Source organism: Fundulus heteroclitus, chromosome 22 (assembly GCF_011125445.2).
Source record: "Fundulus heteroclitus isolate FHET01 chromosome 22, MU-UCD_Fhet_4.1, whole genome shotgun sequence".
NCBI classification, from domain to species: Eukaryota; Metazoa; Chordata; class Actinopteri; order Cyprinodontiformes; family Fundulidae; genus Fundulus; species Fundulus heteroclitus.
The window spans coordinates 908,430-1,196,787 of record NC_046382.1 but is presented as its reverse complement, the minus strand read 5'-3'; the positions used below and the strand labels follow the sequence as shown (position 1 = coordinate 1,196,787).

Here is a 288,358-nt window from a genome sequence, read left to right as displayed (position 1 = left end):
AGATTTAATCCCTCCCCAACACTAACGTTCAAACAACTCACCATACATTCGACAGTAGACATCCAGGCTGGGTAGGTCCCTACTCCCCCTCCTTTCCCCCTCCCCCCACTGGCAGAGTGCCTATCCAATGAAGGAGAAGAGCATCTGCCCAGAGGTGTTAATGACCATGCCCCCCTACCAGCTCAACGGGCCCCGAGGCCCCCCAGCGCACCAGAGGCCCCGTGCAGGGGCGGACACCCGGGCGCGCGCCGGCCCACACCAAAAGCGGCACACCCCCCGGAACCGGAACCCCCGAGGCCCCGCCGGGGCCCGCGCCCGAGGGCGGCGCGCCCCAGGGACCCCAGACCCCCAGACCCACCCCGGCCCCACCCAGCGGCAGCACAGCTACCAGGTCAGTAACCCACGCCCGTCAACACGCAGCTCCCAAAGAGCGCCGCAAGCGGCTGCTGTAGGCCACCCGTAGGCCTCCCAAACTCCTCCCAGATGGGGGCAACAGACCCCAGAGCCGGATCCACCAGGCGCCCTACTCCAAGTGACCCCAGGGCCCCAGGAACCCCTCCATCCAGCCACTGCGTCCTGCAGGAAGCAACCCACCGCCCCCTATTCCACTAAGTGATGGTGTTGATCAGAGGAGCCCAAAAAGACCAATCAGATGTGGAAGCAGATGCTGTCTCTAGATTAATATGATCCAACAAAAGATCTCTATACTGATTGATACTGAGATTTTGTTTACTTTTCCAATTCATGAGGATAGTTTTCTTTGCGATGCATAAAGCAGTAAAAACCATGTAAACTATTTCTTTTTTCAGAGGACTTTCCTCAAAATTACCGAGCAGGCAAACTGATGGGGATGGTGTAATCTTATAGCCTCGTGAGACCATCCTGATCTCGCGAGTTTTCAAGGTTTCACTCGCAGATCAGTCTGGATACTCTCCGTTGAAGAAAATTTGGAGCCGTTCACCAAACGAACGTCCAATCAGCGTTGGCTTTGAGGCGGGTTGAGGTGTGACGCAACGGGAAGTGCGTCAGTTCAGTCTAAACAACATGGCGGCTTCAGCCGATGAAACTAGCGTTAGCGTGGCTATCGAGCAAGTTTTATCAGAATTACAGAGTATTTCTCTGCTGAGCTAACGAGCCTTTACCTGCAGCAGCAAGAGTAGCTTGGCTTGTGGTTGTGTTTTCGTCGTCGCTCTGTTACGAGCGACGACGAATCTGATTGGTTTATTTGGCCCGTCTATCACCAACATAGGCCAATCAGCTAACCAGTATTTTCGCCCCTTCCCAAAATTAGTTCAACGGAAGGTTTCCAGATGGATATGCGGAGCAAATCTATCTGGCGGAGTCAGGTAAGTAATCTTACAGCTCAAGCACCTTGATAAGTCCTTACATATCTGTGTCCAGAACCTCTGGACTGGTGTGCATAACCATAACGCATGAAAATAATTATCAGGATGATTGCCTATGCAGTGTGGGCAGATATTAGATTGTGCCAGACCCATCTTGAATAATCTTTGTCCTGTGTAGTGTACTCTGTGAAGGATTTTGTATTGTATTAGTTGTAAGATGGTGTTTCTAGTCAATTTGAAAGTTCTTAGACATGTCTGAGCCCAGAAATTTTGTTCAAAGGTGCCTGATAAATCTTTTTCCCACTTCATTATAGGAAGAGATATCGAATCATCTATTTTAGTCAGTGTCCTGTATGATTTAGACAGTAGTTTGGGGGGGGGGGGGTTAAATCTAAGAACTCTATTATATTAGTTGGGACTTGTAAACCACCATTAATATGCTTATATTTATTTTTAATTATAGATTTAAGTTGTTCATATTCCAAGAATTTATTTTTACTAATGCCATATTGCATATTTAGTTTAGCAAAATTGATGAACTCGGTTCCGTCAAGTAGATGTTCCAGATATTTAATACCTTTTATTCTTCCAGTATGTAAAGTTTATCATTTTATTATTTTGTAGGATATCAGGGTTATTCCAGATAGGTGTACGACTGCATGGGATAAGGGATGACTTTGTCATTTTGAGGAACTCCCACCATGCTGTCAGAGTAGAACTAATGTTGATATTTTTGAAGCATGTATGCCGTTTTATATTTGAGCTTATAAACGGCAGATCTGAAATCATGATATTATTGCACATTTCCTGTTCTATATCTAACCAAGGCTCATCTAAAAGACTATTTTTTATCCATTTAGAGATGTATTGTAGCCTATTTGCTAAGTAATAGTTATGGAAGTTAGGCAAATCTAATCCTCCCCTGTCTTTAGTCTTCTGTATTGTCTTTAAGCTAATACGTGGGGGTTTATCTTTCCAAAGAAATTTAGAAATGGCAGAGTCTAGAGATTTAAACCAGTCAGATGATGGTTTATTGGGGACCATTGAAAATAAATAATTAATTCTAGGTAGGACCATCATTTTTATTGAAGCTACCCTACCCATAAGTGTGATTGGAAGCGATTTCCATCTTTCAAGGTCCTCTTCTATCCTGTTTAAAAGTGGGGCATGGTTAAGTTTAAGTAAATCTGTTAATTTATTCGACACAGTAATACCTAAATATTTAATATTTCCTGATTGCATTTGTAAATTTAGGGAGTTTTCGAGAGAGCAATTAATTGACAGTACCGTAGATTTAGACCAGTTTAACGAGTAATCTGATACTTTAGAGAAAGATTCTAGTATTCTAATTACTTGTAAAAGAGAATTATTTGAATGCTGGAGATAAAGTAATACATCATCCACGTACAGACTAATCTTGTGCTCTATTTTCATGCATTTTATACCTTTTACAGCTTTTGTTTGTCTGATTGTTGCTGCTAGAGGTTCTATAAAGATGGCAAAAAGTGATGGAGAAAGAGGGCATCCTTGCCTGGTGCCCCTCTGTAGACAAAAACTGGAAGATATTTGATTATTTGTCCTAACACAGGCTGTTGGAGAATTGTATAGAATTTTTAACCAGTTTATGAATAAATCGCCAAAACCGAATTTATGAAGAGTAGCGAATAAAAATTTCCAATTTACTCTATCAAATGCTTTTTCTGCGTCTAAAGACAATATATTGGTTTTAATGTTTTTACTGTAGGAATAATCAATTAAATTAAGTAATCGGCGTGTATTTGTGGATGACTGCCTTCCTCTGATGAAACCAGTTTGATCTGGATGTATTATAAGAGGAGTTACTTTGTCTAATCTTTTTGCAAAAGCTTTACAGATTATCTTAATATCCACATTAATTAAGGATATGGGACGATAACTAGCGGGCAACACAGGATCTTTGTCTGGCTTGAGCAGAAGGCTGATGGTGGCAGAGTTCATATTAGCTGGAAATCTACCTTTTTCCTGTATTTCCTGCAACATTCTGTGGAACGTTGGGGCAAGAATATTCCAGAACTCTTTATAAAACTCAGTGGGGAATCCATCTGGACCTGGAGCCTTTTTATTAGGCATGCTTTTAAGAGCTTCCTGGGTTTCAGCTGTTGTCAGCGGGGAATCCAGTGTCATTCTTTGGTTATCTGATAATTTAGGAAGTGTAATTTTATCCAGAAATTGCTTAATATCCTTCTCTGATGGATTTATCTGTGGTGTGTATAAAGATTTGTAGAAATCGCGGAAGGTATTATTTATACACTCTGGTTCACTTACTGTATTACCAGTTGAATCTGTAACTGCAAATATAGTAGTTTTCTCCTTATTTATTTTAAGCTGATTAGCTAGAAAGCTTACTGACTTATTGCCATGTTCAAAATTTTCTATTCGGAGTCTTTGTATTAGAAATCTATTTTGCTTTTCAATATAGTGGTTTAGTTCTAATTTTACTTCACGGATTTTACCTAACTTCCCCTCTTCTTGAGATGATTCTAGTAACTTAAGTTTTTCTTCTAATTCCTGAATCTTTTTGTTTTCTTTTTTCTTTTTATGAGATGAGAAAGAAATTATTTTACCTCTCATCACTGCTTTTCCAGCTTCCCACAATATCGATGCCGATGTACCTGGTTGATCATTGTATTCTAAGTATGAGGCCCACTGTTCTTTAATGAATTTTATAAATTCTTCATCTTTAAGCAGTGATGTATTAAATCTCCAGCTTTTGTTTTGTGTGGTTAATTTTTTATTAATTAAGGTGAGAGTAACAGGAGCGTGATCACTGATAGCAATAGGATGAATTACCGTCTCTGAAACAACCGACAGCAGTGAGCTACTTATTAGAAAGTAGTCCAAACGAGAGTACGAATGGTGAACATTTGAGAAAAAAGTATATTCTTTACTATTAGGATGAAGAGAACGCCATGCATCGCAAAGACCAAAATCACTCATGTATTGTTTGACTACATTTACTGACTGCCAACTACGCTGAGCCCCTGTTTTATTCAACCTGTCTATATCGTTATTTAAACCAAAGTTGAAGTCACCTCCTATAATTAGTGAACAATCCCCGTGTTTTGAAAGTGCAAGGAAGAATTGGTGGAAAAAAGAGGGGTCATCAACATTTGGACCATATATACTGACAATACATAGCTTCTGGTTATGGATAGCTATTTTAATTATTATGTATCTACCTTCAGGATCTATAGTTTTATCTAATATTTTAAAACTAACGTTTTTGTGGATTAAGATTGCTACACCTCTCTGTCTAGAGTTATAGTAGGCCGCAAACACATCAGGGAACTCAGGTAAATTAAGCTCACTTGCATTTGTAGCTGATTTGTGGGTTTCTTGCAATAAGACAACAACTGCCTTTAATCTAGTAAGCTGGTTAATGATCTTCATTTTTTTCTCTCTGGTGCCAGCCCCATGCACATTCCATGTCACAAACTTTACATTCGCCATAGATGTGAGTGAGAAGTTAGAAGGTGCATGCCCTTGAGAAAATAGTCATACATAGACCCAGGTAGCATCATATGATGTGCTTGTGATTGACTGATGTTCAGGAAAGAAGCAGACAGATAAGATAGAAATACACAAAAAAATAAAAAAGTGCAAAGAGTAAGAGAGTGTGTAAAGGGATAAACCATAGCCCATGCCTTCTGTACCCAACCGTGAACACCAACCATACCAACGTGCTCTTTAGCTGTGCGTGTATTTAATTTATCACCGTGTACCGATCTGTGCGTCTTATTTATTTATTTATTTTATTTATTTATTTTAAATCATTGAAACATGCTTTAAGTCCACCTGTGGTGTAACTAATAAAGCCAAGGGGTGATCTTCTGATCCCTGAACAACTGTCCATTAATATAAAGTCTGTCAACCGATATGGTGGCTTTAACACCGTCCATCATGTATTTCTTCCTGATTGGGAACAGCACTCGCCTGCGATCTAGGATTTCCTTAGGAAACTGATCATTAACACTAAAGTCTGTCCCTCTCAGTTCCCTGCCGCAACTTCTAACAAATTATTTTTGTTTATAATGCTCAAATTTAGCTATGATCGGGCGAGGACGGGTTTTGTCGGGTTTCTTACCTCCGAGCCGGTGGACTCGATGAAAAGTGATGTTTTTTACCTGATCTGCCGGGATCTTTAGCTTCTGCTGGAGAAAGTTCCGGACCGTTTCTTCTGCTATCTCTCCCTGCTGCTCCTGGATGCCTGCAAAGACGAGATTATCTCTCATACTTCGCGACTGTATGTCCAGAATGGATTCCTTTATTTTCTTATTTTCGCCGGAAAGCAGGATAATCCCTTCGGTCAGCTCCGTAACCTTCCCCCTCAGTGCGTCGTTCTCCGCGGCCATAGCTGTTAGCTGGGCTTGGCTAAACTCCACCGATTCTCTCAGAGACTGAAACTCCTTGTGTAGAACCTCTACCAAGGCGAGACGCGCGTCAAGGCTGGTAAGCTTCTTGTCGATGGATTCCAAGATGTCGCTGAAGTTCCTGTCGGGAGACAAAGTGGATGAAGAAGAAGCACTGGTGGAATTAGAACGAGTGCACTTAAGTGACGGTGTGCTAGCAGCCGTAGGCTTCTGGGCCTTCCCCATCACGATGCTATCAAAACACTCGTCCAGGTAGCACTCCAGGCTCGTCACGGTCTCTTTGTCCAGTTTGTTCCCTCGTAGAAAATAAGACAGTTGTAAATGTTTGGGCTTTAACTTTGTATTATTTTCAGTTATTGGTTCGTTCTTACCTTAGCTTGTTTGATTTGAATTACATGAACGCCTCCATTTTACTTACGCACAGCTCTCGCGAGATCTCAGCCGCTCATCTCCGTCCCGTTCCTGAATCAGCTTTAAAACAGGAGTCATCAACAAAACGTACTTCTCCTTTTGGCAACTGGACATTATATAAGTCTGGTCGTGGGAGTTGTCATGTGGTTCTCCTTTATCAGCAGTTGGTTTAACACTGTACATCTTTTTATTTTCAGATGAGGTTGTGACAAAAGTATGGCTGTATATGACAACTGGCGTGCAGGTGAAAGGAGATTCATTTTTGCTTGCATTAATAATACATCGACTGCGTGGGGGACAAATAAAGTAGTATCGTGAAAAAGGACGACTTCAGCAGAACTTTCTACAGCCATGGCAGCTGCACAAACAGCTTGCAGGCACGGGGGTAGGGCTGCGGCGACTGGGTCTAATCTCTTTGAGAAGTAAATTACAGGTTTTAGTTTATTGCCATAGGGCTGTAACAACACAGTGGTCATAAAACTAGCTTTACAGTCGACTGTTTGGATGAATGGTTTTTGATAATTCGGTAAAGCTAAGATAGTTGCTGAGATAAGCTCTGCTTTTAGCTTTGTCAATTGGTGCTCTGCTTTTGGGGTCCCCTGGATTGTCTCTAACATGGCCATTGGTGTGTCATAGATGAGAATTAAGAGAAGCTGAGTTTTCTCTGCATAATGTGGAATCCAAGCTCTGCAGTAATTGCATAATCCTAAAAAGGTCATAATTTGTTTTTTAGTGACTGGTTTGGGCGCACTTGCTATAGTAGTTTTTCGATCTTCCTGTATCCTTTTACCTTCTTCTGAGATAACATGGCCTAAGTAACGGATCTTCTTTCTGCACCCACTGCATTTTATCTTTGCAAACTTTGTTCCCTATTTTAGCCAAAATGATGTAGCAGCTGTAGGGAGTCTGCTTTGCAGTGTTCAGCTGTTTTAGACGCAACTAAAAGGTCATCTACGTACATTAACACTTGGCTTCCATGCTTTGGATTAAGGCTCTCCAAGCATGGTAAAGGAAAAGTCCGGTCAAAACCAGTATTCAAACTGCTGAAAGTACTTTAATTATAAAACTATTACATACTGTGCAATAAATTATAAATATTTTTAATTAAGAATTATTTTCATTTAATCGTGCTTATGTGGCGAAATCCATCTTGGTCAACAATAGTACTGTCACCTCCCATTTTGTGACATCACGAAGCAGACCCTGTTGAGCAAGCAACACTGCCGCACTACAGCCGACAGCAGAAATATCCCTCCGCCTCAAAACGCAAAACAGAAACAGTCCGCGGACGGTGAGGGGAAAAAAACACAAACAGTCCGCGGACGGGAAAACCCCAATACAGTCCGCGGAAGGTTAGGGGGAAGAAAGAAAAACCCACTGCTGCTACCGCGCGCGAGAGCTGCAGTGGACGGCAGAGGCTTTGTTTCCCTCACTTGCTTCTGAAGCCCTGATTTAGGCGGATGCACGGGGAAAAACATTACAAAAAAAGTTGTGGTGGTCTGCACATTAGGCTAAAGACTAAAACACACAGACCAGCTCTGCCCAGACGATGGACAAAAAAAATAAGGCACATCACATGTGATATCCCTCCGCCCCTCTGGTCGGTAACCAAATATCCCCGAAAATTCTACATTATAAAAAATAATAACCTACCAAAACTCCTCGCTCTCATGTCATGTTCAAAACATTCTACTCTGAAATAGTCGCTGCATATGATGTGTTTTCTCTCTGGCCAGAAGTTAAATGGCAAATCTGTTCTCTTCTAGTTGGCTATCCAGCGATGAGCCCGTGGTGGCTCATGAATCAGAAAGTTGAAATAAGCAATGTTTTTTTCACTTTTACCAGTTGTGTTGGAACATCCTACAGCCATGCAGGTGAGCATTGTTGCTTCAGCAATAGCTCTCGTGAATGTCAGTGGTGAAGTCCTCTGGAAATCCGAAAAAAATGCTGATGATCGCAGCTGTGTAGAACGGCTCCTATTGACTTTGCATGGAAAGAGCGGAGAAATGCTGTCGCCGCTTCCGCTTTCCCACGTCAAAGAATGTGATGTCAGGCGGCCCTTACTGCCCATATATGGGCAGTAATGTCTGCCCCCATACACAGTGATTCAGATGTCAATTTATGTTTTTATTTTCTTATTGATTAAAGCTAAGTTCCTTAAATAACCACAAACGTATTAGTTTTAGTTATAGCTAATTATCCCCTGATTTTTCCTTGTTGACCGGAGTTCTCCTTTAAAATGGCTTGGGTGAAAATTGTAGGACTGTCTACAAATCCCTGTGGCAAGCGTGTGTACGTATTTTTTTTCCCCTCGAACGTAAACGCAAACCAAAATTGAGAGTCCGGGTGCACTTGTGCCGAAAAGAACGCATTACTTAGGTCAATCACTGTGACAAACTTGCTGTAAGGATCCAGTGTGTTTAACAATGTGTGTGGATCTGGGACATTCAGAGCGCATTTGTACAGCTAAGTTTACTACTCGGAGATCTTGTATCATGCGCCAATTTTTTCCGTCTGCTTTTTGTACAGGAAAAATAGGTGTATTACACAGTGAATCTGGGTATGGTCTAATTATTCCTGCATCCAATAAATTTTTTATAACTGGCTTTATACCCTCCTGTGCTTCACGTTTTAGCGGATATTGTTTTATACGTGGTCTGTATTGCAATTTAGGAACTATTTTAACTGGTTCTACAGTTGTCAATAGTTCTACATCAATTGGTCCTGTGGACCACAAAGCATTTGGGATATTTTTTAAATAATTTTCATCGGATTCTGATAGCAAAGAATGCTGGATTATTTTGTCTCATGCCAAATCTTGGACACGGGTTCTGCATCGAACAGAACTTTGTAAGGCTGTTTCCATAGTTCTGTACTAGGGCTATAAAGCCAGCCTGTTTTGTGTGGACACGGCTGAAAATCAGACGCTCATTCTGCAGACGCGAGCCTGTATCTCTCCACTGCTCTTTACTGGTCTTAAACAATGACAAAAAAGGTTCCCATGGTAAGCCAAGCAATTTTTTCATCTGTGTAGAAAGCATAACAGTAACTGCTGCGAATGATCTCCCATCTGTAGGCATATTTTGTGTAGCCACAATTGTAGTTTCCTGCTGAAGAAACTGTTTTGCTTACCTTTCATCTGGGGTTAAGCACACATTCATAGTGGTTTGTAGATCAGCTAACGCATAAAAGAGTAACTGGCTGTCCATTAATTATAAGCACTATGTATGGTTTATCTTTTAATGCATTTAAAAGCTCGCATCTGCTCCCCGCAAATGAGGTGCTTGTGTCTGAGTGGGACATTCCCTGGACCAATGGTCCGGTGACCCGCAATTCCAGCACCCCCCATCTGTTGTTAATGGTCTGGGCTGAAAGCCCCCTCGGTTCCTATGACCGCCCGAGCCTCCTCGGAAACCTCCTCGACGCCGTCGAGGCCGTCCGGTGGCTTGGAAAGCAAATATTTCGTCTGGGTCACACGTAGGATCTGCCCAGAAAATTTGTGTCCCCCCTCCAGACGCACCACCTCCCTTTTTAAAGTTTTTCTCGGCATGCCACCTATATTCCATAACTGGGGTTACATTAGACGTTGCCAGTGTAAGTAAATGTTTTTTAACCCACGCGGAGATATGTGACTGGAAACCTCCCATTAACATATTTTTTAGCTGTTGCTGATATGGTGTGTCATCTCCGTCAGCATGCGGGATGCCACTGTGAAACCTATATTCTTTTTCAAAACGTATTTTGAACTCGTCTACGTCTTCCCCTATTTTTTGTCTTATGGACCCCCAAAATGTCCATAATCCACCCTCCTGCAGAAAACTGCACGTGCAGCGTCTGCTACAGCTGTCCACTGCTGTCTCTGCTACTGTTCCCCATTTACGCTTGATGTTCAAATATTGCCCCTTGTGGGTTTCTGCCTGTATAATTCGCCCTTATTATTTTTTTCCCAATGTTTTCCCACTGACGACTGTAAGGCTTGTCCAAACTCATGTCCATTTAAACCATATGAGTTATAAATTCCCTCCATGTCTTGGATCCATAATTCTGGATCTTCCTGCGGAGAAATTACACCTTCTACAGTCTTTCTAGCTTCTTCTAACGACCAGGGACAGAAAACTAGGATTGTTTGAGGCTGCTGTGTTCCTACATTAGGATTTGCGACCTGCACCATAGGATACAATCCTTTGGACTGGTTAGTAGATAACGAATGATTGATTGATTGATTTATTGATTGAGCCTAAAATTGTAGGAGACCAAATAGGTGATGAGGCGGGGCTTTTACGTACCGGTACATCGGCCACCCAACCCCTTCCTGCTGGTCAGGGCTGTCTCTGCCTACGGCCGCGCGGTTGCGTTTCATTATCTTCAGGGCGCACGTTGTCTGACGGTCTGCTGTATTTTTAGCTCGTGCATCCTGACTATTTTGTGCTTGAATTAACCAACAGCGCGCAATTTCAAGCTAGTTTATTTTTTTATTTTTTTAGCCGACACAAAACGTTTTCCCATTGATTCACTTTCAACACACCATCTATTTTATACTTTCTTTTCCACTTCTCCAAGTATTTTAAATTACTTGGATCAATCTGATACATAAACTTTTACTCCCCTTTGGGATTTCCCTTTCTACTTTGTCCTAAACCCATCCTAATTACTTTTGCGTTGTGTTTATCTACCTTCCAGGACCTTAATCCTGTATTTTTGTACCTTTCAGGACTTAAACCTGACTTTCCCTTACTTCTGCTTCTGCAACGGACTCAAACCGGCAGCTTCGAGGGACTGAAACCTCTCAAATTAACTTTTCTGGGAATTTTTAATAACCCGTAACCCTGAACGAGTTTAACCGGCCGTTTAAAACCTACTTACTGTGGTGTGTTTTTCTCCCGCTCGGATCCCGTCAATCCCTCGTTGGCTAAAGGAGTTAACCTATGACGCTGGCCCAGCGAGGAAGTTACCTCCCGGGACTTTAGACAGGTCCTTGACTCAGACCACCGGTGGGTTTCAGTGCGTTGCTCCTCTCGTCAGCGAGTTGATATGTTGGGATCCGCGTCACGGCAGCAGGCTGTTAGGGTTATTAAAGATAACTCCTTTTATCCTAGAATGAAAAGCACACAACACAAGTTTTAGACATTTCTATAGAAGAGGACAGAGGATAAACCCAAACAAAGAACTTTTACTCCCTGACAGTCTGGGATCATCTGCGCTGGGCTACCTCTGTTCTTCTGCCTTTATTGTCACACATCAATGAAGGGTCAGGAGGATTCAGAAGTTTACAACATGGGGGTTGAAAACAAAGAAGGGTGCAAGTTTTATTGCGGGCGATGATGAGTCAACAGCTTCATGCACAGCTGGATAAGGGAGACATTCCTTGGCAGCCTCACCTCTGTCAGTCTGCCCCAGGGCAGCTGTAGCTACTTACATAGCTCACCACCGTCAGGGTGTGAATGGGTGAATGACTGAGAATGTAGTGTAAAGCGCTTTGGAGGTCGTCAAGACTAGTTAAAGCGCTATACAAGTACAAGCCATTTACCATTTACCATTTATCTGGGAGAACCATTTGTTCTCCCTGTCTAAGGTTAAAAACAACAGAACCTTCTTGAAAGCAAACTCTTAAAACAGACAAATGCCTGTAACTTGAAAATAAAATGATTACATTCACATTTTTCTAACAGACTCACTGGTTCAGTGTTCTGGTTCTGTTCAGTAAATGATGAGCTAATGTAATCTGTGCTGCTGTTGTATTTACCTCATTTTAAGACCTGCTGGGAAAGAGTTCTAATGTTTAATTTATTAGGAGATGAATAAAATATCATCTGACTGTGGATCTGCTCACTTTTTTACCATCACTGACATGTTTGGATCGTTTAAAAACGCAGCAAGTGTGTTTAATAATCAGACATCATGCAGTTTATCTTTTTACCACCAGAGGGAGACAAATCTGCACCAATGAAGAGTCCAGTTGGTTCCCAGTTAAAGCAGGTTGTGGTTCCATCAGAGCTGAACAGAACCTGGATCAGCAGAACAACAATGAAGCCATTTAAACAGCAGCAGAGTGTTTGTGTTCACACTGGGAGTCATGAGAAGGCTTCATGTCTTCAGACGTCAGCAGGTGAACTTTCCTCTGACTCCCACTCAGCCAGACCAGTCTGACCGGTTCCTGCAGCAGGAAGCAACCAGTAGCTCTGTTCTCTGGGCTCATTTCTCCTCAGGACGCCATCAGGAAACATTTTCAGCAGAACTTCTCTCCTTTCTCATCAAGACTTTATCAACCTGCCTCTGATATCACTGCAGACGCTCTGCTGACTGTTTTAGTGTGAAAGGAAAACTACAAACCAGGTGAGCTGTGACGTCATCAACATTCATCCCCTGTTGAAGTGAGGCATCCAGTCTGGTTCTACCGTGGTTCTGTTTGGTCTCAGTCTGTTGTTCACATCTTGTTCTTCAGCACTTTGGAGCGTCTGAACAAACTGTAAGTTTGCTTTGTTTCCTACCAGAACTTTGTCTTGAGGAACTTTCCTCTTTGTTTCTGCTCTCTGATGTCTGGAGAACATGTTCACTTCTGATTTCAGCACAAAGTTTCATCTCTGCTGTCTGAAGACTAATCTACAGGATTATTAGATTATTGATGAACTGGAACCAAACAACATGATGAGCAGCTGATGTTTCTTTTTTTTCTACCAGCACTTTGTCTTGAGGAGCTTTCCAGTTTGTTTCTGCTCTCTGATGTTTGGAGACTAATCAGCAGGATTATTGATTAACTGGAATGACAGAGGATGTTTTTTGTTCTTTGTTAAAGTGTGACCCATTTGTTTGCACATTTGCAACATGTGACACTGCCATCTTTATCTTTTTCTGCTGCTTGTTTGCACCAAAAGTGATCAGAGAAATCAGACGCGTCTCTGCAGAGCAGCAGAAGTAGGAGTTGGCTTACTGCAGAGGAGAACACATCCTGCCTGTCTTCTTTCAACCACCTGTCTTGTTGGTTTATGGACTAAAACCAAATTAACATATATTTATATGACCAAGGTTACAGCAAAGGTGTGTCTTGTGTTACATGCCTCAAAGCCTATAGTTACGTTACAGGATGGTTAAATCTAAGCAAGCTTAGTGCAGATAAGCAAGGATTTAGCAAGGCGGTGAAAGAAGCTAAACGGCTGTACTCTGACAAGCTGCAAAACCAGTTTTCAGCCAACGACACTGCTTCTGTCTGGAAAGGTCTTAGGCACATAACAAACTACAAGCCTAAAACCCCCCACTCTATGAACGACCGACAGTTGCTAAAGACCTGAACAACTTCTACTGTCGTTTTGACAGACCAAGGGTCAGTCCTGCAATCACCCCCCATGACACCACCCAACAGATCACCTCCACCTCCTCCCCAGTGACAACTCTTTCCATTCATGAGAAAGATGTTAACAAACTCTTCAGAAGACAGAACCCCAGGAAAGCTGCAGGACCAGACTCTGTCTCTCCATCCACCCTGAAGCACTGTGCTGATCAGCTGTCTCCAGTGTTCACAGATATTTTAACACCTCACTGGCAACATGTCACGTGCCAACCTGCTTCAAATCCTCCACCATCATCCCTGTTCCCAAGAAGCCAAGGACCAGAGGACTTAATGACTTTAGACCCGTCGCTCTGACCTCTGTGGTCATGAAGTTCTTTGAGCGCCTCGTGCTTTCACACCTAAAATAAATCACTGACCCCCTCCTGGACCCCCTACAGTTTGCCTACAGAGCCAACAGGTCTGCAGACGACGCTGTCAACCTGGCCCTTCACCACACCCTCCAGCACCTGGACTCTGCAGGAACCTACGCCAGGATCCTGTTTGTGGATTTCAGCTCTGCCTTCAACACCATCGTCCCAGCTCTGCTTCAGGAGAAGCTCTCCCAGCTGAATGTGCCCGACTCCACCTGCAGGTGGATCACAGACTTCCTGTCTGACAGGAAGCAGCAGGTGAAGCTGGGAAAACATGACTCTGACTCCCAGCTCATCAGCACTGGTTCCCCCCAGGGCTGTGTTCTTTCTCCTCTGCTCTTCTCCCTGTACACCAACAGCTGCACCTCCAGTCACCAGTCTGTCAAGCTCCTGAAGTTCCTGACGACACCACTCTCATGGGACTCATCTCTGATGGTGACGAGTCCGCCTACAGGTGGGAGGCTGACCATCTGGTGACCTGGTGCAGGGAGAACAACCTGGAGCTCAACGCTGTAAAAACAGTGGAGATGGTTGTGGACTTCAGGAAGAACTCGGCCCCAGCTACCCCCATCACCCTCTGTGACTCCACCATGGACACTGTGGAGTCTTTCTGCTTCCTGGGAACTATCATCTCCCAGGACCTAAAGTGGGAGCTGAACATCAACTCCCTCACCAAGAAAGCCCAGCAGAGGATGGACTTCCTGAAGAAGGCAGCTGAAGAAATTCAACCTGCCAAGGACAGTGATGGTGCAGTTCTCCTCCTCCATCATTGAGTCCATCCTCACCTCCTCCATCACCATCTGGTACGCTGGTGCCACCGCTAAGGACCAGAGCAGACTGCAGCGTGTCATCAGGTCTGCAGAGAAGGTGATTGGCTGCAATCTTCCATCTCTCCAGGACCTGTACGCCTCCAGGACTCTGAGGCGTGCAGGGAAGATTGTGGCTGATCCCTTCACCCCAGTCACAGACTATTTCAGTCACTTCCCTCTGGCAGGAGGCTGCGCTCCATCAGGACCACAGCCTCACACCACAACAACAGTTTTTTCCCATCTGCTACCAGCCTTTTAAACAAGGCCAAGAGCCGCCTGTGACTCTGGACACTGCCTCTCTCCCCCGTTCAGGACTTACAAGCTTCTGCGTTACATTAACGCACAGTTTACTGAGTGTATATTGCTTCTGTATATATTCAATTCAATTCAATTTTATTTATATAGCGCCAATTCATGAAACATGTCATCTCAAGGCACTTTACAAAGTCAAGTTCAATCATATTATACAGATTGGTCAAAAATGTCCTATATAAGGAAACCAGTTGATTGCATCAAAGTCCCGACAAGCAGCATTCACTCCTGGAGAAGCGTAGAGCCACAGGAAGAGTTGTCTGCATTGTCCATGGCTTTGCTGCAATCCCTCATACTGAGCAAGCATGAAGCGACAGTGGAGAGGAAAACCACCCATTAACGGGAAGGAAAACCTCCGGCAGAACCGGGCTCAGTATGAACGGTCATCTGCCTCGACCGACTGGGGTTACAGAAGACAGAGCAGAGACACAACAAGAGAGACAAAAAAGCACAGAAGCACGCATTGATCTAGTAATCTGTTCTACATTAGATGGAAGTAGCAGGTGAGCCGTCTTCTCTGGATGATGTATATATATATATATCCATATATGATATATATCCATTTTATTTTATTGTACTTTTGTTTTTTGTCTGCACCATCAACACCAAGTCAAATTCCTTGTAAGTGCAAACCTACTTGGCGATTAAACTTGATTCTGATTCTGATAAATCGTCCAAAGTTTATTTTTATTGCTACAGTCATGATACAGTCCCGTTTAGAATGTAAATTTGCAGATGTTTATGTAGAAAAACACATGAAACAGACACTTTTAAACAGAGAGGAGGAGGAAATAGGCAAAGAGACACACCGTTGCTGTAACCTTAGTTATGAATATAATATGTTAATATGGTTTGAGTCCAAGAACCAACAAGAAAGACGGTTGAAACAAGTTGAAACAACTCTCCTGCAGTAAGTACGCTCCTAGTTCTGCAGCTCGCTGTTTCGCAGGGACATGCCCAAGATCACCTGATCAGTTTTTGGCAGACTGTCACTTAGTTTAACCGTTTACTTTGCTGTGCACAGCTTTTGTTAAAATTTTCACTACATTCTTCTTTTTCATCCTTTGAGTCTCTTTATAGATTTAATTTTCTCCTAAAGTGTGCAGATGTAACGTCATCTTCATCTGGTGTTCTTGGACATTAATCCACTATTCTTCTCAGAGCTGTAATAAGGTTATCTGCTCTTATAATCTACTCTTTGCCTCTCACTATGAAATAGTTCAGCTTTGATGCAGCAGATAATCCACTTGTAGAGTTTGATGTTTGTGAAATAAAATAGTTGCTGATATTCAGTCAGAGTGAATCAGTGTCAGTGGATGAAATGTTTCTCCATGGCTCCATCTAGTGGACTGATAGTAGAAGTACAGCAGCTGATGGCAGCTTCCTCTGCCTCTCACTGCTGTCTGACTGCATTCAACTGACACTGATATGAAGCAGAGAAGAAGAGCCAATCAGAGGAGGAGCAGCTGATCTTTTTCCAGCACTAATGATGTAAAGGATGATCAGAGTTGATGTGCAGATGAATGATTTGTGTTTCCTCTGCAGGTGAAGGTAGAAAGTGTGTGTGAGCTGATGTGGATGTGAATTCAGCAGCATGGATCAGTGTGAGGACAGAGAGGAGGGAGTCCCTCCCTCTAAAAGCACTCTGTGTGGGGAAGCTGAGAGCCAGAGCCACGCTCAGAGGTGAGATCAGCATCTCTAAGTGTCCAGAGCCCTTTTCACACAGCGTTCTCACTATATCAGGCCAGAAGAGACCAAGTGGTCCTGAAGCTGCTGCTGGTCCTCTTTGCTGCTTCATCCAGACTGAACAGAGCAGCTCAGCATGGTACCAGTGGGTTCTGACAAACAGCAACCAGCTGAGTGACACCAGCCTGTTGCTTAGAGCTCTGGGTTCCAGCAGGACACATCTGGAAAAACTCACCAACTTCCAGAACATTTCCTGGACCTTGATGACCAACATGTGTTCAACATTATTCATCCTAGAAAGAAGGACGGCTGATCAGACATTTATGGAAGAATACGCTAAAATCAATAAAAATCACCAGCAAAAAATAAACAAGTAAACAAACAAGGAAACATATATTGTTCGTTAAAGGCTGATCCATAAAAGGACATTGCGAACCAGCAAATCAGACCAGCAGATAAGACCAGAGCATCAAAATACTATATACTCGCTTTATTTACCAATCTGATTGATAAAGGGACAATTGAGTTTTTAAATCTGTTAAGTCTGCCATTCTAAACCATTTGCCAGACGGTAACAGTTTGTATTGTGAGTTGAGGATGTGAGCGGGATCAGTTCCAAAAAAATTGTCAAACAAATTCCTATAAAAGGAAACCAGTTGATTGCAACAAAGTCCTGACAAGCAGCATTCACTCCTGGAGAAGCGTAGAGCTACAGGGAGAGTCGTCTGCATTGTACATGGCTTTGAAGCAATCCCTCATACTGAGCAAGCATGAAGCGACATCCTCAGACCACACAGATACTGTCCTGAACTGTGGTTTGCTCCTTTTAAGCATACATTGGGATTTAATGTAGTGTGGTAAGAGTTAGAGATAGGAGGTTTGGGTTTTGCATTGACTGAAATTTTTATGTGTAGCATTTGTCCAGATCCCTCCTGTCATGTGTGGCACAGTTAACATATTATTCATAGCTAGGAGGGATAGCTCTAGTTTGCAGTTGTTGAAATCACCCATTATGAAAACTGGGGCTCCGGGTGAGTGAGTCTAATGATGCTGCACACAGTCTGCAAATTGAGCTGCTGTCCGTGTAGCATTGGAGGGACGTAAACGGCACAAATTAGAACACTGCTGAACTCCCTCAGAAGATAACGTTGTCACAAGGAGAGATACAGCAGCATGACTGTGGGGTGGTATGTAGACAGAATCTCACAGAATGTCTTTTGATCATAATATTTCTATCAGGATCCATCATACGCTAAAAAAAGAACCAGAACCAGAACCCAGCTGTGTGTCCTTTAAGAGCGACTGGTCAAAGGGTGGTCTCATTAACTTCAAATCTCCAGGACCTGCATCCTCAGAGAGGTGAGCTGTATCTAACTGCTGTAACTGTGGAAACTGAGTCAGTGTGAAATGTTTTTATTCCAACATGTGTTTAACGTGAGCTCAGCTCTTTTTCCCACATTTCTATGTTCATATGTGAAGCGGTGTGTGTTGGATGTTCTCCAGAACCACAGCAGTGAAAGTGGAAAGAATGGATGTTGTTGGAGGCGTCCTGGATGCTGCTACATCATGTTTAACAGCTCTGATCTGTTTGCTTTTGGGCCTCATTGATTAGTCGCCATCATTAAACACTTTTCCCTGATTCAATTTAAGAGCCTTTCAGACTCTTCAAGGGCACTAATATTGGTACATAAAACCTATTAAAATGACAAATCAAAGAAACAAAACAAATAATCATGTTTGGGTGCCTGTTTTCAAACTTCTTGGTTTTATCCAGTAACAACCTGCTTTTCACCCCTCTACAATAGCAATTGACTGATTGCCCGATTGTGTAACTCCATGCTTTTTTCAGTAGGAATAGGCAGCGAACTGGTGACAATCCAGGACGACTTTTCTCTGCCAATGGCACAGTGAGGGGTGTTGAATAGTCACATAAAACAATATCAATTACCTACGAAATAGCCCTTTATTTCAACGTAAACAAATAAATGTCCCTCAATAAAGCCTTGTTCCCTCTGGAGGATTGTGCACCACTTTGAGACGTGTGTTTAGTCTTATGCATGTCGTCTGGGAGGAGACCAGGAGGGAAAGAAGGTGGGTTTCTTATGAGGGAAAAACAGTTGGGGGGGGGGGGGGGGCTTACAGTTCAAACTAAACTGTTCTCCCCACTCATTGTTAACTTGGTTAATGTATATGTTACCTCATTCCATTTATTTCATCAGTCTGTCTCTCATTCCATCCGTCCATCACTAGTGAACAAGACACTAATATAATTAAGTTCTCTTGCTTAAAGCAGGGACTGACCTCCAATCCAGATAGGGGAATTAAATCCAACATTATGGAGCCTACAATGGTCTAGGTTATAGCTACTTGAGCAGCTTTGGTTCAGATTAGTTTACAAAGCTTAGATTCACAAAGGTGTTGTCTTAAGAAATTTTACAAAACATCCAGTTTAGACATAGAAATTCAAATTAAGCTAATTTAATCATTTAGATGGACTCTCAGTAAATTATACAATATAATATAATATATCAATTCAATCCTGGTTAGAGAGCAATGCAGTCAAGGTCAGTTTTTCATTCAATTTGAGATGCATTTATATATTCTGAATAAAAGAAGCAGACAAGTGATCACAATATAATATCAGTTATTGGGGTTAAAACGGAGAAAACTGTCATTTCTGACTTATGGGCATCCAGCTGCTTCACTTCATTATTGATCAGGCGTCTAGAACAACCTCTATTCTGGACTCAGCAGTGGATCAGCTTTGGTTCCACCTCAGTACGTTACAAACACAACACCAAGACTTAATGAAGCTCCATCAGAACCTCATTGGATGGTCTGAGTGAAAAGGACTCAGGATTCTCCTCCATGTCAGAGCTCAGCACTAATATCACCAAACTGTCCTCTCAGTCATTTCTAACGATTAGATTTCAATCAGAAACAGCCATTTCTTCCAGAAACAAACTGGACATTTTTCAGGAGGGTCAAAATTCAGGAACATGGAGGATAAGATCGGTTCTGATGTGAATCATTTAGAACATCACATTTATGAACTGTCTGGTTCTGTTGTGTCTCACAGCTCTTTATTTACAATCGATCATATTAAAATGTTTTTAGAGTAAAACCTTACAAAATGTCTTCTGACAGGATTTCTAAGAGACTGCCATTTAAAGATCAACAAGAACCAGAACCCAGCTGTGTGTCCTTTAAGAGCGACAGGTCAAAGGATGATCCTATTAACTTCAAATCTTCTGGACCTGCATCCTCAGAGAGGTGAGCTGTATCTAACTGCTGTAACTGTAGAAACTGAGTCAGTCTGAAATGTTTTTATTCCAACATGTGTTTAACGTGAGCTCAGCTCTTTTTCTCACATTTCTATGTTCTGTTTGCGGTAAGGCGTATTGTGTCACTTCCTGTTGTTGCTGTATGAACGACGGAGCTTTGCTCCAGGCTCTCTCGCTTTTTATCTTTAAACCTCTTTGCTGTAACATCTGTTTCCAAACATAAGCACTTTTAAAACATTGTCTGTGGCTGCTCATCACGTTTGGGAACTCCTCGTGTTTCACACGGTTTGTTCTTTGGCGTGATAATAGGGCGTTAGCCTAGCTTTAGCCTAGCGTTAGCCTAGCGCTAGCCAAGCCTTAGCCTCATAATGGCTTCTCCGTCTCTAAGTCTCCTATCTGCTGCTCTCTGTGTCAGATGTTCAGTTACTCCTCTGCCTCCTTTAGTGATAATGGTACATGTAATAAATGTAGTGTTTTTATAGCTTTGGAGGCGAGGGTGTCAGAATTGGAGACCCGGCTCCGTGCTGTTGAAAAACCAGCTGATAGCCGCTCTTTTGCTAGCGCGGAGCCGCATAGAGTAACTTCACGTAGCGAACCTAAAGCAGTAGCACCCGAACAGCCGGGTAACCAGGCTGGCTGGGTGACAGTTCGTAGGAAGCATAGCGATAGTTACGTATGTAACTACGGTTCTATGAATCCCGGATGACCGCCAGAGGCGGTGCTTCAAGCACTGAATGATCACTCTTGCGCTTGCGCAGGTCGAGAATTAGTATCAACAAAGTCACCTGTGACCTACCGGTGATCAGCGGAAGCCTATATAGGCACGTGATACCGGTAGTTCAGTCCCTCGATCTTCTCGTGAGCCAGCAATACCGAGGGACCGAACGCTCTGGCGGTCATCCGGGATTCATAGAACCGTAGTTACATACGTAACTATCGTTCTATTTCATCCCTACTGATCGCCAGAGGCGGTGCTTCAAGCACTGAATGACGTATGCCAACAAGGTCCCGAGGGATGCAGAAAGAAAGGAACAACCCACCGGAAACCGACAGCAGCACCTACCTTAGCGGGACGCACCAGGTGGTTGCTGCAGGATGCCCTGGAGAGGATGAGGCGTAGCCATGTTAACTCTATAGAACCTCGTGAAAGTGGTCGGCACAGACCATGAGGCCGCCTCGCAGATGGACTCCAGTGGCACCCCCGTCATGGCAGCCCACGAGGTTGACAGGCTCCTCGTGGAGTGGCACCGCACTCCCTGAGGCAGGGGCTGACCCTGCAGAGAGTATGCCACAGATATCGCCCCCACAACCCAACGTGCCAGCCGTTGCTTGGACAGGGCACAACCTCGCCGCTGGCCAGCATAGCATACGAAGAGGCTGTCGGTCAGTCGCATGCTCGCTGTAGCGCGGACATAGGCCTCCAGCGCTCTGACTGGGCACAGAGCTTCAGAAGGGGTCCCGGACTCGAACCGGGATAACCGAAGCGGCAAGACTGTGCCTGCCACTGTGGGGGCCTTCGGGACGAAGGAAGAATCGGTCCACAGGGTCACCCCGGAGCCATCCGGGTTCCACCGACAACAGGGCTCGGCTATAGACAGGGCATGCAGTTCCCCCACTCGTCTGCCGGAAGCCATGGCCAGCAGGAAGGCCGTCTTCATTGAGAGCCGTTCCAGATCCACTGCTGCAATCGGCTCAAAGGGTGGGGAATGAAGAGCTTCCAGTACTAAATTAAGATCCCAGGTAGGAGCCACCCGGCGCCTCGGAGGATGTAAGCGTCTTGCGCCCCTGAGGAACAGCACTATGTCCCTATACCTTCCAACAGAGCAGCCATTGAACCCAGTGTGCCAGTGGGAAATGGCAGCCACATAGACCTTCAGGGTGGAAGGGGACCGCCCCCGGTTAAGCAACTCCTGAAGGAAGTCCAGCACGGATTGAATGGGACAGTGTATGGGGTCCAGCCCCTTATTGACACACCAGGTGTTAAAAGCTGCCCATCTGGCTGTGTAAGCAGCCCGGGTGGATGGTGCCCATGCACAGGCTATTGTGTGGCCCACATCGCCCCCGAATCGGGAGAACGTGGGGTCGGACCCTGCAGGGGCCAAAGCCAAAGGCGCAGGCGGCCCGGGTCGGGGTGGAGAATCTGACCCCCCAGTTGGGATAGGAGGTCCCTCCTGGATGGGAGGGGCATCGGCGAGCTGTAACAAAGCCTGCGCAGCAGAGGAAACCAAGTCCTCGCTGGCCAGAATGGGGCTATCAGCAGGAGCCTGTGCCCTTCCTGGAGAACCCGCAGGAGGGTCTGGGGAATCAGACCCAATGGGGGAAAGGCATAAAGGAGAGTTCTGGGCCAATCGTGGGCCAGCGCATCGCACCCCAGGGGACAGGAACTGTCTGACAGGGAGAACCAGAGGGGACAGTGGGCCGTGTCTCTGGAGGCAAAGAGGTCCACGCCTGCTCTGCCGAATGTCCCCCAGATGTGATCCACCACCTCCGGGTGGAGTCGCCACTCTCCTGGAAGAGGCGATGTGTGGGAGAGGAAGTCCGCGGGCCCGTTGCGCCAGCCTGGAATATAGGCCGCCCTGAGGCTGGTGAGGCGAGACGACGCCCACACCAGGAGCTGGTGTGTTAGGGACAGCAGTCTCGGGGACCTGGACCCACCCTGGTGGTTGATGTGGTAAACCACTGTGGTGTTGTCTGACCAGACCAGCACATGCTTCCCCCGTAGTCCCGGAAGAAAACTCCGGAGTGCGAGGGCTACAGCCCGGAGCTCCAGGGCATTGATGTGTTCCCTCTGCACCCGTGTGGACCACACTCCCTGTGTCACGTGGTCCCGCCAGGTTGCGCCCCAACCCAGAGTGGAAGCGTCCGTATATACAGCCTCCCTCCGGCACGGAAGGGGCCCGAGCGGAACTCCTCCCACAATGTAGGATTCGTCCCTCCACAGGGACAGAGACCGCAGACAGTGCGGCGCGACACGAATTCTCCTGTGTCTGTGTGTTTCCTTTTTTCACCTCCGGAATATCGCCAAAATTAGAAACATTCTGTCCAGGAGTGATGCTGAAAAACTAGTCCATGCATTTGTTACTTCAAGGCTGGACTATTGTAATTCTTTACTATCAGGAAGTCCACAAAATGCAGTTCGAAGTCTTCAGCTGATTCAAAATGCTGCGGCAAGAGTTCTGATGAAAATCAACAAGAGGGATCATATTTCTCCAATTTTAGCTTCCTTTCATTGGCTTCCTGTTAAATCAAGAATAGAATTTAAAATTCTCCTTCTAACGTATAAAGCCCTTAATAATCAAGCTCCATCATATATCAGAGCTCTGATTACCCCGTATGTTCCTAACAGAGCACTTCGCTCTCAGACTGCAGGTCTGCTGGTGGTTCCTAGAGTCTCTAAAAGTAGAATGGGAGGCAGATCCTTTAGCTATCAGGCTCCTCTCCTGTGGAACCAACTCCCAGTTTTGCTCCGTGAGGCAGACACCCTATCTATTTTTAAGACTAATGTTAAAACTTTCCTTTTTGACAAAGCTTATAGTTAGAGTGGCTCATACCCTGAGCTATCTCTATAGTTGTGCTGTGATAGGCCTAGGCTGCTGGAGGACATCAGGGTCTAATTTTCTCACTCTACTGATTTCTACTGTTCTTCAGTCTACTGTTCTCCAGTTTTGCATTGTATTACATTGAAATGACTGTCGTCATTTCAGCTTTTAACTTTTTGCTCTCTCTCTTTTTCTTCATAGTAGGTACACCTGGTCTGGCGTTCTGTTAACTGTGACATCATCCAGAGAAGACGGCTCACCCGCTACTACCATCTAATGTAGAACAGATTACTAGATCAATGTGTGCTTCTGTGCTTTTTTGTTTCTCTTGTTGTGTCTCTGCTCTGTCTTCTGTAACCCCAGTCGGTCGAGGCAGTTGACCGTTCATACTGAGCCCGGTTCTGCCGGAGGTTTTTCCTTCCCGTTAATGGGTGGTTTTTCTTCCCACTGTCGCTTCATGCTTGCTCAGTATGAGGGATTGCAGCAAAGCCATGTACAATGCAGATGACTCTCCCTGTGGCTCTACGGTTCCCCAGGAGTGACTGCTGCTTGTCGGGACTTTGATGCAATCAACTGGTTTCCTTATATAGGACATTTTTGACCAATCTGTATAATCTGACCCAATCTGTATAATATGATTGAACTTGACTTTGTAAAGTGCCTTGAGATGACATGTTTCATGATTTGGCGCTATATAAATAAAATTGAATTGAATTGAATTGAATTGTGTGCCTGACGGGTGGGGTCCAGAGCCAGGCTGTTCAGCCACATCTGCAGAGGGCGCAGGGAGAGAAGCCCCAGTGGAACCACACTGGAAGCAGCGGTAAGTGTGCCCAGGAGGCTCAGATAATCTAAGAAACGTGGTGCCGCACCACGATGGAAGGCAGGCAACATAGTTAAAATACTGGTCACCCGCTGGGGAGAAGGACGGGCGGTCATGGAGACAGAGTTCAGGAGAATGCCCAGGAACACTGTCACCTGGGAGGGGGTGAGGCTGCTCTTCTCCAGATTTACCTTCAAACCCAGCCGGTGCACATGGGAGAGCACCAACTGGGTGTCCCTGATCGCCTGACTGCGGGTTGCGGCACAAATCAGCCAATCGTCCAGATAGGGCAGTATACGAATTCCCTGTGCCTGCAGGGGGGACAGAGCTGCTGCCACCACCCTGGTGAACACTCGGGGAGACAGGGAGAGCCCAAACGGGAGTACCCTGAACTGGTAATGGCACCCCTGAAATGCAAAGCGGAGAAACCGCCAGTGAACCTGTGCCACAGGGACGTGGAAGTATGCATCCCTCAGGTCGATTGACGTGAACCAGTCGCCTGGGGAGATCGCCTGCAGAACCCCCTTGGCTGTAAGCATGCGGAAGGGCATGTCCTTCAGATAGGTGTTGAGCCCTCTGAGGTCCAGCACCGGACGAAGATTCCCATTCTTTTTGGGGACCAGAAAATACACTGAGTAAAAGCCCCCTGGATCCAGCAGGAGTCCACAGGCACTATCGCACCCTTGACCAGCAAGGTACGTAGCTCGCTGGACAGTGCCTGTGCTTTCAGAGGGTTGCAGATGGTGGTCATCCGAACTCCTCCATGAGACGGGGGCCGGCGGTGGAACTGGAGACGGTATCCCCTGGTCAGAGTGGAGAGTACCCAAGAATCTGGGGTGCATTCGCCCCAGTACAGAAGCTGACCTGGGGTGAAATATCCAACCGCCGGCCCCAGTGCCTCACCTACGGGTCCCTCGGCCCCTTGGGGGCCTAGAGGGGGGGCGAGCTGGTTCCGTAGCCCGAAAGGGGTGCGAAGCCCGGGCCCCTGCCCGGACTGTCTGGGCTCGAGTCACCCTAGAAGCCGGACCTCGAGGCAAGGTTGGGGCAACGGGTAAACTGGATGACCGCGATCCTGAGCCAGAAGCCGCCCAAGTATTCACAGGCCGATGGTCACGCCTGTGGAGCCCCGCGAGCTGCTGCCTGGTGCGAGAAGCCTGGGCAGTGCGTTCCAGAGCCTCCACTGCAGCAGAGCCGAAAAGCTCCCCTGGAACCACCGGCAAGGCGCGCAGTGTCCGCCTGCAGGGTTCGGTGAGTGGCGACTGAGCCAGCCACACCTGGCGCCGAGCATGGACCAGGGTGGACAATGTACGCCCCAGCTCCCTTGACATCAGGGCAAAGGCCTGGAGAGACGCATCCAGCATGCCCTGAGTGGACTGGTCAAGCGACCGTGCCTCCAGGGAAGATGCCAGGCCTAGCAGCAAATGGGAGAGGGAGTTCCCAATACGCCCCATCCTAGCCCCTGAATCGTAGGCTCGGCAGAGCAGATCGTCTGTAATGCGACACTGTGGCCGTGGACAGCGGGCGCTAGCTCGTAGGGCCTCCTCCGGAGGAACAATAAGGGAGGCAATGCCAGGTTCCACAGCTGGCATCTGACCTAACCCAAACTTTGGGGCCTCCTGCATCGCGGCAAGAGCTCTTCCGTCTGATGTCGGGCGAGAAAGAGCCCGAGTATCCGACCAGCAGGTGTGGAGTTCCTTGATGTACTCCTCTGAAGGTGGTACAGCAAAGGTGGCCATCCCGGCCTCACGGTGTCTGAAAAAGGCGCTAGAGGTGGCGGGCTGAACTTGTGGAGAATCCACCTGCAACTGTGCCAGGGCAGCTTTAATAGCAGTTGCCACCGACTCTCCCGTACCCCCCAGAGAGATGTCGGATTCAACATCCGACACCTGCGGGCTATGTGTTTGGGGTTCCCCCCGAAAGAGGGTGTCAGATGCCGCCAGCGAGAGGGCGTCCTCATTGAGGACTGAAGCTTCTTCAGTAGCTGGAGACGAGACCAATTCCTGAACAGGGGGAGGTCGCAAAGATTGGAGTAGAGCCTTCATCTGGGCCAACTCTGAGGATAATTGATCCACTTTAGAGGACAGCCCCCGCCCCGAATGGCGGGACTTCTTCCCAGCTATTGGCGGAGCGTCCGAGGCAGGGCGTTTAGAGGATAACCCCTGGCCAGGGGGAACTGTTCCTGCTGGTGAGAGCCCATCCAGGGAACAGGCTGCTCGACTGAGGACAGCCGGGCCAGCCGCGCCGCATGGGGCAGAACGCTGCAATTGGGGCAGGCAGCCTCGGTAAGCGCCTCCTTGAGGTGGTCAACACCCAGACAAGGGGGGCACAGGTCATGGCCATCCTCAGGATGCAAAGGGGCTAAACAAGTGGAACAACAAAGACGTTCCATCTCTGAGTGATGGAGCCCGTACTCAGGAGCCGCTTCACCCACTTGACCGAGCAGAAATCGCCACTAGTGAAATGGATGTTTCAATTTAGTTCACCAAAAAACACTCAGCGCGGGCAGAAAACGCCACTGGCGAGGTAATGTAAACAGTAACGACCTGTTTCGACCAGGTTCAACCAAAGAAACTCAGCGCGGGCAGAAAACGCCACTGGCGAGGTAATGTAAACAGTAACGACCTGTTTCGATCAGGTTCAACCAAAGAAACTCAGCGCGGGCAGAAAACGCCACTGGCGAGGTAATGTAAACAGTAACGACCTGTTTCGACCAGGTTCAACCAAAGGAACTCAACATGGGCAGAAAACGCCGCTGATGAGATAATTGTAAACAGTAACAAACTGTTTCAATCAGATTCAACCAAGAAACTCAGCGCGGGCAGAAAACGCCACCGGCGAGGTAAAAACGAACGATAACCGACTTGTTTAAATCAGGTTAAACAAAAGGACTCAACGCGGGCGGAGGACGCCACCGGTGAGTAAACAAAATGAGCAGCTACTACCAGCTGCTAACTCAAGCAACACCGGCGGGTCAAGACGCTACCCGCGGGGTTCAGAAAAATGAAAGGAAACAGACTCACCCAATGAGGTCTGTAGGCACAATCGTCGCTCGCGCAGCCCCTGGTGGGCGAGCACGCCCGCAGCTCCGACCGCAAACGATCACGGGGCTACTGGCAGCGAGCTGACGGAGAAAGCGGTTATACAGAGAAAACTCACGTGTCTGTAGAAGGAACCGCTCACAACAAACCTGCGTGCGAGAAGATGAGAAGGGACTGAACTACCGGTGTCACGTGCCTATATAGGCTTCCGCTGATCACCGGTAGGTCACAGGTGACTTTGTTGATACTAATTCTCGACCTGCGCAAGCGCAAGAGTGATCATTCAGTGCTTGAAGCACCCCCTCTGGCGGTCAGTAGGGATGAAATAGAACTCTAGATTACAGACCCCAGATCACCACCAACCCATCTGCGTTTCTAATAAATTTTCCCCTCTGAGCGACAGTCTCGCCGAGGAGCCGACCTTAATTATTGGCAGCTCCATAATGAAAAATATGGCACTAAAGAAACCAGGGACCATAGTTAAATGCCTGCCAGGGGCCAGAACGGGCGACATAGAATCCTACCTAAAACTACTGGCTAAGGATAAGCGTAAATACCGCAAAATTGTTATTCACGCTGGCGGTAATGACACCCGGTCACGCCGATCAGAGGTCACTAAAGTTGGTGTTGCTTCGGTTTGTGAGTTTGCTAAAACAATGTCGGACTCTGTAATTTTCTCTGGTCCCCTGCCTGATCTGACCAGTGATGACATGTTTAGCCGCATGTCATCATTCAACCGCTGGTTGTCTAGGTGGTGTCCAGAAAACGACGTGGGCTACATTGATAACTGGCGAACTTTCTGGGGAAAACCTGGTCTGATCCGGAGAGACGGCATCCATCCTACTTTGGAGGGTGCAGCTCTTCTTTCTAGAAATCTGGCCGGATTTATTAGTTCTCCTAAATGCTGACAACCCAGGGTCCAGACCAGGAAGCAGAGCCGTAGTTTAACACACCTCTCTGCAGCTTCTGTACTGTTACCCACCCATTATTCTATTGAGACGATGTCTTTCCCACGGCCAAAACTTAACAGATCAAAAACTGATCTAAAAGGAACAAATCATAAAAACCTAATAAAAATCAATATGGTTCACCTTGAACCTAAAAATAAAATAATTAAATGTGGTCTATTAAATATAAGGTCTCTCCCTCCAAAGACTTTGTTAGTTAATGAATTGATTTCTGATAATCAGATTGATTTGTTTTGGCTCACAGAAACCTGGCTACAAGAGGACTACATTAGTATAAATGAGTCAACTCCCTCCAGTTATTAAAATTTCCACATTCCCAGATCTGTGGGAAGAGGAGGAGGAGTGGCAACCATCTTTCAGTCTGATTTATTAATTAGTCCCAGGCCAATTAATAACTACAGTTCTTTTGAACATTTAACCCTCAGTTTCCCTCATCCAAACTGCAAAGCAATAAAACCTCTTCTGTTTGTTGTTTTGTATCGTCCACCAGGCCCTTACACTCAGTTTTTGGATCAGTTGTCAGATTTCTTATCTGATTTGGTGTTAAATACTGATAAGGTTATTATAGTGGGTGATTTTAACATCCATGTTGACACTGAATGTGATAACCTTAGTGTAGCCTTTAAAACTATCCTAGATTCAATTGGTTTTGCTCAAAATGTGCATGAACCGACGCACTCTCGGCTCCATACTTTAGACCTTGTTCTGACATATGGCATTGATTGTGAAGAATTAACAGTATTCTCTCACAACCCTGTCCTATCTGATCATTTTTTAATAACATTTGAGTTTAATCTAACTGAGTTCTCCACCCCCAAAAGAGGGTTCCATTATAGTAGATTTTTATCGGATAATGCTGTATCAAAACTTAAAGAGTCTGTCCCCTTTTTAATATCCTCAGTATTGCAGAAATGCCCTGTAGATGGCAGCATTGCTGTTTCTTCCCATTCACAAATCGATACCTTTGCTAACAATCTGACTTCCTCATTGCGTTCTGCATTAGACAATGTAGCTCCCTTGAAAAAGAAGGTGATTATTCACAGGAAGCTGGCTCCTTGGTTTAATTCAGAGCTGCGTTCCTTGAAGCACAATGTTAGGAAATTGGAGAGAAAATGGCGCTCTACACACCAAGAGGAATCCTACTTAATCTGGAGGGACAGACTATTGTTGTATAACAAGACCCTCCGCAGAGTTAGAGCAGCATATTTTTTATCATTAATTGAAGAGAATAAAAATAATCCTAGATTTCTCTTTAGTACAGTTGCCAAACTTACCCAGAGCCACAGCTCTGTTGATCCATCCATTCCCTTAGCTCCTAGTAGTAATGATTTTATGGGATTCTTCATAAATAAAATTGATGCCATTAAAAATAAAATAATTGGCATCCTCCCAAACATGATTACCTCGTCCTCAGTAAGTGAGGCAGCATTGGAGGAATCTTTAGAATCTGCGCAGTGTTTGAACTGTTTAGAAGCAGTAGAGCTTTCTGAGCTATCTAAAATTTTAGCTTCATCTAAACCTTCTACTTGTATGTTAGACCCAATCCCAACCAAGTTGTTTAAGGACATATTCCCTTTGATCAGTGGCACTATTTTAGACATGATTAATCTATCCTTAGTAAATGGATATGTACCACAGGTTTTGAAAGTAGCTGTTATTAAACCTTTACTTAAGAAACCTTCTCTTGATCAAGATGAGTTAGTAAATTACAGACCTATATCTAATCTTCTTTTCTTATCTAAAATTCTTGAGAAAGTAGTTGCTAATCAACTATGTGAACATTTGCAAAGTAATGACCTACTTGAGGAGTTTCAGTCAGGCTTCAGAGCTCATCATAGCACTGAAACAGCTCTGGTGAAGGTCACTAATGATATTCTCATGGCCTCAGATAATGGACTTGTGTCTATACTTGTCCTGTTAGATCTCAGTGCTGCGTTTGATACAGTTGATCACAATATTCTCCTACAAAGACTTGAACATACTGTAGGGATTAAGGGGAAAGCATTAGGCTGGTTTAAATCTTATCTGTCAGACAGATTCCAATTTGTTCATGTTAATAATAAATCTTCCTCAAACTCTAGGGTCACCTGTGGAGTACCACAGGGTTCAGTCCTTGGACCAATTCTCTTTACTATATATATGCTTCCGATAGGCAAAATTATCAGACGGCATGGGATTAATTTCCACTGTTATGCTGATGATACTCAGCTATATTTATCCATAAATCCTGATGAATCCAATCAATTACTTCGACTGCAGTCATGTCTTGCTGAAAAACTAGTCCATGCATTTGTTACTTCAAGGCTGGACTATTGTAATTCTTTACTATCAGGAAGTCCACAAAATGCAGTTCGAAGTCTTCAGCTGATCCAAAATGCCGCAGCAAGAGTTCTGATGAAAATCAACAAGAGGGATCATATTTCTCCAATTTTAGCTTCCCTTCATTGGATTCCTGTTAAATCAAGAATAGAATTTAAAATTCGTCTTCTAACGTATAAAGCCCTTAATAATCAAGCTCCATCATATATCAGAGCTCTGATTACCCCGTATGTTCCTAACAGAGCACTTCGCTCTCAGACTGCAGGTCTGCTGGTGGTTCCTAGAGTCTCTAAAAGTAGAATGGGAGGCAGATCCTTTAGCTATCAGGCTCCTCTCCTGTGGAACCAACTCCCAGTTTTGGTCCGTGAGGCAGACACCCTGTCTACTTTTAAGACTAGGCTTAAAACTTTTCTTTTTGACAAAAATTATAACTAGTGGCTCATGTTACTCTCAGCTACCTTTATAGTTTTACTGCTATAGGCTTAGGCTACTGGAGTATATCAGGATCTAATTTTCTCACTCTATTGAGTTCTACTGTTCTTCAATTATGCATTATGTGTTGTCATTTCTGCTTTAACTTTCTGTTCTCTCTCTTTTCTCTTCATAGTAGGTACACCTGGTCTGGCGTTCTGTTAACTGTGATATCATCCAGAGAAGACGGCTCACCCGCTACTACCATCTAATGTAGAACAGATTACTAGATCAATGTGTGCTTCTGTGCTTTTTTGTTTCTCTTGTTGTGTCTCTGTTCTGTCTTCTGTAACCCCAGTCGGTCGAGGCAGATGACCGTTCATACTGAGCCCGGTTCTGCCGGAGGTTTTTCCTTCCCGTTAATGGGTGGTTTTTCTTCCCACTGTCGCTTCATGCTTGCTCAGTATGAGGGATTGCAGCAAAGCCATGTACAATGCAGATGACTCTTCCTGTGGCTCTACGCTTCCCCAGGAGTGAATGCTGCTTGTCGGGACTTTGATGCAATCAACTGGTTTCCTTATATAGGACATTTTTGACCAATCTGTATAATCTGACCCAATCTGTATAATATGATTGAACTTGACTTTGTAAAGTGCCTTGAGATGACATGTTTCATGATTTGGCGCTATATAAATAAAATTGAATTGAATTGAATATGTGAAGCGGTGTGTGTTGGATGTTCTCCAGAACCACAGCAGTGAAAGTGGAAAGAATGGATGTTGTTGGAGGCGTCCTGGATGCTGCTACATCATGTTTAACAGCTCTGATCTGTTTGCTTTTGGGCCTCATTGATAAGTCACCATCATTAAACACTTTTCTCTGCTTAAAGTCAAAGATTTAGTTTGGACTGGAGCTCACTCTGATTGGTTCTGTTCCATGTTAATGAGCTAACTGGACTGTTCAGCCCCTCTCTGGTCTAAATGCTTCTCTAGATTTTTCTTCAACAGCTTTATTGTTACTTTGGGAAACTAATAAAATCCTGATTTCACTGCAAGGAATCATGTTGGGATATTGTAGCCAATCACCACCCCTAGTATGGACCGGTCTCCTCAGTCGGGGTCTGAGGTTCTGGAAATGACCCGTTACATTTCTTTAAGAGCCAAGAACAGAAACCCAGTTCCTCCCAGTGAGCTCTCAGATGTTCCAGTTCTATTTGCAGACAGAGGTTTTATCCGTTATCTCCAAAAATCAGCTGCCCTGTTCTGATGAAAACACCTTTATGTCTTCATGTCTGGAGTGTTCATGCTGATCAGGAGGTTCTGCTGCTTCCCGGCTCCATGTCAGACTAACAGTGGATCACATTTCCACGACCCGCTGGGAAATAGCTGCTAGAGCCAGTTTGACCCATCAAGACTTGGTTCCTGTGTGTGTTGTGAGAGCAGTTCAGCAGGGAAGGAAAGCTTCATCATGTGGTTGGTGGAACCAAGCTGAGCTGAAGTGGACCATCAGAGGTTCTGCTGGTTCTTAGTGGATCAGCAGGAACATTAAACATCTCCAACTACCTGGATCCTCTGGTTCTCTGCTCACATCCAGATGTCCTTCATGGACCTTTACCTTCTGATTGTCTCTGTGTGGACAGATATAATGTGAGCTCACTGGCTTCCAGGGACCTACAGGATCCATTTTAAAATACTCACCATCACATCCAGGACAGAACCTTACATGGACACACAGCCACATGTCTCAGACCTCCTCCAGGTCCACACCACCTCAGATCTAGTCATCAGAACCTGCTGGATGTCCCACACTGTCCTGAAGACCTGTGTGGACAGAACCATCACCTCCACTGTCTCCAAGCTCTGGGTCACTGTCCCCACCAGCATCAGATCTGCTGTTCAGGCCCACTTTTTAAAATGTAGTTTTAAAGGGTGGATCTGGTGGTTCTGGTCTTCATCCTTTTATCTCATCTTCCTCTTTTTAACTTCTTTGTATCGTGTTCATTTGATGCTCAGTTTTTTCTGTTTTAAGGACTTTTACTGTGAAGCTCTTGGTGATTTCATCTGTGAAAACTGCTGGATGAATATTTACTTCCTTCATAATTGTTCTGGTTCCTCCACAGAGTGGACCAGCAGAACTCTGAGGTTCCCAGAGGTCCGTCTGCCAAGCAGCATCAAACCCAGCTGGACTCCATATTTATGGTCTGTACATGTACAATGTGGGAGATTATTTAACTATTAAACCTTAAAAAAGAAGACTCGAGAAAAGGCGTTCCTTTGTCATTGTCAGCGAGAATTCTTCTTTATTAAACCTTGGACGTGCGAACAGATCTGAGCAGAGAATTCTAACATTCATATCTTGAGCTGGCCTTTTAAGGCCTACAGATGTGTGTGTGTTAAACACAAGAGTCTGTGTGTCTCCATTGGTGTGTGTGTTGCAAGCTAGTGACGTCCGAGTCTTGGCAGCTGGACTTACAATTCTGGTAAATGTTTATCTCAAAGAGTATAAACAGAGCGATTAATTCCGCTATTTGACATATCTCGGAACATTACAGTTAAACAATGATATCCAGATGTTTCCTCTTCTCTCTGAGAGCCAGGTCCTGTATCGACCAGCATTAGTGTTTCTTTTCCTTCAATTAGAATTTTTAACATTGTTTCATTTTCAGTACCCTCGCTTATGATCGGGCACTGGTTCTCCCCTGTAAGGTTCTCTGGGCCCCCCTAGTAACCAAAGTTTGGTGGGTTTACAGGACGTTTTGTCGGACCTGGACGGAACCAGCCACGCGATTGCCTTCGGTAGGTGCTGTTGCCTCTTGGGCAATTCTCGGCACGATGTCCAAGTTCATTACATGTCCAACATGCTCCCATTATTCCAGGTGCACCAGGCCTGCCTCTGTTAGTCCAGGCAGAACCTCTTTGCTGTCGTCCGCGAAGTCCGTGTGACTGTGAGTTAAATGCTTGAGGATAGACGTTAACCACAGGTTGTTGCAGCTGGGTGGGCTGAGGAGCCAGAAAACTCCTTTGCACCTGATTTGTCACATCATGTACAGGTTCTGAAAAACCTTGAGGTGGTGACACATGTTCAGTCGCTTTAATCATTGTGGCTTGTGTCTTGGCTTTGTTTTTCCCTGACAGTTCTCCAAGCTGCATTTGTGGCAACTTCCTTTGAACGTTCTTGTCGTTCTCTGCGAGCGTCATTTCTTGTCTTCTGCACTTCTCCACTGCATGTATCACATGGTCACGGAACTCTCTATGGGGCATTGACGTCAGAGCCACCACATCCTCGAGCCTGCTTCTCACTGGACCCGGCATTGCTTCAACGATGGAGTTCCGGAACAGAGTTGTCATCACAGGGCTCTTATCAATTTCCTCTTCTGTCTCCTGCTTCCATCTTTTCATCTGGCTTGTGATTTTCTGTGGCATCAATGGGATTCACTTTCAAGGCTTTCGCTGCCTATTTTCGTTGGAAATTCCTTTCGGAGTACTTCCCACAGCGCGTTGCGAAATAAATTGAATCCGATTCCATCCGCTCTCTGTTGGAGCATCCACGCAAAACGTTGCTTTAAGACGTTTTCCATCGTATGTGCTCCCATGCACTGTGCAAAGACAGCCTTTAGATCCCCAATAGCCAACATTTTCCCCACATTTAACTCTTCAAACACCTTTATCCATTTGCTGGCACCCTCGTTAATGCCTGGCAATTTTGCGACCATTCCGACCAAATCCTGACTGGCCCATGGTACATAGTTTGCGACATTCCCTTTTACTAATATTGGTAATTGTTTATTATCGGTGTATTTCTCAGGTGAATGTATGTTCGGACGGTATCTTAAATTAAAATCATTTTTCCTTCTAGTAGTGGCTTGTGTTCCTGCGCCAGGCTCTTTTATTGCCTGTTCTGCTATTAGTGGATTTTCTCTCTTGAGTTCCATCTCCTGCATCCATGATTAGAGAATCCTTGTTCTGGTACTGGAAATCTCCCATGATGTTGACTGTCCCAGATAAGGATGGATAGAACCCTGCAGCTTTTGAATTTTCTGCTTTATCATTTACAGACTGCTGTTTTTCTGTTTTCCATATATTTCTGCTTTAAAGCGCGTCTATAATCCTCTCCTTCTGTTTTAAAGAGGTTTAAAATCTTCAGCTCGAGGTCATGTTTCTCTTTTCTCTTTTTAGTGTTATTGTTCGCTTTGTAATCCAGAACTCTGACTTCCATTTGCTAACAAAGAGACGTGTCGTAGCTACCTGTTTCAGGCCAGGGCGAACTTAACTTTTCTGTCCTTTTACTCCATTTCTTAGAAATCTTTTGAATTTTTGAAGCCACTTCGGGGTTCTTTAAACCTATGACAATGATTGGAATGTTTGCCATTTTATTCTGTAATAGTTTTGTTAAGCCTAGTTAAGAAAAACAAAAATTAAGAGGTTCTGCGGGGTTAACTTCTCTCGCAAAATAAAAGGAAAACTCTGCAGACTGAACTGCCTTCTCTCAAAGGTTCCTTTGTCTCTCCGCGGGGGTGGGAAAGAAGAGAGGAGGAGCGCTGCGAGCAGGGTGTGGAAAAGCTTTGTGTGTGCGGTTCTCCTTGCCTGAGGAGATCTCTGTGTATGGTTCCTGGTCTGCCTGACAAGAACTGTGTGTGTGAGATTCTTCCTTTGTGTGTATTTTTCCCTTCGGGCGGGGCTGAGCAGCTTGGCACTGGTCACTGACCAGCTAAAAATAACCCAGCCTGTGACTCTTTCCCCTTCCCAGTGCAGGCAAAAAGGCAGACAGAGACGTCTGCTTCCCCAAACAAAACAGACTTTCAAAAACAAAGTTTAAATATCTGCACCTTCTCTACACAGCAGTTTAACTAAGTATACAATTTGGTCCACCAAGATTTCCTTACAAAAATAAAAGTTTCCAAGCACTGGTTACCTCATCAACCTAGACAACTTTACCTCTAACAATGGAACTTTGAAGAAAAAAACAGAGCACCCAGTGAAAACACCCAGTTTCATACATGTGTTTTAGTCAATACAATAGAGCTCTCATCATTTAAACTCACACGTAGACATCTGTCACACAACCACAACAATCACTCATTCTGAATCATCACTTCTCCACATTCCCACATTCACACACTCCCGGGAAGCTTAATGTTTTTTTTTCTAATGGTCCAACGTTTATACTTCACGTGCTTAAAGCAAGGCCTTACTGTCTCAAATTTGATTGGAGGCTCTTTCACCTCGTTTACCTAAACCTGGAGTACTCAACCAAAACAGACTGCAGTCAACTCTTTAAGGCCACATTTCATAGGGCTTGCACACGGAATGACCCCAGAAGTGCCTTTTTTCTCTTCAAGTGCTTACATTAACAGGGCCTCGCCCTAAAAGGACTCCGACCAACCGAAAATTTCTAATATCACCCTCTCACGATGATATTTTGACTCTAAAGAGTTATATATTTAGTAGAATTTCAGCAAATCCGCGAAAGTTAGATCCATTCTATATACGTTGTCGCTTCTAACGTCATATTTGACGGGACGTCTGATCAAGGCGGCTGGGAGGACAAATCACTTCCTTTTAAGTTGTCGCATGTCGCTAAATTTTGTAGGAATGCCATATCATTCCAAATCTTTTAGTGTTTAAGACAACCTTTTCCTGCGCAGAAAAATACTGATAGATGGCAAGACAAAGGAACGACCCCTGCCATATATCAAACAATCATAAGCACTCTTCCCAAATCAAACCTTACGGGCGGCAGTTTTGTCATTAACAAGCAGAGAAAGAGACAGAGAGAAGTAAAAAAAAAAGCGTTTACACTCACCTCTGCCTCTCTTCGTCCACGTTTACCCCGGCTTGGAGTGGCCAGCTCTCGCCCCGAGGAAAACTTAGGCCGCCTGGGATTTCTCCCCTTCTTTAAAAATCACATCGAGGATCACCAATTATGTGGGAGATTATTTATCTATTAAACCTTAAAAAAGAAGACTCGAGAAAAAGCGTTCCTTTGTCATTGTCAGCGAAAATTCTTCTTTATTAAACCTTGGACGTGCGAACGGGTCCAAGCAGAGAATTCTAACATTCATATCTTGAGCTGGCCTTTTAAGGCCTACAGATGTGTGTGTGTTAAACACAAGAGTCTGTGTGTCTCCATTGGTGTGTGTGTTGCAAGCTAGTGACGTCCGAGTCTTGGCAGCTGGACTTACAATTCTGGTAAATGTTTATCTCAAAGACTATAAACAGAGCGATTAATTCCGCTATTTGACATATCTCGGAACATTACAGTTAAACAATGATATCCAGATGTTTCCTTCTTGCTGAGAGCGAGGTCAGAATGACCTTAACTCCTACAACAACTACTTTTCCATCGGTTCTGTTCAGTCGTCTCCATGCTGGACTTTGTGGACCAGTGGACCATCAGTCTGTCCAACATGGTTCTGATGTTTGGATCCATGATCTCAGTCTGATGTGTCCTTCATATATTATTCTGTTCCAGCTGCTGGAGGACAACATTGTCACTTTTGTGAAGAAGGAGCTGAAGAAGTTCCAAAAGGTTCTGAGTCCAGATGACCCAGACTGCTCAGAGAGTCAGAGAGGTGATGAGGAGGTGTTGGAAGGTGAGGATGAAGAGCAGAGGAGAAGCAGCAGAGAGGCACTGATGAAGATCACTCTGAACTTCCTGAGGAGGATGAAGCAGGAGGAGCTGGCTGACCGTCTGCAGAGCAGTAAGAGGATTTCTACAAAGATTTAACCTTATGGATAAATCACACATTTACTGATGTCTGAAGAGATGGAATCACATTTATTCACATCATCTTCAGAAGATCATTTGGTTTCCTTCCTGATTTCATTTTTTGTGTTCATTTAGAACATTTTGCTGCAGTATCTCAACAAAAACTTAAATCTGGTCTGAAGAAGAAGTTCCAGGTTGTGTTTGAGGGGATCGCTAAAGCAGGAAGTCCAACCCTTCTGAACCAGATCTACACAGAGCTCTACATCACAGAGGGAGGGACTGGAGAGGTCAATGAGGAACATGAGGTCAGACAGATTGAAACAGCATCCAGGAAACCACACAGACCAGAAACAACCATCAGACAAGAAGACATCTTTAAAGTCCCACCTGGAAGAGATCAACCAATCAGAACAGTGATGACAAAGGGAGTGGCTGGCATTGGGAAAACAGTCTTAACCCAGAAGTTCACTCTGGACTGGGCTGAAGACAAAGCCCACCAGAACATCCACTTCATATTTCCATTCACCTTCAGAGAGCTGAATGTGCTGAAAGAGAAAAATTTCAGCTTGGTGGACCTTGTTCATCACTTCTTTACTGAAACCAAAGAAATCTGCAGCTTTGAACACTTCCAGGTTCTGTTCATCTTTGATGGTCTGGATGAGAGTCGACTTCTTTTGGACTTCCAGAACCAGGAGATCCTGACTGATGCTACAGAGTCCACCTCAGTGGATGTTCTGCTGACACACCTCATCAAGGGAAAACTGCTTCCCTCTGCTCGCCTCTGGATAACCACACGACCAGCAGCAGCCAATCAGATCCCTCCTGAGTGTGTTGGCATGGTGACAGAGGTCAGAGGGTTCACTGACCCACAGAAGGAGGAGTACTTCAGGAAGAGATTCAGAGATGAGGAGCAGGCCAGGAGGATCATCTCCCACATGAAGACATCAAGAAGCCTCCACATCATGTGCCACATCCCAGTCTTCTGCTGGATCACTGCTACGGTTCTGGAGGACGTGTTGGAGACCAGAGAGGGAGGAGAGCTGCCCAGCACCCTGACTGAGATGTACATCCACTTCCTGGTGGTTCACACCAAAGTGAAGAAGGTCAAGTATGATGGAGGAGCTGAAACAGATCAACTCTGGAGTCCAGAGAGCAGGAAGATGATCAAGTCTCTGGGAAAACTGGCTTTTGATAATCTGCAGAAAGGAAACCTGATCTTCTATGAATCAGACCTGACAGAGTGTGGCATTGATATCAGAGCAGCCTCAGTGTACTCAGGAGTGTTCACACAGATCTTTAGAGAGGAGAGAGGGCTGTACCAGGACAAGGTGTTCTGCTTCGTCCATCTGAGTGTTCAGGAGTTTCTGGCTGCTCTTCGTATTCATCGGACTTTCATCAACTTTGGCTTCAACCTGATGGAAGAAACAGAAAGATCTAAGAGGTCTTCATTATCCAAGAAGACTAAACTAAGCTCTCTTCATAAAAGTGCAATTGACAAGGCCTTACAGAGTCCAAATGGACACCTGGACTTGTTCCTCCGGTTCCTCCTTGGACTTTCACTGCAGACCAATCAGAGACTCCTACAGGGTCTGCTGATACACACAGGAAGTAGCTCACAGACCAACCAGGAAACAGTTCAGTACATCAAGGAGAAGATCAGTGAGAATGTGTCTGCAGAGAAAAGCATCAATCTGTTCCACTGTCTGAATGAACTGAATGATCGTTCTCTGGTCCAGGAGATCCAACAGTCTCTGAGATCAGGAAGTCTCTCCACAGATAAACTGTCTCCTGCTCAGTGGTCAGCTCTGATCTTCATCTTAGTGTCATCAGCAGAAGATCTGGATGTGTTTGACCTGAAGAAATACTCTGCTTCAGAGGAGGTTCTCCTGAGGCTGCTGCCAGTGGTTAAAGCCTCCAACAAAGCTCTGTAAGAACACAGATTGTTGCTGATTTTATTTCTGATAGTGAGAAACCTGCTAATTTTGAGGTATATATTGACTTATGTTAAGGTATATATTGACTTGTTTTATTTAATTAATATTGCTTTTTGGGGAACCAGTTCACAACAAAAGGCTAAATAAAGACAAGTAAATTACAACAGTTCCATTAAAAACAAGAAATACAAATCCTGTTGGATCAGTTGTTTAATAGCAGATTTTTCTTCATGTCTCCTCAGGCTGAGTGGCTGTAACCTCTCAGAGAGAAGCTGTGAAGCTCTGTCCTCAGTTCTCAGATCCCAGTCCTCCAGTCTTAGAGAACTGGACCTGAGTAACAACAACCTGCAGAATTCAGGAGTGTGGCTTCTCTCTTATGGACTGGAGAATCCAAACTGCAAACTGGAAACTCTCAGGTACAAAGTTCTCAAACCAGATTTCTGTCCTTTACGTGCTATGAAATATGATCTAAATGCGATTTCAATAACAGATTCGTCAATATTTCTTGTCTGACCTTACGAAGAAGAAATCTTTGTCATTGCAATCATACATTCCAATGAAATTTGTTTTCTGCATTTAACCCATGCCTTAGGGAGCAGTGGGTAGCCATCACAGTACCCAGGGAAAATGTATTCTCTATTCTCTATTCATACAAACCACTGCTTTATTCATTATCTCAGTCTCCTTGACTATATCAATGACATAATAGCTATGTAAATACCAGAACGATGGTTCTACTGGGACCACTAGTTTATCCATTATATTCATCTCCTTCCTTCCATTCATTTTTTTAATACTTGCTTATCCTTGTAGTGTCATGAGCAGACTAGTGCCTATCTCAAGCATTCATTGCACAACAGCAAACAGGTTGCCATTCAATCAAAGAGCAAAATGGCACAGAACCACTTAAAAACAGCCACACAAGGACACACTCATATTCTATAATAGCATTTTAAGGTATTTCATTACTCTATCAGTCATTTATTTGGACTCTGGGATGAGGTTCTAGTACCCACAGAGAACCCACATGCGTGTCAAGTTCTGGGGTTTTCATGCTGCCAGTGGTTAAAGCCTCCAACAAAGCTCTGTAAGGACACAGATTGTTGCTGCATTTATTTCTGATAGTGAGAAATTTGCTATTGCTGAGGTATATATTGATTTATATTGTTTTAGTTACTTAATATTGCTTTTTTTGGGAACCAGCTCACAACAAAAGACAAAATAAAGCGAGTGAGCTATTTTTAGAACTTAACGTCATTTCACGTGGTACGAGGTAGGGCAAACGTGTGTTGTCCTCCACTCTTTCACTGTACGTTACCCTTGGTTTTACTCAGTAAAACGACTGCTTTTTCCAAGTCTAAGACGTCTCCTAACCATGGTTTTTAAACATTGTTGTTATGGAACGTGCAACAGCGACTCGAGGTACGCTGATAGGCCTCATATGAAGGATGTTAAAGCCGCAAGCGGCGTCGATCGGCCCTTGCAGCCAAGCGCCGCTCCGACCTATTGGCCACCGCAGATGCTGTCACGCATTTTCTCCACCCGTCCACCGGGCGATTCACACGAACGCGTTCGGCAGTGCTCCCCCATGACTCACAAAAAATCTGGTGCAGACCGGTCGATCCAGCGAGGAGATTGTTATGGGAGTTCTTGGTGGAATTCTAAACAATAGTAACTGAGTTCCCATCTTTACTGAATGACGAGACGGTGGTAATGACGTTCCAGCACTTTTATTGAGAAACAGAGCAGAGATTCACATAGTTGGGAAGTGAATCGCATCCCACGGTCCTGCTGCAGTCTGCGTCTGCCCTGTCTCTGCCTGCATCGCTTTTCGGGCTTCCCCTAATACTGCACTGTGGCCTTGGTTTGAGACATAACAAAGACAGTCTATCATAGACAATAATCATTCTACACAGCATTCAGCCTTGCACTCAGCAAACAGTGGATCTTATACACAGACATCAGGTCTCCAGGCCTCCTCTGTCCGAGTGGTGTGAGGCCATAGTGACTTCAGAATAACAATTCTTATAACAGCCGTTGAATAATGATAATGCATTTGGCCACCGGACCGGACTAAATTGTTCAGCAGGCCGGACAATTTATACAGATTCCTGGACAGTGATTACAAACAGAAAAAAACGGCCGATGACGCCATGAACGCCGAGCAGGAAAAAAACATTGACTTACCGTTCTATCAACTAGGCCCATTTTCCAGTCTTTCTAAGCCGTCGACACTCAAGCCATTGTTTGAGCTGAATGTTGGTATGTTCTTCCACAGTTATACCATTAAAATGGGCGTCTGGACATCCTCTTGTGATAGTTTAACAGCTGAAAATCGGTCATATCATTGTATCTGTTGCACGTGTAATGGCTGGTTGCTACGTGCGCTCTCAACCTGTTGTCCTACCTTAGCGGCAAGGGGCGTTGCTCATGAGATGGTGACGTCACGTGCGCTGAACGCTATTGTTTAGTAACATTTTTTTCTTCCTGTCTCTTCAGACTGAGTGGCTGTAACCTCTCAGAGAGAAGCTGTGAAGCTCTGTCCTCAGTTCTCAGCTCCCAGTCCTCCAGTCTCAGAGAACTGGACCTGAGTAACAACAACCTGCAGAATTCAGGAGTTGAGCTTCTCTCTGCTGGACTGGAGAGTCCAAACTGCAGACTAGAAACTCTCAGGTACAAAGATTCTCAATACTGTTGAAACCAGATTTCTGTCCATTACATGCTTTCCAAGATGGTCTAAATTCTTTTTCAATAACAGATTCATTAACCTTTCTTGTCTGACCTTAAGAAGAAGAAATCTTTATTTGTCATTGCAGTCATTCCAATAAAATGTGTCTTTTCCATTTAACCCATCCCTTAGGGAGAGAACCCACATGCGAGTAACTGAGTGGCTTCTATGCACCTGTTCATCAGCTGCTGTATTTAAAATAGCTGCCAGTCACACTGGACTCTATTCTTTTCTAGATTTAACCAGTCCATTTCATATTATGCATGATCCAAGAACTGATAGGGTTATTAAAGATAACCCCTTTTATCCTAGAATGAAAACCACACAACACAAGTTTTAAACATTTCTATAGAAAAGGACAGAAGACACCCAAACGGAGAACTACACTCCCTTAAGGTTTAGGAACGTCTGTGCCGGGTCATCTCTGTCCTTCTGTCTTTATTATCACACATCAAAGAGGGGGTCAGGAGGGTTGGGTCAGAAGGAATGGGTCAGGAGGTTTCAGGAATTTACAGCATGGGGGTGGAAAACAAACATGGGAGCAAGCTTTGTTGCGGTCTGATCTGGGAGAACCATTTGTTCTCCCTGTCTAAGGTTAAATACAACAGAACCTTTCTGAAAGCAAACTCTTAAAACAAACCAAATACTTGTAACTTGATAGAAATAAAATGATTACATTCACATTTTTCTAACAAGAACATTAATCCTAATGCTTTATCTCAGGAGTTCTCTGATAATGAAGCTAAGACACCAACTTCCATTTTCCCTGTGTGGTTGGCACCCTTACATGGAAGGTTGATGACATCATCAATCAGGCCTTTCAGCGAGAACCTGAGCCAGGAAACAAACCTCCAAACCACACTGGTATTCAGCCACCTGCAGGTCTTCTCCAACCATTACTAGTTCTAAGAAAAACCTTGATCACACATTGCACTTGATTTGATTTCAACTTTTTTAGTCCAACTGTCCACAATCCATGCCCAAATGGAGAGAATGAACCAGATCAAGAGGGTCATCAGTCCCTTAGCAGTTCACCTCAACCTTCCGGATAGTCTCCACATCCATCCGACATTCCATGTTTCTAAGGCAATGTCCAGAAAACTTCCCCCATTGTACATCGGCCTATTTAAAGTAAAAAGGGTCATCAGTCAGTTGTCCTTCCGGACAGTCTCAACAACTGTCCTAAGATCCACGTCTCTCAAATTAAACCAATCTTCTCCAGGCCTCTTTGCCCTGCAGCTGAATCCCAACCTCCAGCCCAGGACGTTGATGGGCAACCTCCCTATACTGTCCAAAGAATTGTGGACACCTGTCGACATGGCAGTGGTGGGAAATACCTCTTTACCTGGAAGAGTTACGGTCCTCAGGAATGGATGTGTGTGCCTTACTCATTTGCCTTGGATAAGCCCCTCACATGTGATTATTTGTTCTCCTGTCACTCTGTCACTCCTCACTCTGTCAGGTGGCAGCCATTGGGGCGGTAGGGTATTGTCAAAAATCTGGCACTGTGTTGTTGTTGTAGTTGCTTAGGTGGCTTCTTGAGGGTGAAGTGGAGAAGCAGAGCGGGGCCAGTTTCTATGCACCTGTTCACCATCCTCATCAACTGCTGTAATTAAGGAGCTGGCTGCTGATCAGTGTTCTGTTCCATTGCACCTTTATTCCAGGTATTTCAGAGGGTCAGGCTCAGTCCGGCATTATTTAATTTTGACTTATTAATCAAGAAAACTGGTATTATGATAGTTTTGAGATACTGTCGTTAGACGACGGCACATCTGTTTATATCTGCTAATCGTGCCCGGCTCTGGGGTTATTTTCAACAAAAAGAACCATCAAAACATTATCAGGATGTAGGCTTGGTTTACATAACCTTATTTTATCATGATCAAACAGTTAATATTAGATGGATTGTAACATATGGTTGTAAGATATGATGAACATTTGATGGGCAAACTATCAGCATGGGTCTGTCACCCTCTGCTGAGAAACCACAGTAATAAAGGTACCTTTTGATACGGTCAGTATCACTTTATCTCATCACATAACAAGACACAGACACCGGTAAGATTTTACCCGCACAAGGGGAGTCAAACCTATGGATTTCACTGCATCCTCACCTCTCCAACGAGCCTCTCCCCCTTGCAGCTGTTAATTACAAGTTTCAGTTACACCTCTGGGTATGGCTAGAATCGGTTGGTTTTGCTCTTGTTTTTATATCTATCTTTGGAGGTGAAGAAGCTGAAAAACTATGGATTTTGTTTTTTCTGAGTGTAGGATATTTTACAGTAAAGAAATTATTTTGAATGGTGTCAAAAGCTCACTGTAACTGAACAATGGCTTGAGCTGGTGAGGGTGCTGAGCTGATAAATGTGTCATCAGCATAGAAATGTGTATGTGCATTATTGATATTCTGATTTGTTATTGATGTAAAGAATGAATAGTAGAGGTCCTAGCGCTAACCTTTGTGGTACTCCTCTAGTGATGGTGAGTGTTTGTGATGAGAGCCTGTCTGCCTTCCCACATTGAGTCTGATCTGAGAGGAAGTTATGAAACCATTTTACTGTTTAATTTGAAAGTTCACATGCAACTAGTCTGTGTTCCAAAAGTGTAGGGCCAATTGTATCAAATGCTTTTGAGAGGTCTATGCACTGATGTTTGTTATCCAGGGTGGTAATGATATCAGAGTACTTTTAATGCTGTATTGGCTGTGCAGTGTTTTGCTTCCTAAAACCAGACTCAAAATCAGATATTATTATCAGAAATAAATTCCTTATGCTGAATGCTGATGAGTATTTACAGACATTTGGCCAGGGGGGATAATTTAGGTTTTGGTCTATAATTCTTCATGAATGCTGGGTCATCACCTTTTAACAGTTGAATAATGAAAGCTGATTTCCAAATTGATGGAATTTAATTTGTGACCAGAATAAGGCTAAAAATGTGAGATATATATAAAGCCAGCTGCTAGTCTTACTAAATAGGGCTTAAGATTGATTTTTGACTTTTAGAGAACCTGCTCTGTCATTTATCAATACTCCAGACCACTTGGGTCTTCTGGCCCCAGACTACTCTGCAGAACCAGAGCCAAACATGGATAAGCAGAATATAGATGGTATGTTTTGCTTATCTGGAACAAACTCCCAAAAAATTGTAAAAGTGCTGAAACCTAAAAACAAATGTGTTTAGAATTGCCATTGATTGCCATGGCCATGTTAATGTAGAGGTTTGTAGTCCAACTTGTCTATCTAAATCTGCTGCTACTATTCCAATGCTGTGCTTTCCTCTGTAATGTTTTCTTGTTTCTGTTCATGTTCAGCATTTTGAATTGTCTTATTACTGAAATGAGCTCGACAAATACCTGCCTTGCGTTGCCCTTTTTACCTACCTAATAAAACATTTTATTCATATTGTATGAATAAAATGCACATTTGTCCAAATGTCCACAAATGTCCAGTTAAGCCACATTTCTTGGGTATTTCATCCCCCTGAAAATGACAATTTTCATGTCCACATAATGTGTGGAATTGTGTGTCTGCAGCTTGTCAGGCTGTCTGGTCTCAGAGGAAGGCTGTGCTTCTCTGGTCTCAGCTTTGAGCTCCAACCCCTCCCATCTGAAACAGTTGGACCTGAGCTACAATCATCCAGGAGACTCAGGAGTGAAGCTGCTGTCATCTGGACTGAAGGATCCACACTGGAGACTGGAAACGCTCAAGTATGTCCTCGTTGCAGAAGCGGAGAAGGTCTGATAAAGGAGGAATAGTACGAAATATGTTCTTGCACTTACCCCCTACCCCCCAGTGAGTCTTTGGTTTTAGTTTATTTCAGCTCAAAAACATTTTCATGAAGCACATTAAAACACTCTTAGCTGGCCAAAGTGCTTTACAATGTATCAGAGATATACTCCATCTGAATTGTATGCCAGTTACAACAATTTCCCCATTATGGGATAAATAAAATACATCTTTCACATCTTATCTCATCTGAGCTAGTGTTGAAGCACAGAGATAATAAATGTGTGTTCAGTATGGACTTAAACTGACTTAAGGACAGAGAGACTCTGGCAGAGTCTCTTAGTCCTTTATTCCACATTCTGGTTGCTGCCACAGGAAAGGCTCTATCACCTCTGGACTTTAGGGACAGACCAACAAGGGCTGGTCAGTGGACCTTAGGGTTCTGAGGGCAGTGTATGGCTGCAACTGTTCACTTAAATGATAAATAAATAATTAGAAATAAACTATTTTAAAGTGTTTATATAAGAAGTTACTGTGGGAGATTATTTAACTGTTAAACCTTGAAAAGAAAGAAGACTCGGGGAGATGAGGTCCCTCTGCTTGCCAACAAGAACTTTAATTCAACTTGACACGTACAAATGGGTGTAAGAAAAAAGTTCTGATTACAATACAGTGAACATGCCTTTTATAGAACACAGATGTGTGTGTGTTACAATACGATCTGTGTATATCCACTGGTGTGTATTGCAAACTAATAGCGTCCACGTGTGTCCAGCTTCTTGGCAGGCTGGACTTCACTTCTGGCAAAGATTTAGCTCAAAGTACAAAAACAGACAGATTAATCTTGCTAGTTGACAGATCTTTGGGACACTACAGATAAACAGTGTTAGAGGTCTCCGTCCAGATGTTTCCTCTCTTCTAGCTTGTACTCCCCTTGCTGGCTGCCAAGGGCAGTCTGACCTCATTGATGTTTACCACACCTCTTCATTACACAAACAATCAATAAAGGTCCAATGAAGAATATACAAAACAGGATTGAGGGCCTCATATTTCTTTGTTCTGGTCAGCAGGCAGGCTGTAGCATTTTAGACACTTTCAGACACTACAGGGAATGCTGGTCCAACCCTATATAGAATGCTATGTGCAGCTTGCTATTTAAACATCAGCCCAAGGAAGATCAAACTGAATCATTACAAGAGTCCTCAGGTGGAAAAAGCGGATTTTGATGATGTGGTTATTGAATTAAAAAGGAGATCAACCATCACACCCACATTTTTCACAAAAGGGCAGCAGTGTGATGACCACTTTCTCAATTGTCTGGAATCTGTATTGTTTCCTTATTTAGGTTAAAATTATGTCTCATGTGGTTTTTTGCACTACAGTATAGACGCATGGTTGCTGGTCCTCTCATGTTAATTCAATTCAATTAAAATTTTATTTATATAGTGCCAAATTCATGAAACATGTCATCTCAAGGCACTTTACAAAGTCAAATTCAATCATATTATATAGATTGGGTCAGATTAAACAGATTAGTCAAACAATTTTCCTATATAAGGGAACCAGTTGACTGCATCAAAGTACTAACAAGCAGCATTCACTCCTGAAGAAACGTAGAGCCACAAGAAGAGACGTCTGCATTGTCCATGGCTTTGCAGCAATCCCTTATACTGAGCAAGCATGAAACGACAGATGTTGTGTAAAATATTGTATCCTAGCCTAGAACCTTCCAGAAATATAGTGGAGACTGTTAAGTGTGCAATGATGCCGGAGATGAAATTTTCTTCCTAAGAGAGAAACCCGAGGGAAGGGAAGGATGAATGATGCAAACACTAAGCTAGGTAGCCACAACTACAGGGCAGCAGTAGCATGCAAAGGAAACGTAGGCTGGGAGTCAGACAATATCGAGGATTAAGAAAATACAATCGCTGGCTCATGTTGTGATGAGTTACTGGTTTAACAAGTAACTGACAATATTGTCAAAATGCTGAATGGTAAGCTGGAAAATGTTATTAAACCAGTTATAGAGATGTCTGAGAAGTTCGACTTGATAATGAAGACACGCCCGCCGACAGGGGGGGACAAACGGGTCAGTTGTCCTGGGCCCAGGACAGAGGGGGGGTCCAAAACTGACACTCTGATGGACCAATAAAATGGTCACAGTGTCAGTCAGCGCGCAGCTTCATCCAAAGTCTCTGAGTCTGTGTCACGGCACGTTGCTGCTCCCCCTCCCCTCTCGTATATGGCTCAGCGGCGCCAGCCAATCAGCACGCAGACTCAGCCTGGCCCGCCCACTCAGCTCTCTAGTGTCTCTCACAAACAACCGCGCTGCTCTAACTCGGAGAGAGAGAGAAAACAGGAGCGGTAAAACATGAAGAGGGAAAGAAGCGCCATTTGGCTTTATTTTTATACCGTAAATAAAATCAAGCTGTATGTTTTGTAAAAAGCCGGTTAAATTCAGTGGAAACACAACAATTTTATATAAGCACGTGAAAAACCATGAGCAAGAAAACATCGAGCCACAGAAACGGAGAGAGGAGACGAAACTTCTCTGATTGCCCCGACAGACCCACAAACTGACGTCACTTACTGAGGCGTTTCAGTCCTCCAGAGAACATCCAGGTAGACCAGAGTGGTCATCTTCAGCAGCACTTCATGTTAACTTACAAAGTAGATATTATCTATCATATACTACTGGAGCCCACACAGAAAATGTAATTAAGACATTGAAAGAACCCAGTACATATATCCTATTAAAAGTGTTATTTAAGATAAGAAAACATTAGCTAATTCTTTATTTATCCCACGATGGGGATATTTATAGGATTAAAGCAACAGGCAGGTGCACACAACACAGACAAAATTACATAAGAATTGAAAGATATAAGAGGAGGATTAGGAAAAAACACTATGAAAGTATTATTATTATTATTATTATTATTATTATTTTTATTTAATTGTAATAACAAAGTAAAAATCGCAAAACCGGAACGGTCAACAGTTTCATGATACATCAAGCTTAGGGACTGGCTAATACACAGCAGGTCAAAAAAGGCCATGTACGACTTGGGGGACACAGCAGCAGTGAACAATAGGAACATAAATGCGAGGGAGACAGCACTCAAAAAAAGCACTGCAGAGGATGGATAATTATAAAAATCCAAGTTGCCAGCAAAATGTAAGAAAACTTGGACTGAGAGAGGGCACTGAGGGAAAAGATCAGGTCACCTTTTTAGAGAAATGGATCCCTGAGGTCCTGGGAACATGAGAGGAACAGATGAAGATTGAATGGGCAAACCGCATTGTGTGGAACAGAGGATCTTGTATGCAGCAAGAAACAAAGGCAGTGTTAAGTTGGGTGACAGGGCTGGTTGTCCTTCTATCAGGATTTCTCAACTGAGGCAGCATTGTTAAAGGCGCTCAGGAGGCTGCTTGATGCAGGGATTAAATACACGTTCCTGTATCCTGCAGTGATAAAAGTTTTTTGCATCAAAAGCCAGCCCAATGTATCTCTCTACAATTAAAGAAATTACTACATTGCTCCCTTCTTCTTGATGACTGGACTCAGATTGTCTTAGCATTAAGGTAACCTGTGATCACAACGCAAACAACAAAATAAATTTTATAGTCACTTTGACAAAGGACCTTCTAAAATGAACAATTTGAGTTTTTTCACTGTTAATTATAAGCTTCAATTTAATACACCAATCATTCACTATTTCAAACATTTTTTGTTATTTAAGTTTGTCCTCTGCAATCCAGACAATATCATCCGCATAGAACAGAATGGTAAGATTTAAGTCCTTCATACGTATTCCTAATTTAGCTCTCTTAAATTCTTGGGCCAAATCGGTAACATAAATAGCAAATAATGTAGGCGAGACAACATCACCTTGCTTCCCTCCCAATGGAGCAGGTCACCAGGCTTTCTGCATATCATCTACCTGCACACAGGCAACCAATGCTTTATATAAAGCTGCAATGGAAATAACCATCAATACCATCCATCTTTTCATCCATCCATTTTCGCTTATCCCTATTGGGGTCGCGAGAGGTGCTGGTGCCTATCCCCAGCTGTCAATGGGCGAGAGGTGGGGTACACCCTGGACAGGTCGCCAGTCCATCGCAGGGCAAACTATCAATACTCTAAATGAGTAACTTACATTCCAAAAGGTCTGTTTATCCAGTCAAATGCTTTTTAAAAATCAGCCAAGGACACAAATGTGCTTTTAACTTCATAAAGTTTTACTCTCACTACAGTGAATAAAAGATAAATGTGGTCAATGCGTGCTGTTTTTCCTAAATTTGATCTTCACATTTGAAAAAGTCTTTCTCTGCCACGTGTAGACACCACCACATAGTGTGCAATTCATCATTCCAATATGACTGTTTAATTTTAAGTTTCACTTTATTACTTTTCCTACACAATTTTATTTTTGGTCTAATTTCTTTATCCAGCATCATACAGAAACAATCATAACAGTAGTTATAATCCTGTGTTTTTACATGATTCTCTAACTGCCATGTGATGTTTTTAAGCACTGAATCACATGCCTCAGAATCAAGAAAATTATCATGCAGCTTTCTTATTTATTTTTTTATTTTTTTGCAAGTCAAGCCTACTCCTGATAAATAAGGTACTGAATGATCAGGAAGTCTACATTTATCATCTATCATATTTTTCACATACTGCCCATTTCTATCCACCAGATCACGTGGAGTAAAAACTTTGAATTCAGCTGATGCTATCTGCCTCTCTGCCTACTCGGACGCTCTTTTCTCTGCTCCCTGCTTGCTTGCATTTTCCTCCCTTTTTATCTCCTTTTTATCTCTTAGCCAAAACTATAGAAAGTTGGATGTAGTTATTTTATTTTATTTATTTTCTTTGATTTATTTTTTATTTAGATTTTTTTTCCCCCGTGTGGACTATTTTAGTTTTCAGCTAATCCACACAAGATGCCTCTTTACAACTCCCCAGAGGAGGCAATTCTCAGGAAAAATGCTCTTATGGAAAGAATTCAACATGAAGTGGATATGGAGAAGAACCACCTGATTCAAAGGATGCCTACCTTCACCACAATGGACTTTGACAAGCTTTTACAAAAGATAGCTGTTATGGAACTGAAAATCTGTCGACTCGAAGTGAATTATGATGTAAACGCCGCGCATGGAAATGAAACAACCCTGCCTGTGATCCCGAACGGTGACCACCAGCCCAGCGACGGCTGGTGGTCACCGTTGAAAATGAGAATCCCTGGATCACTCTGGGTGCAAGACCAAAGGATCAACGAACCCCGCACCTAGACAAAGAAAACTGGCCGAGACTACAGAGAGATGTCCCAAGACAAATGAAACAACAGCGGGCTGTTCTCAAAACAAATCATAGGAGTAAACCTGCTGGAAATGCTGGAATTCCATTACGAAACAGATTCGCTCCGCTCCAAAATGTGACCCAGGAGGACAAAAATCAGAGGTATGTCAACGATTTTCGTTCTAAGACATCAGAGAAAAGACATGCCACAAGGCCAAGGACCCTGATATTATGCAATGGTTCTGTAAGGGGGATTAAACATTTCTGTAACAAGAAAAACACAGAGGTGTTGATTTATAACGATATGAACAGTGGCCTGGTGTCTGATTTAACAGACATCCTTCAGACAGACCTTCCAAGGGTCTTGAAAGAACACCCGACCTTGGAAAAATTCATAAAACAAGCTGAAGCCCTGAAAGACGTCACCCGGATAAGAAAATCAGAAGTATTAAAAGAGGGTTACATTCGTTTGTTGAACTTTGTTGATGGCCTGAATGATAATAACAAATGATAAGCCCAGTGCAGCCCGAACAAGCCAAGATAAAGACTGTCAGAAAGATGACACAGAAAGAGGCTACATCAGAGCTACAGGACGATTCATCCCAGATCTCAGCAGGACAAAGAGAGGACCAAGAACCGCCATCGTCACAAACACCGATCCAGACTACACCCGCCTCGCCTTCCTCTCCACAAAGCCCAGAGGTTCCTTTTCTGGATTTTTCTCATAACATGAACAAAGTCCTTACAGTTGACATCCTCTCCACATATTAATTCTGAATACCGCAGTTCTGTGACTAAATCAGCATCTTCCAAAGGACGCAGAGGTCCAGATCCTCCTCCTCCTCTACATATCACAGAACACGCCTGTCCTGAAGACCTTCGGATAACGTCCTTGTGATATTCAGCGGGCCCTGAATGTACGTTTATCAGTCAAGACCGCTACCAGCATAAGCCTGAGCCTCCTGACGGAGAACATGGAATATCTGTTATGGTACGTGGCAGAAATAAGAAAAGCAAAAGGAAAACAGACAGGAATAATCAGTCGTACTTAAAAATCATAAACTGTCAGATGCAACCTGTCACAGAGACATCATCAACCACCAAATCATATAAACTGGGTTTACTAAATATTAGATCTCTGTCAGGAAAATCCCTTTTAATTAATGACTTCATTATTGACAATAATCTTGATGTTATGTTTTTAACAGAAACATGGTTACATGAATCTAATGAAGAAGTTATTCTGTTGGAGTCGACTCCTCCAAACTACAATTTTCTTTGTGAGAGCAGACAACAAAGGAAAGGTGGAGGAGTAGCAACATTGTTTAATGATTCACTAAAGTGTGAAAAGGTGTTTTTGGGAAAATTTGACTCTTTTGAACATTTGGCTCTCCAGGTAAAGGGCCCGATACGAACTATGTTTCTGAATGTTTACAGGCCTCCTAAGTCCACATCAAACTTTTTTAATGATTTTAGTGACCTGCTGTCTGTGATATGTGTTGATTATGACTTTTTAATTATTGTGGGAGACTTCAACTTTCACGTTGACAACCCTAAAGACAGAAGTGCAAAAGAACCACAGTACAGAGACCGCCCTTATCAAGGTGTTTAATGACATCCATATAAATACAGACTGTGGAAGAACCACCGTGCTGGTTCTATTGGACCTCAGTGCAGCATTGATACTGTTGATCACTCCATTCTGTTAGAATGCCTGGAGAACTGGGTCGGTCTCTCTGCTACAGCTCTCCACTGGTTTAAATCCTACTTAAAGGACTTTTAGTGTCAGCAGGTAACTTTACAACAGAGATGACAAAAATCACATGTGGGGTTCCCCAAGGGTCCATCCTGGGTCCCCTCCTCTTCAATATCTACATGCTCCCCCTAGCTCAGAAAATAAAAAATAACAACATCAGCTACCATAACTATGCAGACGACACACAGCTTTACATCACCATGTCACCAGGTGACTATGAACCAGTTCAGGCACTGAGTAAATGCCTAGAAGAAATCAATACGTGGATGTACCAAAATTTTCTTCAACTGAATAAAAACAAAACAGAAGTAATAATATTTGGACCAATAGAGGAAAGATCAAAAGTTAGCTCACAGCTTCAGTCGCTTCAGCTAGGAACCACTGATCAGGCCCGAAATCTGGGTGTAGTGATGGACTCAGACCTGAACCTCCAAAAGCATCTAAAGACAGTTACAAGGTCGGCTTTCTATCACCTGAAGAACATTTCTAGGATTAAAGGACTGATGTCTCAGCAGGATCTGGAAAAAATAATCATCGCGTTTATTTTTAGTCGAATTGATTACTGCAACGGTGTTTTCACAGGTCTGCCTAAAAAGTGGATCAGACAGCTGCAGCTGATCCAGAACCTGCTGCCCGCGTCCTCACTAAGACTAAGAAAGTAGAGCACATAACCCCAGTTCTAAAGTCATTACACTGGCTCCCTGTATCTCAGAGAACAGATTTTAAAATACTTCTGTTAGTTTATAAATCCCTAAATGGCTTAGCACGTTAATACATCACAGACTTGTTATCAGTGTATCAACCCTCCAGACCACTTAGGTCTTCTGGCTCCAGCCTGCTCTGCAGAACCAGAACCAGAACTAAACAAGGAGAAGCAGCATTTAGTTCCTATGCTCCACTGATCTGGAACAAACTTCCAGAAAACTGTAAAAGTGCGGAAAGCCTGAGTTCTTTTAAATCAAGATTAAAAACATATTTGTTTAAAATTGCCTTTGACTGTTCTACTTAAACTGTTTTACTGTTTTTAATGTTCTTTTTTGTTTCTACACTATCCCTACTTGCTTTTATTCTGTTTTACTTTCCTATATTTTTAATCATGTAAAGCACTTTGCATTGTCTCTGTACTGAATTGTGCTATATAAATAAATTTGCCTTGCCTTGCCTTACTTACCATGAGGAGAACGTTTATCATCTCCCTAACTTTTGCAATGACTCATGTAAAAGTCCCAGGGGACACAATAATGGATCAGGCTTCAGCTTTTGTCCAATCACACTGCTGATCTCTGTGCACACAGCCTTCCAAAACTATTGAATCTGCTCAGAATCACAGAAACGGTGTATTGTAGTTACCTCAAGTACTTTGCATTTTAAGCAATTTGCAGGGGCCCCTTTTGTACATTTGCTGTACATGAATGGAGATTTGTAAACTTTAAGATATACTGTATCTCTTTATATCTGTTACATATTGATATCTCAGATGTCATTAAAATAATATCCTTTCATTCATTGGGTTCAATTGTTGTTTTCAGAGGTGCTTCCCAAGACAATCTTAATCTTTATAACCTGTCATCAGTAAGATGCTGTAAGGTTGAGTAAGACTTGGTTTTGATTCTGACTGTCCAAAAGTACCTTTCTCGACTAGTTTAAAGTCTAACTCTTGGACTGAATGTATTTTTGCCAGATGCATTCAAATAGTCACCAGAGTAAAGAAATGTATATAATATGTGAATTATGTGCGCCGTTTGGAAGTAATTTCGATAAAACTTGCTGTATAAGTGAAAAAGCCCGAACATTCTACATTCGGGCTGTTTCGGAATGTGACGTCACAAACAGAACTAGTACTGTCAAACCAACTTCACCGCGGTCTGCACTACAGCCACCAACTACGGCAATTTCTTTTTTAATATACGTACATGTACAATGTATGCAAACCCTCTGGCATGAGTCTGTGAAAAGGATTAATAGGACAAAAACACCAAAATAATCCTTAGTGAACAATGTTTGTTTTAACCTACCGGGCGGGTTGTCCTCTCTGCTGAAGTGCTGTGTGTCCGACTCCGCTTTTTGATGTTACACAAACATCCATCCATTTTCTGACCCGCTTAATCCCTCATGGGGTCACGGGGGGTGCTGGTCTCTATGTCCCGATATAAAATAATTGTAGCCGTCCAGTGGTTTCATGCTTTCATGCTCTCCTGTGTGTACTGCTGGCGTGTTTATAAGGCAGCTGTATATGTCGCCATACGGAACACTTGGTCAGCATTTCACAGACTGGCTGCGTCCCTTCAGGCTTTTGCTGTATAAATCTGGCAATATGATACCATCAACCATCAACTTACTCTTAAAACGATCTTGAGATACGTTATCTAAAGAAGAAAAATACGCCGAGAACTCGTTAGTTTCCTTCCAGTCCGGCGCGCATGCGCGAAAAACCCGGATGAAAACAATAGCAGTGAACTGGTCTGTAAGCGACACTAGAAGGCATTTTATTGTGGATTTAGTTCGGCTTTTTTTTTTTTTTTTTTTTTAAAGCGCTTGTCGTCTCTGATGTAACTTTACCCACTGAAACAAAAAAAGTCCTTTAAGTAGGATTTAAACCTGTGGAGAGCTGTACCAGAGAGGCCGACCCAGTTCTCCAGACGTTCTAACAGAATGGAGTGATCGACAGTATCAATGCTGCACTGAGGTCCAACAGAACCTGACTGGAATACGTCAAAGCGGCAGGTCGTTGTTAAGAAGGTTTAATTGTTTAATTGTTGAAACAGCTTTTTCAATAATCTTACTGATAAAGGGGAGGTTTGGGATGGGCCTGTAGTTCTGGAGTAGAAGTTTGTCTAAATTATTCTTTTTCAGCAGTGGTTTGATAATTGCTGTTTTTAGGGACTGGGGGAAAACACCTGACAGAAGGGACGTGTTTATTATCTGAGACAAATTAGACGCTATGACAGGTAAAACTTTTTTAAAGAAAGCTGTGGGTAGAACATCAAGGCAGCAGGAGGAGGAACTTAGCTGCTGAATGATATCCTCTAAGCTTTTGTGGTTTGGGAATTGGGACATTTTGTCAGAAATAGTTCCAGCTGAATGCAACATTGGTTCTGGTGTTGATATGGGTGTACAAAGTGATCCTCTAATTTTTAGGATTTTTTCAGTAAAGAAGTTAGCAAATTCATTGCAGGCCCTGGTGGAGTGGAGTTCTGAAGCCACTGACACAGGAGGATTTGTTAACCTGTCGACTGTAGAAAATAAGACACGAGCATTATTAATGTTTTTCTTAATGATCTCAGAGAAGAAAGATTCTCTTGCATTTTTCAATTGTAAGTTATATCTGTAAAGTCTCTCTTTATAGATGTCGTAGTGAACCTGGAGTCTATTCTTTCTCCACCTGCGTTCAGCTTTCCAAAATTCCCTTTTTTCACTTCTAACTGATGGAGCATTTCTCCAAGGAGATTTTTTCTTCCCGGAAAGATCCTTCACTTTAACTGGAGCAATGCTGTCAATGATGTCTGAGACTTTAGAATGAAAGTTTTCTACTAGTTCATCTACTGAGATGCAGCCCAAGGTTGAAGTATCAGAGTAACCTTTAATAAAAGTTTCTGTGGCATTGTCCTTAAAGGTGTGTTTTGTTACGATGTCCCTTTGGCTAAATGAGTCACTGGAAATGATGCTTTCAAAGGTAATAGAAAAATTATCAGATAGGGCAACATCAGTTACATTGACCTTAGAAATCTTTAGACCTTCAGTGATGATCAAGTCTAAAATATCAGATTCAGATTCAGATTCACTTTATTAGCCATTTGCAGTTTTACCTGCATTGGAAAAAAATGTGCAAGTAGCTCAGAGTGCAAAGTCAACGTAAACACATCAGAGGACACAACATAGAAAACAGACAGACAAAGCCACATGAAGCCTCAATATTAAAAAAATGCTCCATATAAAAGTAAGAATGCTGTACAATAAAATCCATACATACATACATACATACATACAAGTGCCTAGTTTAAGATGCTTTGTTCAAAGCAATCACAGCTTGTGGGAAGAAGCTGTGTAAATGGCGATCAGTAGTACATTTTGCAGAACGATACCTTCTCCCTGAGGGAAGCATCTCAAAGAAAGCCCTTGCTGGATGGCCTGAGGCATCATTAGCCAGCTGTAAAGCTCGATTCAATACTCTAGCTTTATATGTGAACTCCAGGAGCGGAAGAGTGCAGCCAATAATTCTGCTGGCTGAGCAAACCACTTTATTCAAAGCCTTCTTCTCTTTTTGAGTGAGATTACCAAACCACACAGTAATACAACTGGTTAGGACACTCTCAATTACACAATAGTAAAAATTCAATAAAATCTTAGTATTCTGAGTAAACTCTCAAAGCCTACGTAAAAAGAAAAGGCGCTGTCTCGCTTTCTTAGCAATATTAGTCGTATTAGAGCTCCAATTCAAGTCATGAGAAAGAGTCACACCCAAAAATTTACATTTCTTAATAATCTGCACATCAGAATCATGAATAGTAATAGGCGACTGAATCCTATTGTGACAAAAATCAATAACAAGTTCACTTGTTTTTGAAGTGTTCAAAAGCAAGTTGTTTTCATTACTCCACCGAACAACATTGTCCACCTCCTCGCGATAATGAGATTCATCGTTAGAGCTGATCAGCCCAATGATAGTTGTGTCATCGGGGTATTTGATTATGACATTATTATCATGAGATGCTGCAAGGTCGTGAGTATACAATGTAAACAGCAGGGGGCTCAGAATACACCCCTGCGGTGAACCAGTGCTAACATTCAGCTCATCTGAGATACAACCATTGATTTTGACCCTTTGTGGTCGACAAGTCAAAAAATGTAAAATCCATTTACAAATGGCATCATCAAGTCCAAGACATTTCAATTTATGAATGAGCTTTGTTGGGACCATTGAATTAATAGCTGAACTGTAGTCTATAAATAGCGTTTTAGCATATGATTTATGTAACTCTAGATGCTTATGGACAGAGTTTAAAGCAAAAGAAATGGCGTCCTCAACACTTCTGTTTTTCCTGTATGCAAATTGCAGTGGGTCCACAGACACATCGATTTGATCCCTAATAAACTCCAACACCAACCGCTCAAAGGTTTTCATCAGGACAGATGTGAGGGCCACTGGCCGATAGTCATTCAGACACGTCACAGTTGTCTTCTTGGGCACCGGAATTATAAATGATCTTTTAAAGCTAGCTGGAACAGTGCACTTCTTCAGTGACATGTTAAAAAGATCTGTCAAAACAGGAGCAAGTTGCTCAGAGCACAGTTTAAGGACACGAGGAGGAATACAATCCGGTCCAGGTGCCTTCCTAACCTTCGTCTTGCTCAAAACCCTCTGGACATCCTCTTGAATGATGTTAAAACTCTGCTCATTACAGGCAGGAAAAACAACAGGTTCAACATTTCTGATTTCAAAACGGCAATAAAACTCATTTAGTTCATTTGGCAAGGACGGCTCAACATTAATGATAGATCCTCTTTTTGGTTTCCAAGCAGTGATAGAATTTAACCCTTGCCACATACGGCTCAGCAGGTCGTCCGTCTTGTTCGGCAATGACTGGACATTCGCCAGGTAGATGGACGGCAGCGGGATCCTCGACTGGCGGCTGCGCAGCTTCACAAGCAGCCCTCCTCGCTTCCCTCGGTGTCTGCGCTTCCGCCGCTGGTAGCCTGTAGCGTCCCCACTCAGGGGCTCAGCTGTACGGCATATGTGGCGATACCTCCGCCCAGTCCTTTCGCTCTGCTCCCGACTTCCCTGTTTGTGTGTTGGCTGTTTAACATGTTGAGTTAAATCAAAGTTTCTAAGTGTGTCACACAGTTCTTTTGCACTTCTGTCTTCAGGGTTGTCAACGTGAAAGTTGAAGTCTCCCACAATAATTAAACAGTCATAATCAACACATATCACAGACAGCAGGTCACTAAAATCATTAAAAAAGTTTGATGTGGACTTAGGAGGCCTGTAAACATTCAGAAACATAGTTCGTACCGGTCTCTTTACCTGGAGAGCCAAATGTTCAAAAGAGTCAAATTTTCCCAAAAACACCTTTTTACACTTTAATGAATCATTAAACAATGTTGCTACTCCTCCACCTTCCCTTTGCTGTCTGCTCTCACAAAGAAAATTGTAGTTTGGAGGTGTCAACTCCATCAGTATAGCTGCTTCACTAAATTCATGCAGCCATGTTTCTGTTAAAAACATAACATCAAGATTATTGTCAATAATGAAGTCATTAATTAAATGGGATTTTCCTGACAGAGATCTAATGTTTAGTAAACCTAGTTTATATGACTTAGTGTTGATGATGTCTCTGTGACAGGTTGCATCTGACAGTTTGACTTTTAAGTATTTGGTCCTGTTTTTCATTTTGTTTTTCTTATTTCTGCCACGTATCATCACAGATATTCCATAATCTCCGGCAAAATGCACAGGCTGATGCTGGAATCACAGTATCACAGTGAAGTAATCTGGAGGTCCTCAGATCCAGAATGTTCTGTGATACGTAGAGGAGGATCTGAGACTCTCAGAACTTTGAGAAAATTCCAGAAAAGGAACTTCTGGACTTTGTGGAGAGGAGGGGTAGGCGGGTGCAATCTGGACCGGTGTTCGTGATGATGGATTTTCTTGGTCCTCTCTTTGTCCTGCTGAGATCTGGGATGAATCCTCCTGTAATTCTGATGTAGCCTCTTTCTGTGTCATCTTTCTGGCCATCTTTATCTTGGCTTGTTCAGGCTGTACTGGGTTTATCATTTGTTTTGGCACTGGTTGAGCTTTGCTTTGGAACAAAGCTGATGGTGCATGGTTCACAGAATAGAAGATGTTTGAAATCAGATGTTTTGCACCTGACCTATTTAGATGGAAACCATTGTCTCTTAACAGATTTCCCATCTCCCAAAAGATGTTAAAGTTGTCTATGAAGGTTACAGTTGTTTGTTTGCATGTTTTTCCCAGCCATTTGTTTAGCATCAGAATTCTGGACAAAACCTCATCTCCACATTTAACGGGCACATGAGGCCCGCTGAGAAACACCTTGACATTAAGGCCATCAACTAAGTTCAACAGACGGATGTAATCCTCTTTCAATACTTCGGATTTTCTTATCTGGGTGACATCGCCGAGGGCTTCAGCTTGTATTATGAGTTTTTCCAAGGTCGGGCGTTCTTTCAAGATCCTTGGAAGGATTTCTGATATATCAGACACCAGGCCACAGTTCCTATCATTATAAATCAACACCTCTGTGTTTTTCTTGTTACAGAAATGTTTAATCCCACTTACAGATCTATTGCATAATATCAGGGTCCTTGGCCCTGTGGCATGTCTTTTCTGTGATGTCTTAGAACGAAAATCGTTGACATACCTCTAACTGATGTCATGATTCTCCTGGGTCACATCTTGGAGTGGAGCGAATCTGTTTAGTAATGGAATTCCAGCATTTGCAGCAGCTTTACTCCTATCATTTTTTGTGAGAACAGCCCGCTGTTGTTTCACTTGTATTGGGACATCTCTCTGTAGTCTCGGCCAGTTTTCTTTGTCTAGGCGTGGGGTTCGTTGATCCTTTGGTCTTGCACCCAGAGTGATCCAGGGATTCTCATTATCCTCAGGGAACTGTTTGTTTGCTAAGTTGCTGGGCTGGTAGTCACCGTTCAGAATCACAGGCAGGGTTGATTCATTTCCATGCACGGCGTTTACATCATAATTCACTTCTAGTCGACAGATTTTCAGTTCCAAAACAGCTGTCTTCTGTAAAAGCTTGTCAAAGTCCATTTGTCAAAGTCCATTGTGGTGAAGGTAGGCATCTTTTCAAAATCAAAATCAAAAAATAAGTAAAAGAAAATAAAGAAAATAACTAAATCCAACTTTCTGTGGTTTTGTTTAAGAGATAAAAAGGAGATAAAAAGTAAAAGGCAGGAAAATGCAAGCAAGCAGGGAGCAGAGAAAAAAGCGTCCGAGCAGGCAGAGAGGCAGAGGTTATAATGAAAGCAGTGATAGTAAGGTGGGTGGGTGATGAGCCCCAATCACTTTCATTATGGAAAAAATAATTTTAGATTAGGCCTGTGTGGCATACCAGTTCGTATCAAAAATCGTTCTTTATTTTCTTTATGATAGGAATTTTTCAGATGCTGCCCTACCAGTCAATTGCCTAAACATCTACTCTGAGGACTCAGAGGAACTAATTCCAAAAGAGGAGCCACATCTGTGGTTTGGGAGTCTTTTAGGTTTAAAAAGTCTGACGAGGACCAAAGAATTTTTTGAAAATGCTGTAAAGTAAAATCAACAAAATGCTGACAACCCAGGGTATATTCTATGCGCTGGAGCGAATCCTTCTAGACTGACATAGGAGCCAAAGGAGTAAAGGCAAGAAGAGCAACTCTGCCCATATTTTCTGCAGTATTTCAATTCAATTCAATTTTATTTATATAGCGCCAATTCATGAAACATGTCATCTCAAGGCACTTTACAAAGTCAAGTTCAATCACATTATACAGATTGGGTCAGATTATACAGATTGGTCAAAAAAAAAGTATACGGTTGTAATAACTGATTATAACTGCTGAAATTAGATCACCATTTTGAGCAAAGTTTGGTTCTAAAGGTGATTTCTTTACACGCTGATAACACCCTACTTTATTGTTTAATTTTTCTTTTTTTGTCTCTACAATCTAAAATTAGTATTACGTAGTAAAAATTTGTATTATGTAAATGTTTAATACCATGTCTATCTTTGTTTAAGAGGCAAAAAAAATGTTTCAGCATGAAATTTTTATTTGTTTACACATTTGTTTACAAATTGTGTAAACATCAGGGCATTGTTATTAGTGACTTAGCTATTATTGGGCAAAGTTTAAAGTAGAAAGTTCACATATTATTATGACCCGAGGAAAATTCTTTTTTTAAAAATTCGATGACAAAGTGGATTTTTAAATCTTTTTAGCGCAAGTCACATAGAAAATGTTGCGCCGGGTGTCACGTGACCTATGACGTAATTTGTAGGCAAGTGTTAAGGCAAGGCAAGGCAAGGCAAGGCAAATTTATTTATATAGCACAATTCAGTACAGAGACAATGCAAAGTGCTTTACATGATTAAAATATTGGAAAATAAAACAGAATAAAAGCAAGTAGGGATAGTGTAGAAACAAAAAAGAACATTTGAAAACAGTAAAACATTTTAACTTGAACATTCAAAGGCAATTCTAAACAAATGTGTTTTTAATCTCGATTTAAAGGAACTCAGGCTTTCTGCACTTTTACAGTTTTCTGGAAGTTTGTTCCAGATAAGTGGAGCATAGGAACTAAATGCTGCTTCTCCTTGTTTAGTTCTGGTTCTTGGTATGCAGAGAAGGCTGGAGCCAGAAGACCTGAGTGGTCTGGAGGGTTTATACGCTGATAACAAGTCTGTGATGTATTTAGGTGCTAAGCCATTTAGAGATTTATAGACTAACAGAAGTATTTTAAAGTCTATTCTCTGAGATACAGGGAGCCAGTGTAAGGACTTTAGAACTGGTGTTATGTGCTCTACTTTCTTAGTCTTAGTGAGGACGCGGGCAGTAGCGTTCTGGATCAGCTGCAGCTGTCTGATCCACTTTTTAGGAAGTCCTGTAAAAACACCGTTGCAGTAATCAATTCTACTAAAAATAAACGCATGGATTAGTTTTTCCAGATCCTGCTGAGACATCAGTCCTTTAATCCTAGAAATGTTCTTCAGGTGGTAGAAAGCTGACCTTGTAATTGTCTTTAGATGCTTTTGGAGGTTCAGGTCTGAGTCCATCACTACTCCCAGATTTCGGGCCTGATCAGTGGTTTTTAGCTGAAGCGACTGAAGCTGTGACCTAACTTTTGATCTCTCCTCTATTGGTCCAAATATTATTACTTCTGTTTTGTTTTTGTTCAACTGAAGAAAATTTTGACACATCCATGCATTGATTTCTTCTAGGCATTTACTCAGTGCTTGAATTGGTTCATAGTCACCTGGTGACATGGTGATGTAGAGCTGTGTGTCGTCTGCATAGTTATGGTAGCTGATGTTGTTATTTTTTATTATCTGGGCTAGAGGGAGCATGTAGATATTGAAGAGGAGGGGACCCAGGATGGACCCTTGGGGAACCCCACATGTGATTTTTGTAATCTTCGATGTAAAGTTACCTACTGATACAAAAAAGTCCCTGTCCTTTAAGTAGGATTTAAACCAGTGGAGAGCTGTAGCAGAGAGGCCGACCCAGTTCTCCAGGCGCTCTAACAGAATGGAGTGATCAACAGTATCAAATGCTGCACTAAGGTCCAATAGTACCAGCACGGTGGTTCTTCCACAGTCTGTATTTATATGGATGTCATTAAACACCTTGATAAGGGCGGTCTCTGTACTGTGGTGAGCGCGGAAACCTGACTGGAATACGTCAAAGCGGCTGGTCGTTGTTAAGAAGGTGTTTAATTGTTGAAATACAGCTTTTTCAATAATTTTACTGATAAAAGGGAGGTTTGAGATGGGCCTGTAGTTCTGGAGTAGAAGTTTGTCTAAATTGTTCTTTTTCAGCAGTGGTTTGATAATTGCTGTTTTTAGGGACTGGGGGAAAACACCTGACAGAAGGGACGCGTTTATTATCTGAGTCAAATCAGACGCTATGCCAGGAAAAACTTTTTTAAAGAAAGCTGTGGGTAGAACATCAAGGCAGCTGGAGGAGGAACTTAGCTGCTGAATGATCTGCTCTAAGCTTTTGTGGTTTATTTCGCTGAAATGGGACATTTTGTCAGAAATAGTTCCAGCTGAATAAAGCATTGGTTCTGGTGTTGATATGGTAGTACAAAGTGATCCTCTAATTTTTAGGATTTTTTCAGTAAAGAAGTTAGCAAATTCGTTGCAGGCCCTGGTGGAGTGGAGTTCGGAAGTCACGGACACAGGAGGATTTGTTAGCCTGTCAACTGTGGAAAATAAGACACGAGCATTATTAATGTTTTTCTTGATGATCTCAGAGAAGAAAGATTCTCTTGCATTTTTCAGTTTTAAGTTATATCTGTAAAGTCTCTCTTTATAGATGTCGTAGTGAACTAGGAGTCTATTCTTTCTCCACCTGCGTTCAGCTTTTCGACATTCCCTTTTTTCACTTCTAACTGATGGAGCATTTCTCCAAGGAGATTTTTTCTTCCCGGAAAAAAACTTCACTTTGACTGGAGCAATGCAGTTAATGATGTCTGAGACTTTAGACTGAAAGTTATCTACTAGCTCATCAGCTGAGTTGCAGCCCAAGGTTGAAGTATCAGAGTAAGCTTGAATAAAAGTTTCCGCGGCATTGTCCTTAAAGGTGCGTTTTCTTACGATGTCCCTTTGGCTAAATGAGTCGCTGGTAATTATGCTTTCAAAGGTAACAGAAAAGTGATCGGATAAGGCAACATCAGTTACATTGACCTGTGAAATCTTTAGACCTTTAGTGATGATCAAGTCTAAAATATGTCCCTGTTTGTGTGTTGGCTGTTTAACATGTTGACTTAAACCAAAGTTTCTAAGTGTGTCACACAGTTCTTTTGCACTTCTGTCTTCAGGGTTGTCAACGTGAAAGTTGAAGTCTCCAACAATAATTAAACAGTCATAATCAACACATATCACAGACAGCAGGTCACTAAAATCATTAAAAAAGTTTGATGTGGACTTAGGAGGCCTGTACACATTCAGAAACATAGTTCGTACCGGGCCCTTTACCTGGAGAGCCAAATGTTCAAAAGAGTCAAATTTTCCTAAAAACACCTTTTTACACTTTAGTGAATCATTAAACAATGTTGCTACTCCTCCACCTTTCCTTTGCTGTCTGCTTTCTTTTTTTTTTTTTTTTTTTTTTTTTTTTTTTTTTTCCCAGTGTCCTGTCTAGCACTATGGCAATAGGAATTGATATCTCAATGCCAGATGGAGCTCGACAGATTTTGCTTTTACAAGTGGAGCAAACAGCTTTCGCCATAGTGCTCCACTTGATTTATGCTTGTAAATAGCTTTATTATGATTCCTGCAAGGAGAATATCAAATTATATGGACATGACAATGGGAGAGTAAAGGAAGAACAAAAAGTGAAAGAAAAGAAAAAAAAAAAAAAAAAAAAGAGTCGAGGTGAAAGAAAGAGGAGATAAAAGGAAGAGAATGATAAAATGTCCTCTGTCTGCTCCATCACCTGGAAAGAGACACAAAAAGAACAGCACAACCAACAGACATAAAGCAACAGATACACTCTAATAACACCTAGATGCCATTGCTAAATCATATATATTATTATGTAAGCTGACATGTGTAATGTGATATTTGAAAAAAGAAAGTGACACAACATAAATAAATAAATAAATAAATTATAAGATTACTGTATATAAGTGAACACTTAATACCTCGGACCCAGCACCAGTGGGAGATGTGAAAGTGCACTAGTTTAGGTGAAGATTATCCAGAAATAGCTTGATAGTGATTGTGGAGAACCAAAGACCCACCTTCCCCGAGCACAGAGGCAGGCGTCAGGGGACCCGTAACCCCGGACTCCCAAAGGGGTCCCTAAAGCAGGTCGCCCAGGAGGGGCCGACACAGGATATCTGCAACCCCCCCCCCAAGGAAGGAGCAGAGACGACCCCGAGGAAATCCCCCAGCCACCGCAATGTCGACGCCCTCAAGAGCCGCGGAGACGAGCCCGTGGGCTCCGCCGGCAGCCAGCCCCGCTGAAGTGGTCCCGGCCATGGGCCCTGAGGGCCAGAGGCCCCAGGGGCGCCCCGCCCCCGCGACGAGGGCCCCGGCCGCCCCCCGGGGGGCCAGGCCCCGCGAAGAGGCCGCCAGGAGCGGGCCGGCGCACACCCGGGAACCCGCCCCAAACCCGAAGCCAACTAATGCGCCAGGGGGCCAAGGCGCCCGCCAACGAAGTGGAGGAGGGCAGGACGTGGGGGGATGGGCTCCGCACCTATCGGAGACTTGAGATGTTCTTTGGAGAGGGAGCGGACCACACCCATACCTGAAAAAAAAAAAAAAAAAAAAAAAAAACCTCATTCACCCCATCCCTCCCTTGTGCCCCACTCGCCACACAAAAAAAAAAAAAAAAAGACGCTGTACACACATTCCCACTTAACACTCACATCCAACACTGACCAAAGGGGGGGGGGACACCCCAAATCGACTATACGACTGCTTGTGCCCGACCCCCGGCCCCGGCCCCCGACCAGACGCCCCCCGGACCGGGCCCCCCCAAGAGGGCGGGCCAACCAGACCCGCACGAGCCACCCGGCCAGAGCCCCCCCCTCCCCCTAAATACCTAATAAACCCACTCCCTCCCCCCACCTTACCCTTGCCATCCCTGCCCCCCGCCCCCTGGGGGGAGCGGAGGCATCAGCCCCAGACCTGGTAGGCCGCTGACTGCACACCGCAGCCCCCCGCCAAGACCCCGGACACAGTGGCCCGCACCTCCTCCAGGCCCCAGACTCCTTGCTGTCTGCTTTCACAAAGAAAATTGTAGTTTGGAGGTGTCGACTCCATCAGTATAGCTGCTTCACTAAATTCATGCAGCCATGTTTCTGTTAAAAACATTACATCAAGATCATTGTCAATAATGAAGTCATTAATTAAAAGGGATTTTCCTGACAGAGATCTAATATTTAATAAACCCAGTTTATATGACTTAGTGGTTGATGATGTCTCTGTGACAGGTTGCATCTGACAGTTTATGATTTTTAAGTATTTGTTCCTGTTTATCCTTTTGTTTTTCTTATTTCTGCCACGTATTATCACAGATATTCCATAATCTCCGGCGAAAGGCCCCGGCTGATGCTGGGAACTCTCATGTCTGATAAACGTGTGGCCAGGGCCCAATCTGTATCACAGCGAAGTAATTTGGAGTTCCTCAGTACCAGAGTGTTCTGTGATACGTGGAGGAGAAGGATCTGAGGCTCTGAGGCCTTTGGAGAATCCTGGTTTATTCACAGCAGAATGGCTATGTGGAGAGGATGTCATCTGTAGGCCAATCTTAAATACTTTGTTCATGTTATGAGAAAATTCCAGAAAAGGAACTTCTGGGCTTTGTGGAGAAGAAGGGGAGGCGGGTCCAGTCTGGACCGGTGTTTGTGAAGATGGAGGTTCTTGGTCCTTTCGTTGTCCTGCTGAGATCTGGGATGAATCGTCCTGTAGCTCTGACAACGCCTCATTCTGTGTCATCTTTCTGGCCATCTTTATCTTGGCTTGTTCGGGGCTGCACTGGGCTTATCTTTTGTTTTGGCACTGGATGTTCCTTGTTTTGGGACAAAGCTGATGACGCATGGTTCACAGAATAGAAGATGTTTGAAATCAGCCGTTTTGCACCTGACCTATTTAGAGAGAAACGATCTCTGTTGAACAGATGTCTTCTTTCCCAAAATATGTTAAAGTTGTCTATGAAGGTTACAGTTGTTTCTTTGCATGTTTTTTCCAGCCATTTGTTTAGCATCAGAATTCTGGAAAAAATCTCGTCTCCGCAGTTAGCGGGTGGGTGAGGCCCGCTAAGAAGAACCTTGACATTCAGGCCATCAACAAGTTTCAACAAACGAATGTAATCCTCTTTTAATACTTCTGATTTTCTTATCCGGTTGACGTCCTTCAGGGCTTCAGCTTGTATTATGAGGTTTTCCAAGGTCGGACGTTTTCTCAAGATCCTTGGAAGGTCTGTCTGAAGGATGTCTGTTAAATCAGACACCAGGCCACAGTTCCCATCGTTATAAATCAACACCTCTGTATTTTTCTTGTTACAGAAATGTTTAATCCCCCTTACAGAACCATTGCATAATATCAGGGTCCTTGGCCCTGTGGCATGTCTTTTCTCTGATGTCTTAGAACGAAAATCGTTGACATACCTCTGGTTTTTGTCCTCCTGGGTCACATTTTGGAGCAGAGCGAATCTGTTTCGTAAAGGAATTCCAGCATTTCCAGCAGGTTTACTCCTATCATTTGTTGTGGGAACAGCCCGCTGTTGTTTTACTTGTCCTGGGACATCTCTCTGTAGTCTCGGCCAGTTTTCTTTGTCTAGGCGTGGGGTTCGTTGGTCCTTTGGTCTTGCACCCAGAGTGGTCCAGGGATTCTCATTTTCCTCAGGGAACTGTTTGTTCGCTGAGTCGCTGGGCTGGTGGTCACCGCTCGGAATCACGGGCAGGGTCGTATCATTTCCATTCGCGGCGTTTACATCATAATTCACTTCAAGTCGACAGATTTTCAGTTCCATAACAGCTATCTTCTGTAAAAGCTTGTCAAAGTCCATTGTGTTGAAGGAAGGCATCTTTTCAAAATCCAAATCAAAAAATAAGTAAAAGAAAATAAAAAGAAAATAAATAAATAAAAACTAAATCCAACTTTCTGTGGTTTAGGTTAGGAGATAAAAAGGAGATAAAAAGTAAAAGGCAGGAAAATGCAAGCAAGCAGAGAGCAAGCAAGCAGAGAGCAGAGAAAAAAGCGTCCGAACAGGCTGAGAGGCAGAGCAAACAGCTCTGTTGATCTGTTGACTTGGCAACAAGTTTTTTCCTGGTTGCAAACTCGCTTTCTTAAACACAAATAGAAGGATTAAACATAGCTAAAAAGTGTGCTGCTTATGGTTGGTCATTTAAAGCTCCGCCATCCTCCGAAGGTGTTATGACCCTTATTCCCGCATCAATATGGTATATTAATGACGGTTCTCAAGGCAATTTTGATGACTATATATTTTAACCAGGTTAGCGACTACCGCTGTAGCGACCCCTAGCGCCTGGAAGTAGAATCACATAAACAAAGGCAAGCGATTCTGAATTAAATGATTTTGCAGGACAAACCGGTCTTCAGAATATTATTTCAACAAATAATGTTTTGTTTAACTTGGGCGTTGCATTTTAAATGGATTAAAATACATGGCAAATGTTTTAACTCAATTCCATGTTTTTGGAATCAGACCTTCAGTGAACAAGGATTCACTAAGTTATTCTGATCATGATCAACCACTCTTGTTTGTCTTGTTTGTTTGTATGTAAATATTTCCTTAGCTTAGCTTCTTTTTATCTTCATTTTGCTTAGTAGTTTAGTTATGTTTCACTAGCCTAGTAGAGAGGATTTATTAATTGAAATATTGTGTTAATTCAGGTAAACAGCATTACACAGTTGATCATCACCAGACAATACTTAACAGGCAGAGAGTTTTTAATGAAACATTAAATAACTTTAAATAGTGTATAATTGCACAACACAACGTTATCATGTAGTATTTCCTGAAGTCCACCCTTCCATGCCAGTTATAAGCGAGTGTCTGCCGGACACTCGCTAATAACCGGTATGAAAGATTTCATTAGTGACTTCGTTAGTGAGCCTGGAAACACCCATCCCATGTACAGTCCAACCCACATAGTTTTACCATATTATTTAAAACTGGGGTAACTCTAACTGCTTTAAGAAAAATACATGATGAACACAAAACTGATTTATATTTATAGGTCCATAACAGTGGCCATATTAAATATTGAAACTTTGGGCTTTACCATGTCCAGTGGAGCATGAGAAAATGAATGAAGAATGAGCAGGCAGGCAGGATATCAGAAAACTTGCTCTTTTCATCTGGTTTAATCCACTTTTAATAACAGTAAATGTATGAGGTGAAAAAGTAATTATAAATAAATGTTTTAGTTAGGTTGGACATTCTTCCACTCTGAAGTGGCCCCTGGTGAGAGGCGCTGAGCTGGGGTGGGCATACTTGCTGCCCCTCATCTCGGTGCCTGAACGTTGGGGTTCACCCCGGTGAACGAGAGGGTGGCCTCCCTCTGCATACGTGTGGGGGGACAGACTCTGACTGTTTGTGCTTACGCGCCAAACGGCAGCTCGGATTACCCACCCTTTTTGGAGTCCTTGGAGGGGGTACTGGAGAGTGCCCCTCCTGGGGACTCCCTTGTTCTTCTGGGGGAATTCAACACTTATGTGGGCAATGACAGTGAGACCTGGAGGGGTGCGGTTGGGAAGAATGGCCCACCTGATCTGAACTTGAGTGGTGTTCTGTTGTTGGACTTCTGTGCTTGTCATGCATTGTCCATCATGGACAACATGTTCAAGCATAAGGGTGTCCACATGTGCTCTTGGCACCAGGACACCCTAGGCTGTAGTTCAATGATCGACTTTGTTATCGTTTCATCTGACCTGTGGCCGCATGTCTTGGACACTCGGGTGAAGAGAGGGGCGGTACTCTCCACCGACCACTACCTGGTGGTGAGTTGGCTCCAAAGATGGGGAGGAAGCCGGTCAGACCTGGCAGGCCCAAACGTATTGTGAGGGTTTGTTGGGAACGTCTGGCAGAGTCCCCCATGAGACGGAGCTTTAACTCCCACCTCCGGGAGAGCTTTGAACACGTCCCGAGGGAGGCGGGGGACATTGAGTCTGAGTGGACCGTCTTCCGTGCCTCTATTGTTGAGGCGGCTAGTCGGAGCTGTGGCCGCAAGGTTGTCGGTTCATGTGGTGGCGGCAACCCTCAAACACGCTGGTGGACACCAGCAGTGAGGGAAGCCGTCAAGCTGAAAAAGGAGTCCTATCGGTCTTTTCTGGCCTGTGGGACTCCTGAAGCAGCTGATGTGTACCGGCAGTCAAAGCGGCAGGCGGTTAAGCTGGTTGCCAAGGCGAAAACTCGTGGGACGTGTTCGGAGAGACCATGGAGAAAGACTTCTGTACGGCTTTGAAGCGATTCTGGTCCACTATCAGGCGTCTCAGGAAGGGGAAGCAGTGCAGTACCAACACTGTTTACAGTGGGGGTGGTGTGCTGCTGACCTCGACTCGGGACGTTGTGAGTCGGTGGGCGGAATACTTCGAAGACCTCCTTAATCCCACCAACACGTCTTTCATTGAGGAAGCAGAGCCTGAGGACTCTGGGTCGGGTTCTCCCATCTCTGGTGCTGAGGTTGCCGAGGTTGTTAAAAAGCTCCTTGGTGGCAAGGCCCAAGGGGTGGATGAAATTTGCCCTGAGTACCTTAAGGCTCTGGATGTTGTGGGGCTGTGTTGGTTAACGCGGCTCTGCAACATTGCATGGACACCGGGGGCAGTTCCCCTGGATTGGCAGACTGGGGTGGTGGTCCCCCTATTTAAAAAGGGGGACCGGAGAGTGTGTTCCAACTACAGAGGAATCACACTCTTAAGCCTCCCTGGTAAGGTCTATTCAGGGGTTCTGGAAAGGAGGGTCCGTCGGATAGTCGAATCTCGGATTCAGGAAGAGCAGTGTGGTTTTCGTCCTGGCCGTGGAACACTGGACCAGCTCTACACCCTCAGCAGGATTCTGGAGGGGGCATGGGAGTTTGCCCAACCAGTCTACATGTGCTTTGTGGATCTGGAGAAAGCATTCAACCGTGTCCCTTGAGGGGTCTTGTGGGGGTACTCCACAGGACTATGGAGTACCAGGACCTTTAAAAAGGGCTGTCAAGTCTCTGTATGACCGGTGTTAGAGTCTGGTCCGCATTGCTGGCAGTAAGTCGGACTTGTTTCCGGTGAGAGTTGGACGCCGCCAAGGTTGCCCTTTGTCACCGATTCTGTTCATAACTTTTATTAACAGAATTTCTAGGCGCAGCCAAGGCGTTGAGGGGATCCGTTTTGTTGGTCTTAGGATTGCGTCTCTGCTATTCGCGGATGACGTGGTCCTATTGGCTTCAGTAGGGCGTGATCTACAGCTCTCACTAGAGCGGTTCGCAGCCGAGTGTGAAGCAGCCGGGATGAGAATCAGTGCCTCCAAATTTGAGACCATGGTCTTGAGCCGAAAAAGGGAAGAGTGCCTTCTCTGGGTTGGGGTGGATTTGCTACCCCTAGTGGAGGAGTTTAAGTATCTTGGGGTCTTGTTCACGAATGAGGGAAAGATGGAGTGGGAGATTGACAGGCGGATTGGTGCGGCATCTGCTGTGAAGCGGGCGCTGTACCGGTCCGTTGTGGTGAAGAGAGAGCTGAGCCAAAAGGTGAAGCTCTCAATTTACCGGTCGATCTACGTTCCTACCCTCATCTATGGTCACGAGCTTTGGCTCGTGACCGAAAGAACGAGATCCCGGATACAAGCGGCTGAAATGAGTTTTCTCCGTAGTGTGTCTGGGCTCTCCCTTAGAGATAGGGTGAGGAGCTCAGTCATCCGGGGAGGACTCAGAGTAGAGCCGCTGCTCCTACACGTCGAGAGGAGCCAGTTGAGGTGCCTAGGGCATCTGTTTAGGATGCCTCCTGGACGCCTCCCTGGTGAGGTGTTCTGGGCACGTCCCACCGGGAGGAGGCCCAGGGGAAGACCCAGGACACGCTGGAGGGACTATGTCTCTCAGCTGGCCTGGGAACGCCTTGGGATTCCTCCTGAGGAGCTGGCCCAGGTGGCTGGGGAGAGGGACGTCTGGGCCTCCCTACTGAAGCTACTTACCCCGCGACCCGACCCCTGATAAGAGGAAGAAGATGGATGGATAAATGGATGGATGGATGGATGTTTTAGTTTTTGTTGTGATTGTGAGCGGAACAAAGACTTCTAAATACTTGTACTAACAGATAATGAGTTGTGCTACAGTGCCACCAACTGTCCTCACTACATCCACTGCAGGTTGCAATGTTTCCATCATCATAATCATCATCATCAGAGCCCAGGTGTCTGTCTGCTCTCAGCTCTTCTTTCTTTGTCTGGATTTTTACAAGTGGACCTGTCCAAATGTTGGACTGGTCCTTTCTCAGTGGAGGACAATGTGTGTGTGAGAGACATGTAATGTCCATGTTTGCTGCTGAAAGAGACTGATGGTCTGACCCCCCTCCTCCTTTCAGGGTGGAGCCTGCTGGAGTCCGATGGTTGACACCAGGTCTGAGGAAGTGTAAGTGTGTTTTTCATTTGATTCATGACAACAAAGCAGCTCACATTCAACCGTCTTCAGACTGTCCATCACTCATTCAGGAGTCATCATCAATAAATGATCAATAACTTCAGCTGGATTGTCTTTGTTCTCTCCATCAGATTCCTGTCAACTCACAATCGACACAAACACAGTGAACAAATATCTCAAACTGTCTGAAGACAACGGGAAGGTGACACATGTGAAGGAGCTTCAGTCATATCCTGATCATCCAGACAGATTTGATTACTGGCCTCAGCTGCTGTGTAGAGATGGTCTGACTGGTCGCTGTTACTGGGAGGTTGAGTGGAGAGGAAAAGTTGGTATATCAATGAGCTACAGAAGAATCCAGAGGAGAGGAGACATTAGAGACATTTTGTTTGGAAGGAATGATCAGTCCTGGAGTCTGAGATGTTCTGATTTCAATTGTTACTCTGTCTGGCACAATGACAGAGAATTACAAATCTCCTCCTCTTTCTATGGCTCCTCCACCTCCTCTTGCTCCTCACCTGTCTCTAACAGAGTAGCAGTGTATGTTGACTATGCAGCTGGTATTCTGTCCTTCTACAGAGTCTCCTCTGACTCACTGATCCACCTCCACACCATCAACACCACATTCACTGAACCTCTGCATCCTGGCTTTGGGTTCAGGTGGTCCAGTTCTGGTTCCTCAGTGATTTTGTGCTGAGGTGATTCTAAAGAGTCTCCTCCTCTCAGAGTCAGCACATCAGTCTCTTTCACTCAGAAACAAGTTTTCAGATTCATGGATTCAAGCTCTTTCTTTCTGAATTTTTTTTAAATGATTCCTTTGAAACTTCTTGCACTTCCTCATTGAATACTTTAAAGATGGAAAATGAGGTTATTCCATGATCCACATGTGTTTTTCTGTCTGTTTCAGACAGGAAAAGTGTCAAAGCTTCACACTGAATATCAGGGCCTTTATTCATGGAGATCCTCAGAGTCCTCTCAGAGGGCTGCCATCCAAGCTTAAAAAATCTTGAATACCTGAACATTAGGAGCCTAGTGTCAACGTCTGATCAGCTGACTCTAACAAACTCTAAGTCAGACTTCTTGTGATCATCAGAAATGTGGCTTCAGCCATCAACTCCTGCTAACATCTTTATTATTCCTGAATACCAGTGTTTCAGACGAGACAGACCTGAGGGCAGGAGTGGTGGGGTATTGGTCTATATTGAAATGGCAAACAGTCTTGAATATGTTGCTTTAAAATTGATTCTGTCACCACAAATGTCCTTTTTAATTATAGAACTTAATAGACCTCCAACTGCAAAGGACACTTTTGTTGATCATCTTAATCTCATCTTAAAGTAATGCAGCAGTAAAGAAGTCATCCATTTAGGCGACATTAACCAAAACTGGGAAGATCGGGGAAAAGAAGAAAAAACTTAAAACCATAACTGACACATATAGGTTTCAGAAATGAATAAAAGGTACAACTAGGATAACAAAATCCTCCAGCACACAAATTTATCAATTTTTTTCAAACATGCCTGAAAGGGTCACTAAAAAATAACATCTCATCACTGGTCTATCTTATCATAATTTAACTGTTTTGGCAAGGAAATTAACTTCTAAATAGTTTAAATATATCTCAAATCAGAATAACCTTTTTTTATTCTTCAATGTAATAAGGAATTATTTGATCAGCAAATAAATAATATCGACTGGGATGATATATTATCCTCTGATCATTTGGAGTGTGCTCGTGATATATTAAAGAATTATTTTTGTTCTTTGACAATGTATTTTGGGAAAAACTGGTTAGTTTTAAACTAAGAGCAACATATATGCTTGTGCCTGTTATTATGTTGCTCACATAAAACTAAGAATAACATGTGTTATTTTGCTTTAACTTGTTTTAATTTGTGGTGGGAACCTATGACAATGTGTTGTGGGAAAGACTGAATCTGTATTCTGAGTTCGCAATGTTATTTTGCTTCACACACTGCTGAGATGCTGGGAACGGTTTTTGTTTTGGAAACATGTTATGTGTATAAAAAAAAGGGAACCACCCTCAGTCAATGAAGTCTGCCGTGGGTTGTGTGGACGTCCCGCCGCGTGGATTGTACTCTAACCGGACTGACCGACTTCCCAGTCCTATACCATGGTAAGAGATGGAACATCACGCCTGTTTGAAAGCTTGTCGGCTTTGACGCTTGCTACTTTGCTATATCCTGTGGGGGATAATGAAGGACATAGTTATCCTAGCAGGAATAGTGTTCAAGAAGTGCTTGCTGTTTTGTGTTGCTGTATTCTGTGGGGAATAATAAGTATAGGCACTATTATCCTAATAGAAATAGTGTTTGTGTTTTTATTTGTGTCTTGCCGATCTCTTCCGGACCTGAATAAAAATTTCATAAAACATTTTGCCGTTGTCGGCAGGATTGATAAGAGACTGCAATATACAAATATGGAAGTGAAGATAGTCCCGAGGTGGGAACAGCTTCTTTTTAAGGAGATAGCACTGTGTTTGCGCGATAGTGGAAGAAGACCGGAACCGTGGGTTGTTCCGCTGCAGGCAGCGTGACCCAAAGACTTATTGGCAGTGTTGCAGAAAATTTAAGTGCAAAAAAAAAAGGCTCCGGTGGCCGAATTGCAGTGGTGTTTGTGGATCTGTGCCACTGCATGCAAACAACAGTATGAAGCCGGCCAACAATTAAAAACTCAGCAGTTAAAAGACAAGCAGGAAATGATAGAGCTGCAATCTGCTGAGTCGCTGTGTCGACAGCATCTGAAAATGTTGAGTAACCAGCTGGAACAGATAACTAGTGTTGCAGGAAAGCTGTAGCTAGGGTGTATGTGGTAACAAGAAAGAAACAAAAAAGTTCCGTAGGAAAAAAGCGCAAGCTGTTTGTCTGATATGTTGTCTTTGTCATATCTTGTCGGTTAAAATGGGTTCATTGTGTGTATGAGTAAAGGAGTGTGCTTGAATCCGCGGAGTGTGTGTGTAAATGGGACTTTGTGTGTGAATCCGTGCGTGTAGATTTATGCGTATTAGGGAGTTGAGAACAGTTCCGGAGCGTAAGAGACTTTTGGTGGAAAATTACTGGAGTTTTAAGTTAACTCTCGAGAAACAAGTAAAAGTGTTCAGCATGGAGGGAGCATTTAATCAGGATATTTGTGAAAATCAATAGGATTGTGCAGCATGGATATCAGTGGGAGGACAAATTGAAGTTTTTATGGCTTTTTTTCCCTCCCCTACCGCCTCCCCCCTTCCCCAAGGCAGTTATATTGAAAAAAAAATGGGTATTATGGTGAGATTTTGTTAAAATGTTTAGTAAAACATTAAATTAAGCACAGGAGACAGGTTAGAAGTTAGGAAAAGTTGCTGGATTGTTGGCAGAGAATTAGACATTTGTTTGAAACATTAAAAAAAGAATAGAACTGCTCTACAGCATTATCAATCAGCCATGCTTACTGTGATGCTGGGAGCTCCAGATGCCCCGATGAAAATTATTAAAACTAGAATTATGGAGCTGCGGAATATGGGAAAATGGGGCGAGCGAGAGGAACGCAGACCACAATGTCAACAAACTTAGGTTTGCGGGCCGCGAACAGACCAGGAGAAATGAACAGGGTCCGTCATGTTTTATGTTGTGGAAGGCACCGATAAATGCTGGGGTGCCTGCAGCAGAGAGATTAATGGGTTATCTGCTGCTGAGTTGAAACAAAGATGTCAAAAGAAAGGCATAAAAGTTAACTGTGCAGGATTTAGTGCTGGGCTGAATCCATTAAATCCTTTTGCTCAGATGTTGCGAGAGGCGATTCATCCAACACATGAGTTGTTTTGTTTTTGCTACTTTTGTTAAAAAAAATAGATAAAGTGTTTTAAACCTTTTATCGAGGTTGTTTAAAAGGTTTTGGAAAATTTAGAACAAAGAAGTTTGAAAAAAAATTTGAAAAGACATTAAGGAGAAAGTGCAGTCAACACCAGTACAGGGGCGTTGATTTGAAAACAGATAACAATAAAACAGCCATCTAGCAGTGTGAATCATGTCAACATCAGAAAAAGGACAGTAACGACAGGTGGAATGGATTTATCACATTCCATATTACCCGCAAGGTGCTGGGCTGATTGTGAGAATTAATGGACTGTTGAAAGAATCCTTTAAAAAAATATGCCTGAAAAAGAAAATTTTATTTGGGAAGAAGCACAGCAAAGAGCATTAGATTTGGTTAAGAAAGCCATACAACAAGCTGTGTCATTGGGAAGGATGATGTCCGGGCCTGTGGAGTTGCAGGTCTCAGCTGTTAATGACAATACAAGCTAAAGTGATTGATGGGGATTATCAAGGAGAAAATCCCTGGTAATTGAGAAAGAAGAAAAACTAGCACAACTGCTAGTGAAACCTTGTGAAATGACAGAGGTTCAAGGGGTGGCTGCCCCCACTAACATCACTGTAAGAGGAACAGGGGGGTTTGGCTCAACAGATAAACCAGGAGCCAAAGTTTGGGTGAGACAGGAAAATGGTCCACCTAGACCAGCTGAAATCATTTCACAAGGGAATGATGCAACAGTGTCAGTATTTTACTCAGGGGAGGAAAAAATAGATAAATGTTATGTAAGATAAACTAATCAAATTATTTTGTCTTATAGCAGTACTAATTTTGATTTCAGATCCATGTTTCCGTGGGATCTTCTGATTGGACGACCCGAGGGACAGCGCGATGGCGGACGTCCCAAACCATGGGAGGCACCACAGGGCTGGTGCAGGATTTGGGGCCACCATCCTCCGTGTCCTCGCTGCCATGGTCCTGCTGGCACACCTCTGTTGGGCAGAAGCACCAGGCCGGATCCTGAAAGAAGTGGTTCAGCCATATCAACTGTGATAGCAGGACAGCATGCGTGACGGAATCCAGGATGACTACACATGCTCAAGTGCATGTTCAGTGGTGGAGAAAGTACTCATACAATGTACTTAAGTAAAAGTACAAATACACAGACAAAAATTTACTCAAGTAAAAGTCAAAGTACCACATTATTATTTTACTTAAGTAAAAGTAAGAAAGTACAAGCTTTTAAAACTACTTAAGTATTAAAAGTAAAAGTACTTTCCAACCATAATACCTAACGGCTTATATAATGTCATTAAGTGTACCTATCGTATTTAGTTTTAATAAATCAGTAATGTACCATTTTAATGAGCAATGCTGCAGATAAAGCATGTTTTTATTGTGTTTACCCCCTGTGACTGTTTAGATTTAGATATTTCATTCTAAGCATCAGAATTCCAGGGATCGATATTGATAGCGTTTAGCAACTTAACTTACCTCAATATGTTTTTTCAAATTTGATGGTGAATTTTTGAAAGATAGAATTTCATGCTTTCCGGGAAGGCAAAGGCGGCATTGGAATCTCCAGGAAGCGTTTTTTGACCCAGTTATTTCAAAGAAATCTTTTAAATAAGGCCATGGGTGGGGCAGGTCTTCTGGAGAATGACTATCCTTGGACTCCATTCTGGGAGTTAATGATTCTGCAGGTCCTGCGTACTGTGCTGCTCTTCTTGAGGGAGGGCCTAATGGTTATTTCCCGCTTTGGATTGGTTCAGCGGACTGATTCTGCTCTCGCCATTGGATACTTTAAAACTAACGAACAAATCAAAAAACCGAAATGCGTCTTGGATGTAACGAGTAACGAAACGCTGTATAGAAATGTAGTGAAGTAGAAAGTACAGATACTTACTGTTAAATGTAGTGGAGTAAAAGTAGAAAGTATCCATTATTAAATCTACTTAAGTAAAGTACAGATACACGGAAATTGTACTTAAGTACAGTAACAAAGTACTTGTACTTCGTTACTTCCAACCACTGTGCATGTTCTAGAATGAAAATTAAATATTGTTTTGCAAAATCCTGCCCCCACCGCCCCCACACTTGACCAAGCAGTTCAACACGGCATGAGTCAGGATCAGCAGGTGTTAGACATCCCTGAACAGACTCAGGAAACTGATGCACCCCGTATTGAGCGTGAACGTTTCAATGTTACAGAAATAAGACGTCCTTTCAGCGTGATTGCCCCGTGCCCCGATGACATTCCTGATCTTACAGAATTCTATACACAGGTATTTAATATACTCATCGAGCTCGCTCACTCTGCTAGACACTTAGCAGCTCGTAACAATATTGTCCAGTAAGAATTAAGCGGGGAAGGATTCTCTCGTCATCGTTCAAGTACATGATGAACGTGATTCAATTCTGCCAGCATTTCAGGAATTTTTAGAGGAGCTTATACAGTCCAACACTGAGCTTCCAGCACATCACAACTTAGAATTGATTCTTCAGGTCGTGAAAACCCTACAGGCGGGCAAAATGTAAAACTGTAAAAACAACGGACTGCCAGCTGATTCATAAAAAGAAACAACACCTGTATATCGTTGGCAACTGTTCTAATCACCTTTGTTTTTCAACCAGTCTAGCACATGTCTTTGATCCAGCTTTTACAGATGCGGAAGCCGTGCATCAAGCCAGAGAGTGGCAGGTTATGGCAGGTCTGACTGAGCAAACCCCCGTGAGTTTCAGCGATAGGATAGTGAACAGGAAAATTGTCGTGTTCTATAAAAACGATGGGGAAGCATTGTTTTGTAAATTCGAGACCGACTTTCCTGATCGCTCAAATCCTCTTTTTCTGTTTTTGTTCAGAAAACATTATTATGGGATAAAAAGCCTGAGAGGTTTCACCGGTGTGACGCACATCTGCACTTACTGCTTTAATGGTTTCGTAACATTACCACGCATAACTGTAAGGGCCGCTGTTCCGTATGCCACGATCTCAGGTAGCTGTAATATCCAAGAGTACCGCCCTGTACACTGTGCAGATTGTAACCGGGTCTGTCGTAATTCAATGTGCTTTGATAAACAGAGACCCTCATGAGAAACCTAAACTCGGGAAGCCTGTAAATAATTGTGAGACAGCTAAATTTTGTCCTGTGTGTAAAAAAGTATATCATCCGTCCACAGGCAGAGAGAGTAATCATCATGACTGCTCGATAAGATTCACGGTCTGTCGTGAGAAAGTGCCTCACGGTGCTGATGTAATGTTAGTCGAGCATCAATGCTACATTCAACCTACTGTCAACGATCGTGACATCAGTGATAAACTGTTTCCCGTCTGTACCAAAACATTGAAAGGACATGTTTGGCAACGCGTCCATTCAGTGGCTAGAATGGTTTAGCTCAGGAAAGGGGCATAGACATTCAGCATACGCTAAACACAGGAAAACGAAACTGGCCCTTAATACGTGGACAATTATGCACAAGTGAATGGCATCAAAATTGTGTTTGAGTTCAATGGGTGTTTTTTTCACAGCTGTCCCACCTGCTTTCCACCCAACCACACCTGTCCTCTCAGGGGCGTTTGCTTATAAGCGCTCTACTCAGCTACCATAGAGAGAGCCAGGTTATTGCAGTCAGTTTGTGGCATGCAATTACAGGTTATGGGGGAACACGATTGGACCAAAATGAAAGCGTTGCACTTGGGTCTCAAAAGGTTTCTGGAGCATTTCAACGCACCGGAGCCTCTCTCCCTGCGAGAAGCGTTATACGGCAGCAGGACGTGTGCTCTGAGCCTGAGGTACATCGCTGTACCCATACGTGAATTCCAACTTCCCCCACCCCCTGGGTCATTCCACGATAATTTGCATGGATTTTGATGACCCCCGCAACTACTATGGGTTCATCAGAGCAACGGTGTACCCTGCCATGGGCCTACTTTTTTCCTGTTTTGCCGTACAGGACGTCTTTCAGTAAACAGGTGTTCAATCTCTGCCATGCTTGCGCTGAAATTAACTACCAGACAGGTCCCTGCAACCACTTTGATCAAGAGAGAGCCAGTTTTGCAAAGCTTTAGAATATGTTTACCGCGTTGCAAAAATCACAGAGGTTCGGCATTTTTGGAAACAAAGCAGTTCAATCTTTAAACCATATATCCACACCTTTCCCAAGGGTAAGCAGGAAGCTTCAGGCTTCCCGGCTGAAGTGACGGATGAGGAGAGCAGGTTACAGTATGTAGAAGACTACAAGCAGAACATCCAGCTGAATGTGGACAACATCAAGGTGAATCCGGCTAAAAGACAGGTGGCTAAACTGTGTCTGAACAGTTTTTGGGGGAAATTTGCAAAGAGAAATGATTTGGCTCAAACTACCATTGTGACTGAGCCTGATGACTTTTTCAACTTTCTGTTCTCAGGTAAATACAGTCAGCTACTTTCACTTTCTGACCGATGAAACGTGCATGGTTGATTTGGAATACAACAAGCGGTGCATCTCTCCACCCAACAAGGTGAATAATGTGTTTATCGCAACGTTCACCATGGTGCACGCCCATCTGAAACTGTACACCTGTCTCGCAAGACTTCAGCATCAAGATTTGTACATAGACACAGGATCTGTGTCTATGTACAAAACTGTTCTGATCTACGTTGTTAAACCGTTATACCTTCCCAATTGCTCAGAGGGAAGAAAAGAAACGAAGAGAGACATTGCTTCGTTATTGGTGGAACAGGATTTAAAACGGTAGCAAATGCTTGTACATGTGAAATTACACAATTTGGTTATAACCCGAGAAAAAACAAATTTTCTCACCATCAAGATTGGTTGTGCATAAAAGAATAAAATAATTTAAAGTAATGTGTGTGTGAGTGTGTTGGGGGGGGGGGGGGGGGGGGGCTCATTGTTTAACCTGAGGGGGTCATAAATAAATTTTGACAAAAAGGTTCTCATATCATTTTTTCACTACAACGAAATGCGCTGCTTTGGCAATCCTGCTCTGGAAGTGTTTTTCTACGTCACTGGTGTCAAACTGCAATGCGCCAGAACAGACAGAGAAAAATTCAGCACTGCACAGTGTTTCATTTTAGACAGTTTTATAAATAAAATAAAATAAACAAGCTTTAGAGAAGACAAACATGGCGGTTCTGGCCAGGGGCACACAGGCAGATGCTTTTGACAGCTCTGTGCAGGTGTACGTACTCTGGAAAGGTGATCTGTGGCGTGTGTGCTGACGGATACCGAGGGCTTGACAAAGTTTGTGGTTTTGAGAACAGTCCAGGTTGTTACCAGAAAGCTGAAAGCCAAATATATCTGACAAAGGCAAGAACAGGAAAAACAAGTATCTGGTGGGAGATGACAAGCTGGCAAAAAGGAACACTGGACATTTAATAAGAGGTGGTTTTTGATAGTCTGGCAGCATGAGGCTGTGGAATGTCACTATATAAAAACAGGTGAAGAGATGCAGGCTGTTCCCTTAAGGAGCTGCTAGCTTTGGATCACAGGTGCAGAAAGTGAACTTAATGAACATGAAGCAGGGAGTGACAGACAGACAGAATCAAACACAAACTGATGATCAACCATGAGGTTGATCACAGATTCACTGATGCTATGGTAGAGAAGCTGTGCTACAAAATTCAGAGCAAACTACCAACATCTTTTTATGCAGGCTGATCAAGAAGTGAAGCACATCATTGTCAAGAAAGGAAACACTGCCTCTATTATAAAGGAAGAGACGTGTTTGGAGCTACTTATAGAGCAAAAAAGTGTTCAACCATTTTCTCTGACCTATCACATTCTTTGACTCTAGAGGGCGCTGTTTCATTGACCACTCCATAAATCCTGAAAGGATTCATCATTAATAGTGGCATTAATGATTAATAAAACATTGTTTTATTAATCATTAATTAATAAAACAATGACATTAGACATTATGAGATTACAGATGCTGAAGCTGCTGAAAGCGGTTACAGGCAAATAATAACTCACTAATGGTGAATGTCACAGATGTGGCATACAAAAACAAATGGACAGTAATCTTGGGGCAGCATGTTCATGTGGATAAACCTCAGAGTCTATGCTATTTAACAACCTGACAGATTACTCCCAGTGGAAACACGTTATGCTCCAGCAGGGCGTCGTTGCTGATCTATATTTAAGCTGATGTGACCGACAGTCTGGGACACTCGCTTCTTAATTTTACGGATTCCACAGATTCTGATGGGTTCTCAGAAAATATGTTACTCTGGACTCTAGTGACAACACCATTGCTTCTTTATCAGCCATGTCTCTGATGCCCTCAAAACATGTAACAGTCTATTAAAGGTCTTTCTGTTAAACTTAGAACAGCAGCAGTCTTCAAAACACAATTGAACAGCAACAATGCCCACATTGATGATTATAAATTTACTAATAAAGTTAATATTCACCATGGTAAATGATGCGCTAATGCTTTTGTGAAACTGTGTCAAGGCCAAATTTAGCCAAGAAATCTGGAAAATCTTAACCCACATTGCCTGCTGGCGGTGGTCAGAGGCCCCGGTGGCGCTGGTGCATGGCAGCCTCACCTCTGTCAGTCTGCCCCAGGGCAGCTGTAGCTACTAACATAGCTCACCACCGCCGGGGTGTGAATGGGTGAATGACTAAAACCTGTAATGTGAAGCGCTTTGGAGGTCATCAAGACTAGTTAAAGTGCTATACAAGTAAAAGCCATTTACCATTATCTTAGTTTTGGGAAACTTCCCTCAGCTCTCTTAAAAAACAATGTATTGTTATTCTGTTTACAACTAAACAGAATAACAGGAGAAATAAAAATAAAATGCTTCTGGCTACAACGGTTGCTAAACAACCCAAAAATCAGCTACAATAGATTGTTGTGGAGGCTCTAGATATTAAACCCTAAACAGTCTCAGTATGTGGAGCAGTCGTGCTTTCAGTATCCTTGCTGCTCATCTCCTGATTGTCTGATGCTTTACAAGAACAGAGTGAAGCCAGAAACTTATCCAGGAAGCTTTTACGACTTAACAAATAAAGAATTGGGTCTGCAAGGGGACTAAGATAAATACAAACTGGGAACAGTATATAAAGAATTGAACTTCTTTCATGTAACAGAAAAAAAACAATGATGGGCAGGAAAAGCAGAGAGTAAATTAGCAGCACCACAACCTGAATGGCTACAATTCGTCTTTTTTCTTCTGCTGGGACACTGAGGGCTCCAGACAGAGCTTTAATAGTCCCAACAAAGAAGAAGATGAAGAAGAGAAAGGGCAGAAGAAGAAAATATGGTATGATGATGAGAAACATCCGAGGATTAGTAGCCAGAAGCAGAATTATTGGAATCATAAGAGGAAGAGTCCAGACCACAGCACAGACCACCACATAGGTCTTGATGTTTCTCCTGAATCTGTACCACAGTGGCTTGGCGATGACCAAATACCTGTAATAACAGATGGAGCTGTTTAGTCCATGGAGACTATCAGGTGCTGAATAACAGGATTATACGAGACAATAAAGAAGCTTAAAGGGAAACACATAGTTACCTTTCCAAGGAGATACAGGCCATGAATCCAACACTGGCTATTAAACCAAAATACATGATACCACCGGCGAGTCCAGGATTAAATGAATTTATAATTCTGCCGCTGAACTGAATGAGATCAGAAAAGAGAAGGTTGATGACGTAGACTGGGACACCATGATCCTTTTTCACCTGCAACTAAGACAACAGAGAAAAAAGTAACTAATGACACCAGAATATTATTAACATGTAAAATGTTTCCTGTTTTAAACATTTCAGTCATTTCTAAAGGTAAGAAAAGGTAAACTTACACCTGAAATGAGAGAGAACCATTATTTAAAGAGCAGACACAAAGTCAAACAGTTCATTCATTGTTGATCAGGTTTAAGTTATTTTGTCTCACCTGTAGAAAAACTGCAACTATCACTATTAGAGTCAAAGGAAGTCCAATGCCAATGCTGATCGGGTCCAGCCATGTTTGGATTTGTTGAACCATTTTAATGCCACTGTTATCATCACTATGGTTTCTCTGAGTGGTGTTCATGCTCTCGCTGATGTTGAAGCTTTTATCAAAGCTGTTTTCCTCTGATGTCCAGTTGAAGTTCATCTCTTCTGTCCTTCAGTGTTGAACCAGAACTTTGAAGACAGTGGTGTCTGTAAACAGAAGTGATGATGGTTGGGGAAATCTTAAGAGAAAACATGTCTGATGGTTTTACATGTAGCAGATAGAAAATCTGAATGTGTCATGTTCTTGGCACTGAAGCCTGGTCTGATCATTCATTTCACACACCTGCTTTGCACCCCCAGTTCTTTTTGCTCTCTCATCTGATCCACCTGCGTTTGTCTTCATAAAACAAGCTTTCAGACCAGACATCAGTGCCAGATTATTTCAAGCCATTGATTAGATTTATTCCAGTGTTCTTTTGATTCTGATTTCCTTATCCTGACCAGTTTGCCTTCTGACCTCTGAGCCTGCCTGACCCCTCTGACCTGATTGCCTGATCCGTTTTTCTGACTTCTGCTTGACCTGACCTCTGAGCCTGCCTGTCCTCAGCCAAGCTGTTAGCCTGTTTGTGAACCACACCTGGAACTGTGACCTGACCTCATCTTGGATCATCCCCGGCGCTTTTTAGACATCTGACCACCTGACTCTGACCTAGGATCCCGTCCCCGACAGGGGACCGTAACTTTCCAACCTGAAATAACCTAACGTGGCCTTTCAGTGTTTTATGGATCTACTGGTTTGTGTCAACTAATGGCCACGCTTGGCTTCAGGTTCTCTTCTGAACTGATTTGGATGAAATAAACATTTTATTGGGACCGTTTTAATCTCAGTTGTTACAGCAGGTAATTAGTTTCTTATAAGTCATTCGGATGATTTGTAGTTTATGTAAATATGTATCAGCTCCTGATTCTTTTTCTATACTACAGGGGTCGGGAACCTTTTTGACTTAGAGAGCCATGAAAGCAAAATATCTGGAAATTTATTTCAGTGAGAGCCAATAGGGTAGTTCACGTGTGACGTCAGGTGCGATGTCCGCGCTACTTCCGGTTCCCGCTTGTAGGCAAACACAGGACTGTTCTCGCATTAAATCATTACAAAACGGGTGAATTAGAGCGTGCTTTTAGTTAGTTTATTTTTGGAATCTAAACAATGCCTACGACTTGTTGTGCTCCCGGTTGCACAGAAAGGCATTCCAAATCGTTGGATGTATGTTTCTTTCGTTTACCGAAGGAGGAAGGACGAAGAAAGACAAAAGAAATGGATATTTTCAATGAAGAAGGACCCAGGCACACGATCCCAGTCGACTGGGGGAGCCATTATACCCCGACAGAATTTGCAGTCTACACTTCATCTCTGGTAAATACAACTTAATTTTGCACTAGTCATTGTTCTACTGAAATAGCGATGGAGGGGAGGTGGCGATCGCTAGACGGGGCCGGGAGAAGCAGAGCCGCAGACTGCAGCACCTGCTGCTGCTGCAGTCTGCGGCTCTGCTTCTCTCGGCGGCTCCATTACGCCCCCGTTCACGCGCGCTAGTACTTCTGTGTTTACGCTGCAACGTCGCCGACACCTCCACCCATTTTAATAAGACAAAAAACACCTAAATAATCCTTTGTGAACAATTTTTTAACCTACCGTGCGGGTCTTCCTCTCTGCTGAGAAGCGGTCTGTGTCCGTGAACATTAATCCATCCATCCATTCTCTGACCCGCGGGGGTTTCTGGTGCCTATTTCGCGATATCAACCATCAACTTACTCTTAAGGGGGCGATGTGGCACAGAGGTTAGGGAGTCTGTCTTGCAATTGGCGGGTTGCCGGTTCGATTCCCTGCTCTGTCTGTGTCTGTCGTTGTGTCCTTGGGCAAGACACTTAACCCGCATTGCCTGCTGGCGGTGGTCAGAGGGACCGGTGGCGCCGGTGCATGGCAGCCTCACCTCTGTCAGTCTGCCCCAGGGCAGCTGTGGCTACTAACATAGCTCACCACCATCAGGGTGTGAATGTGTGTGTGAATGGGTGAATGACTGAACTGTAGTGTAAAGCGCTTTGGAGGTCGTCAAGACTAGTTAAAGCGCTATACAAGTACAAGCCATTTACCATTTACCATTTAAAACAATCTTGTGATCCATCCATCCATCCATTTTCCAAACCGCTTAATCCCTCATGGGGTCGCGGGGGTTGCTGGTGCCTATCTCCAGCGTTCACCGGGCGAGAGGCGGGGTCAATCTTGTGATACGTTATCTAAAGAAGAAAAATACGTCGAGAACTCGTCGTTTCCTTTGTTTGCGCCCGCCTTCTGCCTTCCATTCCGGCGCGCATGCGCGAAAAACCCGGATGAAAACAATAGCGGTGATATTTTGTTTTATCTGCGAGCCAGATGAAATTATCAAAAGAGCCACAACTGGCTCGCGAGCCATACGTTCCCGACCCCTGCTATAATACATCTGTCTCATTTTTAGTCTGAAATAAAATGTCTTGAATTAATGAAAACATTAGTCTGCCAAGTTCAAAAATCATTATTTTGCAAATCAATTCATTCATAAACAGTGAGGAGTTTACAACTCAACTTGTAGATTATTAATACATGTTTTTCGTGTAAGAGAAATAAAGCTTTCATTATCATTATGTTTGTAGACGGGACTTCCTGTTTGCGGTAAGGCGTATTGTGCTGTAACATCTGTTTCCAAACATAAGCACTTTTAAAACATTTTCTGTGGCTGCTAATCATGTTTGGGAACTCCTCGTGTTTCACACGGTTTGTTCTATGGCGCAATAATAGGGCGCTAGCCTAGCATTTGGCCTACCGTTAGCCAAGCCTTAGCCTCATAATGGCTTCTCCGTCTCTGACTAAGTCTCCTATCTGCTGCTCTCTGTGTCAAATGTTCAGTTATTCATCTGCCTCCTTTAGTGATAATGGTACATGTAATAAATGTAGTGTTTTTGTAGCTTTGGAGGCGAGGGTGTCGGAATTGGAGACCCGGCTCCGTGCTGTTGAAAAACCAGCTGATAGCCGCTCCTTTGCTAGCGCTGAGCCACATAGAGTAACTTCACGTAGCGAACCAACAGCAGCAGCACCCGAGCAGCCGGGTAAGCAGGCCGGCTGGGTGATGGTTCGTAGGAAGCATAGCTCTGGATCCCAGCCCCCAGATCACCACCAACCCGTCTGCGTTTCTGATAAATTTTCACCTCTCAGCAACACACCCGCTGAGGAGCCGACCCTGATTATTGGGAGCTCAATAGTCAGAAACGTGGCACTAGAGACACCAGGGACCATAGTTAAATGCCTGCCAGGGGCCAGAACGGGCGACATAGAATCTTACCTAAAACTGCTGGCTAAGGATAAGTGTAAATACAGTAAGATTGTTATTCACGCTGGCGGTAATGACACCCGGTCACGCCGATCAGAGGTCACCAAAGTTGGTGTTGCTTCGGTGTGTGAGTTTGCTAAAACTATGTCAGACTCCGTAATTTTCTCTGGTCCCTGCCTGATCTGACCAGTGATGACATGTTTAGCCGCATGTCATCATTCAACCGCTGGTTGTCTAGGTGGTGTCCTGAAAACGACGTGGGCTACATTGATAACTGGCAAACTTTCTGGGGAAAACCTGGTCTGATCAGGAGAGACGGCATCCATCCTACTTTGGATGGTGCTGCTCTTCTTTCTAGAAATCTGGCCGGATTTATTAGTTCTCCTAAATGCTGACAACCCAGGGTCCAGACCAGGAAGCAGAGCCGTAGTTTAACACACCTCTCTGCAGCTTCTGTACTGTTACCCACCCATTACCCTATTGAGACGGGGTCTTTCCCACGGCCAAAACTTAACAGATCAAAAACTGATCTGAAAGGAACAAATCATAAAAATCTAATAAAAATCAATACGGATCACTTTGAACCAAAAAATAAAAGAATTAAATGTGGTCTATTAAATATTAGGTCTCTCCCCCCAAAGACTTTGTTAGTTAATGAATTGATTTCTGATAATCACATTGATTTATTTTGTCTCACAGAAACCTGGCTACAAGAGGACTATGTTAGTATAAATGAGTCAACTCCCTCCAGTTATTTAATTTTCCACATACCCAGATCTAGGGGAAGAGGGGGAGGAATAGCAACTATCTTTGAGACATACCCAATTAATAACTACAGTTCTTTTGAACATTTAACCCTCAGTTTTGTCAGGGTGCTGTCTGTTTGCTCTGGTTCTGGGTCTTTTCCGACAGGTGGTGTTGGTGTCTGTGGGGGCATGCCCCACACCTGCGGCTCGTCAGGAGCAGATTCCGCTGGCTTCTTAAGCAGTGCAGAAACAGTCGGAAGATGCCAGAGCCTTAAACCAGTCGTGGTACGACGTGGCCTGTGACCAGTCCCGGATTTTCGTATTGTGAGTTTTTGTTCTTTTACCTTGGACTAATTTTGGCTCTTCTGTTTTTGTCACAGTTTTGTGTGCTTGGATGCACTTACCTGGCCTGGAGTTTTGATGAGGAGTTGTTCAGTGGAAGCCCTGTGCTCAGATTTGCTCTGGCGTTCCCCCTCAAACTTCCTAGGACGTACCTAGTCGGGGTGAGGTCTCCTCTCCCGGATTCCACTGGCACCCTCAGCTTTCTGTACTCTGGTTAATCCGTCTGTCACTCCTGCCTGTGGAGGTTGCCTCGGGTCTCTCGCCAGTTTCCACCAGCCGCCCTCCAGTCACCATCCTCATATCAGAGTAGACACTAGTTCCCTCGGTGCTTACTCTTCCCAGCTCAGAAAATGGCGCTCTACACACCAAGAGGAATCCTACCTAATCTGGAAAGACAGTCTATTGTTGTAAAAAAAAGACCCTTCGCAGACTTAGAGCAGCATATTTTTCATCATTAAATGAAGAGAATAAAAATAATCCTATATTTCTCTTTAGTACGGTTGCTAAACTTACCCAGAGCCACAGCTCTGTTGATCCATCCATTCCCTTAGCTCTTAGCAGTAATGACTTTATGGGATTCTGCATAAATAAAATTGATGCCATTAAAAAAATAATTGGCATCCTCCCAAACATGATTACCTCGTCCTCAGTAAGTGAGGCAGCATTGGAGGAACCTTTTGAACCTGCGCGGTGTTTGAACTGTTTAGAAGCAGTAGAGCTTTCTGAGCTATCTAAAATTTAACTTCATCTAAACCTTCTACCTGCATGGTAGACCCAATCCCAACCAAGTTGTTTATGGAGGTATTCCCTCTGATCAGTGGTCCTATTTTAGACATGATTAATCTATCCTTATGGATATGTACCACAGGCTTTTAAAGTAGCTGTTATTAAACATTTACTTAAGAAACCTTCTCTTGATCAAGATGAGTTAGTAAACTACAGACCTATATCTAATCTTCTTTTCTTATCTAAAATTCTTGAGAAAGTAGTTGCTGATCAACTATGTGAACATTTACAAAGTAATGACCTACTTGAGGAGTTTCAGTCAGGCTACAGAGCTCATCATAGCACTGAAACAGCTCTTGTGAAGGTCACTAATGATATTTTCATGGCCTCAGATAATAGACTTGTGTCTATACTTGTCCTGTTAGATCTCAGTGCTGCATTTGATACAGTTGATCACAATATTCTCCTACAAAGACTTGAGCATACTGTAGGGATTAAGGGGAAAGCATTAGGCTGGTTTAAATCTTATCTGTCGGACAGATTCCAGTTTGTTCATGTTAATAATAAATCCTCCTCAAACTCTAGGGTCACTTGTGGAGTACCACAGGGTTCAGTCCTTGGACCAATTCTCTTTACTATATATATGCTTCCGATCGGCAAAATTATCAGACAGCATGGCATTAATTTCCATTGTTATGCTGATGATACTCAGCTATATTTATCCATAAATCCTGATGAATCCAATCAATTACTTCGACTGCAGTCATGTCTTGATGACATCAAAAGCTGAATGACTAAATTTCCTGCATTTAAATTCTGCCAAGAAAGAAGTTCTTATTCAATCACTTAATCTGGATGGCATTAACTTGGCCTCTGGTAATAAAGTAAAAAATCTTGGTGTTATTTTTGACCAAGACATGTCATTTAAATCCCATATTAAACAGGTTTCCAGAGTTTCCTTTTTTCACCTCCGGAATATCGCCAAAATTAGAAACATTCTGTCCAGGAGTGATGCTGAAAAACTAGTCCATGCATTTGTTACTTCAAGGCTGGACTATTGTAATTCTTTACTATCAGGAAGTCCACAAAATGCAGTTCAAAGCCTTCAGCTGATCCAAAATGCTGCAGCAAGAGTTCTGATGAAAATCAACAAGAGGGATCATATTTCTCCAATTTTAGCTTCCCTTCATTGGCTTCCTGTTAAATCAAGAATAGAATTTAAAATTCTTCTTCTAACGTATAAAGCCCTTAATAATCAAACTCCATCATATATCAAAGCTCTGATTACCCCGTATGTTCCTAACAGAGCACTTCGCTCTCAGACTGCAGGTCTGCTGGTGGTTCCTAGAGTCTCTAAAAGTAGAATGGGAGGCAGATCCTTTAGCTATCAGGCTCCTCTCCTGTGGAACCAACTCCCAGTTTTGGTCCGTGAGGCAGACACCCTGTCTACTTTTAAGACTAGGCTTAAAACTTTTCTTTTTGACAAAACGTATAACTAGAGTGGCTCATGTTACTCTGAGCTACCTTTATAGTTTTACTGCTATAGGCTTAGGCTACTGGAGGATATCGGGGTCTAATTTTCTCACTCTACTGAGTTCTACTGTTCTTCAATTATGCATTACTTGTTGTCATTTCTGCTTAACTTTCTGTTCTCTCTTTTATCTTCATAGTAGGTACACCTGGTCTGGCGTTCTGTTAACTGTGACATCATCCAGAGAAGACAGATCACCCACTACTACCATCTAATGTAGAACAGATTACTAGATCAATGTGTGCTTCTGTGCTTTTTTGTCTCTCTTGTTGTGTCTCTGCTCTGTCTTCTGTAACCCTAGTGGGTCGAGGCAGATGACCGTTAATACTGAGCCCGGTTGTGCCGGAGGTTTTCCTTCCCGTTAATGGGGAGTTTTTCTTCCTACTGTCGCTTCATGCTTGCTCAGTATAAGGGATTGCAGCAAAGCCATGTACAATGCAGACGACTCTCCCTGTGGCTCTACCCTTCTCCAGGAGTGAATGCTGCTTGTCGGGATTTTGATGCAATCAACTGGTTTCCTTATATAGGACATTTTTGACCAATCTGTATAATCTGACCCAATCTGTATAATATGATTGAACTTGACTTTGTAAAGTGCCTTGAGATGACATGTTTCATGATTTGGCGCTATTTAAATAAAATTTAATTGAATTGAATATGTTACTGGAGCCCACAGAGAAAATGTAATTAAGACCTTGAAAGAACCCAGTACATATATCCTATTAAAAAGTGTTATTTAAGATAAGATAACATTAGCTAATCCTTTATTCATCCCACGACGGGGAAATTTATGGGATTAAAGCAACAGGCAGGTGCACACAACACAGACAGAATTACATAAGGATTGAAAGATATAAGAGGTGGATTAGGAAAAAAACACTGAACATTATTATTATTATTTAATTGTAATAGTAAAATAAAAAATCACAAACCTAAATTCAATAGATGGGTTAAAAATATCCAATATAAAATACAGAGATTTCCAGGGCATGAAGTATACAGTCAAGTTGACTTTTTTTGTGTGTGTGTGTGTGTGTGTGTGTGTGTGTGTGTGTGTGTGTGTGTGTGTGTGTGTGGGTGTGTGTGTATGTGTGGTGGCAGCAGGTGTAGAGGGGGGGCCCAAAAAGACTGCGTTGTCCCTGGCCCTGGCAAAGCTGTCAGCTGGCCTGGTGGTGCTAACACGCAGACCAGGAAAAGATTGTACAAATCCAGGGAATTATAGACCAATCACTTTAACATCTAACATATGCAAAATAATGGAGAAAATGATCAATGAAAGGTTAACATACTATAAGGAAAAGAAAGGATACATAGCTAAATACTAAAGTGGTTTCAGGAAAGGAAGAAAATGTGTTCTGCTCCTGCAGGGAGTCGTTGCTGATCTATATTTAAGCTGATGTGACTGACAGTCCAGGGCACTCGCTTCCTGATTTTACATTTTCCTGCATCGCCTGGTGATCAGTATAAGAGTCCAGTACTGAGCTGTACCATTTCTCCGACTTGTTTGGATTAAATATGTTCAAGAATAATTTCTGTCTCAAGAGTCATTTCCTACTAAAGATGTGAACAATAAAAGAAGAACGCTTCTCTTGGGTGAAGAAGTTGGAGGACCCCCTACTGGAGAGGGTGATCTCTACAAACATTAGATTTAATTACATTTTATTTATATAGCACCAAATACAATCATAAATACAATTGAAATAATTTAATGTAGGATACCTGATATGAAACAAAATTACATGTTCATGATAAAAGATATCAAATAACATAAAATTATTTCCCTTAACAGTCATGTCAACGTTCTTTCTGATTTGTATAGTTTTTCCTTTAGGGGTGTTGTGTATGATACATTAGGTCAAATAAAATAATGCTCAACCAGATAACTGGAAGTATCACATGGCAACGTTTTTTTTCAAACCCCGCTTCACTTCTTCTTTACAGCAGTCGACACCTCTCTTGTGCACAGCAAGAACGCCACCAACGGCGAACTGTTATAATTCCTTTACTTACAAATTTTACAACCAAAACAGCCTCCACCACATGGGAGCATAATCAGACCCAAAAGTGTCTAACAATCTTAAACTCTAACTCTTGGACTGAATGTATTTTTTGCCAGATGCATTCAAATAGTCACCAGAGTAAAGAAATGTATATTATATGTGAATTATGTGCGCCGTTTGGAAGTAATTTCGATTAAACTTGCTGTTTAAGCGAAAGTGCCCGAACATTCTACATTCGGGCTGTTTCGGAATGTGACGTCACAAACAGAACTAGTACCGTGCATCCAGCTGCTAACACTACGACTTTCACTACCGATTTGTTAAATTTTATTAATAACTCTTACTCTACGTACAAAAAAATAATAAAAAAAAATGTCTGATACATCTACAAACTCCACCTCAAGCATCAGCGACTCCGAACCAAATATATATACGAAGAAATGGAGTTTGAACAAGGTGAACCTGAGGAGACTATATCTAACGCTGCCCAAGACATAGAGCCATGCTCCATTGTAAGTACCCCTCAAAATCCTCGCTCGTGAAGTGTGAATTGCATAAAACACTTTTGTCACTGCCGGCAATCCAGTCCTTTCACGTTTCTTTTACGAATTTATCCCATTTCTTTCGGACCTTTTAATCCTTCGGCGAAGTATGTAGCGCTACTTTCTGGCTTGCACTAGACCGCGGTGAAGTTGGTTTGACATGGACATTCAAGCTCCGCGGAGTCAGCGGAGCACTCTTGAGAAACAAAAATCAAATCAGATTTGTTGACGGTCCCACCGCGTATGGGAGAAGGGAGCAGCTGAGAGACGCTGGCCGAAATCGGAGTCCTTCAACCGGATCAACCGTGAGCTAGATCCCGCTGACTCCGCGGAGGTTGAATGTCCAATGTCAAGCTAACTTCACCGCGGTCTGCACTACAGCTGCTAACTACGGCGATTTTTTTAATATACATACATGTACAATGTATGCAAACCCTCTGGCATGAGTCTGTGAAAAGGATTAATAGGACAAAAACACCGAAATAATCCTTAGTGAACAATGTTTGTTTTAACCTACCGGGCGGCTCGTCCTCTCTGCTGAAGCGCTGTGTCCATCCATCCAGTTTCTGACCCGCTTAATCCCTCATGGGGTCGCGGGAGTTGCTGGTGTCTATGTCCCGATATAAAATAAGCATAGCTCTCAACTCTCACGCATTGACCGTGTGACACACGCATTTCATCAATTGCACACGCTCACACGCATTACTTTGAAAATCTCAATCTTACAATCAAAATCTCACTCTTGAAACGCACGCGTCCGGACGCTTCGCGTCATGGCGGAACCAATTTGCGGTACAATGGTTTCCGCACGTCCAGTAGTAGAGGGAACACAGCTGCAAGGACCGCCGCCGCGCAAACAAGTTTCCCTCATCCAAAGTGAAACACTTCTATGGTCCGTGTTGCGTGCGAATTAAATGGTAAGTCGTCATGTTTTATTACAAACTGTAACATGAAAGCAAAGTCCGTTTAAAATAGTGACCGTCTTGAATCGACCAACAGCACAACCCCCCCCCCCCCCCGTCTAACCGTCTTGAATCGACTAACAGCACCCCCCTCGTCGGACCACAATCTCACTCTCAACTGTCGTCAAAAGTTGAGAGGTATGAAAATAAGTGTAGCCGTCCAGTGGTTTCATGCTTCCATGCTCTCTCGTAGGGCAGGCCTGCGTGTTTATAAGGCAGCTGTATATGTTGGCCAGCATTTCCCAGACTTGCTCCGTCCCTTCAGGCTTTTGCTGTATAAATCTGGCAATATGATACCATCAACCATCAACTTACTCTTGAAACCAACTTGTGATATCCAAAGAAGAAAAATACGTCGAGAACTCGTCAGTTTTCCTTCCAGTCCGGCGCGCATGCGCGAAAAACCCGGATGAAAACAATAGCAGTGAACTGGTCTATAAGAGACACTAGAAGGCATTTTATTGTGGACTTAGTTCGGCGATTTTTTTTAAAAGCGCTTGCTCAAAGTAGACGTGGATCAGTAGATTTGGTGTGTGAAAGAAGATACTGGAAAACATGCATATATCCTTGTTCGCCGTACCGGTTGTACAACCTAAACGCCTGTGTGTTTCTATGCAAGTTCGCTGCGCGCATTCTCGGTGTTCTGGAACTGACGTCACACGTCGGAAATGGCCTATCGTAAACGAGTGCAGAACTCAAACGTGGAATACCAAAATCAGTGTAAAAAATGCGTAATATTTCATATTTAAACTTAATTTGAACACTTTTGATACATGAATATTCAAAGTCTACCTTGTTCTGGAAGTTATTCAACGGTTTTCAGGATTTTTTTTCAGTCCTAGTGTTAGACTTTTAACCTAGAGGTCCAATTATTTCTTTGTTCTGGAGTTTGTAAGTTTGTTCTGGGGGCGGGGGGGGGGGTCAGGGAAACATCGCCCTCTTGAGTCACGGATTCTGATGGTTATCAGAAAATATGTTACTCTGGACTCTAGTGACAACATCATCGCTTCTTTATCAGCCATGTCTCTGATGCCCTCACAACATGCAACAGTCTATTAAAGGCTTTCTGTCAAACTTATAACAACAGCAGTCTTTAAAACACAATTGATTATAAAGTTAATAATAAAGTTAATATTCGCCATGGTAACTGATGTGCTACTGCTTTTGTGAAACTGAGTCAAGACAAAATTCAGCCAGGATATCTGGAAAATCCTGACTTAATCCATTATCTTAGTTATGGGAAACCCTCAGCTCTCGTAAAACAAAACAATTTATTCCATTATTCTGTTTACAACTAAACAGAATAACAGGAGAAAAGAAAAGAAAATGCTTTTGGCTACAACAGTTGCTAATCAACCCAAAAATCAGCTACAGTAGATTGTTGTGGAGGCTCCAGAAATTAAACCCTAAACAGTCTCAGTATGTGGAGCAGTCGTGCTTTCAGTATCCTTGCTGCTCATCTCCTGATTGTCTGATGCTTTACAAGAACAGAGTGAAGCCAGAAACTTATCCAGGAAGCTTTTCCTACTCAACAAATACAGAGTTGTGTCTGCAATGGGACTGAGATAAAGACAAACTACAAACAGAAGATAAAGAATGACTTTGTATTCCTTTGACATGAAGTAACTAATCGTGGGCAGGAAAAGCAGAGTGTAAATTAGCAGCACCACAACCTGAATGGCAACGATTCGTCTTTTTTCTTCTGCTGGGACACTGAGGGCTCCAGACAGAGCTTTAATAGTCCCAACCAAGAAGAAGATGAAGAATGGAAAGGGCAGGAGGAGCACACTGGGTATGATGATTCGACAAATAATATAATCAGCAGTAGGATCTTTATTCAGCCAAGGAGATATCAGAACTGGAAGAGGAAGAGTCCAGACCACAGCACATACCACCACATAGGTCTTGATGTTTCTCCTGAATCTGTACCACAGTGGCTTGGCGATGACCAAATACCTGTAATAACAGATGGAGCTGTTTAGTCCATGGAGACTATCAGGTACTGACTAACAGGATTATATGAGACAATAAAGAAGCTTAAAGGGAAACACATAGTTACCTTTCCAAGGAGATACAGACCATGAATCCAGCACTGGCTATTAAACCAAAATCCATGATGCCAATGCCGATACCTTGGCTATGTACATAATATGTAATTCTGCCACAGAACTGAATGAGATCAGAAAAGAGAAGGTTGATGACGTAGACTGGGGCACCCTGATCCTTTTTCACCTGCAACAAAGACAACAGAGAACAAAGTAACTAATGACACCAGAATATTATTAACATGTAAAATGTTTCCTGTTTCAAACATTTCAGTCATTTCTAGAGGTAAGAAGGTAAACTTACACCTGAAATGAGAGAGAACCATTATTTAAAGAGCAGACACAAAGTCAAACAGCACATTCATTGTTGCTGATCAGGTTTAAGTTATTTTGTCTCACCTGTAGAAAAACTGCAACTATCACTATTAGAGTATAAGGAAGTCCAATGCCCATAGTGATCCAATCCAGCCATGTGTCGATTTGTTCAACTATATCAGAGTCACTGTTATCACTATGGTTTCTATGGGTGGTGTTCAAGCTCTGGCTGATGTTGTAGCTGTTATCAAAGCTGTTTTCCTCTGATGTCCTGTTGAAGTTCATCTCTTCTGTCCTTCAGTGTTGAACCAGAACTTTGAAGACAGTGGTGTCTGTAAACAGAAGTGATGATGGTTGTGTAAATCTTAAGAGAAACATTTCTGATGGTTCTTTATGTGTAGCATGTAAATCCAGATGTTAAACTAGAAAATCTAAATGATAGAAAATGTTTTGGTCAAAGTGGATGATTTTCTCCATCATCAGATCTTAGATATAGTTCTTCTCACAAAAAGTTTTCCTGAACTTTGTCCAATCTAGAAATCACTTTCCAACCTGAGAAAAACACTGAAAATGTTTCAGCAGTTGTTCATCCCCCAAAATATCGTCTGATTACATCTACAAAAACCAGAACCATCTGCTTCCTGAATTCATCTCCCAAGCATACTTCCCATCACCTCAACAGCAGAACACCAAACAGGCTTTAAATAAACAACATCACCTTTATAAGTAATCACAGAAGTGTATAGTTTACCTTTTTTGTCCAAGTTTGTTCAGGTTCCTGCAGCCAGAGATCCTTTCTGTAGCGCTGACATCTATCTAACTGATCGGCTGAAATGGAAATGACCAATCTGACATCAAATCAAGCTTTTTCCCTGAAGCACTTAAGAGTGTTGGTTAGAAAAAAGTGATAACGTAAAAGCTTTGAGATGCATTCTAGCAGTTAATGGTTTAGTTTAATGCTTTCTGAAAGAAGAAAACAATATGTTGATGAGTAAATCTGCTAATACAGTCCTGCTCACCATTATTGGCACCCCTGAAGTTTAAGTACACATAATGGAATATTTCCTGAAGGGAATTCATCAAGTGAAACAACATTTTACTGCTGATAGCTTGTGCTTGATGCAAAACAGCAAATGATAGAAAAAAACGTTTAAAAAGATAATCATTATGAAGAAAACAATAAAAACATAATGTTTACCATGTCAATGGTATTGGCACCCTTTGCTGCAAATCAGTATCAAAACCCAATTCGGCTCACCTATTGCAAATCACATAACGATCACTTGTGATGAACTGCCTCCACACATGTGACATGAATTAACCAATGAATGATCATGTTGGTGCTTTAAAAGGCACCTGTTAGTCCATCTTCACATGTAACAATGGTAAAGAAAAAGGAGCTGTCTGAGGACACCAGAAATGCTATTATTTGTAGGCACAAGAGCTCCAAAGGGTATAAAGCCATCTCCAAAGACCTTGGTATCCCTGTTTCAACGGTGTGTCATCTTATTAAGAAGTTTTCCAGGCATCGAACTGTCAAGAACTTCCCTGGTCGTGGGGGGAAGAGAAAAATTGATTCAATTTAATTCAATTTTATTTATATAGCGCAAATTCATGAAACATGTCATCTCGAGGCACTTTACAAAGTCAAATTCAATCGTATTATACAGATTGGTCAAAAATTTCCTATATAAAGGGAACCAGTTGATTGCTTTCACTCCTGGAGAAGCGTAGAGCTACAGGAAGAGTCATCTGCATTGTCCATGGCTTTGCAGCAATCCCTCATACTGAGCAAGCATGGAGCGACAGCGGAAACAAAAACTCCCCATTAACGGGAAGGAAAAACCTCCAGCAGAACCAGGCTCAGTATGAACGGTCATCTGCCTCAACCGACTTGGGGTTACAGAAGACAGAGCAGAGACACAACAAGACAGACAAAAAAGCACAGAAGCACACATTGATCCAGTAATCTGTTCTACATTAGATGGTAATAGCGGGTGATCTGTCTTCTCTGGATGATGTCACAACTAACAGAACGTCAGAGCAGGTGTACCTACTATGAAGAAAAAGAGAGAGAGCAAAAAGTTAAAAGCTGAAATGACGACAGTCATTTCAATGTAATACAATGCAAAACTGAAGAACAGTAGACTGAAGAACAGTAGAAATCAGTAGAGTGAGAAAATTAGACCCTGATGTCCTCCTAAGTAGCCAGTTTTTGGATCAGTTGTCAGACTTCTTATCTGATTTGGTGTTAAATACTGACAAGGTTATTATAGTGGGGGATTTCAACATCCATGTTGACATAGAATGTGATAACCTTAGTGTAGCATTTAAAACTGTCCTAGATTCAATTGGTTTTGCTCAAAATGTGCATAAACCGACGCACTCTTGGCTCCATACTTTAGACCTTGTGCTGACATATGGCATTAATTGTGAAGAATTAACAGTATTTCCTCACAACCCTGTCATATCTGATCATTTTTAATAACATTTGAGTTTATTTAACTGTGTTCTCCACCCCCAAAAGAGGGTTCCATTATAGTAGATTTTTATTGGAAAATGCTGTGTCAAACTTTAAAGAGTCTGTCCCCCTCTTAATATCTTCAAAATTGCAGAAATGCCCTGGTAATAGCAGCAATGTTGTTTTTTCTAATTCACAAATAGATGTCTTTGTTAACAGTGTGACTTTGAAAGAAACTGGAGAGAAAATGGCACTCTACACACCAAGAGGGATCCTACCTAATCTGGAAAGACAGTCTATTGTTGTATAAAGAGACCCTTCACAGAGTTAGAGCAGCATATTTTTCATCATTGATTGAAGAGAATAAAAATAATCCTAGATTTCTCTTCAGTACAGTTGCCAAACTTACACAGAGTCACAGCTCTGTTGTTCCATCCATTCCCTTAGCTCTTAGCAGTAATGATTTTATGGGATTCTTCATAAATAAAATTGATTCCATTAAAAATAAAATAATTGGCATCCTCCCAAACATGATTACCTCATTCTCAGTAAGTGATGCAGAGTTGGAGGAATCCTTAGAACCTGCGCAGTGTCTGAACTGTTTAGAAGCAGTAGAGCTTTCTAAGCTATGTAAAATTTTAGCTTTATCTAAACCGGGGGTCGGCAACCCGCGGCTCTAGAGCCGCATGCGGCTCTTTAGCGCCGCCCTTATGGCTCCCTGGAGCTTTTTTAAAAATGTATGAAAATCGAAAAAGATGAGAGGGAAAATATATTTTCCATTTTAGTGTGATTTCTGTAGCAGGGAAGCCCCAAGACAAACATTCAATTCAATTCAATTCAATTCAATTTATTTATATAGCGCCAAATCATGAAACATGTCATCTCAAGGCACTTTACAAAATCAAGTTCAATCATATTATACAGATTGGGTCAGATTATACAGATTGGTCAAAAATGTCCTATATAAGGAAACCAGTTGATTGCATCAAAGTCCCGACAAGCAGCATTCACTCCTGGGGAACCGTAGAGCCACAGGGAGAGTTGTCTGCATTGTACATGGCTTTGCTGCAACCCCTCATACTGAGCAAGCATGAAGCGACAGTGGGAAGAAAAACTCCCCATTAACGGGAAGGAAAACCTTCGGCAGAACCGGGCTCAGTATGAACGGTCATCTGCCTCGACCGACTGGGGTTACAGAAGACAGAGCAGAGACACAACAAGAGAAACAAAAAAGCACAGAAGCACACATTGATCTAGTAATCTGTTCTACATTAGATGGTAGTAGCGGGTGAGCCGTCTTCTCTGGATGATGTCACAGTTAACAGAACGCCAGACCAGGTGTACCTACTATGAATAAAAAGAGAGAGAGCAAAAAGTTAAAAGCTGAAATGACGACAGTCATTTCAATGTAATACAATGCAAAACTGAAGAACAGTAGAAATCAGTAGAGTGAGAAAATTAGACCCTGATGTCCTCCAGCAGCCTAGGCCTATCACAGCACAACTATAGAGATAGCTCAGGTTAACATGAGCCACTCTAACTATAAGCTTTACTAACTTTTACTTTATACTAACTATAAACATTCTCAATGTTTGCCAATTATGTAAAATGTGTAGAATACATATTACATTTCAAAATATCTGTCAATGGAGATTTGCGTCATAATCTGCGACACGCCAGGCGGGTCGCTGTTGTAAACAAACCGGTGGGTGTGTGATGAGTCATGGATTCCATAGGGAACAAGAGAAAGATAGCTGAGGAGAACAGAGGATTCAACAGTTCTTGGAATGAATTTTTTGCTTTCATTGGTGATATCACAGTAAATTGGGCAAAAGATGCCTATTTCTGCCCTGCGATGGACTGGCGACCAGTGTTCCCTCTAAACTGCGCGCGTGCGCAATCGCGCACAGCATCTAGATTCAGCGCGCACAGCAAATCTATGCTGCACAGAAAATAACATCCAAGCTGAACTGTAAACAAAATAATAATAAACCAAGTTATTTTGTACCATTTTGCAACTCTGGTGAAATGGTGTTCCACAGTCTCGCTCTGTGAGCGCCAGGTGCTGATCAGAGTGCACCGCTGATTGATGGGTGGGGCAGACGTTTTTATAGTTGGGCAGGTTGTGGTGTGGGTCTTTGTTCTGGGGCCATTTCAGAAAAAATCTACCCTAAGTAGAAAGCTGCTGCTCTGAGTAGTTCAGAACAGGTGATATCAGCCAGGTAACTAAACTCAGTGTCCAACCAACCATGACGTCAACGTGGGCATGAAAAAAGCCCTGATCAATGGAACGCAGACCTATTCCACCCTCTTCCTGTCAGCTCACTGTCAATAAAACGTGTGCCACTAGAGCAGCAAAAAAAATAAAAAAAATAAATAACCTGCTTCACCATGGAAACGACAGCAAATCAACCTTACAGTGTGCATTTCCCGCGATTGGAATTAGAAATTTTTAATGAAGGCACATGGAGAATATTTAACCATAAGATATAATGCTGTTGCTGCTGAAAAAGCGAGTTGGCTTGATATGAGAGTTATTTGATGGATAATTAAAGCTGTTTTCTCACACTTCACTAATTCAACACAAAAGGGGAAGTTGGGAGGGACGTTGATTACAAAAAGCATTGAAAGGACATGGCAGCCAATCATGATGAAGTTTATTCAGGTATGGTTAAGTTCTAAGTTTTTTTTATGTTTAAACATACTCAACTAAATCATTAATTGGCTATATTCAACATATGCAATTAATAATGGGATGGTGTGAGGTATTGAAATAACTGATATGTTCATCTTTTTGCGTGGAAAAATCCCCAGGATGGGAACATTGGCTTTTTGAGATCACCGCTATCTGTAGCAACTGACCCAAGTGGAAAAAAATATGCCCCCCGACGGTTCATACGAAAGTCATCCAACAGATTCAGGCCCACGGCCTAATTTGCACAAAACCAAAGAGAAGAGGATTATGCACAGAAATTAAGCTAAAACTCTATTGTTTTATTTGAAATACTTTCCTTTTTAAAGGGCTGCTGTTTTATTGTACTCTGTTGCCCAAATAGGGGGCACAGGGTGGGGGTGGGTGGGGTTTTGGGTTGTTGTGTTAGTGAGCATTAAAGATAACTGCACTTTATTTCCATGGGGAGGTCTGGAGTTGTAGGAGGCCTATTATGCATGTTCCATTGATGTTTTTTCAAATCCTCTAAATAAAAATAACATAAAAAACTAATTTCTTCATTATACATCAATGCAATGAAATATAATGTGTTGATATTGTTATGGAAGTTAAATTTAAAGCCTCATCATAGAGCAGTATAGTCAAGTGGTGCTTTATTCTCTCCAGGATGTACTGCAGGGAAAATTAAAATTAAACATGAATGCTCATTATGTATTTGTAGCCTACCTAGCCATTTTATAGTAGGCTAACATAGCTAATATAGACACAGCCCATGTTGCCTTAATTATAAGGCTTATACCAGACTTTTAATTTTTTGTGGCTCCAGACAGATCTGTTTTTTGTTTTTTTGGTCCAATATGGCTCTTTAAACATTTTGGGTTGCTGACCCCTGATCTAAGCCTCCTACCTGTATGTTAGACCCAATCCCAACTAAGTTGTTTAAGGAGGTATTCCCTTTTATCAGTGGCACTATTTTAGACATGATTAATCTATCCTTAGTAAATGGATACGTACCACAGGCTTTTAAAGTAGCTGTTATTAAACCTTTACTTAAGAAACCTTATCTTGATCAAGATGAGTTAGTACACTACAGACCTATATCTAATCTTCTTTTCTTATCTAAAATTCTTGAGAAAGTAGTTGGTAATCAACTTTGTGAACATTTACAAAGTAATGACCTACTTGAGGAGTTTCAGTCAGGCTTCAGAGCTCATCATAGCACTGAAACAGCTCTGGTGAAGGTCACCAATGATATTCTCATGGCCTCAGATAATGGACTTGTGTCTATACTTGTCCTGTTAGATCTCAGTGCTGTATTTGACACAGTTGATCACAATATTCTCCTACAAAGACTTGAACATACTGTAGGGATTAAGGGGAAAGCATTAGGCTGGTTTAAATCTTATCTGTCGGACAGATTCCAGTTTGTTCATGTTAATAATAAATCTTCCTCAAACTCTAGGGTCACTTGTGGAGTACCACAGGGTTCAGTCGTTGGACCAATTCTCTTTACTATATATATGCTTCCGATAGGCAAAATTATCAGACAACATGGGATTAATTTCCACTGTTATGCTGATGATACTGAGCTATATTTATCCATAAATCCTGATGAATCCAATCAGTTACTTAAACTACAGGCATGTCTTGATGACATCAAAAGCTGGATGACTTTAAATGTTCTGCATTTAAATTCTGACAAGACAGAAGTTGCAATCTTTGGACCAGAGTCTTCAAAAAAAAAGTTCTTAATCAATCAGTTTATCTGGATGGCATTAACTTGGCCTCTGGTAATAAAGTTAAAAATCTTGGTGTTATTTTTTACCAAGACATGTCATTTAAATCCCATATTAAACAGGTTTCCAGAGTTTCCTTTTTTCACCTCCGGAATATCGCCAAAATTAGAAACATTCTGTCCAGGAGTGATGCTGAAAAACTGGTCCATGCATTTGTTACTTCAAGGCTGGACTATTGTAACTCTTTACTATCAGGAAGTCCACAAAATGCAGTTCAACGTCTTCAGCTGATCCAAAATGCTGCCGCAAGAGTTCTGATGAAAATCAACAAGAGGGATCATATTTCTCCAATTTTAGCTTCCCTTCATTGGCTTCCTGTTAAATCAAGAATAGAATTTAAAATTCTTCTTCTAACGTATAAAGCCCTTAATAATCAAGCTCCATCATATATCAGAGCTCTGATTACCCCGTATGTTCCTAACAGAGCACTTCGCTCTCAGACTGCAGGTCTGCTGGTGGTTCCTAGAGTCTCTAAAAGTAGAGGGGAGGCAGATCCTTTAGCTATCAGGCTCCTCTCCTGTGGAACCAACTCCCAGTTTTGGTCCGTGAGGCAGACACCCCGTCTACTTTTAAGACTAATCTTAAAACTTTCCTTTTTGACTTCCGGTTTGCCATGTGGACAGGGTAGACGTAGCAACAGACTGCTCCGGAAAAATCCAGCCTTTTAACTTAATTCACCCCATGGAAAGCTAACTCTACGCCACCCAACAATAGAAAAACATCTTGCCTAGTGTTTTTGTTTACTTATTCACTAGTAATGGCCAGCAAATCCGCAAAAGGAAGTAAGAAGGAGGATGCTAGCTTAACATTGGAGGCTATCACCACACTGCTTCAGCAACACATAGAGGATCTAAAATCTGAGTTCAAATCTTCTGCCAACTTGCTTAGCTCCAAGCTAGATCAGATGCATCAGACCCTGGAAGAACAAGCAGAGCGAGCCTACTCTTTAGAGCTCGCAATAGAGGATCTGGGCCAGCGAGTGGCTAGCCTCAAAGACTCGTGTGCTTCTCTCCGTGAAGACAACGTCAAGCTAAAAGACAAGGTGACTGACCTGGAGAATCGCAGCAGACAGCAGAACATCCGCATCCTCTGTCTGTCCAAAGACACCGAGAGTGGGCACCCTACTCAGTTTTTCACCAACCTTCTCTGCGAGTTACTCGGGAAAGAGGTGCTCCTGACCCCACCAGAGCTTGATAGAGTGCACCGTTCTCTGGCAGTTAAACGGCCCGTGGGACGTCCTTCGCCTGCATCAATACCTGACCAAAGACCTCATTATTTGGGAAGCCAGGAAGAGAGGAACTTTCGTTTACAAAGGTACGTCTTTTCGCATTGTGGAGGATGCATGTACGTGCATGCATTTTTGTAAGTGATTTTGGCTGTGTTGATTTGGGGTTCTTATAAGTGGCTCCGCCGAGAGCCGATTTTTCCATCTTTTTCCCTCTCTCTTGCTTTCTCCTTATCAGTTAAATCTATTTGTAGACCTCAGTTAATGCTCTTCCCTTGAATGTCTCATTCAGGCCGCCCCTTAATCAAGGTACCACCCCACGTTTAGCGTAAGCACTGGTTACATCATTAGGACCTCCTCCTCACGCATCACGCAAGGTTGTAGGTCATGCGTCATCAATAGTCGCCATCTTGGGAAGGTGTAGCATAGCTAAGCTGTAGCTAGCTTATTGGAAAACATTGAAGCGTCTAGCTGGATTCTCAAAGCTGTTTGTCTTTCAATGCTGCTCCGTCAGTGCCGACGTCTTGAATGTGATGTTTAAACAACTGAGTGAACTAAGATTTGCTACCTCTTATTTTAATCCATTTTTGACCTTTATTTTCACATATATTTTGCATGTTTAGTTCAGCAGTGAGTAGGGTTTCCACGGTTGTTGAATCAGAGAATTACTGTAACAGGGAATTGCTTTTGGTTTAATAAAAGCAACAACTTGTGGAATAGTAATTGTTTGTGTTCATTTCAATTCACAGTTGCATGGTTTTTCAGAATATAGAATTACCTCTTTCGAGTTAACATTTGACATTAATACAGAGACACAATCATTGGATGGTCATAAGGAGTAATGGCTTAAACTCTAATTGCAGTTATAATTTCAGTTATCAACGCTGCTGGATAAATCTCATCAGCCAGAAGCCGATTAGGCCTACTGTTCCAACATAAATGAGTTCATAACAGCTAATTAATAAATGCATTAGTGTTATAAATTATTACAAGCTTATAGCCTGGTATCACCACCAGTTTAGCCACATTTTGTTATAGCTACTGTGTGAGTTTGAATGACCTATTATTAAAATTATAATACCAAATTATAATTAATAATAATAATCATATTCAAACAGATTCTGTTTGAATAGGCCACCTATAAACAGAACAATCTAATTCAGCAAATCAAAGAGGTTGACAAAATATGCTTTGAATCAATGTCCTGAACTGTTAAAAGACGTGTTGAACTTAAAACAGGGCTTGACCTATTGACAACACACTCAGCTGAACACCTGCTTTTACATAGATCCAAATTTTATGTACTTGGCGACAAACCTGAAATTATTAGCAACATGCTCAAGGGTTCTAGGGTAAAGTCAAAAGTCAAGGGTATAGTCCAGGGGTCGGCAACCTTTACCACTCAAAGAGCCATTTGGACCCGCTTCACACAGTAAAGAAAACACTGGGAGCCACAAAACCCTTTTGAAATTTCAAATGAAATAATGCTGCATATAACAGGTTTTTTTGCAACAGAATGGACCCGCAGCAGAACCAACGCACCTCTGCGGTTGTTGTTGTATTTTCCGCACGAAGTACAAAACTTCTACTGTTGTTTTATGGAATTCATCAACTCTGCTAATGTCAGAATTTTTATTTTGAATAACGCTTGGTGCGAGTAAACCCACATCATGGTCGGGTTATTTGATTTTCAGCCCATATAAACGGTACATCCAGAATACTTTCTTTTCTTTTAATCCAAACACATTTTAATCACATCCGGAAAAATTACGCACGTAAACGAGCTCCTGTCATTAACCAGCTAACAAGCTAACAGCTGCATTAGACTTTGGCCGCGCAGGAAATCGCGTTTCCTCACTTTGAAAATGAACAAATGTTAGATATAGAAACGACTTACCCTGCTGTTTAGCTCTCTTTACCCTCATCAATGACTCCATGTTATTTTAGGTCACCGTGTCGTTCTTGTCATTTGTAGAATTTACTACAAATAAGCAGCATTTAAAAATGCCGCCTCAAAAAGAAAAAAACGAATGCTGCCTCAACTACGCCTCTCTGTGTTTATGTCTCTCTGCAGCCAGTCAGCTAGCAGTTCTTCTTCTTCTTGAGTTTATTGGCGGTGAACAAACATCTTTTCAGTGTGCATTACTGCCACCAACTGGTGAGGAGTGTTCATCAGCCAACATTGATGAAACATTTCCACCAACAAGCTCTGCAACAACTGCAGTGAGTCTAACATTGATTTGACTCTGATTTATTAGATTGATTAACACTAATAACAGGGACCTCCCTCCTTTGTGGTTCTGGTCCAGAAGAATTGATGCATTTTCAGCCTGAAGCTCAGGGTCACTTCATCAGGCGTCAGTCTGCAGCAGCGTGTGTGTCAGTGTGTTTGCAGGGAGGAAAATAAAGAAAGACTAAGAAAACCTGTTGGATCTTTTTCTTCTGCTCATTTCTACACAAACAGAGTCCTTGTTTCACAACAAGAGATAATATTCATCCACATGTTCACATCAGGCAGAAACAACATGGAGATCTTCCAGTTCATCTTCTCTCTGGGGATGGACACGATGCTTTGGATGTGTTTCAGACTAAAAGCTGCAGCAAAGCTAAAAGCCTTTTCTGTCCAATCAGGAGGAACATTCAGAGAGTAGCACCAGACAGAGGACAAAAACACACATCCAAGGATGGATTTACAGAAATAAAGAGACACAACGTATGAAATCCTGACCCGGTCCACAATAAACGAGACAAACACAGGTAGAAAGATCCAGAAAGGCACTTCAGGGAGATGATGTCCAGATGCAGCGAAGACTCTCAGACAAGAAGACTGATTATCTGTTTGTTTTCTCAGGAAAAGACAGAAGTTTCTGGAGACATGAAAGTCATGAAAGTCTTCTCAGTGTCTCTGATCCAAGAAGCCGTCAAAGTTCACTGAAACTTCAGAACCTTCTAAACATGCTGATTGGATCAGAACCAACAGAAACAGGATCAAATCCTGAACATGAAGCTTCATCATAATCAGGATTCTTTGATTGTTGGTACAGATATTTCTGTTATTTATTGAAATAAAACGGTTTCCTATTTTCATGCCTCCTCTGGTAGTTTCATTATTTAGCTTAAAACTATAACATCTGGAAGTTCCTGTTTATGGATCTTTAATTAATATTTTAACATCATCAGATGTTTATAAATCAACCTGTAAACATTTATTTCCATTCTCTGACAGTTTTCTGCTTCAGTCTGACCTGCCAGGATGGAAGGACTCATGGAAAACAGCTTCTTTTTACCAGGATGTGTGAAACCGGAGCAACAGGCCACCAGAGCCGAGGTTCTGATCATTTCCAGATGATTTACAGACCAGCTGGAGATCAGCTTGATGCTTCAGAGGCAGAAGGCCCGGTTGAACCTCACAGTCTCTTCTTCTTCTCTGGATGATATCAGTGAGTCATTTAAATCTTCCCACCTCCTTGTGGTTTGTTTAACAGTTCCGATGCGGTCCTTTTGGACCCAGACGTAGATCTGAGCTTCCATCCCATTATCTGATCCAACATGGCTGCTGTCTGCATTAAACACGGTGAAAGTTGCAGCAACAAGCTGATCATTTGAGCTCCAGATGTCTTAAACCTCATTAAGTCAGTCACATTGAAAATCAACATGTTAGTGAAAATGTTCCTTCAGGTTGAAAAGCATCAAATACAAGGAAGCACCTTGTTTATTAGCTTGCATTGCTAACAGTAGTTAGCCTGCTGACCGAGCTCAAGGACCAGGAAACCAAACTGGTTTTCTCATCAGTCTCTGGATCACAGTTCTGTTCAGGGTGATAATATTCCCAGATTAAAGTTCTGAGGCAAACGGACTGCAGCATCAATCTGGTTCTCTTCAGAGGCCTGCAGGGTTGATTTTAAGGTGAGAGTGATAAATAAACCAGATCTACAGAGTCCAGTTAGAGACAACCTGCTGCTTTAAGCTCACATCAGAAGTTCTGATCTCCACTGGTTCACACTTCTCTCCTCCTCTAGTAGGCGCTGCAGAGTCCAGCCTGATCCCATGTGGAGATACCTGAACATCTGTGAACATCAGCAGAGCAGCGTCTCTTTGGAGCTTTGTGGAAAGAGAAACCTTGACCCACTCTGGACAGACTTGTGGTTCTGTTGAGGTGTTTTAGATCCCAACGTTTACAGACATTTCCACACGAAGACACTGGAACACAGCAGAGAATAAAATGTTTAACCAAGACACTAAAAGAAAATAATAATGTGTATGAAATATATACATATAAAATTCTGTTTCGGTGTGTGTGTGTCCTCAGGACTTTATAAAAAGTTATACATGAGCCGCTATGGGAGACTGGAAAGTTCCAGACCTAGTGAGGGTTTAAAGAGGACAACAGGACTCTGAACTTTTGTTATTGCAAAGTTTAAACCCTGTTTATCACTAATACTGGAGATCCTCTTAATGATATCAAGGGTGATTAATGTTTAGCTTTTTCCTGTTTATCACAGCATAATAGTTATATTAGCATTCTTTCCAGCAATAATAGAAAACATCTGTTGTGATTTGTGCTTAGAACAGCCCACATGCACATCCATGTTAATGAAACCTATAAAAGGGCATTGTGAGGCTCATGTTATTGGGAATTTGCTGAATGGAAACGTGAATGTGTTTCCATTTCATTTCTCTCCCACTCCGGCTATTTGCCATTTCCAATAAAGAGAGACGATCACAATGAACTTTGGTCGTCCGGTTGCACTTTACTAACAGTTTGACATACAAGATGCAACAATGTAGCAGGATGAACTTTAACTGACCTGTACTTTGGCTAAATGCTAAAAAACTTACACAACTCTGAAGACAGTTTACATGAAGAAGCTTTGATGCTGAAATCCTGGAGAACTTTGACCCAAACATATATATCTCACTCTTAAACCTGTATGCTAACATGCTAAACAGTTTAGAGCAGCAGTGGTTCTGGTTGGTTCTGATCAGCGGGGTTTTGTACCAGGTGGTTCTGATCAGAGATCAGCTTACCTGCAGTCGTCTCCCCCGGTGCTGATCACGTATTCGTCGTTGTGGGAGAAGCGGATCTGGGTCACATGAGGCGAGTGGCCGAGGTAGCGCTTGTGTTTGGCCTGAAGTCAGAAACAAGAAGAACCGGGTTCAGTGTGGTGCCGTGAGACCAACGGACCTCCAACGTTAGCTAGAACCCACATTAAGGTTCTGATCTCCAGAACAAACAGCCTCACCAGAGGTGTTCTGAGCTTTTAGAGACGGGAGGAGGCTCTGATTGGGTTGGTACGATCAAAAAGTGTCTGAGCTCCAGTTTTTACATCTAACGGTTCTGATTATAGTTAGCAAACGTTATTTTATATTTAGAACTCCAGAACCCTGTGAAATAGGTTTTAATTGGCCATCACATGAATTATTGATGATGTCAGACCCTGAATATGAACCCTTTATAAAGATGATGAAAGGTTTGAGACCGACCCAGACGGTTCCGCATGAGGCCAACTTCTGTCATGAACTGATTATTAAGAAAGTTAGAGATTGTTCTATAATCATCTGGAGGAACCATTGTGAGTTAGGCTCATTAGTTCTTCTCAGGGCAGTTTCTCTCAGGTTTTCCCTGATCCAGATGTTGTCTGGGATCCTGGATGGAGGTGCAGCAGCTGTCTGTAGTTTTCATCCAGACATAAAGAAAGGGAAAATGAGCAGACCTGCTGGTCAAGCTCTGACTGTGGGAGCAGCGCGCTCCACTCCAGATTGTCCATCCTTCCCTCTCAGCCAGTAACGTACATCACTATGTAGCCCATTTAATAAACCAAACATATTATTGTCGGACAGTTTAAATGAACGCCTCATGGAAAAGGAAATCCTACTAAATATCCATAAAGACTTTAATGATTTTAAAATCTATACTGTGATGATGCTTGATTCCTTTTATTGGTAAGCTTTACTCGAAACAGAAACTCACAAATTTCTCCATGCAGGGGAAGTCAAACAGTTTGACCAATCCAAAGTCATCCCCGCTGACCACATTCAGGCCGGCGTGAGACACACACGCACAGATCACGTCAGCTTTGTCGGCGTTTCGGGGCCAGATTCCCAGGACTTCATCTCCCAGAATGCTGAGGGAGAGACAGATGGAGATCCGCCTCAGAGAAGCAGCGGGGGAGCTGCTGTAGACGTTAACAACAGGTCCGCCCAGGTGAGCGGTGGGTTACCTGGTCCATGTGGCCCAGGTGATTCTGTCGATGGTGTTCTGATCACTCAGCAGCTTCCCTGAAGGAACCTCAAATACCAGCCGCTGGTAGGCTCCGGTTGACACCTGAAGGCATCACAGACAGCAGGTTTCAATTCTTTTATGTTATATTGTTAATATAACACCAGTTCACAACATGTCATCTGAAGGCTCTTAAAGTTAATTAAATCAAATCATACAGACAGTTTGGTTAAAGGTTTCCTGTCTAACTGAAGCCAGCAGGTTGCATGGACTTAATGACTTGCAGCTCCTCCTGAGTGAATGTTTCGTATGCAAACTGCTGGGTTGTTCCTGCTGAACAGTTTCCAGTGAACAGGTACAGACAAGCCTCTGTGACGGCAGAGTTTCTTATCGCCTGGCCGTCTGATAGAAGCTTGGATCTTTGCAGACGTCTAAAGCATGAAGCAGCAGCAGCTGAGGCAGACTCTTCAGGGTTCTCACCTGGACTTCTGGACTGCGTTATATTGACAGGTTTACTGGGTTGTTGTCTCATTGCTTCAGTTTTTATATCTTCAGCCTGTAACCAGTGGGTTGCCGGTTCAAACCCCACTCTGACCGTCTCAGTCGTTGACTCTACCTGACCTTCCTGCTGCTTCTGTCAGTCTGCCCCAGGGCAGCTGTGGCTATGATGTAGCTCACCACCATCAGGGTGTGAATGACTCAATGTAGCGTTAAGCACTTTCAGGTTAAAGCGTTCTACAACTACAGGACATTTAACAATTCCTTTTTCTTGTCTGCCTGGGGAAGTTCCTCTGAACAAGGCTTTTGTTCATCTTATTCATCTTTATCTTTATCGTGTGAATAAAGAGGGTTGCATGTTTTTCTCCACATGTTAGCAGACTTTAACACGTCCAGCAGCAGCTCATTATTTGGGTCAGGTGTCCAGCCAGTTTATGGATAATACAGTGATGGAAACCCTGTGATAAAGGGTCCCAGATGTCAGCAGTGAGCTGTTAAACTAAACGTCAGTCTGATCATCACCATGTAATGTTGGCGATGAATGCTCTGCTGAGGACCCTGGCCGTGTCCGTACCTGAATGTAGCAGCTGTCTGCAGAGAAGTCCAGCTGCAGGATGAAAGCAGGAACGTCGCTGCAGTAAACCAGCCGGTTCAGACTCGGTCCACCGCTCATGTCGTACACGTCCACCGTGTTCTCCACCGAGCCGACGGCCAGCAGCCGCCGGTCAGGACTGAAGCTGCACCCAAAACCCAAGAAGCCAGAAACAGAGAGGTGAACACAGCTTGGTCTGTTTTAGGCCTTTAGATTTGCCTCCAGCAGAACCTTCATTCAGTTCTAAACCTGCTTTAATCTCCTACCGGAGGTCCTGGAGGCTGGCGCAGCGGTCTCGTTTCTTGGCCCACATCTTCAGGGAGTTAGAGAGGAGGAGGAGGAACTCTCCGTTCTTCATCCCCACCCCCAGCATCTCCCCGTCTGAGCTGTAGCTGACGCAGCGAGCGGCGTGGCTGACGCACACTTTGTTCAGCAGTTTCTGAGCACAGAGAGGAACGCTTAGACGTCATCGAGATCACAGCATGAAGCAGTTCATCCGTTGTACAAAAATCCATCTGATAATTAACAAAATACCGTTTTAGTTTTAAAGAAATTGTTTTTGAGAGAAACAAATCTGTTATTTTTAAAGGAATTTCTGTCCAAATTCACAGAAAAGCAAAACATTTTACCCACACTACAACTACACTCAATGCATAAAGATATGAACATGCAAAACAATGACAGACATGATAACAGAAGTTTTTCCTTGGATTTAATAAGTTATTAAATACATGTTAAAAATCTGCTGCTCCACTGAAGGCTGAGGCATTTATTTTGGTTTTAACACAACTTCCTGCTTTTCAAATGAAAAAAGCTCCACCGGTTCGTAAAAAGCCAGAGAAATGAGCAGATCTGCTGCGCTCCAACATTATTGGGGGGGGGGGGGGGGAGGACGTCATCTCCACGTCTCACCTTGTCGCTGAGGTCCCACAGCCTGATGGTGGCGTCGTCGCTGGCGGTGATGCAGAGCTCTTTGACCGGATGAGCAGCCAGACCCCAGATCCCCCCCCGGGCGTGGCTGTCCAGCAGCAGGTTGGATGCTGCGTTCTTCTCCCCAACCTCCAGGATCTCCCCATCCTTGGTGCCCACCAGGATCTTCCCCTGAGGGCGAGGAAGAGGAAAGGGCGTGAGGAAGGACCAACAGGATGAGGAGAAGGACGGGGATGAGAAGGGAGGGTTCTAACCTTTCCTCTGCAGACGGATCGGACACACTCCACCTGCTGACCCGTCTCCAGCTGGAAGGCCCGACAGCGCTTCATCTCCTGATCCCAGAGCTTCACCGCTCCACCCTCCTTCGTCCTGATGGACAGATCCAGAGAAAAACATTTCACATTCTGACAGCAGCTGCAAGCTCCATCTGAATTTAAACAGCAGGTTTTGGTGTGACAGGAAGTTGACAGATTTCTGTTTTATTCACCAAGAACCTGGAAAGATCTGGTGCTGAAGGACTAACTGGTTCTTTAATCACAGGGAAGGAGCTCTGGAGTTCCTCAGGAGAACCGTTCCAGGCACACATAATTCAGTTTTAGCTTTAAAACCAAATTAAAGCATTGCTGGCTTCTCTCTGAGTTAAAAGCTAAAGCAGGTCGCTCGGCGCTTCACTCACGGCCGCTCCTTCCCTCCAGTGACGATGAGTCCGTCTCTCAGCGTGGTGTACATGGCGAACACCGGCCCTGTGTGAGCCTTGGCCACCACCCTCAGCAGGAAATGATCTCGCCACACGTACACGTCGCCGTTGATGGCGCCGGTAAACGTCAGGTTATTCTGTAAATTCACAGTGAAATCAGGCTGAAAGCTCCTCCAGAGAGAAAAGATGTGATTTAAAATGAAACAGAGGAGAACTCACAGCACCAAAGGCCACGGACAGCATGGTCTGCATGCGGCCGTCCTCCACCGTCCCCACCACCCCTTTCCTGTACATCAGAGCCCCTCCAGCCAGAGTCCAGAACTTCACATGCTTGATTCCCACAGAAACAAACTGGGAGTCTGAGTCCGGCCTGAACTCCACCACGAAGATCCGGTCAGGGTGTCCAGCCTTACTGCAGAGCCTGGAGCCTGAAAGAGACCCGACCGCTTAACTCAGAGGAGCAGTGAGGAGGCACGGCACAAAATACAGGAATAAACATTAAGAAATGGTGATAAAGATTAAGAAATGGTGATAAACAATAATAAATGGTTATAAACATTAGTAAATGGTGATAAACATTAATAAATGGTTATAAACATTAGTAAATGGTTATAAACATTAGTAAATGGTGATAAACATTAAGAAATGGTGATAAACATTAGTAAATGGTGATAAACATTAGTAAATGGTTATAAACATTAATATATGGTGATAAATATTAATAAATGTGATAAAGATTAAGAAATGGTGATAAACATAAAAAAATGGTGATAAACATTAAGAAATGGTGATAAACATTAATAAATGGTGATAAACATTAATATATGGTAATAAATATTAATAAATGGTGAAATACACACAGAAAAATATAGATTTTCTTAAATCTGCTTTTGTTACACTTGATTAGATATCTTTAATTACATTTTGTAAGCAAACACATTTACCGCTTCTCTTATTTTAGTTTTTAACTATTGATTTGGTGAATTAATAACTATGTATATGATGTAAACATAAAAAAGGTAGAGAGAATCTAGGAAAAGTTCATATTTATTGGTTAAATAACCAAAGTTTAATGTTCAATTTCAGTAGCATTTGCAATCCTGGTTTTTATTAAATGTTTATTAACCTAGTGTGAGCAAATATATTGATAACTTTCCTATTTGTGCATTATTATATATTTTATAGAATCATCAAATAAAATAAATAATATATTTTACTAGTGAAAGATAAGAAAACTGCATATTAACAATAAACTAATGAGAAATGAAAAATCTAAAAGTATTACAGAAAGGACCTGTCCAGGGTGAACCCCGCCTCTCGCCCAGTGAACACTGCAGATAGCACCCCCGCCGCCCCATGAGGGATTATTAGTGGGTCAGAAGATGGATGGATATTACAAAAAGGAAATTGATCAAATTATGTAAGATAAATGACAGCATTTTTAAATAAAATATTTTATGCAATTTCACTTTATATGCATATATTTTACAATATTTCTACATCTATATGTCCTCCTCCTTTTCTTTTATCTTGTTTTTAAAAGTTTACTCATATAAGAAGCATTACAGGGGGCTGGTGCCCATCTGGTAGAGAGGCGGCGTACCTACCAAACCACCCTGGACAGGTTGCATTACTTCTCTATGTATAATTAAAAATATTTCTCTATTTCTATATTACTTTTCTCCAGGCTGGTTAGGCTATAACAATAACAATTTATTTTATTATTATTGTTTCATGTATGCCCTACTTTTTGTCAAGCTAACATCACCCACAGTTAACACAATGTGTTAAAGATTAGAGTTTCATGTTGGATGTGTCCCAGTTCATAAAACATCCCAGTGTTCATAACAAGCAACCCGTCTCTCTATGGATCACCGTCTCAACGAGGACAAACTGAGGATGGAGGACAGACTAGCCAGGCTAAAGAAGTGGGTAAATAAACCAGTTTCCCAGCCTCCACTGCAAAAAGGGAATTCAAGTAAGACTTTCTTGGAATGAGTGCATTTGTCCTTTATTTGAACAGGTAAATAATATTATCTGCCAATGGGAATCAGTATTTTGACCACTAAAGTAACATAATTAGATATACTCAACTTGAAATAAGATGACAGAGATGCTACATACATTCAGCCCATTTTATTTGTAGGACTTGTGTGGAGGTTATATACCAATCTGAAACAGGACCAATGTCTGGCCATCTCCACTGTTACTATGCAATAGAAGGTTTAGTGCTGTTCTGTCCTGGTGCTTCTCAGTAAGTGGCCATCAGAGCGGTAACGATCGGTTGGTAGGCTGATGGTCCTCTTTTACATGTGAGCAACCCGTTTTGATTGTCACCTTTAAACTTGTTGATCACTATGTTAACTTACTGCTTAAAAGGCTGAGTGTACCTGTAACTGTGCAGGATATCCCTGCCTCTCACCCACAGACTGGTGCAAATACGTACCCCCCCCCCCCCCATTCATACACAGAACAGTGGGTACATACAGTGGATGGATGGATGGATGTTACACTGGAAAGGCCGGCCAGGCACAGTGACAATAGATTCTGTGTCAGTATGACTTTGACTTTCCTTAACGGTCGGCGGTAAAATCAATCAGACCTTCCTGCCAGCGCCACACGGTGATGGTGTGTTCAGGTTCGACTCCGACCGACAGCAGCAGCTTCCCCGTGGCGCTGAAGTTGACGTAGCCGACTCCTTTGGTGTGCGGCGAGCGGAGGATGGACAGAGTCTGCTTGCTCATCGCATCCCAGACGTGGATAGACGGATTGGTGCCTGCATGTGGAAGAGCACACAGGATGTGATGTCAGCTTTAAACGAGGTCACCTTTAACAACAACAGCAGGAAACTATGAACAAAGTCTCAGAACAAACCGAACAGTTAGAGGATGAGAGCAGCTGGCAAACACCCTGAGAACCAGGCCAGAACCAGCACCAGCTCAGCAGAACACATTATACCAAACCTAAAGGAGGCTCATCCTCTGAAAATATGAACCTTTATTATAAGATTGGGTTTGAATTAAAATAAGGAAATGTTCTTAAAGTGTTCTGACTGTAATCCGCCAGCGGGTGGTCTCTGGGTTTCTGGGTGTTTGCTGAGATGGGAAAGGCGGCGGATTGCTGATTATTTTACCTGGGATTTCACTGATGTCACCTGCCGTGTGGTGAGCGCGATGAGGCAACAAAGGCCAGCCAAAACACACATAAACAAATAAAAACCTGCCATGAGTTGCTTCATGAAGCTGGACATGTGAGCGGACTCAGTCCATTCCTCCTGACCACAAGCAGCTAAACAAGGCTTGCTTTTCATCTACTGTGAACCTCGTATTAACCAGATGTGCTCCGTCTGAAAGCTTCTGCTCTGGATGCCTGACAGTGGCCTTCATTTCTCCCTCAGGCCTCCTTCAGTAATTTCCCTCTGGGATTATTAAAGTATTTCTGATTCCTTACCCATCAGCGCTCACTCTAAAGTTACCTGGGTGTCTCTCTGTGCCCATCATCTCAGTCGATGGTATTTATTAAGGCATTTTTGGCATCATCATGTTACTTTTAAAAAAGAAAAATAGATGCCACATTATCTGATTCATCCAAATGATTCAGTTCCAGCAGCGATGCTGATTAAAAATTTATGCTCTGTTGTTTTTTCTGAAGCAGGTTTACTGGGTTGTGTGGTTTGTCTCATTGAACTGAGCTTCCCTTCCCAAGGCTGGTGTTGGGTGTGGTCTCCATGCTGCCTCTTCAACTCACAGCTTTTCTTTTTTTCTCTGCAGGGATGACCAAATAAATTATGCTGCTGAGACTTTTGTTTGAACTGCAGACAGTGTGTGGGGATTTGTTATGGTGAATTTTTACTGTTAGCTGCCACTATAGAAACATCAGCTGTCAGTTTACCACAAATTAATCCAAGCTGAAAATATAATTTAACTAAGTTAAGTCAGAAATGTCACTTTTGTAGAGCTGAAAAGGTGTGCAGTTACAAATGCATCCTGTGTGTGTAGTGGTGGTGGTCTGGGGGTGTTGGGTATCATCAGGCATCACCAGGAAACAGAAGGCCCATCAGCTCACCGCTGATAAAAACATGGTTTAACACATCTCCCATTGTTTTCCTCCCAACATAAACCAGACATGGGTTAACATATATGCTGATGATACTCAACTCTACCTGTTGATTGTGTGAAATAACATTGTGATCTCAGCAACAATGTAAAGGTGTCTCCAGCAGACATCTGAGTGGAAAACAGAGCATCAGGTTCATCTGAACCATGAATTTCTGCCAATCATTAAAAACAACTATTTGAACAACAAACTACTTTCCTGCTTCCTAGTTTGAGTAAAGCTCACAGTTTTAAGCTTGTTTTCTGTTGCTTTATTCTGTCAGTATAAATAAAATAACCCAGAAGCAGAGGAGATAGAAGCAGGGCTAGTTCAGTTAGGATGAGTTAGTAGAGTAACACATAGCCATGCAGAGACCCGTACATTTCTCACACATGTAGATTAGGGCGGAGCGTACCGATCTGTCCGGTCGCAATGACGTTTTTGTATTTTGGATGCTGGTTGACGGTCAGACACAGGATGTCATCGGTGTGTTCCAGGTAGAAACTCTGAGTTCCTGCAGAGCAGAAAGAGGAACTTAATGGAGAACACCTTTCTGCACAGGTGTAACTTATTTCGTTAAAACTTTAATGAATACAGGGACGTTTAAAGAATAAAAACAGTAAAAATAGGTTTGTTTTCATGCAAAATCTGAACTTATGATTATAAATGAACTGAAATATCTGAGCTGACCCCCCTCAGAATCTGAGAACAGAGAATTGTGGGTACCGTTGCTGAGACTGTGGACGATGGCAGTGGCAGCAGTGTGATAGACGATGTCAGAGCCGTCGTTGAGGTAGTGCAGGTTATTCCGACAGTCAAAGCCCCTGAAACCAAAGACGTGGTCCAACACCAGGTCCTGCAGACAGACAACAGGGTGGAGGATGATGAAGATGAAGATGAGGGTAAACAGCGTGAGAAGTCCAACCTGAAGCCCAGAGAGACAGACCTCGACCAGTCTCTTTTTCTTGGACACGTTGTTCTTCTGGAGTTTCTCTGGCTGCGGTGCTGCTCGACTCACCGGAGGCCTAACGCATCAATCAGATGGTTTATCACAGAAACAGTAAAACAATAAGATGCAGAAACACATAATATAGGACCGGTCCAAAGGCAGTAAGTGCATGTCAGCGACAGATGAGATTAATCTTAACTATGCCAGCGTGAGACCGTATGACAGATGTAAGACGGTGGAGACAGGCGGTGGAGACAGGCGGTGGAGACAAACCTGCTGTGGGTTCAGTTCAGAGAAATGTTTACAGAAGCAGACGAGACATCCGTCTGTGACAGTGACGATGGGATTAAACCTGTTCTACGGTTATTAAAGGCATACTATGCAACATTTTTCAGTTAATTAATGTGTTCCATACCGTTTTGGATGATTAAATGAGTCATTTCAGGTCGAACAAAGGTTTTCTCGGCCGCCCTGGGGGTCTGTGGGGGAAATACCGCACTTGAAATTGCAGGAGCAGTCGGCCCGCACCCACAGGCTCAGAAGTCTCGTGCAAGACCGCGAGAGTCGGTCTCGCTTTACGGCGAGAACTCCATGTGTTTTTGCCCTGGCATTCACTATATGCACGCGTGAAAGCAACAAAGAACCGCGTGTTAACATCAAATAAACATGCAAGCATATCGAGTTTTTTTATTATTATTATTATTATTATTAAATTTAATTTTTTTATTTTTTTTTTAATGTTGGCGAGGCGGTAGCGTGAGTTCGACGAGGCAGACGCCGCGGCCGCCTCGCCAAGATAGCGCTGCGGGAAGCTTGATGTTCATACCTTCACTGTGTTAGTCATTGTATGTACTGTCGTTTTTTCCACTTTTCGTTGCGTTCGCCTGTCTGCTAAGCTCAAAACAACCGCGCCTGGCTTGACGGAGAAACCAGAACAGCTGAGCATCTTTACGACAGTGCACTTTTACTTTCGCCCTCTGGGGGGAGCCTCGCTGGAAAATCAACCCCGGTTGCATAGTATACCTTTAAATTACTACTGAGCTACTAAACACAAGAAACGTGTTACTTGAACTGCACAGAAGCTCTGATTGCTGGTTATATCCACCCAGCCTCATTTTATCAGAGTGGGTCCCGAGAGAATCCCCACCAGGGGGGAACCCAGGCATCAGCGTCCCATGGCAACACTCAGCTCATCCTGAGACATTTCCAGACCAGAAGGGACATCAATGTTCTCCATACTCAGCAGGCAGGAATCCAGGAGGACCTTATCAGACACCTGTGTGTGAAGGTTAGTCCAACCATGTCTAGTTGGTAGGTGCAACCTTCACTAGGCAGCTGATATTCCGTGTCCCATGGAGACGTCCTGAAACGAGGACTCGGCTCGCTCCAACCTCTGCCTACCTGTGCCTCCTGACTCCCACAGCAGCTGGACGTTACTCCCCCTGGTGGAGGGAGGGTCCTGCTGTTGTTTCAGGGTTAGGGACTAAGACCAAGGAGCCCAGACCTGACAAGACTCATTAAGTATTCTGGTCTGACAGCATTACAGATTTTACTCTTTAGATCTCTTGCTGGATCACTATCAGGGACCTGAATGCCCCTCAGTGATGAACACATGATGATCACGTTCATTCCCCAGGCAGACAGAGACAGATGGATGGACAGGTGGACAGGTGGACAGGTATTACCTGGATCCCCTGGACAGCAGAGGGACAGAGGTGAGGTACAAGTCACTCTTGCAGCTGCAGTAACAACTTTAATAACACACACACACACACACACACACACACGCACGCACACACACACACACACACACACACACACACACACACACACACACACACACACACACGGGCTCCATGCCTTTGAGAAACAACCACGTGTCTGGCTACCATGCTACCCCCCCCCCCCCCCCCCCCCCCCCCCCCCCCCCCCCCCCCCCCCCCCCCCCCCCCCCCCCCCCCCCCCCCCCCCCATGATGATTTACTCTCACATCTGCCAGGCATAACATTATGACCATTATGATTAGACATTCAGCTGGTTGCCTGATTTGGGTAAATAAAATGTTAAATAACTTTAACATTTTTAACATTAACTTTTTTATGTGTAAGTTGTGGCTCACTCACTTTTCATTTAGAACTAATGTTGATCTGGAGCTAAAGCACACGCTACAAAACTGTGTCATGTTAAAATATCTTTGAAAAGCTAAAGCTAATATTTGCCAATCGAGATAACTGGAAGAAAATCGATTTTATGGATTAAAAATACAATTTAAAACAGTGACAAAGAGATTTAAGTTGAATCTTATTGGACTTCTCTTTCTGAAAAGCATTTGAACAGGAAGTATCAGGTTATAATCATCTGACAGCATCCTGCCTCCACAGCAAATTAAAACCCAACACAGACAATAAGAGAGCAGCGAGAAGTACGGGAAGCACAAAAGGACAAAAGTAACAAGGAGCTTTAAGTAAATTTTGTGGAAAGTTTCAAGTCTTTTTCAGTGCAGGAACCTAAAAATTCATTTCTTCAAGAATATGAGTTTGGTTGCTGTGGTGGAAGAGCAGAAGGAGAAGAACGTTTGAGACATTTGCTCCACAGGAAAACATCCTAAAATGACTAAAGTGGACCAGAATGCTAAATTTAGATCCCGTCCAGAATCCGGGGTCCAAATATGAGCTGGATGGAAAATGGAGGAATGGTATTTTAGTCACAGATGTTCTCAGATAGCAGCAGAAAGGTGTAAGAAAATGGTTGATGTGTAAAAGACCAGGTTGCTTGTTGGGAACACAAATAAAGTAAAGAAAGAAAAACGTTGTAGTCAAATTTATAAAAGGTAGATTTGACTTTATCAATCAGACGTGTTTAGAAGTGGATGTTCAGATAACCATCACAGAGTTCTGCTGAGCTGCTTTAAAGGATCCAGTTCCAAAGGTTTCAGCACTTCATGGTTTCCTGAGGTTCTAACATCACTGAGACTCTGACAGAGTCGACCAACAGGATGGATTTTAAGGAACTTTAAGGAACCTTTGATGAGCGTTGGGGTAAAGCAGCGTTCTGTTAGCATGTTAACGGAGTAAAAACAGCCAGACGGGTTTCTGTATCAGCCAAAGTCACAGACATGCAGGAACCATGCAGGAACCATGCAGAGGATGCAAACAGGAGAACACATGGATGCACATCAGCTGGAACCACTGACCCAACACAGCAAGAAGGAGTGAGGGGGGTTTATTAAAAGATGGTTCCCCCTCTAGTTTAGTTCCAGGGCATAGGATTCGAACCCGGGACCTTCTTGCTGTGAAGTAGCACGGCTACCACTGCGTCTGGAGCCTTTTAGACTCAGGTAGAAACAGTCCATTATTTTTACGTGAAGAGTTCACATGAGAACTCATTTTTTAGGAGCTTCATCCAGGTTGTGCGTCTGGACTCCAGCTGGATTCTAACTTTCTGATCTGTTTGCCTGTCAGAAGCTAAATCTGCTGAATCTGCTCTCCTGCTGCGCAGTCAGGTCGTCTGCAGCGTCCTCACACTGAGTCAGGACCATGCTGTGTGGAGCAGCCTGACTCTCTGGGCTCCTACCTCTCCTCAGCAGACAGCTCCCTCTGCTGCTGGTGAGGTTTGCTTCCTCTCATCTCTCTGATGCTGACGGCGTACATTTTACTGACGTAATCCACCGTCTTCTCTCTGGCAACATCACTGTCATAACCTTAAAAACAACAACAACACACTCAGATTTTAGATGTTAATGAGACGATGCTGAGATGTTCCAGAGAACAGCTGCAGACCTCCATCCTCCTCCACGTCGTCCTCAGACTCCTCGCTGTCCACAGCTGGAGGAGGATCCAGCTCCCTGTGGATCCATCCTCCTCGCTCCCTGGCCCAGATCATCAGAGCCGTGTCGGCTCCGCCCACCGTCAGCAGGGCGGAGTCATCCTGAGCCCAGCGGGCGTTGGTCACCTGGGCGCTGTGTCCCACGTACCGCTTAAACCGGGCGTACTGACCCTGATGGAGGAGGAGACAGCACCTGAGGACCATTCATCCATTCATTCATTCATCCATCTATTCATTCATTCATTCATCCATTCATCCATTCATTCATCCATTCATTCATCCATTCATCCATCCATCCATCCATTCATCTACCATCCATCCATCCATCCATTCATCCATTCATTCATCCATTCATCCATCCATCCATTCATTCATTCGTTTATTCATCCATTCATTCATTCATTCATTCATTCATTCATCCATTTATTCATCCATTCATTCATTTATTCATCCATTTATTCATCCATTCATTCATCCATTCATTCATTCATCCATTCATTCATCCATTCATTCATTCATTCATTCATTCATTCATTCATTCATCCATTCATTCATCCATTCATTCATTCATTCATTCATTCATCCATTCGTCCATTCATTCATTCATCCATCATTCATTAATTCATTCAATCATCCATCCATCATTCATTCATTCATTCATTCATTCATCCATTCATTCATTTATCCATTCATTCATTCATCCATTATTCATTAATTCATTCAATCATCCATCATTCATTCATTCATTTATTCATCCATCTATCCATTCATTCATCCATTCATTCGTCCATTCATTCATTCATCCATCATTCATTAATTCATTTAATCATCCATCCATCATTCATTCATTCATTCATTTATCCATTCATTCATTCATCCATTATTCATTAATTCATTCAATCATCCATCCATCATTCATTCATCCATCTATCCATGCATTCATTCATTCATAAATACATCCATTCATCCATCCATCCATCCATCCATTCATCCATCCATCAATCCATTCATCTATTAATTTATCCATCCATTCATTCATCTACCATTTATCCATTCATTCATCTATCCCTCCCTCCCTCCCTCCATCCATCATCCATCCCTCCCTCCATCCATCATCCATCCCTCCACCCCCCCCCCCCTCCCTCCCTCCCTCCCTCCCTCCCTCCCCCCCTCCCCCCCTCCCTCCATCCCTCCCTCTCTCCCTCCCTCCATCCTACTCTGACGGGGTAGCTGAACACTTTGAGGAAGCCAAAGTCGTCTCCGGTGGCGAGCAGCGTCCGGTCTCTGGTCAGAGACGCTGCGTTGACGTCGGTGATGTCGCTGTGAGTCGGCCAGATTCCCTCACAGCTGGAACCCAGAACACAGGTCCAACTGGACCACTCGGTCCGCTCCAGCTGCAGACACACGGGGGGATAACACGGAGAGTTCCTTAACTGATGTTAACTAGAACAGATGTCATTCATTCCTGCTCTCCATCAAAGACGAGATGAAGAAAACATGTTGGCTTTACTCTGATTGGGTTCACTGGTTTTCATCTTAGACTGAGTTTCTCTGACCTAAGATCAGAGGAAGGGATCACATTCTAATATTTAAGATCTATATATTCCTCACAGCGGAGGTGGACGCTCTTCTGTAGAAAACCCAGACAGAGGATTTGAAAAGTTGAGAATAAGTTAAATATATCAAACCGCGTTCTGTCCTTGTTATAAAGGGCAGCCACAGTTTTCACAATAACGAAATGATCATCTTTATTATCGTTATCTGTCGTTGCAACACATATTCATATCAAAAACATGTCCTCTACATTCAACACACTCCTTAGGGACAGAGGTGGGTAGTAACTAGTTACATTTACTCAATTTATATTTACTGGAGTAACTTTTCAACTAAATGTACTTTTAGGAGTAGTTTTACTGCACTGTACTTTTTTACTTTTACTGGAGTCATATTATTATTCAAGTATTGCTGCTCTTACTTGAGTAAAGTTTCTGGCTACTCTACCTGCTGTCAGTAACTTCATGAATAAAAAACTGATTTGTTTTAATCAAAAATGCACCAGAGAGAAAAAAAACAGGAGTTTATGTTAAAGTGAGACTTCGTATTTGTTCACAGTATTTGGAGGTACATTGGAAGTACTTTGCACTGTTCTGACGTTATGTACATACATTAACTGCTCTTAGTACTGCTTTCAAGTTTTAAAGGAGAAGTCCGGTCAAAATCAGAAATCAAACTGCTGAAAGTACTTTAAATATAAAACTACTACATACTGTGCAATAAATTATACGCTTTTTTAAATAAGAATAATTTTCATTTAATCATGTTTATGTGGAGGAATCCATCTTGGTCAAGAATAGTACTGTCACCTCCCATTTTGTGATGTCACTCGGCGGACCCGCAGTTAAGCAAGTTTCAACGCTCTGTTTGTCACGGCGCACTATTTTCCAACATGGTGACGACTGGTGCTCTGTACGAAGCAGAGAGTGATGAAGTACTTAGTGACAGTGATGGGAGCTCCGTGGAGCCATCATCATCTGATAGCGATATGGATTTTTTAGAAGAGTTTCTTGACAGAAACCGGACTTTTGACGGAATCCAGCGTACCTATTTCCAGTGCAAACTCAGTCGGGTCCTACAGTATATATATATATATATATATATATATATATATATATATATATATATATATATATATATATATATATATATATATATATATATATATACGCGTGTGTGTGTGTGTGCGCGCTGAAGTGACTTGAGTTATATTTGCCCCCTAGTAAATAGGGCAGGTGGTCATTATTGTATAAATATTAAAATATAAGAGCGTTCCAGCACATGCTGGGGCGAAGGGATACCACATCACATGTGGTATCCCTCCGCCCCTCTGGTCGGTGCCATCCCCGCAAATTCTAAATTAAAAATTCTAAATTAAAAGATAACTTACCAAAAATTCTCGCTCTCATGTCATGTTCAAAACATTCTTCTTCAAAATGGTCGCTGCATATGACGTGTTTTCTCTCTGGCCAGAAGTTAGATGGCAAATCCGTTCTCTTCAAGTTGGCAATCCAGCAACGAGCCCGGTGGCTCATGAATCAGAAAGTTGAAATAAGTTATGTTTTTTTCTACTTTTACCAGTCGTGTTAGAACATCCGATGGCCATGCACGTGGGCATTGTTGCTGTAACAATAGCTCTTGCGAATGTCAGCGGTGAAGTCCTCTGGAAATCCGAAAAAATTATTGATGATTGCAGCTGTGTAGAACGGCTCTTATTAACTTTGCATGGAAAGAGCGGAGAAATGCTGTCGCCACTTCCGCTTTTCCATGTCGCAGGATGTGATGTCAGACGGCCCTTACTGCCCAAATATGGGCAGTAATGTCTGCCCCCATACACAGTGATCCAGACGACAATTTATGTTTTTATTTTCTTATTGATTAAAGATAAGTTCATTGAATAACCACAAACGTATTAGTTTTAGTTATAGCTAATGATCCCCTGATTTTTCCTTGTTGACCGGACTTCTCCTTTAAGTTTTAATTCTACCAAAATGTGTTTTACAATTATGCTATTCTTCATTTGTTTTTTGTTCATTTTTGTCTTTAAAATACCAGAATTTGCACATAACACTTATATTTTTGTCTGCCAGATGACATCATTTTTAAATATTAAATCAGCTGCTATGATTAGTTTCTCAGCACTGGACCCCACTGAGAACAGGAAGTTGAGACATGATTGTATCCGTCTACCCTGCTGGTTACACGCTGACTACAGCAAATTACCCCAGATGACCCCACATGACCCCACATTCCTGCTGAAGCGGTCCAGCCGGCTCCCTGAGACACAGACCTCAGAGTTCTGGATGCTTTGTCGTCTTCCTCTGGGGGCTTCAAAGAAAAGCTGCTCCTTGGCTCCGGTGTTGACCTGCAGCAGTTTGCCTGCAACATGTGGACAAAGGTTGCTGTGAAACATCAGCAACTTTAAGCCAAACCGTGGGAGCAGGTCACAGCTGCACAGCTGGTTCTTGATTGGTTGGATTTTATTGTTTTTACAGAAACTGACCGGTAGTTCAGAAACACAACCCTGCAGGTGATTCTGAGTCAAAACGAATCAGTTCAAACTTAAATAAGATCTGCTTGGTGCATCTGACAGGAGACGCAGCCTAAGGCCTAAAGGTTCTCACTGGTTCCTGCAGTGGTTCTGGATCTGAGCAACGTTCCTCCTTCAGCAGAGCGCTGCCTTACCTCGGGTGTCCCAGTCGATGTGTGTGATGTAGCTGGAGGCTCCTTTGCAGATCCCCACTCTCTTGGTGCTCAACACGTTGTAGATGTCCACAAAGCTGTCATGTGACGCCACGGCCAGGTATTTACCAGGATCTGAGAGCGGAAACAGGAAGATTAGTGGACACCAGTAACAAGATGGCGTCCAGAGGTCCAAACAATCATCTGATGTCTGATCAATCCTCTGCTTATGGAAATGTTTCAAACTGCAGCTCGTTAAATTGTCTTTAGTTTTCCTTTTAATGTGACAAAACAAAAAATCGTATAAATTTTTTTTTTCTTGTATTGGTGTAAATAAGCACTGTGTGGACCTGGTACCAAACACGCGGTCACTGCAGTTTGGACTGGTTATGTTCTGTGGATATTTCTGGTCTTCTTTTTGAAAACATAAGTTTGTATTCAATAGTTTTAACAAATCTAGCTTTGATGCCCAATCTGTCTGGAGGATTTGATTGAATTTGACTTTGTAAAGAGCCTTGAGGTGACGCGTGTTCTGAATCGGCGCTATAGAAACAAAGATTAATTTAATGCCAAAACCCCTCAAAAATATTTCCATATGGAAGAAATGTAAAGAAAAGGATAGTTTTTAAGAAAGTTTACAGATTATTCTGGAAAATCCTCCAATAAGCAGATGGCTTAACTAACAGTGAGGCAATCAGGATTGGGTAGAAAGTAGCATCAACCAAGAGCATTGTGTTTTTCCTCATAGGAACATAGAACAGACGGGCAGACTTTTCTCAGCAGAACAATTTCAGGGAGTAACTGGTCTAGGCGCATATATATATATATATATATATATATATATATATATATATATATATATATATATATATATATATATATATATATATATATATATATATATATATATATATCTATCTATATATCTATTTAAGAATATATATATATCTATATATCTATATATATATCTATATATATATATATATATATATATATATATATATAATAGGGCTGGGCAACGATTAAAATTTTAAATCGTGATTAATCGCATAATTTGCCCGATTAATCATGATTAATCGCATTGTATGCGCAAACTCCAAGAATGAATTCGAAAGTAGTGTAAAGAGCACTTTTATTTTAATGTTCTGCTGCCATATGAACAAAAGTGTTGTAACATTTGTAGCACTTATTTTATTTTATACTGGATATTTTCAACCCATCTATTGAATTTAGTGCACTAGTTGATCTTTTCTTCATAAGAGAACAGCAAGCACTGCAGCCAAAATATGGCCTTTTTTGACCTGCTGTATATTAGCCAGTCCCTAAGCTTGATGAATCATGAAACTGTTGACCTTTTGGGTTTTGTGGTTTTTATTTTATTATTACAATTAAATCATAATAATAATAATAATAACAATAATGTTATGTCCAGTGTTTTTTCGCTAATCCACCTCTTATATATTTCAATCCTTATGTAATTTTGTCTGTATTGTGTGCACCTGCCTGTTGCTTTAATCCTATAAATTTCCCCGTCGTGGGATAAAAAAAGGATTAGCTAATGTTATCTTATTTTAAATAACACTTTTTATATATGTACTGGGTTCTTTCAAGGTCTTAATTACATTTTCTGTGTGGGCTCCAGTAACATATGATAGATAATATCTACTTTGAAAGTTAACATGAACTGCTGCTGAAGATGACCACTCTGTTCTACCTGGATGTTCCATGGAGGACTGAACGCCTCAGTCAGAGACGTCTGTGGGTCTGTCGGGGCAATGAGAGAAGTTTCGTCTCCTCTCTCCGTTTCTGGGGCTCGACGTTTTCATGTTTTTTCACGTGCTTAGATAAATTTGTTGTGTTTCCACTGAAATGAACCGGCTTTTTACAAAACATACAGCTTGATTTCATTTACGGTATTAAAATAAACCCAAACGGTGCTACTTCCCCTGTTCATGTTTTTTCGCTGCTGCGGTCTCTCTCAGCTGTTTGTGTGTTAAGTTTGTGTGAGAGCTGAGTGGGCGGGCCAGGCTGAGCCTGCGTGCTGATTGGCTGGCGCCACTGAGCCATGTACGAGAGGGGAGGGGGAGCGGGGGAGTGCTGCCGTGACACAGGGCGCTGCAGTCAGCGCGCGTGCTGACTGACACTGACTTAAAGCATGTGAGCAACATGCGTTAATGCGCAATAAAATAAATATCGCCGTTAATAGTCTAATGAATTAACGCGAAATTAACACGTTAACTTGCCCAGCCCTAATATATAAACCACTAAGAATGTAAATAAGACATCATATGCCCATTCCTATTTCCTTTTTTGTATTTTTTTGGTATTCTTTTTGATCCATTGTATATATGAAGATTCACTGTAAATAACTGAATGCACCTTCCCTACTCTGCATCTTCTTGTATGAGCCGATGTGACGAGTGAATTTCTCCATTGTGAGATCACTAAAGACTATCTTATCTTATCTTATCTTAACTGAAGCCGAACAGCAGAGATCTTCAATCTGACCTTCTGATAACTAGATAATCGCTGAAAGTCCTCCTGAAGCTTTGAGAGGAGGAACAGGAACGTCACAAAGTGGGAACGGAACGCCACAAAGTGGGAACGTCAGAAAGTGGTAACGTCACAAAGAGGGAACATCACAAAGAGGGAACGTCACAAAGTAGGAACGTAACAAAGTGGGAACGGCTGTTTGGAAAATCTGTCACAGCTTGACACTCAGGGATGGAAGGATGTGAACAAATGCAATAAAACTGATGGGATTATTTAGGAGGTATGACTGCTGACAGCTGTTTGATATTAACTCACAGCTCCAACACCTTTACTGATGGTGGAGCTGCTGAAAGCTGTGACTGGCTAAAGCACTGTGGACATCAGAGATGTGACATACACAGATATGGACAAAAGGGACTGATAAAGGAAAGTCTCTGGGCAATACTACACATTGATAAACTTTGGCAGATAATGACCCAGTACTGACCAGTTTCTACTGATATAACCTCTATTCTGGGCTCTCCTCCTCATGCCTTGTTCCAGTGTCAAACCTGTTTAGAGCCTCAGTGCTGATTAAAACCATTTCTCTGGGTTCTTTAGATTAAAAGTGTCTAGTTTCTGTTTTCAGAACCATTTCCTTCTACAGAAGTTATTTAGGAGCGCTGGACTCGTACCTGGGCTGAAGCGGATGTCAGAAATAGCGTCTCTGCGATGGTGGAAGCTCAGCAGATCCTCCAGCGTGTCAGCGTTGACCACCAGGACGCCGCCGTCGCTCAGTCCCACCGCCAGCGCTTTGCCATCAGGGGAGAAGGAACAGCAGCGGCCGCCTGGAAGACGTCAGAGAGCAGGTTGGACCAGGTTCTAGGTTCTGATCCAGACACACTGGTTCATCAGCTTCCTAACTATAAATGATCTGGATGTGGCTCAGTGAGGTTCTGACTCGGCTGAGTCCACTAAAACGAGCTAAAGCCAACAGAAGCAACACTGGAGCTGAAGGACGGGAAGAATCTGTGGACCAGAGGAGAACCTTTCTGTGTTTAACATGATGTAATAAAAGTAGAAAGGGGCGTGGTTACTGTTCGGACCTCTCTTCAGCTTGCGGACGGCCACCATGCGGTGATTGGCTGACGTCTCCCACAGGCGAAGGGTTTTATCATCGCTGACGGTGACGCAGACAGGAAGGAGGGGGTGAGCAGCCAGACCCCAGACCTCTCCCTCCATGTGGCCCTGAACACCAGAAAGCATTCATCTGAAGCACGGTTCACCAACAAAACTCTAATTAATCACCTAATTTATCACAGCAACAACATTCATGATGGGGAGGCAGATCATCCACTATTACCATCTAACATAGAAAGTACTCCTGGGTCAATGTGAGCTTCTGTGCTTTCTGTGTCTCTGCTCTGTCTTCTCTAACATAGAAAGTACTCCTGGGTCAATGTGAGCTTCTGTGCTTTCTGTGTCTCTGCTCTGTCTTGTCTAACATAGAAAGTACTCCTGGGTCAATGTGAGCTTCTGTGCTTTCTGTGTCTCTGCTCTGTCTTCTCTAACATAGAAAGTACTCCTGGGTCAATGTGAGCTTCTGAGCTTTCTGTGTCTCTACTCTGTCTTCTCTAACATAGAAAGTACTCCTGGGTCAATGTGAGCTTCTGTGCTTTCTGTGTCTCTGCTCTGTCTTCTCTAACATAGAAAGTACTCCTGGGTCAATGTGAGCTTCTGAGCTTTCTGTGTCTCTACTCTGTCTTCTCTAACATAGAAAGTACTCCTGGGTCAATGTGAGCTTCTGTGCTTCCTGTGTCTCTGCTCTGTCTTCTCTAAGCCCCAGTGGGTGGAGGCAGATGAGCGTTCACACTGAGCCTGGTTCTGGTTCTGCTGGAGGTTCTCCTCCCTGTTAAAGGGGAGTTTTCCTCTCTACTGTCGCTTCATGCATGCTCAGTATGAGGGATTGCTGCAAAGCCATCAACAATGCAGACGACTGTCCACTGTGGCTCTGGACTTTGATGCAATCAACTGGTTTCCTTATATAGGAAATTTTTGACCAATCTGTATAATCGGATTTATTTTGACTTTGTAAAGTGGCTTGAGATGACATGTTTCATGAATTGGTGCTATATAAATAAAATTGAATTGAATTCATGGCATTAGAGGGGAGGAGCAGACAGACTCAGTCACTTCCTGTCACGGTGGACCCAGTTTCCTGGTTCCTCACATAGTTTGGGTTTCACTGTAACATTAAAGGCTAAAGGACACATGAAGTCTCACAGCAGGAACCTCAAACATTTAATTATTAATGTCCTTCTAGTTTCCAAACCTGTCATTTACTTCCTCCTGTAAAGGGACCATCTTTTCTGACTTGAACATTTAAATCTATCAGAAGCTGAAGAATCTGCACGTTTTAGCTTCTCAGGTCTTGTTTTGTGTTTTATGTGAACTCTGAGCTATAATGATAACGACAATAAAGACTTGATTCTTGATTTTAGCTCCAGCAGCGGTAAAAGCCGTGTTGGTCCTCAGGAATACGGACCAGTTTCAGTATCAGGTGAGTTTATTTCCCTGCAGACACGCTGATTTTCATCTAGATGTTCATCAGACAGATTTCTAACATCCAGTGACGGTTTAAATCCTTCCTGGGTCGCAGCGGCCCAGTGTCCATCTCCAGAGGTCATGGTGAAATATTCCTATGGAGTTGTGTATTCCTAAAAACAATTCATTCATTCCCCAGTACTCCCACCTGCACCAGCAGAGAGTCAAACATCATGAGCCCCCCCCCAGTACTCCCACCTGCACCAGCAGGGTCATGGGCCCGGTCTTGTCGATCTCCAGAACCTCTCCGTTTTTGGTGCCCACCAGGATGTGACCGTGACCCAGACTGATGGCTCTGATGGACGGGTTGTCCTCCAGCAGAAGGCCTGTCCACACAGACACACAGACAGACAGGCAGACAGACACACAGACAGGCAGACACACAGACAGACAGACAGGCAGACAGACAGACAGACAGGCAGACAGACAGACAGACAGACAGACAGACAGACAGACAGACAGACACACACACACACAGACAGACACACAGGCAGACACACAGACAGACAGACAGGCAGACAGACAGACAGACAGACACACACACACACACACAGACAGACACACAGGCAGACAGACAGACACACAGGCAGACAGACAGGCAGACAGACACACAGACAGACAGATGCTGTTAGGAGACCAAACGCTGGTTTCTGGATGTTTGAGAGGAGGCTGGAGAACCAGGGAACGGTTCTACAGCCTCCTTCACTGGACCAGAACATTTTATCATCCTGGAAACATCGTTTTATTTTCAGCAGCCATTATCAGCAGATCTAACTGTTGTGGATCTATATTCAGAAACCCAGGCAGGTTGTGCTCACACAGAGAGACATGTCCCCATCTGTCCACATGGGGGCAGTGTCTTCCTGCTGCCAGAGAAATCCTCCACTAACCAAACTAAAGATTTTCTGTGCAGTAAAAAGTAAAAATTATGACCCAAAGATCTTTAGTAGAAAGCAGAATGAAGTAAAACATGAAGCAAACATTTAAGTTAAATACGGATTTTCTATTTAATCCTACTTCTCACTTCAGGACTTTAGAAACACACTTTTCACTAAAATCACAAAATTCTGCTTTTCTGCAGCTCAGATTGAAATCAGTGATGTAAAAAAAATCTATTTTTATTTGTATGGATGATAAATGTTAAGATTTAACAACAAGATTCATCAGAGCTGCTCAGTTCCATCCATCCATCCATCCATCCACTCATCCATCCACTCATCCATCCACTCATCCATCCATCCATCATCCATCCTCTCATCCATCCACTCATCCATCCACTCATCCATCCATCTCTCCATCCATCCTCTCATCCATCCATCCATCCATCCATCCTCTCATCCATCCATCCGTCCTCTCATCCATCCGTCCATCACCTTTGGACCCTGGGGACAGGGCTGTCCTCTTGATGGCGTAGGTCTTCAGGCAGCGCTCAAACATGTCGTCCCACAGCTCCACCACTCCGTCTTTCCCACCCGTCACAAAACCCTGAAATCAGAGTTCAGACTGAGACCAGCAGACTTTATCTGCAGACGTGTGGACAGCAGCACTGCAGGCGGATAAGTCAGGATTTTATAAACGCTACTCTCCCTGTGAGACGCTCACATCCATTTGATTTTAGTGGTTTAAGAAAATCTCCAAATGCATGAAGAACCTGAGTCTGTAGGAGCTTCACTGAACAGATTTATAGATAAACTCAGTTGAACTGATTTCTTAGAAAAACTGTAAATTAACTGTTAAAACAGTGATGATTCAGTGTTAAATGATTGAAGCCATGAGTGCTCAGCTCCTGCAGGGCTCATGGAGGCGTGACCAGCCTGGTTCTCCTCACCTTGTCCAGGGAGAACATGGAGAACACCGGCCCGTCGTGAGCCTTCACCGTCTTCAGCAGCACCGGCTCCTTCCAGATGTAGACGTCTCCGGTGGCGGCTCCAGAGAACACCAGCGCCTCACTGCGGCCGTAACACACCGACATCATGGTCTCCGGACGGCCGACGCTCCTGAACGCACCACGCCTGAAGGTCAGACCGCCCCCTGGAGGACAGAAGAGCAAGAGCACCTTATAGTCCTCATAAAGACCGTGAACGCTGAGCAGGCCTCACTAACAGCCCAGAGCGGCTCGTCCAGCTTTAATCAGAGCAGCTGAGCCTTCATTCAGCAGCTGACCGTCTGCAGAGGCTGTGTCTGCCTCCCCCCCCCCCCCCCCCCCCCCCCGCCGTGCATCACATCAATGTTAGACAGAGAGAGAGAGAGAGCAGGTTCTACCTGCAGCAGAACACGTTCAGACTGACCAAGGAGGTTTTATTCACTGACAGGCTGCAGAAATCAGGTAAAAGAGTCCATGGATCAGAAACACTGTGGAGATTTATGCTCTAAAATTAAAATCTGATGATTTAAAGACGTCAGATCATCTGATTCTGCTTGGAAAGCCTGAACTGATCCAGAGACCTTCTGCTGCTTGGAGGATCCTCTCTCTGACAAGAACGTTTACAGTTTTAGTTTAATTCATTATTCAAGGTTAATAAAGGATCATATTTGGCAGTTGGTTCTAGTAATTTAAATTTCAGAAAGGTTAAAAGCTTTATAACAGAACAACAATGATGAACATTTAGAAAACGATCTGGGATGTGTTTAAAGCTCCAGTTCAGGTTTTAATTCAAGACAAACAGCAGAGACAGATTTATAAAACCAGAACTGAAACTAGGAAACCTCCACAGAGACACAGTTTATATATAAATACAGTTAATTATGAATATATTGAGTGGTACCGGTGGACCGTTACCTGCATGTTGCCAGAACCTGATGTGTTTGATTCCCACGGTCACCAGCCTGTCCATCACCATGGGGTTAGTCCTCACCACAAAGATCTTCTCCTTGTGTCCCCTGAAAGAGGACAGGACGCGTCAGGACGTCTCACTCGTCTTTTTATTTCTTTAAATCAGAGGTTCTGTTATTGTTCTGAGGCAGAACAGAACCAGGCGGGTTGGGTCAGACTGCAGAGCCGATAAAGCTGCTCTTTGATTCCAGAGACACAAACAGGAAGAACAGCAGATAAACGTCTGATCAGAAGCTAAATGCTGCCTAAAATAAACGAGCCTGGCTCTAACAATAAAAGTCCACATTTATAAATAGTCCTTTCAGCGGAACGTTTCCAAAAATAAACGTGTTTAAAGAACAAAAAGTCTCTTTATGCTGTAAATATTTCTGCCTCCCGTTTATTTTAGAGGTATTTCTAACATCAGCAGGACGATTTTAAGCCTTTATGAACAGACAGTTAAAGGTTCTCTGACAGCAGCAGAACCAAAGGCCCATGATTAACCGTTAACGGGTTCTCTGACAGCAGCAGAACCAAAGGCCCATGATTAACCGTTAACGGGTTCTCTGACAGCAGCAGAACCAAAGGCCCATGTTTAACCGTTAACGGGTTCTATGACAGCAGCAGAACCAAAGGCCCATGATTAACCGTTAACGGGTTCTCTGACAGCAGCAGAACCAAAGGCCCATGTTTAACCGTTAACGGGTTCTCTGACAGCAGCAGCAGAACCACAGGCCCATGTTTAACCGTTAATGGGTTCTCTGACAGCAGCAGAACCAAAGGCCCATGTTTAACCGTTAACGGGTTCTCTGACAGCAGCAGCACCAAAGGCCCATGATTAACCGTTAACGGGTTCTCTGACAGCAGCAGAACCAGAGGCCCATGATTAACCGTTAACGGGTTCTCTGACAGCAGCAGCAGAACCACAGGCCCATGTTTAACCGTTAATGGGTTCTCTGACAGCAGCAGAACCAAAGGCCCATGATTAACCGTTAACGGGTTCTCTGACAGCAGCAGAACCAAAGGCCCATGATTAACCGTTAACGGGTTCTCTGACAGCAGCAGCAGAACCAAAGGCCCATGATTAACCGTTAACGGGTTCTCTGACAGCAGCAGAACCAAAGGCCCATGTTTAACCGTTAACGGGTTCTATGACAGCAGCAGAACCAAAGGCCCATGATTAACCGTTAACGGGTTCTCTGACAGCAGCAGAACCAAAGGCCCATGTTTAACCGTTAACGGGTTCTCTGACAGCAGCAGCAGAACCAAAGGCCCATGATTAACCGTTAACGGGTTCTCTGACAGCAGCAGCAGAACCAAAGGCCCATGATTAACCGTTAACGGGTTCTCTGACAGCAGCAGAACCAAAGGCCCATGTTTAACCGTTAACGGGTTCTATGACAGCAGCAGAACCAAAGGCCCATGTTTAACCGTTAACGGGTTCTCTGACAGCAGCAGCAGAACCAAAGGCCCATGATTAACCGTTAACGGGTTCTCTGACAGCAGCAGAACCAAAGGCCCATGTTTAACCGTTAACGGGTTCTCTGACAGCAGCAGCAGAACCACAGGCCCATGATTAACCGTTAACGGGTTCTCTGACAGCAGCAGAACCAAAGGCCCATGTTTAACCGTTAACGGGTTCTCTGACAGCAGCAGCAGAACCACAGGCCCATGATTAACCGTTAACGGGTTCTCTGACAGCAGCAGCAGAACCACAGGCCCATGATTAACCGTTAACGGGTTCTCTGACAGCAGCAGAACCACAGGCCCATGATTAACCGTTAACGGGTTCTCTGACAGCAGCAGAACCAAAGACTCATGTTTAACCGTTAACGGGTTCTCTGACAGCAGCAGAACCAAAGGCCCATGTTTAACCGTTAACGGGTTCTATGACAGCAGCAGAACCAAAGGCCCATGTTTAACCGTTAACGGGTTCTCTGACAGCAGCAGCAGAACCAAAGGCCCATGATTAACCGTTAACGGGTTCTCTGACAGCAGCAGAACCAAAGGCCCATGTTTAACCGTTAACGGGTTCTATGACAGCAGCAGCAGAACCAAAGGCCCATGTTTAACCGTTAACGGGTTCTCTGACAGCAGCAGAACCAAAGGCCCATGTTTAACCGTTAACGGGTTCTCTGACAGCAGCAGCAGAACCACAGGCCCATGATTAACCGTTAACGGGTTCTCTGACAGCAGCAGAACCAAAGGCTCATGATTAACCGTTAACGGGTTCTCTGACAGCAGCAGTCGGGTTCTCAGTACCGGGTCGTGGCCAGTTTCTCTCCTCGCTTCCAGTCCCAGACCACCATGGAGTGTCCGTCGTCCACGCCGACCGAAACCAGAGTCTTCCCATCAGCTGAGAGGACAGAGAGGACAGCGGGTCAGCAGGCGGCCTGCGGTTCCAGTCTGGAGAACTTTACAGTGAGAACATGAACGTAACCGAGTGACACTGCTTCACATCAGGTCGATCAGAGTTTATTGAGCCGTTTAGGACGACTGGATCAGAACCGGACATGGGTCACAGCAGAGGAAGAGACGTCTGGCTGTGACAGCAGGACCGCAGCTCATAACGCTGCAGGAGAACGTTTATCTTAGAACCAGAGTTCTGATCAGTTCTCAGGTTAAAGGAGGAGAACCTGAAAAACTCACCTGAGAAGTCCAGCGCACACACCCCCCTCTGGTGGTGACCCCTGAGCAGGGACAGACACTTCAGAGTCTGGATGTCCCACACGTGGACGGCCGGGTCTCTGCCCACCTGCAAACGGAACCAGAACCGTGGTGGAACCAGACCTCCAGATGAAACTCTGAGCTCATGCTGCGAGCTGACGGGACGCGCCGCCATCTTCTCCAGAAAGACTTTATAAAATGCCAGACCTGAAGCACGGATGGTTTTATCTGACGTGGACAGTTTCAGAGAAATATCACCTAAACTATGAAATAACCCTGATTAGAACCGAGAACGCTGCTGGAACGCTCAGAGCGGCCGGCGGCGCGTCTCTGTCTGTGTGGACCACCTGTCCTGTGGCGGCGTAGTCCTTCAGCGGATGGACGCTCAGGCTCAGGATGTCGTCGTCGTGGCCCAGGTAGAACCGCTGGCTGTGCAGCTGCCGGTTGTAGACCACGGCCACCGCTGCTACGTGGAACACCACCTCCCCGCTCTGGGCGTAGAACAGGTTGTTCCTGCAGTCGTAGCCTCGGTAGCTGCAGACACACGACACACATGAGTCCGTGTAGAGACGCTGGTCCACAGAACCAGGTGTGGAGAACCCAACCCAGCAGATCAGAACCATGTGTGGAGAACCAAAGCCAGCAGATCAGCACCGTGTGTGGAGAACCCAACCCAGCAGATCAGAACCGTGTGTGGAGAACCCAACCCAGCAGATCAGAACCACGTGTGTGGAGAACCCAAACCCAGCAGATCAGAACCAGGTGTGGAGAACCCAACCCAGCAGATCAGAACCGTGTGTGGAGAACCCAACCCAGCAGATCAGAACCGTGTGTGGAGAACCCAACCCAGCAGATCAGAACCAGGTGTGGAGAACCCAACCCAGCAGATCAGAACCGTGTGTGGAGAACCCAACCCAGCAGATCAGAATCATGTGTGGAGAACCCAACCCAGCAGATCAGAACCGTGTGTGGAGAACCCAACCCAGCAGATCAGAACCACGTGTGGAGAACCCAACCCAGCAGATCAGAACCAGGTGTGGAGAACCCAACCCAGCAGATCAGAACCGTGTGTGGAGAACCCAACCCAGCAGATCAGAACCAGGTGTGGAGAACCCAACCCAGCAGATCAGAATCGTGTGTGGAGAACCCAACCCAGCAGATCAGAACCAGGTGTGGAGAACCCAACCCAGCAGATCAGAACCAGGTGTGTAGAACCCAACCCAGCAGATCAGAACCATGTGTGGAGAACCCAACCCAGCAGATCAGAACCGTGTGTGGAGAACCCAACCCAGCAGATCAGCACCATGTGTGGAGAACCCAACCCAGCAGATCAGAACCGTGTGTGGAGAACCCAACCCAGCAGATCAGAACCATGTGTGTAGAACCCAAACCCAGCAGATCAGAATCGTGTGTGGAGAACCCAACCCAGCAGATCAGAACCACGTGTGGAGAACCCAAACCCAGCAGATCAGAACCGTGTGTGTAGAACCCAAACCCAGCAGATCAGAACCATGTGTGTAGAACCCAAACCCAGCAGATCAGAACCAACCTCTGACCAGCCGTACAGCACGGCGGTGCAGGAGGGGTTTTCTGGTCCACAGAGCCTGGGCGGTTCTGTGAATATCTGTGTTTTCTGTCTGATGACTGATTCTAGGTTGTTTTTAGGCCAGAACTTTGACTAGGCCATTCTAACACATTAACATGTGCTGATCTAAACCATCCCATAATACCTCTGGCTGCATGTTCAGGCTGGTTCTCCTGCTCCCCAGCCTCAGCCTGCAGTCTTCCCATGGACTCTGACCTGCTCCCCGCAGCATGATGCTGCCACCACCGTGTTTCGTTGTGGTGATGATGTGTTCTGGGTGTGTGTGTCATGACATTGACCCAGAACGCTCAGGGACGGGACGAGTTACCCGTGAACGAACTGCAGCCGGAGGCCCTGGTCCGGAGCTCTCTGCCTCTTCAGAGAGCCGACCTGCTGCTTCTTCTCTCTGCTCTGCTGCTGCAGCTGATGCAGGTCCTCCTTGTAAACCTGCAGGACCACAAACCACAGAGCACCAACGGCTGTTGATCAACAGGTGGAGTTAGCCCAGCAGGGGGCGCTGCTGTCATCTGATGAGTAAAACCAGACCAGGCAGGTTAAATCCAGGAGCTCACAGAGACAATCACTGAAATCCATCTAAAAATGACCATTTCTGTTGATTGCTTTCAGATTTATTTCCATTTAAATAAGGAGATGTCTGCTGACATCCAGCCCTCTGGTTCCTGCTCCATCAGACGCTGAAGGTCTCTGCAGATCTCCGTCTCCCAGCAGCCGGCTGGTCTGGAGCCGCCACAGAGCGACTCTCTCCTCCCTGGAGGACCCGGCAGCGCTCCCTTTCCTCTCTGCTTCGTTTCTGGAGCGCTGTGCCGGGTCAGCGCTGGGAGTTACAGAACATTTAACTGTGACCGCGGCGCCGCCTCCTCGGGTTTTCTCCTCACTCTGCAGCGACGCAGAGGGATCAGCTTCAAATGTGAAGATCTTTTCCTTCTAATAGAACAGAAACCTTCAATTTCTTTGTTCTATTTTCATATAAACCATGAATAAAATGAGAAATAAACTGGTAATTACAGGTAATGGGTTTTTGGGGGACTCCAGGACCATAATTGTCCTGTTTTTTTAGATAAATCTTTGCATGATGTAATTATTAAAAAGAGGCAAACAAAGTGAAATGAAGGAAGCATAAAATGACAGATTTTACAAAGAACGGGATTAAACACAAGACTGCAAAAAGGGAACAAAAATACGTAACATTTTCTTGAAATGAGTGTATTTGGCCTTGATTTGAGCAGGTAGATAAAATAATTTACCTATGGAATGAGTATTTTTAACCTAAAATAAGATAATTAGATCTCATCTTGAAATAAGATGATGGAGATGAGTTGTTCCTATTTTAAGTGAAAAAATGGCAGATCATTTAAATTTACTGCTCAAATCAAGGACAAATACTCTAATTTGAAGAAGATTTGACCTACTTTTAGTTCCCTGTGTGCAGTAAAGCACAGGAACCAGGAGAAAACTGGAATACGTCCATAACGCCCGTTATTTCTGGCTGTTTCTGCTCAAACATCGACAGAAAGAGCAACCTTCAGCACATTGATGCAGCTCTGGCTGCAGCAGGGATGGGGGGGGGGGGGGCAGGCAGCGGCTGCTTTGTGCAGATAAGGCGTGTTTTAATGAGCCCTGCAGGCTGATGGGAATAAAAGCAGGAGACTCCATCCAGTAAACCTGCTTCCTGTTGTTACCTGTCGCTCGTAGTTTATCTGCGTCTCCTGTTCGATGTCAGAGTCCAGCTCCGGGACGTCAGAGACGTCGCTGTCGGACTCCTCGCTGTTGGAGTCGCCGTGAGTCTCTGAGGATGAAACGCAAAGAGAAAGAAAGCAGCTTAATCCGTCATTTTCTCCAGACTTTTCCTCTCCTCGTAGCTGAAGGAGGTTTGCTAACTCCACTGGTTGCCTCTGTGCTGAGCTGCGTCGATGGCCTTTGTGTGAATTTAAATGTTTTAATGCATCAGAGGTCTTCACCACCAACACAGACTGCTAACTGCATTTAGCTACGGTTGGAAATTAATATGCAATATTCCCTTAAACCAATCAGAATATGATGCAAACACAGGAAGAATCATGATATGATGTTAGCATGTCTTCATCGTTTTCAGACCGAGTCAGACCTTTATTTCATGGAATGCCCTGAAACGCTGCTTTACTGTGATCTGGAGCTACATGGATGGACTAAAGATTAAATATGGCTGACAGCGCTGATAGAAAAATGCTGCATTATAGATAAAATCTTTGTCCTAAACTACAAAATGTCTGTGAAAACTCAAAATTTCCTGACAGATATAGATTTTAGACCTTGGCTGGTTTCATTTTTACCAAAGATGAACAATCTGCTGCTTTTTTGACCTACAAGCATTTAAGGAGTCCCTCCAGGTTGTGTCCCAGGAACATTTATTTTTATGATCTACATGCTTTAAACGGGTCACCTCAGTTATGGTTTGATTAAACTTCTGAAGACCACCACCATCCCTCCCATACTCTATAGCGGGGGTGTCAGACTCATTTCTATATTGGGCCACTTTTGGCCCAATTTATACAGGTTTTCTGCAACAGTGTCCATTGAAGATGAAAACTCCCAGCATAAAATCTAATAAAACTTCTTTGGTTTTCAGACAACAACTCCTAAAGCTACATTGCCAGACGGGACACACAAAAAAACAGGAAACTCTGAAAATGTTTAAAACTCTACTTGGTTTCAAATGTTTCCAAACTCTTGGCAGCAAAGGACTCAGATCAGCTACTAACTTTTACTTCTCCCCCACAAACACATATATTAACTTATGTTGTTTGAACAGTCCTTTCAGGTTGCCCTAGGCTACCTCTGGTTTATTATCCAGTTTATGGAAAAAGCTCCTGGATCCTTCAAGAGAGGGAAGAATGATCAAAAGAGGAACCCAAAGCACGCACCTTTAACTTTAAAGGAACTGGTCTATCAAAGCTCTCTTTCTTACCTTGTGTGTTGACCTCCACTCCTCCATTCATCACCTCCTCAGGGAGGAACCTCCACTGGAAGAGGGCGTGGTCGGCTCCGCCTGTGGTGAGGACACACTGTTGGTCACTGGACCAGCGCACGTTGGTCACATGGGCCGAGTGACCAATGTACTTCCTGAATTTGGCTCCTTGAAGGCAAAAAAAGACCAAGACTTAATAAAATAAAATATATATATATATATATATATATAAATCCAGGAGGAGCTGCAGGAAAGAGAGCTGAGACCTTTCCTGAGGCAGGGAAAGCGGTAGAGTTTAACCAGACCAAGGTCGTCTCCGGTGACTAGCACAGCAGCAGCCAGGTTGGCGTCCACGGCGTTGATCGCCGTTGAGTCGGAGTATTTGGGCCAGATACCGCTGACCTCTGACCCCAGCACGCTGCTCCAGGACGCCCAGTGCTGACCTTTCACCTCCTCTTTGTTGATGATTGGTTTCCCCACTGCAGGAGAAATATTGGGTAATTTCTGCAGATGCAGCTCTCCATAACAGCAGACATTATTATGTTTATGATGAAGTCAGGAGAACAAGGTCTCCATCAGTAACCACCCTGTATAAACCACAGAACAACAAACTGTGAGTGCTGCGGTTTGTAATCTAGATGAGGATGAGAAGACGGCCTCGTCTGGTCGGACGCTGACGTAGCAGTGATGTCAGGAGAAGGATGGATGGCACACAGCCTTTAAAGATCTGTAAACCTTAGTGTAGTTGGGACTCACTGGGCATCCGGTAGAAGAGGCGTTCTCCTGCGCCGTCGTTGCTCTGCAGGATTTTCCCGTCCACAGACCAGTCCAGGTGTGTGATGAAGCTGCTGGATTTACTGCATTCTCCCACCTGCACCCAGTCAGAGGGATGATTGCTGCAAAGCCAACCTGGCAACCTGCCGGGCTTCCTTACGTAGAAAAACTTTTACAATTTGACAAAATAAACGGAGTTTTTCTGCATTTTCTTCTAGAACTGCTACTGAACTGGAATGTATGGATGTTTAATGTGTGTGTTTGTCTTGGGAATGTGCCTGAAATGACATTTGTTGTAAATGTGTTTGAAACATGTAAACCTCTCCAGCGTCAGCTCTTCCTGCTGCTTCCTAACCTTCTTGTATCTCTGGGCAACAGCGTAGATGTCCACCAGTCCATCGTTGGAGCCGACAGCAAGATACGTTCCATCTGGAGAGAACTTCATCTCATGGATCACCTCCTTCCTGTCCTTGATATGGACAACCTCCGTCATGTCTCTGAGGAGAAAGTACACCCAGTTAATGCCCCAGAAGCCCCACCGTGGCCCAGGTTGAGTCCCAGACATCAGTGTCTGTGTGTCACCTGACTCTCAGGACGGTGAAGGATCCGTCCTTCATTCCCAGAGCCAGCTGGGATCCGTCCAGGCTGAACGCCACACTGCGGACCGCCTCCTCCATGTTGCAGCGGGCGATGAGGGCGTGGTCGGCCAGACTCCACAACCTGCCAACGACACAGAGCTTTGAACCCAAAGACAGCTTCACGTCGTTAATCTACAGGAGTTTTCATGGACGGATTCCAGCTGTCTTCAGATAAAACGGTTCTTTCTCGTCTGATGGAGTAGCTGTCCATGGTGCTGAAGATTAAACCGCACTGGAACACGTAAAACTCCATCTCATTTAAAACTCTTTATGTTGTCAACATTTCTATGTACTGGTAGACAGAACAAGGTCACAGACACCGATGACGGTACTGAATAAATTAGAAAACATAAAAGGTAAAATGGTATAGTAGGAGCTCAAACAGAAATGCAAACCTAGGCACTCAAAATACCACAAATTGTGGCAGAGACCCGTTATGTCTTAATTCAATTTTAAATTTAGGTTTTTAAATGTGAATTCCTGTTTGTTCAAAACACACTTTGGCTCTAAAATAATTATTTCAGTTCTACTAGACTTTATATCCATCACTAAACCCAGCAAACAAGTGGTTTACATCCCTGCTGATTTTATATTCTTGTAAATAGTCTGTCGGTATTTATTCTGTGCATAAATATACATGTTGGACATCTTTAAATCATTCTATCCAGTTGCACATTTCTTTGAGTCAGAGAATGCTAATCTTGATAACTGCACAGTATTTTCCTTATGCTGTATATTTGCTCTTACTGTAAAATCTCTTATTGTTTTATACTCTTTCACCTTGGTGTGCCTGCACGCTTTTATCTGCTTTTCACTTTGCTGCTGGTTAACCTGAATTTCCCCACTGAGCCACAATAAAGGATCTTTCTTTTTCTATTATTTTATATTTAAACCCAGAGATGCCACAGTGGCCTGCCACCCAGTGCCGTCGTGGTGTTAGCAGGTAGCTCCCAGTCTGAAAGCATGTTTCTCTGACCGACCTGACGGAGCGGTCGTCGCTGCCGGTTACAGCCAGAGGTTTTTTGGGATGGACGTCCAGGGCCCAGAGTTCACCCTCGCTGTGTCCCTGCATGATGAGCAGCGGCTTGTCGCGCTCCCGCACCATCACCTGGACACAGAGCGACTCAGATATGGGAGAAAATACAGCGTAGACACATCTGCCATAGAAAGTCTGAGTGATGAAACTATGGAAACTATATTAAAAGCCCCCAGGCTGGGATTAGAACCAAGGACCTTTTATTAGCAGCAGTGCCACCAGACATGTGACTTTTTAGAAAAAAAATTTAGTACCAACAGAGTTTAAATTTTATTCAAGCAAAACAGGAAAACATTTGATGTTTCTGAACAGATTCAATCAGCTTTAGGCTCTGAAGATTTCTAAAGCTTACAGAGATTATTGTCAGAGCTAAAATTAGAAAATCTAAATGAGTTCTCATCAACATTCTCTAAATATAAACCTTTAATTACTGACGGGGGTTTGTTCAGTAGCGAGACGTTGAGCTGCAGCAGCTTTGATCAACCAGAATAAACTTCTTAGAACATTTCTGCAGAAGCAGCTCTGCATGGAGCCGGTTCTGTTTCTTCCTCACCTCAAAGATCTCGCTGTCCTGAGTTCCTGCCAGAATGCGGTCGGCTCGCCAGCAGACGCTTCGTATGGACAGACCTGGAGGACAACGAGGAAGAAGAGGAGGAAACAAAAATTAACTTTGACTCAGTCAATAAAAAACTTTCATCTGCTGCTGCGGTCCACTGAGTTTTATCAGGTCTACAGACAGATCAGCCGTCTGCAGGACATTTTAGAGCTTTACCTCATTAATTCACCATGAGCCCAGTTTTCTCCTCTTCACCTTGTTAAAGCTTTTCTCATTTGCAGTTTGATTATGTCTGTATCTGTATCTGGTTCTTACAAGCTACTTAAAACTGTTATAATTAGATGTTTCTGTCAATATTTTGTCAAACGGTAAAAACTGAGAAATATTTTGTGCCCAAAAAATAAAACCATCTCTGATCACTACACGTCATTTCTTCCTGGGTTCTTGACATCTTAAAAATGTTACTCTGTAGAGACCATAAAAATAGATTTTTACATCTAGCATCTTATTTTCCACATATAACTATGTTTCTATGCTGTATGTCTGTTCTTCTACAAAAAATAAGATGGAATTAAATAAAAAAGCAAAATAAAAGTCTTCGCCATGTAAAAATGAACCTGTTCTCAGAAGAGAAACACTCTGCTGTCTCAGGTTAATCTAAAATGAGATTATTTTCAGGTCTGGAAAATACAGAAACTTTATTATTATTGGTTTAAGTTTCCAGAAATGTTCACAGATTCCCCCGGAGGTTCTGCTGCAGTCACTCGTCTTTCTCTGCTGCAGAAAGAAAGGATCCAAACATGGACTTCAACAGGAAGAGAAACGTTTGTGCTCATTACTGAAAGGACAGAATTATCATTGATCTCTGTCCAAACGCGGGAGGTGATGCTGAGACATTTCAGACGTCTTAACTCTTAGAAAAGATGCAGAGACATCAGCAGCATCCGCAGACAAAGACTTCCTGTATAAATGACCTTCTCTCCTGCTTGGCTCTTTGTCCTGGAAACCTTTCAGAGAGACGGCGACACAAAGCCTTGGAGAAAAGGTTGGGATGGAGGACATGGACAGAGAAATGTCACATTTCTCATTAAGAACCTTAAAGGTCTCCGGCTGGTTTAGTCCAGGTACAAACCAGAACACTAACTGAACCCAGACCTGAAGGACTTTAACTGTAAAACGTAACATATGCAGTTCAGCCGTGACGCAGAGGAATCTATGGAAACATCCTGAAGTTACAGCACGGTAGAGGCTGCATTATAATGTGGGGAACCAGAAGGAAACTCTTTAAAAGCTGTAGTGTAGTTGGGTTCCTGAGCGTACCTTTGTATCCCTGCTCCGCCTCCCGCAGGTCGATCTTGGTGATGGGTTTGAAGTCGACGTCCCACAGCCGGACGCATCCGTCTCGGCCTCCTGTGGCGAAGCCCTCCTCGCAGGAATACATGCTGAAGATCCCAGCCTGCACAGGAGGACCGGACACCTTCAGCAGCGCAACAAGTCACAGAGCCAACGGACAAATACATCCCACAGAGACAGAAAACATCTGCAGTTTGCAGGAAATAACAAGTCACAGAGCTAACGGACAAATTCATCCCACAGAGCCAGAAAACATCTGCAGTTTGCAGGAAATAACACCTAAACTCAGTTCTTCTGTCAGAAATCTGCTCCGGTGATGCTTGGACTAACTCACCCCGTGGGCGGACTGAACCGTCCGCATCAGATTGAGTCCTTTCCAGACGTAGATGTCTCCGTTGAGCGCTCCAGAGTACGTGATGTCATCTTTAGCCGACGCCACACACAGGATGGTCTGCAGGTCGCCCGTCTTCCCAAAAATGCCTCTCTTTGGGCTGAGCGCGTTCCCACAGAGGGACCAGAACTGCAGAATCAGCAGAGGCAACAGAATCATCAGGATCCTAACATCCAGCAACTGGATCAGTTCAGGAACCGTTAGAGAGAGCACGGGTAATATATATAATATACATATAATGTTATTTAGATTGTTTTAGATCATCCCATCAACAGAGATATTAACTAATTCAAACATTGCAGCTTTTATTAATCCTTCCTGTCTTGTTGCTCCTGTCAGTAACACCTCTTCATCACCTCCTTCCTTCACAGACTGATTCTTTAGTCATGTGTCTTTAAAGCAGCAGGTTTTACTGTCCAGTCCAGTGAGGACAGGTGTTCCTGATTCAGGTAACATTTCTGGCCTTTCTGAGCCACCGTACGTCTCATTTTGATGGATCAGTGGCTTCATCTGAACAACCTTACAGAGTCAGGACTCTAGCCAAAGCAGAAGTGCATCAGCAGTTCTCTGAATGGTGCAGCCAGTGAGGAAGGAGGTAGGAAAAGGAGCCTGAATGCTTCCTTCCTTTGCTAGTTTAGCCTAGGAACCTCACGATGTCCCAAGGAGCTAGGAGCTAGGAGCTGAAATTAAGGGGATTCAGATGGAGACGGTGTTGATTTCTAACATGAAACTCCTGAGTTTGTCTGATGAGGTCAGAGCAGCTGACAGTTTCCTGGAGAGGAACTGCTTCATGTTTCACCGTTTGAATTACAAACCGACACAAACGACTCACCAGAACCAGCAGGTTGGACAGACAATAAAAGCATGAGATGAGCAGAAATCAGCAGGTTTCACCTTGATGTGTTTGACTCCGCAGCTCACCAGACGGTTCTGCTGGAACGGGTCCCAGCAGATGTCAAAGATCTGCGGAGGAGGAGAGGCGGTTAGTCTGTAGGACCGGAGTCTGGACCTCCCCCAGAGAGAGGAGCGGCCTCCTACCCTGTCTGAGTGTCCGCTGGCTGTGGCCAGGATCTTCCCCTTCTTCCATTCCCAGATGCAGACGGTGTTCTTAGCATCCAACCCAACGGACGACAGCCTCTACAGACACACACGAGTTAGTCAGAACAACCGGCGTTAGGTTCTGTCCGCAGGTTCAGGACCAGAACTTTGTCCCCAAGCAGGAGAGGAGGTTTATAATCTTAGTTTTAAGTAATGAAATAAAACAGAACCAGAGGAAGTGGAATAATTCTGTCACGAAGGAACCTTTTCAGCTTAAAAGACGTTTGTTCTCAGACGGTAAAGCTGCTTCCTGAACACTTAACTACAGAGAAAACTGTCCCACTACCAGATCTATGCTGAAAACATCACAAATAACTGATGATGATGATGAAGATGAGGAGTGAAATGACCTTTGACCTTGACGAGGATGAAGCAGAACAAGTTTTTGTTCGTTTGCAGCAACAGAACTTTAAATTGGACCTTTTTATGGGTCGGTTCCTGTTTTACGACCTGCATCCTGTTGGATTAAAGCTCTAAAAGTCCAGATCAGAGGTTTTTTGGACTGGTTCTGTTAGTGTCTGGTTCCTGCCAGCTTTGGTTTACTCTCCTTTTGATCTTTCCTGTTCTGTCTTTAGTTGGCGGGTTCTGTTTGGTTCCTTCTGTAACCATTTCATACTGGGTTCTGTTGGATTCTTCGCTCTGGTTCTGATTGGTCCGACCACAGGACCGTTTTCATACTTTCTAAATTAAAATCAGACGTATGTTCCTTATATTTCAGAGGTTAGAGGTCCGGTCTGGACACCAGACTGGTTCTCAGAATCTCCAGCCGTCTCTTTGTCCTCAGCTTGTCCGGGTCCAGTTGGTGGTTCTGTTTCTTGTAGTGAGTTCCTTCAGTAGCTGCTCCTCTGTTTTACACCCATGTGAAGAACCGGTTCTGGTGTGAATCGGGTTTTATCCGTTTTTTCTTTCTCACATCACTGATGAAACAAAACACAAAGTTCTGGTCGGGTTCTTCCTGGTGCTGCTCATAAGCCATGAGCTGATGAACCTTTAAACAGAACCTTTTACTGGTGCTGCTCAGATCAGCCACTGATTCATCACATCACTACAGATCTTCTCTGCAGCTGGAGGTTTTGGGTTGAAATCCCTTTTTTCTTTGCTTCGTCGTCTAAAAATGTAGAACAGTGAAGGAAACGCAGAAAGTTCTGATTCTCCTGCGTTACGTCAGGAAGGAAACATCTGTGAGTGTGAGCAGAACCGGGTCGGGTTGATGAATCTCCTTCCCTGAGGTTCTGATCAACACGTCGGCAGACGACTCGCTCCATGACAGACTTTCATCATTTTTATAAAGGAAGAAAAACCTTTTCTGATCCTGTGAAGTAAAACAACCCAACAGAACCATTTCACGGCGCTGCGTCATCTGGTTTCCTCTGGATCAGACCCGAACAGCAGGAACCGAACCAGAACAACGCTGGGATCAATGAAATAAATCCAGTTAATAATAAATCAAAGGGTGCAGGTTGCATCTGTGGCTGATTTATTATTAACTTGAACTGCAGCGTGTGTGTGTGTGTCTGTGTGTGTGTGACACACAGACACACATACCAACATATACCACATTGTGAGGACCCACTGCTGCTTTTGGGTTAGGGTTTAGGGTTAGACCATAGAAGTTAATGTAAAATGAATGGAGGCCAATGCAAAGTCCCTCTAAAGATAAAAAATACAAAATGTGTGTGTGTGCGTACTTGTATAACTATCGTTGTGAGGACCAAAACATGACAGTAGACCAACGTTGGGAGGACATTTTTAAGGGTCCTTAAAGTGCAAATTGGGCTAATGCTCAGGTTTAGAGTTAAGGTGTGAATTGGGTTTAAATCAAGGGTTAGGGCATAAAAAGCAATAGAAAATGAATGGAAGTCAATGGACGGTCCACACAGTGACGTAAAGACCAACGTGTGTGTGTGTCACCTGTCCGTCGGCGCTGAAGGCCAGGCAGGCGACGCCGTGCGTGTGTCCGTCCCTCAGCAGTGAGACGGTCTGCACGGTGAAGGAGTCCCAGACGCACACGTAGGGCTCCTTCCCCACCTGACCAGTGGCCACCAGGGAGCGCTCTGGGTGCAACGCCAGGCTGAGGGCCAGGAGAGCAGAGACAAAGAAGACAAAAAGGTTTCAACTATCACATGATTCTTAACAGATTACGCAAAAATATGTTTTCAAATATCAGTTTTAAATAAAAAACGTCAGATTAAGTTAATTAGGTTTAATGTCATGGAAATGCTCAATGTGAGCCTTAGATGTTTCTTTGCTGTAGTGGAAGATATGAAAACAGGATTATTGTCTTTGAACCTAACCCCTCTGGATCTGATAAAGGCGTTCTAAAAGCTGAAGTTTAGATTTCAAGCGAGTAAATGTGATTGTTATACGGTCCAAAGCAGAAAACTCCGAGTCTATGATGACCAAAGCGGTTCTGAGGATCTCTAATTTGACAAAAACCATTAAAAACCAAATTCCTCCCAGAAACATTGGAGGAATCTGTATACGGAGCAGGAGAACATGAAACTATCCAAGGAAGCGAGTTGGAGAACATGAAACTATCCAAGGAAGCAGCTTCTGCTGGACATCTGTACCAGCATCCAGAAACATCACCCATCAGCAGCTGGTAGAACCTCATGGAAGAAGGGTTCTCCTGGAGAACATTCCTCCAGCTCTACAATCCAGAGTTCATGGCCTTCACTGCGTTGAGAAAAGACTGATGGTCTCCTCAGAGGAGGACTCAGAGGCTTCTGGGATGGACCATCATGAACCATCATGAACCAGCTCTCGGGATGGTTGGTGGAAAAGGAGCATCCAGCTGGATGGTTGTCTGGACTTGGATCATCTGCTCCTCTCTGATGGCAGCATTGATGCAGAGATTTTAGAGCTGCTGCTTCCAGGTTCACATCTTCTCCACTGAGATGCTGGTTCCTGAGGCCTAGATGAGGACGAGGAGGGTCCAGCTGCAGTTCTGACCCATCCTCTGTCCTGCAGAGATGTTTCTAAGATGATTTAGAAATGTAGAAGGTAAAGTTTACTGAACTCGCTCCTTCTTTCTTTGATTTGATTTGGTTTTTTTTTTTCAGCGTGTAGTTTTGGTTTTGGTTTTTGCAGCAGAGATAGAAAAGTCAACCTGGACTCCAGGCATCGGCCTACAGATGATCTTGGTTCCTTCCTGATTAAAACCCTGATGAATCCTGATGCCTCGTGTCCTTATCTGCCCCCCCCCCCCCATCAGAACCACCGCTGAGACAATCTTAATGAATCAGACCCGTTCACTGGTTCCCTGTCTGTTAAGAACAGAACAGGTGTGTCGGCCTCAGAGCTTCATTGATCAAACACGCGTCTGCTCGCCGACTCTCGCCTTACCCTTCCAGCCAATCAGTAGGCTGGCACGTTGTCATGACAACTAAATCACCAAGGGCGCCAGAGCTGTGAAGTCAAGGTCAAACACGACACGCTGCGGCGGATCATACCTGCTGCCGCCATCTTGTTCTGATTCCTTCTGTTCTGATTTATGTTTCCATCATTAAAAGCCAGAAACAGGCGTCGGTTCTGTTGGGCTCACATGCAGCACATCTGGGCTTTTATTTTGGGAACTAATGAACTAAATTACAAAATTTCCTCAGTGGCTCTCCCTCTGCAGACGTTCCCCTCGTTATAAAACACGGTTTTACTCTCAGAGCTGCAGAGACCAAACCTGATCCGGACCCAGAACGACCCGGGGGTCCGGTTCAGCACGCTCCCTATGCTCACAGAGCCTAAAGACAGATTAAACTGAGCCGGGTCCATAAACACAGAGGGAACAAGGGAGGGGGGGGCGACTTTCTGAGGGCCGTAATAGTTTTGTATTTTTGTTTTGGTAAACGTTGGTTCTGTAAAGATGCTGTTTTACAGGATTAACAGAACTTCAAGCCCAGAACACTGTGAGCAGTTTGGATTTTATCAGAGCCATGATGTTGTAGCCCCGACTGACCGAACCCAGAACCCAGAACCCTGAACCCAGAAACCGACCCACGTCAGACGCATGAGCAGCTTTAGATTCTGATGCCTTGGGGTCCCGCTGTGATTGTGTTACACTGTCCCTCAGGCCCGGTTTGCTGCTGTACTGTTTGGCCCATTTTTTTTATTGGGAATGTTTCAGACAAACTATTTTTTTAATTGGACCAGGTCTAGAACCTTGAAGTTGATCCATTTCTAACTACCTGTGGGCAGAGAACCAAATCCATCTGGGTCCCCAGGGCCCACATCCAGTCCGGACCTGCAGGTGAGTTTCAAACATGAAGCTGGAAGAATGTATGGACGCCACCAAGAGGTGAGACTCCACATGACGACCCTCTGACCTCTGTGACCTCTGACCTGTCTGACCTTTGACCCCTGACCTCTGTTGTTTTAGACAGACGTCACCTTCCGTCTGACTGAAACGCCAGAAACACGACAGAAACTCAAAGCTGGTTAACATGGGTTAATAAAGGACGGCAGCAAATGGTTTTATTTTCAGGTTCTGGAGAAGCTGAACTGGATCACGGTTCTAAACCGAAGAACCCGACTGTTTCTTTAGAGGAAGAAGGAGAATCTGTTTAATCCCAGGAACGTTTCTAACTGATTATCTATCCTGAAGATTCATCAGCAGGTTGAAAATCGATGACTCAAGTCACGTTAACGTCTGATTTCCTTTCCTGTCACATACTTTCCAAAATCAGTTTGGTTTTAGGATCCAAAACTAGGAAATATTTGTACGGCAAAAAGGTACAACACTTAAAGTGGAGCTTAAAATCTCGTTAGGTTTTTCCCTCATTAAAACCTGGTTTCTATGTAAACAGGTTGGCGAGAAATGTGAAATAGTCTTAAAGTAAAGCTCAGCTTTCTGCAGATCAAAGTTGTGTGAGATAAACGAGATCTGACTGAAAGCTGGAGAGGGAGGAAAGCTTCAATGAATGCTGGTTAAACACAATCGCTGCCAGCCTCCACTTTCTAAATATTCCTGAGATGGTGTGAGGTTTTGGGTCAGGTCAGAAATGTCTTTCTGTGTCTGAGGACAGAGATCAGCAGCATCCATCAACCTGAGGCGTATCAGCTGAACACTCGCTGATTTATCCTCAATATGGTTTATTGGAGCCCAGATTCATCTGAGAACCTCAGAGTCAGAGCCACTAAACAACGACTAAACCATGGATACGTTAGAAAACTATAATGAGTCAGGACTCTTTAGACTCTTTCTATAATTAGAAAACTATAAGGCAGAAATGATCCAAAATGATAAACAGCAAAACTACAGGAACAGGTCTAAAAAAATTCTGAATGACAAAATGAGTGGAAGAGATAAAATCACAAATAAAGAGCTGTTACAGGTGAGCTGTTACAGGTGAGCTGTTACAGGTTACCACTGACCTCCTCTGTCCTGCCCGCTGAGCTATTAAACCTCCAGGTTCCCATCAGAAACCAGCCGACCTGCAGCTGAGCCGCTGAGTTTATTTATAGCAGGCTGTGAACTCAGGAAATTAGCTCAGAGGAACTCCTCCTGTGTGAATTTAGGTGTTTTCATGCAGAACAAGAATAAAAACCAGATTTTCCCTCCATCCGCAGCATGCAGGTGAAATAAAACAGGAGAGTCAACCCAGATGTTTCAGCTAAATCTGCTGTCTCTCTCAGCAGCTGCTTCAGTCACACCAAGCAGAAAACAACGTTCTGATTCAATTATCAGCAGCAGATGACTGACCTGATCAAAGAAAATGTTACTTCTGTAATCTAAACAAGGCAGATATCAATATTCTATCATTTTAAAAACCAACATGTCTTTATTTATATAATTATATTTGACTTAAAAACCCTGCACCTGTTAGCTGTGCACTCCCTCTGACCACCAGAGGGGGTGCTAAAGTACCATATTGCCCCTCAGCGAACAGCCGCGTCCTGACTGTTCACCACCAAGCTAAAATTATGCACAGGCCACAAAAATTTTTATTTTTAGTTAGCGTGACATTTTTGTTCTTTAAAATTAAAAATACCAAACTTATTATCGTGTTTTTTACCTGCTCAACAGTAGATACAGATGTAACATTTTAATAAAAGCATCAACATATGCAGATGTTTGTGGAACATGAATGTGTAAACGAGTGTTCAGTCAAAACAGAAAAACTAAACGAGAACGAGGGAATCGCTCCTCTAAACCTGATGAATACATCCTCAATGTTCTGCATGATGCTTTTATTCTTGCTCACAGCAAAACGGTGAATTAAAGACTCGTAGTTCCTGTCATGCTGAACATTTTACACTTTTAGATAATTTTTTTATTTGTCAGTGAAAATATCAACACCTAAACAAAAATACATCCAATCCCTTCAACCGCCTGTTCTGACAAGTTTCTAACAATCTTGAATCGGGATTGGGGGCCTTATAAAATCATTCCAAGGGCCCCATACGGCCCCCGCGCCACACTTTGGACACCTGCCCAGGAAGAAGGTTTTCCTGCAGGGTGGTAGACCCAGGTTAGGTCAGGTCGGTCCTCCAGAGAGTCGGCTCTGCCCCCAGGTCTCTGCTTACCGGAGGGTGATGGGTAAACCTCCACATGGTGGCGCTCAGGAGGCGTCAGGACCAGACCATCCTCCTCCCTGACTGTTTAAATCTATAATAATAATAATAATAATAATAATAATAATAATATTAGATCCTACATCCTCTGTAGGATGGAGATTATCATGAACCAGTTTCAGTGACCGTGTTGTTCAGCCTCTGTTCCCAGCAGCTGATGATGAACATCGTGTTTGTTTTTATTCATAAAAATTATTTTAGATCGAGTTCAGCCTGGATCAACAGCTCTCGTTTTCATCAGTTTAATTTATGGCATAAAAAGACATTAAACGGATCAAAGATCAACAGCTCATAAACCTGGTTTCACATTTTAAGCTGGACTTAATGTCTAAATAACGTCTGGATGAATAAACAGAGCTTAGAGATAACTAGTTACACTCTGCCGGTTATCAGCTGGTTATCAGCTGTGAAGATCTGGACTTCTTCTTCTCTGGACGTCTGAGACCCAGACAGCTGGTACCTTTCAGCTTCCAGGCATTTCTAACAGAGACAATAAGAAGGCTGTAAATAAAACTCCTTCTGCTCCGAGGACAAACATCTCCTCATCTGAGCCGGGTCTGTTCTGTCAGAACTCAGCCAAGTGAGTTCAGATCTGGACCCAGATTATAAACCCGTCTGGCTTCCTGACTCTGTCTGAATGCCTCCTCAGCTGCAGCTGCAGCAATAAATACGATCACAGATTTTTATTTCACCAAATGCGGTTTGAAATCTTTGGTTTTGTAGGAAATCTTTGCATAAACCATTTCCTGAGTGAAACCAGAGGGTGCTGCCTGCAGGAAGCTGACCTTTGACCCCTGCCTCCTCGCAGTGAGCTGATTGGATGCAGTTTGTGAAGCTGAGCAGAGCTTTACTGGATAAATCTGTGCGTGCAGGACGGAGTGCCAGCGGATCGGCAGAACATCGAGGGCTGCGGGGCAGATTGGCGGTGGGATGCTGCACAGATCATTTCTTACTCATCATCTTAATGAAGACCACTGAGCTGCGAAGGCTCCGAGCCACCGGGCAGCAGCTTGCTGCTCTGGCTGCTGCCATCAGATCTGTCACCAGCAAGACGGCCGCTTCTCTTCACATGACCAGCAGAAACCAACGTCTGAGACCAACGTTCACCGAGTCAGCAATAAAACCTGAACTTCTCCATAATGATGCTGCCGGCAAAGATCTAAAGATGGACATGATGAAGACAGAAGTATGCTCCACTGTAAGGAAACAAACGAGGTAAACCAGCCACAAAACAGGCCAAAGCAAAGAAATAAAGATAAAAACAGATTAAAAAGACGACTAAAGATTAAAACAACAGGAGAAACCACAAAACAACGTGGCAAGCAGCAAATTATAACACATGAAATAAGAGAGAACAAGTTCAGATGAACAAGAGAGAAGAACAAAAAATAAGATCAGTTTAAATATAAAGATGTGGAAAAGGGTCAGAGTTGAAAATCATGAATGTGAAAAACCTAAAAGTCTGACTTTGAAAAACAGAAGCAGCAACAAAAATTAAAATAAACTGAAAACAATTAAAAAAGATGGGGTGAAAATCAAATATGAGCCAAACAGCTACACTCTGATGACAGGAAACTGATGAAGCAAAAGAAAAATGGTTCAAAACCAAAAACTGGAGAAAAACGGACCAAAAGGAACAGAAACAAACATGTGGAGAAATAAAAGAAGCGCCTGGGGAACAAAAGAGGAAGAACATGAGCGTAAATGATCTGCTTCCAGTTCAGAACCCGTCCTGCAGCCCAGATACCAGCCCGCAGCATTTCCTACTGTCAGTGAACGCATCGCTGAGCCATCAGCCTGTCAGGAGGAACAACGAGCCGCTGGTTCACAGCATGAAGGAGGCAGAACCAGAACCTGCTGGGCCGACTCCCAGCAGGGGTTCTGGTTCTGCCTGAACGGGTCAGTCTAGGGGAAGAGCCTGGAGATCCGTGTTAATGGACCCAGGAAGTCCTTCAACCAGCAGCGTCATGGAGGAAGACGAGCTGCTGAACTTTAACTCCTGTTAGATTTATTTATAGAAATGTTTTAAATTAAATTACAGATGATTTAAACCCAAAAAACAGCGTTGATGAACCGGACTGATGGAGGAACCCAGAAACCGGTTCAGTACCAGAGCTTTGGAGAGCAAATCAATAATAAGATGGATTCCACTGATGTCTCCAAACAGCAGTGAGACCAGATCCGTCTGCAGCTGAACTCTGCAGAACCGACTGAGGAGGAGATGGTTCATGTTGTAGGACGCGCGGAAAGAATCAACATGATTCAATGCAGTTTGATTTATATAGCTCCACTTCACAACAAATCAACTCAAGGCTCTTTCCAAAGTCAGCCTCCATCAGATCCTCCAGGTTGGTGAGAAAGTTTCCTCTCTAAGGAAACCCAGCAGGTTGCATCAAGTCTCTCCAAGCAGCATTCACTCCTCCTGAAAGAGCGTAGAGCCACAGTGGACAGTCGTCTGCATTGTTGATGGCTTTGCAGCAATCCCTCATACTGAGCATGCATGAAGCGACAGTGGAGAGGAAAACTCCCCTTTAACAGGGAGGAGAACCTCCAGCAGAACCAGAACCAGGCTCAGTGTGAACGCTCATCTGCCTCCACCCACTGGTGATATCAGCTCCGTGTCCAGAGAAGATCTGCAGACCTTCAGGAGATCTTCACAGGTGACATGTCCCATAAGGAGGCCTCCGTCCTCGGTCCTGACCCAAAGGGCTTTGCACCAGTATCCTGTCTGGGAGCCACCAGAGCCTTGAAATAAAACCAGACTATAAGCTGAAGAACTGGTGGTCTTTGTGACATGGAGGAGAGCTGGAATGAGGGTGTTGGTTCTTCTGTCAGATCCTCAGAGCGACTGATTCCAGGTCTGTTTGTCAAACAGCAGTCCTGCCTCTCTGTCTGAGCAGACCTGTAATCTGGGCTCCATCGCTCTGCTCCTCCCACGTGACCCGCTGTGTCAACAGGGAGACCAGACGCTCTCCACCTGCAAACAGCAGCAGAACCTGACGCCGGACACAGGAGGTCTCCTGAGCACCGGCTGGACCTGCTGGACCGGCTGTCAGAACACAGACCCATCTGATCAGTCAGGCAGGATTATACGCTCTAACCCTCCACATTGTGTCCTACTGACTGTGAAGAGGAAGAACAATGTTCTGCAGCTTTAACATGTTCACAGATATAAACCTCTGCTGCCCCCTAACCCAGCTGGGTTATATAGATCCAGATGTGCTGGTTCTGGCCTCAGAGGTTCTCCAGAGAACATCAGAGAAGAAACAGCATCATAGAGACCAAGGAACCCAGCCAAAAGTTCTGGTCCAGTTTACAGCAGGATCAGGTTCTACAGAACCTCCCAGAGTTCTGATCATCATGTGGACCTGGAGAGAGGATGGAGCACCTGCAGACCTACCAGGACATGGACGTCTACCTGGACTGACAGGCTGGACCAGGAGAGCATTGATCAGAGAAGCAGGAGGACCATGGTGGCTCTGGAGGAGCTGCAGAGACCAGCAGCTCAGGTGGAGGTTAACCAGGAGGACCATGGTGGCTCTGGAGGAGCTGCAGAGACCAGCTGCTCAGGTGGAGGTTAACCAGGAGGACCATGGTGGCTCTGGAGGAGCTGCAGAGACCAGCAGCTCAGGTGGAGGTTAACCAGGAGGACCATGGTGGCTCTGGAGGAGCTGCAGAGACCAGCAGCTCAGGTGGAGGTTAACCAGGAGGACCATGGTGGCTCTGGAGGAGCTGCAGAGACCAGCAGCTCAGGTGGAGGTTAACCAGGAGGACCATGGTGGCTCTGGAGGAGCTGCAGAGACCCACAGCTCAGGTGGAACGGGACGACTAAGTTCTGAACACCGTAAATCAGAGCTTCATGGAGAACGACTAGAAGAAGGTTCTAGTTGACAAAAACTCTGCAGCCACAAGTCAGTCATTGGAGACTTTATCATTCCTGGTGTGAAGCTGATCTGCAGCTTCTCCACTCATCAAACATACGGAACCAGAACCGGGCCGGGTCGACCCGGGAGCATCGGTGAGGTGCCGTAGGGTCCCAGAGGAGACTCCTGGTCTTCCCTGCAGACCCCTGAGGGAAGCAACTGGAGGTCTCCAGAGGGAGGATGGTCTGCATGTAGCATGGCAGAGGTGTCCTCCATCAGAACCTGCTTGTTCTGGAGGTCCACAAGCTGGACCTGGGCCACTTTAACCAGGACATCAGGTCTGGTTTGGGGCAGTCCTGCAGGAGACGCAGCGAACATGAAGAAGAAGGAGGACCTGTCCAAGGAGATGAACCAGAACTTCATGGTCCATCCTTCTACACACAAGGATCATTAATACATGGAAAACCTGCAGGACAACAGAACCAGTCTGGCTCCAGGACCGGGTCTGCCAGTGACGTCATCAGAGTCAGATTTATAAATATATCCACTCTACAGAGTAGACTGAATGCAAAGTGCTGAAGGGGACTGATTGAGCCAAATCAATTAACCAAGAGACATGGAAAAATATTGATTCATTGATGAAAAAAATAAAACTAAATTATTTGTCATTTGATTGGTAACAGTTTATGAGTTATGGTGGATTTCTGCATTTGTAACACATTCTAAAAATATAACTCACATTACGCACATTTTATCACAAAAACAAAACATGAATAATTATCGCTGTCTTACCTCTTCTTATAAATTAAGTCCATGCGGCGCTCTTTCTGCACAAAAATATCTTCATTTTCCGGTAAAAGTTCTTTTTATTATTATTCTTATTCAGTTTTAAAAGTCTCTCAGTCTCAGTGGAGCTCACTGCCAGGGAGGAAAGCCTTCCTTCATCAGTCCTGTTCCAGCTGTATGTTTAGAGTCTTTTTAGTGATTTACTTGTTTAGCAAAACTCGCTAATAATAATAAATCCATAACTTGCTGTCACTCTACAGTTTTAGGATCAGGAGCGGTGCTCCTTGAGCGCCCCCTGCCTAGAGGCCAAGGAACTGCCGGCCTCACCTACAACCAGTTCTCTGCTGGTTATGATCGCGCAGCACCACGAAAACATGTTACCTGCACACAGTTTGATGACCAAAACACAATAAGCTATCCACATAAAATAAATTGTGGAAAATCAGTTAATAACTGTTTGAACAATTGAATTTATGATCTAGAGACAGGAAGATGCATTCACAGAATGGAAGTCAGCGCAGTAAACATGGGATTGCGCAATCCCAGGGGAGGACAAGCTCGCTGCGGCCACCAAGGATTTACATGAAAAATAGCGAAAAGTCTGCAATTTTAAAGAGAATATGATAAAAAAAATAGGAAATTAGATAAAACATTACTTATTACAAATGACTGAGTGAATCACAATTTATATTATGTTATCATTATTATATATTTTCTTTCTTTTCAAGATGGCAAGTGAGGCCTGGCTTCTAGGTGGTACCAAACTGGAGACGTCTGACCAGGAAGCACAGAACCATGCTTAGGAAAACCCAGCATTCCAGCACCAACACCTCAGAGCTACAGGGCACGGTGGAGGAGGCATGATGATGAGGGCGAAGCCATCAGGCCATCTGCAGCTGCTGCTCGGTCCAAACCGGGTCGCCAACAGAACAACGGGTCCAAACAGAACCACATTTAACAGCCAGGCGGATGAGCAGAGACATGCTGGTGGGTTTAAATGTGAAAAGTGGAGCAGAGTTCCTTTAATGAATGAATGTGTTAGCAGAAGGCCTGCAGGCGGCTCAGAGGAGCTGTGGACTCTGGTTCTGCCTCCAGATGGCCGCTCCACTTTACTCATTCAAGCAGAAACACAAACATAATGATGCTGCGCTCTGTGAGCTCGGCTGGTCGGGAACTTCTGCCTGCAGGCCACCGGCAGGAAGTGGGACAGAAGAGAAAAGGAAGGGAGAACCAGAGCGCACTGACCCGGCAGCTGGTCGGGCTCTAATTGGCCCAAATGTCAGAGGAGAGGGACACACCATCACAGATATGATCTATAATAATGTATAATCTATAACGGTCATAGCTGAGACACAATAACCTGGACAACAGTCACAGCTTCCACCTGAAAACACCAGAGAAGAATGAAAAGGCATCAGAGGAACGTCAACTTTAACCACCAAGGAGGGAAATGAAACTGCAGATCCGGTTCTGCCCAGGAAAATGATCCAGAACCGGATCATGAACGATGAACAGCAGCTAAAGAGCAGAGAGGTTGGTGAGGAGACCATGTTCTGAGCAGCAGCCTGCAGGTCCAGCAGCGCTGAGATGCTCAGAGGACCAGAAAAGCTCCAGAAAGCTCCAGAAAAGCTCCAGAAAAGATCCAGAAAAGCTCCAGAAAAGCTCCAGAAAGGACCAGAAAAGACACAGAAAAGCTCCAGAAAAGATCCAGAAAGGACCAGGAAAAGACCCAGAAAAGCTCCAGAAAAGCTCCAGAAAAGCTCCAGAAAAGCTCCAGAAAGCTTTAGTGCGTGTAAAGCAGCAGGAGACCTGCAGTGTTTGTGGATCAGCGCTGATAAAACAACAGATCAGCCAAACATTCTGATTATCTGTCATTATAAACTCAGACGGAGGGTCAGCCTGAGCTGCTGCCACTGATGGCCGACCGGACCGGCATGTCTTCAGTGGCAGGAGAACCTGGACGCTAACAGACCTCCTAGCTGTGAGGCTAGCATGCTAACCACTGGGCTAGCATGCTAACCACTGGGCTATCATGCTAACCACTGGGCTAGCATGCTAACCACTGCTCCACCATGCTGCCATGAAAGCTGAAGACCTGCAGGCAGCAGGGAGGGAAACCTGGACCCAGACACAAACCTGACGCTCATCAGAGGCGCTGATGTGGAAGAGGCAGCATTCAGCGTCACAATTAGTCACACACACACACACACACACACACACACACACACACACACACAGAGAAAACACACACACACACACACACAGAAAACACCCCAGGCTGCAGCTGTAAAAGCTGTCCGAGCTGCTGGGATGACTCATAGGCTGAATACCAGGTGTGTGTGTGTGTGTGTGTGTGTTTGTGTGTGTGTGTGTGTGTGTTTCCATGAATGAGCGACCTCCCTGAATCACCAGCCTCCCCTCTGCTGCCTCGTTTCTCAGGAATCAGAGTTTCATCAGAGCTGAGTGAACGTCTGACATGAAGCTAAATTCTCCTGAAAGCCTTTCTCAGATGTGATGAAGATATCGCAACGTCTCCAAAAGAGAACACTATTGTGACATAAAAAGTTTTTAGACTTAAATAAAGTGGAGAATTTAGAGCCTGTGAGGACTTAAAGGGAAGCTGTGGCTGAATGATGTCACATGATGTAGAAACTGATCAGGCTGAGCAGCTTCCCTCAGATCTGAAACCATCCTGGAGTCCTCCTGCTACTTCCTCTCCAAATGGCTCTGGTTGATGAGAATGAAGATCTGATTTCTAGTGTGGGGGGGGGGGGTCTCTGGATCCCTCGCTACGGTTCAGACCGGCTGCAGCTCTGGATCTGAGCCATCAGCAGAAACTCTGGACAGGAGTCTGGACAGCGTGAGCTAAGCTCTCTGGTGTGGAACCAGCAACCAGTCCAGTTAAAGTGACTCTTTCTGAGCACCAAACCCAGGATGAACAGGAGCACCAGAGGAACCAGGAGGGATCCAACAACGACTGACAGGAAGGTTTAAAATCACTACAGAGAGACTAAAACACAGAAAATAAGCAAATATGGTGTAAAAAAGACTGAAAATCTGTAACAGCCCAATAAATCAGGAGAACTGGAGTTCATCCTGGAGACGCTGCAATAAACCTCAGTGACCAGAACTGGACCCATCAGCTGATAGGATCCGTCTGCTCTAAGGCCGGGGGGGTCGGCTTCAGAACCAGAACCAGGACCAGAACCAGAACCAGGACCAGGAACAGGACCAGGACCAGGAACAGAACCAGGACCAGGACCAGGACACACCTAAGCCTGCAGACTGGGTTTTTTAATGGTTCTGGATGGATTCTGATGAACCATCAGGAGCATCAGCAGAAGACTGGAGGCTCCTCCTCGGATCTACAGCAGAAAATCTGTGTTCTTGGTTATAAACTGTCCTCTCATTGGTCGCCTGTTATTTCTGACTAAACTAAATGAATCTGAGAGAAACAGAGAATAAATTAATTTACAGATGTAAATCTTTCTGCTGGTTTCAGTAGATAATAATCCCAGATCAGAGCTTCCTGGGTGATTGATGCTCTGAACAAAGGTTTAGTTGTTGTGTGCGTCGCTCTGTGTCGCCGTGAGTTCACAGATCTGCTTCCATCAGGCAGATTATCAGCGTCTGCATGCAGCAGCTGGACGCTGCAGAGAAGATGCAGAGAAAACCCACAGAGCTGTTCCTGACGCTGAGGTTTAATCCTAGCTCAATGTTTCTGAGCCTCCAGCTGGTTCCTCTGATCAGGCTCTCTGGGTTTTCTCTGCAGGAGAGATGTTCCGTCACAGTCTGAAGGAGGAAGGACGCTCTGGAGGATCTGCAGCTTTAAGGACGCTCTGGAGGATCTGCAGCTTTATGGACGCTCTGGAGGATCTGCAGCTTTATGGGCGCTCTGGTGGATCTGCAGCTTCATGGACGCTCTGGAGGATCTGCAGCTTTATGGACGCTCTGGAGGATCTGCAGCTTTATGGACGCTCTGGAAGATCTGCAGCTTTAAGGACGCTCTGGAGGATCTGCAGCTTTATGGACGCTCTGGAGGATCTGCAGCTTTATGGACGCTCTGGAGGATCTGCAGCTTTAAGGACGCTCTGGAGGATCTGCAGCTTTATGGACGCTCTGGAGGATCTGCAGCTTTATGGACGCTCTGGAGGATCTGCAGCTTTAAGGACGCTCTGGAGGATCTGCAGCTTTATGGACGCTCTGGAGGTTCTGCAGCTTTATGGGCGCTCTGGTGGATCTGCAGCTTCATGGACGCTCTGGAGGATCTGCAGCTTTATGGACGCTCTGGAGGATCTGCAGCTTTATGGACGCTCTGGAAGATCTGCAGCTTTAAGGACGCTCTGGAGGATCTGCAGCTTTATGGACGCTCTGGAGGATCTGCAGCTTTATGGACGCTCTGGAGGATCTGCAGCTTTAAGGACGCTCTGGAGGATCTGCAGCTTTATGGACGCTCTGGAGGATCTGCAGCTTTATGGACGCTCTGGAGGTTCTGCAGCTTTATGGACGCTCTGGAGGATCTGCAGCTTTAAGGACGCTCTGGAGGATCTGCAGCTTTAAGGACGCTCTGGAGGATCTGCAGCTTTATGGACGCTCTGGAGGATCTGCAGCTTTAAGGACGCTCTGGAGGATCTGCAGCTTTATGGACGCTCTGGAGGATCTGCAGCTTTATGGACGCTCTGGAGGATCTGCAGCTTTAAGGACGCTCTGGAGGATCTGCAGCTTTATGGACGCTCTGGAGGATCTGCAGCTTTATGGACGCTCTGGAGGTTCTGCAGCTTTATGGACGCTCTGGAGGATCTGCAGCTTTAAGGACGCTCTGGAGGATCTGCAGCTTTATGGACGCTCTGGAGGATCTGCAGCTTTAAGGACGCTCTGGAGGATCTGCAGCTTTATGGACGCTCTGGAGGATCTGCAGCTTTAAGGACGCTCTGGAGGATCTGCAGCTTTATGGACGCTCTGGAGGATCTGCAGCTTTATGGACGCTCTGGAGGTTCTGCAGCTTTATGGGCGCTCTGGTGGATCTGCAGCTTCATGGACGCTCTGGAGGATCTGCAGCTTTATGGACGCTCTGGTGGATCTGCAGCTTTATGGACGCTCTGGAGGATCTGCAGCTTTATGGACGCTCTGGTGGATCTGCAGCTTTATGGGCGCTCTGGTGGATCTGCAGCTTTATGGACGCTCTGGAGGACCTGCAGCTTTATGGACGCTCTGGAGGATTTGCAGCTTTAAGGACGCTCTGGAGGATCTGCAGCTTTAAGGACGCTCTGGAGGATCTGCAGCTTTAAGGACGCTCTGGAGGATCTGCAGATTTATGGACGCTCTGGTGGATCTGCAGCTTTATGGACGCTCTGGTGGATCTGCAGCTTTATGGACGCTCTGGTGGATCTGCAGCTTTAAGGACGCTCTGGAGGATCTGCAGCTTTATGGACGCTCTGGTGGATCTGCAGCTTTAAGGACGCTCTGGAGGATCTGCAGCTTTAAGGACGCTCTGGAGGATCTGCAGCTTCATGGACGCTCTGGAGGATCTGCAGCTTTAAGGACGCTCTGGAGGATCTGCAGCTTTATGGACGCTCTGGAGGATCTGCAGCTTTATGGACGCTCTGGAGGATCTGCAGCTTTATGGACGCTCTGGAGGATCTGCAGCTTTATGGACGCTCTGGAGGATCTGCAGCTTTATGGACGCTCTGGAGGATCTGCAGCTTTATGGACGCTCTGGAGGATCTGCAGCTTTAAGGACGCTCTGGTGGATCTGCAGCTTTATGGACGCTCTGGAGGATCTGCAGCTTTATGGACGCTCTGGAGGATCTGCAGCTTCATCACAGCAGCAGCCGGACCACAGCGGCCATCACCAAGCTGTCATTACTATTATCTGTTCATAATTAAACAGGATTTCTCTCTCCTAACTTTATAAGTAGCTTTTAACTCATTAATAAATAACGTGTGTCAGTCTAAACTCTCCTATCTACCTGTTTCTCTCTGTCAGACATGAATTTCCCCTCTGACCTGCAAAAAGAGAACTAAAAGTATCCTTTTCTTGAAATTGGTATATTTTCCCTTGATTTGAGCAGCAAATAGGACTATTTACTAATGACACTATGAGTATTTTAACCCTAAAATAAAATAATTAGATATTCTGCACCATAAATAAGGTGATGGAGATGAGCTGTTCTTATTCTTATCTTATCTTATTCCATTGGGAGACTGTCTTATTTTGCTGCTCAAATCAAGGACAAATACAACGATTTGAAGAACACTTTACATACTTTTAGTTCCCTGTTTGCAGTTTGAGGGACAATAAAGGTATTTGTAGTCTGCTCTATGACAAAAGAAACAGCAGTTTAAATGCCGCCCCCCCCACCACACACACACACACTCAGGCATCCTGCTACAACCACGCCTGAAGTGTTGAGCTGCATGGAGCTAATGTAGCTGCTCTTCAAACTCCCATCAGTGCAGGATCTCCCCCCTCAGAGATCTCTGCCCCAGCACCAGCAGCAGCAGATACCCTACAGCAGGGGTCACCAACATGCGGCCCGTAGGCTCCAGGCAGCCCATGAGTACCACATGTGGCGGACAGGACCCAGGTCTAAAAATGATACAACCGCCACTGAGCTGCATTTAAAACTACTTAACTTTATCCTGTTACTCTTCCTGTTTATTCACACCTGCATTTATACAGATTTAAAAATGACAATATCTACAACAAAGCATGAATAATGTGTTTATTTTACATAAAGTTACGATGAACTCTGACTCTTCTAGCTAAATGGTCAGCACAGGTAGCTCTTCCTATAATAAAGTAGCTCTCAGTTTATAAAAAGGTGGTGACTCCTGATCTAACGGACCCAGAAGGACCCAGAAGGACCCAGAAGAACCCTGAAGGACCCAGAAGGACCCCCAACAGAGTCTCCCTGCCCTGGGTGACTTATTCTAAACGTCGTTGGCAGAGTTTTCATCCAGGGAGAAAGGGATGGAAGCTGTTTCAGGTTTCATCAGCAGCACCAGAAACACTTCCATCACACCAGGAGTCCCTGAGACCTCCAACCAGGAATCTGGCAGAAGGTCCATCCAGGTCCAAAGAGCCAGGAAGACCCGCCGCTGCTCTACCGAGGCTGAGCTGAGGGACATTAACTCGTCTCCATCACCTCCAGGACTAAGAACAACCATCATCACCGTCTGCTTCGTGCCTCGGTTCTGTTTTCTATCCAGAACCAGAACCGTCAGAACCAGGACCAGTTTAAGGGAGAAGGTCCCTGTCTGCTTCATAGAAGAACATTTTAATCGTCTTCATCAGAGCTTTGTTCATAATTAATCTGCCTTAACGGGTGTTTCTGCTCTTCTTCTGGCCGCTCGGCACCAACCGGACCTCTTCTCCACCCGAGTTCTCACCTCCACCTGCACCAGGTCATCTAGCTGCCCTGTGATTGGCTGCTTTAATGTTAGCTAACGAGGAAGTGGTCAGTGGGAGTAAAACTAAATTAACTTAGCGACCATTAACGGCACAGGTCCTGCCCTGGTTCTGGTGCGCCGGGTCGTCCGGTTCCAGGTGTCTTACCTGATGATGTCATCATTGTGACCCAGGTAGAACCTCTGGCTGTGCTCCCTGGTGTTGTAGACCACGCCCACCCCGGCCACGAAGTACACCAGCTCCTTGCCGGCGGTGTAGAAGAGGTTGTTGCGGCACTGGTGGCCCCGGTACCCGTAGACCCAGTCCAGTCTGAGGCGGCAGCCCGGGGCGGTCCGGTCCGACATGCTCCCTCATCTGACGGGACCCGCTGTCCTCCTCCTCCTCCTCCTCTTCCTCCTTCTGGTGCTCTGGTTCTGGATATTATTCAGGATCCTCCAGAACAGAAGGATGGAGCTCTTTAACTGTGTGGGTGGTTCTGGTTCTGGTTCTGTCACTACAAAGATCCAGTCATTCCGGTTCAAGGCAACAGGTTTCCTCTGATTCTTATTTTTTACTGGATAATGTTTTTATTTAAATCAGACAAAGGTTCAGAGAAGAAGAGGCGAGGCTGGACTGGACCTCTTCAGAACCAGAACAGAGGCCCGGTTCTGACTCCTCCAGGATGAAACCTCTAAGATCTTTAAACCTGTGGAGAACACAGAGGAGGTTCTGACAGCTGGTGGCTTTTCTTATTGGTCAGGGCTCAATCTCTGCAGGCTCGGAACCAGAACCAGAACCGAACACCACCCTGACGGATCCTCCTGTTTCATCAACTTTTCTCTGGTTCTGAACCAGGAGGGCTCCGGTCTGGACCTGAGGAGGGGCGTTTCTCCCAGATGAATTCTGGAGGCAGACGTGGGTAAATCTGGAGTGGAAAGTTCCTGGCCGGTCCAAACCCACTCAGCCGGGCTCAGCCAGCGGGGCACGGCTCCATCCCTGATCCTGGAAATATAATCCCACTGCAGGATAATCCTCCCATCCTCTCCCCCGGCGGTGGTCCCTCCTCACATCATCTCCACCAGAGCGCAGGAGCTGGAGAAGGAGCCGCAGCTGGGAGAGCAATTATCCACCGAATAACGGAGGCGGCTGGTTCCCACCGGGGAGGGTCGGGCCGCTCCGGAGAGAGCCGAGGAGCCGAGGAGCCGGGGCGGCAGGGAGCGGCACCGACAAATGTTTAATCCCCGCAGATGGTCCAAGTTCAGCGGGCAGAGGAGGGGAGCAGCCCCGGCTCCACGGAGCAGCATCCTGGGCGCAGGACGCCGGAGGAGAGCGCGGGTTCCCCGCAGGAGGAGAGCATCGTCCGGCTGCAGCCGCGCCCCTCAGACGGGCAGAGAGAACCGGAGCTGGAGCTCCGGGATCCGGACCGGAGGTTCTGGTGTGAGGAGAGCCTCCCTGGGAGCAGACTGCTGAAGACCCGATGGCTCAGCGGACGGGCGCGCGCATCCAGAGGCACGCCCGCGCGCACATCCGGTTATTAAAAATAAAAGCTTTGAAAATGCCGACGAGGAGGAGCCTGAGTCAATAAAGACTTTAATATTAAAAAATATAATTTATAAATTCAAAAAGAAACTATTTAATGTACTTTTATACATTTAAATAGTTTTTTTTCCCACCGATATAAATATAAATATATATAAATATAAATATATATATATATATATATATATATATATATATATATATATATATATATAGTATTTAGCTTCTAAAAAGAACAGAAAAAAGAAGAACACAATATAATTGAGCAAGACAAGAAAAATAATTGTAATTTTGTGATTTTAGAGTCTTTCATCTGATCAGATTGTTTTTACCTTCATGGGTTATTTATGCATGACGATAAAAAAAAATATTCAGCCCTTTTTTGTCACATCTATGTTTGAAGTGATCAAGATCATTTTAATATGAAACAGGAGAGAAATATTTTCAAATGATTTAATTTATTTAGATAAAAAGCTCTCAAATCAAACTTAGTTCTATGTAAGGATGATTGCTGCCTAAGGAAAATGAAAACATCAATTCGAACCTGTCTGGTAACATGAAGGAGGCTCAGAAAGCAGAACATCTCCTCCCATTTTAAATAAATTCAAGAACTGGTGTAAAACGCATGTGCATCAACCTGGGAAGAGTTTCAAGGATGTTGAACCACAGGCAGAAAGAACCATTATCCAGAACACTTGGAACAGTGGGGAACCGAGTGGTCAGAAACTTACTGTCAATGGCTCCCTGTGAAAAATTATTAGATCTAAATGTATAATTTAAGTATTTATTTAGAATTAAAACCATTAAAACCAACCTTACCCAAGTTTACATAATGGCTGAGTGAAACAGATCCGATCCTTCCTCGGTTCTGACTGAATGCTGCTTTGCATTAAATGGGGTGTGAATGCTGAAAGCTTTTATTTTGAAGGCTCAGAGGAGGACTCTGCTGACAGCTCAGACTCTGAATGCAACACCTGCGCACGCAGAGAAAACACCCCAGCAGGACACGCAGGCGCAAAGCACCATGGGAGTCTGTGTTCCTTCCAGAACATTTTCGATCAGAGAAGCTGTAAGAACTACAAATCCCATTGGTTCATTAAGAGGAGCTGTCCTCGGTGCTGAACCCGATTCTAACGAATTCAGAACAGATGATTGAAAGTCTGCATCTGAGTCCTGGAACAGATGTTGTCCCGTTTACGCATAAATTAAAGAGCAGCTAAAACTTATTATTCAAAGACTAATACTCATACCTAACATTTTAATTACAAGACGATTTTAAGCTGCAAATGGTCCCCGAGCCACACTTTGGACACAGTGAAACATATACAGTCAGAGGAGAAAGTGTTTAATTGAAACATCCACAGACTTGACCACAGATTAACCAGTTTACATGTGTTGGTTTAAACCAGGGCAGTCAGGTTCTCCAGAGTCCTGCTGATGACCTGATTATTGGCTCAGGTGTGTTGGACCTGGGCCACACAGGTAGTAGGACACCGGACCTCGAGGTCTGCAGCTGAACACCCCTGGCTTAAAGTTTAGAACAATGAAAAAAAGTAAAAAATTAATGTGAGAAGTGACTCTGAAAGGAGGATGTCTGGTCCACTCTACCTTCCAGCACTGCTTCGGTCCAGTCAGAGGTTCTGCTCAGCTCATCACTCTGAAGGTCCCAACAATCATTTCAATCAGCATGAGGTTTGGACTTTGACTAGGCCATTGCAACATCTTCTTTCTTTTCCTTTTTCATTCTGCTGTGTTTGGGATCATGGTTCTGCTGATTTGGTCCAAGCTTTAGCTGCCGACCAGCTGGACTCAGACTCAGTTTGATCTACAGAGAACCTCATGGTCCACTCAGCGACTGCAGGTGAAGAGAAAACCATCAGACGTTCCTCTCTGTGCCTGACAGCTGGTCTGAGGCGTTTGAGATTAGTTACTGAGGGTTAAAGCCTACAAAAGCAGCTTCCAGTCCTTTTGCTTACTGCAAAATAAAGAATAATAAATAATGCGACATTTAGGATGCATAAACTCAACGTTTATGGTGTAGTTAAATTTGTCTTAAATCTCATTTAATGTTTAAATAGCTGTAGATTATGTTGTTAAATAACAAATGATTAGACCCTGCATATGGACAGTGACAGGAGCAGGAATCCAGAAATTTTCATGCCCGATCATTTTTAAACCAAAATCTGATTTAATTCCTTTTTTGGTAATTGTAGTTTTTCATACTTAGAGCTGCTAATTTTTTCCTTTAATCTTCTGAATGCAAATGAATCAAGAGAAAATTTTATTCAAAAATGTGCTGTTTGGTTTCCTGTGAACACGTTCTCTGTGTTACGTCCAGAGCTCCTGGGATCTTGAGCTTCATTCAGCTCCAGCTTTGTCAGCCTGAAAGGTCCAGTCTTATTCTTTGGTTCTGTGAGCACCGGGCGGTCTGACCTGACAGGAAACCTCAGAAGGTGGACTTACTTTCCTGGGTGCGTTCCCTGCGTTTAACACGAAGCAAACAGAGTCGAGTCGTTTTGTCTTAAAAGCTTTTTAATGGCTTTTTGCACATATGTAACAGAGATGGGGAGAAGTCTACGGGTGCAGATCCAACTAGCAGTGACCCCCGGTCCGCATCACACCGACCATCTAACCTAGAACCCCCCCAGGCCTGACGCCCACCCCACCTACCCCCACCGTGGCGTTACTGATTGTGCAGAATGAAGAAATATCTTGTTACTATGCTTACAGTGACAGAGGAATGCACACTATACTTATCAAACTGCCAGAGATTGTAGCACAAAATTATATTAAGAAAAGAAATGAAGCGGGGCCCCAGGGCAGCCGCAGGGCCACAAGGCCGCCGCAGGGCCCACCCCCCAGTGAAGAGTCAGTTATCTGAGATGAAAGAGTCGGATTTCCTCCATCAGCTGCGGGGAGAGAGAAAAAAAACTCCAACATTTTATGATTCAGCTTTCACATGTTTGGGCTCATTCCTGCTGCCCTATGGAAGGCCATTAATGACAAAATTCCAGAAACAAATCGTTATTTGGTCCTGGTGTTAAATTTAGCCTAAAACACAGAATCCAGAGCTGCTTCGTTATCACAATCTTCAAATCAGTCTTTTTTTCACAGAAAAAATATGTTTCCACCATCTGCCCAGAAAAATAGTTTTAAATGCAGAAATGTGTTTTTATATGAAAAGGTGCAGAGATTACTCTGCTTATTTTTTGGGGAAAAAAAGTTAGATCATTGACAATAATTAAAAGCTCTGGTGATTTCTATTTAGTGAACTGCAAATATTTTATGATTTGTAGTAAATAAACAGTTTTCTTCTACATTGCATCATAGTGAAGGCACAAAATGTGGATAATAAGTCATTTGCCAAACAAAAAAAACGTGTTAACTGGGTCATTAAACATTTAACAGGTTCTAGTGATGCAGTTTTCTCATCATCCTCAATCATCTGAGACTTTTTACTGTTTGATTGAGGAGAAACGTTACAGCTCAAGTTTATTTCGGTGAATTTTGTCATGAAGGACCTTCCATACAGAGCGTCCACACATATAGCTCAAACAGATTTCACTGCAAAGTTAATCAGCGGCAAAAAGTCTGAAATCTTTTAACAACAGAGCTGAAGCCAACAAGCAAGCGACCGATATTCACTTCCAGAAATGTACTTTTTATCAATCCACTTAACAGCAATGCTTAAAGGTAACATCTACGCCTTCTTACTTCAGACTAAATAAACCTCAGAGACATCTTAACCGGGGAACACTAAACTAAACATCAGGAAATAAAGGCCAGAGGTTAATGTTTTAGAAACATAGTTAAACGAGAAAAGAAACCTGATTGGTTGTTGGAAAAGGATCAAACGCTCCTTGGGGTCTCATGGATTCCTCCATGGAGCTGAATCCACGGCTCCTTCATTCAGGGTTTATGTTTCCACATAACAAAAGTTTAGATCACTGAAGCTTATCACGCTTGGTCATATTATTAGTACTAATAAGTGAAGCATTAAACACAGGTTTATCTTAAACAGTTTGTTATACACAAGTTATACATACAGTTGGAAGCAGGGCAGGGCACCGCTCCGGATCCCACAGACTCTGGGCTGCTGCAGGAATTAGACTGCACCCGAGCAGCAGCAGCACCCAGACCGGGTCAGAGAGGGAATCCAGAGGGAGACCCGGCCCTGCTCTCAGTTTCCCCTCTACACAGGGATACACGGCATCTTGCAAAGACAAGGCCTCGCAAAAAGGCTGAGGATGGACCCAGACAGGCGCGGACACTTCCAGGGAACGACCGGGGAGCGCAACACGACCCACGACAGGCAGAACTCAACGGAACCAAGCTGGAGCGACGAGAAACAGCGGTAAGGAGAGCAGAGCGGGGGTTCCTCCACGCGGTGATTGTATCTGTGGGACAGCAGCTGCCTGAAGCGTCCAGCGGTGGTTGTGTCCCGGCTCCGGGACGCCGGCGGGGCCTTTACGGCTAAACTGGAGCTCTGAGCCCACCGGACGGTTGAGAGGCACAGAGTGGAGAGTTTTGGCTCGGAGCTGGCATGCTGGAGTCACGCTTTGAGAGGAAGAGGAGGAGGAAGAGGGGCTGTCTGGGATCAGGTGACGGAGCAGGAAGCTGGAGGAGCAGGCTAAGGTTGGTTATTCTTTAATGTGACGCCGTCAGGACGGCTTAAACCAGAGCGGAGGCCGTCATCACCGCCGCCATCAGCAGAACCTGAATGGATGACTTGGCCGACAGATGAGGAGCTGTGACCACAGGTGGAGCGATGAAGAGGATCCCAGACAGCACCAGAGGAGAGGGGGGGGGGAGGGGGGGAAGAGGGGGAAGAAAGAAAGAGGAGCGTCTATTTCTTCTTGCTGAACAGACTGAAGCGTTTCTCCTTGTCTTTCTCTCGTTTGCCCGGACTCGACTCGGCGGTGGTGGCCGCCACGGTGGCCGGCAGCGTCTGAGCGCGTGCGGCGGGGGCCGGCGTGCTGTGGCTGCTGGGCGTGACCTCCGACCTGCCGCCCGCCACCGCCTCAGAGATCTTCACCATCCAGGAGTTCATCTCCTCCTAGAGGGCAGAAGGAGGAACGCAGTCAGGGTCCATCCCATAAAAATAAACGTTTTAGCCAACAGCGACGTCTGAGTCTGTCAGACTGATCCTGATTTAACGGAACCGACAGTTTCTCATCTACTGAGTCAAATCAGCTGGAACCGTTCAGAGACAAAACATCAGAATTATCAACAACTTTATCTGAAGTCATATCAGATGGAGTGTAGTTGTTGTTACTTACGTCATCTTTGGCTTGGAAGAGATACTCGTTCCCATCAGTGATCCTGTGGAAGTTCATACATGTCAGTTATCAGGTTTATCAGTGATGTTATTAATATATTCCTGCTTTATGCCACACAGCAGGTCTAAAATGACAGCAGAGGCTCCTCCAGAAAAACCTTCACCTGCCTGGAAGCTGCACCCAGTGCAGCTTGATAGCAGGTGTTAGAAAAATAAAGAAATATAAAGAGACCATGAGCAGTTTCAGAGATGTTGGATCAACGGACTGAAGACGTTAGAGAAGGAAATCTGCTCTGGATCATCACTAAAGCTGTCTGGATTTAAGGGAAGCTGATAAACTGAGGAGCTTTATAATCACTGGCTTCATCTAAAGGTGAGTAAACTGGTCAGAAATCCTCTGTCCAGCTGTTTTATTCTGATCTCTCACTGCTGCCTTAATGTGACTCATGTTGCTTTAATAAGGATCATTTATTACAGTTTCCTCTCACATCTACAGTATCCATTTAAAGCTACACAGTCCGGCTTTCTGCAGCAATCATTGTGTTGATCAGCTGCTCTGAGCGACGCTCAGCTGCTATCTGAGGTTTATTTCAGCGGCTGGGATCCAGTCAGATCAACCTGATCCTCCAGCTGATGGTCGCCGTCTGGGTTCGTTTGGGAGCATTTTTATACTTTAATCATTTATGTTAATCAAAAATTGATGGTGCTCCTTATATATGATTAAAGTTGTGCTGACTGACTGATTTTATGTGGTACAAATCTGTTAAAATGTGTAAGTACGACTCTGGTTAGCAATGAAGCCGCTTCACTCAGTAGATATTAGGAGCATTACGGTACACTGTGTCACTACCTGAGGACCCCTGAGCTGTCTACCAGACTGCCTGACTGTAATGTCTAAACTAGAAGTGCATTCATGTAAGGCAGCCTGGAGTACGCACTAGCAACAATAAACCTAGTAAGTTAATTCTATATAAAAGTTTATTTTGCTGTGGATGTGGAGGAGAGATATTAAACACTCATAATATTTAATGCACCTTATAATCTGAAAAATACGGTATATTCATTTTAGGCCACATTTTCTGGCCTGTTTTGGTTTTAAACCACAGATATTAGAATGTTTATATGATGTGCTGCTGAGACAAAAAGCTACTTATGCTGCAGATTTTAACCATTTATAGGCTGCTACAGAGAAATAAACCATTTCATAAACTGTCCTTAAACTAAAACTTTAATTCTGAGTAATAAAGTAATAAAGCTGAGGGAGCGGGTCCATCAGAGGAACATCCTTTGGGTAAGCTGACGGTTTCTTTTCTCCTCACACTCACTTGAGCTTGAAGACGTGCTTCTTCTTCTTGTAGTCCACGGCCACCTCACACAGCGCCTCCTTCAGGCTGACGGGGATCTCGCTGTGGTAGGGGATGCCCTGACTGGCGCTCTTCTGGTCCTTGTAGAAGCCCATCTCCTGCTGGTTGATCACGCAGTAGACGTTGTGCCACGACCTGCAGAGACGCAGCAGGAGTCCCACATGGACATCAGTGGCCGGCCTTCCTCTGGCCTCACAGAGACAATCAGACCCAGAAAACCTTTAGTTTCCCTCTGTAGGCCGAGCTGGTGCATGGTTAAACGTTTAGCTGGAGTGGTAGGAGACCCATTTCTGCTCCTGGAAGCAGCCAAGCTCTCAACATCTTAGTGTTTTCAGTTAAATCAGGAACTTTTCCAGGGCTAAACCCGTCCTGTCCATCATTTAGCTGATGATATTCTGATCTATCTGCCTAAACCACTAGAGCTATATCACAAACAGCTTTGATGGTTCAGTCAGTGTTTGTTTTTAGATAATTAAACTTTTAATCTGTTGGAAGTTTGTTAAACAGATTTTCTGCAGCCTGTGGAGGAGTCCTACCTGTTGGAGGCCTTCTTGTTGTGGCCCTCCCACTCGTGTTTGCGATGCAGGAAGCCCTCCATCTGCGGCGCGGGCGCGTCCTGCTGGCTTTTAGCCGGCAGCGTCGCCGCCTGGCTGGCTTTGCCTTTACGGGAACCCCCGGGGGAGGCCGAGGGGCTGGGCTCCTGGACGCCGTTCACCACCTCGCCCCCGTCCACGTTCTCCTGCGATCAGAGGGAGGCAGAGTCAGACGGCTGGAGATGGAGGCGGGTCAGATGTTTCAGAAGCGGTAAATCAGTCAGAGCTGCGACATGCAGAGCAGAAAACAATCAGAGGCTGGGAAAACGCTGCGGCTCGTCTGAAGCGACGTTCCTGACGGGACCCTGTGGACCTGAGGGTCTCAGCCGGCACCAAACCCACTAAAGATGGTGTCTGCCACAGACCCCTGGTAACGTTCAGGAAATCATCGTCTTAGCTTCAAACTTTAGTCTGTGAGCCACTAGAAAATATGCTAAAAATTATGTTTCTTTTACTTTTTTACTTTAAACAAGAGAAAAGTCTGTGTGTTACTAGCTAAAAGATATTTTTCCATTAAGAAATTATGAAAAAACATGTTTTTTAATTCAATAAATCAAAACCTAAATGCAACCAGATGGAGGTTTCACTGGAGACCCAGAAAAAAACTAAACAATGAAAAGTAAAAAAACAAAACAAAAAAAAGGAACCAAAAGACAAACTTTTTTCTAGAGACAAAGGAAGCGCTTCCTAAGAGGGAAATAAATTCTAATTCTAAATTAGTCTGACTAAATCTAAACTTTTTATCCAGGTTTAATGGACTTTCTGCTGGTAGCAGAACTCTGGGTCTTAATGCATTTCCACCACCAGGAGGCGCTCTAATAATTCCACTTTTTAAAGAATAAACAGACAAATTCAGCTGTTAGAACTAATCTAGACTGTTTCCACCCAGCTTTGGCCCACTGAGGTTAAAGTTCTGACCCAAACAGAACATTTCAGGTTCTATGGTTTGCTGTGAGAACAGACTGAGATCATCTGGCATCATCCTGAGCCATAACTCTTCATCGTCACCGTGAAACCCGGAGCGGTTCTGGTTCTGGACTCATCCAGAACCCCAGCAGGTCCGGCAGCTCGTCCTGAGTTCTGCCGGTCACTCATCATGCACTGATCTCTGGCTTCATGCAGTCACACCACCACCGCAGATCACACAGTTAGGAGCCAAGCAGAGGAAGCAGACGCCACACAATCAAACAATTATCCAGCAGATTGCTTGGAAGAGTCTGAGTTAACGGTGAGGGGGGAAAGTGATTTGTTTTCCACGCCACTCCACAGCCATGCTGTTACCCTGTCACAGCTCCTCAGGGCGGCTGGACGCTGGCTGACCAATCAGAGGAGAGATCCTGAGCGAAGGTCTGGACCCATCCTGGCAGCCTGGACCTGGAGAACCGATGGCGTCTCTGACCCTCAACAAACCCTGAGCCTGGTTCTGTTTCCCCAACAGGAGGCCGGTTCCTATCTGTGACCCGTAGAACCGGACAGAACCGGACAGAACCTGGGACTCCCAGCGCAGGAGGCCTGAAGCTTTGGCTTCTGGTCACGACGAAGGGATTAAAAACGACGAGAACGTTCCTCTGAACAGGCGACGAGCCTCCCTGACCCAGAACCACAAAGGTTCTGCTGAACCACAAAGGTTCTGCTGACTTTACACAAAGTCAGCTTTCTGGGTTCAAAAGCTACAAGTTTAATGAACAAAATATCTTTATTTTCTATTATCTTATATTATTTGTTATTAATAGAACATATTAATCAATTATATCAATGCAGCTCACCAGAAAACATTAAGAGTCATTGTTTTACCATTCAGAGAGTTTAACAGCCAATGAGAATCATGATGTTGTTTTTGGTTTTTACTTCATTTTTATTAATAATTTATTAATAATATTGGTGAAGCTGGACGGATGCAGCTCAGAGTAACGTCCAGATATTAAATAATATGATACATCTGATATATATCTGCTCATATCTGAGATGTTTGATTTAAGAACAACATTCCTCTACTTCTGTCTAATTCTGAGGAAAACAAAAAGGCCCAATATCTAATTCTGCATTAAATTATCAGGTATTTTTACTAACGTTTTCCAGCAGTATTTTTTCTTTTTGTGGCTATTTAAGCTTCTCCATTTCTGCAGAATAACTGAGCTAACATCTGCTGAATGCAGTCATATTCAGCTGGAACCACAGTGAAATGAAGCGATGTTACCAGGAAGTTAAAGCAATGTAAACATAATATTTGTGTTTCATAATAGACAAAGTGGGACAATTTGAAAAAAAAAATGGAATTCTAAATAAATTGAAAAATCTAGTAAGAAAAAAACTAGTGAAAGCTGGACAATATAAATGCTATTTACTAGATAGACTGAGTTTATAAATAATTAGTGGATTTTTTTTCTTTTTTCTTTTGTTTTATGCAATTGGAAAATTACATTTTTGAAATTGAAGTCTTATAGTATGTTTTGTATTCTTCTGCGTTGAAAGGATGTTTTGTGTTGATATTCTTTTTTGTTGCTTATTGTATATAGTTGCACAGATTTTTAAGGAGATTTTTTAAAGAAAAAAGAAAAAAAAACATTATTTATTTAGAATCGATCTGCAGGATGAACAGATCACTGAGATTATCTAGTTTTAAACTGTTAAGTGTCTTATTTCTCTTCATTATAAATATTGCAGCTTGCTGCTTAGAAAGTCAAAATAACATAAAACTCTGTGGTTCCAACGTTAAATAATCTGCTTTTAGCAGGATGTGTAAAAAGCATCTGTCCAGAGTCTTTCATTTAGGACTAAATTAGTTTAAAATTGACCAGAAACCTACAGCTGATGGTCTGAATCTCATCATTTCCTCCATTTTCCTCCCTCAGGCTGAGTGTTAATGCTGCTTTAGATCCAAGCAGAGAAACTAACTGAACACCAGGAGGAGGAAACGCTGCTGATGGAGGCGGCGCCCAGCGGGAGACACAGAAACATGGACGAGACATCAGGAGACACACCAGGACGGCTCAGAGTGGACACTGGTTCTGACGGGTTTATTGGGAATGTGTGTTAGTCTGGGAACAACTGAGGGAAGGATGGACATGCAACAGACAGCATGAGGACAACAAAAAGAGAAATGATTACAGTCAACGATGAAAACAACCAAATAACCCGGGAGGAGGAACAATCACTCATCCACTCACACCAGGGGACACCAGGGGACACTAGTGGACACTAGTGGGGGGACACTGAGTGGTGTGAAATGAAAGACGAGTCCTTTAAATGATCAGTATAATGATGGATGTGTGATGAAATGTTTTCGGTTTTGGTTAAACATTAAAACGTCTAAATCTGTCAAAGTGAAGCTGTTCAGCATTTAAAATAATAATAATAACAATAATAAAAACTATTAGACGGAGGCAGAGAGTGAGTTCAGCAGCGCAGAGTAGAAACACTGCAGAGAACAATTAGTTGAGCTGTTTCTGCTCATCATTACTAATTAAACACCAGACGCTCCTCATGTCCAATTAAAACTGCGTTAAGACAAGCTGGTTCTGTTAAATACTCCCACATTTAAGATTAGCTCATATTGAACAGATTTATGGTCCTTTTCTATGTTTTTTTAATCAGATAATGTGGCTGCTGGGTGAACAGGAAGTCTTTAGCAGCGGTGAAACCGTCTGAAACCAGAACCAGAACCAGAACCAGAACCTGTTCGGTCTTTGGCTGCTAATCCAGCCAGAACAGATTCTGTCAAAGTGCAGCTATGAAAGTTTAAGCAGTGTTAAGTAAAAATGTCTCTGTTCACTCTAACGTGTTTTAGAAACAGTGATACATGTTTCAGCAGCTGTAATGTTACAGTGCAGCGTGTTACTGACTCAATGAGAGGAAATGAAGATGTGAACACGCTGGTTAACACGCGATGAAGATGAGAGCTTCAGGAGGAAACGTTTTCTGCTTTTCAGACTAAAATCTACTTTCAGAATAAAGGCATAAAGCTTAATATATAATTATTGTAGCTTTTAAATGTCCATCTGTGACAAACAGCTTCAAACTATGATTATTTCAAAAGTTAACAACTTAAAACCATAAAAATACTTGTAATTATATTGACCATTTATAACGTAAATAATAAAACATCATTTAATATATTTTATTTAAGACAGCAAGTTTAAGACATTTATCTTAAAATAAACACAACGATTAGTTGATTTTCTATGTTTTGCTGTTTTTTTATGCTGGATTTCTTGATATGCTGATGATGCGATGATTTACATCAGAGGATAAATCTAACAAACGGCTTTAACTGAGCTCTGCCTGTGGGGCTTTATGTGGCGTTCAGGTGTTCACGTTCCACAGGGTGAGTTTGTAAATGATGACGTAAATGAGCAGAAAGATTAGGAGCTGCGGGGAGAGGAGGACGGGCGCGTGGAGCTGAAGGAGACAGAGGAGAGAACGGAGGAGGGATGAAAACGGCTTTTCTGGGAATTAACCAGTTTGTCTAATATTTCTGGTCCCAACATTTACAGCCACACTCACACCACACATCACTTCCTGATCACATGGGTCATGTTACTTATAGTCTATAGCACCTATAACATGTGTTCTCTGGTGTAGCCTTAATTTGAACAGGTAAAAACAGGAATGTTGTGTTTGAAGGAAAAAAATGCAGCAATCCTTTCAGTACAGACAGTTTCAGCCTAGAAATTCTCCTGCAGCTTTAAGTCATAAAAAACAAACCTGAACCTCCTCCCTCGATTAATTCAGAGGAGCAACTACTTCCTGACTGGATCCATGAAGGAACCATTTAATTAAAGTAAATGTGGATGAAGGAATGATCCTGGAGAGGTAAAAAGTGCTTTTAGCTGCGTTTGCACTTCATTCATCGTTCGTTCACTAAATAAAACTAAAGCTGGTCCTGATGAGCTCCAGTCAGAGCTACAGCTGAGTTGTTTTATAGTCTGAGGGTAAGATGATAAAGTCTGTCCTACAATGAGCTCTTAGAATATGGATCTGATGGTACCAGCATCTATGATCTATAACCGTGTAAATTAAAATCTGATTAAAATAAAACATCTTGGGAACAAAGTAATGGAGGGGAATGTTGTGACTTGGTGGGGAGAACGGAGGGTTTTCTACAGGCAGTGTGTTGTGGATGTTTGGACATCATGTCTTTGGGAGACCTCGGCCCACTGCTGCAGCGGCGGCGGCTGCAGCGATGGCCCTGCGGCTCTGCAGGGTGCTGCTGTATGTCTGGTAGGCAGGTGGGTGGTAACTAACCCTGGGGGACTCCTGCTCGGACGGCAGCCCGTTCTGGGACGCCGGCTCGCCCTCTCTGCAGAAACACACAAATACGTCCAAACATCAGCGCTCTGCTGCCAAAAGGATCCCCGCCTCACTGACTCTGGGATCCTTTCTACACAGAGGTCAGAACAACATCTGCTAAAAAAAACTGAAGCTGAACCAATAAATATTAGCTATTAGGCTATTTTCAAACTGAAGAGAAAACCTTAAACAATATATTAAACACAAAAGCAACAAAACAGACAATAAGGACCAAATACTCATTTGTGAACAATAACAGAACATGTTTTCTTCAAGTGAAATAAAAAGCTCTAGAAACCTGGAATTTACCTTTTTTTACCATTTAAGACCAAAAAATGCTTTTTATTCAATGTTTTAGGTACGTTTAATAAAAATCTAATATGTTTGAGATGGACTTAATACACCTTAAGAAAAATGTTAACTCCTGTTTTCTTAAATCTAAATCAACAGTCTATCCCTGATTTGATTTGATTTAATGACAAAATTAAATCATAATGAGTAACTTTTTTTTCTGTGATTTCACACAAGAGTAAAATGCTGCAAGTATAACTTTGTTGAATGGGAGGTTTAACTGGAAAGTTAAACCTCCCATTCAACACTCCCCCTTAAACCTCATAGTTAAATTCCCAGGTAAAACTCCCATTTAAACCTCCCATTTCACCCTCCCATTAAACCCTCCCAGTTAAACGTTCCAGTTAACCCTCCCAGTTATCATCTCATTTGACCCTCCCAGTTAACCCTCCCATTTCACCCTCACAGTTAAACGTTCCAGTTAACCCTCCCACTTCACCCTCCCATTTCACCCAGTACATCTGTCCTCACCTGCTCTGAGCTGCAGCTTCAGCAGCTTGGGCCTCGGCTGGTTGCCTCTTCTTCTCCTCTTCCTCCTGCCTTCTTCTCACTTCCAGTAACTCCATCTGGACACAGAATCACAGTGAGAGTCTAGTTCTGACGCTGGAGGTCCGGACCGGCCCGGTCCGGTCCGTCCCTGCTCTCCTCACCGTGGTCAGCCTCTCCAGCGCAGAAAAGCGCTCCTCCCAGGTGGCGGCGGACTTCTCGAAGGCCTCGTGGCGTTTGATGAGCTTCTCCACCTCGTCCACGCTCTGCCCCATCTCCCTGCTGGACAGGTAGGGCTCCTGGCCCAGCAGCCAGGCCTCGGCCACGCCCGCGTCCCGGGAGAACTGGTGCACCTCCAGCACTGGAGACACATTCACAGGTCAGACGGGACTCAGTGGCCTCAGAACCAGATGAACCAGGAGAATCATCTCACCCAGTCTGAGCCACTCCCATCGGTCCTCCCACTTATCAATCATCTCTTTCCTCTTGTCCGTCAGCTGCAGCAACTTCTCTTTAATCTGGTGCAGAAAACAGGTTCCACATTAAAAATGAAGATGTTGACATGGAGTTATATGGAGGACAAAGTGCTTCTATCTCCTGTCCTGACAGCTGAATCCTTCTCAGTGGAGCCTGTTGATCAGAGCACTCTGAGGCCAGCTGCAGTAATTACTCAAATATTAATAAAGTATTAATGTGAAGTATTAATAAAGTATTAATGGACAGCAGAGCAGCAGCACGTCAACCAGAACGCTACTTAACATCAGTTTGTATTTCCTCTCCCACTGGCTGTATTCTTTGCTTCACTTCTGCTGAATTAAACTGAATTAAACTTCTTAAATCGCCCTCATCGCTGCTGCTGTTGGTGATTTTCTACAGCAAACAGAATCTGGATCTGAATTAAATCACTTTCTGGAATTCAACCTAAACCCTTTAGTTTACATGGGATTCAACAGTTAAACAGAAGCTTATCTGTTCAAAGAACTGACTTTATTTTCTGTCCATTAAAGTCCAGCTTTAGAGCTCAGAAAACATTATTTCCCTCTTACTGATTCCTCTGAAATGAAATCAGATAAAATATTGTTTCAGTTTAAATCAGCGTCTGAAGATGAGCAGCTGGTTTAAAAGAGCAGCTTTTAAGAACTTTGATCCATTTAGCAGATTCTTTAAAGTTTTTCCCCCTGCAGTAAATTAGCTGTTAGCTGCTGGTAACTGTGGGGATATTAAATATATTTTCATTCTGTCAGTAAAGTCCTCCTGAGCAGCGACACATGGCGGCCAGCAGGCGGCGCTGTCCCCACCTCCTCTGAAGCGTAGTGTTTGCGGGCCAGCAGCGCCTTGCCCAGCTCGATGCAGGCGGTGAAGCTGTCGTTACGAGCGTCGATCTCCGCCTTGATGCCCTGATGGTTGTTCATCAGCAGCTCCACCGACGACACGTCCCTGAAAGACACAGAGACCCACGTCACACACCCACAGAGACAGAGACCCACAGACCCACAGAGACAGAGACCCACAGAGACCCAGACCCACAGAGACAGAGACCCACAGAGACAGAGACCCACAGAGACACACAGAGACCCAGAGACAGAGACCCACAGAGACACACGTCACACACCCACAGAGACAGAGACACAGGTCACAGACCCACAGAGACCCACAGAGACCCAGACCCACAGAGACAGAGACCCACAGACCCACACACCCACAGAGACACAGAAACCCAAAGACCCACAGAGACAGAGACCCACAGAGACCCAGGTCACACACCCACAGACCCACAGAGACCCACAGAGACCCAGACCCACAGAGACAGAGACCCACAGAGACCCAGGTCACACACCCACAGACCCACAGAGACCCACAGAGACCCAGACCCACAGAGACAGAGACCCACAGACCCACACACCCACAGAGACACAGAAACCCAAAGACCCACAGAGACAGAGACCCACAGAGACCCAGGTCACACACCCACAGACCCACAGAGACCCACAGACCCACACAGACCCACAGGCGACAGAAAACACCTTCATTAACGGAGAGGACAGCATCAGCAAGGGAGACAGGATGAAATCCTTCAGGTTCTAGGTTAACTGGAGGAAATGGACCCTAAAGTGGTTTTAGTGAATCAAACTAAACATTTCAGCTTCACCTTCTGAAGAAAAACAGAAAATGTGGTCTATGATGCTAAAGCTAATCCTGCTAGAGAACACAACCGACACCCTAGGTTTGGGTTTGCTGGGGATAAAACCTCCAACCAGCGGTAGAGGAAGGCGGTGTCAGTGATGGTTTTAAAAGGCCTCCTTAGATGGTGGCAGGTCATCAGAACCCAGAGGATCTGCTCCTCCGGGGGAACCAAGGTGAGCCTCCTACCTGGGCTTCTCCTGCGCCTCGATCAGCCGGATCACGTCCTCCATCCACAGCATCAGGTCCCGCACCAGGCTGAAGAAGCGGAACTTGTCGGCCGTGTCGACCAGCTTGGCCCGCCGGCCCTCCGCCGCCTCCAGCAGGTTCTTCCAGGCCTCCAGGACCTGCAGGGAACATGAGGGAATCATCAGGCATCCAGCTGTGGACAGACAGCAGGACGGGTCTCTGAGGAGGAGCACGTCCCCTGTCAGCAGCAGAGGGAGGTTCTTTAAGGTCCATCTGTCATGAAGCTGCTGCTCTATCAGCTCAGGGAACTAAACCACAGGGCTCCAGGCAAACAATCAGAACATTTCATCGTGCAGAAGGTTGCAGAAGCTCTGCCAGCAGCAGCAGCAGAAACAAAGCCTCGGGTTTTTAACTGTTGCTACAAACTCCATGATGCTGTTTTATCGCCACTAACAAAGATCCGTCTCCATCTCCAGAGGATCCAGCTTCTCCTAACAGAACCGGCAGATGGTCCTGAGCCCGCTGAGCTTCAGCTGAGCACATGTGGATCTGACGGTACCAGGTTCTGTCTACAAACGTTCTCATCAGTCTACTCCTGTCAGCAGCACCACCTTTAAAGGTTCTGCTGAAGCAGAACCCAGTGGATCCGCTCAGGAGCAGAACCAGAACAGCCGGTTCTATTCCTGACCCGTACTGATGAAAGCATGAAGCACAGGAGGCTGAAGAAGCTTTGGGTCAGTAACTACGTCTGCATGGAGCAGAACCTGGGCTGACAGCCTGGAATGTTTGTTTTAACGTTCTCAGCAGCCCAGCCGGGTGGAGCTGAGCGGCTGCTACCAGCTCCGCCCGGCTGTGAGAAGGCTAAGACAAAAGTCCCAGCAGGCCGGAGGCTAACGCTCGGTGAGAGCTGCATGAAAGAGGACTAAAATGCTGCTGGAGATCATTTTAGTCGCCACAGAAACAGAAAGCCTGGAGGAGCAGCCAAAACGAACGCTGATGCAAAGCTGACGCTGGAGCGAAGCGGAGTCTCACCTCTCCCTTTCTCTTCTGGCTCACAGGGAGGAGATGCAGGGAAACATACAGGGATGGTCAAAACACAACAGCATCAACAACACGCTGCAACACTTCCTGACATGTGGGCTTTAACGGACCAACCAGAGATCTGAGGAATCACCAGCATCCTGATATACAGAGGCAGGTGAAGATAACGACCTCTGGTCAATGTGTGTTAGACTCCTGAAAATCAGGTTAAAGCAGCTTGATCTCTTCAGAGATTTAGAAAATCCAACCTTTAATTTGAGAACAAAAATTAAGCACCAATTGGTTTAAAAGCAAATGACCTCATTCAGAACCAGGAAAATCACTTTAAAACAAATACAATTGTTTTCTATTGAACATTTTTGAGGAACTGGATCTATAGTGTCACGTTTCCTGGGGGATGTATTTTTGTGACACTGAGGCCTTCTACTGTCAGCCAATGGCTGACAGTAGAATCCAATCAGTTACTTCGACTGCAGTTATGTCTTGATGACATCAAAAGCTGGATGACTTTAAATTTCCTGCATTTAAATTCTGACAAGACAGAAGTTGTAATCTTTGGGCCAGAGTCTTCAAAAAATAAAGTTCTTAATCAATCACTTAATCTGGATGGCATTAACTTGGCCTCTGGTAATAAAGTTAAAAATCTTGGTGTTGTTTTTGACCAAGACATGTCATTTAAATCCCATATTAAACATGTTTCCAGAGTTTCCTTTTTTCACCTCCGGAATATCGCCAAAATTAGAAACATTCTGTCCAGGGGTGATGCTGAAAAACTAGTCCATGCATTTGTTACTTCAAGGCTGGACTATTGTAATTCTTTACTATCAGGAATTCCACAAAATGCAGTTCAAAGCCTTCAGCTGATCCAAAATGCTGCGGCAAGAGTTCTGATGAAAATCAACAAGAGGGATCATATTTCTCCAATTTTAGCTTCCCTTCATTGGCTTCCTGTTAAATCAAGAATAGAATTTAAAATTCTCCTTCTAACGTATAAAGCCCTTAATAATCAAGCTCCATCATATATCAGAGCTCTGATTACCCCGTATGTTCCTAACAGAGCACTTCGCTCTCAGACTGCAGGTCTGCTGGTGGTTCCTAGAGTCTCTAAAAGTAGAATGGGAGGCAGATCCTTTAGCTATCAGGCTCCTCTCCTGTGGAACCAACTCCCAGTTTTAGTCCGTGAGGCAGACACCCTGTCTACTTTTAAGACTAATCTTAAAACTTTCCGTTGTGACAAAGCTTCTAGTCAGAGTGGCTCATGTTACCCTGAGCTACCTCTATAGTTATGCTGCTATAGGCTTAGGCTGCTGGTCAGCGGTGGAACCAGGAAGGAATGTGTGGTAGAACCCTCCTGTTGGGTAAGGTGGAGGATCTGTGATGCTGTGGGCCTGGTTCTGGTACCTTACTACTGTTCATGGCATCATAAACTCTGAAACACCAGGACATATGGAATAAAACTCTAGTGGTTTCTGCTGGAAATGGGTCATTATCGGGTCTTTGAGCAGAATAATGATCAGAAACATCTGGACCAGTCAACACAGAACCTTCAATGAAAAACCTTCAAAGAAAACCTTTGGCTGAAGAACTGGGAGCATCAGACAGAACCAGGACTCTGGAGCATAGAGAGACGGTGTATAGATGTGGTTGTTCTCTAATTAAAGGCTGGATTCCTCAGAGTGAGGTCAATCTGTGGCAGAATCTACCAGGAGGTGGAAGAGCCGCTCCTGGTTCTGGAGGCTCTGATGGATCAACTGGGATGAACTATTTATCTATTCATTAATTTTTCCCTCGTTTGCACATGTTTGTATATCTGGAGCGTGTAAGGAAAATAATTCATCTGGGATTATTAAAGTATTTCTAAATTTGATTCTGATTCTGAACTAGTCCCTGTATGCTGGTGCATTTTCCCTTCAGTGGTGAATGTTTGTTACGTTTGGTTGTTGAATTGAAATTCAATTGTAGCATTGATGTGTGAACACCTGAAGGTGTTTAGTGTTCCTTCACCTCTCTGGTTTAACTGAAGATCTGAGAGATTTAACAGCAGCAGGTGTGAATGAAGCCGCCTGAGTGACGGGTCTGCAGCCGGTACCAGGTTCTGATCCCTCAGGTTGGACCTTAACTCTGGGTGGATCTTTATCTCCTGTGACTTTAAAGCAGTTTAGAATAAAATCTAGGTTTAATGGACCAATAATCAGATTAATAGGACTTCATCCCTCAGTAACTGAGCAGAACCAGAACCCACCGGTGGGTCGGCTCTGCCAGGGCGCCGTGTGTTCATGCAGAGTCTCAGATGGTACCTGATGCCATTTTTTACATTTTTTTTGGAGATTTTTTTGCGTCTCTAGTGGCTTTTTAACACAGTAGGCTGACAGGAAGAGGAAGAGAGACACAGACCGCGGGTCGGACCTCGCTGAGGACCAAGGCCTCCGTTCCTGGGTCATGCTACCCGCTGCGTCACCAACGCGCCCAATTGATGCCATTTTATGCTTATTTTAAGTCAAATTTAACTTAAAACCATCTGAGATTATTTTTGGCCTGAAGATTGAAGAAATGTGGCGTTTCTAGTTCATCTCCATGACTTTAGCTGATATAAAGACCCAGCTGTGGGTTTATGTGTTTAAATAAAAGACATGGACCTTTGACCTGCAGTGAGGAGCAGCTGGATGACCTTTGACCTCCAGTGAGGAGCAGCTGGATGACCTTTGACCTGCAGTCAGAGCCCTGACAGGGAGCCTCCTCTGGTATTTTGACCATGCCCTGTATGACGTCAGCATGAGAAACTGACCTGGGCTCAGATGTAACCTGGTCACGCCCGTTTGTCCCGCTGCTCAGACGTCAGTATGTGGGTGCAGCAGCCGTGCAGCATGCGTCACGCTGAGCAACATCAGCAGCAGCGCCGCCGCTTCAGCTCAGTACAACATGGAGGAAGCTCTGATCAGTCCTCACCTCTCCTTCCCTCTTCTGGATGTCGTCAGCTTTGTCTCCGGCGTACGCCGACTGCAGACGGACGGCGTCCTCCTGGAGCTGCCGTACCTGCAGGAGGGGGGGGGGGAACGGTTCAGGTTGGTTTACACTGAGCCAGAAGCAGCTCTGGGTTCACAGAAGCTGAGAATATTCCTTTAAATTCATCCTTTTCTCTGTGAAAGTGTCCCGCTGTCAGCTTCCTGCCGGGCCATACCTGCGTGCCCAGGGCCTGGATGTCGTGCTCGAAGGTGGTGTGCATCCTCTGCAGGGTCTCCACCGTGTTCTGGTCCCGGCCCAGCTCCTCGGGCAGCTTCTTGTGCTTGTCCAGGATGCGGTTGAGGATCTCCTTGGCGTCGTGGTAGAACTTGTGCAGCTCGTAGGAGGCGGCGAGGATCTGCGTGCGCGTGTCGATGAGCTCCATCAGGTCGGCCCAGGCCTCGTTCAGCCCGTCCTTCCACTCGGCGATGGTGGCGGCGTCCGTGTGGCCCGCGTTGATCAGCTCGTCCGCCAGCTTGTTCACGCCGTCCACGCGCTCCTGCCCGATGGTGCCGGTGTCGCGGGCGAATTCCCGGAAACGCTCCTGCAGCATCTGGTAGGAGGAGGAGAAGGTTAAAGGTCACGTGGAGGAACAGCCGGTCCTGGCTGAGATTCTGCATGAACAGCTTTGGTTCGGTTCTGGAGGAGGTCTAGAGGAGATCGGCTCATCTAGAGACGTCTGGGTGATATTTTGAGGCTACGTCCAGTAAGACATAAAAACATGCTGTGAAGTTATGAGGACCGTGATTCAGCCGGTCAGGACATCAGGAGACCATCAGGGGTCTAAAGAAGTCTTTAATGGTCATAAAACTTCCTCACAGGACCTCCAGAAAACTGAAGAGGAAACAACTGGATTTATTTAATGCATACTCGGTATGAGGGATCAGGCCAGCTGACAGCTTTGCTAGGGCCCGGGACAACGCAGTCTTTTTGGGCCCCCCACTCTACACCTGCCGCCACACACACACACACACACACACACACACACACACACACACACACACACACACACACACACACAAAGTCAACTTAACTGTGTACTTCATGTCCTGGAAATCTTTGTATTTTATATTGGATATTTTCAACCCATCTATTGAATTTAGTGCACTAGTTGATCTTTTCTTCATAAGACAACAGCAAGCACTGCAGCCAAAATAGGGCCTTTTTGACCTGCTGTATATCAGCCAGTCCCTAAGCTTGATGTATCATGAAACTGTTGACCTTCCGGGTTTTGTGATTTTTATTTTACTATTACAATTAAATAATAATAATAATAATAATCTTCCTCTTATATCTTTCAACCTTGTGCAATTTTGTCTGTGTTGTGTGCACCTGCCTGTTGCTTTAATCCCATAAATTTCCCCGTTGTGGGATAAATAAAGGATTAGTAAATGTTATTTTATCTTAAATAACACTTTTTAATGGGATATATGTACTGGGTTCTTTCAAGGTCTTAATTACATTTTCTGTGTGGGCTCCAGTAACATATGATAGATAATATCTACTTTGAAAGTTAACATGAACTGCTGCTGAAGATGACCACTCTGTTCTACCTGGATGTTCTCTGGAGGCCTGAAACGTCAGTCTGTGGGTCTGTCGGGGCAATGAGAAGTTTCGTCTCCTCTCCGTTTGTTGCTCGACGTTTTCTTGCTCATGGTTTTTCCCGTGCTTATATAAATTTGTTGTGTTAACACTGAATTTAACCGGCTTTTTACAAACCATACAGCCCGATTTCATTTACGGTATTAAATTTTAGCCAAATGGCGCTACTTTCCCTGTTCATGTTTTTTTCCGCTCGTGCAGTCCCTCTCTCTCTCTGAGTCTGATTTGAACAGCAGAGTGGACGGGCCAGGCTGAGCCTGCGTGCTGATTGGCTGGCGCCGCTGAGCTATGTAGGAGAGGGGAGGGGGAGCAGGAGAGTGCTGTGAGGGAGAGTTTAATGCAGCTTCTGCAAAGCAGCGCACGCGCGCGCTGCTTGCTGCTTGCTGGTCAGAGTCAGTTTTGGGCCCCCCCTCTGTCCTGGGCCCGGGACAACAGACCCGTTTTTCCCCCCCTGTTTGCGGGCGTGTGAGGGATTGCTGCAAAGTCAGCTACTGTCCACAGTGGCTCCAGGTTCATCCAGGAGGAGCGAATGCTGCAATGACTGCATGAAAGCTGCTGAGTTTGCTTAGAGACAAACTCTGAACCAACCGGACGGGAGGATTAATTGGACTGACTGTGGAAGAGCCTTGAAATGATAAAAGTAGTTATAACAGTAAATTGTTTTTCTATGTCTCTAAAACCCCCACCAGGAAAAGACAGGAGTTTAAAAGATAAACTACAACAAAGAAAGCTGGAACTATGGAGTAAAATAAAACTAAAACCAGCTTTAAGGCACGGTGGTTTGGAGCTTTGGGGAAACTAGTCCCTGAAACGGTAAAAATCTGGTGGATGTTTTTGGTTCTGGTTCACTTTCCAAACACAAATAATTAGAAACTTTCTTAATATTAAATAAATAAAATGTAAAAAATCCTAAACATTGTGAGGAAAACAGATTCTGCCTGCATCAAATCCCCCAAAACATCCAACAGATGAAAAAGTGCATCAAGACGTGTTAAAACATGTTTAACTGTGTAGAATATCGTAGTTCAGCTAAAAAGGCAGGAAATTATTTATGAGTGAAAACTCTTCATGGTAAAATAATCATTTCCAGTTTTTCATTTTCTCCATTAATAGAATCTAAACATTATACATGTTCAGCTTGTTCATATCTCTGTTTTCAGACTTTAGTTTTTGCTTTGGCAGCATATTTCCTTTATGATCCGTGCAGAACCAGACGGACCAGAACCCACCGTGACGTGCTCGTAGTCCTGACCCAGCTCATGGGAGCCGGCCACCACCTCCCGCTCTGCGATCCACTGCTCCAAGTCGTCCACCTCCCTGTTGAGCTGGAAGAGGCGGAAACGCTCGTCCAGCTTCCCCCGCCGCTCCTCCGCCAGGTCCTTCAGGCCCGCGTACAGCTTGTCCACCTGGGACTGACGCATGCCGATGCGCTCGCTGCCGAGGAGGGAGGGAGATCGGAGGAACATGAGAGGAACATCAGAGGAACATGAGAGGAACATCAGAGGAACATCAGAGGAACATCAGAGGAACATCAGAGGAACATCACACAGGGACATCAGAGGGACATCACAGGAACATCAGAGGACATCAGAGGAACATCAGAGGAACATCACACAGGAACATCAGAGGACATCACAGGAACATCACACAGGAACATCAGAGGACATCACAGGAACATCACACAGGAACATCAGAGGACATCAGAGGAACATGAGAGGAACATCAGAGGGATATCAGAGGAACATCACAGGGACATCACAGGAACATCAGAGGGACATCAGAGGAACATCACACAGGAACATCAGAGGACATCACAGGAACATCACACAGGAACATCAGAGGAACATCAGAGGGATATCAGAGGAACATCACACAGGAACATCAGAGGACATCACAGGAACATCACACAGGAACATCAGAGGAACATCAGAGGGATATCAGAGGAACATCAGAGGAACATCACACAGGAACATCAGAGGACATCACAGGAACATCACACAGGAACATCAGAGGACATCAGAGGAACATGAGAGGAACATCAGAGGGATATCAGAGGAACATCACAGGGACATCACAGGAACATCAGAGGACATCAGAGGAACATGAGAGGAACATCAGAGGGATATCAGAGGAACATCACAGGAACATCAGAGGGACATCAGAGGACATCAGAGGAACATCAGAGGAACATCATAGGACATCAGAGGCCGTTCGCTCCCTGCAGGTTCCAGTCTGAACCATGAAATCATCTTGAGCCTGACCTGTCGGGGTGTTCTGCAGCCACCAGGCCCCGGCTGGTGCTGGACAGCTGGTGGACGGTGTCGGCGTAGTCCTCCACGGCCTGCTCCAGGATCTGGTGCTTCTTCAGCATGGCCACGGAGCTCTGCTCGTCCTGAGGACACAGACACACCGTGCTGAGTGAGGCTGAAGGCTTCATCACAGCCGAGCACGGCGACGGGAAACGATACGGAGAGGAGGAAGTGAAAGGAACAGGAGAAACAGAGAAGCTGGGGGTTCTCACTCTGAAAAAATGACATTAAAACAAAGTTAAACAGGTAGAAAAAGACTGAAAGTGAAGGAAAAACCCTGAAGAAGACAAACTGAGAACAGCTGACCATGACGGCGTTACAGGAAAGTCTGAATGTGCTGGAAAACAAGGAGAAAAGGCTGATCTGGAGTTTAGACAGAATAAAATGTCATCTAGAGATAACAGCTGAGAACACGATGAGACAGAAAGCATCAGAGCTGATAAAGCGCTGAGCTCAGCAGATTGATAAACACCGTCTGTGTTCAGCCTCTTTAGTCATTAAATGAATAATGAGGGACAGGAACAGAGAAACGTGACTCTAACATGAACTAATAACCTCCAACAACACAGAAACTAAAACCAGGATAAACTGTGTGGTGCACCACAGGATGAGGCCTCAGCATCCTGCTGATCTCTGCTTCATCAGAGAGAAACTGATTCTCCATAGCATCTCTAACATCGTCTGCAGTTTACAGTTATACAGGATTCCTGGATACACCAAATTGTCTTAAAGTGACTAGATCCATCAGAAACTAAGGGCTTGTTAGCTTTTAATTTATAATATAATAATATGATGCAGAAGAGCAGCTGAAACTATTTAGATCTTTGATTAGTTTGACTCAGAGCTGATTAAACGTCTCCTATCAACGTCTGTAGATAGAAATACAGACATAGATTATAAGGCAGGAAGAAAACTGCAGAAATATTAGTTTTAGCTGTTAGAGTACATTCACAAACGCATGTAAAAAAAATAATAATTTAAACAAAAAGTTTATAAAAACTATTTGAAAACTGCAACTAGATGCAAACAGGAAGTAATAAACTACAATCAGGAGAGTAAATAAAAAGTCACTGAATATTTATCTACCCGGCCAATCAGGATTAAGTATCTGGATGTTAGTGTTTAAATTTGGTGAGTCCTCTCCTGCTGAATAACTTCATTACATGAAATCAGAGCTGGAGAAGCAGAGAGAACGTCGTTAGTTCTGCTGCATCCAGAGCTTAGAGAACACTGGAGAACAGAGGGACGCTACTGACTCCATGAACCAGAGACTCACTGATGAGAACTGATAGACTTTAGTGACTGTTGCATGTTTTTAATTTCATCTGGGATCATTTTTAATTCATTATTTAACAGATATTATATTTTAATCCAGTTTTCTATCCTCCACCTATAACTGGAGAAGCAAATCTGACGTATTAACATGTTTATGACTGAGTTTATGCTAATTAACGCCTGCTGCCTCGTTAGATAAATCAATTAAACTTCCTGACCTGCTTTCTTTGCCTCATGCCAGAGAATTTCCAGCTTTCTACATTTTCTCATTAGAGGCTCCGCTGTAGGCTCCTCCTCCTCCTCCTCCTCCTCCTCCTCCTCTCCTCCTCACCTTGGCCTTCTCCTCAGACATCATGAAGAGCTCCTCCTCTCCCTCTCCTCCTCCTCTCCTCCTCCTCTCCTCCCCCTCCTCTCCTCCTCCTCCTCCTCACCTTGGCCTTCTCCTCAGACATCATGTATAGCTCTTCCTCTCCTCCTCCTCCTCCCCTCTCCTCCTCCCCTTGGCCTTCTCCTCAGACATCATGTAGAGCTCCTGCTCCTCCTCCTCCTCCTCCTCCTCTTCCTCCTCCCCCCCCCCCCCCCCCCCCCCTCCTCCTCCTCACCTTGGCCTTCTCCTCAGACATCATGTATAGCTCCTCTCCTCCTCCTCTCCTCCTCCTCCTCCTCCTCCTCCTCACCTTGGCCTTCTCCTCAGACATCATGTAGAGCTTCTCCTCTCCTCCTCTCCTCCTCTCCCTCTCTTCCTCCTCTCCTCCTCTCCTCCTTCTCCTCCTCCTCCTCCTCCTCCTCCTCCTCACCTTGGCCTTCTCCTCAGACATCATGTAGAGCTCCTGCTCGCTCATCCAGGCCTCGGCCTCGGCGGCATCAAAGTAGTACTGCTGGGCCTGGTGGGCCTGGCTGAGGCGGCCGTGCCTCCTCTGCGTCTCCTCCCTGATCTGCTCCCACAGAGCCTGCAGCTCCCCCAGCCTCTGGCGGATGGGCTCGGCCGTGGGGCTGCCGGCCCGCAGCACCTGCTGGCTGCGCTGGAAGATGTCGTCGTAGCGCGGCTGGTGGCCCTGGATCTCCTTCTGCAGCGTCTGAGGGAGGATCACAGCTGGCTTTATCAGCTTCTACCAGAACACCAACATCTGCACAAACTCTGGACCTAAACTCTTCCAGAATAAAACGGGTTCACACAGAACATCAGGCTGTCACCAGACGGCAGTGACAGTCAGTTTCTCACTGTCTAGGAAAACGTCCTAAATGGACGTCATGTTCTCCACATGCACCACACTGCAAAAAGGAACTCAAAGTAAGGAAAACTTTCTTGAAATGTATTTATCCTTGATCTGAGCAGGTAAATAAGACTATTTGCCAATGGAATAAGATTTTCTCACTCAAAATAAGAACAATTTATCTCCACCGTCTTATTTCATGTGCAGGATATCTAATTATTTTATTTTAGGGGTAAAAATACTCATCCTATTGGCAAATAGTCTTATTTAGCTGCTCAAATCAAAGAAAATTACACTAATTTCAAGAAAACTTTACTTACTTTTAGGTCCTTTTTGTAGTGCAAGAGCGGCTGTTACCTGGTTCTTCTTGATGAGCAGCTGCACCGTCTGCAGGTTGTGTCCGTGGTCGGTGGACGAGGCCAGAGTCATCCTCTCCTCCACCCAGAGCTGGAGACACAGAGAGAGAGAGGGAGACACCTTCAGTCTGTCTGCAGGAGCTGGTCCAGGATCAGCTGCACCGCGGCGCTACGCTGGCTGGTCCAGGTCGGTTTAAAGGAACCGTTACAGGAAGCACGTCTCTAATTACTTCATCTAAAGGACAACCTGAGCAGAGCCGGTCACCAAATGCAGGACGGAGACAGACGTCTGCAGGTCCGACCCGTCTCAGTCCGTCCTTCATCAGGGAGCTCTGGCTGATGTTGATGAGTTTAAAACAGTAAAGCTTATTAACGGCTGGAAAGCTGCACCAGAGGCAGAACCTGAGCAGGACTCTGATGGACCTGCCTCTCCTGGTGAGGTTCTGGTGGTTCTGAGGAAAGCCTCATCGGGTCTGGGCCCAGAACCTTCAGTCATTTAAAGGATGCATGCAGTAAAACGGATGCCTGGTATCAGACTGAGGAGCGTCTGTGACCTGCTGCTGTGGCTGCAGGGAAATCTGTGTGATGAATCCAAACATCAGCCGTAATAAACGCTTTGATCTGAAGGTTCCTATCCAGACCAGAACCTTTAAATCAGCGCCGCCTCTTAACGAGGGGACCAGCAGCGCCAATTAAAGGCAAACTTTGATGGATCTGAGGAGAACGTTCCTGTAAACTGACTTCTACTTCTATAAAAGCAGAAGTAGGACTGACAGAAGCTCCTCTTCCTCTTCCTCTCTATAAAGTGGAAGTGGTCCAGAACCTCCCACCAGAACCAGCGGAGGTCACTTACGATCTCGTCCTCCACGTCTCGGTTGAACTGGTGGATCTCGCGGGAGGCCATCAGGTTGTCCCGCCTCATCTTCAGCGGCGCCAGCAGCGCCTGGAACTTCTTCTCCACGGTGACCCTCTGGCCGTCGGCCTCGTCCGAGCCTTTGCCCTCCTGGCTGAGGGCCTGGGACTGTTTCTGCAGCTCCTCCACCTCCTTCTGACGCACCTCCACCTGGCTCTCCAGCATCTGCAGGAGGAGCACAGCGTGCCTTTACCACCACGTGTTGGGACATTATGAAGAGGAGATGGAAACAGCTGAAATGTTCTCTGGTAAGGCAGAATGAAGAAGCTGATATTCTCTAAAGCCATCAGGGAACTGGCCTCATCTTCTCCGACCCATAAAGCGTGTTTGCCTCTGACTCAGAGGAGAAAAAGCAATAAAGACAGGAGCATCTGAGTGATAAGCAGCTGAGACGGAGGCAAATAAACAGCAATCAGAGCCAGGAGGATAACGAGGACGTCTCACTGCTCTGCAGAAGACTACGGCTCAGACGTGACGAAGAGGCAGCAGCAGCAGCATCGATCGGCGGGGCTCGCTGCATCTCTGCCTGCCTGCATCTCTGCCTGCAGCATCTCTGCCTGCCTGCAGCATCTCTGCCTGCCTGCAGCATCTCTGCCTGCCTGCAGCATCTCTGCCTGCAGCATCTCTGCCTGCAGCATCTCTGCCTGCTGCATCTCTGCCTGCTGCATCTCTGCCTGCAGCATCTCTGCCTGCAGCATCTCTGCCTGCTGCATCTCTGCCTGCTGCATCTCTGCCTGCAGCATCTCTGCCTGCAGCATCTCTGCCTGCAGCATCTCTGCCTGCCTGCAGCATCTCTGCCTGCCTGCAGCATCTCTGCCTGCCTGCAGCATCTCTGCCTGCCTGCAGCATCTCTGCCTGCCTGCAGCATCTCTGCCTGCCTGCTACATCTCTGCCTGCCTGCAGCATCTCTGCCTGCAGCATCTCTGCCTGCCTGCAGCATCTCTGCCTGCCTGCAGCATCTCTGCCTGCCTGCAGCATCTCTGCCTGCCTGCAGCATCTCTGCCTGCCTGCAGCATCTCTGCCTGCCTGCAGCATCTCTGCCTGCAGCATCTCTGCCTGCAGCACCTCTGCCTGCCTGCAGCACCTCTGCCTGCCTGCAGCATCTCTGCCTGCCTGCAGCATCTCTGCCTGCCTGCAGCATCTCTGCCTGCTGCATCTCTGCCTGCAGCATCTCTGCCTGCAGCACCTCTGCCTGCCTGCAGCATCTCTGCCTGCCTGCAGCATCTCTGCCTGCCTGCAGCATCTCTGCCTGCTGCATCTCTGCCTGCAGCATCTCTGCCTGCTGCATCTCTGCCTGCCTGCAGCATCTCTGCCTGCCTGCAGCATCTCTGCCTGCCTGCAGCATCTCTGCCTGCCTGCAGCATCTCTGCCTGCCTGCAGCATCTCTGCCTGCAGCATCTCTGCCTGCAGCACCTCTGCCTGCCTGCAGCACCTCTGCCTGCCTGCAGCATCCCTGCCTGCCTGCAGCATCTCTGCCTGCCTGCAGCATCTCTGCCTGCCTGCAGCATCTCTGCCTGCCTGCAGCATCTCTGCCTGCCTGCAGCATCTCTGCCTGCCTGCAGCATCTCTGCCTGCCTGCAGCATCTCTGCCTGCCTGCAGCATCTCTGCCTGCCTGCTGCATCTCTGCCTGCCTGCAGCATCTCTGCCTGCAGCATCTCTGCCTGCAGCATCTCTGCCTGCAGCATCTCTGCCTGCAGCATCTCTGCCTGCCTGCAGCATCTCTGCCTGCCTGCAGCATCTCTGCCTGCAGCATCTCTGCCTGCCTGCAGCATCTCTGCCTGCCTGCAGCATCTCTGCCTGCCTGCAGCATCTCTGCCTGCCTGCAGCATCTCTGCCTGCCTGCAGCATCTCTGCCTGCAGCATCTCTGCCTGCCTGCAGCATCTCTGGTCGTTAACGAGCTCGTTACAGGTCTAACCTGGACAGATCTGAGTCCTCCACCAGCAGGAGGGCAGCAGACGTCAGCATGTCCCCCAGAGAAGGTCCATCCCCGCAGAGCAGAGCAGGAACTGCTCCAACGGCAGATTACATAAGTTATGGAGCGGAGTGTGAATTACATAACTAAGACTTCCACCCTCATGACTGAAACACCAGCAGCTTCTGCTCAGGAATTTAAAGGGAACACAACTGAAAACACACTGAGCAGCGTTTAAAATGGCCGATTAGGACAAGCTTAAATAAAAATCAGTATGAAAGGTGGAAATAGAAACAGATTAAACTTTGACTGAATTATTAAAAACCAGATTTTACAAAGAGAGTCAAACATCTTCTCATACATCTCCACTGGGAGATCTACACTGGGTACCTGGATACAGAGCCGGCTTATTTCAACATGGCTGAACCGAACCTCCCAAACACTCCACTGGTAATTTATTCACCTCAACATCTTCATCTTTATCAGGTCAGACGGCGAGGAAACATCCAGCCTCCATGTTTCTACCTTCTTATGTTAACTTCATGCTGAATTTTCCTCACATCCAACATGAAAATCTGCTATTTCTATTTTATAGCAGCGTTAAAAACATCTGGAGCTGCTGTTAAAGACTCCTGGTGGTTCGTCACCGCCTGTCAGAGTCCAAGGAGCCGCAGAGGATAGAAGACACCAGGGTCAGTTTACTGAGACATGATTAAAATGTAGACTTCAGAAACCAAAGGAGATGTGAGGAGTAAGATCAAGTCGGCTCCTCCCATCAGAGTCACTATAGAAAAGTGACTCATCCACATGCTTTAGAAAAATGTCCATAACTTCTGTCCTTTAACAGGTTTGGGTCTTTACTGTTAACACAGAGGCAGTTATGTGGTGTTAGCTTCTCACCAGGAACCAAAACTATCGGTCCCCCAGAGGTCTGGGGTTCCCCTACAAACCTAACCAACCAGAAAACTCCCTAAATAGCAGCTTTTTTTAACTGTTTTCCAAAGCAAGAACCTGTGAAACGCCTCCATCTCCTCACCTGCTGCTTCTTCAGCATGATGTTGACGGAGGTCAGGTCTTTGCCGAAGTCGTCGGACTGCAGCTGCCCGTCCAGACCCGTCAGCCACTTGTCCAGGTCGGCGCAGCTCTGCGTGAACAGCTCCGCCTTGTTGGCGTCAAACAGACACTTGGCCTTGGTCTGGGTGGTGGACTCCAGGTTGTCCCACATGGTCTGCAGGGACGCCAGCTTCTCCTTCACCATGGCCTCCGTCTCTGGCTTCTCCGCCGTCAGCGCCTGGCCGTCCTGCAGCCATTCCACAGACGCTCACGTAAGAATATGTAGTTTAAAGGTAAGTTAGGGAGAGTTTACGTCAGAAGAGACAGGAAAAACTAAGACTGGCTTATAATAAGATGTAATAAACTCAATACTAAATAAATATTAAACAAAATGACAAACAGAGCCTAAACGGGGAGAAACTAAATTAGTTAGGTTAGCATGGAGCAAGATAACCTCAGTTTGGGTTAACTACATGTAATTGAATTTGATTTAATCAGGAAATGTAGCCTGGGTTAATGTAAGATGGACTAAGCTGCAATAAGAGAAAACTACAACAAGACACTAAAGCTAGCGGCTAGTAAAAGATAAAATTAAAATATAACTTTAAAACGTTAAAAAATAGACAAGTTAATTGCCAAGAAACTAAATTAAAACCAGATATTAAAACCAGAAAAAGTTTAACTGCCTAAATTAGATCAATTAATGTCATCTCAACAGACTAAGCTAAGAGAACACAACAATAAATAAAATAGCTAAAGCTATCTGCTAGCATGGGATACAGTCAAAATATGATAAGCTAGGTTAAATTAATTGAAACTAAGATAAAAATAAGTAAAACCAAACAAGCTAAATGGGTTAAATCAGACCAATTAACCATTAGCAAAAAGTAGTTTATTCAAATGTAAGCCTTCTACCAGTATACTTATTGTATAACCTACTTAAAATGAGGCAGTGTACTTTACGTTTACTCTTAGATACTATGTCACATATACTTAACAATAGTATAGTGAAGTAAACTTGATTTATAGGCTACTGAAAAGTATAAACAGAAATCTAAGACTAAGTACATTAAAACTAAGATTTTAATATAAGACCTAATCGTATACTTAATAAAATTAACTTGAAGTATACTAAGGCAAGGTCATCTCTGCAGATTAGATTTACAACATGGTTTAACTGAGACAAAATAAAAGCTAAACTAAGATTGAATAAAGTACATTTAAATTAAGAATCTACCCAAAGCTAATTTAGACTAAGCTAGGTCCAATAATTTAGGCTAAATCAAGGTGAGCCGGTAAGCTAACGTTAAATTCAGCTCAACTAAGACCATGAGGTTAGCTAACTGATCGATGTTAGAATAAAATCAATTAGGCTCAACTTGGATACATTCAAACCAAGAAAAGACATGTAAAAATAGGAAAATCAAGCTAAATTAAACTAGACACAATTTATAAAACATTAACTTTGTATGAAAATAACTTTAGAGATTTAAATCTGTACTTTATACTTTAATCAAAGTATATTTTCTTACTCAAACACAGAAAGTTTTAAGTGTTTTAGTTCCAGCAGAGATGTTTCCTGAAGCCAGTAAAGCTTTTTTATGTCAGACGTTCCTCCGCCTGTTCCCCATAATTCCCTCCTGACCTTCTCGATCTTGTCCAGCCACTCCTTGTTGGACTGCAGCTCGGCCATGAAGGCCTGGTGTTTGAGCCACTTGCTGTGGAGGTTCCTGGCCTCGTCGTACGTCATGTCCTGGGCCGTCAGCATCTTCTCGTTGATCCAGAGGGACAGCTGGGGACAGCCAGGAGGTCAGTGACCACAGCAGACACCGTCCCATCAGGACAAACATCTCTCATCCTAAGGTCCTCACCTCCTGGCAGTCCTGCAGGAACTTCTGCAGGTCCCTGTTGTCCTTCAGCCGAGTCAGCAGATCTTTTGCTGCCTGTCGGTTCTTCTTGTGTCTGAAGAACAAAACTGAAGAACTTAACCAGAGACAGCTTTCCTCACATTTATCTGAAAGTTTCCAGTAGAGACATTCTGGATCTACCTCTGGTCGATGGAGTCCACCTTCTCCTGGATGCGCTCGGCGTTGATGTTTCCGTCGGCGACCAGGCGGCGCCCAGTGTCCACCACGCCGCTGATCTTCTCCTCGTTGGCGTCCATCGTGGTCATGAAGTCCTCCTGCTTCTTGATGGCGGCCTCCGCCCCCTCCAGGGTGGTGGGCATCTCGGTGTGAGCCAGGACGTACTCCTGGAGGACAAACGCAGCGAGACGTTACCCCGTTACCCAGAGTTAGGCTCAGCCCAGACCCCCCAGGCTCCAGAGGGGGGGGGGGGGGGGGGGGTCTCTGCTGCTGATCATTCCCTGGATATTTGATCTAAAGATAGGCGCTAAAGCCCAAATGTTAGCTGTCGTTAAATCAAGTTTTTAATCACCTGTGGATTTTAGAAAAGTTAAATCTTATTTTAGTTTGAAGGACTCTGAGGGACTTATCCATGCCTTCATTACATCTCTCTTGGATTACTGCATTTTATTCTATAGAGGCGTGAATAAATCACAGAGGCAGCGACTTCTAATGATCCAGAACACAGCAGAACGGCGGTTCTCACAGGAACCAGGAAGCATGACCATATAAGGCCTTTGCTGGCCTCCTTACACTGGCTGACCGTCTTTTATTGAATAGATTTTAAGATTCTCTCATTAACTTATTAAGTTTTAAATGGCTAAGCTCCCCCTGATCTTCGGGACCTTTTATATTTCAGTCTGTGTCCAGAACCCTTTGATCAAATAATCAGCTGCTAATGATTATTTACAACTGAATTAAGAGGAAAGGAGATCGGCCTTTTCTGTTGTTGCTCCTTTTCTATGGAACAATTTATCTTTCCACATTAGATCTGACCACAGACCATTTTAAATCGCTTCTTAAAACTCATATTTATTCTTTGCATTTATTTGAAGTATTGTTTTGATACCGTCTGTTTTTATCTATTTGTGTTATTGTCGTTCTTCTACAGCACTTTGGTGCAGTTTTACACCTGTTTTTAAAGTGCTATATAAATAAATTTGACATTGACAAAGACATTCCGCATCTCTTTAAGGTTTCCCTTCGTTTAAATTTAACAGGTTATTACCAGCAGATTCAGACCAAACCTCCTGGTTGGGTCAGGCAGCGTCATTCAGAGAACTGATTTACTGTAACATCCCTGAAATTAACAGCTTACTGAAGGTCAAACACCAGCAGGTGGCAGCATCACACCTTCTAATCATTTAGTCTGGTTTTCTCCATATTTTCATCCCCAAATTAGAAAATCTAGAGTTAGAGACCAAACTGTGGGATGAAACTCTTTCTGACGAGCTCCATGAACATCAGCGGCCTGAAGAGCTGCAGGAGGAGCAGTGATTCTCCCGCCTGGATAAAAGGTTCTGCACCATGAACGGACCTGCAGAGCCGTGCTTCCCTCTGCTGCTGGCACAAACAAAGGTACGACGTGAGGAAGGGTCACCTGGTTGTTGAGGAAGGCCTCGGCCTGCTTGGTGTCCCTCAGGAAGAGCTGGTAGGCGTGGGACTGGGACAGCAGGTTCTGCCGGTTCTCCCACATCTTGTGCAGCTCGTTCCAGCCGGTGTCCAGCGCCTGCAGACGCTGCCTCAGGAACATGTACTGGGCGTCCGTCTGGCCCTGCGTCACCATCTCCCCCATGTCCCGCATCTTCTGGTAGTCCTCCTCGTAGTTGCGGATCTCGTTCTTGATGTTCTCGTGCTGGGCCAGCAGCTTCTCGGCCTCGCTCAGCGTGTTGGGCATGTCCTCCGAGGCGATGGCCGTCTGCGTCCTGGACAGCCACGACTGGAAGTCGTCCAGCTCGCGCAGGAACTGCTGCAGCTTGCTCGCCTCTCCCAGAGACTCCTCGCGGTTCTTCAGCGTTCCCTGGAGACAGACGGAGGATCAGCAGACGTCCGCAGGTACCTGGAACTCACCTGTGAGACGGAGAGACGGCCCTACCTTCATCTCGTCCCAGACCCCCGTGATCTCCGCCAGCCGCGCCCTGATGGCCTCGGACTCCTCCGGGTGTTGGGATGCCAGCCGCTCCGCCTCTTTCTCCAGGTCCTTCAGCTTGTCCTCGATGGCCACCAGGTCCCGCTCCATGCCGGTCAGCTTCCTCTGCAGGGCCATGACCCCGGCCAGATCGTTGCCCAGCTCCTGGGTGGACTCAATCACCTGGAGCAGAGGGTGGATGTCCAGACGGGCTTTCTGAGGGGAACCGGGTGAAAGAGAGGTGTACGGTACCTTGGTCTTCTCCTTGATCCAGGACTTGGTCTCGTTGCACTCCAGGTGGTAGTTCTGGACCTCCAGAGCCGAGTTCAGGTTCTCCTTCTTCTGGTCCACCAGGTCTCTGAACTGACTCCACCTGAACAAAGAGAAGCTCACCATCTGCGCCGTTGGAGCGGTCTTTCCCTGGTTTACCTGAGCCGGGCTGATTACCTGGTGTTGAGCTTGTCCTGCTGGGCTTTGATCTCCTTCTCACTGGGATGTCCGCTGTGGATCAGCTGCCGGGCCACCTGGTTCACCACAGCCACCCGGGAGGCCTGGCTGTTCATCTCCGGCTCCAGGTTCTCAAACCTAGACCGGGACGAAGAAGAGGGAACCATGAAGAACACAACATCATGTTGTTGGTTTGAGGTTCTTACCGTTTTCTCCTGTACCGTATTTATCGGACTATAAGGCGCACCGTGAATGTACGTGCTGTGTGTCTTTGTCCACATATAAAAACGCACCGGATTATAAGTTTCATTACACATTCCTACCAAATGTCTAATATCACTCCGCCCCTCCTGTAGGGGGACCAGATGTCCTTCATTTCTGGGGACATACCTTGTTTTGGAGGACCTGTCCCAGGCAACAGCTGTCCCTGGAAATGGCCCCAATTTCGGTAAATTAAGATGGAGTAAAAAAAGTTTAGCGCAACAAGCTGTATTTACCCGGTCCTGTAGTACAGCTTTGGCAACAAAATCAGAGACGTCCCCAGTTTTCATTACAGAAATCAAACATGGCCACTTTAAGGAGGAAATACACTGACCGCATGTTTTAAAAAGCGTAAATTTACACCAGACGCTGTAAAGTACGCACCTGCGTGATTCAGCGGAGAGAAGAACTTTTATTATGGATAACTAATTATAGAAAAGACAAATTACCAGTAATATATCCTGTGTTTAGATCTCCTAGAAGTCTGTTCCTTGACCATAGCTAATTAGAAATCACATAATTTAGTTTGTTAGCTTGTCACAACTACATCATCCATGGCGCTTTATTTTCAACCACTCTTATATTGTGATACATCAGGAAGTGAACGGGTTGTTTTCATGTTTATTCCCCTCCAAACAGGAGCGTCTGAAATTAGAACATCAATCTAATTAAGGCGTTGCGTAGCGTTATGCTTCTGGTGTACATATTAAATAAAATGTAAAGTTAACAGCGCTCTCTCCTGAGAAGGACAGCTCTCTATCGTCTCCATCAGGAGGACAGAGTAGCTGGACTATACTGCCCTGTTTCTGACATAAGGACAAAATAAAGTTTTATATTAATTTAACTTACCAGGTTTATTGTTGCTAGCGTGTACTCTGGGCTGCCTGACATGAATGCTCTTCTAGTTTAGACATTACAGTCAGGCAGACCATTGAGCGGAGCGGCTTCGTTTCTAACCAAAGTCATATTTCTAAGCGCATATAACCACATAATATCAGCCAGTAAGTAATCAGAGAACAGGCGCACCATCAATGTGTGAGAAAATGTACGATGTAAGGATTTTAATGCGCCTTATAGTGCGATAAATACGGTATATTAACATTCTGTTTAAGGTGATCTGGCCCGTTGGTTCTGGCCTTGTGGTCTGAGGACGGGGAACCAGGCGGTTCTCACCGGTGCTGGACGACCTCCAGGTCCTCCAGCTTCTCTGGGATCTCCATGCTGTTGAGCCACTGCTCCTTCTCGTCGATCCACAGCTCACAGGCGCTGGCCTCGCTCAGCATCTTGTAGAGCGCCAGGGCGTCCTGCAGCGCCTGCTTCCTGAGCCGGGTCAGCTCCGCCACCTCCCGGTACCGCTCCTCGATGCCCGCCAGCCGGTTCTGGACCTGTGGAGGTGAAGGCGGAGCAGACTGAAGCCCGGTTCAGGCGGTGTGAGAGGTGACGGCGGTGTGAGAGGTGACGTGGTGTGAGAGGTGACGGCGGTGTGAGAGGTGACGGCGGTGTGAGAGGTGACTGCGGTGTGAGAGGTGATGGCGGTGTGAGAGGTGACTCCGGTGTGAGAGGTGACGTGGTGTGAGAGGTGACGGCGGTGTGAGAGGTGCCGGCGGCATGGCGGTACCTCCTCGGAGCGGGCCTTCTCCGGCGGCAGCGTCTGGACCTGCTCGTGCAGCGCCTCGATGGCGGGCCGGTAGCTGCTGATCTCCTCCGCCACGTCTTTGTGCTTCTTCACCAAGGCCTGGGCGGAGAACTCGTCGTGGCCCACGTCCACGCTGGAGACGATGCGCAGCACGTCCAGCATCCACGTGTCGATGTCGTCCGCGTCCGCCTGCCGTGTCACAGTCATGTGGGGTTAGAGGCGGCGGCTGATTGGTTGCTGGAAGCAGGAGGGGGGGCCGCTGGCTCACCTGGAACTGGTGCTGGTTGCAGGCCTCCTGCAGACGAGCTTTGCGTACCGCAGACAGACTCTCCAGCGCCGCCCACTGCTCCTGCAGAGGGAGGAGGGAAGGCGTCAGGGTGGCGGACATGTTGTCAAGGCGCCTCGGCCCCGGCGCCGCCTACCTGGATGTCCTGGATCCGCTCCTTTATCTTATCGGCTCCAAAGTGGTTGTCGGCCACCAGCTCCTCGCCCTGCTTGATGGTCTGCTGCAGGTGGCCGGCTCGCCCGCTCATCTCGTCCTCGAAGGCTTTGTGCTGACTCAGCAGCCGCACGGCGCCAGTCAGGTCCTTCCCATAATCCTCGGAGGACAGGATCTGCTCCTTCTCCCGGATCCATCCCTCCTGTAAGCCACAGACTCCATCAGTTACGCCTCATTCATCAGGCTGTGGATCTGTTAGGACGCGTGAGGAAGAGTGTGGAGGACCTCCTCAGCCATCTCCCAGAAGAACTTCCAGAGGCGGCGGGATTCCTCCAGCCGGGCGCGCCGCTCCGCCGCCAGCTGGTTCAGCTCCTGGTAGCAGAACTCCATGTGGGCCACGCGGTCCCGGATGATCTGCGGGTCGCAGGGTTTATAACCTGGAGAGGAGGAGGAGTGAGGAAGAGGAGAGCACAGGGGGAGGAAGGAGACGGAACCAGGAGGGTTCTGCGGTACCGTCTGAGTCGCTGGCGAACTTCTGAGCGTTGCTGTTGACGTTACGGACTCGGTCGGCCTGGATGGAGATGTCGGCCTCCACCAGAGCGTGCTTCTGCATCAGGTCCTCCACACCCAGCAGGTGTTTGCCGTAGTCCTGAGACAGCAGCAGCATCTGCAGCCCCCCGGGGTCAAAGGTCAACAGGAAGTCACAGTTTAGGACAGGAGATCCCGCAACTCAGCATGATCAGAACTGTTACTCAGTGAAGATGAAAACAGGAATACATTTAAACCCCCTGACAGAATCCACACGTTGGTCATTTTCATGAGTCCAGAAAACATTTAGGGACGTTGCTTTATCAGCAACATATCAAGCTGCTGTTTTTGCTGTTATTTCTCTCTGCTTTCAATTCCTCTGTTTACCATTAAATTCTCCTTTAGGAATAAAACCTTTTCCTGTATCTGGGTCATCTCTACACAATTGGACTAAATCATTGTTTCTCTGGAATCAGAACATGAAATCCTGTCCTGCAGCTCTTCCTATGTTTTCTGCATCACATTTAATTTCCCTAACTCTGACGTTGTTGTTAGTCTTCAACGTTTTAAATGAGTCAGGACTGCTTTGGTTTACAGACCAGACTGGCAGCAGGTAAAGCTGATAAAAATGTAATTTAAACGACTAATTAACCTCAGCTTTGGTCTAATTAATAATCCAGTGCAGTGGTCTGAGCAACAGGTTGGAGTTTAGTAAAGTTCCTTAATCATTGTTTCTACTTTACTTTATTTAAATAAAGTTAAGCTGGTCAGCCAATCAGGCCATTTTAAGGACAGCCAATCAAACAGGTGGGATTTAAAAGATGCAAACAAGGAATAGGGAGTTTCAGAACAGTAAAAAACAAAGCAACTGGACTTGTTTTCTGTAGTTGAAGACGTTTCTCTTCCTCTCCAGGAAGCTTTCTCAATTCAAAAAGTCTGGAATAATGTGGAGTACCAAGCTTTATACAATTGCCTAACAAAGGCCTGTAACGGCTTAGATAACATGCAGATTGAACAGAAACAGGTCCCCCCCTTAGTAATGGGCGGTCGTTCTTCACTAGCAAGGCAGAGGGAGAATAACAGCCAGATGTCAACACGCTGCAAATCATTTCTAACATCTGCCTCTGATTTCATAAAATATTTAATGTTACATATTTTTATTCAAACAGGACCAACCCAACATTAACTCAGAGCTCTAAGATGTTTTAGGAGTAAAATCTTGTGGTCAGACGTCACCTTCATCTCGTCCATCCAGTCCATGATGTAGAGCATCTCCTGGAAGACCCTCTGCAGACCCAGGTTCTGCTCCAGCCTGTGGCGCCGGGACTTCAGCAGCTCCAGCAGGTACTCCCACAGCCGCATCACGTTGTCCTTCCTGGCCGTGATGCGCTTGATGTCGTGGTAACTCTCCGCCTCCAGCTCCCTCGCCACGGCGACCACCGCCTGCAGCGACAGAGCACCGAGGAAAGGTTTCATTTAAAGCGCCGTGAACACGTGGAGGAAGAGGAGGAGGAGGAGGATGAGGAGAAAGCTGAGCGGCTTCCAGCGCACCTGAACTCGCTCCTCATACGCTGCGATGTCCGTCTCTATGGCTTCATGCTTCTTGGTGGCCGCCTCCACGGCCTGGAGGTCAAATCCAAAATTATCCTGAGGAAAGACGACAGGAAGCGGGAGAGGAAAGGAACGGAAAGAAGGAGAGGAGACAATGAGCGGAGGCAGGAAAGGAAACGAGGAAAGGAAACGAATATGGGAAAAGGAATCAGAGGGAAGGAGAAATGATAATAAATACAGATGAAGTTGTTTTTGTCCTGTTTAGCCACACTGAGTCAGCAGAAAGCCGTCCAGGTGAGCTGTACCTGCGACACCAGCCTCTGGTTCTCACTCAGCCACGTCTCCCTCATGGCCGCCTTACGGTCGAAGCGACGGGCCAGCTGCTCCAGCTTCTCCTGACGGATCAGCTCCGTCCTCAGGGCCAGCTCACGCTCGTGCTCCGCCTTCTCCAGACGCTCCCATGCCTACAACAAACGCACCCAGGGTCAGGACAGAGAGCCAATAGGAACAGCAGCTTTACTGCAGGCTGGAGGATGGAGGATGGAGCCAGAACCCCCCCATCCTCAGAGGATGCTCCTTTCAGCTGCTCGTATCCTGGATCGCCCTCATTGGACCCGGATCCATGCAGAAATAAATGACTGATTCAGCAGAACCATATAAGGCAGACCATATTTGGCCCGTTTCCTGGTTCTGACCCATGGAGCAGCAGGAGGTTCTCCATCACCTGAGTCATTTCTATTAGCTTCAGTCTTAATAAAACAGCTTCTGTCCTGAACCTCGTTAACATTTCCCGTTAACGGTCGAGTCTTATGGTTCCATCAGGGCTGATAAGAACCTGCTGCTGCTGCAGTATAATTAAACGTAGTGAACAGAACATTGTTTCCCTGCCCTGAGATCCGGCTCCCTGACATGTTTCACTGCAGAGCCTGAAGACCAGAGCTCTGCTTCATGGAGCTGGTTACCTGCGGGGTCAGCCAGGCTGTGAGGGAACATCAGGTCCATTGTTACCTTGTTGATGTCAGAGATGAGCTTGCCCTCTCGGGGGGTGTAGACCTTCTGGTTGTTGGCTCTCATCTTACTCTGGATGGTGAAGAGCAGAACCTCCAGGTTGCCCTTCTCTGTGAACCTGCACACACACGAGCAGCTCATCACGGACCAGACGGAGAACTTTAACCAGCAGCGTCGCTCTAACGCGTCTCATTTTAGCAGACAGACAGAAGCTCGTTAAGCTCGTTAAGCTCGTTAAGGAGCTCCTGAAGCGTTATGGCTGAAAGCTGGGAAGCCTGAAGCTGCCACTGACTTGGGCGGTTTCTCCACGGTGCGGTACGTGTTGAAGGCCTGCAGCTGCTGCTGGACGCCCACCAGAGAGTTGGCGAACTTCCTGTTGTTCAGGATGATGATGGTCTGCTCGATCCACTCCAGCAGGTCCGACGCCAGAGACTCGTACTTCTCGATCATTTTCTCCGTCTCGATGGCGTTATCTAGAACCTGCAAGACAAAAAAAAAGCTCCGTCAGAGAAAGGAGAATAAATCTGAAAACACGCGTAGGAGTGTCAGTTTGTAAAGGTTAGGCTTTATTTTAAATAGAATTTAATTATAATTACATCCTTATTATTTATTAACTTACTGCAATCATCACCTGTTCCCTGTTTATAACTGCATAATCAGGAAATCTCTTGATTTTATTTTTCATTTAATTTTACAGAAAACATAGAAACTTCAATTAATATCCAATCAAAATCTTAATATTTACTATAAATGGAGGCGTTTAATCTGAGCTTAATAAAAAGCTTGATGTTTTAAAATCTACCAATAAAGATGATTTCTCCAAATTAAGCTTTTTTAAACAAAGAATAATTGAACTGGGGCAGAATTTAGTCTCAGTCGTGTTTTTAGGCAGCAGCCCTCCTCTCAGAGAAGCTAAAGTCTTTTTTTATAAAGTCTTCAGCTCAGTTTCCCTTCCTTCAGCTTGGACTTAGTGCCTCACTGAGCCAGAACCTGTGGACGGGTCAGAACATCAGCTAAAGCCCACCCTGGTCCTCCATGGTGCTGCCTCCACTAACCAGCAGCCAGTCTGGTCTGAAGGAACCAGAGAAAACAGACCGACTGCAGCCAGTAGGACACCTGGTGGGTTGTGGTGCTGCTGGGAAACACCTGAGACCCGACGAAGAGTCCAGACTCACCTTTCCGATCCTCTTGCCCTCCACCTTCAGCGCCTTCATCTTGGAGAAGTAGTGGTAGTAGGTGACGACGTAGGTGATGATGGACTTCTCATCAGGATGCTCCACGCTGATGTCTGCAAACACAGAGGTCCCCAGAGATGATGGTCTCTGTGTTACTGTGTGTGTGTGTGTGTGTTAGTGTGTGTGTGTGTGTGTGTGTGTGTGTGTGCGCCTGTTAACGTGAATGCTGGGCACCTTCAGGATCCAGCAGCTTGGTGAGGCCCAGGTGTTGCTCGGCCAGGTTGAAGGCATTCTGCAGGTTGTAGTGAGCGTTGGACTTCTTCAGTTTATCAAAGTCGATCAAGTCGGGTCTGAAAATGTCAACCAGGAACAAAAAATAATAATTGTACTTTGTTAGAATATTGAGAATCCTTCAAAACAACCTTTCAGGTTAGAACTGCCCTGTCTGCAGACGGAGGAGCTGCACAGTAAACAGTGAGTCAATGCTGAAGTAATATTGGACAGAAATATTATATTTTAATGCCAGACATTGTGAAAGCTGCTAAAGCTTTTATCCTGTTAGACCAACATTAAACACTAGAGGCAGAGACGCATCAGCTCATAACGAGGTGCAGACAGAGTGAAGGAAAAGAGTCAAAGTCTACATGAATAGTTGCTGTTGTTAAATGATCCAACATTATCGCTGGGTCATGTTTCCCTGATATCAAGCTTCTTATCAGCTTGTTTTATTTTTAAAGGCTGCAAAAGTTATCTGTTATCTAAATGAACCAAATTAGAGCAGAGGATGTGCTGGTGAACATCCTCAGTCATCCAGGTCATGGTCATTCCAGAAAAAAGTTAAAAAACAAAACAGCTGGACTTTTTTTTCTTTCTGAAGTTCGAACGTCTTCAAACTTCAGAAAGAAAAGTCCAGTTGTTTCGTTTTTTTACTTTTTTATGGAATAGAGCAGAGGATGCAATTAATGGGTTAAATTTTAAAATTAACAGTATGGAGAAAAAAAGAAAAGTAGCATTTAGCTCCAGTACTTCATGAAGAAACATTAAATCAGGCAACTTTCAGCCATTAAACAAACATGTAATAAAAAAACATTTTTTCCTTCTTCTTCTGATGCTTTAGTATAAAAAAAATCAGTTTTTTGTAATCTTATCCAACATTTCAGAAAATTACTGATCATTAAAAACACAGAAGAATAGGAGGAGATTTAATCTGTTAGATAAAATGTGTTAAAAAAATAAAAAACAAGAGATAGAAGAGATAAAAACAGCAGCACTGTGGGCGTGGAGGAAGGAAAATGCATAAATGTAAAAAACAAGATAATTTTATCCTTACAGCATCAGTTTATAATTTCTCTTTATTTTTCCTTCATTAACACATAAATTCAGTCCCTCAGGAAAAAATGCATTAATAAGAAAGTAAGAAAACATTACATTTATGGATGAAGGGAAATAAAACAGGGAAGAAAAAATAAAGATATAATATAAAAACATAACACTACTATTTCAACTAAAAATGTTTTTATGTTGAGTTTTAGGGTCAAATTCAATAAATTAAGGAAATACAAATATCTGCATAAATTTTTATATACATTGGGAGAGAAAAATAGTAAAAAGTCACAAAAAAGTCAGATAAAAACAAACTACATTAAAAAAGCATGTTAGGGTTACACTAACTTTTTAAATAATAATGATTCATCATTTTGGTAAATATGTTGAGTCATGATTAGGAGCATCAATCTGACTTCATGCTAGAAATATATAAACCTTTTAATCCTTTGTTGTTTTTTGTAGAGAAAGTAAATGGGTCGTGAAAGTATACATATATTTATTTTATTTCCCAGCAGAGTAACTGACTAATGATTAAATTAACATTATTAACCGCTATAGAGACATTAAATTGTTTCTATAGCGGTTAATAACTATTTCCCAGCAGAGTAGCTGACTAATGATCAGTAAATTGTTTCTATAGTAGCAGGTTTCAGCTCTGCAGCGCCACCTGAAGGTAATAGTCTGAACAGGTTATCTGCAGAGATGTTAGCTGCCATTTTCCTGACCCTTGACCCTGGACCTGTCCTGGATGGAGGGAAGCTCCACCCTGAGGTTGTTGGTATGCTGCGTGTTGTTTGTTCAGGTTATTCTGACCTTAGAAAACTAATGATTAATTAATTCATAAACTGTGAAATAAATATAAACACTTTTGTTTGCCAGGTTCTCTCTGGTTCACATGAAGTTCTGTGATGTTCTTCACACATCAAGCAGCAGCAGCAGCTTTCTGCCAGAGAGGAGGAAGCTGCTGCTGAGGGGGAGGAAGAGGAGGAGGAAGAGCAGGAGGAAGAGGAGGAGGAAGAGGAGGAGGAGGAGGAGGAGCTCCTACCTGTGTTTGTGGATCAGGGCGTTGAAGGCCATCCCGTCTCTCCAGCTGGTGGTGAAGTTGTGGATGTTGACGTTGGGGTACCTGAGCAGAAGATCAGATCTCATCAGCTTCTCAAACGTCATGATGGTCAGCAGACATGAAGGAAACAGACGATGAAGGTCTGAGCGGCTGATGAAGGTCTGAGCAGCTGATGAAGGTCTGAGCAGCTGATGAAGGTGTGAGCAGCTGATGAAGGTCTGAGCAGCTGATGAAGGTCTGAGCAGCTGATGGGGGCTTCAGACGAGCTCCTCCAGAATCTTCTACATCTAAACCTCTATCTGCAGGAAGCTGCAGCTCCTCCAGGTGAATTAATGTCACTTTAAGCAGTGCTAATGAAGCATAACTTCATCTCCACTAACAACGTTTCATTTCTCAACAGTTTAAAGCAGAAACAGTCGGAGGAACTGAATGTTTCTAGAACTGGTTCCAGATGTTTGAAGACACCGAGGACTCTGGATGTTTGTGGAGATCAGCTGTCTGGAGATGAATGGAGCCAGAAAGCCCAGCCAGACCACAGCCTGATGCTGGACCCGGTTCTGACCCAGAACTGCACAGCACAGATGGACCTGGTGTTCCAGAGAAGATCCAATATGAACGAAGAAGGTTCTGGAGATGTCTCCATCAGAATACGAGGAATGTTAGGAACAGCTGCAGCATAATGGGGAACACGGTGGAGAAAGGACTTCTACGAGCCTCCATGTTTTCCTGAACTGGACCTCTTTGTTTGGTTTGGTTGGTTTGGTTCTGATTGTAGAGGAACACTGAAGATCATGGAGTTCTTTCTCCTCACTGACAGAACATATGTGGGATAACCAATAGAAGATCTGGACATTAACGGACAGATGGAGGATCAGGAGGACCATCAGAAACACCACAGCTGCCCGAGAGACGTGAGGAAGTGGGAATTGAACCCCAAACTTCTTCATTTCCACAGAGCTGCTTTACATTAACAGCAGGAGTTTTCCTGACTGCAGCACTGGACAGATTGTTCTAGACGGCTCCTCAGACGGTTCTTTATGAAGGACTGAAACATCTATTTATTTATTTATTTATCTGTATTTTAGTTAAAAAATACTTTCAGTTTAATTATTTGCTGCCTGCAGAGAAAATGAAAGCCGGTGAGGAAGCTGTGAGGACAGAAGCTGAGGAGGTGGAGGGATTGCTGCGGACTCACCCTGCAGTCTTCATCTGACACCAGAGCAGCAGAGCATCCTTAGCAGACTTCTTCTCCTTGTTGTCCTCCGTCTCCACGCTGATGTCCTGAATCTGAGACACAGAGTCAGAGTTTAACACAGAGACAACACAGCCTGAAAACCACTGCTGAGACTTTCCATACAGAACCTTAGAGCTACAAACAGCAGAAAACAGCTTCCAGAAGATTTAAGAAGCTACGGTGTTCCCATGATGCATTCAGCGCCTGCTGCACAACACTCCACTGCTGAAGAAAAGGAAAGCTGATGCTGGACTAAAGCCTGCTGGAGAACGTTGGATGATGCTATTACTCTCAGTATGTTTGAAGGAAACTAAACATCCTCCCATAAAACCCAACAGTGGTAGCATCAAGGTGTGGGGCTGAGTTCTAGGATCCGGTTCTGGAAGACTTCACATAACTGAAGAGGGAGGAAATGGAGAAATGTGACGGAATCTGAAGATGAAGGAAGATTAAAATAAGATACAGGTACTAAACATGGAGCGGTGGGAACCCTCAGCTGGTTAAAGCTGCTAGAACATCCATCAGTCACTGAGAGAAACCAGGAAAGATCAGAGAATCCAGAACCTTCCAGAACCAGAGACGGTTCCATAGCAGACCGGGTCAGAATCACAGCTGGTTGGACTGGTTTCACCAGACAGAGAATATCTCCAGGTTTTTATTACTAACAGACTTTTCTGCTAACTGATGAAACTGTTCATATTCCCAGAGTCGTTCCTATTTGTTACAATTAGTTTATGCAAGGTTTAAATGGACTTCTTGGTATAATAATAATATAATATTATATAATAATGTTCTTTAATTGGATACTTACCATCACCAAACGTTCCTTTAACTTTCCCATCAGAAACACGTTTAGAGCAACAAACTCTTACTAAAAACTCTAGATGCTTTAGTTTCTTCCCACCAGTCAAACGTTCCTCAGATCATTTAAGATGTTCTGGATGAATTGTTCTCCACGCTCTCTGAGGGAGAACCATGATAGTTGAGTCCTAAACTGAAGGGTCTCACACCTTAAAGGCACCTGAGCATGGAGAACCTGGACCTTCAGGCTGGTTGTCAGCATCAGGCACAGAAACAGTTTGTTCTCATTTAGCTGATTCTATAAAAAGACCTGAAACTAGATCTCTACCTGACTGATCTCATCATAAACCTGAAATGTCCTGCAGCTCCAGCAAAGACAGCCTTACCTTCATCGATGGACGTCCATCAGTGTGACTCTGAGCAGAAGAACCAGAACCAGAACCGGACCCACTGAGCAGCTAAACGATGTGCGCTCTGATCCATCTTCACCAGGGTGGGTTTAATCCTCAGAGCTTATAAAACTAAATCCTGTCCGCCCATTTCAGTCATGATGACGTCATAAAACACCAACACAGCACACACACATCACGCTTCACGTTCTGGTCCGTTCCTCACACTGTAACGACCCGTTTCAGGTTCCACCAGGAACAACGAGGAGAACGCCCTGAACCAGACGACCTCTCACCTGGAAGCGCAGGATGATGGTCCAGATGAGGCCCAGGGTCAGACGGTGGTTTCCATCCACTATGTCATGAGAGCCCATGTTCTCCAGGTGGACCCGCTGTTCCTTCAGGAACTGCAGAGCTTTGTCCACGTTCTCCAGGCAGTGGATCCTCATCCGGCCCTTTGTGGGTTTGGGCTGAGGGCGAACAAACCCAGAAAAAAGGGAACTTGGTTAGATAATTCAGTAACAATATATATCGATCGATAGACATGTGGCGTGATAGGAAAAAATAAAAGTTTGATAGAGAGTTTTCCTTCCTTCCTCTCAGCCAATCATATTAGTCGATGCTACAGTCACTGCTTCCTCTCGACCAATCGTAATCACGGACCCAGGTTTTTCTCTAACAGCGCTCCCTAAATTGTGCAACTAGTGAATGGAAAAATTCTGTTATGGTTAAAAAAGTTGGTTAAATAAAGATTTAATTGGAATTCTGTGTTTGTGTTCTTTATTAAAATTAAATCATTTAGCAATATCATAAAATGTCCAGGCAGAGCTGCACATAAAATATGGTTTTAAATATTTTCAATAATTATCGATCAATATGCATTTTTTTTTTTATCGATAAGCTTTTTTCCTATATCGTCCAGCTAGACGGCAAAGCTAAAACCTCGTAAATGGAAACGTGTGGAGGAAGAAACAGCTGCAGACACAGCTGACTGACTCCATAACTGACATTAGTTGTTCTGCAGGAACAGAGACGGTATCTGATGTTTATAGTTTTAGCTTCAATAACCCAGAACCATGAAGGGAACACGTCTAGAACCGCCTCCCTGCTGGTTTTAGCTTCAATAACCCAGAACCATGAAGGGAACGCGTCTAGAACCGCCTCCCTGCAGGTTTTAGCTTCAATAACCCAGAACCATGAAGGGAACAGCGGTGCGTCTCCAACGGTCACTGCTCGGTCTCCGTGGTAACCACGTGCTGCACTGGCTGATGGGTATTGGCCATAAATCATAGAGTATCATGCAGCTTTAACTCAGGAAATGATCCATTAGCTTCCAGATATTCTAACTCCATCAGAAGCATTGCAGCACAGGACAGCCACATATGTTAATACTTATTAAATGATATTATTACAGAGCCATGAACAACGTCACAGTTTATTACAGAAGATTATTTCCCATCAGAGGCATTTCTCTGCAGAATGACAGACGTAATAGTTAGGATCACTACCCTCCTCTAACACATGGTGGCGCTGTCACCTTTCTGCATGGTCAGCTGCAGCCAGCAACACATCCCTCCTTGATGAAGAAACGAGGAATTTCCCAGAATGCCCATCAGCGGGCCGTGGCGTAACAATAAAATCTTTCAGTGCGGCTCTGTGACAGCCGGAGAAACTCTGCTGCTCTCTGTTTCCTGCCTCTGCAGCCTGGAAACAGTCGACCGCTGTCAGATTCATTTGTTTGATGCTTTCTGGCTCCGTGTGAAGCCTGAAAGTTTCTCAGCAGCTCCTTTCACGTCTCTGACAGCCTCCATGCTGCTGGCCAGCCTCAGAAAGCCACCACAGCCTCCCTCTGCTTTATTTACTCACTTTCTTCATCTCCTCTGCTTTATGAGCCTCTGACATGTTGCAGAATGTGGAACACAGAGAAAGAACAGAGATTCATGTCTGGCAGCGATGCTCCTCTCTGCGTGTGTGACAGGCTGAGAAAAGGCCGGATGCAGCAGAGAGGAGCTGAGCAGAGTCATAAGATGGAGATGGAGGGCTGAAGACTGTGTGGGTGGGTGTGTGACGGGAAAGCAGCAGCGCTCCTGTTTCCATGGCCGTGGAACAACTACCGCCATCTTCTGTGCCAGAGAGAACCTGAAGGAATACATTTTAAACGAGATAAATGAAGCCTGGGTCTGAGCGTGCTCACTGACTGACTGAAGCTGCAGAGCAAGGCAGAGACCAGAGTCTGAGAAACTGCTGAGTCAGGGCAGCCCGCAGCATGACTACATCCATCTGACAGGAATTCAACCGTCAACCGCTGAGTGTGTCACAGTGAAAACATCTTAAACCGACATCCTGGAGGCCAAACGGCACATTTACATCCTGCAGGGATTTCTGCAGGAGATCTGGCTCTGGTTCCTGTTAGGAGGGAGAAACTCACAGATGGAAGCTAAAGAAGTGAATCAGAGTCTCTGGTCTGATTATCTGACTGGACAGATGAGGAGACACGCAGAGAACCTGAGGGTAAGGGTGGGTGATATATCGTTTATACTTGATTCATCTCAAGTTTTCCTCTGTGCGATGGTTATAATCACTTTATCATAACCATCGCTGGTAAATTTTCATGGCAAGATTGAGCCGCTGTATTTAATTCACTGTGAGTTTAGTTTTTCCCACATGCTGTGAACCATCACTCGCTCCTCTTCCAAACCAGAAAGCGCTCTGGTGCACGCACACAACAACGAAGCCGTGCGCTTACTTAACGTTGACGAGATAGAGAGAACTATGGGGCAGTGAGCTTTTCAGGCAGTGGAAGGATGTCGAACAAAACGCAGTAATTTGCAAAACATGCCGTAACACCATTGCCACAAAAAGTAGCAGTAGCACAAATTTATTTCACCTATAACGTCATCCAGTGCAAAATGAAGACTCTTGAAAACTCTGCGTGTCGACCCCCCCCCCCCCCACGCCCCACCACACACACCCACACACACACACACCGAAGGAACTTTAATTAAACCAGCCGTAAAACAGTAGAAACTGGCGTCTTCTTTTTCTAAATCCTATATGACAGAAAAATACGTTTGTTTAAAGTTTCCCAGCACCTAAAGAGCAACGGAAATATTTTTGAGATGCTCTGAATATGTAGCTGTGACTGGTCAGTTGATTTTATAGTCACAATTTAAGCTTTTGTTTTTGGGATTGTCACATTTTTATGATACCGTTTATTTCAGGTGCATTTTGTGTCAGATTTTTCCTTGGTGTTCTGTTTTTAAAGTCCAGTGTTGACCATGAAAGAGCTTTAATGTGACAATATTGTAATTTGTGAAAAGCTTCTATGTGCAGCTGTGGTGGAAAAAATGGCTAAAATAAAACATTTTAAATTAATTTTTATTTTGCAATCAATTTTTCAAACAAAAAAACATTTGACACGTTAATATGAGATATGCCAATGCAACTTTAGGCACTATTTGGCTAAAAACATTTGTTATTCAAGGTTATTTGAACATATTGCGATATATATCGTGTATTTTGATACAGCCCAAAGATATCGGGATATTAGATTTTCTTCATATCGCCCACCCCTACCTGAGGGTCTGGTTGTAAAGTGGAGATCAAACTGTGGCCAAAGGGGCTGAAATCAAAATGTTTCTGGATATTTAACAGAATCATGAACACACTAACTGTAACAATCTGTGGGAAAATCTCTGATTATCAAAGTTAAACTGATCAGAAGACGATTCAGTCCAACTTAGTGTGAGTGGAGGTCCAAGCTTTGACCGGCGTCTCCTGTGAAGAACAGCTGAGCTCTGCAGCTTTTAAAAAGGACGTTTTCTCTGTTTTCCACACACACATTACTCACATCAGGTTGTTTTTTTTCTGAAGAGTTATATAGTTTTTAAGAACCCTGTATCAAAGCAGAAAATCAGCACCTTCCTTAACGAGCTGCACGGTCGTGTGGTTGGTTTGTAGAAGAGAAGTGAATCTAAACGTCAGAAGAATCGGAGCAGATATGAAGACTGAATGCTGAATGTTCCTCCTCTGGCGGGGTCAGAGGACCAGGAGGCGCTGATGCACGGCAGCCTGACCTCCATCAGTCCGCCCCAGAGCAGCTGTGGCTGCTAGCGTAGCTCACCACCGTCAGGGTGTGAACGACTGCAGTGTGAAACGCTCTGGGCTCATCAGACTAGTTAAGGCTATTTACCATCTAAGATCACATATCTCACTGAGAAGGGAAACTTTATCTCCCATTCCCTGATGTTTTGGTGTTTATATGTTAACTTATACTTAATGACAGCATTAAATCAGATGTTCCTGATTCCCCGCTCCTCTCTGACCCACCAGTCTCTCTCCTGACAGGACCTCCAGCAGCTTGATCAGCATGCGTCCGTCCCTCAGGTCCATGTAGAGGTCTGTGATCCGACAGGAGACCCTGGACAGGTGGGAGTTGACCCACTTGGTGAAGGTCTTCTTCTGCACCGCCTCGCGCTCATCTGGACAGAGACAGAGAGAGAAAGACGGAGAGATGAGAACCTGCAGAGGAAGTGAAGCAGAAAAGCAGAGCAGGAACCAGTGGAGCGGAGACAAAGCCTCACACCGGATGTTGTTAGATCCCGCTGATGTGTTTGGACTCTCTGCATCCCCACATTGTTCCTGGAAGGCCTGTGTGTGTTTGGGAGAGGCTTCCTGAGTCTGACAGAGCCGACTCAACCTAAACCCTGGCTGTGATGACTCTGGAGCAGCCTGACAGTCTACACCTGCTGCTCAGCTCCGTTTATTCCTCCTCAGCCTGCTGGTTATTGTCCCACAAACGCAGCGTTGCTCCATCATCAGGAAAACGCTGCGTTTGGACCCTAATCTTATCCGCCAGCGCTCCGACTGTTTATGTGAAAGAAGGACGGACTTCCTCAGATACTTCATCACTATCTGTCGCTGGCAGGAACTTCTGCTCAAGCTTTTTACAGCAAACTGCTGTTTTTTTTTAGAATCTCAGATGTTTTTAAAGAAATATTGGAAATGATAGTTTCCAAAGAGTAGAAACGTTTCTCAGAGTTGGTTTAGTCATTAAGTTTTAAAAGCAACAGAAAACACGATCAACAGATTCATGCTTCACAGATGGCTGCCAGCAGCTGCTCTCACAGGTTCCTCAAATAATGTCTAGAAGCTTTTACCATGGGTGTAACCCCCCCCCCCCCCCGGCCCCCTGCAGCTGCTGGATGGGCCTGAACCGACACCTCCCTGACTTCTGACTCTTCTCTGCTGAAGACACCTCAACATCTCCTGAGTCGGCTAATCTGTCAACTTCAGCTGCTTCTGAGCATCAGAGATTAAACTGTGCTTCAGGAGACGACTAAGAACTAAAATAATATTCTCAGCAGATTTTAAAGACCAGGAGAAAGGTTCCTCCAGAGACCTGAAACAGAACCAGAGCTCCATGGTCCATCAGGCTGTATGCTAGTCTTCACCTAAACGCTGCCGTCACACCTGGTTTCACTTTTACTGCCACATTTAGAGACCAAAGTTCTCACTGAGATAAGGGCGTAATTAAACTACTGATAAACAACATTTCTGCTGTGAACTGTCACTGGAATCATGCACACTTTGCATTTTGATAAGAATGTAATGTTTACATGACCGCCATGCTCATCAAAACACGTTAAATACACGGCAGCAGGTTAGCTTAGCTCAAGATAAGAACTACCCCAAAATAATCTGAGGATCTGCTTGTAGATGATTCTGGCTGACAGTAAATCTTTGCTGGTTTTATGCTGAGTTCATATAAACAGATAAAAGGTTGGTAACAAAAGCTAAGAAGAGATTATTCTAAAATAAACCAAACACAGCCCACACAGGAAGCTAAGCTAAGCTAAACACACATAATTCAGACTACAGTATAAAAGACACGCTAAAATACATTTAAACCAGTTTTACCAGGATAAGCTGATGCAGAAAACTAAACAAATGTAATGTTAACTAACAAATTAATCTATGGAAGCATGACCTAGGTTATGCTATGCTATAAAATCAACTCAGCTAAACTAAGCTAGGAGAAAAAGAGAGCTATGCTAACATTAGCTAAGCTAGCAGTCGGTGATTTCATTGATATTTTCTCCCTGATCATCATTCTGGTCAGACCAAGATTAGAAGACATATAAAGGCTAACACAACAGAAATAATATTATTCTCAACGTTATTTAGACGGAGTTTTAAACAGACACCTTTAGCCAACATGTCTTTGGTAGTCAGCTTATTGGTGCTAAAATAATAAACCTGCTAAACCGGGTTATCTCTGGGATTTCTATTGCCAGGTGTTCTGTTACTATCAAAACTACACCGGTGCATCCCCTTGAGTTTAGCAACCTTTTTGTGTCTAAATGGTACAACAGTAGAAGTTAAAAGGCTGAACCATAAAATGTAAGGAAAAAGGAGCAAAAGTCCAGATAAATCTTGTGAAAGGTCCAATAAAACCTTTGGTCAGAACTACGAATCAAAACCAGGAAAATCTGGCAGATAGGACCAGGAGCAGATAGAGGATCCATCAGGATCACATGGTGGGCCTGTAAAAAGTCTTCATCAGTAAAATCTGAATTTAACATAGATACAGAGGTGAGAGGCGCCACAGCTGATGAGAACATCTGATCGTTCCTCAGACAGACTCTCATCCACTTTCACGGCCTTGGCTGTGAGACACAACCCACCAAAAGCTGCTGGGCTGAACAAACGAAGCGTTGGGAGGTTCTGATGGCAAAGCGGACCTCAGGGAGGATGTGGACAAGACGCCGCAGCGTCTGGGATTGGTTAGATATGAACAAGGAGGAGAAAGATGGACCAACAAGAAGGTTTTCAGGAATCATGGAGGGTTAAACCGTCTTCAGCTCTCCCTACAGAAACATAACCGCTCCACATCGGTCTGATTCTCCGCTCAGATAGAACAGCTTTAATCATATGAAAACAGAGTTTAGGTCCAGAACAAACTTCCAGGATTAGGTTTTCTATCCTGGACCACCTCTGGTTTCTGGCTGCTGTGTGTAAATATGCAGAAAAATCTCATTTAAATCCATTTTTATAACTTAAACCAGCTTAGAGCAGAGCTTCTGTTTGCTGGAGGCTTCTAGAGTTCCTGCAGGCTTCAATAATGACCTAATAATCAGCAGCAGAACATCTGGACCACAGACTGAGGATCAATAGAACAACTGATATGTGAACATCATGTTAACAGATATAAACATGGCGACTCCTGACAGAACCGACTTTAACGCCTAAAACGTCCATAAAACAGAAACTTTACTGATGTTCCAGCTCCTGACTGAATGAAGCACGAGTCCTCTGGGACAGAACACCTCCATGATGGAGAAACCCAAACACAGCCGGTGAGAACCGACAGCTCAGACCGTCGATCAGAACCGACAGCTCAGACCGTCGATCAGAACCGACAGCTCAGACCGTCGATCAGAACCGACAGCTCAGACCGTCGATCAGAACCGACAGCTCAGACCGTCGATCAGAACCGACAGCTCAGACCGTCGATCAGAACCGACAGCTCAGAACGTCGATCAGAACCGACAGCTCAGACCGTCAGGCCCGGCGGTGGAGGAGTGATGGTCTGGGTTGACCTGCTCACCTTGGAGTCGTCCAGCGCACCTTTAACTCCTCTGTAGACCTACATATTCTAGAATAAAGAGGGTCCATGCATCCAGCAGCTGAGGCTTGGGTCCAAACTGGGTCACCAACAGAACCATGGTCCCACAGCCAGAGCTAAGTACTAGCAAATGTCTGCAGACCTCAGGGAACTAAAGCAACACTGAACAGAGGACTGAACTCCCCGCAGCGATGGGAGCGTAGATAGAGAAACATTTTTCTGCTTTTCCACGTTTATTAGATGTTATCTGCAGTTGAACTGAGTCTTATCTCAAAGCGTCACGCTTCCAACTCCGTTCTGCACAGACGACTCTGTTCCCAGAGAGTGTTTCCCTTCCTGAGCAGAAAAAGAAACAGATGCTTGTCCCGGCAGGACAGCCTGTTCACATTCACACACAGCTTCACTCGTTTCTATCACGTCCATCATGTCTGTCCATCAGCAGAGCTTCACCTTCACTAGGACTGAGAGAGAAGAGGAGGCCATGGTTGTAACCAGGGAAATGATTTGGGGCTTTGCCTTAAACTGATGCAGGAGAAAATGTGGCTCTTCTAACACTGAACACACTGAGACCCACAGACTTCAGCAGAACCTGATCCCAGCGGGTCCAGTTTCCTCCTCTGGCTCTGACGGTTCTGCTGAATCCTCACGATGCGGCTGAGGGCAGAGATGGAGGATGGGGGGGGGGGGGGGGGGGGGGGGGTTATGGATCAGGAGGCTGGATGTAGGTCAGTCAGACCCAGGCTGAGGGAGCGCAGCAGACGCTTCTTCACCGACCCACAGCGGGAATGTGCCGTCATGTGACCTACGCTGCTCTAATCATCAGGGGAAACTGTCATCCTCATAAATAACAACAACAATCCCAGGAAGTCAGGATGGAGATATGAGAGGAATTCAGTTTCACCTCCAGCACCGGCGGGTCGGGTCAGAACATCTGGGCTCTGGGAGGGAGATTTTCTTTTAGAAGAATAAAACGATCCGGAAGTAAAAATGGAGAACAGCGAATGAGAGGAAGGAGGATTAAAACCAAATGTAGACAGCAGATAAAGCAGGAATGAAGAGAAAGGAGAGAGAAGGTGAGGAGAGCTGGGATCAGAACCAGGAGATCAGACAGCTGTGGTGGGAATAGAGAGGCAGGAGATCAACGCAGGAGGAAAATAATCAATTTCATCACAGTCAGCAGCTCGTTAACGGCCCACAAATCAGCTCCTCCCTTTTCCTCCTTTCTATCGTCACACAGACAGTTTAACCTGAGGTTCTGTTCTATCAGAACCCAACACCAGATGACCCGGCAGCAGGTCACCCTGGTTCACAGAGGAGAACCTTTCTCCATCTGACCAACATGGACCTGCAGGAACCGGTCTGGGCTGCAGAACTGGACCCGGTTCTGTTCTCCTCACATCTACAGTTATTAATATAGAAGCTTTTAAGATTCTGCTGCTCCTCAGCAGATGAAAACACACCAACGGTAAGCAGTAAAGCTGCTGAAAGGACTTAAAACCTTCAGACGTCTGAGATCTGGAGAAACGGATCAGATTCAGCAGGACAGAAATATTAAAGAGAGACACCACCCCCCCCCCCCCCTCACAAACCTGGATGGATGGTTTATTTTTCAGAAAGAACAGAAAAAGCATGGATGCAGAGCTGAGAGACGATTGGACGGAGGGAGGAAGAGGAGGGTGTGAGGAGAACATCTGTTTCCACTAAGAGAGAGTCCCACAGAGCTGCCTGTGTGCCTCTGAGCCTGTGAGCCTGTGAGCTGATCACATGACGCTAAGCAAACACACAGGATCGGGTGACCTTATCAAAATACACGGCAGCATCGCTCCAGCATTCCTCGTCTCCCACCGAGGGAGCAGGGAGGCGGCTGGAGATCAGGAAGTCTGCAGGACGCAAATAGAAACGCTTCACGTTCAGAGAGAGGAGGTCAGTCTGCTGAGAGGATGAGCTAAAAACTCCTGGTTCAGTCAGGAAGGCCTGATCTAGGCTGGAGCAGCTTTATCTGACCACAGCAGGCAGCCAATCAGAGGGCAGCACAGCAGCCAGCCAGCCAATCACAGGGCACCACAGCGGGCTGACAGCCAATCACAGAGCACCACAGCAGGCTGACAGCCAATCACAGGGCACCACAGCAGGCTGACAGCCAATCACAGGGCACCGCAGCAGGCAGCCAATCAGAGGGCAGCACAGCAGCCAGCCAGCCAATCACAGGGCACCACAGCGGGCTGACAGCCAATCACAGAGCACCACAGCAGGCTGACAGCCAATCACAGGGCACCACAGCAGGCTGACAGCCAATCACAGGGCACCACAGCAGGCAGACAGCCAATCACAGGGCACGACTGTGGGCCCAGCAGCCAATCAGAGGGCCTGTAGCAGAGCAGAGTCTGTATGAATGGACGGCCTTCATCAGGAACAGAGAGCTGCTGCTGACCCGCTGCTTAGCAAACCGGGCCCAGATGTTCTGCTGACTCAGAACCAGTGCCAGCTTCCGGTTCCAGAACCCGTACACTGACTGGATCCCAGCTCACAGGTTCTGGACAGGAACCGGGAATGAAGGCAAGGCAAGGCAAGGCAAGGCAAAGTTATTTATATAGCACAATTCAGTACAGAGACAACGCAAAATGCTTTACAAGATTAAAATATAGGAAAATAAAACAGAATAAAAGCAAGTAGGAATAAAATGTAGATAGAAAATAGAATATAAAAAACTAGTGGTGATTCAGTTAACTAGAACAGATAATCCTAAATAAATGTGTTTTTAATCTCGATTTAAAGGAACTCAGGCTTTCAGCACTTTTACAGTTTTCTGGATGTTTGTTCCAGATCAGTGGAACATAGGAACTAAATGCTGCTTCTCCATGTCTGGTTCTGGTTCTGGTTCTGCAGAGTAGGCTGGAGCCAGAGCAGTGACCGGGCCTGAGAAGGTTCTGGTTCTGTACGCTCGGGTAGAGGATCCGGACCAGGGTAGAAACGGGCGAGGATGGTTTCTGGGTTCATCCAGAACTCATCAGACAGGAGAGAGCGACCCGTTTCAAAGGTTCTGGATGAAGCAGGAGAACCAGGAAATAAGTCCTGCAGGTTTCTGAGCGTCAGGAAAACTGGGCCGCCTCCTCAGAGATCCACATAAACGGACTTTGGATAAGAATAAGCCGGGCCACAGAAGGTCCAAAGTCCGGCGCCGTGTTCTATGGATGATTAGCAGAGAGACGACGCTCAGCAACGTTACTTCCTTCAAACGGCTGCATGGAGCAGCGGCCCGTTCCTGAACCGGGTCTGGTTGCAGAACATCTGATCTACAGATGAACAAATAAAACACTGAGAGGGTTTAAACAGCAAATGTTGTTAATGAAGACCTGAAGGTCTAAAAGTTCTGCAGGATAAAGTCTAAAGGCCCTAAGCTCCGTGCAGCATGGAGGCGTGTCATCACCTCACTTCCTGCAGACGCCAGAACAGGAGCAGGTTCTGTTGATCAGATCAGATGATTAACCAGAGATCACACTGAGGAAGAGTCCAAACCACCAGAAGACCTGCAGGTCTAAAGCTTTACACCATCAGGTGGAAACATCCTCAACAGTCAGACGGTTAGAGTTTTATTTCTCCTACAGTTTTATAAGGAAACGAGGTTTAAAGAAGCATTAAAACACGATTTGCTCTAATCTGGTCGTTTTCTAACTCTGAACTCCAGCTTCCCCCGTTTGCTCCTAAACACCATCTCTGTCCATGGAGAGGGCCAGGAAGCGGTGAGAAGAAACTATGGATCTGAACGGGTCACAATCATCCGGGCCCGGTCACATGAACGGATCAGAGACGCGGTGCTGCTCTTCTGAGCATGCTCAGTGGAGCACTGGTCTTCTGAGCATGCTCAGTGGAGCGTTGTTCTTCTGAGCATGCTCAGTGGAGCGTTGTTCTTCTGAGCATGCTCAGTGGAGCGCTGTTCTTCTGAGCATGCTCAGTGGAGCGTTGTTCTTCTGAGCATGCTCAGTGGAGCGCTGTTCTTCTGAGCATGCTCAGTGGAGCGCTGATCTTCTGAGCATGCTCACTGGAGCGCTGGTCTTCTGAGCATGCTCACTGGAGCGCTGTTCTTCTGAGCATGCTCAGTGGAGCGCTGTTCTTCTGAGCATGCTCAGTGGAGCGCTGTTCTTCTGAGCATGCTCAGTGGAGCTTCTCCGTCAAAGAGACTTTCATGCAGCAGATCTCAGGAACACGGTTCCTCCTCCAACAATAAGACGGTTCTGCCGCTCTGTGACCGGCACCGGTCCGGTCGGCGCCACCAGCTTCCTGGTCACCTCCAAGGTCACCTGGAACCAGGCGGCCCAGAGACTCAGAGGCCCACTGACGTCTTCAAGGAGGTACCAGAACCAGGTCCAGTCCAGCTCTGAGGTCCGGTAAGGACCGGCTGGCAGGTTCAGGCAGAACCCTGAGAAGAGACCATTTTATAGTCCAGTCTGTGGGTGTCAGAACAATAAACCCAGACAGACGTCAGGTAATCGGGTCAGAACCGCAGCTCGGTAGTTAATGATCTGAGAACGGTTCCAGGCGTTTTCATCCTGGTCCAGAACCCCATGCACGGCCCTTCATACCAGAAGCAGAACCGTGTCTGTGGTGAAAAACAATATCAGAATCAGAACCTCCAGAACCCAACAAGGTGAAACGGGATTTCTGGTGGATCATCAGAACAAAATATGAGAGGAACCCTTAAGTTCTGGAAGCCCTGGTCCTCCTGACGTCACCTGCAGCTTAAAGTCCATTAAAGTTCTGTTCTGATCATCATTCGGTACCGCCTAATGATGCTTGTTGGGCCTCAGCAGACGGATCAGAAGTTCTGGACCGATCGGTTTTATTTCAGCTGATCCAGACTGGAACCATCCCGGCGCTGGAGGTCCAGACACCGTTCCATCAGGTTCTGCTGACCCGGCTGTAAAACGGGTCAGCGGGTTAAGGTTCTGGTGAACCAGTAGAACTTCTCTGTGATGCTGGTTCTGTTAATATTTTATCAGTGAAAACCGACTCCTGTGGAGCAGAAACCGGGCCTTTGTGTGACTGTGATCAGAACCCAGCAGCTGAGGCGTCTTAATTCACTGAGTGGAGGGACGGAGGGAGGGGGGGGGGGGGGGGGGGGGGGGGGGGGGGGGGACAGGTGGGGGGGGGGGGGGACGCCCAGCGGAGCCTCATGAAACATTGATGAGGACGAGGAGACGCGGCTGTTTATCAGATGAACAAAGACCTGCTGGTCTGTCTCTGCGTCCCGCAGCATGTTGGACACCCCCCCCCCATCTCTGGTAATCCAAGCCCCCCCCCCAACCTCCACTACACGGGGGGGGGGGGGGGGGGGGGGGGACCAGGTGCAGGGCTCAGAAAACACACCGGAGGCGGCTGATTGGCCAGATCAGGACAGCAGGAGGAGGAGGAAGAGGAGGAGGGGATGAAGATGTTTTTGGTCTCCATGCCTTCAGTTCGTTTCTGAATCACATGTTCAACCAAACAGAGGCTCCGCCCACCCTGGATTTCAGAATAAAAGTTTGGGTCCATTAAGGTCCTCTGTCTGCTCCATCCTTTGTTCCTTATTTTATAACTTTTAACGCATCTTTTAAATGTGATCATAATAATTTTATTAGAATCACAGAAACATCTCCTCCTTGGCTTAGAGGCAGGAAATATGCAGTCACGTTAAATTAGTCATAAATTAATGCGCTTATTGATGCATCTCTGGGAAATAACACCTGTGAACCTTTGCTGCTGGGGTTTCTGGGTAATGTAGTCCATGATAAACAGAATATGATCTGATCTAAACTCTTAGGTCTCTGTCTGCCAGTTTATTATAAATCAAAGTGAAACCTGTTAGCTCAGCGGCTGTCAGCATCCCGCCCCGTTCTGCAGAACCGTCTCCCCCGGGTCCGTTCAGCAGCTGATCTAATCATTGGGTTCTCCGTCTAATTGCTCTGTTTCTGCTGCTGGAGGTCGGCTCGATACTCATTAGGCAGGAAGCGTCCTCTTACAGAGCAATAATCACCGCCTGCTTCTACATCCATCACCCTGCTGGGAATTCAACCTGCAGCATCTCTGAGCTCCACAGCTTCTCAGCAGAAAAGGGAGAATTTAGAACCTGCAGCCCAGGTTCTCCTGTAGAACCGGGCCCAGCTGGTTCCCTGCAGCAGCTTCTCCTGACACCTTCACCTGGTTCTGTTCACAGAATGTAAACGGACCTTCTGAAGGACCGTCTCAGAGAACCTTCATCCCAGCCAGAACAGAACCAGCACCGGCTGCAAAGAACCAACAACCTTTAAACTCACATCTCCTGGAACTAAACACTTTGTATCAGAATGCGTCGCCTGTAAATTAAAAGAGAGGATTTATTTTCTGTTGGTGAATTCAGCAAATATTAAAATGTAGATATTTTAAATCGGGTTTTCATTCATTTCAAAAGAGAAATTAACTACATTCGGTGTCGGCATGTCAGAGTTTTACAAAAACAAAACATCTAAAGCTGGGAGCAACAAATCTGCAGCTCCGTACCGGGTCGGATCGGTACCGGTACTGGAAGGAGCTCAGTGCAGTCATAAGGCTGAGATTTGATCAAATTAAAGCATTGGTGTTTGTTGGTTAATTAAAATGCATCTCAGGGCCGATGTTAGATGTTCTCCTAAAGATCAGAAACCAGCATTTCAGCTGCTTCTGAATAAAAACCTGAGTTAATCTCTGATGCTTTAGGAAAAATGTCTCAGTTAATCATCATTTCTCCTGAGAACCTCAGCTGCTCCTCTCTGAGCCTAACGGCCTCCTCCTCCACCTGGCTTCAGTCCAGAAGCTCCTTTTAGAGCTGAAGGTTCTGAAGCCGATCAATCAGAACCACTTTCTCTCTAACCTTCCACTAAACTCAGCCTGGCGGTAATTTTACACCTAAATGTGTTTCTGTTAATAAAACCTCAGACGGCTCGATCGGCCTCCATCTCAGCAGCAGCTCTGAAGGTTGATGGTTAAAAACTGCTGACTCAGCTTTTAAACAACAGCAGCAGCCAGCAGGGGGCGCTGCAGCCAGAACTTACTCAGATCTAAACCTCCATCTGGTTTTAAACTATTAATTAATTAAAGTATATTAGATCTATTTAAAGCCCAGTGGAGCCCGGCTGTGATTGGTCTGTTAGTAAAGACGGGTTCTCAGAACCTGGATGACAGAAGCAAATGAAATGTTAAAGTGGGTCAGAACCTAAACTGAGGAGATGGCACAACATCCACGCTGCTCAGCAGAACCATTGATGGACGTGACTGTAGATTTAAGAAAGACAGCAGAAGGAATCCAGATCAGAGGCTGAGATACCGACCATGAAAGGCCTGAACCTCTACAGGTCCAAACGGCACGTTACATGGAGCTGGAGCTTCAGGGAGGTTCTGCCCAGCTGAGCTAGCTTTCTACAGAGTGAGACGTCCCAGAGAGTGAGACGACCCAGGGAGTGAGACGACCCAGAGAGTGAGACGATCCAAAGAGTGAGACGACTCAAAGAGTGAGACGATCTAGAGAGTGAGGTGTCCCAGAGAGTGAGACGACCCAGAGAGTGAGACGATCTAAAGAGTGAGACGATCCAGAGAGTGAGACAACCCAGAGTGAGATGACCCAAAAGAGTGAGACGATCCAGAGAGTGAGATGTCCCAGAGACTGAGGCGACCCAGAGAGTGAGGCGACCCAGAGAGTGAGATGCCCCAGAGAGTGAGACAACCCAGAGAGTGAGACAACCCAAAAGAGTGAGACAATCAAGAGAGTGAGACAACCCAGAGAGTGATACGACCCACAAGAGTGAGACGATCCAGAGAGTGAGATGATCCAGGGAGTGAGACGACCCAGAGAGTGAGACATTCCAAAAGAGTGAGATGGTCAGAGAGTGAGACGGTCAGAGAGTGAGATGGTCAAAAGAGTGAGACGACTTGAAGAGTAAGATGAACCAAAGAGGGAGACGTCCCAAAATAATACTGATCCAGATACTGTAACAGGAGGAAAAAACTGAAAAAAAAACATTAAATAAAAATACAGAACGCACAACTGGAACTATGTTAAAGGAAAGCAGTGTGGAACTAAACTGTGTGGACCAGAACCAAAGGGAACCAGAACTAGAGTGAGGCAGAACCAGAATGAACCAGAACCAGAGTAAACCAGAACCAGAGTGGACCAGAACCAAAGTGAACAAGAACCAGTGTGGATAGAACAGGAACCAGAGACAACTATAAATCAGAGGAACAACAGACTGTGTATCTATGTGTAAACAGAAGAACTAAATAATGATGATTAAACAGACATCAGGATCTTTATCAGACTGAACCTACCACTCAGGACGGGTCAATTAGCCCAGTTGGAACTTTATCAGTGTTTCATTTATTCCACCACATTCCACTTTGTTAATCTTCTGCTATCTCGTTCTCTAAGGCAGTAAATCCAGGGTGTTCCCAAACCCACGCATGTATAGTTTTAAACAACAGATTTAAACATTAACCAGAACCTACCCATCCCAGGTCAGCAGCTCTACTCATCAACAACATCTCTGCAGGAACACGGACCTTACCCATCCATCATCCATCCATCATCCATCCATCATCCATCCACCCATCCATCCATCCATCCATAATCCATCCATCCATCCATCCACCCATCCATCAGCCATGAGGGCAGCAGGCCCAGGCAGGAACCCACACTTCTCTCTCACCAGCAGCACTCTCTCATTTATTCTTGAGGACCCCAACATTTAGAAATGATCTATGGTTCCCCCAGAAAGTTCAAGGTCTACCTGGAGGTATCGTCCAAGTCTGGAAAACCTCTGAAGGTCATGATCCAGATCTCAGGACCTTAGATGATGGTCAGAACCTAGAGATAATGGTTTTGGGCTTTGGTTCTGCTCCCTCTTCATCCTAATGGACCAGAACATTGTGGACCATCCATCACCTTCAGCACAGAGACACCTGAACTGGTCCTGCTGGCTGAGAGACGCTGAACCTCTGGACAAACATCTAACCAGGAAGACTTCAGTCCACCTTGAGGAGGTGAAATCAGCCGTCCTCCTCCGTGCTCCAACATCATGATCACAGTATCAGCATCAGTGCATGGACCACTGAGGTTCTGGAGCGCAGTGTGGATGGCAGGAGCTGCTGGCTGTGGTCTACCTGTGTAATCGTGGCTTCATGCAGTCAGACCAATAGTCAGCCTGATGGATGGAGGCTCCCTGCAGCAGAAGCATTCACTGTAGGGTCCTCACATGGCTGGATAAATGTGGAAACACGGATAATATTTACCCCTACTATCTGTTTGACCCGTTTTCTGACACCATGCAGCTGAACCCAGTAGGTGGATCTGGCTCTGGTGTCCCAGAACCTTTCCAACCTGAAGGTCCAGACACGGATCTGCAGCGTTGCCAGGAAACAATGGGAGGATTGTGTGACAGGCAGCCTCCCCAGGAGCCGTTCCTGAGGAATGTCTGCCTCTGGGGGGGGGGGGGGGGGGGGGGGGGGGGGGGTTGCAGGTTGACCCAAACCTTCAGAACCGTTCCTCTGCTGCTGAGACCACTGAGGTTTTCAACCGCCAACCTGGAGGAGTGTCCACACCTCCTCTTTGACCTGAAGGTGAACCGTCCCTCCTCTGGCAGATAGCAGGACAACACCCTGATAACACTCAGCCAGGAGGAGGAGGCGTCAGGACGATGGTCCAATCCCAGCTGTCTGACAGGACCCCTGAGCAAGGCAGCAGCTCAGCTGAGAGTTTTCTTAGAGAGGAGGTGTGAGGAGGTGGGTTAGGGTGTGGTGGTCCACTCAGAAGATAAGCCCTCAGCTGCTGACTCACACACACGCTGTGATTTCTGATTACACCAGAGGTAAAGTCAGAACCTTCCCGCCTCCAGAACTTTCCAGAACTTCCTGTGACCCAGACCCCTGAAGCAGCACCTCCTGAACCCCTGAAGCAGCACCTCCCCCCCCGCCGGGGCGTCTTACCTTGGAGCTGTTTGAAGCGTCCTTCCAGCTGGTTGTAGTTAAAGGCCGCCTGTCCAGAGAAGCCGGGCCCCGGACTGGACCCCCTGATGGGACCGGGGCTCGGGACCCGGCCCGGTCCGGGGGAGTGGGAGGGTCCGGGGATCCCCGACGGGGAGAGCGGGCCGCCGTAGTCCGAGGCGGGGGAGAGGGGGGAGAGGGAGCTGGGGAGGCCGGCGGCGGCGCTCTGAAGCTCCATGGTGGATCCGGGGGGGAGTGATGAGAATCAGACGGGACCGGCCCGCAGAGGCATGGAGGAGCAACTCCACAGAGACTCCAGAACCAGGAGGAGCGAACAGAACCCTCAGCAGAACGGTCCACTTCAGCTCTTCACCCAGAAACAGGAACAAACGGGTCAGAATCAGGCTGAAAAGTCCAGAACCTGAGAGCTGGACCCGGATCAGAGCTGGATCCTCTGTGAGCTACTCCACCTCAGCAGGACTGAGCTCCTCAGAGACTCCCTCCTCCTCCTCTTCCTCCTCCTCCTCCTCCTCCTCCTCCTCCTCCTCTATGAGCGGGACAGGAAACGCTGGCTCAGCAGACGCACCGCAGCCACGGCAACATCACGCCTCGGCTCTCCCTCCATCCATCCCTCCGTCCTCAGAGGTCACACCTCCCCCTGGGGCCGGGAGCGCTCCCAGCCGGCGATCAGGAGCGCACACGGGTCCTCCGGCTGAGGAGGAAGAGCAGAAGGCAGAGAGGAAGACGAGGAGAGACGGGGGAGGCAGGGAATGGCAGCGTGGGTCGGTCCGCCAGCAGAAACAGCAGAAACTCAGACGCTGCTGAAAACACCTTCAGACGCAGCCCAGGGGGGAGGGGCTGCTGGCCGAGGCGCCCAATCACCACTCAGCCCCTGTGTGATGTCATCCACTCATTAGCATAAGGGGCGGGTCAGACGGGGGCAGGAGGAGGAGCTAAAGAGTTGATCCGTTCCTCGTTGATTTATTGTTGCTCTGCAGTTTTTCACCTGATTTACTCCAGTTTACTTTTTCTCTTCTAATCACAGGAAAATAAAAGAAAATATTTACAAACTTCAAACAAAAAAGTTCTTAAAGTTCAGCTTCTAAACTCCTGCTGAACAGAGGAAGGTTTGGATAAACAAGAAAATGAAGTTAAAAAGGACACAGAGTAATAATAAAAGCAGTTTAGACCAACCAGACTGAAGATTAAAGAAAAAAAACTAACTTCCTGGTTCTGGAACAAAACGGGCCGAAATGACCAGACAATCAGCAATAAAACAAAACGTCCCGCTGCAGGTTTACAGAGCAGCTAAAAACATGTCCGCCGGCCCGTTAGTCTGATCCATAAAGTTCTGGTACAAACCGGACGGTACCGTGTTACTGACAGCAGCAGTTCTGCTTCTACTTTGGTTCTTATGGTGAACAGAACTCTGGTTTCCTGACTGCCACTGAACGCAGCATCAACCAGCAGCAGATTACGGCGTTGGAACCGGCGCCGCTACAGAGCGGACCTCCTGATGCACGGACCCGCCAGCATCAATTAAGGCCGACAGGCAGAACCTAATCAGAACCTTCGGGATTCAGACGTTTCCTGCTGTTCTCAGGCTGCATTTTCAGTAAAACACACAGATCATCATGTCAGGAGCCAGATGACAGAACCTTCCCTCGGACCAGAGAACACGTTTTAAGATCTGGACTTTAACGGGTTTATCAAACAGGCTGAGAGCAGCGGGGAAGATCTTGTATCAGAACTTTTTAAAAACCGGTTTGGCTTGAATGGATCGGCCCAGTAGGACCTGGTGTCTGCCTGGTTGAACATCTGCTCAGCTTCAGTGAGAAGATGCAGGAACTCACACAGAACCACAGGTCCATCCAGGACGGATGAAGCTTATTTTATTTGACGGGTCAGAACCTGATGACATGGTTCTGATTCGTCCGGACCCTCCACAGAACATCAGAACAGCTGAATCCCACACAGAGGAGGGAAGCTTAAGGCGGGTCGGCGTTCTGATCTCATCAGTCTGTGAGGTCCAAACATCCTCAGTTCTAATATTAGCCGCTGATCTTCTTCCTGTCTGAGTTCTGACAGAACCTGCGGCTCCATCCGGTTCTCCAGCCGACACCCGACCCGGACCGGAGGTTTAGGGAAGAGGCGGAGAGGGGAAACCAGAGCGGACCCTCAGAGCCTCACTTCCTGCGTTACTGAGGAGACGGACAGACGGAGGTCAGAGGTCACGCCGTTCAGACGACATGTGGAGCAAAGCTTCACGCTAACCTGACCAATCAGAGGCCTGCACCCAGGGAATGTGTGGAGGTCAGAGGTCAGAGTCTCTCCTGTCCACACCTCTGGATAAAACATGGAAACAGCTGCAGGTGGTTCCACGGTTCCTGGAGAACCAGAACACGGCACCGGGTTCTGGTGAGGAACGGATCATCAGCAGCAGGTTTCTGCTCAGCAGAAAGACATCTATGGTGTCAGAGCTGGAGAGGCACGTCTCCAGACCGTCTGAGGTCCATCCTGCAAGGAGGAGAACATCTCAGCAGGTTCAGACCAAGGTCAGAACCCCAGGATATCAACCTCAGACTCTACAGGACTCAGAAGATTAACGGTCCAAGATCAGGACCCTGAACCAGTCTGGAGGCTTGGATGGTTGAAGGAGAAAGCCTCTTCTCTCCAGAACCAAGATGGCAGCAAGACTGAGGTTAGCAGAGCTGAATCTGGATGAAGGAGCAGACTTCTGGGACGACGGAGGAGACCAGAGTGGAGATGTTGGGCCGTGATGGACAAAACCATGATGGACAGAACCATGATGGACAGAACCATGATGGAGGACACCAGACACACCAGATCAGCTCCACGGTGGTGAAGGAATGATGATGTGGGCTCCTTGGAGTCATTAGTTGGAAGCCAGAAGGCTTCTGCTGAGACTTAGAGCTGCTGAAGGAGCTTCTAGGAGCTTCTGGGTGGACCTTCATACTCAGGACCTTCTGAAATGACTTTAGACCAAACCTTCTGCTTCATGCTGAGGGTTTGTTGTAAAATAAAACCTTTTTATTCATTCATCAGATCTCAACGTTCCTTCCTCAGCAGATAAAAGCTCCTCTGGTTCCACCAACCTTCAGGAAGGTCCTTCATGTTAATCAGGTTTTAACCCTGGAGGAACATTTAATCAGTGATGATCTAAAATCAACTCCAGCTGATAAACGGACCAGAACCACAGCAGCTCTTCACCAGAACCTGCCCTGTGTCTGTAGAGCTTCAGTTCTCATCAGCCCCCCCCCCCCGCCCCCCGGTGTGAGGGGCTGAGGTCAGAGGTCAGATGGCAGTAAACACACGACAGATGGAGCAAACATCTCTGAGCAGCTCTGTCTCCGTCAGAGCGCGCTCTGTTCTGCTGCCGTCACGCCGGCTTTACTCCAGTCATCTGGTTTCCTCGTGGCTCGCCACCTCAGGGCGGCACGGAACCAAGCGCCGTTCATGGAGCCCAGACCTGCCGCACCCCAGAGCCGCGTGTCCTGATCCTGCTCCCCGCAGACCCGTCCTTCAGATCCAGCGATGCCTTCACGAGTCGAGCATCCGTCACCGACACGCCAGATTTCACACGGACACGCCGCCCCGGCCTCGAGACCGCACGCCGGCATTCCTGGGAGGTCACGGCATCACGCCGCCGCCCAGAGAGGTGATGAACAATGTTTGCTCCGCTGCACGCATCCAACCCAGGTCTGTCCTGGTTTAAACTACCTGGGCTGGACCCTCCTCTGACACGGGCTCTGGTGTAGCTTTCCAGGACCAGTTTGGGGTAAATGTGGACCGGTTTTGGGTAAATGTGGAACAGTTTGGGGTAAATGTGGACCAGTTTGGGGAAAATGTGGACCAGTTTAGGGTAAATCTGGACCAGTTTGGCCTAAATCTGGACCAGTTTGGCCTAAATCTGGAACAGTTTGGGGATAAATCTGGAACAGTTTGGCCTAAATCTGGAACAGTTTGGGGATAAATCTGGAACAGTTTGGGGATAAATCTGGAACAGTTTGGCCTAAATCTGGAACAGTTTGGCCTAAATCTGGAACAGTTTGGCCTAAATCTGGAACAGTTTGGGGTAAATGTGGACCAGTTTGGGGTAAATGTGGACCAGTTTGGGATAAATCTGGACCAGTTTGGGGTAAAACTGGAACAGTCTGGGGTAAATGTGGACCAGTTTGGGGTAAAACTGGAACAGTCTGGGGTAAATGTGGACCAGTTTGGGGTAAAACTGGAACAGTCTGGGGTAAAACTGGAACAGTCTGGGGTAAATGTGGACCAGTTTGGGGTAAAACTGGAACAGTCTGGGGTAAATCTGGACCGGTTGGGGGTAAATCTGGATCAGTGTGGGGTACATCTAGATCAGTTTGGGGTAAATCTGGACCGATTGGGGGTACATCTTGACCAGTTTGGGGTAAAACTGGAACAGTCTGGGGTAAAACTGGAACAGTCTGGGGTAAAACTGGAACAGTCTGGGGTAAATGTGGACCAGTTTGGGGTAAATGTGGACCAGTCTGGGGTAAATCTGGAACAGTTTGGCCTAAATCTGGACCAGTCTGGGGTAAATCTGGAACAGTTTGGCCTAAATCTGGAACAGTTTGGCCTAAATCTGGAACAGTTTGGCCTAAATCTGGAACAGTTTGGCCTAAATCTGGAACAGTTTGGCCTAAATCTGGAACAGTCTGGGGTAAATGTGGACCAGTCTGGGGTAAATGTGGACCAGTCTGGGGTAAATGTGGACCAGTTTGGCCTAAATCTGGACCAGTTTGGGGTAAATCTGGACCAGTTTGGCCTAAATCTGGACCAGTCTGGGGTAAATCTGGACCAGTTTGGGGTAAATCTGGACCAGTTTGGCCTAAATCTGGACCAGTTTGGGGGTAAATCTGGACCAGTTTGGGGTAAATCTGGACCAGTTTGGGGGTAAATCTGGACCAGTTTGGCCTAAATCTGGAACAGTTTGGGGTAAATCTGGACCAGTTTGGGGTAAATCTGGACCAGTTTGGGGTAAATGTGCTTTCTGTGACCCGTTGCAGCGCCATGTTTATTGTCCTGCTGCTTTATGTAATCTTTATCGTGGAGAAAGTCAAAGTTTGACCAGGAAACGGAGAAAAGGGAAAGCAGTTTATCTTATCGCAGCGTTCTCGCCCTGCGGCGTCTATCTGGGGGCAGATAAGAGCCGCCATGACTGGAAGAAAAGAGAAACTGTGGACTGAGCGGGTAGGAGGTGGAGGAACGGAGATAAACTCCAGAGTGAATGAAAATGAAGAAACCCAGGAAGGACCAGAATCTGCAGCTTCCTCTAAATGTCCCCCAACAGGAACAGAACCGGTCCCACCAGCATTCCCAGCATTCCAGACGGTGGTCCAAACAGGAAGTGACAGTCTCCTCGGCTCCTCCGTGGGGGACCGGCCTGGTTCTGGTTCTAATTAGGGACCAACTGGGCCTGCATTTTGATGCTTCAGTCAAACCTGCGTCTGGTACCACCGGTCAGACTAGAACAACCCATCAGAACCAAACCTGGAACCAGACCGGTTCCTCTGGCTCACATTTCCTGAGGTCCAGTTAAATCTGAGCTGGCTCTTCCAGGTTTATTAGTTTTATTGAATTAACTGGATCACAATGACAAACTGAGTCCCTCATACTGAGCATATATGTGGAGAACCAGAAACCTTCAGAACCAGAACCTGGATCAGTGTGACTGGCCATCGGCTGCAGCCAAGGTCTACACTGCGACCCGGTTCTGACCCGAGCCAGAGGCTTCATTTTAAGCTCAACCAGATCTGATGATTCTGAAGGTGGATCAAGAGGTCCAGATCCTTCAGGTTCAGCCTTTTTTATATGTTCTGTTGTTTTTGGTTCTGCTCTAACGACGGCGTCTGAACCAGAACCAGAACCAGAACCCATCCTGGTGGAGGCATCAGAACCTCTGCTGCAGAGCCCTGATGCCTGAACCTCCAGCTGAACAGAACCAGCGCCCAGAGCAGCAGCTTCTCCTCCCACACTGAACCCACTCTGAATGGAAGTGGATCCGGCTCATCTCCATGGAGACCAGCGGTCTAGTGTTGCTGGGCTATCGTATGGACCTCCCTCCCCGGACCGAGCCGAACGGACCCGGCCAGGACTCGGCTTTCAGGGGGAGGTGTGGATGACTGCAGAGCGGCGCTGGAACCTCCATCTGGTCCATCAGGTCCACCAGCAGCTGCTGAGACGTTCTGAGACGTTTCTACTGGTCCAGCCTGCTGCTCAGCTTCCTCCTCCTCCTGCTGCTGAACATCTTCCTCCTCCTCATCCTCATCCTCCTCCTCCTCCTCCTGCTGAACATCAGCCAGGTTCTCCCAGCTCCTCCGCTCAGAGGAGCATTCAGACATTCCTGCTGCTGTGAAGAGTCTGAATCTGAAGCTACAGCCAGGAGGAGTGAAGCTCTGCCTGGGTTCAGACCTGCAAACGTTCCGTCTCCACATTAATAACTGATTTACAGCAAAGCTGCACGCTCCTCACATTAATCTGAAGCTCTTCAGCAGCAGAATGGATGCAGATGTTTGTCACATGTGGAGGAAACAGGAACATCTGAGCTCCTTCAGCTCTGCTGATGCTGGGCTGAAGCTACAGAGACTCCAGGATGTGGAAACGTCCAGGAATGACGCTGGGACAGGAGAAACGAGAACATGTGAGACGTCCCAGCAGCTCCTACCTGCTCAGAGACACCTGAGCCAGGCCAGTGAGGACCTCTGAGGACCTCTGAGGTCTCTGAGGACCTCTGAGGACCTCTGAGGTGTGTGAGGCCAGACTAGTGAGGACCTCTGAGGACCTCTGAGGACCTCTGAGGTCTCTGAGGTCTCCAGGTCCTGCAGCTGCTGCCAGACGGTGGAACGTCTGCAGTCAGCCTCACAGAACCGCTCTGTCCCAGTCTCTGGTTCTCCACCAGCACATTTTCCAGCTAATCAGTTTAAAGAGCAGAATGTGATCTTTTAATTTGATGTGTGGCTCCTAGCAGCTGACCTGCAGCAGGCTCCGCCCCCCCCCCCCCCCCCCCCCATGTAAACAGGCCAGGAGCCTCCTGCATATTTAACGCTGCAGCTCGCTGAATTATTTAGAGGAGCAGGAGGAGCAGGAGGCCATGAGGAGCAACACACACACACACACACACACACACACACACTATAACACACACACACACACACACACACACACTATAACACACACACACACACACACACACACACACACACACACACACACACACACACACACACACACACACTATAACACACACACACACACACACACACACACACACACACAGAGGGTGAAGCATGTGAGCAACCAGCAGCGGCGGCCGACCCGTGATCCTCATCAGCCTGAGGAGGAACTATTGTTGACGATGAGAAGCAGCAGGAGGAGAAAAACTCTGAGAACTGTTTACTGAGATAAAATCTGAGTTACACTGAAAACTAAAACTATTACATTATTAATAAACATTATTAATAAACATTAATAATAAACATTAATAATAAACTTCCAGCTCCACCCAGCAGGCAGTAAAAGGGGAAAATGGCCGCCACGCAGTTTAATTACGCCTGAAATCATTTATTTAATTAAGAAGTTACACTAACTAATAGGGAAGTGAGATTTCCTCCTATATGATCTTTATAATAAAATACTTTTCGAACCCAAGTGCTGAAAAAACATTTTTATTCAACATCTAAATGTAGGTTAACTCATTTTAACTTTGTAATCCTGATGATTTATTCCCAGACTCCTTAGCAGCTGAGGGAGTTTAACTTCTGCAGCCTCCTGTCAGTCTGAGTTCCTGAAGCTCGTTAAGACGCCTCGTTAGCGCCCCCTACCTTCAACCTGTTTACAGCTCCAGCAGAGAGATGAAGCTGCTCTCAGGTGAAGTCCCATCAGCCCCTGCTCTCCACCTCCCATCAGCCCCTGCTCTCCACCTCCAGACCCTAATGGCTAAACCAGCTCCACAGCCTGCAGCGCTCTGCTCCTGAGCTGATGGAGGAGTCAGGTTAGTGAAGAAGAGACTAAACGCTGCAGGAGTCTGAGGCGTCTGCTGAGAAGGTTTCAGTGATCCGTTTGTTTCAGGAGAAAAACGCCTGCGTCCCTCAGAACCACTGCTGCACGGCGCCTCCACCGTGCAGAGAGCTGGTAGATGGTCTCACCTGTAGCTCAGTCAGCAGATCATCAGTTATATCTGCTAGAAGAGCTTCTGTTGATCTACAGATCTCTGGAAAATATAACGTCACCACTGCATGGTTTCCCAAACAGCTCCAGAACTAAATTAACTCTTTAACTCAGCTTCAACAGAACCAACACATTTCACTCAGAGCTGAACCTGCAGCGCTGCAGCAGCTGGTCGTTCTGCTATAGGTTAAACATGGTCGCTTCCTTTTTGCTCCAAGTAGACTCAAACAGGCGACAAGAGGAACCGTTCTTTCTCTAGAACTATTAACGCCATGTAAAACAATCATATTAAAGGAATAAAGTCTTATTAAAGGAATAAAATCTTATTAAAGGAATAAAATCAGCATTTCTGAGCAAACCTTCCTCATGGGGGCGTTCAGCCTGGAAGTAAGAGGAAATCTGAGTAGAAAATATCCATCAGGACTGTTTTTACCATCATGACGGCCACAGATGGTAGAATAATCTGATTTTATTATTTTATGGATGAAATCAGTGACCACAGCCCTGATGCAGGTTAAAATCTGCCCCTGAGATCATAAACACTCAGAGCTGATCCTCCTGGAGCAGCTCCAGCTCCCAGCGCAGTGAACCCAGCTCTGCTGTGGACTTCAGGACCAGAACCACAGGAAGTCATCATCCATGACATGCAGTAAACCATCAACCAATCAGCTCCCAGGAACCAGAACCACAGGAAGTCATCATCCATGCTGCTGCGTGTCATACAGTAAACCATCAGCCAATCAGCCAATCAGCTCCCAGGACCAGAACCTCAGGAAGTCATCATCCATGACATGCAGTAAACCATCAGCCAATCAGCTCCCAGGACCAGAACCGCAGGAAGTCATCATCCATGCTGCTGCGTGACGTGCAGTAAACCATCAGCCAATCAGCTCCCAGGACCAGGACCTCGTCTCTCCACACAGATCCAGCCTCCAGACCTGAAGCGCCTCAGTCACAGAGTCGAGACCCAAACATCCAGCGGTCCGTCCCTCCTGACCCGGGCCACCGGCGGCGCCGTGCCATCTGAACCAATCAGAGCAGAGCATCCGTACCTGCCAGAGCTTTGATACGTGAGCGCTCGAAGAGCCGCGCCGAGCTGTTCTCGTTGTCCCAGTCGTCGGCGTCCCAGCGGTTGTTGACGCCGTCGCTGTACTGCTGCTGGATCTCCATGTGGTCGAACTCCGCCGCCACCGACGTCATGATGACCTCGCCGTGACTCCGCCCCCCCGCCGGTGCTGATGCTGATGATGCTGCCGGTTAGCTGCTGCGGGGATCAGCGGGACCCCTCCCTCTCTGAGAGCGGTTCTGACGGGCCGAGACGTTAAAACCCTGCAGAGATCAGACAGAGGCGGTCAGTGAGGGGGGGGGAGCCTGTCAGACAAAGGGAAGGGTTTAGGAGTGATAAACAACCGCAGTGATTGGTCAGCTGAGGACCCGACAATGAGAGCCGGTTAAACATCACACAGAGCAGAGAGTTCACCCGCTGAAATAAAACCCTCTGCTTCATCTTTGGTCTGAAGGAACCAGACGTTGTTGGACAGATGAAGGGACATAAATCACAGAACCAGAACCCAAACACCTCCTACTGAAGCACGGGGGTGGAGGGTGATGATCTGGGAACCCTCGTGACCCTTGACCTCCTCCAGGTGTGAGTTGATCTGACCTGCCACTGAACTGCAAAAACGGATCTAAAACTAAGTAAAATGTTCTTAAAGTGCATTTGTCCTTGATTAGAGCAGGTAAATAAGATGATCTGCCAATGGAATAAGATTTCTGCACTTAAAATAGAAACAACTCATCTCCAAGTGCAGGATGTCTAATTATCTTATTTTAGGGGTCAGAATACTCATTCCATTGGCAGATTATCTTATCTACCTGCTCAAATCATGGATAAATGCACTTTAAGAACATTTTTCTTATTTTTAGATCCATTTTTGCAGTGTGAAGTTTGGGTCCATCTGGCCTAGTCAAAGTCCAGACCTCAGAATGACTGGAACAGCAAAGCTGGAGAGCAGAATGGAGCGGAACTCCTCCTGGATGATGAGAGGCTGGTGGAGTCAGACAGAAACCCAAACTAAGTGTACTTAGTTTCTTCCAACTGAAAGCAGTTAAATCAAACCATGAAAACTGAAAGAACTGTCTTTTATTCTACAGAGGAGAACCATCTCCATGGTACCAGGCTAACGTTCTGTTTCTGACTCTGGTTTGATTTCAGCACCAAATGGATCCGTTCTTTTCTAAAATCAACTGTTTCCTATAAATGTATTGATTGGCTGCAGCCTGGTTCAGCTGCTCCTCAACGCTGTGAGGACGCTGCCCCCTGCTGGTGGAACCACGTCGCTGCAGCACCTCAGAGCGGACCAAGAGCTTCTGGTTCCAGACTGAGGAATGAAGCAGCAGCCTTCAGCCTTCAGCCTTCAGCCTTCAGCCTGGGCTGCAGGGCAGCAGCTGGAGGCCTTCAGCGGCTGATCTCCAGCAGAGAAACACTAACAACAGTAAATGCTGTCGCTAGGCAACATTTGCTCCGCTTTACAAAACTTTGAAGCATCCTGGTGGTTAAACTGCTGATGAAAAGGTCAGATGCTGCAGAGCAAAGCAGCAGCAGAGCTGGAGCCTCCTGGCTGCTTGTTGCTGCGTCGCTTTAAACAGGAAGAAGACGTTCAGGACCTGAATCTGTCCTCTGGTCAGCTGGAGGACACCATGAAGCATCCTGCAGGTGTGTCTGCTGCAGGTGTGTCTGCTGCTGCAGGTGTGTCTGCTCCAGGTGTGTCTCTGCTGCAGGTGTCTCTGCTGCTGCAGGTGTGTCTGCTGCAGGTGTCTCTACTGCTGCAGGTGTCTCTACTGCTGCAGGTGTCTCTGCTGCTGCAGGTGTGTCTGCTGCAGGTGTCTCTACTGCTGCAGGTGTCTCTACTGCTGCAGGTGTGTCTCTGCTGCTGCAGGTGTCTCTCTCTCTCTGCTGCAGGTGTCTCTCTCTCTCTGCTGCAGGTGTCTCTGCTGCTGCAGGTGTGTCTGATGCAGGTGTGTCTGCTGCTGCAGGTGTGTCTGATGCAGGTGTGTCTGCTGCTGCAGGTGTGTCTGATGCAGGTGTGTCTGCTGCTGCAGGTGTCTCTGCTGCTGCAGGTGTGTCTGCTGCTGCAGGTGTGTCTGCTGCTGCAGGTGTCTCTGCTGCTGCAGGTGTGTCTCTGCTGCAGGTGTGTCTGCTGCAGGTGTGTCTGCTGCAGGTGTCTCTACTGCTGCAGGTGTGTCTGCTGCTGCAGGTGTGTCTGCTGCAGGGGTCTCTGCTGCTGCAGGTGTGTCTCTGCTGCTGCAGGTGTGTCTCTGCTGCAGGTGTGTCTCTGCTGCAGGTGTCTCTGCTGCATGTGTCTCTGATGCAGGTGTCTCTGCTGCTGCAGGTGTCTCTCTCTCTGCTGCAGGTGTCTAACTGCGGCGGTTCTGATGGATCCTGGCAGGTGAGCAGAGGATCAGTCGCTCCACATCTAGAGCCGCTCCGTCAGCAAACAGCAGCATGACTCAGACGGACAGCAGCGGCTGATCTCAGGTCAGATCTGAGCCTGCAGACGTTCCTCCTGCTCCGACAGGTGGAGGACAAACATCACGTCTAGTTTATAGAACATCTGGACCTGCTGAGGGTCCGTTTTGAACACCAGGTACCAGAATAAGCTGAGCTGCATTAAATAGATGAGCCTCTATGAGTGAGACGCTGTGATGCGTTCACTGTCGTAGGAAACTTAACGTCTGGGTCCTGAGGAGACGGAGGGACATCAGGAGACCTGATGGTTCTGATGTTTAAACCGTCCAATCAGACGGGCCGCCTCTCAGAGCAGGAAGTGATCCTCTGAACCAAACTGGGAGAGCTGGTGGGCCGCCGCCCACTCAGAGCTCAGCAACCAGTCAGCACGGAGCTGCTGGTGTTGCTACGCTAAAAATACGCTCCTGCTGGGACGCCGACAGCGTTTGTGTTGCTAGAGGAGGAACACAACGCGACACCAGGCAGAAAACACACACACACACACACACACAGACACACACACACACACAGATGGAGTCATGACAACAGGGGGACGTGTGTCGCTGCCGGACGCAGAGATGCTGAGAGATGCAGGAAGGATGACATCATCTGAAGTGATCACGGCTACCTCTGCTGCTCTGGACCAGAGGAATCAGACTGTGACTGCAGGACCGACCCGTCCGTCTGCAGCGGTACCGATGGGGGCGGGGCCAACGGCACCGGGCTCCACCTTCATGAAACAGGAAGCAGAGGAGCTGCTGGAGGAGCCACCATAAGGATGGAGGAGAACCACGTCTGAACGACGCTGCAGGCGCCAGGTTCACTGATCCTGGAGGCGACCAGAACCGGTTCTGACCAGAACTGGGTCTCCCCAAACCAGAACCAGGTGATATTTCTCCTGCTGAGAGTCTGGGTTAGTCCAGTCTCTCTCCAGGTGTCTGACTCCACCTGGAGCAGGTGCTGCTGAGAGTTATAGATCTAGAAAACCTAGATAGCACCAGCCTGTCTGCTTCAGTAGCAGCAAAATAATAAAATAATAAAAGCAAAGCAGCATTCCAGGTGTTTATTGAAGCTTCACATACGACGCTGCAGCTGGTCAGCAGCTTATTTCACATGTTAGCGTCTGAGCTCATAAAACAGCAGACTGTGTCTGAGTAAAGTTATTAACATCTGAGTAAAGTTATTAATATCTGAGTAAAGTTATTAATATCTGAGTAAAGTTATTAACATATGAGTAAAGTTATTAACATCTGAGTAAAGTTATTAATATCTGAGTAAAGTTATTAATATATGAGTAAAGTTATTAACATCTGAGTAAAGTTATTAATATCTGAGTAAAGTTATTATTATTTTGAGGAAAGTTATTAATATATGAGTAAAGTTATTAACATCTGAGGAAAGTTATTAATATCTGTGGAAAGGCGGAGCAGGAAGGAGGCGTGATGGATGGCTGCTTCGACCTTTCAAAATAAAACACAGCAGAACCCAGAGCGGATCACCTCGTTTTACCCAAACGCTGCTCCTTCAACTCTGACTCTGAAAGGTAACACTCTGCTGGAGCCTACATTTCCCAGGATGCATCACTGCTGCACCCAGACAACCAGAAAGCATCTGATCCTGGTCTAGTCTCACAGCAGGGATTCTTTTTTTCCTCTGAGGCTTTTTAATCAGAACCAAGGCAGTTTTTAATCCCCTCTGATCCTCCAGCACCTCCTGTTCTACCAGAACTCCTCGCCTCTCAGGAACGAGTCCAGTTGGACCTCTTCGTCGTCCTCCTCCTCCTCCTCCTCTTCCTCCTCCTCCTCCTCGCAGCTGAAGGATTACCGCCTGACAGGCGCCTCCTCCTCCTCCTCTGACTCCCCCACAGACCAGCATGTGGAAAATACGCTGCAACCTCCACATGGACCCAAGGCTCAGCATTAGAGAAGTTCTGCAAACACTTTCCCCACCAGCAGAACCCACCAGAACCAGAACCTCGGCCTGGATGACGCCTCCTGGTGTGATTATATAAGTTTAGTCTACAGATTGTCTGGTTTTTACTATAAATCAGAATTACAATCCCAGCTTCTCCAGAACCAGAGAGACGGGTCAGCTGACCCAGTGGGTCACACTGATCCATCTCTGCTGCTCTCTCTCCCTGTCCTCGGTAAAAGCAGACATTATCCAGTAAAAAGCCAGGTCTCCATGGTTACAGCTGTCCCAGCATGCACTGGGGCAGAACCCACTCATCAGGCTGCTGACGGCGCCACAAAGACCCGACTGGAGAGGCCGAGCAGCGCCGCCATGAATCGTTTTAGAGACGGACCTGAAGGTCCAGCAGACGCCAGAACTTCCCCACAGCGCTTCTTTCTGGTACCAGAACCACCTGTAAACCCGGTCAGGACTAGAACCGCCTGTAAACCCAGTCAGGATCAGAACCGCCTGTAAACCCGGTCAGGTTCAGAACCGCCTGTAAACCCGGTCAGGATCAGAGCCGCCTGCAGAACCTTTCTAACATCAAAGGCCCAGTTTAAAACGGCCCATTTCAGAGGGGGAACCACATCAGAACCGCCTGTAAACTGGGTCAGGATCAGAACCGCCTGTAAACCCAGTCAGAGTCAGAACCGCCTGTAAACCGGGTCAGGTTCTCTGCATTCCCTCTCACACTTTTCTCCTTCAAGCATCAATTGATCGCCATGGCAACGCAGCGCTGCAGAATCCCACGCCGTGTTCGGACTCCCACGCTGCTGCTCTCCAGACCCGCCATTCAGCGAGCCTCACTCCCACACGGCGCCGCACCGACCCGGTGCCGCTCGCATCGGAGCGGGAAGCTGCCGAGCTGCAGAACCTTTTCAGGAATTAACAGAACCAGAGTCTCTGTGCAGACCTGATAGAGAACGCAGCTCCATCTGGACCCAGAGTTCTGAACCCGAGTTAAAAACCTGTAAAAGGCACAGAACACGTCCAGAACCATCAGGGAGGTGAAAACAGACAGTCAGAACCACGGTTCTGCAGCAGGATGCATGAGAAATAAGTCAGAAGTGAGAGCAGCTCCTTGGATCAGAACCAGTTCAGCCTTCGGTTCTGATGGAGGTCACCTCAGCCGTCACTGCAGCGCTCCAAGCAGCTAACACACTGATACACTGCCGGTTCTGCAGAACTGGGGCGGAGGAGGCGATCATCCATCACTGCAGCTCTAACTGGGCCACGCTGAGCCAAGTAGGACAGCAGCAGCGTTCTGACCCGAGACCAGCAGAACCAGAACCCAGAGGCAGAGCCGCAGATTCTGCAGCCAGCAGGAGCATCATCTGCTCTCCAGCCTTTATCTGGGCTGGTCTGGACCCTACAGGTGTTCATCAGACCTGAGGGCGGCAGGTTCTCCTCCAGCTCACATGGTTCTGGATGTTCCCTTCAGATTGGCTGTAGAACCTTTAAAACCTGTAAAAAAATATTTCTCTCACTCTACCGAGTTCTACTGTTCTTCAGTTTTGCATTACAATGAAATGACTTTTTGTTCTCTGTCATTTTTCTCTTCATAGAAGGTACACCTGGTCTGACGTTCTGTTAGCTGTGACATCATCAGGGGAGGCAGATCATCCTCTATTACCATCTAACATAGAAAGTACTCCTGGGTCAATGTGAGCTTCTGTGCTTTCTGTGTCTCTGCTCTGTCTTCTCTAACATAGAAAGTACTCCTGGGTCAATGTGAGCTTCTGTGCTTTCTGTGTCTCTGCTCTGTCTTCTCTAACATAGAAAGTACTCCTGGGTCAATGTGAGCTTCTGAGCTTTCTGTGTCTCTGCTCTGTCTTCTCTAACATAGAAAGTACTCCTGGGTCAATGTGAGCTTCTGAGCTTTCTGTGTCTCTGCTCTGTCTTCTCTAAGCCCCAGTGGGTGGAGGCAGATGAGCGTTCATACTGAGCCTGGTTCTGGTTCTGCTGGAGGTTCTCCTCCCTGTTAAAGGGGAGTTTTCCTCTCCACTGTCGCTTCATGCATGCTCAGTATGAGGGATTGCTGCAAAGCCATCAACAATGCAGATGACTGTCCACTGTGGCTCTGGACTTTGAAGCAATCAACTGGTTCCCTTATATAGGACATTTTTGACCAATCTGTATAATTGTTTGGCGCTGTATAAATAAAATTGAATTGAATTAAAAACTTCCACATGACTTCCTCTCCATGCTGCTGACGGTTTAGAGGTTCACTTCCTTGTTTCACAGCTCAGGTTACAGTTCTGTTCCCCCCAGATTAAAATCTACCTGTCAGGAACCAGGAACGTGACCCAAACAGCAGAACACATGGAACCAGCCTCAGGTACAGAGAACAGGAGAACATCAGCAGGAAGCAGACCCGTCTCTGGATCTACGCATACGCTGATGATGTGATGCTCTTCACTCACGTCTGGTCCTGGTCCTGGAAACAGATCGGTACCTGAGCCAACGTCCGGCCCACAGCCAATCAGGTTCCCCGGCAGGGTGTGGACCAGACTCCTGGTTTTTATAGTAACCTGATTCAGTCAGAGCTGATGACAATGATTAAGTGAGTTCAGACCCGGTTAGAACAGGAACATCTGGACTGACGTGTGCACACAGAGACGAGCAGCAGGAGTTTAAATGTCAGACGTGATTTAATCGTCACGCTAAAAGCTTTTTGATCAGAGACAAAGGAAGCCAACATGTGGGCGACCCACGCAGCCGCTGCCGTGTATTCATGACGTGACTCAGCCGTCCCCTTTTTATTGTTCTAAGCTCACAATGTGCTGCACGTTCAGGAGAACCCGTCAGAACCGGGTCAGAACCTTCAGAACAGCAGCTCCTCTCAGAGTCTCTGCAGGGCGGTCAGCATCTCTGCTCCCTTTAATTGGGTTATCTGCTAATGCGCTTAGTGCTGCTATGGTTACCATGATCAATCAATAGATAACTGAGACACGGCCGTCTGACGTTCTCACGCTCTGACCACAGAACCTTCTGGGTCTTTGTTCTGTCATGTTTCAGTCTGACCCGGCCGGTTCACGCAGACAGATGTTTCAGCAGAACTGCAGCGTCACTGAGATGGAAGAGGAAGGAAAACCTTCATCCTGACTGCAGATGTTCTGGAGCTTCAACCTCTCGACCCGATCGGACCTCTCAGAGGAAGGAGACCAGTCTGATGGGCTGATGGTCCACGTTTGTTCTGTGTCCCACGTCTGTCCTCAGATCAGGGTGAGGACAGTAAAACCTCATCACACAGCCGAGGGAGTCCGACTGGTTCTGATCCAACAGACGCATCAAACCCCCCTGTGGTTCATCAGAACCTGCCCAGACTGTAGAGACGTGTTCTGTTGGTTCTGATTCAGAAAAGTTCTTCAGTTTTAGGGAGGAAATTATATTAAAAATGTTTTCAGATAAAGATTATCTGTCAACAGGTTCTGGATCCAACAGGTTCTGGTCCAAAGTGTAGCCGTAAAGTACTGAAGGAGAACAGAACCTGTAACAACAGAACCTGGTGATATAAAGTACTCATCCTTTTATCTGCAGGCTGGATGGACACCAGAACCACAGAGAACTTCCTGTTCTACAAACAGCCGTCAGGATTGGACCAGAAACCAGAACCAGACGACATGCTTTCAGCTCAATGACAGAACCTCTGGTTCTGATCGTTTTCTGATGCTTTAGGTTCCCAACCAGAGCTCAGCTCCTGATGTTCTGATGACCCATGTCTGTTAAATGGTTCTGAATGCTCTCTCTCATCTAACTACCTGTTCCCCACAGAGTAACTCCTGGTTACTGGTTCTAGATGTTTCCACATGAAGCAGAGTGTAGATGGAGCCTCCTGGAAGTTCTTTGGTTGTTGGTACCAGATAGGCGGTCCGAGGATCTCAGAACTTCCTGTCCTGCTGGGATTTCAACTCACAACCGTCTCTCAGATTGTGGGTCTGAAGACCATCCAGTGAGGAGGAAGATGAGCTTTTTATGTCAGAGATCAGGAGAGAATGGGTCAGCTGGTTCCAGAGGGAAGAACTCATTGGTTCCAACCAAGGTCTGCAGAACATCCCTTCTGAATGCAGAACGTTCTACAGAACACTGTTTCTGTTAAAAGGAAGTTTTTTCCTCCACCATCGCCTCGTGCTTGCTGTGGATGAGGGATTGCTGCGATCAGCTGGATCCTGACATTTGACCATCTATGGCCTTAGGAAGCTGGACACTTTAAACGCATCTTTACTTCTAAACTTTGATGTATTTTTTTTCATCATCTATATAATTTAATTTGCTGTTTAGCCTTTTATTCATGTTTTAATGTTTTAGGGTTTATTAACTGAAGTGTTTTATCTGTGAAAGGTGGACATTTTAATACACTTATTCTCCTTGTTAACTGAATCTAATTAAAGTGTATTTTAACTTCCTGGACTGAACCGGACCGGATGGTACTGGACCTGAACAGTTTGAATAACCCTGACTGGTTGCAGTCAGAGCTGTTCTCCTGGTATAATGACATCTGATGTAGAAATAAACTCAAGTCAGTTTGACTGAGAAAACTCTTAAAGGTTCCTTAAAAATGCTAAAATAATTATTATAATAATACTACGCATGACGGCATGATCTGCCTGTTTTCCTCTTGCAGCAGCGTCTCTGGAGGTTTTCCATGAGCTAACTGTGGATTCCCACCAGAGACCCAGACGGACTAAGCGGTCCCACAGTGGGTCACTTCCTGGGCCTGTGAGCTGCAGCAGCACGCTCCTGATAACAAAGAGGGGAGGAATAAAAGGCTGAGAGCGCAGGAATGTGTCAGCAGTCAGAGAGGATGAGATCACGGGACAGAGGAGAGGGAGGGAGGAGGGGGCGAGCGACAGGGAGGGGGGGGGGGCGAGCAGAGAATGGATCAGAGGGGGAGAGAGAGGGATGACCTGGTTTCCATCTGTTAACATCTGATCTGCAGCAGCAGGAAAACACGCTTCGACCCGAGAATCCATCCTGGATCAAAGAGGAGTAACGATTATTCCCCAGTGGGAATAAAACACTCCATAGATTAATTATTAATAAAACTACAGTAATAAATTATTAATAAAAACTACAGTAATAAATTATTAATAAAACTACAGTAATAAATTATTAATAAAACTACAGTAATACATTATTAATAAAACTACAGTAATAAATTATTAATAAAACTACAGTAATAAATTATTAATAAAACTACAGTAATAAATTATTAATAAAACTACAATAATACATTATTAATAAAAAACTACAGTAATAAACTTAATAAAAACTACAGTAATAAATTAATAAAACTACAATAATACATTATTAATAAAACTATAGTAATAAATTATTTATAAAAACTACAGTAATAAACGAATAAAACATTTAAATAAAGAAAGGACAGTGGATCTGCTGTGTTTACTGGTTCTGAGCTTCACTAGGCTGACTGACGGTTCTAAAGTTTTTACAGGGACTGAACCTGGACCCGGGTCAGGACCCGATTTACAGGGAGAACCTTCTGACCCGACTGCAGGTGGTTCTTTTGCAGTGAAGGAAAGTTAGAACGTAGAACAGGTTGGGTGTGAAGATGGCTGAACTGTTGGACCAGCTGGATCTTTGCAGGCAGAACTTCAGAACCTGCATCAGGGCTGAATGAAATGAGACATGCTGCCGTCTGATTGGACCGCCTGATTGGACCCTCTGAACCCGTCCTGGATCAGTTTTTTGTTTTCTGGTTTCTGGTGGATTTTCCTCTCAGGATGAAACATAAATGTAGTTTTATGGTCCAGAGATTTATGGATTCCTTCAGAACCGGTGCAGCGTCCACAGATAAGTCAGAGCAGCTAACCGGGTCACACCCATTAAAGGAACCCGTAAAATAAAACAGCTTCACAAGTTAAAAACAACAACAACATATCTGTGTTTTCTATGTTTTTCTGTTGATGCAATAAAGAAGAAAAACGAATATTTAATAATTTCTGCATCAGTTTGTGTAAAACAACGAGTTCATCCCAGATTTATCCTCCAGATCTGTTCCAGCAGCAGAATAATAAAAAAACAGTTTTATGACGTCACCGGGCCCAGCAGCCCCCCCCCCCCCCCACACACACACACACACACACAGCCCCCCCCCCCCCCCCCAGCTCCACCTAATGACTTCCTGCTGTCTGCTCCATGCTCTCATCAGCTGCTCCGTTCCTCTAACTCTAACTTTGTTCCCTTCCAGCAGTTTTCCTGCAGCCTCGGACAGAACCGGGCAGAACCAGAATGAATCCAGAACCTCTGAGCTGCAGACCGTTAAACCAGACGGTACCGACCCAGAGGCGGCTCCTGGCAGCGGTCCAGACAGACATGGCTGCCGGCGCCGCCATCAATAAGTCATGTGGTCACATCAGCTCAGTCAGGCGACCCGATTAGTTCAGAACCCAGAATGAGCAGCGAGTCCCACGGCTGCTGCTCAGAACCTTAGCAGAACCCAATCAGAATCTCAGCAGAACCTCAGCAGAACCTCAGCAGAACCTCAGCAGAAACCCAGCAGAATTTCAGCAGAACCTCAGCAGAACCCCAGCAGGACCCCAGCAGAACCTCAGTAGAACCTCAGCAGAACCCCAGCAGAACCTCAGCAGAACCCCAGCAGAATTTCAGCAGAATCTCAGCAGAACCCCAGCAGAACCTCAGTAGAACCTCAGTAGAACCTCAGCAGAACCCCAGCAGAATCTCAGCAGAACCTCAGTAGAACCTCAGCAGAACCTCAGTAGAACCTCAGTAGAACCTCAGCAGAACCCCAGCAGAATCTCAGCAGAACCTCAGTAGAATCTCAGCAGAACCCCAGCAGAACCTCAGCAGAACCCCAGCAGAATTTCAGCAGAATCTCAGCAGAACCCCAGCAGAACCTCAGTAGAACCTCAGTAGAACCTCAGCAGAACCCCAGCAGAATCTCAGCAGAACCTCAGTAGAACCTCAGCAGAACCCCAGCAGAATTTCAGCAGAATCTCAGCAGAACCCCAGCAGAACCTCAGTAGAACCTCAGTAGAACCTCAGCAGAACCTCAGTAGAATCTCAGCAGAACCCCAGCAGAACCTCAGCAGAACCCCAGCAGAATTTCAGCAGAATCTCAGCAGAACCCCAGCAGAACCTCAGTAGAACCTCAGTAGAACCTCAGCAGAACCCCAGCAGAATCTCAGCAGAACCTCAGTAGAACCTCAGCAGAACCCCAGCAGAATTTCAGCAGAATCTCAGCAGAACCCCAGCAGAACCTCAGTAGAACCTCAGTAGAACCTCAGCAGAACCCCAGCAGAACCTCAGCAGAACCCCAGCAGAACCCAAGCAGAACCTCAGCAGAACCCCAGTAGAACCTCAGCAGAACCCCAGTAGAACCTCAGCAGAACCTCATTCTGGCTCCGGGTCACATTAATCCAGATTAATGCAGAATAATCAGATTCAAACCATTTCAATTGGAGAACATTATTAATGGAAAATGAGACATTTGTTATTCTTTTACCACAAACTCCCTAATCAACCAATCAGAGGGCCTGAAGGCTCGTTAACTCTAATTATCCGCCTGATAACTTCTTTATACATAATTAGAGGGTCTGCTGTTTATTCCCAGGTTTCTCAGACCAGAACCTTTACTTTAAATCAGAGGACTGACCCGACAGTAACTGCAGGTCTGGACCTCCTCCTGCAGTTATTCTCTGGTTCTGGAGGATTTCTACTCATCAGAGCGGACCTGTGGTTCTGGAGGATTTCTACTCATCAGAGCGGACCTGTGGTTCTGGAGACCATCAGAGCTGAAAGCTGCAGCAGCAGCAGAGCTTTACAGCGTGGACCTCCTGCAGCGAGCTGGAAATCCATAAATGATCGCTTCCCCTGAATTATTGATGCAGTCATGTTAGTTTGCTCAGGCGTGTTCTCCCTCTCTGAGCAGCGGGTCTCCGGACCGGACCGGGCCAAGCAGGACCGGGCCGGACCGGACCGAGCAGGACCGGACCGACCGGACCGGGCCGGACCGGACTGTCCCGCTGCAGTCAGGGCTCAGGCAGCGTGTGCTGCTACACATGCAGCTGCAGACGTTCATCATGAATCTCTTTGGGCCGACCAGCATCAGCTTCCTGTTCAGCCTCTGGTAAATATTCACATTTATTTATTTTACCAACATTAAATCCTTTTTTCTTCTGGATTTTAGCATTTTATGCTTCAGGAGTCTAACCTACAACCATCGATACAACAGAACCTGGACCTGAACTTCAATTTAAAGAACCTCCGACCCAGAAAGAGGAGGAGAACCAACGATAGACACCGAGCAGGAGAGGAGGAGGAGGAGGAGGAGGAGAGAGGAAGAGGGGAGCAGTGTCTCTGTGTGAGGAGGAGCAGATAAATGTTTTAATCAGAAGACGGAGGAGGATCTGGGAGACAAACAGAGCTGAGCCTTTATTTCTGAGCCGTCCAACAGAAAGCTGCTGCTGAACTGGACCCAGAGGTTCTGGTTCTGTTCTACACGCTGGAAGTCGTGAGAAACTGATGCTGGTTATTTGGGACAGAGGCCTGCTTCCCACTGTGGGCACAGGAAGTCCATATAAGGAGTCACTTCCTGCACATGAGACGTCACATGTGAAACCCGGATAAACAGATTCAGAACCAGAACCAAAACACGGGAGGAGGAACTTCCTGTTTATTTCCCTAGAAATCATCCTAAACCTCCTGAATTGATACTGGTACCAGTACCAGTACCGGTATCAATACCAGTACCGGTATCAGTACCGGTACTGGTATTGATACTGGTACCGGTACCGGTACCGGGTTTAGAGGAAAACAAGTTTCAAAAATCTAACTCAGTCTTTTATCATTTAGTTCTTCTCTTATTTTGCATTTGAAGTCCAAATTACTCAGCAACCATGAAGCTTCTGCGGCTGCCGGGTCAGAACCTCCAGAATTATTACTCTGATGTTTTTAATTCAACTCTGATTCTGGGTTCCCTGGAAACCACTGAACCCTGTCCGGGTTTTCCTGGGTTCTGTCAGAACTCCTCCCCGCCCACTGGGTCAGAACTCTCCCGCTGCTTTTCCTGCCATTATGCAACCGAGGCCAACAACAGCCTCCCAGCCGGGCCCCCCCCCCCTGTACTAATAAACACGCGTCCTCCCTCAGAACCAGCAGACGGGCCGGGACAACCAGAACCGGACCGCCGGCTTTGATTCTGCTATGAACGGACCCAGGAATCCTCACAGGGAACCGCTCCTTTGTTTCCAGCAGACTTTCCAGGAATGCTTTGACCTGAAGAAAGACCCACAGGATCCAGACCTCTGATAGGTCCAGACACAGGAAGTTCTGTCAGAACCCACCTGCTGCTGTATACAGACACAGTTACACAAGAGTTTATTATCAGGTCCAGAACTCAGAGGTTCCTGTTAAAATGAGCTCAGGTGTACATATACACTGCAAAAAGGGAACTACAAGTAAGCAAAATGTTCTTAAAATGAGTATCTTTCCCTTGATTTGAGCAGCTAAATAAGACTATTTGCCAGTAGAATATGTAATTTTACCCCTAAAATAAGATAAATTAGATATCATGCACTTGAAATAAGATGATGGAGATCAAATGTTCTTATTTTAAGTGCAGAAATCTTATTCCATTGGCAAATCGTCTTATTTAGCTGCTCAAATCAAGGGAATATACTAATTTTAAGAAAAATTTACTTTTAGTTCCATTTTGCAGTGTAATAGACAGTTATTGTTAAAAATGTGAGATAAACCTTTGAATAAAAAGAGCCTTCATCATCATCATCATCATCTTCATCACCATCTTCATCACCAGGGTCTTACAATGAAGATGTTAGAAAAGTCCAGCCTTTAACCTCTAACCAGAGTCTGGACCGGTCCAGAACCACCTGCAGCCCAACTAGAGCTTTTCAGGTTCAGTTGATCATCTTCATCGTTAATCTTCATCGTCTACGGCTCAATCGTCCCTCTGCAGGTTTTCCAGAACATTTCCAGAGAACTCCTGAACAACAAGCGGGTCAACTGAAGAGCGAAATTCTCCAGAACCGCTCCTGACCTTAGAGGAGACCTTCATCAACAGAACATCTTCATCCTCAGCAGGACTTTTCCCGTCAGCTCTGAGGCCCAGAGGCCTTCTGGGAAGTCCAGATGTTCCAGATGTCAGAGCGGGTCAGAGCGGGTCCAGTGTCCGTCGGAGCGCACAGACGGGTCGATTGTGGCTGCAGACGGCAGGAACGCGGGCCGGCGACACCGGCCCGGTTCTGCTCTGACTCATTCTAATCACGTTAGGTTCTGAAAGAAGCTCTCTCTGCGTCTGATGACAGAGTTCTTCCAGCGCCGATCCACGACCTTTCAGACAAAACGGACCAAATTAACGGGAGGAGCTGAACTCCCTCTGACCCGGAGGAAAGGCCTGGACCCAGACAAGACGACGAGATCAGAGGACCGACTCCAGAACCCAAGACAGAACCAACAGAGAGCTCAGACCGACTCTAGAACCTCCCTAACAGACTGTGATTTTCCACAGAATCAGAGTTCTGGTCCAGAACCAGGCCGTCCTGGTGAGCAGACGCTGCTTCCTCTCTGCAGAGCGGATCATGCAGCAGCAGCAGCAGCAGCAGCAGCAGCAGCGTGGGCGGCAGAGCTGCAGAACCCAGGAAAGGACATTTTGTTGCAGCGAGGCTGAAGGAAGCAGAGATGGAGGTCTGGAAGGAGGACGCAGCTCCTCTGGGAGCAGATGACCTCCTTTTCCTCCGTCACCACTGAGGAGGAGGATCTGTGGCACCAGGCAGGAGTCAGAACCAGGTTTAAACATAAAGCAGGAGAGGTTAAAGGAATGTGAAGCATCAGAAATAAAGGCTCCACATCAACAGCAGAGGTCAGAGGTCAAGAGGACTCTTCAGAAGTCCTCCTGACCCGTCCATCAGACAGAACCAGAGAACAGCTCTCATTGGGCCTTAGACACTGCAGCACAGCTACAGGAGCCTGCATGGGAAAACTGGACTGAACCGGTCCTGGACCCACTGGGAGTCCAAACGGGCCGGCCCGGTCCGCTCTACTCCTCAGATGTTTAAGGTTATTACTATAGTAATGACCTTATTATTATAATAATAATAATATTATGCAGTAATACAGTAGGCATGAAGGACGGATGTTTTCAGTTTGGTTCTGGCTCCTTGGCTCCGGATCAGAACCACGTTCCCTTTTCTCATCCTCAGTAACCAGTTATCAGCATGAAGGTGTTCATGATGCTTCAGTTTCAGTATTCACCAAATCCCCTGGATGTTAACTTGCTCCTCTGCAGATAGATCCACCCATGATCAACCAGAGAGAAGCATCTCCATCAGGGACAAACTGCCGGTACGATCTCCACGTTCTGCCCCCCCCCCCCCCGACCTTTCATTAAATTCAGTGGGCCGTCGTCTGCATTGTTGACGGCTTTGCAGCAATCCCTCATATGACCATGCATGAAGCGACAGTGGAGAGGAAAACTCCCCTTTAACAGGAAGCAACCTCCAAAAAATATAATCTGTCTTGGTGTGTCTGTGTGTTCTATGTTGTCTGCGAGCATCATGAGCCTTTCTACCATTCATTACGGTAACACATGCTGACAAAAAAGGTTCTCAAACCAGAACCAGAACATGACCGACTGGGGGCTTGATGCATTACTGATCAGTTTGTTCTTTGGAGAACAACAGGTCCTCCAGACCAAAGGCTGCCTGTTGATTTGTCTCTAAACTTAGAACAGTGGGAGTTTTAAGTTCTGATGCATTTAGTAAAATAGGTTTCAGAACTCTGTCAGACCCAATAATCAGCCTGAGCCAATCAGCAGCTAGAGCCAATCAGAAATCAGAGCCAGAGGTCAGAGCCAATCAGCAGTCAGAGCCAATCAGCAGTTAGAGCCAATTAGCAGCCAGATCCAATCAGCGACCAGAGCCAATAATCAGCCAGAGCCAATCAGCAGCTAGAGCCAATCAGCGGTCAGAGCCAATCAACGGCCTGAGCCAATAGCGACCAGAGCCAATCAGAGGTCAGAGTAAATCAGTGGTCAGATCCAATAATCAGAAATCAGAGCCAATCAGAAATCAGATCCACTCAGAAATCAGAGCCAACGATTTTCAAAAGGGGTTAAAGGACCAGCTAATCTGTTGGTGAGGTAAAGCGTTCTACCTTCAGTCTGGGCTTCAGGTGAGCAGACCGTGTGAACTCTGGTCTCAGGTGGAGGAACAGCAGAAATCCTCCATCAAGGCTCCATCCTGTTAACAAGCAGCCATGAAAGCAGCAGGAGAACCAGAGAGGCAGCTTCACAGAGCTACTATAGATCTGATGGGAGGAGTTCTGTCCCCAGAGGCTGGATCTGAGGAGAACTGGTTGTTCCCACAGTCTGACGGCAGCACAGCAGATTAAAAAGGAGAAGATGGAGAGATGAAGGAAAAGAAAGGACGAGAGAAAGGAGAAAATAAACTGGAGGAGAAGGAAACTTCACAAAGCTCTGTTTATAAGCCGTCTTCAAGTTTTCCCTCATAAACACCCTCCTCCCCTTTAATTACCCCTTTCTGCTCCACCCTTCTTTCCTTTGGCCTCCACCCATCCTCCTCCAACACTTCCCTCGCTCCACTTCTCCTCCCTGCAGTCCTCACAGCTCAGATGACCTGCAGTCCAACCTCGACCCGCCCGGCCAGATGTGACCCGCCCGGCCAGATGTGTCCTCTTCCCTTTTCCACTCTCCTTCAGATGACCGGCTGATGTTAAACTCCAGATATCTGAGCAGGAAGTCACTAAGAACGATGAAAAGTTCTGGAGAAAGCTGAGAACTTTCCACGCTGGGATCTGGGTCTCATCTCAGAGGAACGTCTGCAGCTGTAGCTCCAGCTTGGAGGCTCAGGGTCTTTCCTAGGATGATGTCATACAACAGGAAATAACATCATGCTAATAAAACTAATAAAATTATTTAAACAAGTCTGAGCTTTAATAGAAATCCTGGTAGCTGTGGAGTTTCTGACTAACTGCTGTTGAGGTTCCAAGCAGGAACATGAGGGGCGCTCACGTGTTCCTGTTGCTTCTTCAGGCGCTGCAGGAAACAAGCGGCTAAAGCTAGCATGTGAAGCCCGCCACACCAAACTAATGGACCGGCTGGTAGAAGTTCCCCAGTGGAGCTGTATGTTTCATCTGTATTCTTGACAGCAGACATTTTGCTTGTAAATTTCAAAACCCTTTTATCATGATAAAATAAGGTTAACTACACCAAGCCTCCATCCTGATAATGTTTCATGGTCCTTTTTGTGGATAAATAGCCTCAGCACTGGGCATGATTAGCAGATATAAACAGACGTGGCACCCTCTAGTGGCAGTATCACAGAACTATCATAATGGCGTCTGCTTCAGTGAACATCAACGTTCATAACTGTTTTCTCAGCAACATTCCAGTCTTTTTCACAGAATATTGGACTTTTCTTCAGCGTTTCACCTGGAGATGCTAATAGCCGTTAGCCGCTTCCTTGTTTTAACCCCTGCTGCACATGTGCAGTACGTACTTCCTCTGTTATTAAAAAATGAACATGAAATGCTGTATTTACTAACAAATTGAGCGAAATCAAAGCATAAAACACAAAAATAACAACTAATACACCAACAAGGTGTGATAAACTTTCCTAAAAACTTTGTATGCAACCAGAGTGAGCTATTGATTCAGAAATAATAAAAAAAAAAAAATCTAATAACGTGGCTATGCACGACGAAGTGCATCAAGACGAAGTTGAGTCCAAATCCACTAAAATAAGCATTTACTTTGTTATTTCAATGATAAAAAAAAGAGATCTGTCAGCTGCACTACGTGGAAATATTATTTATATTTTTCCAGGTTAACCTCAGGTTATTATATGTTTAACCAGTTCAGTCTCAGCTTTGTTGTCATTTCTGCTCTTTAAGAATCTTTCTGACGTGATTTAACATCATTTCTGTATAACCTCAGCAGAAACATGGATTTAATGAGCAGCAGCAGCAGCAGATGAACAACATTCACAGGAATCAGCTGCAAAATAACTTCCATAAATCAGATTTACCAAAGCTCATCCATAGCTTAAGCTTGACTGATGGAGCCCCATCAACGCGGCCCGTTATCCCTTCATCTCATCCCGGCTCCGATCCAACCCCCCCGCCCTGTCCGGCTCATGCTGCAGTGCATTGTGGGCCATCACATCTAATCTCATAAATCTGTCAGCTTCCTTTAGGAAACAAAGAGCCTTAATGGAACGCCGTGGTCAGGCTGAGGTCCAGAGGGAGGAGGTTCTGCCATCATGGTTCTGATATTCCAGCTGCATCTCAGACCGTAGCTGCCTCAGTCAGCAGGTTAGAGGTCAAAGTTCATGACAGGCTGAGTTTATAAAGCTGGATTAAAGTCAGAACTTCTGGGCAGAGGAGACCGTCGTAGAGAAGCAGGACCATCATTCCCAGCCTCATATCAGAGGAACCCAGCCCAGCAGCACCAGAACCACCGTCTGGTAACCATGGAGGGAATCTGTTCAGGTCGGACCAGAATCCTGGCAGAACCTGGATCAGATCCAGACTAGATCGTCTCCAGAGAGAAAACTGGAGCTTTCTGCTGTAGGTGCAGTTATGGAGAAATGATGGACCTCAGCAGAAACAGTGACATAAACGACTCAGAGTCACGAGTTCTTCTGCTTCGCTCTGTTTTAAAAACACTGTAAAAACCTGAAGAGCTTTATGATCTTCTCAGATGATGAACTTTAGGCGGTTCTGGTTAAATATTACCAGGACTGCAGCTGAATATGGAGGCTCCACAGAAAAAAGAAACTAAAAGTAAGTCACATCTTCATGAAATGAGTGTATCTGTCCTTAACCTGAGCAGGTAATCAGAATCAGACTGATGATCTGAGGTAAATAAGATGATCTGAGAGTTTTTACCCCTAAAATAAGATCATTAGATTTACTGCACTTAAAATCAGACGATGGAGATAAGTTGTTCCTGTTTTAAGAGCATAAAATCTTATTCCATTGGCAGATTATCTTATTTACCTGCTCTAATACACTCCTTTAAAGGTTTTTTAACTTATTTTTAGTTCTTTTTAACAGCAGCACCTAGTGGACCAAAGGCAGACTGATGTTCTCTAAAAGGGAAAATCCAGTTTTAACGCTGATTTAAAGGAAAACAGGCCGTTTATCACACAGCGTCCAATCAGAGCGCAGCGTTCCCCGCTGACGGTAAACTGAAACAGATGCCGGCTCCCAGCGGGCCCAGGAGCACCAAGGTCACCCACCCCCACCCCCCACCCCCCCGCCCTGAGCCCACAGATATTTCCCAGGATGCCGAGTGTGTCAGCGGGTATTTGTGGCTGTAAAGCTCCGTCACACCAGCAGCCTGATGTCTGAACGCTGCTGCAGTGACTCAGGAGATCCTCTGCTGCAGATCCCTGCATCTCCTCCTGCTAACAAACCACAACAACAACCAAAGATCCATCTGATCTTCATCCTGGTTCCTCAGAAACTAACGGGGAACCAGGAGGAACGAGGCAGCAGCTGCTGCTGGAGGACAGCAGAACATCTGAGGAGCTCCTGGGCTGTGGATGAAGTCATGGAGGCTGGGTGGAGCTGACTGACGTAAGCCTGGCTGATGTCAGCGGCTGAAGGGAACGACTGGGCTCCCAGGAGGAGGAAGAGGAGGAGGAGGAGGAGGAAGAGGCAGCAGTCTGAGGATCCAAACAGAGAAGCTTCTTCCACCCACAGCTCCAGACTCCTGCTCCTCTTCCTAAATCCAGAATGTTTGTCTAAAATAAATCACATTTAATCGTCGTCTCAGATTAATAAAGATCTAAATGAATCAGAACCGTTTGGGTTCCTCAGGGTCACCATGACGACGACCTTAATACGTTCTGCAGGGAAACTCGTCACCAGACCCGCTGTTCTATGAGATCTATTAAATAACAGTTTTAGAAAGAGTTAAATATGGACCAGAGTGACCGGGTTCTTGTGTTCTTCTAATAACTGAACAGAACCAGTTCAGGTCCAGAACTCCAACAAACCAGAGAACATGAGCTGAAGAACCTCAACCGGACCTTAAACCCGACAAGGAGCTCCAGTTTAACTCAAGTTAAAAGCTGAGATCCGGTCAGTAACAGGCAGAACCAGAACAGGTCCGGAGAACCTAACAGAACCACTCTGGAGCAGAACAGCAGGAACTGGGTTCTGGCTCCAATTCTAGATTTAACTCTCTAGATAAACTGAGAACCGGAGATTTGTCTGTTTAGGTTCTGTGATCTTCATAAAAACATCAGGTTCTGGAGTTCTGATTGTTCTGTTGGGAACCGGACCCACTGGGATCAGAACCGGTATAAACCTGAAGTGGATCATCCTTCATTAGACACGGATTCTGGTAATCCTCAGTCCAAAAGCTTTCAGTACCGCCTAAACCGGACCCAGGTCCAGTCTTTGGTCCGGTTAGCTTCACATTCTAGTTACATTTACCAAGAGAACTATACGGAACAGAACCTGCCTGGTTCTGGTCCAGTACCGCTCAGACCTGCTCGCTGTGGTTCCTTCGGGTCACCAGATCGGTTCTTATCAGTCGTTCAGAGAACTGGGAGGTTCTCCTTGGTTCTACTGCCTTCTCACCAGAACCACAGAACAACCCGCTCCACATCAGGCCCGCTTTCTGCTTTTAAAGCTCCTCTCTGGTTCTGACCCAGTTTGAGACGCTGTTCTCTCTCTGCTCTTTATTTTGCTTTATTATATTTTTTCGTTTTATTGTTTTGTCGTATTTTGAGTCTTTAAATGCCAACCGAGGCGTTTCTTACAGAAATACAGCCGAGTCGGGTCGGTTCTGGTGGGTTCACTGGAACAGTTCTGTGCAGTTCTGATCCAGCTGGGGGTCCACAGACGGTCCGCTGGTCTCCGGCCCAGAGGCAGCGGCGCCACTTTCATTTCCTGTCCTGGTCTCCATGGCGACCCCGCCTCCCCGCCGCTGGGTCTGACTCCAGAACAGAACCAGAACACTGAGGCCCAACAGGGTCTGACAAACGTCTCTGGCATGAAGGGGCCATGGAGTCCTGCTGAAGGTCCAGAAGATCCGGGTCCATAAACCGGTCAGAACCTCTGCCTCCATCCATCCACACTGAAAACGTCTCAGGTGTGGTTCTGACATTATTTCCAGTTAAATCCAGTTTCTGTGACGGTCAGCTCGTTAACCCGACCCGCTTTGGTTCTGCTGCATCACCGTCGGTCTGCAGTGAGTCCTCCAATAGGTCCAAGTGTGCCAAATGTCTCAGAACCATGTTTGGACCTCCGGAACCACCTGAGACACACTGATACAGTCAAAGCGGCAGATTCTCCTCAGAGGTTCTGATAAATGTTCTGATGAGGTCCGGAAACAGAACATAACCCAGAACCCTTCAGTCTCCTGAGGAGATCTTTGGTTCCTGAACCAGAACCTCTGAGATAACAGAACCTGACATGGACGAGGGGGGGGGGGGGGGGTGACCCGGTTCCACTAACATCAGCGGTGAGAGGAAGCAGAACCACCAACATACCAGAACCTCCCTGATAAGAAGGTTCTGACCGTTTCACAGTTAGAACATCCCAGAAACGGGTCAGAACCAAAACCTCCGGATCAGAACTGCTGTTGGATTAATCCTGGAAACTTTATATGAAACGTTCTTTTCTCTAATTCTTCCTGTTCAGCTTTAAAACATTTTATTTAATCTGAATAATCCTTTATTTTATTTTCACCATGGTAACGTCATTTATTAAGCTCATATTTTTAGTGCATATTTATATTTTAATGTTTTCTGATGTGTCTTCAAAAGACTCCAAATTAAACATTTTATTCATTTTAAACGGATAAAGTCTGAAATCAACTTCAAAAAAAGTTTAAAACCTAAAATCTATAAATTTAGAATGAAAAATATTTCCATAACATTTTCAGACGTTTAGTTTTAAATGTTTTAGTTTTAATCCAGAATTCATAAATCTGCTTCCAGATCATAATTAGATTTTATTTTTATCTGATTTGACGTTCTGCTGTGGAGAACCGCGTCCAGCAGCAGAACCTCAGCAGAACCTCAACAGAACCTCTGGTTCCAGAACTCAGAGGCTGAAAACGTTCCTCCTTCCCCTTCGACCCACTTCCTCCCTGAGGATCACCGCTCCTTTCACTCCTGGTTCCTCCCTCTCCCACGCATACCTCCTCTCCTCCTCCTCTCCTCCTCCTCCTCCTCCCTGTCTCCTTCCTTTCCTCCCTCCCTCCTCTCCTCCTCCTCTCCTCCTCCTCCTCCTCCCTGTCTCCTTCCTTCCCTCCTCCTCCTCCTCCTCCTCCCTCTCTCCTCCTCCTCCTCCTCAGAACATTCTGAGCCCCTCCTTTAGTTCTGGTCCAAACATGGAGGCCCGTCCAGCAACGATCAGAACTTCAGCTCCGTTCTCTGACTCGCCCAGACAGACAGAACCTTCAGAACCTGCTCCAGAACCTGAGAACTTTGTCCTGGATTCTGACAGTACAGCAGCTCAGCTTGGAGCTGGAACGGGTCGGTTCTGATCCGCTTCACGTCTCGGCACCAAGAATTCCTTCAGAACTGGTTCAACGTTTAATTTATTACGTCTGAGGGAGAATCTGGATGTGAGCTTTTTAATGGATCCATGAGGCGTGTGTTAAATAACCAGAACCACCAGAACCACCAGAACCCAATGGTTCTGTCATTAAAACTCTCAGCTTTCATGTTTTTATATAAACTGATTCATAAACGCTCCTCAGGTCTCTACCGGTTCCGGTCCAGTCTCTGATCACATGACCCAGCAGAACCAATCCCAGTCAGCGGGGCGTGTCAGCGGCGCCGTGGACCCATGAGCTCAGAGCCGGTACCAGAAATCAGACAGAATAAACCAGAGAAGAAGAACTGGACCTCTGGTCTCACTGCGAGGATCCAAACCTGTTCCAGCAGAACCACAACAGGTTCTGGATCCTCAGGACGTCTCCATCAGGTCCAAATCAGGTTCTGGTCGTGATCCAGTTGCTTTAAACTGAACTGGATCTATAACTGCACCGTTTGTCATGTCCAGGTGAAGTCCTGGCACCAGAAGTTCTGATGGGGGACGGGAAGTCTCCTTCAGCGCCAGCAGAACCATAAGCAGTAACAGAACCATGAGCAGCAACAGAACCGGAGCAGCAGCAGAACCGGAGCAGCAGCAGAACCGTGAGCAGCAACAGAACCGGAGCAGCAGCAGAACCGGAGCAGCAACAGAACCGTGAGCAGCAGCAGAACCGTGAGCAGCAACAGAACCGGAGCAGCAGCAGAACCGGAGCAGCAACAGAACCGTGAGCAGCAGCAGAACCGTGAGCAGTAACAGAACCGGAGCAGCAGCAGAACCGGAGCAGCAGCAGAACCGGAGCAGCAGCAGAACCGTGAGCAGCAACAGAACCGGAGCAGCAGCAGAACCGGAGCAGCAACAGAACCGTGAGCAGCAACAGAACCGGAGCAGCAGCAGAACCGGAGTGCTGAGGTTAATAATAGCCGGTATTAGAACAGGGACAGCTGCAGCGGACCTGATGATCTATGGATCGGGTTTCTCTCTGCATCCCAGCAGCTTCTCTGAGATGGACCTGCATCTCCTCCACCGGACCTCTGACCCGGCAGAACCCGGTTAGAGGAACCGAGGTGGGAGCAAGTCATGGTTCCAGAACGTTCTAGAGCCGATTCAGTGCCACAATCAGGCAGGACTGACTGGTGGGCGGGGCTTCCCCCCTGTTAGCCAATGGCTGACCAGATGGACCTCTAGATGGACCTCCATCCAGGGCTGATCTAGATCTTCAAACGTCCCTTACCAACGCTAAGAACCCTTAAGGAGATAGGAGCTAGGAACAGGAACTAGGAACTAGGAGCTAGGAACTAGGAACAGGAACTAGGAGCTAGGAGCTAGGAACAGGAACTAGGAGCTAGGAGCTAGGAACAGGAGCTAGAAACAGGAACTAGGAACTAGGAACAGGAACTAGGAGCTAGGAGCGAGGAACTAGGAACTAGGAGCTAGGAGGTGTTATGATGAAGCCCTGATCAGCTTCAGCTCCAGCAGCAGGAGGTCAGTCAGGCTGGGTCTGATCACCTGAACCCGGCTGATCCAGGTAGACTTCACTTCCTGAGGTCACTCAGAGGTCAGGGAGTACGGCAGAACGTCACTAAACAGTTTGTTGGTTTTTATCTCCATGAGCCAGAAATCCTTCAAACAGGCTAAACTAAAGCGTTATGTTCAGATGGTCTACATGGAACCAGGATAAACGGAACCGAACGACCCAGAATGATCCAGAACCAAACCGTAACAGCTGATGGTTTGGGAACCGTGTTCAGTTAAACGCTGACGTGTTTTAAGGTTAAATACCAACAATCACATTTAATCTGAATAAAACTAATTAATGTTAAAGTTTCTATCGGAGGTTTTTGGGAGTCTCCATCTATAAAATGGTTTTAGTTAATAATTTTACCAAAAACGTTCTAAAAGGTCGACTCATGCAGCTCAGTGGAGTTTGGATCCATTAAATGCTTTAAAATGTTTAGGGCGGAGCCTGTGCGGTCCAGATGGACCAATCAGAGGCCAGCGGGCTTTATGGATGATGGGGAGAGGGAGGGGGAGAGGGAGAGGGAGGGGCAGCAGCTGGTTTAGTTCTCTGCAGGAAACTGTAAAAGTCCACCAGCAGCAGTCAGACCTCTGCCAGAAGTTCTGATGAGTCGACAAAACATCATTGAAGTACCGCTGGGGGGTTCTGAGAACCTGCAGAGAACAGGTTCCTGTCACAGCAGCAGGAACGCTGAAGAGAGAACCGTCAGAACCGTCAGAACGGAGAACCCAACCAGCAACAAGCTGAGGTTGTGACTTCATGGCTCTGGTTTGACTGCAGAGGATGAGGAGGACAAACCAACACCTCCCTGAGACATTTCAGAGGAGTGGCAACAAGTTACTGATTGTTCCCACTGCTGGGAGGAGGAGGAGGAGGAGGAGGAGGAAGATCAAGGGGAAACTGGGGGAAAGGGGGCAGATGAAGGGAAGAATGTGAGGAGAGAGAAAGACAAGAAGTGAGCAGATAAGTGAAAAAAGCAGATTATGGAAGGAACAGAGAAAGAGGAGGAGGAGGAGGAGGAAGAGGGGGGGGGGGGTCCAGCCTGGATCTGGTTACATAATGACTCCACAGGACCAGAAATCAGGGTCTGCGCCACCAGAAAACGCCTCAAACTTCCCAGCAGGAGCATCTGGACCGGGTCAGAACCTCCAGAGGAGGAAGACCACATGGTTCCGAGAGGAGCAGGAGGGATGAAGGAGGCTTCAGCAGAATCTGGTGTTTTTGTTCTGAGGTCAGAGAGGAGAACCACGCCTGCAGCTCCACAGACAGAAGGTCAGAGCAGAGAAGCGCTGCGGACTTCAACCAGAACCACCAGAACCAGAACCACCAGAACCAGAACCAGAACCACCAGAACCAGAACCACCAGGACCAGGACCAGGACCAGCAGCAGGGGAGGAGCCGCAGCTCCACCAGCCTCCCACAGGTGATCCTTGATGCTGCACCATCTAAGCAGCACTACAGCCGCAGCGCGTGGAAACACCTGAGCCCCACGGACACGCAGCACCGATCCACGCAGAGACACGGACACCACGACCCGCCGCAGCGGGCTGACGCTCACCTGGAGGCCGGCTGAAGCGCTCTGAAGTCCCGCTCGGAGTGAAGGACGGACGGCCTGGCTGCTGGAGGCTCGGAGCAAAAACAAGGCAGCAGAGAGAGAGCAGGGCTCCACTCCTCCTCCTCCTCTTCTTCACCCCGCCCCCAGCGCGGCGCACACTGCAGCGGAAGGAGCGCTCGGTTTGCTCACCGGGCTGCACCGCCCTCTGGCTCACACTCCAGATTTTTGGGAAACAGTGAAAATATTTCGTTGTTTCAGTAACCCTGTTTTATTTATTTTATTCATTGTGATGAATAAAATAAATAAAATAAAAACCCAAAACTCCCCCATTAATGAGATCATCACATCAGACCAGGAGGAATAGATCATTATTAGTCGTCATCATGGTCCATGCAGTCAGAGGGAGAGAGCTGACCTGATGGCAGTCTCCACACCAGGAGTTAAGATGATTAGAGCTCATTAATCAGGGCTGGATGTAAGCATCTGACAGGAAAGTTTGGTGGAAGGAAAAACTGTCCATGAGCGTTCACACTGAGCCTGGTTGTGGTTCTGCTGGAGGTTCTCCTCCCTGTTAAAAGGGGAGTTTTCCTCTCCACTGTCGCTTCATGCATGCTCAGTATGAGGGATTGCTGCAAAGCCATCAACAATGCAGACGACTGTCCACTGTGGCTCTACGCTCTTTCAGGAGGAGTGAATGCTGCTTGGAGAGACTTGATGCAACCTGCTGGGTTTCCTTAGAGAGGAAACTTTCTCACCAACCTGGAGGATCTGATGGAAGCTGACCTGGAGGCCACATGTGGTGCAATGAGGCGGTTCTAAAAACAGCCAAACCCACCAGTGAGCTGCATCTATTCATTTATTTTATTTCATTGTTCTTCCTATAAAAAAAACACACTTGTATTTATTTAGATTTAAAAATGACGATATCTAAAAACTGCAATAGAAATCTGTATTTTCATGAAGTTAAAGGGAACTTTGACTCTTCAGAGGTCAGCTCTGTAGCTCCGTCTCATAAAGGTTGGTGACCATCGCTCTGGTGGAGAGAAGTTCTCTCAGGATTCTGGAGGAGACTCTGAAGAAGTGATCTGCAGCTGCACTCAGAGCTTCCAGAACCACAGGCGGGTCCAGAACACGAGCTGAAACGGTACCATTCCTTGTGTTTAACCTCTCCTGAAGCAGAGAGGAGAAACAGAACCGGACCGTTGCTCAGAGGTCCGAGGTTCTGTTTTCAGCTGAAAGCAAACTTTCATTTCATTTGGAGATCTAGGACCCAGAGTCTGGAGGAGGAGTGCAGAGGTCCAGAATCCACGGTGGTTCTGGTCCAGTGTGACGTTTTTGGGACGCCGTGTTGTCTGCTGGTTCTGGTCCACTGGATCTTCTGAAGTCCACAGTGAATGCAGTGAACCAATGATCCAGATGACCTGAAGGCAGCAGAACCGCTCAGCAGAACCACAGGTGGATCTCCTCCATGCCACGCTGCATTCAGGTAAAAGGAGCCCAGACCCGGTACTCTGGTTCTGAACAGAACATGGACCTGCTGGTCAGTGGGTCCTCATTTCTGGATTCATGTTTCTGGGTTTGATGAAATATTCTGATGTACTGACAAACTGGATGTTGGCTTTTAGTAAAACTCTCAGAACCAAAACGCCTCAAAATGGAAAAAAAAGAAACACTAAAAGCTAAAAAAACTGCCAAACGTCAAAATGATTTTTATAATCCAGGAGCTGTAATTTGGATCTTATTGTAAAGGGTTTCCATAGCAACAGTGCTACCATTTAAACCAATAATCCTTCAGATATTTTCCATAAACGTTTTAAACGCCTCCACAAAAATGAGACTAAAACCTGACAAACACAGAGGAGGCTGCAGCAGGATGGGATTCAAATCCGCACCAACACTGGTTTCCATGGAAACATGGAGCAAACAGCTGGGTCAGAGGTCAGAGGTCAGTTTATCCTCCCTAAACCGGTCAGTTTATACCTGTTGTTTTTTTAATAAACTTCTGATTTTACATCCAGTTTAAATCTGAGAAAATTGGATTTAGTCCAAATGTGGGAATATTTTCACATCTTTAATTCAGTAAAACATTTCCTGCAGTTTTATGAAACTGAACCGGATCAGCTGTTTTATACGAGTCAGACTCCACAGAACGTTCTCCATAAGCAGCTCTGGATCTGTGACGCTGCTTTTCTGCTGTCCCCGCCCCTGTGGGCTGCAGGGGTAGATAAATGAAGCGTCCCTGAGAGGAGGAGGAGGAGAGGCTGCAGAGGGAGGATGATGCCAAACTGAAGCAACCAAGCTGGTGCCGACTCAGCTCAGGTGGGTTTAACAGGTCCAAATGTCCCATCAGAACTAAAGCCGAAGCAGCTGCACTGTTCCAGAACCGGTTCTGGTTCTGAAGGAACGGAGGAGAGCTTCAGTGGCCTGGTTTGGATCAACATGGGGAGAAAATCTCTGAAAGTTCTGATATGATCCAAAGGTTCAGAGTCAGAAAGTTTATCGTTGATCATTTCAGAAAGCAGAGAAACTTTCCTGTAATCGTCCTTTTTTATCACACTGATTCAGGTTCTGAACCTGTTCACAGGTGGGTTGAGTTCTGGAACCCGTTCCAGGGTTCTCCAGGGTTCTCCAGGGTTCTCTCTGATTCAACATCATCTCTCCATGTTGAGCAGATGGAGCTCCTGTCTCCCTCTGGTGGTCTCTGGTGTTCTTCAGGCTCCAGGATGTTATCTTTAATCAGCTCGTTAAGAACCGGGTCTCTGTTCTTCTTTGGGTTCTCCTGCATTCTGCAGCAGTTCTCTGTCTCTCTGTGGTCCGTTCTTCTCATCTTGTTCTTGTTCTGTGTTAGGAAACTGAAGTTCTATGTTTCCAGTCTGAACCTTCTGACAGTTTCTGCTCCTACATCTGAAGTCATGAACCTCTAGCTGTGAAATAGAAGCGGTTCCATTTCATCGTCCTGGTTCTCCGTCACGTTCATGACGTCCTCGTTTAGTTTGTTCATCCATCTGAATGACTTTCAGTAGAACACCTGACCTGAAACTATCAGCAGGAAACGTCCATATATGGTCGTTTGATGTAATCTGGACTTCTAAAGAAATCCTGGTAATCATAAAAGAAACAGAACCACAGATGAAGACTGAAAGATTAGCTCAGAACCGACCCGACTCATGGTGAGGAAGAGCTTAGTGGCTCCACTCAGAGGTCCAGTAGGATTCAGGCCCGGTTGGGTCCAGAACTGAGTCCAGAGAAGGAACCGTCTGATCTTCAGGTGTTTAGACTAAAACCGGGTCGTCTTTCAGAACCATGAGCAGGAGAAATCAGCTCCTCGCTCAGTCTGAACATCTGAAAGCCGAGCAGAACCTCTTCTTCTGTCTGCTCCTGCTCTTCAGAACCCTTTAGAACCTCCCTGTTAAAGGGTCCAAATGGGAGGAACACCTCTCCAGGAGGCAGAACTTTGGTTCTGGGAGTGTCCCTCTAACTGAGGGTGGACCAGACTAAATGCTGGAGCTGTTCCAGGGTATGAATACTTATGGTCCCGGGTCACTGCAGCTTTTGGACCTTTCATCTTCTTCCCTCCAGCAGATCAGTTCTGGACGGGATGCCAGGTTCTGAAACGGTTCTTCTATACTTGGACCTGTGTGGTTCCTCAGCTTCCAGGACGGGTTTGTCTGTCAGGGTTCAGAATGAAGCATCATCAGCGTTCTGACACCAGAACCAACAGAACCAACAGAACTTTCTGGGCTCGTACTGTTCAAACCCAGTCAGCAGGGAGCAGATCCTGCTGCTGAAGCTAGATGTCAGGAGAGTTGGACCCGGTACCGGCGGGTCGCCCGGTACCGACGGGCCGGCAGTACCGGCTCGGTTCTGATTGGCTGAGGAGGACGACCCGTTTGGGTCAACTGGACGATCTGAGAGAAACACCCAGGAAACGAGAAGCCATCGAGTCTTTCTTCTTCTGTGACTGTTGCCACGGTGACCACTATGGGATGCCAAACACGGTTGCCACGGTGACCACTATGGGATGCCAAACACTGTTGCCACGGTGACCACTATGGGATGCCAAACACGGTTGCCACGGTGACCACTACGGTTGCCGGGAGAGGAGGCGGAGGATGCTCCTCCAGAGGCATGAGGACTGAGTGGGCTCCTTCTGCCGTCTCTCCAGCAGCGTGGGGGCGGCTCGCCTGTTATTAATACTCACTGCAGATATTCACCAGAACCAGAACCAGAACCACGGCGCCGGGTTCTGGTTCTGGTTCTACCAGGCGGTACCAGAGCCGGGCCGGTCTCTGACACGGAGGCTTTTAGGGTTCAGCTTTACGTGGAGAGGAGAAGCTCCACGATTGAAAGAAACAGACGGAACCAACATGGTCCGGTTCAAGAACCCTCTGGGTCCAAATTAGACCCAGAGGGTTCGGTCCAGTCCCCCAGAACTCCTGGAGGGGTTTTATTAACCCTGGGTGGGTCCAGACAGACAGAATGAGGGACAGAAACATCCCAGAACCAGCGACTGCAGCTCCACGACCCAGACAGCAGACAGAACCCAATCAACAACAGAACCGCAGTGGTTCATTAAGAATCCAGAACCGGGTTTCTGGGGTTAGAATCATTCTGCTGATGTAATGACCTTTGACTGGATCAGATCTTCAGGTGGTCGTTGGTCTTCTGGAGCTCTGGTTAAACCCGGTGGTTCTTTGGTTCTGTTCTGCCTCATGTCGGCATCCGGACCAGGTTGGTTCTGCAGAACAGACCCGTTTAACCTCGCATTTAAAGCTGATTCTCTGAACCTGTTGCCTCTGACAGTTCAGAAATACTTCAGAACTTCCTGCTTTTCAGTTTCAGGCTCAGGTTCTGCAGCAGAGGCTTAAAACCAGAAACCAGAGAACAACTGAAGGAACATCAAGCTGAACGTTTCCACCGTCAGAACCAGGATAATAAAAGTTAAAGTGATGCTGGGAAACACGTCTGCTCTCAGAACCAGATCTAGATTCATTAACGGATTCATTTCTGTTCTCTCTGAACATGCATGGGTTCTCTCAGGGTACTCCAGCCTCCTCCCACAGTCACTGGTGACCTGTGGGGGACCCCACCTCTCCCCCACTGACCACCAGAGATAGGCAGACCCCCCCCCCCCCCCATGACCCTGCACTAATGAGGGGGTCCAGATGATGGAGGGATGCAGAAAGGGTTCTTCTGTTTGGCTTTTCAATGATATTTGGCTTCAGCTACACTGATAGAACATGTCTTGGGATATTTGGTCCAAATGTTTTATTTATTATTCAAGATATTTGCTCTAAATGACATTTTACCTCCAGAAATATATTTTATTCTTAAAATAAAAACTTTTTATGCTCCAATAATATAAATTATCTGAAAAAATAGAAAGGTTAAAGCTGATTTTTTTACTTTAAATTTTAGAAAAATCTCCATCCTCAGCAACATTTGTCTCCATAAACCAAACATGAATCTAATGTTTTAATAATGATCGTGTGGTTTAACTGGTGAACTGACCAATGATGGATCCCAGCATCAGAAACACTGAAGAGTCCAGAAATGAGGCTTGTTGACAGAACCAACTTCAGAACCTTAATCTGTTGATCCTCAGCGGTCCGATGGGACCAGAATAACGTTTTATTAAGGGCCCCCCCCCCCCCCCCGGCTGTGCTCAGGCTGTTAATCAGAGGAGGTTCTGCTGTGATCCAGCAGCAACACCTCCCACTCTCCGCTCCTCATTGTGCGTCTGACTGGTTAACGTCTCCAGGCCGGTTGCCATGACAGCAGCTCCCCCCTCCAGCAGCGTGCTCCTCCAGCAGCGTGCTCCTCCAGGCTGAGTGCTCCTTCCTGATGACGGCGCTCATGCTGCAGATGTTCTCAGACAGAAATAGACTTTAATAACCTGCAGTTTGATCACATCACAGCTCCAGGCTGGTCCCTTTGATCGCTGCGCTGCGTCAGGGTTTATCAGCTGATCAGGGATCCTCCAGCCGGCTTTAACTGCGTCACATGGCAGCTTCCTGGTCAGGTGACCTGCTGTTACGCAACACCTGGCTGTGTGTTTGTTTCCATCATGCAGTGAAGCAACCTGCCGGCTGCAGCGCCTGCAGGGATCTGACCTGCAGCCTGATGCACAACGCTCCCATCGCTTTAACTGCTGACATGCTCAGCCTCCACCGTGATTTAATCCAGAGACGTTCCAGACACAGATTTCATTCTACGGTTTGACCTGGGTGGTTCCCCCATTCCCTGTTTTCATGTTCCCTTCATGAATTTATACAGACAACTCTTCCTCCCTTGAGGAGAACCACAGGATTCAGGGCATGAACCAATTCTCTCTAGAATAATGTTTCTTTCAGGTAAATAATGAGTCAGTGTGCTGATGATACTCTGCTATATTTATCCTGATAAACACATTTAGTTAGACCAGAGGGATGGAACTCTGGATGACTTTTACTTTGATGTTTTCTAATTCAAAAGTCTCTTTATTGTCTGCTTTGAGCCAAACTAGCTGGAACAAACTGCTTAGTCTCGCTGGGTGACAACACAACTTTATTTGTCCAGAACCATTAAGACTAGCGGTAATTCAATGGCATTAATTTAACCTTAAACACAGACAACCCACGTGGGTTTATTTATGCTCCAGGTGGAGAAATGAAATAAATATAAGCGCAGCAGAAAGAACATTTTCTGAAACAAATGGGGAAAAAATAAAGGAGCTTTAAAAACATAAAAGTAACAGTTTTCATCTTCAATAACTTAAATTAACTTAATCTTCAGGGTTTGAGGCGTTTTATAGCAACCTGCCTCCATGTGATGGCTCCATGCAGACATGCTGCCTGTAATTAGGTTTTACAGTGTTTAGTTTCAACATTTCTGCTTTAAGCACACAAAGAATTCATTAAAACCCTTAAACCTCATAAATAGATCAGATCTCAGCCTTTAACAGGTTGGTGGTCAGCTCCAGGACCAGTTCTCAGCGTTTCCACAGTCCCAGAGGCAGGAGCAGAAGCTGTGGAGCAGAAGCTGTGGAGCAGAAGCTCTGCAGCAGAAGGTCCTCAGCAGCTCAGAACCGGGTCTTGAAGCCGGACATCTCCACCTTATCGATGGCTTTCTGGTTGGTGAACTTGGCTTTGGTGATCCGACTCGTTGGACTTCCTTCTTTACTCAACCACACCTTCCTGCAGAGGAGAGAAACCACATGATGTCAGCGTCTCCAGGGACATCATTACTTATTTTAGCTCCCTGGGGACCTTTGTTATGCTTCTCCTCAGATCCTGGAGTTTATCTTTGTGTAGTTTCTGCTCAGCATTTATCTTAATTATAGATTCTGGTAGTTGTTAGTTTCAGTTTCTGTCTGGATAGCTACGTCCATTAGTAGTCCTGTTAGAGCTTTATTTAATGCTGGTCTTTCTTTAGTCCAGGATCTGCTCTGACATTATTAGTATTATTGTTATAGATTTAGTAACTTATGGCTTTATCATTCTGTAGTTCTGTTTTCTGTTCCTTCTTAGGTAGTTAGATGTGTTCTCCATGTCAGACCCATTATCTTACTCCCTGTTAGATTCAGTTCTCCCTCGGCTCCTGCCAGTTCATTGTCCCCCGGTCCCTGCTGCTGATTGGTTCACCTGGTTCACCTGGTTCACCTGTGCCTCATCATCCACCCATTGTTTCCTCCATCTCTCCCCCTTTAGGGTCAACTCTCTGTGTCACACACATTGTCAGGTCCTCCTGCACCCTGCTGTGTTCCTGGTTCCCATGATCCTGTAAGCCGGTTTCTTTTATTTAATAAAACCTGAAGGATTGACTCAGATGAAGGCTGCAGGTCAGGGAGATCTTCATCTCTAATTCAGCTCCTGGTTCAAACTGAGATTATAGGGTGGAGATGTCGGAAATAGAAATGAGAAAGAACCGAGGCTAAAAATGACTGTAGGGTTCTGAAACGAGTCCAGAAACTAAACTCTGGGACCCAGTGGACCTAAAGAGGAAACAGAGCAGCTAAGATGAATAGTTCTTCAGTTTCTCTGCTTCATCCTCTAAACGTTTTTAAATCTCAATGACTAGAAGACATAAGTAAAGATTCAGTAAACGTCCCCTGGGACTGAAACCTGAACCCAACCAGACAGAACCGACCCTAAACCCGCTGAACCAACGTCTCCCCAGCGGCTGTCTCCTCTGACGGGTTTCACTGCTAACGTTGGGTCACCGATGGTGGCAACAGAACCGGCCCAACTGACCCGATCCTAACAAAACTGGGACGAGGTTCTGGTCAGAAATAACTTAGAGGTTCTACTGATAGAGGTTCTACTGATCTGTGATCCAGAACATGTGGGATTCATAAAGTCAGAATGATAAACAAAACAATAGATTTAAACTGGGATACAACAGAACCAGAACAAACCACCACAACGGTCTCTGTCTGCTGTATAAAGTCACAATAAAGACACCAGGCCGGTCCAGTCGGATCGGTACCAGGAGTATTTGCTCCAATCCATCCATGTCTGTTGTTGAATGTTTAAAATATTTCTATTTTCCTTTGGTGTTACCTTTACATAAGGCGTAGTCATTGACAGCAGAGTGGAACCGAACTAATGTTCCTTGTGTGAAGCAACAAGAGGCGGTTCTGATTCTGATCCGGATGAATCACCATTCACCATGTTTTGGTTCTTTAACTGAACACATTCATCTTTAATAGTTTTTTACTGTCTAGTTTTTTCACAGAGAGCTGAAATGACTTGGCCTCACAACTGAGACGAAATTAAACATTATCTAAAATATTAGAATCCACAGAAGTTTTATGGTAAAAAGAATAAAGTTTTTACAGACGGCTCCCCTGCTGAGCTCTGATTTACAGACATAATCTGGATTATTCAGCCCGACCGCTGCAGAGAATTATAGGCCTGAATAATCTGTTTTCATGAAGGATGCTGCAGCGTTTCCTAAAGGAGAGAATCAAGGAAGCATGGAGGCTCCTTTCCTCGCTAGGACAGCTCAGCCTGATCTCATTAGAAACTCTGAACACTGAGTTTTATAAGAAATAATTCCTGTTTGAGCAGCTATGAGAGAAAGTCTTAGACTAAAGTGACTCCATGAGAATCTGCTGATCCTGAGAGGAGGAGAGAAACTAAAACTAAATATAAACTCAGTAAAGACCTAAACCAGACGTCTGGGACAGAACCATGCAGACGGGTCAGAGGGCCGGTCCTTCATGTGGACCCCAGGGGCATGCTGGGAAAAAATGCTCCCTGAGAACGGGCTGCAGATTAAAGGAGATTTCAGCAGATCTGGGTCAGCTGCACGCTCTGAAGCTCAGCCAGAGGGAGAAAAGATGCCCCACTCATCTGCCCCACCACCCACTGGTGTAATATCCACACGGCTTTATAATCTGCCCCCAACACACGGATCCTGTCATGCAGACATGCTGGAGCTCAAACATCTCCCCATCAACCAGGTCCTCATCACGTCTGGTTCTCTGAGCTCCTGAGTGCTGTCTGCTCATCAGGCCACGCCCTGCTGCAGGTTCCAGGTGTTTCCATCCTCCTCCACACCTGACAGAAGCTCTAAGACGTCTGGAGGTCAGCAGACGCTCGTTAGAGACGAGTCGCTGAGAACCAGAGGAGGAGCTGCAGGAGAACATCTGAGGCTCAGCGGGATCAGCCTGTTGGTAACAAACCAGCAGCTTTCCTCCCCCTGATGAGTCTGGAACAGGTGACATGAGGCAGGTCACCTTAGGAGGAACAGAAACCAGGTGTGGAGAGAAGAAGAACAGCCAAACTGGAACCAGACAGGAACCACAGCGAGAGAACCGAACCCAAAGAGAGAAGAATCCACTGTGATGTCAGTGGATCTTAAACAACAGAGAAATCAAAGTGTGAACCTCTGAGGAAGACACCAGAGTTATCCTGGATTAGTTTTAACTTGGTCAGATGTCCTCTGGCTTTTGTTTCTGGACTGTTTCATGTTCTACTCTGAGAACCAGACTTCTTCTTGTTTTTCCCTCTCTGGGGAGCAGCTAGAAGTAGAAAGCTCCCACCACCACCACCACCACCACCACCAGCAGCGTGGTCCTGATGTTCCCAGGCCTGGCAGGAAGTGAGGTCATGGTGAAAGCTGGACCGACAGGAAGGATGAGTGTCAACATGGAAACCTGGAGTCATGGAGTCTGAGGGTTCCTGCAGCGTTCAGCCCAAAGTTAGAGCCAGCTCCCTCTGAGTTTAACAACAATAGAAACACTAGAATCAGCTTTTATTTGACTCTGTAATGGTTCCTGAGGAGGTCAGACTGGTTATCTCTGTCTTTCAGAGACAGGTGACCAGTCTGTTGGATATTTTCAGGAACAGAACCACGTCTGCTGAGTCGGGTCGGCCTTAAACTCCAGCAGTAAATGATTCATTCATGTGAATCTTTGCTGTTCTTCAGCTCGTCTCAGTCGATCAGATTAAATAGAAATGAATTTAAGTGAAGGACAGGTGACCTAAGTGGACTTGCTGCTGCTCCACTTCAGTCCACAGCCCCCCCCCCCGCCCCCCGGTGAGGTATGGATGAATCTGGCTGAATTTAAAAAAGAAACTTTTAAACTGCCCATCAAATCAGCAGTTATTGGGCATCAGAGGCCGTAATCTGAGGGAAATATCTAGAATAAACTCAGTATTGAGAATAAATCCTGTTTTAAACTTTAACCTGAACTGGTTTATTATTTTTTATTATTCATTAGAAACCTGGGCTCAAGCTTTCCCTCTCAGAGGGTTGGAAGGTAAAGAGCTCCATCTAGTGGCTGGAGATGTTCCTACAGCCTGTAGGGAGGTGTGGTCTAGTGCCTGATATGTTTGGGTTCTCCTGTTCTAGTGGGTTTCTATGTGTTCTAGTGGGTTGAGGTAAGTTCTGGTGGGTTGAGGTGAGTTCTGGTGGGTTTAGGTGAGTTCTGGTGGGTTTAGGTGAGTTCTAGTGGGTTTCTAAGTGTTCTAGTGGGTTTCTAAGTGTTCTAGTGGGTTTCTATGTGTTCTAGTGGGTATAGGTAAGTTCTGGTGGGTTGAGGTGAGTTCTGGTGGGTTTAGGTGAGTTCTAGTGGGTTTCTAAGTGTTCTAGTGGGTTTCTAAGTGTTCTAGTGGGTTTCTATGTGTTCTAGTGGGTATAGGTAAGTTCTGGTGGGTTGAGGTGAGTTCTAGTGGGTTGAGGTAAGTTCTGGTGGGTTGAGGTGAGTTCTGGTGGGTTTCTAAGTGTTCTAGTGGGTTTCTAAGTGTTCTAGTGGGTTTCTATGTGTTCTAGTGGGTTGAGGTAAGTTCTGGTGGGTTGAGGTGAGTTCTAGTGGGTTGAGGTAAGTTCTGGTGGGTTTAGGTGAGTTCTGGTGGGTTTAGGTCAGTTCTAGTGGGTTTCTAAGTGTTCTAGTGGGTTTCTAAGTGTTCTAGTGGGTTGAGGTGAGTTCTAGTGGGTTTAGGTGAGTTCTAGTGGGTTGAGGTGAGTTCTAGTGGGTTTCTAAGTGTTCTAGTGGGTTTCTATGTGTTCTAGTGGGTTTCTATGTGTTCTAGTGGGTTTAGGTAAGTTCTGGTGGGTTGAGGTGAGTTCTGGTGGGTTTAGGTGAGTTCTAGTGGGTTTCTAAGTGTTCTAGTGGGTTTCTAAGTGTTCTAGTGGGTTTCTATGTGTTCTAGTGGGTATAGGTAAGTTCTGGTGGGTTGAGGTGAGTTCTAGTGGGTTGAGGTAAGTTCTGGTGGGTTGAGGTGAGTTCTGGTGGGTTTCTAAGTGTTCTAGTGGGTTTCTAAGTGTTCTAGTGGGTTTCTATGTGTTCTAGTGGGTTGAGGTAAGTTCTGGTGGGTTGAGGTGAGTTCTAGTGGGTTGAGGTAAGTTCTGGTGGGTTGAGGTGAGTTCTGGTGGGTTTAGGTGAGTTCTGGTGGGTTTAGGTCAGTTCTAGTGGGTTTCTAAGTGTTCTAGTGGGTTTCTAAGTGTTCTAGTGGGTTGAGGTGAGTTCTAGTGGGTTTAGGTGAGTTCTAGTGGGTTGAGGTGAGTTCTAGTGGGTTTCTAAGTGTTCTAGTGGGTTTCTATGTGTTCTAGTGGGTTTAGGTAAGTTCTGGTGGGTTGAGGTGAGTTCTAGTGGGTTGAGGTAAGTTCTGGTGGGTTGAGGTGAGTTCTGGTGGGTTTAGGTGAGTTCTGGTGGGTTTAGGTCAGTTCTAGTGGGTTTCTAAGTGTTCTAGTGGGTTTCTAAGTGTTCTAGTGGGTTGAGGTGAGTTCTAGTGGGTTTAGGTAAGTTCTGGTGGGTTGAGGTGAGTTCTGGTGGGTTTAGGTCAGTTCTGGTGGGTTTAGGTCAGTTCTAGTGGGTTGAGGTGAGTTCTAGTGGGTTTAGGTGAGTTCTAGTGGGTTGAGGTGAGTTCTAGTGGGTTTAGGTGAGTTCTAGTGGGTTTAGGTGAGTTCTGGTGGGTTTAGGTCAGTTCTAGTGGGTTTCTAAGTGTTCTAGTGGGTTTCTAAGTGTTCTAGTGGGTTGAGGTCAGTTCTAGTGGGTTTCTAAGTGTTCTAGTGGGTTTCTAAGTGTTCTAGTGGGTTGAGGTCAGTTCTAGTGGGTTTCTAAGTGTTCTAGTGGGTTGAGGTGAGTTCTAGTGGGTTTCTAAGTGTTCTAGTGGGTTTAGGTCAGTTCTAGTGGGTTTCTAAGTGTTCTTGTGGGTTGAGGTGAGTTCTAGTGGGTTGAGGTGAGCTCTAGTGGGTTGAGGTGAGTTCTAGTGGGTTTAGGTGAGTTCTAGTGGGTTTGAGGTGAGTTCTAGTGGGTTTAGGTGAGTTCTGGTGGGTTTAGGTGAGTTCTAGTGGGTTTCTAAGTGTTCTAGTGGGTTTCTAAGTGTTCTAGTGGGTTGAGGTAAGTTCTGATGGGTTGAGGTGAGTTCTGGTGGGTTTAGGTGAGTTCTGGTGGGTTGAGGTCAGTTCTAGTGGGTTTCTAAGTGTTCTAGTGGGTTTCTAAGTGTTCTAGTGGGTTGAGGTGAGTTCTAGTGGGTTTAGGTGAGTTCTAGTGGGTTGAGGTGAGTTCTAGTGGGTTTCTAAGTGTTCTAGTGGGTTTCTAAGTGTTCTAGTGGGTTTCTATGTGTTCTAGTGGGTTTAGGTAAGTTCTGGTGGGTTGAGGTGAGTTCTGGTGGGTTTAGGTGAGTTCTGGTGGGTTTCTAAGTGTTCTTGTGGGTTGAGGTGAGTTCTAGTGGGTTTAGGTGAGTTCTAGTGGGTTTCTAAGTGTTCTAGTGGGTTTCTAAGTGTTCTAGTGGGTTGAGGTGAGTTCTAGTGGGTTTAGGTGAGTTCTAGTGGGTTGAGGTGAGTTCTAGTGGGTTTCTAAGTGTTCTAGTGGGTTTCTAAGTGTTCTAGTGGGTTTCTATGTGTTCTAGTGGGTTTAGGTAAGTTCTGGTGGGTTGAGGTGAGTTCTGGTGGGTTTAGGTGAGTTCTGGTGGGTTTAGGTCAGTTCTGGTGGGTTTCTAAGTGTTCTTGTGGGTTGAGGTGAGTTCTAGTGGGTTGAGGTGAGCTCTAGTGGGTTGAGGTGAGTTCTAGTGGGTTTAGGTGAGTTCTAGTGGGTTTAGGTGAGTTCTAGTGGGTTTAGGTGAGTTCTAGTGGGTTGAGGTGAGTTCTGGTGGGTTTAGGTGAGTTCTAGTGGGTTTCTAAGTGTTCTAGTGGGTTTCTAAGTGTTCTAGTGGGTTGAGGTGTGTTCTAGTGGGTTTAGGTGAGTTCTAGTGGGTTTCTAAGTGTTCTAGTGGGTTTAGGTCAGTTCTAGTGGGTTTCTAAGTGTTCTAGTGGGTTGAGGTGTGTTCTAGTGGGTTTAGGTCAGTTCTAGTGGGTTTAGGTCAGTTCTAGTGGGTTTCTAAGTGTTCTAGTGGGTTTCTAAGTGTTCTAGTGGGTTGAGGTGAGTTCTAGTGGGTTTAGGTGAGTTCTAGTGGGTTGAGGTGAGTTCTAGTGGGTTTCGAAGTGTTCTAGTGGGTTTCTAAGTGTTCTAGTGGGTTTCTATGTGTTCTAGTGGGTTTAGGTAAGTTCTGGTGGGTTGAGGTGAGTTCTAGTGGGTTGAGGTAAGTTCTGGTGGGTTGAGGTGAGTTCTGGTGGGTTTAGGTGAGTTCTGGTGGGTTTAGGTCAGTTCTGGTGGGTTTCTAAGTGTTCTTGTGGGTTGAGGTGAGTTCTAGTGGGTTGAGGTGAGCTCTAGTGGGTTGAGGTGAGTTCTAGTGGGTTTAGGTGAGTTCTGGTGGGTTTAGGTGAGTTCTAGTGGGTTTAGGTGAGTTCTAGTGGGTTGAGGTGAGTTCTGGTGGGTTTAGGTGAGTTCTAGTGGGTTTCTAAGTGTTCTAGTGGGTTTCTAAGTGTTCTAGTGGGTTGAGGTGTGTTCTAGTGGGTTTAGGTGAGTTCTAGTGGGTTTCTAAGTGTTCTAGTGGGTTTAGGTCAGTTCTAGTGGGTTTCTAAGTGTTCTAGTGGGTTGAGGTGTGTTCTAGTGGATTTAGGTCAGTTCTAGTGGGTTTAGGTCAGTTCTAGTGGGTTTAGGTCAGTTCTAGTGGGTTGAGGTGAGTTCTAGTGGGTTTCTAAGTGTTCTAGTTGGTTGAGGTGAGTTCTAGTGGGTTGAGGTGGGTTCTAGTGGGTTTCTACGTGCTCTAGTGGGTTTCTATGTGTTCTAGTTGGTTTCTATGTGTTCTAGTGGGTTTCTAAGTGTTCTAGTGGGTTTAGGTCAGTTCTAGTGGGTTTCTAAGTGTTCTAGTGGGTTTCTAAGTGTTCTAGTGGGTTGAGGTCAGTTCTAGTGGGTTTCTAAGTGTTCTAGTGGGTTGAGGTGAGTTCTAGTGGGTTTCTAAGTGTTCTAGTGGGTTTAGGTCAGTTCTAGTGGGTTTCTAAGTGTTCTTGTGGGTTGAGGTGAGTTCTAGTGGGTTGAGGTGAGCTCTAGTGGGTTGAGGTGAGTTCTAGTGGGTTTAGGTGAGTTCTAGTGGGTTGAGGTGAGTTCTAGTGGGTTTAGGTGAGTTCTGGTGGGTTTAGGTGAGTTCTAGTGGGTTTCTAAGTGTTCTAGTGGGTTTCTAAGTGTTCTAGTGGGTTGAGGTAAGTTCTGATGGGTTGAGGTGAGTTCTGGTGGGTTTAGGTGAGTTCTGGTGGGTTGAGGTCAGTTCTAGTGGGTTTCTAAGTGTTCTAGTGGGTTTCTAAGTGTTCTAGTGGGTTGAGGTGAGTTCTAGTGGGTTGAGGTGAGTTCTAGTGGGTTTCTAAGTGTTCTAGTGGGTTTCTAAGTGTTCTAGTGGGTTTCTATGTGTTCTAGTGGGTTTAGGTAAGTTCTGGTGGGTTGAGGTGAGTTCTGGTGGGTTTAGGTGAGTTCTGGTGGGTTTAGGTCAGTTCTGGTGGGTTTCTAAGTGTTCTTGTGGGTTGAGGTGAGTTCTAGTGGGTTGAGGTGAGCTCTAGTGGGTTGAGGTGAGTTCTAGTGGGTTTAGGTGAGTTCTAGTGGGTTTAGGTGAGTTCTAGTGGGTTGAGGTGAGTTCTGGTGGGTTTAGGTGAGTTCTAGTGGGTTTCTAAGTGTTCTAGTGGGTTTCTAAGTGTTCTAGTGGGTTTCTAAGTGTTCTAGTGGGTTGAGGTGTGTTCTAGTGGGTTTAGGTGAGTTCTAGTGGGTTTCTAAGTGTTCTAGTGGGTTTAGGTCAGTTCTAGTGGGTTTCTAAGTGTTCTAGTGGGTTGAGGTGTGTTCTAGTGGATTTAGGTCAGTTCTAGTGGGTTTAGGTCAGTTCTAGTGGGTTTAGGTCAGTTCTAGTGGGTTTCTAAGTGTTCTAGTGGGTTTCTAAGTGTTCTAGTGGGGTGAGGTGAGTTCTAGTGGGGTTTAGGTGAGTTCTAGTGGGTTGAGGTGAGTTCTAGTGGGTTTCTAAGTGTTCTAGTGGGTTTCTAAGTGTTCTAGTGGGTTTCTATGTGTTCTAGTGGGTTTAGGTAAGTTCTGGTGGGTTGAGGTGAGTTCTAGTGGGTTGAGGTAAGTTCTGGTGGGTTGAGGTGAGTTCTGGTGGGTTTAGGTCAGTTCTGGTGGGTTTAGGTCAGTTCTGGTGGGTTTCTAAGTGTTCTTGTGGGTTGAGGTGAGTTCTAGTGGGTTGAGGTGAGCTCTAGTGGGTTGAGGTGAGTTCTAGTGGGTTTAGGTGAGTTCTGGTGGGTTTAGGTGAGTTCTAGTGGGTTTAGGTGAGTTCTAGTGGGTTTAGGTGAGTTCTAGTGGGTTGAGGTGAGTTCTGGTGGGTTTAGGTGAGTTCTAGTGGGTTTCTAAGTGTTCTAGTGGGTTTCTAAGTGTTCTAGTGGGTTGAGGTGTGTTCTAGTGGGTTTAGGTGAGTTCTAGTGGGTTTCTAAGTGTTCTAGTGGGTTTAGGTCAGTTCTAGTGGGTTTCTAAGTGTTCTAGTGGGTTGAGGTGTGTTCTAGTGGATTTAGGTCAGTTCTAGTGGGTTTAGGTCAGTTCTAGTGGGTTTAGGTCAGTTCTAGTGGGTTGAGGTGAGTTCTAGTGGGTTTCTAAGTGTTCTAGTTGGTTGAGGTGAGTTCTAGTGGGTTGAGGTGGGTTCTAGTGGGTTTCTACGTGCTCTAGTGGGTTTCTATGTGTTCTAGTTGGTTTCTATGTGTTCTAGTGGGTTTCTAAGTGTTCTAGTGGGTTTAGGTCAGTTCTAGTGGGTTTCTAAGTGTTCTAGTGGGTTTCTAAGTGTTCTAGTGGGTTGAGGTCAGTTCTAGTGGGTTTCTAAGTGTTCTAGTGGGTTGAGGTGAGTTCTAGTGGGTTTCTAAGTGTTCTAGTGGGTTTAGGTCAGTTCTAGTGGGTTTCTAAGTGTTCTTGTGGGTTGAGGTGAGTTCTAGTGGGTTGAGGTGAGCTCTAGTGGGTTGAGGTGAGTTCTAGTGGGTTTAGGTGAGTTCTGGTGGGTTTAGGTGAGTTCTAGTGGGTTTAGGTGAGTTCTAGTGGGTTTAGGTGAGTTCTAGTGGGTTGAGGTGAGTTCTGGTGGGTTTAGGTGAGTTCTAGCTGGTTTCTAAGTGTTCTAGTGGGTTTCTAAGTGTTCTAGTGGGTTGAGGTGTGTTCTAGTGGGTTTAGGTGAGTTCTAGTGGGTTTCTAAGTGTTCTAGTGGGTTTAGGTGAGTTCTAGTGGGTTTCTAAGTGTTCTAGTGGGTTGAGGTGTGTTCTAGTGGATTTAGGTCATTTCTAGTGGGTTTAGGTCAGTTCTAGTGGGTTTAGGTCAGTTCTAGTGGGTTGAGGTGAGTTCTAGTGGGTTTCTAAGTGTTCTAGTTGGTTGAGGTGAGTTCTAGTGGGTTGAGGTGGGTTCTAGTGGGTTTCTACGTGCTCTAGTGGGTTTCTATGTGTTCTAGTTGGTTTCTATGTGTTCTAGTGGGTTTCTAAGTGTTCTAGTGGATTTAGGTGAGTTCTAGTGGGTTTCTAAGTGTTCTAGTGGGTTGAGGTCAGTTCTAGTGGGTTTCTAAGTGTTCTAGTGGGTTGAGGTGAGTTCTAGTGGGTTTCTAAGTGTTCTAGTGGGTTTAGGTCAGTTCTAGTGGGTTTCTAAGTGTTCTTGTGGGTTGAGGTGAGTTCTAGTGGGTTGAGGTGAGCTCTAGTGGGTTGAGGTAAGTTCTGGTGGGTTGAGGTGAGTTCTGGTGGGTTTAGGTGAGTTCTGGTGGGTTTAGGTCAGTTCTGGTGGGTTTAGGTCAGTTCTAGTGGGTTGAGGTGAGTTCTAGTGGGTTTCTAAGTGTTGTAGTGGGTTTCTAAGTGTTCTAGTGGGTTGAGGTGAGTTCTAGTGGGTTTAGGTGAGTTCTAGTGGGTTGAGGTGAGTTCTGGTGGGTTTAGGTGAGTTCTAGTGGGCTGAGGTGAGTTCTAGTGGGTTTAGATGAGTTCTAGTGGGTTTAGGTGAGTTCTGGTGGGTTTAGGTCAGTTCTAGTGGGTTTCTAAGTGTTCTAGTGGGTTGAGGTCAGTTCTAGTGGGTTTCTAAGTGTTCTAGTGGGTTGAGGTGAGTTCTAGTGGGTTTCTAAGTGTTCTAGTGGGTTTAGGTCAGTTCTAGTGGGTTTCTAAGTGTTCTTGTGGGTTGAGGTGAGTTCTAGTGGGTTATGTTGAGCTCTAGTGGGTTGAGGTGAGTTCTAGTGGGTTTAGGTGAGTTCTGGTGGGTTTAGGTGAGTTCTAGTGGGTTTAGGTGAGTTCTAGTGGGTTTAGGTGAGTTCTAGTGGGTTGAGGTGAGTTCTGGTGGGTTTAGGTGAGTTCTAGCTGGTTTCTAAGTGTTCTAGTGGGTTTCTAAGTGTTCTAGTGGGTTGAGGTGTGTTCTAGTGGGTTTAGGTGAGTTCTAGTGGGTTTCTAAGTGTTCTAGTGGGTTTAGGTCAGTTCTAGTGGGTTTCTAAGTGTTCTAGTGGGTTGAGGTGTGTTCTAGTGGATTTAGGTCATTTCTAGTGGGTTTAGGTCAGTTCTAGTGGGTTTAGGTCAGTTCTAGTGGGTTGAGGTGAGTTCTAGTGGGTTTCTAAGTGTTCTAGTTGGTTGAGGTGAGTTCTAGTGGGTTGAGGTGGGTTCTAGTGGGTTTCTACGTGCTCTAGTGGGTTTCTATGTGTTCTAGTTGGTTTCTATGTGTTCTAGTGGGTTTCTAAGTGTTCTAGTGGATTTAGGTGAGTTCTAGTGGGTTTCTAAGTGTTCTAGTGGGTTGAGGTCAGTTCTAGTGGGTTTCTAAGTGTTCTAGTGGGTTGAGGTGAGTTCTAGTGGGTTTCTAAGTGTTCTAGTGGGTTTAGGTCAGTTCTAGTGGGTTTCTAAGTGTTCTTGTGGGTTGAGGTGAGTTCTAGTGGGTTGAGGTGAGCTCTAGTGGGTTGAGGTGAGTTCTGGTGGGTTTAGGTGAGTTCTGGTGGGTTTAGGTCAGTTCTGGTGGGTTTAGGTCAGTTCTAGTGGGTTTCTAAGTGTTCTAGTGGGTTGAGGTGAGTTCTAGTGGGTTTCTAAGTGTTCTAGTGGGTTTAGGTCAGTTCTAGTGGGTTTATAAGTGTTCTTGTGGGTTGAGGTGAGTTCTAGTGGGTTGAGGTGAGCTCTAGTGGGTTGAGGTGAGTTCTATTGGGTTTAGGTGAGTTCTGGTGGGTTTAGGTGAGTTCTAGTGGGTTTAGGTGAGTTCTAGTGGGTTGAGGTGAGTTCTGGTGGGTTAGGTGAGTTCTAGCTGTTTCTAAGTGTTCTAGTGGGTTTCTAAGTGTTCTAGTGGGTTGAGGTGTGTTCTAGTGGGTTTAGGTGAGTTCTAGTGGGTTTCTAAGTGTTCTAGTGGGTTGAGGTGTGTTCTAGAGGATTTAGGTCATTTCTAGTGGGTTTAGGTCAGTTCTAGTGGGTTTAGGTCAGTTCTAGTGGGTTGAGGTGAGTTCTAGTGGTGGGTTTCTAGTCTTCTAGTGTTTCTAGTTGGGTTGAGGTGAGTTCTAGTGGGTTGAGGTGGGTTCTAGTGGGTTTCTACGTGCTCTAGTGGGTTTCTATGTGTTCTAGTTGGTTTCTATGTGTTCTAGTGGGTTTCTAAGTGTTCTAGTGGATTTAGGTGAGTTCTAGTGGGTTTCTAAGTGTTCTAGTGGGTTGAGGTCAGTTCTAGTGGGTTTCTAAGTGTTCTAGTGGGTTGAGGTGAGTTCTAGTGGGTTTCTAAGTGTTCTAGTGGGTTTAGGTCAGTTCTAGTGGGTTTCTAAGTGTTCTTGTGGGTTGAGGTGAGTTCTAGTGGGTTGAGGTGAGCTCTAGTGGGTTGAGGTAAGTTCTGGTGGGTTGAGGTGAGTTCTGGTGGGTTTAGGTGAGTTCTGGTGGGTTTAGGTCAGTTCTGGTGGGTTTAGGTCAGTTCTAGTGGGTTGAGGTGAGTTCTAGTGGGTTTCTAAGTGTTGTAGTGGGTTTCTAAGTGTTCTAGTGGGTTGAGGTGAGTTCTAGTGGGTTTAGGTGAGTTCTAGTGGGTTGAGGTGAGTTCTGGTGGGTTTAGGTGAGTTCTAGTGGGCTGAGGTGAGTTCTAGTGGGTTTAGATGAGTTCTAGTGGGTTTAGGTGAGTTCTGGTGGGTTTAGGTCAGTTCTAGTGGGTTTCTAAGTGTTCTAGTGGGTTGAGGTCAGTTCTAGTGGGTTTCTAAGTGTTCTAGTGGGTTGAGGTGAGTTCTAGTGGGTTTCTAAGTGTTCTAGTGGGTTTAGGTCAGTCTTGGGTTTCTAGTGTTCTTGTGGGTTGAGGTGAGTTCTAGTGGGTTGAGGTGAGCTCTAGTGGGTTGAGGTGAGTTCTAGTGGGTTTAGGTGAGTTCTGGTGGGTTTAGGTGAGTTCTAGTGGGTTTTAGTGAGTTCTAGTGGTTTTAGGTGAGTTCTAGTGGTTGAGGTGAGTTCTGGTGGGTTTAGGTGAGTTCTAGCTGGTTTCTATGTTCTAGTGGGTTTCTAAGTGTTCTAAGTGGGTTGATGTGGTTTGTTCTAGTGGGTTTAGGTGAGTTCTAGTGGGGTTTCTAAGTGTTTAGTGGGTTAGGTCAGTTCTAGTGGGTTTCTAAGTGTTCTAGTGGGTTTGAGGTGTGTTCTAGTGGATTTAGGTCATTCTAGTGGGTTTAGGTCAGTTCTAGTGGGTTTAGGGTCAGTTCTAGTGGGTGAGGTGAGTTCTCTAGTGGGTTTT

General features: G+C 45.3%; 5 protein-coding genes across 11 annotated transcripts; 1 reads left to right on the top strand and 4 right to left on the bottom strand.

Annotated features, from left to right (window-relative positions):
- The first annotated feature begins 16,576 nt into the window (after nucleotides 1–16,576).
- On the top strand, nucleotides 16,577–74,820 carry LOC118557112 (NACHT, LRR and PYD domains-containing protein 4-like). The gene is made up of 9 exons (XM_036126311.1): nucleotides 16,577–16,665; nucleotides 17,908–18,027; nucleotides 33,170–33,248; nucleotides 37,522–37,747; nucleotides 37,894–39,685; nucleotides 42,192–42,365; nucleotides 45,956–46,129; nucleotides 72,976–73,022; nucleotides 73,163–74,820. Exons 1-9 carry the CDS (start codon nucleotides 16,577–16,579, stop codon nucleotides 73,726–73,728), a joined length of 3,267 nt encoding a protein of 1,088 aa, XP_035982204.1. The 3' UTR covers nucleotides 73,729–74,820.
- An 8,895-nt stretch (nucleotides 74,821–83,715) lies between these two features.
- Nucleotides 83,716–84,961, bottom strand: LOC118557023 (G-protein coupled receptor 4-like; the record flags this gene model as incomplete). The annotated part of the gene is made up of 3 exons (XM_036125891.1): nucleotides 83,716–84,261; nucleotides 84,365–84,534; nucleotides 84,746–84,961. Coding segments are annotated over 3 exons (924 nt in total), but the record flags the coding sequence as incomplete, so codon positions are not given.
- An 11,379-nt stretch (nucleotides 84,962–96,340) lies between these two features.
- On the bottom strand, nucleotides 96,341–107,422 carry LOC118557116 (G-protein coupled receptor 4-like). Its single transcript, XM_036126323.1, has 5 exons — nucleotides 107,411–107,422; nucleotides 98,112–98,188; nucleotides 97,445–97,692; nucleotides 97,060–97,232; nucleotides 96,341–96,956 (listed from the first exon to the last, which is right to left on the bottom strand). The coding sequence occupies exons 3-5, from the start codon at nucleotides 97,643–97,645 to the stop codon at nucleotides 96,407–96,409; spliced, it is 924 nt and encodes a 307-aa protein (XP_035982216.1). The 5' UTR covers nucleotides 97,646–97,692; nucleotides 98,112–98,188; nucleotides 107,411–107,422; the 3' UTR covers nucleotides 96,341–96,406.
- A 514-nt stretch (nucleotides 107,423–107,936) lies between these two features.
- Nucleotides 107,937–168,637, bottom strand: LOC118557111 (echinoderm microtubule-associated protein-like 6). 6 transcript variants are annotated; one of them, XM_036126300.1, is made up of 45 exons: nucleotides 167,281–168,637; nucleotides 150,418–150,577; nucleotides 148,447–148,545; nucleotides 148,303–148,371; nucleotides 147,352–147,537; nucleotides 146,985–147,141; nucleotides 145,662–145,735; nucleotides 145,053–145,180; nucleotides 144,017–144,154; nucleotides 143,790–143,931; nucleotides 143,417–143,531; nucleotides 142,927–143,139; nucleotides 142,661–142,828; nucleotides 141,396–141,502; nucleotides 140,024–140,142; nucleotides 138,458–138,644; nucleotides 138,093–138,198; nucleotides 137,706–137,799; nucleotides 135,411–135,511; nucleotides 134,460–134,662; nucleotides 134,005–134,116; nucleotides 132,830–132,957; nucleotides 131,134–131,275; nucleotides 130,723–130,875; nucleotides 127,559–127,690; nucleotides 127,164–127,252; nucleotides 124,537–124,713; nucleotides 123,274–123,490; nucleotides 123,068–123,194; nucleotides 121,180–121,188; nucleotides 119,492–119,570; nucleotides 119,272–119,401; nucleotides 118,961–119,059; nucleotides 117,584–117,604; nucleotides 117,053–117,226; nucleotides 114,670–114,878; nucleotides 114,430–114,587; nucleotides 114,008–114,122; nucleotides 113,736–113,924; nucleotides 113,090–113,262; nucleotides 112,806–112,968; nucleotides 111,735–111,838; nucleotides 111,485–111,638; nucleotides 110,542–110,642; nucleotides 107,937–109,713 (listed from the first exon to the last, which is right to left on the bottom strand). In XM_036126300.1, exons 1-45 carry the CDS (start codon nucleotides 167,475–167,477, stop codon nucleotides 109,689–109,691), a joined length of 5,943 nt encoding a protein of 1,980 aa, XP_035982193.1. In that variant the 5' UTR covers nucleotides 167,478–168,637; the 3' UTR covers nucleotides 107,937–109,688. The 6 variants fall into 6 exon arrangements, with proteins under 6 accessions (XP_035982193.1, XP_035982195.1, XP_035982196.1 ...); XM_036126302.1 differs by having other exon boundaries at nucleotides 146,985–147,120; XM_036126303.1 differs by lacking the exon at nucleotides 117,584–117,604.
- Nucleotides 168,638–171,165: 2,528 nt separating this feature from the next.
- Nucleotides 171,166–267,948, bottom strand: LOC118556222 (spectrin beta chain, non-erythrocytic 1). 2 transcript variants are annotated; one of them, XM_036126299.1, is made up of 44 exons: nucleotides 267,865–267,948; nucleotides 241,803–242,079; nucleotides 219,279–219,430; nucleotides 215,246–215,419; nucleotides 213,721–213,812; nucleotides 212,508–212,588; nucleotides 210,371–210,486; nucleotides 210,137–210,249; nucleotides 209,254–209,441; nucleotides 208,962–209,079; nucleotides 208,259–208,417; nucleotides 207,954–208,049; nucleotides 207,639–207,845; nucleotides 206,388–206,541; nucleotides 206,160–206,311; nucleotides 205,858–206,076; nucleotides 205,704–205,784; nucleotides 205,418–205,624; nucleotides 204,973–205,184; nucleotides 203,539–203,676; nucleotides 203,344–203,464; nucleotides 203,059–203,274; nucleotides 202,564–202,983; nucleotides 201,108–201,310; nucleotides 200,931–201,021; nucleotides 200,705–200,851; nucleotides 199,043–199,306; nucleotides 196,033–196,257; nucleotides 195,181–195,270; nucleotides 194,407–194,685; nucleotides 192,287–192,417; nucleotides 191,255–191,459; nucleotides 188,602–188,976; nucleotides 188,370–188,456; nucleotides 184,383–184,540; nucleotides 183,311–183,449; nucleotides 182,446–182,530; nucleotides 182,177–182,373; nucleotides 181,998–182,092; nucleotides 181,131–181,185; nucleotides 175,830–176,032; nucleotides 175,255–175,428; nucleotides 173,931–173,973; nucleotides 171,166–173,707 (listed from the first exon to the last, which is right to left on the bottom strand). In XM_036126299.1, the coding sequence occupies exons 2-44, from the start codon at nucleotides 241,948–241,950 to the stop codon at nucleotides 173,498–173,500; spliced, it is 7,020 nt and encodes a 2,339-aa protein (XP_035982192.1). In that variant the 5' UTR covers nucleotides 241,951–242,079; nucleotides 267,865–267,948; the 3' UTR covers nucleotides 171,166–173,497. The 2 variants fall into 2 exon arrangements, with proteins under 2 accessions (XP_035982192.1, XP_035982191.1); XM_036126298.1 differs by lacking the exons at nucleotides 241,803–242,079; nucleotides 267,865–267,948 and adding an exon at nucleotides 232,543–233,338.
- Between the last annotated feature and the right edge of the window lie 20,410 nt (nucleotides 267,949–288,358).

Bases quoted from the DNA above. Each gene is read 5' to 3' on its own strand.
- LOC118557112 (XM_036126311.1), top strand. From the start codon at position 16,577: ATGGATCAGTGTGAGGACAGAGAGGAGGGAGTCCCTCCCTCTAAAAGC. The intron at 16,666-17,907 runs GTGAGATCAGCA...TATTTCTATCAG, and splicing joins AGCCAGAGCCACGCTCAGAG to GATCCATCATACGCTAAAAA. The intron at 33,249-37,521 runs GTCTGTACATGT...ATTCTGTTCCAG, and splicing joins AGCTGGACTCCATATTTATG to CTGCTGGAGGACAACATTGT.
- LOC118557116 (XM_036126323.1), bottom strand. From the start codon at position 97,645: ATGAACTTCAACAGGACATCAGAGGAAAACAGCTTTGATAACAGCTAC. The intron at 97,233-97,444 runs GTGAGACAAAAT...TCTTTGTTGCAG, and splicing joins TAGTTGCAGTTTTTCTACAG to GTGAAAAAGGATCAGGGTGC. The intron at 96,957-97,059 runs GTAACTATGTGT...CTGTTATTACAG, and splicing joins GTCTGTATCTCCTTGGAAAG to GTATTTGGTCATCGCCAAGC.
- LOC118557111 (XM_036126300.1), bottom strand. From the start codon at position 167,477: ATGTCGGACCGGACCGCCCCGGGCTGCCGCCTCAGACTGGACTGGGTC. The intron at 150,578-167,280 runs GTAAGACACCTG...CCTGGCCCTCAG, and splicing joins CACAATGATGACATCATCAG to CCTGGCGTTGCACCCAGAGC. The intron at 138,199-138,457 runs GTGGTCCACACA...TTCCGTTTGCAG, and splicing joins ACTACGCCGCCACAGGACAG to GTGGGCAGAGACCCGGCCGT.
- LOC118556222 (XM_036126298.1), bottom strand. From the start codon at position 232,777: ATGGAGCTTCAGAGCGCCGCCGCCGGCCTCCCCAGCTCCCTCTCCCCC. The intron at 206,077-206,159 runs GTCCTCCACACT...TGTGGCTTACAG, and splicing joins TCTGGGAGATGGCTGAGGAG to GAGGGATGGATCCGGGAGAA. The intron at 182,374-182,445 runs GTGAGATGATTC...ATGTGTCTCCAG, and splicing joins ATGGGAGTGGCTCAGACTGG to TGCTGGAGGTGCACCAGTTC.